General features: G+C 34.0%; 8 protein-coding genes and 1 long non-coding RNA gene across 14 annotated transcripts; 3 read left to right on the top strand and 6 right to left on the bottom strand.

Moving 5' to 3' along the window:
• Window positions 1-8,490: 8,490 nt before the first annotated feature.
• On the bottom strand, window positions 8,491-11,776 carry LOC123557724 (uncharacterized). The gene is made up of 4 exons (XM_045349367.2): window positions 11,581-11,776; window positions 10,721-10,769; window positions 10,224-10,307; window positions 8,491-9,785 (listed from the first exon to the last, which is right to left on the bottom strand). The coding sequence occupies exons 2-4, from the start codon at window positions 10,740-10,742 to the stop codon at window positions 9,016-9,018; spliced, it is 876 nt and encodes a 291-aa protein (XP_045205302.2). The 5' UTR covers window positions 10,743-10,769; window positions 11,581-11,776; the 3' UTR covers window positions 8,491-9,015.
• An 11,296-nt stretch (window positions 11,777-23,072) lies between these two features.
• Window positions 23,073-23,527, bottom strand: LOC128557510 (uncharacterized). The gene is made up of 2 exons (XR_008371198.1): window positions 23,476-23,527; window positions 23,073-23,203 (listed from the first exon to the last, which is right to left on the bottom strand). It is a non-coding gene; the product is annotated as an uncharacterized LOC128557510 (long non-coding RNA).
• Window positions 23,528-32,598: 9,071 nt separating this feature from the next.
• LOC123559159 (uncharacterized) lies at window positions 32,599-39,545 on the bottom strand. The gene is made up of 4 exons (XM_053544096.1): window positions 39,523-39,545; window positions 37,528-37,571; window positions 35,009-35,095; window positions 32,599-33,747 (listed from the first exon to the last, which is right to left on the bottom strand). The coding sequence occupies exons 2-4, from the start codon at window positions 37,547-37,549 to the stop codon at window positions 33,242-33,244; spliced, it is 615 nt and encodes a 204-aa protein (XP_053400071.1). The 5' UTR covers window positions 37,550-37,571; window positions 39,523-39,545; the 3' UTR covers window positions 32,599-33,241.
• A 22,956-nt stretch (window positions 39,546-62,501) lies between these two features.
• On the top strand, window positions 62,502-77,718 carry LOC123559158 (uncharacterized). 2 transcript variants are annotated; one of them, XM_053544094.1, is made up of 3 exons: window positions 62,502-63,121; window positions 65,284-65,352; window positions 69,897-77,718. In XM_053544094.1, the coding sequence occupies exon 3, from the start codon at window positions 73,183-73,185 to the stop codon at window positions 74,230-74,232; it is 1,050 nt and encodes a 349-aa protein (XP_053400069.1). In that variant the 5' UTR covers window positions 62,502-63,121; window positions 65,284-65,352; window positions 69,897-73,182; the 3' UTR covers window positions 74,233-77,718. The 2 variants fall into 2 exon arrangements, with proteins under 2 accessions (XP_053400069.1, XP_053400070.1); XM_053544095.1 differs by having other exon boundaries at window positions 62,524-63,121; window positions 69,897-71,279.
• A 12,015-nt stretch (window positions 77,719-89,733) lies between these two features.
• LOC123559157 (uncharacterized) lies at window positions 89,734-95,137 on the top strand. Of its 3 annotated transcripts, none has more exons than XM_053544092.1 (4): window positions 89,736-89,867; window positions 91,371-91,541; window positions 92,014-92,082; window positions 92,951-95,137. In XM_053544092.1, exons 2-4 carry the CDS (start codon window positions 91,517-91,519, stop codon window positions 93,730-93,732), a joined length of 876 nt encoding a protein of 291 aa, XP_053400067.1. In that variant the 5' UTR covers window positions 89,736-89,867; window positions 91,371-91,516; the 3' UTR covers window positions 93,733-95,137. The 3 variants fall into 3 exon arrangements, 2 of the variants coding, with proteins under 2 accessions (XP_053400067.1, XP_053400068.1); XM_053544093.1 differs by having other exon boundaries at window positions 89,746-89,867; window positions 91,439-91,541; XR_008371083.1 differs by lacking the exon at window positions 91,371-91,541 and having other exon boundaries at window positions 89,734-89,867.
• Window positions 95,138-101,529: 6,392 nt separating this feature from the next.
• On the top strand, window positions 101,530-129,066 carry LOC123557723 (uncharacterized). Its single transcript, XM_053544090.1, has 11 exons — window positions 101,530-103,284; window positions 110,591-110,663; window positions 111,180-111,278; window positions 111,964-112,108; window positions 115,392-115,508; window positions 115,935-116,031; window positions 116,248-116,787; window positions 122,391-122,556; window positions 123,127-123,319; window positions 124,759-124,972; window positions 126,165-129,066. Exons 2-11 carry the CDS (start codon window positions 110,596-110,598, stop codon window positions 126,851-126,853), a joined length of 2,328 nt encoding a protein of 775 aa, XP_053400065.1. The 5' UTR covers window positions 101,530-103,284; window positions 110,591-110,595; the 3' UTR covers window positions 126,854-129,066.
• A 2,003-nt stretch (window positions 129,067-131,069) lies between these two features.
• Window positions 131,070-145,469, bottom strand: LOC123557721 (uncharacterized). Its single transcript, XM_045349365.2, has 10 exons — window positions 145,262-145,469; window positions 143,266-143,364; window positions 142,813-142,957; window positions 139,908-140,024; window positions 139,402-139,498; window positions 138,367-138,906; window positions 137,470-137,635; window positions 136,091-136,283; window positions 133,780-133,993; window positions 131,070-132,896 (listed from the first exon to the last, which is right to left on the bottom strand). Exons 1-10 carry the CDS (start codon window positions 145,333-145,335, stop codon window positions 132,214-132,216), a joined length of 2,328 nt encoding a protein of 775 aa, XP_045205300.2. The 5' UTR covers window positions 145,336-145,469; the 3' UTR covers window positions 131,070-132,213.
• A 4,966-nt stretch (window positions 145,470-150,435) lies between these two features.
• On the bottom strand, window positions 150,436-215,339 carry LOC123557720 (uncharacterized). Of its 2 annotated transcripts, none has more exons than XM_045349364.2 (10): window positions 214,987-215,339; window positions 165,900-165,998; window positions 165,328-165,472; window positions 163,807-163,923; window positions 163,419-163,515; window positions 162,396-162,935; window positions 161,949-162,114; window positions 154,242-154,434; window positions 153,654-153,867; window positions 150,436-152,813 (listed from the first exon to the last, which is right to left on the bottom strand). In XM_045349364.2, the coding sequence occupies exons 1-10, from the start codon at window positions 215,052-215,054 to the stop codon at window positions 152,131-152,133; spliced, it is 2,322 nt and encodes a 773-aa protein (XP_045205299.2). In that variant the 5' UTR covers window positions 215,055-215,339; the 3' UTR covers window positions 150,436-152,130. The 2 variants fall into 2 exon arrangements, with proteins under 2 accessions (XP_045205299.2, XP_045205297.2); XM_045349362.2 differs by lacking the exon at window positions 214,987-215,339 and adding an exon at window positions 201,307-201,496.
• Window positions 215,340-225,128: 9,789 nt separating this feature from the next.
• Window positions 225,129-273,393, bottom strand: LOC123557719 (uncharacterized). Of its 2 annotated transcripts, none has more exons than XM_045349360.2 (21): window positions 273,201-273,393; window positions 266,944-267,202; window positions 263,015-263,145; window positions 261,314-261,422; window positions 260,654-260,770; window positions 258,808-258,869; window positions 258,186-258,332; window positions 253,669-253,782; window positions 252,927-253,110; window positions 252,348-252,424; window positions 250,923-250,987; window positions 248,355-248,506; window positions 245,999-246,030; window positions 242,347-242,446; window positions 241,361-241,488; window positions 240,560-240,737; window positions 238,177-238,310; window positions 235,175-235,269; window positions 233,019-233,097; window positions 230,905-231,013; window positions 225,129-228,602 (listed from the first exon to the last, which is right to left on the bottom strand). In XM_045349360.2, the coding sequence occupies exons 2-21, from the start codon at window positions 267,080-267,082 to the stop codon at window positions 228,523-228,525; spliced, it is 2,232 nt and encodes a 743-aa protein (XP_045205295.2). In that variant the 5' UTR covers window positions 267,083-267,202; window positions 273,201-273,393; the 3' UTR covers window positions 225,129-228,522. The 2 variants fall into 2 exon arrangements, with proteins under 2 accessions (XP_045205295.2, XP_045205296.2); XM_045349361.2 differs by lacking the exon at window positions 273,201-273,393 and adding an exon at window positions 270,180-272,358.
• Window positions 273,394-288,358: the final 14,965 nt, after the last annotated feature.

Here is a 288,358-nt window from a genome sequence, read left to right as displayed (position 1 = left end):
TCAATCTCGAGGTATTGGTTGGAGCTCACGGTCACATTTCCTCATATACATGTACAGTAGAACTGTTTTCTAGAGTAAGCGGACTCGGAAAGTGATTAAAAGCTTTCATTACAATCAAGACAAAATTAATGAGTATAGACTAAACAGGGTGATAATAACTATTCTATGATCTCGGCTTGAACGGACTTTGCCTTATAAGGATCACACGAGACATTTGTCTTTTTTCGAGTCTTCTAACACCCGAAGACACGACGTTCTTTCGTATGTTCGGGTGTTTACCTTCCTGTGCACATGCGCAGAAACATCATCATACGATGCACCGGTAAATTGATTAAAAAGCAACTTTCATACAAACACGTAACAATTATACGCATTTCGTTGCAAAAGCCTATTATAATCGATATATGTATTTCTCAGAAAGGATGTAAATATTTTCTGTATTAAAGAGAATGTTTACAATTTGTCTACTGCATGTTTATGTAATTTGATAAAACATAAAAGTTACAGGTGTATGAAAAAGTATTATGCATTGGGTTTAAAATAATACATACTTACATGCATAGCTATGGGTTGTTTAAATATGTATTACCACAAAACTGGAAGAGTTTTTAAGAAAAGGCTGTTACTGTATGACATTTAATAATGAATGAAGCGCTATAAACGCAATTAGTTTCTATATTTTGTAACGTTAAATACATTGAATTTGAAGTGAATATCTAAAAATAAAACATTTTGATGAAAGATGGGCATTGGATATTTTTGATATTCCAAAATTTCTTCATAGTCTCTCTGTGTATGTGTATGTGCAAAGAGAGGATTCTCTATTGGCGGTGGTTACCGCCAAAATTAGTAAATATACAATCCATTCATAAACAAGTCAGTCAGTACAATACATTTCAATGTCGTCTAGTTCAAAACTCGACCCCGTCCAATATATTTACACTCAATGCATTGTATTTTAAAACGATTTAATACAAAACTTCATTCCATCCATTTAAACATGGAACGATGCACTGAAAAACTTGTTGCGATGCACCGTAATATGAAATCATCCAATAAAACATGAAACCATGCAGCTCAATGTGAAGCCGTTTAAGGCATACAGACACTAAAAAGAAAAATGGCGCGAAAAAAATGGCGGATACAAATAGTCCTCAGATTTTTTGCTCTGTAGAGCTATTTTCCTTATTTTCTTTGCATTTTCTTTTGCTAAAATCACATGATAGATCTATGCTTGACATGTAGGTAGCATTTTCATAATGAAATAACAACATTACAAAATTTTTCATGGAAACTTAGATCATACACCACCAGTATAATTTGGGGTCTCATTTTTTAGCTGATTTTGCAGTTTGTGTGTTTGACTGAAATTATTTTTCTTGCATCAAACATGACCCCCACTTTTCTTTTGATTTTTAGTTAGTACTGACAATATTCTTCAAGAAAATGTAGGTTACAGACATTTAAAATGGGTCCTGATGTGTGCTGCGGTCATTGGAATCAGATCAGTTTTATATAGAATAAAGAACAACAACTAATTAGTGTGTTATAACCTTAATTAACACAACGTGAGTACGTGCAGTGTAAGATGAAATGATTCATTACAACTTGACGCTGTCTTATGCATATTGACACCGCTTTGTGTAATTAAGAGCGGTGTATAAATACTTGATGTCATGCAGTCCAATGTGAAGACGCTTAACGCAACATGAGTTCGTGCAGTGTAAAGTGAAACGATTCATTGAAGTTTGGTGCCGTCTAATGCATACTGAAACCATGCCGTGTGATTTGGAGAGGCGCATCAAAATCTGATGCCATGCAGCCAAATGTGAAACCGTTTAACGAAACACCAGTACGTGCATTGTTAAAGGTTCATAAGATTATCAGTTAATAGGTTTGACCTTTCATAAATATTGATTCTGGATCAGTTTTACATTACGCTCCTTCTGTTGCCTTGACGTATGTTAGGGTTTCACCTGGCAGCTAGGTATAACATGGGGCTAACAGTGAGGTTAGGTGCACTATATACCGCTTTAAACTCCCCAGTGGTGGTTTTGCCACTGACCGTTCCAAGGCGGTGCCCCATTGTGTTCCTGTATTTGTTTGTTTTGTCCTTGTATGTTTCTTTTGTTTGTATGTGTGGTGTGTGAGTGTTGTTCGTGTGTGCCTTTGGGGAGGCTGTGTTTTTGGAACGTGGTTTTCCCTGTTGGATATTCTTTCTTGTTCTTACATAAAAGTATGTTGAAATTTATCCTAAGACCGACCTTATGGTAAAAATATAACATTTAATTTTAAACATTTCCTGCGAGTTATCTGAATATTTAAAGGGACCTTATTTCGTGAAACATTTTTCTTCTCAGTTAAAGCTTTGTAAGAAGTATGCTTCGTGAAACAGATTCAGTAAAAGAAAAAATAATGACAAAATTGACTTACTTTTAATCTTATGATTTTTATGTTTACATGTTTATGCTTTTAGACAGTGTATCAAACTTACATGTATTTCACAATTTTTGTTTGTTTATTGTTTTTTTCGGGGTCGGGATGGTGTGTGTGTGGGGGGGGGGGGGGGGGGGAGTTGTTTGATTGTTTTTGGTTTAACGCCGTTTTACAGCAGTATTTCAGTTATGTAACGACAGGCAGTTAACCTAACCGCTGTTCTAGGATTCTGTACCAGTACACACCTGTTCTCAACAGGTAACTACCAACTTCCCTACATGAATCTAAAGACCTGTTATGTATATTATAGGTCTTTGATGAATCTGAGGACGAATGATGTGAGACACAATGTCTTTTATCAAATCGCCACGGAGAACAAAGCCAAGCCCGGGCATCGTACTCGCGACCCCAAGATCCGTACATCTGCGCTCACCCTAATTGAGCTAAGCGAGCAGGTTAGAGGTGGAGAGTGGGAGGGGAGTGGCGGCGGAAAATCTTAAGCCGTTTTTAAACAGTCCTTCATTTAAGTTGGACAGTCAGTTTCCTTGATTTCATACTTGTATTAACTTTATATCCACAAGTATTTGCTACGTTCGCTCGGATCCCCTAACAGGTCGTATGGAATCCAGGAAACTTACTTTCCAACTTAAATGAAATATTAATTAAAAACGGAAAAAGATCCTGTCCAACCAAAACAACAACAACAACAACAACAAAAAAAACAAAACATTCTTCTGATAAAGCTTAACCTAAGAAGAAAGATGTTTCACGAAAGTAAGGTCCCTTTTAATATTCAGATAAATCGCAGTAACTGTTTAAAATTAAATGTAAGAATAGTACTACAAAGTTTGTTTTAGGACAAATTTCAAGTTGTTCTTTATGTAAAACTGATCCAGAATCTATATTTATAACAGGTCAAACTCGTGTTTCGTTAAACGGTTTCACATTTGGCTGCATGGCATCAAATTTTGATACGCCACTCCAAATCACACATCACATCATACTCAACATGGTTTCAGTATGCATTAGACGGCGCCAAACTTTAATGAATCGTTTTACTTTACACTGCACGAACTCATGTTGTGTTAAACGTCTTCACATTGGACTGCAGGGCATCAAGTTTTAATATACCGCTCTCAATTACACAAAGCGGTGTCAATATGCATTAAACAGCGTCAAGTTGTAATGAATCATTTCATCTTACACTGCACGTACTCACGTTGTGTTAAACGGCTTCACTTTGAGCTGCATGGTTTAATGGTTTCATATTACGTTGCGTTGCAACAGGTTTTCCAATGCATCTTTCCATGTTTAAATAGATGGAATGAAGTTTTGTATTAAATGGTTTCAAAATACAATGCGTTGAATGCAAATGTATTGGACGGGATGGAGTTTTAGACTAGATGGCATTGAAATGCACTGCACTGACTGACTTGTTTATGAATGGATTATATATTTACTAATTTTGGCGGTAACCGCCGCCCCATAATTCTCTGTGTATGTGTATGTGTATGTGAAAAAAGAGGATACTATGATACGATTGGAAACATATTGCTTATGTGTCGTGTCTGCATGTGCTCGAGACGAACGTACTTATACACGGCAAATGTTTTATATCTACCATTTTGCCGTTAGAATTATTCATGTTAAATGTATCGTGTTCTCGTGTCTGCGTTTCGGCATGCAATAATACGAAAAAACAAGTCAGTAGCCTTTAGTCATGTGGTGTCACCGTGTCTTCGAACACGAACACACGAAATGGCAGAAAACAACCGCCATACGTAGAGTGCGAGCTGAATATAGGGGGATGTAAAATATTGTATTTTAGAGCGAAAATTTATAGTTATACATACTGAATGGCTTGCCGGTCAATAGTAAAAAATATCAACCGAAATCCGAAGGGCCCAGGAACACTAGTTTCTATTGACAGGCAAGCAATTTAGTGTTTTAATACATGACATCAGGAAATATTTTTATGCACTTGTTTTGTTAGCCCAGAAAACCTGAGTATCTATCCGTGGTTTAAGTGAAAAAGGTGTTTCCTTTGGTGCAAAAGTGGGGAAAATTGTTGATATGTTACCAACAAACATTAAGTTAGTTCAAAGTGAGTTGAGTAAATATTATTTATAACAAATTAATGTTGCGGCAAGATAAATGATTTATTGCCGACATTCAACACAGGGTCAAAGAATAACAGGGTTAGACAGCTGTTGTAGGGACTGTGCAAAAGACACAACTATTGAAACCTTTCCAAGCTCTTTTTTTTTATTTGCTTTTCTTATAAAAATCGTTCAGTTGTGATCAGAGTTACGTGTTGGGTCGTTGCATTATAATTGTTTGACCAGGCTTCTGTACGCTATGAAACGGCATGATAGAAAACAATAGATAAGTCGGTAGGTAAATAAACACCTTATGTTTTATGATATTTCGTTTGTATCGAGATTTTTATTCCAGAACACCATACCTCGAAAATCGAAATCACGAATTTACGATTATGAAAGTTGGAATCACGATGGCGAAAAAACGAAGCTACGATGGAGAAAGTCGAAATCACGAAACCACGATGATGAAAACGCAATATATTTCGCATTTTCACCATCGTGGTTTCGTGTTTTCACCATCATGGTTTCGAATTTTACCATCGAACTTTCGACTTTCCACTTTCATCATCGTAGTTTCGACTTTCACCATCGTACCATCGTAGTTTCGACTTTCATCATCGTGCTTTCGACTTTAGAAAGTTTTGTCTTGTAAATTCTATATACTAAATTTCACTTTAGATCTAATGTTGGCGGTCTTGTAAAGATTTCAAAAAGAAAATGCATGACTTTGTCTTGATCACAAATCTACGGTGTTCCTTTTGGACCATCGGTATATTTATTTATTCTGATACCCAGAGCTCGAAAGTCGAAATCACGAAACTACAATGATGAGAGTCCAAACCACAACGACAAAAGTCGATTATTGAATATCGAACTCGATGTGGAAAGCGAAAGTCGAAAGGCACGAAGTATGAAAAACGAAACTAAGAAATGATGCTGCTTTAAACATCGTGGTTTTGTGATTTCGATTTTCACCAATGTAGTTCCGAGTTTTCACCATTTTGATTCTCGACTTCCTTCTGGAAAAAATGTAGAATGGAGAAAGTAAATTTGTAAAAGAACTGTAGATAATCATGCCTACATCAAATCCATACAAGCACTGCTGTAAGGGGCGTTTTGAGGAGACTATGTGTTTGGACCTTAGCTATTCCTGTTGGAGTGTGTCTGTTTAACTTACCATGAAATTTTGTTGAGGTTTTGTGCTTGATTACGGTATAATCACATTACGGATACATCATATCTCCTACTGATTTGATATAATTCTACTAGTCAACTGACGACACGTGAAAACGTATATTTCCCAAACACGGCTGCCTGATCAAGTATGGCCATGCATGAAGGGTTTTATCTTCGTTGCTGTAATTAAATGGTGACATAAAACAATAGAAAATAAAATATAACTAAAAATTCCAATTCAAAGGTTAACAAAACCTTAACCACAAATAAAAGAAGAAATATTTTGAGGGAGTATTTTCTTTAGAAAGTACGGGACTTTTCAATGGCGATATAGATGTTCTGACATCAAACGAGGTTCTTCGGCATTTTTTCATGGACCTCAGTCAATCGGAAAATTTGTTTTTTGTTGGGTTTAACATCATACCGACACAATTACATGTGGCTTTTTTGCTTTTCCTGGTAGAGGAAGAGCTCAGTTACCACTTTGTACAATTATTTTATCATGAGCGGGAACCTTGATAGAAACACCAACCTTCCATAAATCAGGTGGATAGCTTCCTCATAAAAGTTACGAAGATTTCAACGCCCCAAGTGAGGCTCGTACCCATCAAAGTCAGCGACCTTAACCACTCTGCATCGGAGGTCGAAGAAGGATATAGATATAATGCTACATTATTAGAATCTATCATGCATACATACAAAAATATCTAATATTACCACTTCACAACAAGCCTATGCCATTGATAAGGATGAAAAGTTAAAAGGTACCAACATAAAATTACCGAGCTGTATTTTCGAGTTCAAAAAACGAAGTAAACCTGAAATTAATATCATCCCGTAATTATCATAAATGATAGACATAAACTCTATACTGCTCTTCGCTTGAATCAGACTTGCCGGGAAAGCACAGTTTAACAATTTGTTGTACTACACCTCCCAAGGTGAATGAAGAACATGAACCCTATAAAACAGATGACGATGCAATTGAAATTAATCCAGACTCTGGTGTAAAGTAATGCAGACTACTGATGAGATCAAAAACATCACAGAGAATACGACAAGGAAAATACCAGGAGTGTAATACCAGAATATGCTCGTTTGTAAAACCTAGTTTGTATGAATTAGGTCAACCCAGAATTAAACAATATGCGTCTATGCTTAAACTGCGGGCATCAAAGGAAAACATACCTGTCACTATTTCTATTGATGGCAGTAGCTACAATATAATATTGAACAGAAAATCTGCATGTATATTGTATGCAATGTTTCTGTGCAAGGTAAAATTACCTTCACTTTCACAAGGGTTCTGTTTCTTTGTGTTTTCAGGGTCTCCATACTACCCAGTGAGCATTTGAACAAACTTCATCTATACATTACAGCTAGTCTATTGAACGAAAGAAGCCCCTTAATTGTTTTTGTTAGAGTCACTTTGGTACTTCAACAGCAGACTTGGGAAGGAAACACTTTATAAATTAATGCCAAATTTGTCAGCTTTTAAAAACTACACAACTAAATCAGAATTACTTGTTATTATTAAAAATAACTAATTGTTTACAAATCTACTGCCCGTGGTCCGAGAGTCAGTAGTTTTGACTATTGACTGGCAAGCCATTCAATACGTGTTTCAGTACATGACATTAGAAATAAATGTTCGTATTAATTTTCTTCAAGTTTTGATTTAAGCCCTACAATAGACTAGTCAATAGTACGAACTATAAACTGATGATTTATATAAGGAGCCATGAAATCTAAATATATAGTAGTCTTAACGTTAGTAAAATCTTTGAAAAGTCATACTCGCAGTTTAGTTCTTATAACGACTTTCTTGTCGCGGTGGACGATAACCTGGAACAATAAATTTTGATTGACAGAAGTATTACGGTCGCTTAAGCATAGTCTGTACGTTTAAAGCCAATCACTGACAACTGCGCCAGGGATTCATATCTTTGGCTAATTAGACTAGCTACCGAGCTACCCGGGTTCGAATCCCGCCACAGGCAGTTCGGATTTTTTGTCATAAAATGCTATGCTCTTTAACTTGTTACGCCAAAAAGTTGTTATTTGGTGGCTCGTCCGGGAAACGGACTTTATCTCGCGCCGAAAGCGAAAATAGCAAACTTTCTATGCCAAAATGGCTTGCACGTCATCATAAATGATGACTTCTTTGAAGCGGGGAAGTGTTAAGGTCGCTAACGCACAGCCAGTACGTTTAAAATCAATCTCTGACAACTGCGACAGGGAGTCCACTCTTTGGCTAAGTGGTTAGAGCATTGGACTATCACTCGAGCGACTCACTCGAGTTTATATTCTACAACAGGCAGTTAGAATTTTTAGTCATAAAATGCTATACTCTTTGATTTGTTACGCATTAACCATCGTACAATGGGAGGTCGTTCGGGAAACGGATGCCTTTCACATTATTTCGTTGCTTCCGAAGTATAGCTTCAAGGAGAGCTGAGTACATAGTGATATGTGCATAGACTGTGTAAACTATGTGACCTAAAACAAAACACTCTTCATTGGAGAATGACTGGACTTTGCATTATATTTGAGCTGAAATACTAAGGTTGGTACATACTGCTATGATGCTTGTATTCGCCATAAAATATGGTGCTTGGGGTATGCAGCGTGCACTTTAAACCTATCGAATTCGATAGTAATGTAGATTTGGTAAGATAAAATCTGGGTCCGTATTCATACAGCTCCTAAGGTGAAAACTTAGGAAAATCCTTAACTTTGTAAAATTTCCCGAACAACATAGCACAAAAGAAAAGTGCAGCCTTTATAAAATTTATTGATAATCTTCATAACTATGCCATTCTGTATGTGACAATATTGTTAGACATTCCAAATATCCCGACTATTGTCCACAAAATGCTTTGGAACTTTTCCCTTAGTAAGTCCCTTAGAGAAAATTTTCCCTTTGGAGCTTTATAATATGGGCCCAGATCTATGAACAATATGTATGAACAATATGTCATTTATTTATATAATAAAATATAGGAAAGTAGCAAAATAAGAGACAACTGTATATTTTGAAATGTTTGTAAGAATCAGACTTTAGATAGTGTGCAATTGTAATTTTAAAGAAACAATTGTGAGTTTCGTGTACAAAACATGATTCTTTTAGTTTCACTTTAAAAATAAGGCACGCATGTATTACTTTAGAAAAAATGCGCTTTTCTGTTCCATATGTTAGACAAAACATGCTTGTGTGTTTCATACACAAAATAAATCACATCTAAGACTTTTGTGATTTATAGTTAAAATGTTCAAGAAGAAACGCATTTATATGTTCAACTTAGATGTCAAAACAGTTTTCTGATGGTTCACCGTTGTGTAACCCTTTGATACAGAAGCGCCATCTAGCGCTGGCTCCGCCTACTTTAAATCCGTAGATGAAATTGACGTAACTCATACTGTAGAAGAAGATGTTGTTTGCATAAGGATAATGTTGTGCAACAATTGTGTCGCGATTGATATCGGCTGCCCAACGTCGTATAGACTGCACACTGTACTGACAATGCTTGTTTGTTTCGCGAACCAATTCTAGCACCGCCATAGCCTGCTTGTTGTTGTAGTCGGTGTGAGGAGAGCTGCCACAGAAGTAGTTAGTATGCATAACGATAAGGTTACAGTTCGAATTTTCAGGTTTGGCGACAAAGACACTGCAGCCTGTCAACAAAGAAGTGACAAAGAAAATGCTTTTGTGGGTCGCATCAGGCAGAAATGTATAAGATACAGTATTATGTTCATCGATTGGCAATAGCACAGTTTTTACGTGGACATGGCCAGATGGCGAGGATGAAAAGGGGATAAGTTTTAAAATATCCCTTTGATGTTCTTCTGTATCAATCATGGTGCATTCAAGTGGATCCCAGCAGTCTAAAATCCATATCACGTCGTCATATACCCGTCCTTGTCTGTGCCTGTTCTGTCCGGCAGGTCTTCTGCAACCACCGATATGGTTTATATTGTCCCCGTAAAGATCAAACTTTTTTTTCTCTCTGATATCATGGACAAAGTTGTTAACAGCATTTTGGCTATCTCCATGTATCAGTGTGTCGGCGTCTGAAACAGAGTAAACGCTGCAATTTATGACCATATTTATAGTCAGATTATATTTCAACCGCCGCTGGAAAAGTTCGTGTTACATAATGACACTGAACGCAACAATTGAATTTTACACATATACCTTATTATTATAAAATTATTGACTTTTGAACAAATGGATACTTACCAAGAATAGATAATAGGCAGTGACTCAAAAGATAAGATGTTGTGTTTTTTTATTGTTATTATTATTATTTTATGAAGATAACATTTTCAGATCAAGACGCAGCTACCAACATTTGAAAGACATATACTTCATTTAAACTTTTAGCGTCTTTAATAGCTTCCATATTTTTACACTACAATCAGGCACAACCATAGCGCTACAATCCACAATGTTGAATAAGAAATTTATTCGGTGTAAAAATTTAAATTATAATGATATTGTTTACTTACTTTGGTTGTTTCCACAAATATTTGAGAGTAAATATGCTTGCGTCGGAAGTGTTATGTCCCACGTACAAAGAAGATAGCATAACGCTGAAAAAGTAAATTTGAAAGCATTCAATATGGGCACAGATGTCACCATAACTCTGTAACATAATAAATTCTAGCCTAGAGCCTTACTTATTTCTATATTGAATTAATATTTATTTGATAATCACTTACGGCATGTCTTTCTCATATGCGCTATCCTTAGGCATAATAACTATTATTATAATGCTGGTATCTCATGTGTTGTTGTAAAATATTATATGACAAAGGAACCTTTGTTACGAACAGCATTGAATGATATCTGTTAACCAATATATACTTTTGAACTCATAAAAGGTATTTGTATAATCCAGATGATCATTTTTAAAACGCGAATTGACATGACTGTGTCTGTTGACACGGAAGCATGCCGGTGTGCTCCGGAGGCCAATTTTCCGGGAAAATTAAGGAAAGCTTACACAGAAAATGATATTTCTCCATTCTGCAAGTATTGTCCAGTGTAGGCTCCTACAAGTATAAAATCATGACAAAAATATAATAGTGTCTGACAATGTGAAGAGAAAATCAAATATATGAGAATTAATGAGAAGTTCTGAAATTTGCAACTCACTTCACGTTCTGTAGCACCGGCGTAAGCAGAATTCTCTTACGAACAATTTTTGAATAAGATCAATGATCCCAAATGACAATATATATTGACAACACCGAGTCCATTCGGTATTTCGAAAATCGAAGACATAAACAAGTGATCACTAGCATTTAGTAGTTAATTTAGTGAAAATAATCAAAGAGATGTCCTGTTGCTACATGTTGTAAATAGTTGGATTATCGTCACGACCTTATGTCATCTGATTGATATTTTAGGGACACAATTGCTTCGAACAACATTCCATTCAAATGTTTCCTTTCAGTTCAAATAAAATATCCATGCAAATTTTATAAACTACTGTATAATCTTCATGTTTCAGTGAAGTTGTTGTCGATTTAATTTCAAACGACCATTATCATGAGCGGCCAATGGACATCTTATGTTTGTGTGTGGCTAAATCAAATCTTTATCGTGTCTAAAAGAAGGCCTAAAAATTCACATTGCATTGCTGAAAAATTCTAATTTCCATATACTTGTGAAGAAACGCCAGTGTGTCCATAATGCTGATAAAGAAAATGTAATAATTGCAACATAAAACCATTGAATGTCCCCATATAAATACATAGTTATACACATTTCAACATCGTTAACTATAAGTGGTGCGACCGAAACATGTTAGTAGCAAATTTATTTCACAGACATTTAGAATTAAAAAGAACAACTCCTTACCTTTATCCTTTGTATTCGCCGGCTCTTGACTGCACACCAACAATTAACCAGAGCCCTTTAAATACTGTCTATCGCGGAAATAGATAAGTACAAACACGCGACAATCAAACAATAGATTTAGTTTATCCTGGAACTGAGCTAAAATGTCATCATTATGCAAATGTAAAACCACTTTCAGCAAAAGCGGATTTAAAAAAGTTTAAACATGTGATATAGAACTACTTATGTCAGCCGGAACAAGAAACAATTTCATTTCAAGGATACAATACATATCATTATATAGTATAATGTTGGCCTTAATAACAATGGAATACAATGGAGAGACACTTTGAGATTCGCTGGACAAACACTTGTTAACCCGATTTTAGCAAATTCTATCCTATATCAAAATAATTATTAGAAATATAATTACTGGATGCAAAGGTATTTTAACATTTTGTCGCATTTGGCTTTTTAAAAATTCAAATGGTATCCCCACTATTTAGGTATTATGTCACGTGACAAGATACAGATGTGATCATATCATTACATCCCAACTTTGAACGGTAGGGCGATCAAAACAACTCCAGTTGCACCTTTGGGCAATAGCAGGTACGTGCGTGTAAAGTAGTAATAACAAGGATCTTTCACAGGCCAGATAAGATGGATAATGGCTACATCTTATGAAAGAAAAACCACTCTGTCTAATTTGTCCCATACGGAAAATCTATCACGTGGGCTAGTGTATAGTGATCCTAATGCATCTTGATAAAACATATACATCTGATTCACTGTTTTATTGTCGTACTGGAACTGAAGTTGTTTCTTGTTTCATACAGTAGACATGTTTTTCCTGCTGACCTAGTTTTTGACCCCAAAGACCTAGTTTCGAATTTAACCTAAAGATCATCAAGACTAACATTCTGACCAAGTTTCATATAGATTGAGTCATAACCGTTGCCTTTAGTGTGTTCAAAAACTTTTCCTTTGATTTGACCGGGTGACCGGTTTTTGACCCCAAATGACCCAGATTAATACTGGACCTAGAAATCATCAAGACAAACATTTTGACCAAGTTTCATAAATATTGGGTCACAACTGTAATCTCTAGAGTGTTCACAAGCTTTTCCTTTGATCGTGCCTGCTGGCCTTGTTTTTGAGCCCACAATACTCAGTTTTAAAATTGATCTTGAGATCATCAAGATAAACATTCTGACCAAGTTTCATAAAGATTGAGTTAAAATTGTGGCCTCTAAAGTGTTCACAAGCTTTACCTTTGATTTGACCGGGTGACCTAGGTTTTGACCCCACATGAAACCAAATTCGATTTTGACCTAGAAATTATTAAGACAATCATTCTGATCAAGTTTCATAAAGATTGGGTCACGAATGTGGCCTCTGGAGTGTTCACAGGGCAAATGTTGACTGACGACGCAATACGGACAATGACCGGTCACAAAAGCTCACCTATGTGCACTTAACAATTGTGCATCTCTGGTCGTATCATTCGCATCAGCTGTCCTTTCGAGTAGGCTTAATTTGTTTTTTCCGTTTTGAAGCGCACACTATTTCTCTTCAACACCATTTCCCCCCTTTTGAAGAGCACTACATTTATCATCATTACCATCAACAACAACTGCAATAACCACTATCAACTCCTACACAGAACTGGATAACAGTATTGAAAATGCATTTAGAACAGCATTTGCACGTCATGCGTAAACATGTACAATTATCATTTAACCTCTTAGCACATATATTTCCTTCCTGTTATAACTTATTGAACTCTCCTTCTGTCAGATGATATTAAATTAAAGAAAATAAAAACATTATAACTTTTTATGATTTTTTTGGCATCTTCTTTTAGCATTATTGGCTCTTAATTCATTGCTTTATTGAGAAAAAATCCCAACGATTTCCAGGAAACGAGCGTTAATCAGCTTTATTTTAGAATTCGGAAAAAACTAGATAAAACAAAATAAGCAATTTATCATTATCATTCAATATCAATTATATATATAACATTACATCAAACGATAATATTGTAAGGGGTAACAAGTAACACTAACTTATAACTGTAATATAAATTTGGAGATATATGGCCATTTCAGGTTTGGACAGGGAGTGCCGTAGAAACTGTCAAGACAAAGTCGGCCGAGAGAAGAACCAGCGAACCTAGTAGAACAGGGAGTGCAAATCGAAGCAACTGTCCATAATAAACGAGCGGACCTGCAATAGTATGACAGGAAATACCTAAGCAACGGTCCGAACCTGCATTAGGCAAATGACAGAACCTGTTGCGAATAAGGCAAGCTATTTTTGTAATCCACGGACAAACACGCAACTTGACTTGAAACCAGTCAAGTCAAAAACTGGGCAAGTTCAACAATAAACTACGCAAACTAGGCAAATATGACAAGCGCAACAGTAAACTAAGCAAGCTAGGATTGTCAGATCACTTGATCACGTGGGCAAAACCTTGTAACGCTAATATAATTGCATGTTTACAGATAAAATTATATCTAACCACAATTAAATTACGCTGTATATAATTACTATAAATACACCAGTCGTAAATGCCCCTAAATCGACGGGAATGAGGCCAGGGCATCAACATCAATATAGGAGAAAAAACGACAGGCAGGTACAATACAAGACCAAATAATGAAATAATTCTGTGTATAAGCCGTTAAGTTTTATGGCTCGCGTTTCCAACCATCGGCCTACAGAAATTTTCCGCCACAATAAACTTATATTAATTTATTCCCCCAAAAAGACATAATTGCAAACTAAAGTTTCCTAGCATTCTTACCAGTATAGATCAACTTTATGCATCGAGGCGTGTCTGTACTTTTAGCTCATAACAATACTGCGGTAAACGCCGAGGATAGCGGATAAGTCACACCTCACTTATTGTCGTTGAATTATAGTAATCACGCAGAGTGTACACATTTGCAACTAGGCAAACCGCAGTAACGGAAAATTTGATCCAAAGCGCTTAAACCTTTAATGCGTATATACCAGTATATGTATATGAATTAAGTTTTTTAAACAGTACATCTCAATAAAGTATAAGTAAAACTTAGCCAACATCAAATGGAAACAAATATGGGAAATAAACATTGGAACGAAACTATATAACTTTGAAGACCAACACCATAATGACCTGTAATACTACTTCAGCCGAATGAGTCAGTTGCTATGAGTCAGCTCTCTCTCTCTCTCTCTTCCCCCCCCCCCCCCCCCCCCCCCCCCAACACACACAATGAAATATGCTCCCCATCCTAAATGAAATCAATGAAATATGCTCACATGACTGTTCATTTTGCATTTCATAGAAACAAACAAACGATTTAATCATACTATTGTTACATTGTTACTCACATGACTGTTCATTTTGCATTTCAGAGAAAAAACAACAAACGATTTAATCATACTATTGTTACATATGAAAATAAACGTCTAGGATTGTCGAATGTCATGATGCATTTATAAGTATAAAAAGTGATTAAAAAGAATCGTCATTATTCGTATTAATCGGTCAAAATTTCAATGTCCCATGTTACATTTGCATGCATCTGTGTTTCCGCCTAAGGCAGTTCTGCATGTTTTCTACAATGTAGAATTTAATTAAACTATGATTTTTCAAAACTTCAAAATATACTTAGAATTTGTTTTCGTTGTATAGGTCCGTGCGCTTATTTTTGAGATATTTGACCAAGACAACCAACCGGACATACCACGCCAACTTTTAATAATTTTGCTAAACGTTGCAATTTATTAATAAAAATTATTTTATTTCCGTACGCCGAATCCAGGCGATATTCTATGTGTTCCGGATAAATGACGTTACGCCATCACTTCCGGTTTATCAAACACTGCTTTTCATAACATATTTGACATCTAAAAAAATCTGGAAAGTAGATCCCTCGGAAGCACCGAGAACAAGGCAAACAGTGAAAATTGCAGACTCGGTTTTATTGAGTCTGTACATGAGCAGTAATGGAAAATGCAACACTGCCCACGCCCCCTAGCACCGACTTAAGCAGTATTCAATTTTCAAATCTAAATGGGTTGAAATCAATGATCCCGAAAGACCAGAAAATATAACAACACTGAGATGAAGTCGGGGCGAATTATCATTTGTTCAAACTTTTTTCTTTTTTTTTTCTTTGAGAATATACACATTTTGTCCTGTTTAGAAATATGGTGTCGTTTTAAGAAACCTGAGTTATTTATTTCTGTTTTACGGCCGCCACACAGCACTTAACACCCGCTGTTGTGAAGTAAATAAAATCTGGAAAGTAGATCCCTCGGAAGCAACGAGAACAATACAAACAGTGAAAATTGCAGACTCGGTTTTATTGAGTCTGTACATGAGCAGTAATGGAAAATGCAACACTGCCCACGCCCCCTATCACCGGCTTAAACAGTATTCAATTTTCAAATCTAAATGGGTTGAAATCATTGATCCCGAAGGACCAGAAAATATAACAACACTGAGATGAAGTCGGGGCGACTTTTTACGGCCGCCACACAGCACTTAACACCCGCTGTTGTGAAGTAATTAAAATCTGGAAAGTAGATCCCTCGGAAGCAACGAGAACAAGGCAAACAGTGAAAATTGCAGACTCGGTTTTATTGAGTCTGTACATGAGCAGTAATGGAAAATGCAACACTGCCCACGTCCCCTAGCACCGGCTTAAGCAGTATTCAATTTTCAAATCTAAATAGGTTGAAATCAATGATCCCGAAGGACCAGAAAATATAACAACACTGAGATGAAGTCGGGGCGACTTTTTACGGCCGCCACACAGCACTTAACGCCCGCTGTTGTGAAGAAAATAAAATCTGGAAAGTAGATCCCTCGGAAGCACCGAGAAGAAGGCAAACAGTGAAAATTGCAGACTCGGTTTTTTTTAGTCTATACATGAGCATTAATGGGCAATGCAACACTGCCCACGCCCCCTAGCACCGGCTTAAGCAGTTTCAATTTTCAAATCTAAATGGGATGGAGATAAGGTCGGGGCGAATTATCATTTGTTCAAACTTTTTTCTTTTTTTTTTCTTTGAGAATATACACATTTTGTTCTGTTCAGAAATATGGTGTCGTTTTAAGAAACCTGATTTATTTATTTCTGTTATCCGTAAAATGGGCTGTCCATTAAAATTTAATGTCCCCTAAGAGAAAACAACTTCATATTCATCTATTCCGAAAACATTGCCGTTGTTTTATTTACAAAATGGTACGTTATATTTAAGAAATATTTAGATAAGAACAATACAATTTTTCTTGCGATTATTTTGAAATATAGATCAAAATAATTATAACACGATCTGATTTTGATGACAATTTGTACCAAACATGAACGACCGAGATAGTCACTATTACAGACCCACTACTGTGCAACATAATGACCACATGGACATCGTGTAAATCATTCTGATAATTTATAAATACTGGTATAATACAGTTACAGATGGACAATTCAGTCCCTCTCTGAATTTTTGGTTAAATTCTTCTGTGATTTTATTCATACTTTTTTTGGCGCGTCTTTAAACCTAATCTTTTCTTTTTTAAGTCAGCGCCCCAATTTTGAATAAGGGAAAAAACAGAGAACCGTAATATCAGATGTTATGCCAGTTGCATGCTTTGGTTCCGGCTACTTAGCATTAGGCACCAGTTGCCGTGGTGGTATATACCAAAAGCTCCTATCTTGGCCCCCGTACTTTCTGTACACAAATGAACGTCCTCATTTGTGACCCACAAGCGATAATGAAAAATGCAATTCCGTTATAACTTTGAAATTTCTGGTATACGAAGAAATTACTTAGCCATACCAAAAGTAGAACTTTTCCAGCGACGAATAAACCGTCTGCCAGTAACAAAAATTCAAGGAGCCGATGAGGGTTTGCATAGGTTTCAACATTGTTTTTTGTTGTTTTTTTTTAATTCGACAGCCATTTCGTTAGAATTCAGTTCTAAGCCTAACATACGAAAGCCTTGGCTGGGCCTACGGTTAAATCTGTGTCTGGAGAACCTTAAACTCAGACATTTTTGAATGGAAATAATGTTAATGCTACGGGGCATTTTTTTTTTAAAATAAATTGGTCTTTTTGCGTTTAGTCTCGATATAGCCAAAAATTCTTAAAGACCTAGCAAATCTTTCGAGCGTGGTGCAGCTTATTGATCTCTATAAGGATGTGTCTTATGAAAGGAAAATTTATCTTTGTTTTGTTTTATTCTTTCTTCTTTGGTTACGCTGCGCTTCGTAGATCTTATGTCCGAAAATTTGAATCCTGGGACAGATGGGATGTTATCCAAACCGTAATTGTTGTATTATATGTAAAAGGGCGCCTTAATTCAAAGCCCGTACATGTCTGGGTATTGGTGGAGGTATAATATTTGTTTCTATAATGTTTTAACGTTAAATTTGTCAAAAGTTCCGAAAGGTTAAATGTAATAAATAATACGAAATGTTTGATGTTGTTTATTTAGAGTTGTTAATTAGCAAACCAACTAGAAAGAGACCTTCGGTTCCCTTCCTGACTTGCACACAAAACATCCAAGGGGACAACTGCCACGGACATGAATTTTTATCATAGTAACATTAAACATTAAATCATTTAAAACATTTTTAAAAACGCAGTAACACATTATTTTGAAAACCACACATTCTGTTTACGTCGGGTATATGTAATGTATGATCTGACTTTGACGCATGAGAGTTCAATATATAGCCGCATCTGCCGATTAGGGAAATCAGCATGATTTACTTTGCCTTATTTATGTAAGAAGCACTTTACTGGATAACATTACCTGTATAACGAACCGTTCCATTATTAAAAGTATAAAAACATCGCTGACCTCAAAATCAAATTATATAGCCCGCCCGCTTGGCGCAGTAGGGAGAGCGTTGGTCTACGGATCGCGAGTTCGATCTCCGGGCGGAGCGTATGTTCTCCGTGACGATTTGATAAAAGACATTGTGTCTGAAATCGTCTGTCTTCCACCTCTGATAATTCATGTGGGGAAGTTGACAGTTACTTGCTGAGAACAGGTTTGTACTGGTACAGAATCCAGAAACACTAGTTAGGTTAACTGCCCGCTGTTACATTACTGAAATGCTGTTGAAAAACGGCGTAAAACCCAAAACAAACAAAATGCAATATCAAACTATACACACCTATCTTATTTATAAATACACGCCTTGTTGAATATGCCATGTCAACAAACATTATGTACTTTATTTGACCATTCCGTTTTATGTATGTTTTCAAATTGCCATCATTTTTTAAATATTAAATATTTTTCTATCATGTTTTCGTTTTTTCTGGCCGAAAATCTACATTTTGTGCTCGCAGCGGTTAACATGTATCTACGGTAAAAACCAAATAGCTTTTTACGATCGCGCTGTACGAAATGTTACAAAATCGAGCTCAAGCTATATTTCTGTTATTCGCCCGCCTAGAATGGGCATTTCGACCGACAGCGCCTTGATGCCTTGGCCCAAGAGCAGCACGAATTCTCCTCCATACACCGTCACCACGTGGCATAATAAACTTAGTTTTTGGCAGCGAGTATAAATTAAGTTTTCAGCAGAGCAGTTTTAACTCCGGTGTTGAATCGAGAAAAAAAAATTGGCACGGATTTATTCTGCTTATATACCATTAGTTGAATTGATACCCGGCTTAATGATAAGATGCAGACCGGAAACCATGCATAACGGACGATAATACCCGAAGGTCATCGATTGCTTAGTGATAGAGATGTAACTACGGTGTTCCGTTAGGGCAAGCGCCTGCTCCCTGAGAACGCGAAGCGAGAAGGTACGACTGTACTATGACGAAGCGCGAGAGTACCATTGTGAAGCGCAACAGTACGATGGCGAAGCGCGACAGTACGATGGTGACACTACGATGATGAATCGCGACAGTGCGATGGCAAAGCGCAATACTACGATGGTTGAGCGCGACAGTATGATGGCGAAGCGCGACAGTACAATGGACTGTGACCATCGTTCTTTCGCGCTTTGCCATTGTACTGCCGCGCTTCGCCATCGCACTGTCGTGTCGTCACCACCGTACTGTCGAGCTTCGCCATCGTACCGTCGCGCTTCGCCGTCGTACCTTCTCGCGCTTCGCGTTCACAGTGAGCAGGCGCTGGCCCTAACGGAACACCGTACGTGACTAACTAGCCACGGTGTTTACAGCTTTTCTTCGCAAAATAAAGTAAATTATTTGCAGGAGAAAATAATTTCTATTATTTACAATTATGTTTCAACTACTTGTTTGAATGTTCATTAGTTCTTTTGCCTTGCATGCTGAAAGAAAACTTAAAGGCATAAAGATAATAGAATTGAAAATGCCTTTGATTTCAAGTTGTTTTACTGGGAAACAAAAATGATATGCAATGAGGAAGACAATTTATCTTTCAGGCAGTTAAACTAGTAATATTTCTTATCAAATCTTATCGTATGTTTTAAACGTCCAGTCTTATTTAAACCTATACAGTTATTAAATCCTTACCATTGAATAAACTTAGGAAAGGCAGGACGTTAATTGTGTCAAAGGAAGGCTATTTATTTGATCTCGAATACACTGATGTAATATTCCTGACGTTACAAGCGTTACTTTAAAAGGACAATAAATTAAAATAACTTTAGCTATAGTGATGATCGCTAAGTATGCCATTCATTTCACTTTAATAAGTTTTATGCATAATTTAACCCATATCATGCTGGACACGATTGATTCTGCCTTTGCGAACAGTGTATATTATGAACATTCATTTTGGTAAGCATCCCTTTTAACAGTTAATGATACTGTCCAAACTGAAAGATGGACATGTTTATTATAGAAATTTAGCAGAGTAAGGGTTGATCTAAAACTCGTGTCAAAATATTTGCCCATTAGCGTGTACCTTTCATATATAATCAATACTAAAGTGCGCATGATATTTGTATTACGATAGTCTGGTAAACAAATTTAACATGTTATTAGAATAATACCCTCCTCCAAAAGCACAAGACAGCGTTCCAGATGATACACTAACTTATCCAGATGTGTGTTACTCGCGTTACCTATGTTACAATACAGATGTGTGTTACTCGCGTCACCTATGTTACAATACAGATGTGTGTTACTCGCATTACCTATGTTACATTACAGATGTGTGTTACTCGCGTCACCTATGTTACAATACAGATGTGTGTTACTCGCATTACCTATGTTACATTACAGATGTGTGTTACTCGCGTTACCTATGATACAATCACTGGTTCAGATGTGTTTTACTCGCGTTACCCATGTTACAATACAGATGTGTGTTACTCGAGATACCTATGTTACAATCCAGACGTGTGTTACTCGCGTTACTCCTGTTACGATCCAGATGTGTGTTACTCGCGTTAACTATGATACTGTCACTGAACTTGATTATGGTTGTTTGTATAATGAGTGGTCGTTTTTGCATTGTCTATCAGCTGGTGCTGTGAGGAAATAAAGGTTGATATAATATGTTTAATGCTACCAGGTATTATTTATAAACAGACGCCAGAATCCAAACACCATGTGCAGCTGGTGCATCAATTTGCATTATTTGCCATAGAATACGGAATAGTTTTTAAAGCATTTATAATTAATTGCTGTTTCCCGTAAGCAAATGACTTTTCCTGAATTTAGCACCAGATGCGTATCAGGAACCTCATCAGATGCCAGATCATTTTCGTTCAATGATATACAAGCTGAATTTGCATGATTGTTAAACGCTTCACTTTCTGAAAATACGACACGGGCCTTAACTTTTTAGTCAAACGATTTGCAGGTCTCTTGGCCGCAGTCTAAGCTAATAATTATGCTTATAGACCTTTTTACACAGAGCTATTTGCTTAGCAACGGGAAACAATTTTCGCGCATGCGCCCTCTACGTAAGGCAAAAAGACATGACTGCACAATATAAATTACGTTAGAGATATATTGTATTTTGATCTATTCGATCAATTATGAGTTTGTTTTATAGTAAATATCCACCGAAAGACAAAGGAAAATATATGTAGATCTTTGCAAACCCACAGCTTTAACTAATTTGCATTATTATTGATGATTTTGGATTAATGGACTATTCATTCGGCAATTTTGATCTCAACAAATTTAGGTTAAGAAAAATGAAAAAAAAAAGAAAGATATTTTCCATGAATTTATAAAGTAATAACAAAGATTTTGTTTTATTTCCTAACGTGATCTCCCATAACTTACCACGTGTCGCAATTAGCTTACATGATACTTGAAATATAATTAAAAGTCGAAGTTGAAAATAAAATGTTCAATTAATAAAGTTCAGCCTTTGGTTTTATATCCAATTACTCAAACGGTGATCAATTCATTCAGTATTCAAAAAATAATAATAATAATAATAATAATTATCTTAAAATTGTTATTTTTTATTTTAATTGTTTCTTCGAATTTTAAAGTTTTTTATTTGACATTATCAAAGGGGTTCGAATGGCGAATGCAGCGGTCAGATTCAATAGAGAGAGGGCGGGTGGCGGGGAGGGGTGTTCTACACTTACATTTTTTATCTGTTCTATTCTTTGCGGAATTCAAGTTTATCATAATTATCCTATTAAATCACGGATAATGACTTCTTGCGCGATACATTTTCGATATGAAAATGATCCAGCATGTAAACATAAGAAATAAAAAAAAAATAGAGATTTATATCAGGTATTTTCCTTCAGTGTGTAGTCCTTGATTTGATTAATATCTTACGAAATTAGATTTTTTGTAACTACACTTTCATCGTTTTAAAAGGAAATGTCCATTAAAGTTCCAAAGTATATTCTTATAGATTTTGAAATACTAGATATCACGTGAAGTGTTTATTTTTTGATTCACAAAACAGCTCCGCCACGTGATATAATTAATCTGGGTGCGTTCTTTTAATGGCATTGATGACCGAAGGCATTAATGTATATCACATCAAAGCCATCTTGCTTCAGTAACTTTTATGGTCCGCTCTAATTAGGGGACACTCTCGAATTAACTTACGGTCTTGATTACCCAGGTGACCTATGTTTTATCATGTCAATTGCATAATAGTTACGCAATTATTTCCGGTATATCACTTAAAACGGCAACTTCAGTGCCGCGACCCCAAAGTATGTAGATGTCATTTAAACCGGAGAAAAATATATATAACAACTATTTGAAGTTGTGGGAAAAATAGATATAATGAAAATATGAATTTTTTAAATGTAAGGAACAAGTTTTATATTTGTATGATGTGTACCCAGTAGGCATTTGACGTCGGTTAGACGTCGAATAGACGTCGGACCCCGACGTCGGATTAACGTTGTATTTTGGTTGGATTTGCAAACCGTTTCGACGTCGGATCCTGACGTTGGCTAGACGTCGCAATCCGACCATTTTCCAACCTAAATCTAACCACTTTTCAACCAAAATCTGACCAAATTTTCAACGTAATTTGCAATCAAACAAATAATCAACACATGTATTTTATCATCTTTATTTCATATTATGGCGACGTAAGTCTAATACAATAAGTCCAAAAAGTAATGCAGTAATTGAAACTTTCAAGTTTCGTCATTTTTGTATGAATCTTCAACTCCGCCAACATTTCCACCTGAAATGTATATAAAAAATTGACAGTTTCAATATTTAACATATACAAATATACTAGTGCTATTACTAAGAGCATAATTAATACGTGCCAAACAAATATGTAATATTTTAAATTCTATGAAAAAAAAAATTCTATAACTTCGTAAAATGTAATTAAATGAAATTGCTTTTTAAAGTAACAAACAAAAATAAGTCAATTTTTTAAAAAAAATACGGAATATAAATCAATATAACTTCTAAAATAACTATAATTTTTAAAAATCTGTTACTCACGTTGCGGATCCTTCCCTTTGTGTAAAGTATTTATAAACTTGCTCTATCTTCTCCCAATAAATATCAAATTACAGGAAAAGTGTGTAAACCGATGCAGGCTTATCTCGCGAATGTGTGACTAATAGACAACGTGTATAGAAGAGAAGATCTATGTGAATTTAGAATAATTTATACATGTGTATAGAATGCATTTTTATCTTGAACAGTTTAAAGTTTGTGACAAAAACCGTCTCCGAAAATAGACAATCTCATGCGATATTGTAACATAATTAATATAATGTTTGTTGTGAGAATGAACTATTATTAATAAGCGCACGTCCAGGCCTTTATGAAAACAAGTAAATATATATCTTTAAACTATACTAGCAAAATTATACCAGTTAGTTTTATAACTAAAAACATTTATCAGACATTCTATCCAACCTAATTCCAACGTCTTCTAGACGTCTAAGTCTGACGTCTATTAGACGTCGTGGATACGACGTTGGTTAGACGTTGGATTCAGGTCGCCGACGTAGCGACCAAAATCCAACGTCTAACCAACGTCGGTACGACGTCAGGTGTTTACTGGGTAGAAGACTGGAAATGCTTGTTCTTTTCTGACGAAAATAAGAATAAAGCAGGCTTTTCAGGTAAGATATGATTAATTAACATACATGTCTTTAATCAAAGTATACTGTATAATAAATTACTTGACTGAAATTATCTTTATAACGGCAAAACAGTTCGTAATATAATGATAATTTTATGTAGGTTTTCTTATCGTTGAGAGTTCTTTTGCCACACGTAAAGAGCGCATGCGCGTTAAAATCAAAACATCCGCGGAATAGCATAGCAACCAATAACTTGTGTAAAAACATCTATCGTTAAAAGGTTTGACACACTCTACGATACGTTTGTACGTCAATGCCGTTCGATTTTAATGCAAGATGGAAAATGTTTTTGATATTTCAAGGGCATTATATTATTGCGAAAACGGCAGAAGGTCTTAAGAGATCTTTCTGCCGAAAGGAGCGGGAACCTAGGTAACCAATAACCCTATACTTATTGCAAAGAATTTTATCAGTTATACTCTATAATGTGCTCTAATTTGTTATCAACAGCTTATTATCTTGCCTTCGCTGCCTTCTTGAGGGTAAAGGAAATTGCTGTAATGAATACAGTATTAGTTTCAAATGACATTTAAATGTCTGACGTAAATGAAAGGTAAGGTATAGTAACAAATGCTATTCGATAGTGTATTTGAAAATCAGAAGGGCATACTTTAGCTTTGTACGGCCAGTAAAAGTTTTTGAGTTTTTAAAACGATGCCTGAAAAAAAGGTGGTGCTTTTTCTGCAACTTGAATGGAAATCCGCTTACAAAATATATTTTAAAAAATGTGTCGGTAATTTGCAGGTTGGCTCCAGGAAATTAACATTTAATACGTTTTTGATAGGGGCGGCAACTGCTGCAGCTATGGCAGGCTATCCTTTCTACACAATTAAACGGGCTGGTCGGTGGCTTATCCTATTTACCTTAAACCAGCTTCCAAGTTTAACATAATTGTGTCTGGCAGTGTATACTTTAAGCAAGACAATACATTGTATTTTGATTAAGAAAGTATGTTGTTTTGGATCTTTCCGTAGTGTGTCTTGAACAAAATTTTTGTAAATACAGTAGAGGTTTGGTTAAATCAAGAAGGTCTTTATTGTTGAAAAACTTCGGCCTGGTTGTTTGAATCTTGACTGGAGTCGCCCGAATTGTGGTGGCAAGGTAACAGTGGTTTACCGATATTATATGTAACCGGTAAACTGAAAACCTTGAAGAATGTTGCCAAAGTGGGGAAATGACCTTAGTTGGGTACTACCTTAATTCATTCGCAATCAAACAGACGAAATAGTAAAGTTTAATTATAACATCTTTCGGGTCACAGATACTTCCTTGTAACTCATGACGCTATTCCTATACCGTGCAATGTAGAATGCTAGGACGTAATCAGACCCAATAACTGTTGTATTTAATATACTGATCTGAGGGAGGTAACCTCAGCTCTATATGCAGAAGATGGTATATATTTATCTTGTCTTGGCAATTGTTTACTTCAGCGAAATTATCGTCAATTATAGCTTTTGGTGTTGCCTTATGGTAATTCCCGTATCCTTCCAGCCATCCGTTAGTTTCGTTTCGAAAGGGTATTTGTTAATCTTTCTTGGAAGTGGCTTACATCGTACTTCCAAAATATATCTGTGATCATCTTTTTTTCTGCGAAATCCGAACTTTAGTTTATTCTTATTATTTAAATCGCTTTGGCTGCGGGAATGAAATAGTATTTTATCTGAAAATCATGTTTATAGTTTAAACATATTCATTTCATAATGTACATTTATTCATGGCAACTGACAAATATACACACAATAGAAAAAGGATTGGAACGGTAGAATTAACTAAAATAGATTCTCCCCTTATTGATAAATTTACATAAAATGATGGCAGGCATTAAATATACGATCTTAAGTACATTACATTGAAATAAGCTGTACTGATTATTAAATTCATGTTTGATCATGGGCATTGGTCAATGATTCCCAGGATCAGTCATCAATGTTTATGGCGATACTGAAAGTTCAGTTGATTCATTCAAAAGTATGAACGTTTTGGGGCAATTTATTGCAGTTAGCCTTTTGGGGCAATCACTGAATTTAGCCTTTTTACGCACATTTTGGTCATGGACATTTGTACGACTTTCTCACTGATTTCGAAGACCAGTCATCAATTTTATGGCGAAATTGGAAGTTCAGTTGCTTAATTAATAGTTTTAACACTTTTGGGGAAATTTATTAAATTTAGCTTTTTTGAAGCATTTATTGACTATGCTAATGAGGCAATTTTTGAACTTAGCCTTTTGGGGCTTGCCTTTTGGGGCATTCAACGGAATGCTGTAAGGTTGCTTTAAACGACAATTTGTTTGGTGACAGGTGGACCTAGTGTGGTCAACGTGGTGAGTGCGGGAACAATGCCTAAAATATCCAAACCAAAAAAATAAGCTAACAGAATCTTGACATGTTAAATAAAATGTATTAAAACATACAAGATGCTTGCTTTAACTTATAGGTTGACTGGATGTGAAACAACGAAATATATTTAAGCATACTTAATAAAAGGAATATTGTTCACAATCTATATTCACATGTAAATTTCATTTTAATTATTCATTTGAAACGAATATACCGACATTGGCTTGTTTTTAATCGTGTGTTATTGTTTAACCTGGAATCTCCCAATAATAGATTTGAATGTATGTATCGGTACGCTAAGATCTAATACCAACTAAATACTAGTATAACATATAAATTGGTTGGACTATTTTCAGTTTAATCTCTACTAAATCTGGATAAAAATGTAATAGAATACAACATCAATTCGTTTATTTCAGTACAATGTCAAATAATCAATGTAAAACTTAACTGCTTAAGATATTGTCTGTAGATTGCATCCGCTTGTAGCGTTGCATATTCGGAAGCCCGCACGAGATGTCAATTGTTTTTATGTGGGTAAGCCATCAAGCGGGCTTGTGGTTTTATCCAGGTACCATTTCATACCTAAAATTATGTGCGAAGAAGGCGCATGTACATTGCAAAGAAGATAAATATGATATACAGAGATGATACACTGACAATATGAACAGCTACATCAATACGAGGGCTGTTCAAAAATAACGTAAGCTTTTGCTGTCAAAAGCCGCCTTTTGTGTTCAGTGCAATGTAAGATATATGTTTGTAATTCGCAATCTTTGTGTAATTCGGTCAAACATAGTTTGTACCACTTTTGTTGACATGCGAATGGTAAAGAACGTTTTAATTACCACAGTTACTCTTAACCGGCGCAGTCGCTTTTTCATCTATCGTGATTTGAATTAGACCGCTTATGTTCGCACAGATAGTCCATTTGTTTATCTGAAAATAAGGTAAATAAAAGTGCAGCACCACGTCAAAGCAACATACACCGAAAGTATGGCGTCAATTGGACATAAGAAACGAAAATATACAACGTTTGAAATGAGTGAGTATTGCTGATGATAACGCATATAAAGCCGTCATCAACTCGCATAGATAATCTGAGAATTGCTTAGTTATGTAGTGATAGTTGCAAAGACCAACTGAAATTTATACATTAATAAAGCAGACGCCATAACAATGTTCGGTCATCTGTGTCTTGATCTTCAGGGTAGTACAAACGAGACAGCGAAGGTCGAGCGAGAAAAAAAAATCCGTGATTCGACGTAAACGTCAATCTATGACGCCTTGGATAAAGATCAACCGCTCACAGTGCGCATCTTGTCTGAGATGATTGGCAAACGGGTTCATTCTGTTTTCAGCATGATGTCATTAACGTCGTTGTAATATTGTCATCGTGCATCGGGTTAGTATAAGTTACTGTTTTCGAGGAGGCCTAACTCCTTGTTGTATGGTCATAATCATGTGAAGATAGAAGAAAGATTGCAAAGCATGATTATGTATTTCTTGTTTTGCTTCTTTAAAGTTTATAAAAGCTAGAGACAAAGTCTACGTGATTTTTTTAACAGCCCTCAAACAATTGCTTCTTTATGATTTTAAAAATATAAATAGATATATCGTTCGAAGGTGTTGCCACTTGCCGAACCTGGGTTGTGCCTATTGTGTGCCTTTGTTTGTTCGTTTTGTCCTTACTTTGTGTTGCGGGTGGATGTTGAGGGGGGGGGGGGCGGGAGTGCAGGAGTATGGGTACGTGTGTGTACGTGCGTGTGTGCTTCCTTGCTTTACTGTCGTGCCGTTGGGAGTTTGTGTTTTTTAAACGTGGCTTTCTGTTTTGAGTATTCATTCTTGGTTTCTTTCCCCTCCCTAACAACACCCACTTTTCTTTACCCAATGCTCATTTTTATACCTTTCACCACATTAAAATGTACTGCTTGATGAATATTTGAATCAACCCTTCTCCTCTAGCTGTGCTTTTTTGCTCTATTCTTCCAGGAAGTTTTTATTTTGTTTGCTATTTTTTCGTGAATGCGGATTTTATGGGGGGTGGGGGGGGGGGGGATAAAACGTTTCCCAAGAGTGAAATATGATTTTTTTTCATAACATAACACGATAATATAAACCTTATTCATGATAAAAAAACTGGAATAGTCTGCTTTTAATTCTTTTTATATACACAAATTATTGAACACATCGTTCGTTTACATTTAGAACGAGCAACAACATAAACAATACATTTTTTCTACAGTCGACATTTACTCTTATTTTAAATGTAAATGGAAAACGTAACCTTTACAGCATGTCACAAATTGACATACGGGCCTTAATTTATCTGTAGTGTAAATGCAGGTATTGCATCATCTTTTTGTAAATTTGTGAGTTATTGAGGTAAATGTCAGATTTCACGCATAAAATACCTCTCATGTTTTTCTGTATTTCATAACTTAAATTTCCATGTAAATTTCATTAAATTCGGTTCAGTAATAAGAAAGTGGATATTTTATAAACTTCAGTAATTTATGTTTTTATCCCGAAAACCACTATAATAGGCCTCAAATTGTCAATTTCAATCCGCGCCAATGTAGTTAGATTTCTCGGCTATATCGTTAATCCCGTAAAAATGACAATAGTCATAGCATACGGATTATCCGTGAATCCCATGAAATTTAGTATTTGGCGGGACATTACCTTTTAAATAGACTGTACTAGATATGCCTTGCGCACACCACCTTCGAACATTATAGACGAATCTGTCTGAATTATTTTCTTGCTAGAAATTTATGCTCGATCGAGGTAAGAAATTTATTTGTTAGATTTTTGTATGATTTTTGCATTACGATTTTTATTTGGTAAATTTTTGTTCATTCTACAGAATTCTGTAACATTTACTTTTCGGCATATGATTTTTTTTTTGCTAGTTTCGGTATATCAGGATAATTTATTAAATTTTTCAGACTTTTGTAAATTATTTAGAAAGAGGAATCTAAAACGTTTCGTTTATATAAGATGTTAGATTTATACTGAAATTTGTATCGTGATAATTGTAAAGCACTGTTTCAAAAACATATGTCAAACATTTTGTTAATTATGGAACGCCATTATTGCATTGTATTGTTATGTATAAATCTATATGGCAAGTCTAGTACCTTGTATGTAATATATTATTGTAATATGAAATTGTGTGCCAGTCTATTGCATATACATACAATGTCCGTTTTGTTGTATGACATTTGACATTATATTGATACAAATTATTATATAACGTTTGATTTACATTGAATTTTGTTAATTTGTAGTTGTAAATAATAGCTGCAGTTTATCATGTCCGTATCTATAATGTTTCATCATATACTTTTCATATCTTTTTCATACTTTAACTTTAGTCTTTTAAGTAAGTAATTTTTGTAATAATGGAAGTAATTAGTGACGTATTTTAATCATGTGACGTCTGAACTTAGTAGCACATATATTTGTATAAGTAGCACGTATTATTTATGGGAGCCTACGGAGGTATGGTGTACCCAAAGGAGCAGTTTTATGCCCTGACTTATTTGTTTTGCTATGGTACTTACCATATGTTATATATTTTAGCTTCTTCCGCCAGACGATTTTACCTGGTGATGTCATAGCCCGGAAGTACAATGCCCGAGGTTCACTTGTCTTCACTCGCCTGGATGTGATTTTTCCCAGCGCAGAGCTTTCGTCCCATGGTTGTGCCGTAAACCGCAAAGACGCTGATTTTTGTTATCCTCTGAAGACAGCTCAGGGATGCAATCACCTACCACCATAGGGAGCCAATACGGAATCAACGTATTCACGGTTTAAAGGGACTTTATTTCAAGATACGTTTTGATATTGTTTGTGCTACTTAAAGTTCGCAATTAAATTAAAGAACTGTACCACGTCACATTAGAATGGAACTATACGAACTTTGTATCTGGTGATACTGAACTTTTATTTTTTTTCTTATAATCAGTTTTTTTTTCATATCATCTATTCATTGTAAATAATCATCTTATGTAAATAAATTTGTAAATATTGTAAAGGGTGTTGATTCGTTCTGATGTTTATTGTCGCCGGTACGGCCTTTCCTGTCACACAGCATCAGTGAAGATATTAAATGTGCGAAATACGTACAACTCGCAGTTCCCGGTAAATTTGACATATTGTTACGGTTTTATGGCTATATACCAAATAAAGAAATTGTTCTTTGTGTTATACAGAATTCAGCAACTTCAGATCAATTTTGATACAGTTTCTAGATTTTCAGTCTATCGTAGACCTATTTTTACAAGATATCGATACATTTGCCTGACGAAACGAAAAGAAAAAGGGGAGTTGAATGGTATGCAGTGAAATGCAAGTCAACTGAAGTCAGGTACCCTCATATTGCCGCATTTCAGATAGCGGTCCGCAGAATAAACACCTTACTTTCGCTTTAAAGTAAACAACTCAACAAACCATATGACTGTTTTTCGGCGACGCCGTCTAAATTCGTTTTCGTTACTTATGCCACATGACTTCAGTTTGCAAATCAAACTACTTGATAACGCATTATAGATAATTTATCAAAATGGAAGATTTATGCAACATTCTGTCTGATTGGACGAGAGTGTCAATTTCTTTCACTCTGTTGATTGTGCTACGCTGAGTGAGATGTAGACAAAGCGTTTATCCTAAACGACGCTGTTCACAGTTTTAAAGCTAATTTTGGCTCAGTATATTTAGCAAGAATATTGATATATCTCAAAATGATAAGTAAGTTTAATAAATAAGATAAAAACCTGTTCAAATACCAACACATATCAAATTAAAGAAAGAACTGAATACGATCTGCGTATCACATGAATAAGGTTGTGATAAGAGTCTTTTATGTAGAGAAGTGCTTTTTAAAAGATTTTCCTTGTTACAATTGTCGTCTGTATATGAAAAGGTTTCTTGCTTTTGTGACTTATTCAGATTGCATATTAAAATGAGTACTTGTTTGCTTTGATATATTTGTTATAAATTATTTCACTGATTTATTATATATGAATATTTTTCTTTAGTTTGGTATGCAAATATTGAACTTAGTTGAAATCTGTTTCAATATATATATGCTATATAATGACTGAATCTCATTACACTGAAATGAAGGTACGCTGCAAACAGTTTATCTATGTGGTATGACTACGGTCAAACTTTGCTTATGAAACAGAAATATTGAAATAATTACAATTGTATGTTTTGCTTGACCTTCACTTTTTCATAGGTGTGATGTCATTGTCCAAAGATTCATGAATAGCGAATATGTATTTGTTAAAGCGGAATCAGTTGGCCTATTTTAGAAATAAATAAAAATAATAATTAAAAAAATCCTTTAATTGATTTTTTCTCATGTATTCTAATCAAACTTGATTTGTAGCATCTTTATTAGGCCCGCAGCCAACTTTGTTCAGCTTGGACATTTGACCCCATTTAGGGGCTGCTAGAGCTAAAACTAGAAATGCCTTTATACAGCGTCTCATGAACAGCTTGGTGGATCTTTGTCATACTTGGTCTGGAGCATCATTATATGGTCCTCTTCCAAATTTATTTATATAGGAACTTGGGCCCTATTAGGGACCACTATAGCTAAAAGTAGATATGCCTTTCTTCGCATTAACCACTAAAATGTAGTGGATTTTTATCAAACTCGATGTGTAACAATATAGTAAGATCTCCTGCTATTTTGTTACAGATGGGGATAGGGACCAATTTAGCTAAAAATATAAACACCTCTTCTCATGAACCGCTTCATGAATCTTCATCACACTACTGCTGTAATCATTCGTCTAAGGATAAACGAAACAAAATTGCAACCTTAGAAACCTTTGCGAAAAATTAAAAGAGAACCATTTAAATTGCTAAAGTGCGGTGTTTAGTTTTGCAGTTTGAAAAATGTTAGATGAAAGATGATTGTTAGATGAAAAATTCATAAACTTCTTTCCTTATTACAATTCGCCGACCATCATTTTTAAAGATATTTCTTGTAAAATATGATAGTAATTGTTTAACCCCTGGAAGCATTTGAAAACAGTAAACGCAAACAGAGCCACATTGCGCAAAGCACACACTATAGTGAAAATACATTAAAGACGGAGCTCTTCAAATTCCCATTAGCAAGATATATTTTTATTATAATGTAGCAATAATAATTACAGCAACGTCAGAAGCCAAAACAAATATTACGACAACAGCAAAATGAACGAATGGGTCGGCTTATAGAATATATTACAAATCTGCTTTTAGCATGGGCCCATGCTTGCTTTGAAAGGATAAATAATAAGTACAGCGACGTATCGTGTATGCGTTCTATTCAAAGCAACAGGCTGTTTAATGAATGTGGGACTAGCTGGTTGAATATAAGGTCTATGAAACGTCTTAAAAAATTGCTTTATTTCCATTATAATATATCAGCGATTGATAAGCTCATGCGTGTGTTTCATGCTCTAAAAAGAGAAAACCCGTTTGTGGGTTTCGTGTTCGAAATCATATATCATGACAATGTTCTACTGGTGTACCAGTATGCAATTCTTTGACACAGAAGCGCCATTTTCCGTTGGCTCCACCTGGGTTATAGCCATAGAGGAAATTGACATAACTCATTTTGTAATAGAAGATGTTGTTGGCATACGGATGATGAGCTGCAGCAATGTTATGGTGGTTGACATCAGCCGCCCAACGTCGAACTGACTGCACATTATATGTGCAGTGCTTATTCGTGTCATGAACTAACTCTAGCACCGCCATGGCCTATTTGTGGTTGAAATCAGTGGTTGAGGAACTGGTACAGAAGTAGTTAGAATGCATAACGATAAGGTTACAGTTCAAGTTATCAGGTTTTGCGACGAAGACACTGCAGCCAGTCAACAAGGCGGTAACAAAGAAAATACCTTTCTGAGTAGAAGCAGGCAGGAATGTGTAAGATACCGTATTGTGTTCATCGATTGGCAGAAGTACGGTTTCGACGTTGACGTGACCAGATGACGAGGACGAGAAAGGGAGAAGTTTTAATGTATCGCGTCCATGTTCTACTGTTTCTATCATGGTACATTCAACTGGATCCCAACAGTCCAAAGTCCATGTCGATCCGTCATATAACCGCCCTTTCCTGTGTTTGTACTGTCCAGCAGATTTCCTGCATCCCACGGCGTGGTTTTCATTGTCTCCATATAAATCAAACATCCGTTTATGACTGATAACATGAGCGAAGTTGTTTATAGCATTTTGGCTGTCTCCATGTATCAACGTATTAGCGTCTGAAACAGAATATATTACGTAATGTTAGATATTACGAATTGCAAGTTGAAGCAGTTAATTTCAAAAGCAGTGTAACAAAAATGTAGGGATAATACACGCTTTTTTGTGTATTAACGTCTGCAGAAGCCCGCGGGATTGTTTGTGACCGAGACCGAAGGTCGAGGTCACAAACATATCCCAAGGGCTTCTGCAGACGTTAATACACAAAACAAACGTGTATTGCCGCTATTCTTGCATAAAAAAATATTTCACGACGATTTATGTATTGTTTTCATATGTGATGACTTGACGATTCCGGTACATTTTTTTTATTTACCATTCCAGTTGTTCTTGGAAACGGTAAACATGTTTTAAATATCCGTATCCAGGGCCCGGAAATAAACAACACTATCAAAAGCACATCCTGAAGGTTTTTAAGCGATTTTTTTTATCTCTCATTATTACAAAACATAAAACTACCAATAATTGTTCATATCATTTCACAATTTGGTGGACTCGATCACAATTTCAAGAATAATAACTTTACATTCGAGTTATATTGGGTACGAACACGCAGTTGGAGTACGGATGAGTACGAACGTGTGTCAAGTTTCCTAGCTGTTTATATAAATTCTTCGAGAAATTTGATAAAAACATACCAACTGATACTTACCAAAATCATAAATAAAATACCTAAAAACGAACAAGATCACAAGTTACACGCGATACTTATTTATTCACAGTTATTTACAATAACTGAACAGACGCTTTGTAAAGGGAGTGAACTCTAAGAGAAGCTAGTGCGTACATTGATGGGGGCAGTACGTTTGGGGTTGGAAACAGATACAGCTAAACATACTATGGATTACATTGTATCTGTAATGCTACAAGAAGTGGTTGTTATGGAAGAAACAAGACACAGATGCCAAATATCAGTGTGCGCAAAATACATACATATATCCCTGGCAAAGCATTTCAAAAATAAAAATCATGTATTAACAGCACGTGAATTGCCTTGTTTGCACACGATTTTTCTCACGTTTATACATGGGCGGATCCAGTGAAAAAAGTACTTTTTATGCAAGAATAAAGAAATAAAAACGGCTTTTAATTGCGTCATACAAAGCATTCCCTCACTTTACTGAACCAAAAAATAAAGGAAACGACCAGATGAAAGCAAATATTTGCATGTCACATGTTAACAACTATGATGGAATCTTTGAACACTGTTAACTGTTATAAACAAACATTTCTCAGAGAGAAGAGTACGTTTTTACTTACTCTGATTAGTTCCGCAAATGTTCGAATTAAGCACAAATGCTTTTGTAGAAAGTGGTATCTCTCCAGTGCAAAACATGAAGCACAGTACTGAAAAGTAAACACCATGCTTACAACTGACAATATTATTCTTTTATTAAGACATTTCTTCTTTAATAACTATTCAGACATTAGCTGTTAATGTTATATTTTTTCCATTTTTTTTCAATATTAAAATTGTTTGTACTTTCCACAAGGGATGTATGTAAGTTAATATTTTCGACACAAAATAATTGTAGTGAAAGAAAGCCATGTAGCAATAAAACATTTCGCTGAGAACTACTTATATTAACACTGCATAACTTAACTTTATATTCTGTTGCAAGTGTTTAACATAGGACTACTTCTTCTAAAGTTCTGTCTATTTTTATTGCGTTGAGTTTAATGGGGACGTAATACATGCGACTGCATCTTCAAAAGCTTCTATTTCTATTGCGTTAAGTTTAATTGGGGCGTAATATACACAACTGCATCATTTAAAGCTTTGTCTATTTTTATTGCGTAAAGTTTAATGGGGGCGTAATACACGCGACTACATCTTCAAAAGCTTCTATTTCTATTGCGTTAAGTTTAATGGGGGCGTAATATACACGACTGCATCATTCAAAGCTTTGTCTATTTTTATTGCGTTAAGTTTAATGGGGACGTAATACACGCGAATACATCTTCAAAAGCTGTCTATTTCTATTGTGTTAAGAAAGAATGTAAACCGACATGTAAACCTGCTACTCATTTAGAAAATGTGTTCGTTGAGGAGATACATATAAACATGTTCACGTGGGTGAACATGGCATTCCTTATGATAATGATCTGTCGGTATTTTTTTCTTGATAACTGCTTAACAAAATTGTAAACGTATTTATGTCAGCCTTCTCAAGTGAACATTTATCGTGAACAATTAGTACAAAAAGATACAGGGCATTTAAGATACTTTAATAATTAATAAAACTTTTCGCTATATGAGGTTATATGTAACTATAAGCCTTGTTCAAACATTTCTTATGAATAAATTATTTTATAACATTTATTGACCTATATAGCCATAAAGTATACGATAAGTTTTGTTTTATTTGTATAGAGATTTAAAAAACATTTCTTTTATGAGTTTAGCAAACAAGAGTGCATTGGGCGTATTTAATTATTTTAAAGGGACACACAGGCAGAATAGTGGATGAGAAAATAAAACCCTTTTAATTATCTGGAATCGTCGTATCTGAAATTAAGTGACGTGTTTGATTCAAATAGATTGGCTATTTCATGTTTTAACGACATAAGTGTTCAATTTTCATTATTTTTCTTATCTAACCAACGTATGTCAGTTAGGAAAAATATGAAAATTGCAATACAAGGTAACATTTCACTTTTTTAATTCAAATTCGTTTTTTACTATAGACACGGTTGGACAGAGTTTTATATTAAGATTATTGATCGGACAATTTGTCACATGTTTTCAAGACTTCATATACAGTCATTTAGTGACTGTCATACCAAAATTTGATTCGTTAAAATAGACTCTTTCTGTTTCTTTTTATTAACTGAGTAATTTGACGTATATAGGTCATGGATCTATGTCTTGAAAAAAAAACACCTGCGTACCTGATTATCCCTTTAAAACGCATCAATTGATGACCAGATAGCTTGTTTCCCTTTAAAACGCATCAACTGATGACCAGATAGTTTGTATCCCTTTAAAACGCATCAACTGATGACCAGATAGCTTGTATCCCTTTAAAACGCATCAACTGATGACCAGATAGCTTGTATCCCTTTGAAACGCATCAACTGATGACCAGATAGCTTGTATCCCTTTAAAACGCATCAACTAATGACCAGATAGCTTGTATCCCTTTAAAACGCATCAACTGATGACCAGATGGTTTGTAGAGATAAAACGCATTAACTGATGACCAGATGGTTTGTAGGGATAAAACGCATTAACTGATGATCAGATGGTTTGTAGGGATAAAACGCATTAACTGATGACCAGATGGTTTGAAGGGATAAAACGCATCAACTGATGAACTGATAATTTGTAAGGATAAAGCGCATTAACTGATGTACAGATGGTTTGTATCCTTTTAAAACGCATCAACTGATGACCAGATGGTTTGTATCCCTTTAAAACGCATCATCTGATGACCAGATAGTTTGTAAGGGTAAAATCCATCAACTGATGACCAGATGGTTTGTATCCCTTAAAAACGCATCAACTGATGACCAGATGGTTTGTATCCCTTTAAAACGCATCAACTGATGATCAGATGGTTTGTAGGGATAAAACGCATCAATTAATGACCAGATGGTTTGTAGGGATAAAACGCATCAACTGATGAACAGATGGTTTTTAAGGATAAAACGCACAAACTGATGAACAGATGGTTTTCGAACGTTGCGTGCCATTAGTTAAGTAAATATGTGATCTAAGACAACTGGTTGTGTATGTCTTTAAATAGTTCACATTTGCAACAAAAATAGCAACTTACTCAGGAAATGATATTTCTTCATTCTCTCAGACCCGTAACTCCTCCTGTAAGTATAGATTTATGAAACATTTGCAAGAATAAATACCATTATCAGGCCCCAATTTCACTAAAAACTTAAGAAATTACTTAGTTAAGTCTGATATTTTTAAATCGTGCTATTGCTTCAACGGTTATTATTATTTAATGTTGATTTTTTCTATAACAATGTTTTTATAGCTAAGTTATACTATAGTTAGGAGTATTTGTCTGCAGTACTAATTTCAGTCACGCAAATATGATATTTCTACTTAAGCACTATATAACGAACTTAAGTATTTGCTTAAGTAAACTTCTTATTTCTATACTTCGTTTTCTGTAAAATTCAGAACTGTTGTATTTTGATCTAAGGAATAGTCATATACGGTTCTGATATAGGTGAAAAAGTCAACACTGAAGACACACAAAGGGCAAAAACGAGCATTTGAAATAACAAACTTAGCTAAACAAGTACTTAACTTTTCGTGAAATTGGGGCCTGGTTAACAAAATATGTAAACTGTGACACTTTTGAAGATCATTTAAACTTTCATAGAAATGGTTGAATTTTTTTAGCTTCATCGACATACATATATCAGTATGGCAGTATTGATGGGATACCAGACCGTGTCAAAAGTGTAAAACCTTGTTATGAGACAAAAGAAAATATGGCAAACAATATAATTTCAAACTGTTTTGTAATCATGTCACAAAACGCAAGTCTTTATAATTGCGATAATCAAATCTATGAGAATACTCATTTGGTGCGTAGAACGTAATCAAGTAAAATAATATCATACTGGATTTGAATAAGTTTGTTCGGGAGAGATCATGAAATGTACAACGCCCCAAAATGCACCCCTCCACCCCCACCACTCCCCAACTAACACCGGCTTATGCGGAACGCTTTTTAAAAAAAGCATTGGTCGGACACCATGATAATAATAAAAAAAAAAAAAACGAAATGAGCTCAAGACCTTAAATAACTTTTTTTTTCCAACTGATGAAAACTGAATTTCATCCTTTTTGTTTCGCTGGGTAATCAAAATATACATGTTTGTTGCAATTTACAGATTCCAGTCAGATTTTTACGAGTATTTGTATACTGGTCAAATTAATAGGGAATTGATCCTACCGACGAAAATCGGGATCGATCCCTCTACGGTAACATGCGATATAACGAACGAGATATATACTATCGAATTAAAAAATGTGTACTTCCGGCACGTGCACAGGGCGTCTGACTTCGGAATTTTTTGGAAGAATACGCTTTTTCCTTGTGCCTAATAAGCGTCCGAACCGCAACGTCTTGCACATCAGTACAAATATGGATATATAGTATATATACACGTAGTGTGCACTTGTAAATAAAAGCACCTAGTGAGCACAATTCATATAAAATCCAAGAGGCGGAAATTACCATACAATATGGACAGTGTTGTTTTTATTCCAAAATCTAAATCGATCGATCCTACGCGTAGCGACGAAAATCGGGATCGACATGCGATATACCAAATGAGATATTTACTATCGAATTAAAAAATGTGTATTTCCATGCTGTCATTTAAAGTTCTTTTCAAATGTTATGGGATGAGTTGAAGTACGTCGGATCGATTCCCGATTGAGGCAGTGCTTTATTTCATATTATTCTAAGAAGGTTCAAGCATACATATGCTCAATGGATTTATTGGTTTCAGATATAAATTTCCATTCACTTCTATAGTTTTAAAGAAAATCATTATCTATATGCTAGATGTGATACTTGGATGTTTTATTCGTTATGTTTAATGAAAGATTGTCATTAAATTATACATTTTTGTATCAGTAGATGTATTGTGCTGGTTCAGCAAACATAGTTCATATTTTTCATCAGTTCTTCATACTTAAGACTGTGAATGCCATTGTTCATTAATCCTGTAAATTGCATAGAATTCGAATAAATATTTATTTAGTAAAACAATGATGAATAAAATACAATTACCGTTGAAAAAAATTGTTGTCACTATTCAAATAGAGCAGTGAAAATATTTCAATCACATTTAATTTTTTATTACGGAAGACGTTTTCGAAGTCTACATTTTTGAAAGTCGAAATTACGTTTAATAGTAGCTATTATTTCACAGACATTTTAGAATAAAAACTTCAGTCCCTTACCTTTAGTTTTATCTTTCAGTATCAATACGTCAGCACTTGATTGCGCACAATTATATAAACTCTACCCACTTAAATACTGTTTTAATTTTGTACAATCAACTAAAATATCTTACTCGTGGAACTGGAATAAAGGATGTCGATGATAATTTTATTACTGTGAACAAGGACACGATAAACCAAACGGAAATTTGCTTCCTGTCACTTGATTATTATGTTGGTTTAGAACCTATAAAGCGTAGAATGCAACCAAGTAATATGAGCCGTGCCATGGGAAAACCAACATAGTGGGTGTGCGACCAACATGGATCCAGACCAGCCTGCGCATCCGCGCAGTCTGGTCAGGCTCCATGCTGTTCGCTTTTAAAGCCTATTGGAATTGGAGAAACTGTTAGCGAACAGTATGGATCCTGACCAGACTGCGCGGATGCGCAGGCTGGTCTGGATCCATGCTGGTCGCAAACCCACTATGTTGGTTTTCTCATGGCACGGCTCATATAACATTAGATTCCGATCATAAGAGGTAATGAGACCTGCAAGACACTACACGCCTCAAAGCACCGGTTTAAGTGACCAACATTAAATTCTTCCTTAATACAAAAAAAAAAACGAGATAAAGTTCCATGAGGAAATGCCACATTCCAAGAGCACTGTCACCCACACAGAAGTTAGTACTAGTCATAAAGTAATTTAAAACTATATTTATTTTCTGTTTTACTTGCGTAGAGATGATTTTGGCAAGTCACATGGGGTTACTTCTATTGACTGATTGATTGATATAAACCATTGCAGAAAAAAATGTTATCGACGAAACAAAGGAGCTTGAAAGATAGGTTTTTGGTAAAAAATATTTCATTGGCATTCCCTTAAATTATATGTTATCAGTATGCAAATACTAACTACGTCAAGGGCAGCTAAATTTTAAAATCCCATCACGGACTTAAAAAGAGTATTATACCTAGATTTTTAAAAATTCGGAACAAACAAATAATTCCTATGTCACATACTGTAAAATCATTAGAGTTTGTTGGCATGGAATTTCGTAGAACGGGACAAAAGTTATATTGGGGATATGAAGATATGAATTCGTGGATTTTGATTTTTGTTTTGTTTTATTTGTTCGTTGGGACTCCAATTTTCGTATTGAGGCAACCACGAAATCAACGAAAATTAACCCCCACCCCGCCACCCCTACAAATATCCATAAACATTCTATTTTATATTTACATGGAAAATTGTATTAAAACCAAAAGAGTAGCTTGACTGCACCCCGATTACTAAAGTGGCAAAGTTAATACCAAGTGAGTTTTTCATGCTTTAGTTTATTCTAATTCTGTTCTGAGATGACTCTGAAATTGAAGATCGATCTTAATTACCTCTTACGAACTTCACACCGAATGTATTCAAAAAGCCAAATAATATGATTAAATGCGATTTTCTCTTATCTATTTTCTTCCAACATTATTAAAAATTCAATGTGGAATCATACAAATCTAAAAAAATTATCACATGTCAGCTTGTTATGCTGAAACATTGAAAACTATTTTTTCTTGACCAATTACAGACAAGGTCAGCTCAATTTGAAGCCATACCTACTTTGACTTGTTAAATTCCAAATGTATTTATTGACACTCTGTACATTTAGTGTCATTTCTGATGTCTTTAACAGTTATTTTGTCTGTTTTTTCAGGACTACATTTCTGTGCGGAAGGATTAAAAAACTACAACAGGCTGGCGGCCATGACAGATGTGAGTGGGAAATTTAAACATGGACTGAATGCTTTGATGTGTAGCAAAAAAGTTCACCGTTGATGATAGTGTTTTTATATGATATATTGACTGGGATAGTATTACGCTTCAGAAAAACAGAGCTGTCAATGTTGTAATTTTATTGTGAAATTCGCAATCAATCCATGTCCAATAGTGTTTGTTTTACTATACAGCAAAGAAGGAGAAATTGTACCAGGCCGATTTTGTGGCGTTGTTATAATTAGGGCATCAAGAAATGTTGACTTCAAAGAGATAAGATCATTCCCACCAACAATAGTGCCCTTTTGGATTTGGTCGAATCACAGTAGTTAATATTATGATGGTTTTGAGACATCTGACCCCCTTTGACCTTTTGACCCTTGGTCCGGACTGACCAATGCGGACAATTAAAAAAAGAAAAAAAGATTTTAACAAATTATTGTTAAAACCTATAGTAAAATATGATTAAAGATAATTTTAAACACTTCCACCAAATATTTACCAAAATCCTGCCAAGTGGCAACAATGTGGCAGTCGCTGCCAACTTGACAAACTTTTGGCAGAACGTTGGCAAACACAAATTCAACCAATCAAAAGCCTGCCATTTTTCTGCCAAGTGGCAGCAATGTGACAATGTCTGCCAACTTGGCAAACTTTTGGCAGAAATTTGGCAAAACTTTGACAGATTATATTTATTAATAAAATGTAAGGTATTTGATCTTATTTTCAATTAATAAGTATATTATTAGGGTACACATAGTAATTAAAATTTTAATTAAACTTTTAATTAAAAATTTTGTTTCACAGGGGAATCATTTTTCTTTCGATACGGGTTTTAACTTTTCACCCGATACGTTCATCAACAATTTTTCGATGTAGGGTTCATCCATATGTATAACTGACGAAACTACCCCAAAAGCGTAAATGTTACTTCTGCGATTCTAATCTTTAAAGAAATAAAACTGTTCCATTAAAAAAAATTTAAATTCTTTTTTATAAATGAATTAACCGATCAGTGTCAAAGTCCCACACTATTTTTTATTAATTACTGCCAAAATCCCAAAGAATTAATCATTATCATCACCCCCGCCTAAATAAAAACGCGATTTGGCTTTTAATGGGTTTATCCGGTTCACCTATGGGCCTGGCCCCCGTAAAAAAATTTAATATCATATATACTTCCATTTTTTTTTAACCGCAAACACACCTTAAAAACCCACTTTTGGACAGCACATTAATTGTTTTTTTTTAGGTATAAAATTTTTAAAAAATCTACAAAAAATTCCAAACTAAACCTTTCCTTTTTAAAAGTTCAGATCACCATACCTTCATAGGTTAATTATCCAAGCCCAGACGGTTAAAATCTTTTTCTTTTTTTACATTGTTAAAACTTTATATTCAATAAGAAACACTTCTGCCCCCACTTCCTTACCTTTTTTTCTATTTTTTTGTCTTTTTTTAAAGTTTAAAATTTTTTTCCAGCTAAATCAAAATCGTTTTTTGGGCAACTTCAGAACAAAAATTTTCAAAGTATTTTTTGTTCGCTAATTGTTTTTTTCTTTTTTTAAGAAAGCATCTTTTACTTCATTTTTTTTTTCCCAATTTTTAGAATTTTTTCATCATTGTAGCAATTTCTTCAACATTGGGGTTATTGCTTTGTATTAGCAGAATTACTTGATATTAGCGGGATTGTTTCCCTTGTTTACGAATTCAACACAGAGCCAAATCATTTATTTTTTTAATTTTATCTTTAAATTACTTTAAAATTTCATTAATATCTTTTTGTAAAAAACCTTTAAGTTTATTTAAACCTTCGATTTTATATTGTGAGGCATCAACTTATTACTCGGTCTACAATTGTTTTTTTCAAATTTTTCTATCTGATTATTAACTGTGTTAATGCTTTAGTATTAGAAATAATTGCTTCAGTATTAGCAGAAATTTAACTCCCCTTTTTTTAAACTGTTTTTAAACTACAAAGCCTTTTTATTTTTATGTTCTTCACTTACATTTAACCTTTATTTCTTGAAATTTTTTTGTAATATTCTTAACTGTTATTTTAAATTAAGGGTTGTCACAATAAACCCAATTTCGAATTTTTTTTTTAAAGTCATCTTTTTTTAAATTAATTTCTTTCTTAAAGTCCCTAATGCTGGTCGATCTCACCCTTTGTGAAGCTCCCTTTTTCCAAATTTCAGATTTATATTCTGCAATTTTTTATTAAATTTAAATTCTAAAAAATTTTTATGCTTTTTTTCAGTTTAGTATTATTTATTTATTTCTGTTCTGTTTTTCTAACGATACATATTTGTAATTTTTTTTTCAGTTTCAAAATCTTGTCTTTTAGTTCTTCAGTTTAACATACTACTTTTAATTTCTGAACTTGAGTGTAAAATTTTTCAAAATTGGTTCAAATACTTTTTTATTGTCACTGTCAAATCAATTTCTTCAAGTTCTTTAAAGAACATCATAGCTTTCATTTTTTCTTAATTTTTACTGTAATTCAACTTTTTAATAAAAATTCTTTTTAAAATCTTTTGTTAATTCTTAAATCTTTTTTTTCTGCTTCTAATGTCTTTTTTTATACTTTTAATATTAAAGATTATAGTCACATTACACTTTAATTTTTTTTATACACAAACCTCTTGAAACTACACGGGGGTTTATCTGGTTTTCCTATTTAAATTATTTTATTACCCCCCATATCAAATCTCGTTCATTGTGTTATCAATCCTTATTTCTGTGAAGAATGTTTCCATGTCCTTTCTAAGCTTTTTATTTTTTTTTTAGTAGCATAATCACTTAATCAATACAAATTTTTAATTTTACTTACATTTTCATTTTCTTATTTGTTTTACATTAAAAACACCCATCTATAATTACCAGTAAAATTTTTTTCTAAAACTTCCTTGGTTTGTCAAAATAAAAAAACAATTTTGATTTTTGCTTTACAAAGAATCCATCATATTTTGTTCATTTACAAATCATATCATTTTCTCGTTTACCTGACTTTCAAATAAAATATAAGTACATAATTCGAATATTTTTTGTTTTTTAAGTAAGACTACTTAAATAAATAACACAACTTTTTGTGACGTCCTTAAATAAAGTATTTTTTATTTCATTTTGAAATTTTTTTTTAATTTTCACAAAAAAATCACAAATATTACTACTTTTTGTTTTTCTGTTTCAAGATTCCAAAAGGGTTAAATTTGGTTGGGACAGCTAAATATTCAATTTTTCTTTTGGGATCTACTTTAATTTTTTTTGAAATTTTTATTTAAGTTGTTAATTAAATCTTAATATTTAGATTGTTCTAAGTTTTTAGCATAAAATATAATTTATAAATAAATAAAGTTTTCGAATATATGCATTAAGTATTTGTTTTTCCAGATCCAAAAGATCCAAAATTTTAACTTTCTAAAACAAAATCGGGCATAAAAGGATAAATTTTTTAAATTTTGTTTTTATCATTTTTTTTATCAAATTTTGGGAATTCCATTTAAAAATTTAAAAAACTAAAGTTTTAAAACTTATATTCATTATTTTACTTTAATTTAAAAATATTTTAAAATTCTTACTTATTTTACATTATTTTAAAAATATCTTACATTACTTACATTTTTATAAAATGCAATAAAAACTTAAGAAATGTAATAAGAAAAAAATTGGGGGCGGGCAAAAGATAGAGATCTTAGAGAAGAAATAATGGGGAAAAAAATAAAAAAGCTACAAATCGGTATGTATACGAAATTTATAAACCAATTACTGAAAGATAAAAATAAAAAAAGAAAAATTATCAAGTCAGTTAAAAGCATCCCGGAATTAAAGGGACAATAGCTTACTTCCAAAAGTTTTTGTTATAAAATAAAAGAAGTAGAAAAACAACAAAAATTGGCAAGATAAGGAAAACAACCACCCCCGGGGACTACAAAAACCCCTTAAAACCCGTACCGCCGAAAACAGGGGGTTTGGGGAAACTACCGAAATCAATGCGTTTAATACCGCCGAAAGATCAAGGGTTTGGATGATGGAGAGACCTTTTTTGAAAACAAAAAAAAGGAAAAAACCCAAAAAAAAAATATAGAAAAAATTTTAGATCTATTTGGATAATGATGTTTTAAAAGAAATAAATATCCAAACCGAATAAAATTTTTGGGGCCTTTAAATGCAAATGTAATTGATCCTAATAAAATAAGTAAAGAGACTTAAAAAACAAATAAATGATTTTAAATGAAGATATTAAAAATTAAATGGTCCGTAACACAAATCAAATAAAAAATAATAAACAAGAAGAAAAAAAAAATTTAAAAACATGATCAAAATCAACTTAAAAAGTACAAATCCCGGGTTAAATAAAATTCAAATGGGGGACGTAATATAAAAAAAGGAAAAGGAATAAAACATCATAACCCAAAAATTTTCACCAAAGAAAAAAATATGGAAATTTAATTATTATTTAAAATAAACTTTATTCAAAACAATTAAATTTCTAAGGATAAAAAACTAAAAAGAAGAATTTAAACACTAAAGTAGATGATGATTTGATTGTTTTTGATTAATAAAAGATATAACAAAAAAAAAAAGCATTCAATTCATTCAATAAAATATTTAAAAAAAACAGAAAACAGGATTCCTATCAAAAAAAGATCTAGAAATTTAAAAAAGAATTGGGGAAAAGGGTTAGACTTTGCCGTAATCCAAAAAAATTGGTTAATGATTAGAGAATTTGGGGCAATTTAAGCTGGAAATAATAAGAAAACTAAAAAAAGGATTAGAATAATTGATGAACTTTTAAAAAAATAATTACCTTCCCAAAAAACATGAAAATTTAAAATAAAAATTATTTTTCTTGAAATATAAATGAACAAAAAATAGTAAAAGTTCTAAAACAGTTAAAGATGAAAAAATAAACCGAGTTTTTTACAATCAGATTTGCGTTTTTTTAATTTTAGAAAAAAATAAAACTTATGTTTTTGGGTTTGGTAGTATTAACACTATGCCCTATTCTTGCATAATATTAGTGATGAATATCAAAAAAAAAAATTCGTTATCATAATGGAAAGGTTTGGAAAGATTTTATTTTTTCAAAGGGTTTTACATTTACACGATTTTAAATAATTAAATTGGGGGAAACATTAATAAGTAATGATGATTTTAAATTTAAAAAATCAAAATTGCCCAAATGGTTGGAATTTGATTTAATATTAAAAATTTTGATTTCAATTACGAAAATTTTTGGATTGGATTGAAGTATCAAATTTTCTACAGTTTGGATTTGAAAAAAAAAAAAAATTGAGAAATACGAATGGGGAACTACAACCCAATATAACTAACTCTGTTGTACAATTTACATTCATTGTGATCTTATTGAAAATTTCACTTGTTAGGGGAATTTCAGGAATTATCTAGCTTTAAACGCAGATTTAACAAGAGCTTATCCATTTACAAAAAAACCAAAGAGGGATTTTCGAAATTAAAATTATTATAAATTAAATTAGAATATATATTACAGATGTATTGGTAAAAAATTTTAATTTTCATGGGGTTAAACAAGTTTTACACAAATTTTTTAAAAAAATTAATTAAACTAATTTTTAAAAACTTTAATTTATGAAATTAAAAATTTTATTTTATTAAAGTACAAAAAATTTTAGAAAAAAAAAAAGGAATATTATTTATTTGATGCTCACACGGAAAAAAAAATCAACAGGGAACAGTATCTTTGACATTTTAACCGAAATTGCTTTAAAGCGATTTTGCATCTTAAATTGGCACGCGAAAAAAATTTTGAAACAGCAGGAAAACACACTTTGAAAGTGGAACAAAAAAGGTTTTGGAACAAAAGGGAAAATTTACTGCTGATAAAATTTTCTTAAAAGAAACCGCCCGCAGTTGGTAATTTAAATTCCCAAAGGAATTACAAGAAAAAATAATAGTAAAAAAATAAAAATAATAAGAGGGGGATATTTGATAAAAGTTTAAATAGATTAGTCAATCGGGAACTTCACTCGAAAAAACGTATTAACGTTTAATTTATAAAAACAAAATTTTAACTTTAAAAAAAAAATAAAAAATAGAAAAAAACTAAAAAAAAAATAGAAAAAAATAAAAAAAAAAAAATAAAAAATATATAAAATACATGTTTAAACAAAACAATATTGTGAAAGAATAATTAACTCCTTTTTTCAATTAATACGCTTTAATACTGCCGGGAAAAAATGTTAAACAAAAAAAAAAAACGATATCACTTTAAAATTAATAATGAAGTTCTATTTGATTTTTTAAGGGGTTTTTTAAGTAATTTTTTTTAAAAAGTAATAACTTGCTGAGGGTAAGATTTGCTAAAACCCAAAATTGCTCTAATTAAAAAGCATTCATTAATTGTCATTTTAGGGGTTAAAAAAAAAGGAAAAATTTTTTATGTTTGTAAAATTTGTACAAAGAAAAATGAAAAGATTTGGTTGAACTTCTGAAATTATGCAAAATCAACTGGAACAAACAAATTTTATTTTTTTAGATACTACGAACGCTGCATGCGATAATTCGGGTTTTGCTGCTGAATTTTAATCCAAGGTGGTAAAGAGAAAAGCAAATTCCATTAAATAATTATTCTTTTTTCAGGTTTAAAACTAATATTATACCCCAATCAAATTCAAAAACATTGCACTGACAGTGATATAATTAATTTTTTTAAGATGGCGGGACCCGTAAGTAATTTCAAAATAATTCTAGGGGTTTCCCTTTTTGGTTTTTAATGAATTTGGTTTGATCAAATTTGCACTGAAAGATTTAAAAAAGCAAGATGGTCAACCTTAGGGGAAATGAGAGCAATCAACTGATACACAACAAACTAATATAACCTTAGAATAAAAAGCTGGGGTTTCAAAAACCCCAACATGTTTTTTATTTAAAACGACCATAAAAGTAATTCACAAGAAAATAAACCCAATTTATAAACATTTTAAAATTAAGGGAGCAAATGAAAATTTCACTTTTTAGCTCCGCCAAGGGGAATGGGTTTTTTCCGAAAAAGAATACACAAGTATATCAAGAATTATGACGATGTAATTTAATTTTTATTATAAAAAAAATAAAAAACACGGAAAACCCCCTTAAATAATTTAAATTTTTAAAAAATTGTTTGGATTTATTCTTTTACCTTGGAATAAAAAAAAAGAAAAAACAGAAGATCCTAACATATTACATTACAGCAAATTAAATATTCCACCACACTAAATTCGTGTTTTCGCAATTGTATTGATGAAAAACAGTTTTAAAAAAATACTATTGGGAAAAGAACTGTTATTGTTTAAAAAACGATTGTTTAAATGAAATTGTTTTTGTTTAAATAACTTTCATGTTTTTAAAAAAAATAAAAAAAATTAATAAAAAAAATATAAAAAAAAATAAATAAAATAATTTTAAAAATGACATCAAATTATATTGAATTAAAGTTTAAACCTTACAATGGGCAAAAGAAAAATTTACCCGAGCCAAAAACAAAAAAATTCCAATACTTTTAGATTAAAAAATGAACAATTACATGGAAACTTCCCTTTACTTTTAACAAAAACACAAATTAATCAATTAAAAAAAAACGTTTGCAAATAATAAGGGGTTTAAAATTTCAATTTCAAAAAGCCAAAGTCCTCAAGGTCAAAATGGGGTTTTTTGGGGCTTTTTGCTGGGTTTTTTAAAAAACAATTTTTCCAATGGGACAAAAAAAGCCCAAAAATATTACCCCTCTACTTGGGGCTTGTCTGGGTACCATACGGGGTTGTAAAATACTTGGGAAAAGGTATGATTTCATACTAATGATAAGAAAATATATACACCCCTACTTACACCCAATCAAAGAAAACAACTAGTAGGATCTGGATGTAAATTAACACAAAAACAAAAACAAACGGTGGTTTTTTGGGATTTGGCTGCAGTCTAGGAAAAACCTTTGATTTACCCTTTGTTAAGGAAAAGATTACAGATTTACTCAACGAAACCTTAAACAATCCTAGTAAAAAAAAAAAAAAATTTAGTAAAAAAAAAAAAAAAAATTTAAAAAAAAAGAAAAAAAAATTTTAAAAAAAAAACCATTTTCTAACTTTGAAATTGAAAAATGGGAAAACCTTAAAAATTAAAAACTGGGGGGTATTTAGTAAAATAATTTACCAAGATGAAACTCTCGGAGACCACAGTCTACCAAAATTAAAATTAAAAAAAAAAGGGCAGTTGGGGGGAATTTTAAATTTGGGGCGACTCATTGGGCCTGAACACAATGGGTTTGTTACTTTAATACTTTTACTTTATCCTTTTTGGACTTCCCCACAAAAAAGTAATTAAGTAATACCAAAAGTAAAATACAAAAGTCAATATCAAGACAAAACAATACTTTGTGGATATTATGTTATTTTTTTATTAAAAGTTTTCAAGATAAAGTACCGTTGTATGATTTATTGTATAAATACTAAAAATTAATAATGTAAAACAAAATGAACAAAATATTAAAATTATTTTAAATAATAAGGACATTTATTTTAAATGGGAAAAATAATTAAGGAATATTTAATAATATAAATGAAAAGAAAAAAAGATAAAAGACAAAATTTAAAAAAAACCTCCATTGTTTTTTAACATGTTATACCCAAGATACCCATGGGGGATTATTTCAATGGAAAAAATGTAAAGCGTCCTGGTTTTTTCAAAATGGTAATAATGTGACAATTAATTTTAATTCATTTAAATTTTTCTTGTTGAGCAATTAAATTAGATAAGGGAGAACTAAAATTTCAACAAAAAAAAAAAAAAAGTAATTCCTTCAAATTACAGTAAAAAATAACAGAAAAAAAGAATCTATTTTCTATTAATATGCAAATGAATTTAAATAAAAGATTTATTTTTTAAATTAAATTTTTTTAAACTTTTGAAATTTGTTAACAATTTTTTGGTTCTATAATTTTAAAAAAACTTTAATAAAAACTTTAATTTAAATTTTAAAAAACTAAATTTTAAACCATTATCAAAATTATCTTTTTTCGTCAAACTGAAAAGAGTTTTTTTTAAAACATAACAAAAGATTTTGGGTTTTTTAGAAGAATAAATTTAAAGTTGATTTCTTTGGGTTGAATTAAAAAAAGTATCTTTAAATTTTTTTTGAACTATTTTTTTCTTAACAAAAATTTTTTAATTCCTTTTTCATTTTTTTAAAATTTCTTTATTTTCCAAAAAAAGAATACATTTTACTTCTTAATCCGCAAATTTAACAATGGGAATCCCGGGAGCTTCATCTTAAATTTTTTTCCCAAATTCTTTTTTTATTATTTTCAAATAAAATTTGAATTCATCGTAATCATATTTTCAATAAATCTTTGTCCTTATAAAAACCTATATCATCTTTGGTTTTTTTTCATAACATAATGAATCAGTGTCAGTAAAAAAAAATTTTTCAATTACCCTCGACTTTTCCTTAATGTAATTTTAATAAAACATACATTAAATATTTTGATAAATCTAGAATCACATTCCAAAATAACAAGGTCTGTTTAATAACAAACTTTTTTTTTATTCTTGAATACCAAACAAATTTTTGTTAAACATCGTTAACTAACAAATGAAGGTTTGGCTATGTTTTTAATAAAATATTTTTTATCAGTTTAATTTAATATTAAACCCTTGCGAAATTCTCCATCGTTTTTAAAAAAACAGAATTGTTCATTTAAATTAAAAAACCTTTCAAAGAATTTTTTGCTTTAATCTTTTTGAGTATTAAATAATATACTTTTTAACCAAGACTTTCACAAAATTTAAAATTTTATGTATTTTTTTTACTTTTAACCCTAATTGTGTAATTTCAAGATTTTTTAAAATGAACTAATAATTTTGTTTTTTCTTAAATTTGGAAATAATTTTTTTTCATTACTTTTCCTATTTCAAATTCTTTTTAAAAATTTTTTTCATAATCGAAACCATTGATCTGGGATAATAATTTTTTAGAGCTAAAGGATACATTGGGGTTTTATGTAATTCTTTTTATATTCAAGATACATTCAACTATAAAGTTTTTTACCTTTTTCAATTAATTTCTTTAAAATTTTTTTCGGGTATAAATTTAAATTTCCAGAGGGGAAAAGGTTGACACATACCCAACCGTAAAGATTTTTGGCGTCAAAGGGACATAAGTATTTGCTTTCTTCTTTTGAATAAAAATCTTTCATATATTTTTTGTTTTCTTTTCTGTATCGTTTAAATATAACTTTTTCCTCCTCTCAGTCCCTTTTTAATAAAAAATACTATAATATCAGTTATTAAATCTAAATTAAAATTCTGTCATTTTTAAAAATTGATCCCAAGCTAAACCAGGGGTACTAAAAAAAGACAAGGATCTAATTTGTAGTCTCTAAAAAATTTTCTAAAATTTTTAAATACCAGCTAAAAGTAAACGTCATTTTTAAATAAGATCAGATATCCCCATTTTTTTATTTTTAAATTTTTTTCCCGATATTTTTAGCATGTTCGTATTCATTACAAAAATTAGTTTTATTTAAAATTTAATAAAACTTTCTTTTGAAGGGAATTTTTTTTTCTTTGAATTTTTTTTAAAAGAATCCAGTAATCATAGGATAAACCCTTTTGTTTTTTAAAAATTCTTGTAATCAAATTCTTGAGAAAGTATTTAAATTCGGAATATTTTTTACTAGGGTTTTCCCAAAGATTTAGACTAAAATTGGGAAAGAATCAAAAAAGGGCCAAGTCAAAATCATAAAGCCATAAAACTTTTCCCTATTGTTTTTTGGGAAAAACATTTAAATTTTTTTTTGTTTTTTTTTATTTGTTCATAAAAAAATGACCGTCAAAACCCCTTAAAAAGGAAAAAAAACAGGAAATTTTTTGGTTAGTTTAAAAATTTAAAATTACATTCTGGGAACATTTTCCCCTGAATTTTCCGTTATATGACAAAGGTCACGTACTTTATTGAATCTTCTATATATTCTTTTCACCAAAAATACAAAAATTTTTTTTTTTAAATTCGGTTTAATCTTTTTTTGACATTCTCAAAAACTTTTTTAAAAGTTCTTTAAAATTTCTTTTTCAATATTCCTCTTTCCCCAAAAATTTTTTTTATAAACTTACAAACTGCATTAGGCCTCTATAAATCTGGGTTTGGTTTATATATTTATCGTCATAAAAACAAAAAACTTTTTGCCGTAACCACAATCTAATGATTTTTATTGTTCATAAAAAACAGGAGGGAAAAAAGTTAAAACTTTTTTAGTTATTTATTCAAAATCAGCAAAATTTTTAAAAAGGGACTCTAAACCTTTATATAATTTTTTAAATTGTACTTTACTTTTCCCCTTTTGCATTTTAACACCTTTGGTACCCTTAATAGCTAAACAATTTGGGATGTGCATTTTTATTTTTTCTTGAGAAAAATGTTGCAACAGCTTTTTCAAATGTTTTTTATTTGCATGTTTTTGTTTGGGTAAAAATTAATCTATTAAATCTTTTTTCCAAACATAATGTTTTGGCTAAGTTCTTGAGGTTTACAGTCATCATCAGTTATTTTTTCATTTATTTTATCATTTATTTTACATTGTAATTTGAAAAATGTTTCATGTTCTTTTGATTGATATTTGAATGTACAAGGGTAAATAAAATTTTCTTCAATCCAAATATATAAAAAGATATTTCATTTAAAACTTCTATTTTAGGTATTTGATTTAAGTAACAAAATTTAATTCCAGTATAAACAAGACGTTTTTATGTTTTTTTATTTTAAAAAAATTTTAGAAATTTTTTTTTACAGAAATTTGTAAGCTAAATGGGACCACTAAAACATTCGTTATCATCATTCTTTAATTTTTAATCCCTTTTATTGGATTGAAGGGTTTTTGGGAATTCAAATAACTTGAAGCACCAATGGACTATACTTTTATCTTTATAAATGACATCAACGATTTTATTTTCCCCAAACCCCTTCCTTCAAAACCAATTACCAATCTATTTATTATTTCATCAAAAGCTTTATGTAAAATTTTTTTTTTTCGTTTGTGTTAAAATTTTTAAACCTTTGTTAAAATAACTGATTTATAATTGTACGTTTTTCCATTTTTGCAAAAAATTTTTTTAAAACAACGTTTTTTTTTATACCTTTTAAAGTTTTAATTCAATTTAAGTATTTCAAGAGTTGTTTAAGTTAAAAATAATTGATTTTTGGATCTTTCATAGAATTTTAAATTTTTAAAATTTTTATAATAATTTTTTTTGTAATCTCTCAATTTCCCTCTTTATTATATTTTGAAAAAAAAACTTAAGCAAAAATAATAAAAAAAAATAAAAAAAATAAAGTTTTTAAATTTTCTTTAAAAAAATTAAAATATTTAAATTTATATCTTTTTCCATTACTTTTGAATTCCCACATTTTACTCGGTTGTCCCTTCACAACCATTTTTATTTAACCCGCTTAAAACCAAATTTTTTAGATGCTTTTTAATGTTCTATATATTTTTCTTTATTAGTATCAAGTCGTTACAATTTCTTTTTAGGATTATTTTGATAATTATTTGGCGGGGAAAACCATAATCTTTTATCATTTTTTTTCTTCATTAATAACAACCCCAGTCCCATTTTAAATAAAATCTTTTTACGAAGATAAGGACTATAACATTTTTAATTTTTCAAAGACGATTTTTTTATTTATCGCTAACTATTTTTCAAGTTTTTTATTAAAACATTTCTTTTTTTAAGAACTTCTTTATGATTTTTGTCTGGGTTCTTTTCTCCTAAAACTAGATAATTTTGGCATAAACTTTTATCACCTTTTTTTAACCACTATATAAATACTTTAAAAAAAAAATCCAAAAAAAGCTGTAAAATTTTAAAACAGCTCTTCTTTTTTTAATTTTAACCGTTAAGTTTAAAATTTCCCTTTATAGCATTTTTAAAGGTGTTTAATAATTTTTTTCTTTCTGCATTTCTAAAGTATGTAAAAATATCCTGAATAACTTTATTTGGATCTTCTTTATTTACTTTTCCAATCCGTGCTTTTGTTATAAGTTGTTTTATTTTGTGATGATGTGATTTTAAAATAAATTTCTTGTCGTCAAGTTTTAGTCTGTTAGTAAATATGGTAATTACTGATGGAACAGCGCCAGCAACTGCTACAAATATAGGAATAGCTGGAACAAGTGCTAATGCAGCTGAACAACCAAAAACACCTGCTGTAATATATAACCCAGTACTTACTCTCCCACACAAAATTTATAACTTTTTCTGTAAGCAGCAGCTAGTTTAGTTAAGTGAATAATTAATTGAATCTATTGTTTCTATTCCATTATTATTAGAAATTAGATTTTATTGCTCATTTATATAATTAAACTTTTTATTTCTAAATTAAATTTGTTCAAGATCGCTAAACGGAAACCAACTATAAATTTTTCATTGTAACCTTTCCATTTTACTAAAGCTTGTTTTTTCTTATAGTCTCGTCTAATAACTTTTTCTATTCTAAAAACTCTTGTGTAGTAGGTAAAAGTTCTTGTTCATAAAATGAACCTTGAACTATTTCATTATTTAAATCTTTAATAGTGTATGTTCTGGGATTTGTATTATTAATTTTATAAATTATAAATATTTCCTCTGTCCAATTTGGTGTATATCCTTTTTCAAAATGTCTTTAAGTTTACTTAAGCGAACTCGATCACCAATTTAAATTTTGCTTTACTCTTTGGTATCTTTAAATCACCATATAAATTAAAGTAAACAGTACCTTTATTTAAGTTTTTACTAGCTTCGGTTGGTGTCATTTTTATACTAGAATGTTTTGTTTTGTTATATTTATCAACCATATCCTGCAAATTATCTAAATAAGTATAAGTATTATTTGCTGTAAAATATTTCCACATTATTCTTTTTAAACTTCTATAAATCTTTCTATTACTACAGCCTTCCTTCATTAAATGTATGATACATATTAATCTTATTTTTATTCAAAAATGATTCAAACTTTTTATTATAAAATTCTTTTCCTTCATCTACCCATAAATTTACTGGTAATCGTCCTTCAGAAATTATTTTTTCAATGCTTCAGTAACAGATTCTCCAGTTTTATTCTTTAATGGAATAACCCAAGCATATTTACTAAATATATCAATAACGGTTAACAAGTACTTTACTCCTTTATTATATTTTGAAAAAGCTTGCATGTCAACTAAATCAGCTGACCAAGTATCATCAATATCATTAACTATCACTCTTCGTTTCCTAAATTTTCTTTTAATTGGTTTGTGTAATTCTTCTGCTAATTCATCGCTCCATGTGATTCCGGGGGTATACTCTACCCCCTTTTCCCGTTTTTTGATTTTTGTTTTTGTCCCAGCCCAAGTGTGTATTTCGTTTTAATTATAGGTTTCACAACTAAATGTTTTGCAATCTTTTCTCCAAATGTTTTTGATTTAGTGTTATTTAAATTGGAAAGCATTTGCTTATCACATGTACTCTTTTTTACATCACTGTCATAGCAAAAATCATGGTCCATACATACTGCATCCAGTTCATTGACAGGGGGTCCATTATCTAGGGATTTCCTGGCCCACAATAATTATATCCTGGAAGTGTTAAACCTTTCTTAGGTAATAAAGGTAACATTGCTTTGTGAATATCTAAATTACCCCCTGTACTTTTAACAAACTTTGATTTCATTTTCCACAAGATGAACAAGTAGCCCTTATCATTTTTCTCCCGTTTTTTGTTGTAACATAATGAGGATTTATATTATCAGTAAATCTTCTTTCTTTCAAACAATATATTTTATTTTGTAAACTCATCTATATCAAATGTATTTAAAATTATTTAAAGACTAATAATGTAGTTAATAATTCAAAATAAGATCAAATAAGTTACATTTTATCAATAAAAATAATCTGCCAAAAGTTTGCCAAAAGTTTGCCAAGTTGGCAGACATTGTCACATTGCTGCCACTTGGCAGAAAAATGGCAGACTTTTGATTGGTTGAATTTGTGTTTGCCAACGTTCTGCCAAAAGTTTGTCAAGTTGGCAGCGACTGCCACATTGTTGCCACTTGGCAGGATTTTGGTAAATATTTGGTGGAAGTGTTTAAAATTATCTTTAATCATATTTTACTATAGGTTTTAACAATAATTTGTTAAAATCTTTTTTTCTTTTTTTAATTGTCCGCATTGGTCAGTCCGGACCAAGGGTCAAAAGGTCAAATGGGGTCAGATGTCTCAAAACCATCATAATATTAACTACTAATCACAAAACTTTTTGATGTAAAATATCGTGAGATAACTCTCAACGTGAATTAGGCGTATTCAGATGCTTTAAGAACATCCGAGGCAAGTCACTTCCGAGGTAAAAGAGGAAAATACATTGATTACACGTCACAGTGTTACGTCACATAAAGTTTCTGTCTATTCACTCACGATACCTAATGCTTGCTTATGAGAATCCCTGGTAAAGTTTCTGTCTATATACTCACGATACCTAATGCTTGTTTTTGAGAATCCCTGAGAAAAGTTTGTCTACTCACTCACGATACCTAATGCTTGTTTATGAGAATTCCTGAAAAAAGGTTCCTTTCTACTCACTGACGAGTCACGATACCTAATGTTTGCTTATGAGAATCCCTGAAAAAAAGTTTCTGTCTATTCACTCACGATACCTAATGTTTGCTTATGACAATCCCTGAAATAATAGGTTCTTTCTATTCACTCACGATACCTAATGATTGCTTATGAGAATCCCTGAAAAAAAGTTTCTTTCTATTCACTCACGATACCTTGTTTGCTTATGACAATCCCTGAAAAAATAGGTTCTTTCTATTCACTCACGATACCTAATGCTTGCTTATGAGAATCCCTGAAAAAATGTTTCTGTCTATTCACTCACGATACCTAATGCTTGCTTATGAGAATCCCTGAAAAAAAAGGTTCTTTCTATTCACTCACGATACCTAATGCTTGCTTATGACAATCCCTGAAAAAATAGGTTCTTTCTATTCACTCACGATACCTAATGCTTGCTTATGAGAATCCCTGAAAAAAAGTTTCTGTCTATTCACTCACGATACCTAATGCTTGCTTACGAGAATCCCTGTAAAAAAGTTTCTTTCTATTCACTCACGATACCTTATGTTTGCTTATGACAATCCCTGAAAAAATAGGTTCTTTCTATTCACTCACGATACCTAACGCTTGCTTACGAGAATCCCTGAAAAAAAGTTTCTGTCTATTCACTCACGATACCTTATGTTTGCTTACGAGAATCCCTGAAAAAAAGTTTCTGTCTATTCTCTCACGATACCTTATGTTTGCTTATGACAATCCCTGAAAAAAAGTTTCTGTCTATTCACTCACGATACTTAATGCTTGCTTATGAGAATCCCTGAAAAAAAGTTTCTGTCTATTCACTCACGATACCTTATGTTTGCTTATGACAATCCCTGAAAAAATAGGTTCTTTCTATTCACTCACGATACCTAATGCTTGCTTATGAGAATCCCTGAAAAAAAGTTTCTTTCTATTCACTCACGATACCTTATGTTTGCTTATGACAATCCCTGAAAAAAAGTTTCTGTCTATTCACTCACGATACCTAATGCTTGCTTATGAGAATCCCTGAAAAAAATAGGTTCTTTCTATTCACTCACGATACCTAATGCTTGCTTATGACAATCCCTGAAAAAATAGGTTCTTTCTATTCACTCACGATACCTTATGTTTGCTTATGAGAATCCCTGAAAAAAAGTTTCTGTCTATTCACTCACGATACCTAATGTTTGCTTATGACAATCCCTGAAAAAATAGGTTCTTTCTATTCACTCACGATACCTACTGCTTGCTTATGAGAATCCCTGAAAAAAAGTTTCTTTCTATTCACTCACGATACCTTATGTTTGCTTATGACAATCCCTGAAAAAATAGGTTCTTTCTATTCACTCACGATACCTAATGCTTGCTTATGAGAATCCCTGAAAAAAAGTTTCTGTCTATTCACTCACGATACCTAATGCTTGCTTATGAGAATCCCTGAAAAAATAGGTTCTTTCTATTCACTCACGATACCTTATGTTTGCTTATGACAATCCCTGAAAAAATAGGTTCTTTCTATTCACTCACGATACCTAATGCTGCTTATGAGAATCCCTGAAAAAAAGTTTCTGTCTATTCACTCACGATACCTAATGCTTGCTTATGAGAATCCCTGAAAAAATAGGTTCTTTCTATTCACTCACGATACCTTATGTTTGCTTATGACAATCCCTGAAAAAATAGGTTCTTTCTATTCACTCACGATACCTAATGCTTGCTTATGAGAATCCCTGAAAAAAAGTTTCTGTCTATTCACTCACGATACCTAATGCTTGCTTATGAGAATCCCTGAAAAAATAGGTTCTTTCTATTCACTCACGATACCTAATGCTTGCTTATGACAATCCCTGAAAAAATAGGTTCTTTCTATTCACTCACGATACCTAATGCTTGCTTATGAGAATCCCTGAAAAAAAGTTTCTGTCTATTCACTCACGATACCTTATGTTTGCTTATGACAATCCCTGAAAAAGTAGGTTCTTTCTATTCACTCACGATACCTAATGCTTGCTTACGAGAATCCCTGTAAAAAAGTTTCTTTCTATTCACTCACGATACCTTATGTTTGCTTATGACAATCCCTGAAAAAATAGGTTCTTTCTATTCACTCACGATACCTAATGCTTGCTTACGAGAAACACTGAAAAAAAGTTTCTGTCTATTCACTTACGATACCTTATGTTTGCTTATGAGAATCCCTGAAAAAAAGTTTCTGTCTATTCTCTCACGATACCTTATGTTTGCTTATGAGAATCCCTGAAAAAATGTTTCTGTCTATTCACTCACGATACCTAATGCTTGCTTATGAGAATCCCTGAAAAAAAGTTTCTGTCTATTCACTCACGATACCTTATGTTTGCTTATGACAATCCCTGAAAAAATAGGTTCTTTCTATTCACTCACGATACCTAATGCTTGCTTATGAGAATCCCTGAAAAAATGTTTCTGTCTATTCACTCACGATATCTTATGTTTGCTTATGAAAATCCCTGAAAAAAAATTCTGTCTATTCACTCACGATACCTAATGCTTGCTTATGAGAATCCCTGAAAAAAAGTTTCTGTCTATTCACTCACGATACCTTATGTTTGCTTATGACAATCCCTGAAAAAAAAGTTTCTTTCTATTCACTCACGATACCTTATGTTTGCTTATGACAATCCCTGAAAAAATAGGTTCTTTCTATTCACTCACGATACCTAATGCTTGCTTATGAGAATCCCTGAAAAAAAAATTCTGTCTATTCACTCACGATACCTTATGTTTGCTTATGAGAATCCCTGAAAAAAAGTTTCTTTCTATTCACTCACGATACCTAATGCTTGCTTATGAGAATCCCTGAAAAAAAAGTTTCTTTCTATTCACTCACGATACCTTATGTTTGCTTATGACAATCCCTGAAAAATAGGTTCTTTCTATTCACTCACGATACCTAATGCTTGCTTATGAGAATCCCTGAAAAAAAGTTTCTTTCTATTCACTCACGATACCTAATGCTTGCTTATGAGAATCCCTGAAAAAAAGTTTCTGTCTATTCACTCACGATACCTTATGTTTGCTTATGACAATCCCTGAAAAAAAAATAGGTTCTTTCTATTCACTCACGATACCTAATGCTTGCTTATGAGAATCCCTGAAAAAATTTTTCTGTCTATTCACTCACGATACCTTATGTTTGCTTATGACAATCCCTGAAAAAATAGGTTCTTTCTATTCACTCACGATACCTAATGCTTGCTTATGAGAATCCCTGAAAAAAAATTCTTTCTATTTACTCGCGCTACCTAATGCTTGTTCATGTGAATCCCTGAAAAAAAGTTTTTGTCTATTCACTCACGATACCTAATTCTTGCTTATAATCTCTGAGAAAAGTTTGTCTGTTCACTCACAATACCTAATGCTTGCTTATGAGAATCCGTGGAAAAATTTTCTGTCTATTCACTCATGCTTATGACAATCCCTGAAAAAAGTTTCCGTCTATTCACTCACGATACCTTATGCTTGCTTATGAGATCCCCTGAAAATGTTTCTTTTATTCACTCACGAATCCCTGAAATAAAAAATAGAAAGGAAAAAGTTGTGTACAAATTCAACCTACTACTTACATCACATATAATGGATAAATTAATGAGTTGGAATTAGGGCGAACGAACACAAAAGGACACGTATCGGCGATCGCCGAGGCATATTTCAGGTTGCCTCGCCAGGTGCAACTGATACCAACAAGTATGACAATTTATATTTACAAAAGTCAAATAAACGTATTTGAAACTGAAATACTGCTAATTAATAAATGTAAGATAATAAATTCAACAGAACATAATACTGCTGAATTTTTAAACAATTTACAAGATTACACCGGCTTTCCATAGTTCACTATTCGGGTACAAAAGTATCAACCAATTTATCATGTTAGATATCAATATTTTGGATTTTTTTTAAGCAAAAGAGTACCCGGAAACTGAAAAGTATTGGTAAATAATTTAAATGATCAGCTACTTATCAACTATATGGTTGACTGTTACTTATCTCAGCTTCGATTTAGTGTATTTCTGCAAATAAATAAAGTTAATTAAGTTAACCTATTAAAGTGAGCATAAGCAGCTTTATGTTGAATCACTGTCGCATCCTGATGTATTCTACGCTAAAGATGCATGAAGAAATAACTGATCTGTCCGCGTGTCAAAAAAGTTGCAAAGTGTAATAGAAAGTGTTTTCAGCTCGAGACCTGATTATCTCTGAAATAGTTACAATGTAAGACACGCGTGTTGTAGGTCTGTAACTACTCTTACTGCTTCGTTTTGCAATTTCTCAAGAGAGTTCATTTCGTATTGTGCGCAACCTCCTCAGACTATGAAGGCATACTCCAGGTTAGGCTGTAGATTTGAAATAAAAAGTACATTTAAATAAGCGTTTTACATTTTAAGTTAAATTTTAACATTTCCATTTATCATAGAACATTGGAAGACAGAAGATAAGAGATTTTCTATTTGTCGGTGTCAGCAAAATGTTAAACCAAGATGTTTCTGGTGTTGTTCTACAAATTTAGTATTTGTGTTGTAAAAAAGTAATTATTACTCTGATGGTTTATTTCTGATCTTTTTCAACAAGTAACAAAAACATTTCTCCAGTTTTGGGACGGATAAAGTTTTATTAACCATTGTTTTGACCATTAAGAAATGAATTATTTATTTAAGAAGGTCATGCGAAATGAACGACAGAATAGGATCGGCAAATTAAATGATCGCGTCGATCCTATTCTGTCGTTCATGTCGCATGACCTCCGTAAACAAATAATTCATTTCTTATATTTACATTATATTTACTCTTCATTTGTAAAAAAGATTACATTATGAATTGCCCATATTTTGTTGCATTTAACATCAAAATCAGCTTCCCGGCCATTCTGTTGAAAAGATGGAACAACTGCGACGTCATCTAAGGAACGTTTTGCCTGACTATTATGCGGACGTCGTCAAAACAGCGTTCCGTTATCACTAAGCAGTATTGTCGTAACTTTCGCGTCTTTCCTTTTGTTGTTCATACGAAATGAACGTCATAATTTTCATTGAGAATAGGGCGAATGTAAATATTAACAGATAACCACGTCTTAAAGATAGCAAACACAACCAATACGTATGATATTATAAAGTTTGACTAAAGTCTTTTCTTTTATTTTACAACACTTTTTCGCAGTTTTCAGTTTTTAGTTTAATGAACTGGCAAGTTATTTACCTTGAACATATATAACAGCGTGACTAATACAGCAGATTACTATACTTATAATAATAACCACTTCCTTTTTACTTCCTTATTAAACGAAAGACGCTAAAAGGGGGATTTTGTATAGGTAAATTTGTGCGTATTCCGTAAAGGAATTATCAGTTTACATTTCAAGACTATTGCCCAACTATCGTTATCGGTACTGTTTGCAGTACGACGGGAACCAGACTAGACTATTTAGATATAGTCTTAAAAATATCGATTTACATGGTGTCATTCAATATCATGTTATCTCATTTAGTACCGTAGTTTCAGTTTCATAAAAAGTGTGATTCATTTATGAAATTAAATATATTGACACTTGACAAAGGGTTTCATTTGTTCGTAGGTTAGTAAAACAATTTCAGCGTTTGATTATGGTGCATGTTATATTTATTATAGGATATTTTATTTATTTTTTTTTATTTTTTTTTTTGTTTTTTTGTTTTTTTATTATTTTAAAGCAAAATTATGTAAGATGCGAACCAGTAAAAAGTAATGTTACAGAATGCTTACATATCATTGTAATATGAGTGTATGACTAATAATTATTAATAAAAGATCCAATGAAGTCTCCTACTTTTATTTCCGATTTGAAACAATGTGAGCTTTATTGTTAGGGATTATTTTTAGAAAAACAGAAACCTCCGAAATTTGTATCACAAACCCATTTCTTATTACATGTCAAATCACCAGTAAAATAACCTGTTCCGTAAGCTAAACTGTTTGTTTTCTTCTCTATAGTTCAAAATACTGATGTTATGGACGTAAAGAGAAGAAACTATAAAATGGCGCGATATTACATAACAGGTACGTGTATCTTTATCTTTCTTATGTTTTTTTTTTTTGTTTTAATGTTTCAGACGTATTGGAAAACATTAAATCATTAAGACAATCTAAAAAAGCAGTGCGCATTTATGACACTTTTCACGAAATGTAGAAACAGTTTTACTGGTAATTAAGTGTAAATAAAGAAAATCAAAATAAAGCGGCTCTGTGAATTCTAAGGTGAACCCTGCGTGGTTTGTAAAATATGTTTAAAATGAGTGATCCCTAAGGAGTTAGTCTTGCGGCAGGTTAACTATATGTATTTAATTATCAGTTTACAGGTAACAAACACGAGACTGTAATTGTATGAAAACACTGTAAATCATTAAAAATTGGGAAAAAAATATTAATTTAATATAATAGTGGAGCGATGTTCAGGTCATTATTCGACTGTCAAACAAAGGTTAAACAATTAACACTATGCACTTTAAAACAATTTTCATATGAAACACTAAATTAACTTCCGCTAGTTCACCAGGGACGTATAGAAGCTTGAAACTAATGCGAAATGAAGCAATACCTAGCCTCCTCGAAAACCCAGTAATGTACAGCCCATTTCACGACAATGAGACCTTTCTGAGATTTAAGAAATGTCTAGGAACAAAGTGTTTGAATGGAAGTGGAAAAGTTTTCAAAACTAACAGATATAGTAGAGGTGTTGTTGACATAGGCAGATACACTACACCTACAATACAGTGGGGAAAACTTTCTCGTAATCAAAAATTGAGACGGAATCTTTTACGGGTATACCATATTCCTTTGAAGCTTTTCTATTTTTTCTCAAATTCTGTTGTTTCTCAAAAACAACAAACACCAAGGCAACTCAGGGTAGCGATGTCACTGGTGTTTGTCTACGTTTGTATGTCTCCGGTTGCCTAGGTAATTGATAAGATAAATAAAAAAAAGCTTACTCTTTACAACTCAAATAATTGGTGTTCATGTCTTTTTTTCAACTTGGCATCAGTGTTGACCATTCGAATTTTAATGTCAATATTATAGAATATAGAAATATATGATTTTTATAGCAATCTATTTTAAGTCAGCTGAGATTGGAAAAACAACAATAACAACAACAACAAAAGATGAAAAATAATGATTGGGGTCTGTACCCCTCCCCCTACCTTTTCACCGTCCTTGTTAACTCTAAGCTAATATATTTTAGTATTTTAAAACAAATTGAGCATAGGTGTAGAGCATAAACAATGTTTTGTTACAATTTCAGCATGTTTTAAAAATCAATGCTTTTTATCTTACGAGAGAGGGAAGTGTGAATTGACACTTCAACTCAATAGTCGAAGAAACTTTTTAATTAGTCCTTATCTATCAATCCTTGACACAACCCGCCCGGGCGGGTCGTATGTTCTCTGTGGCGATTTGATAAAAGACATTGTGTCTGAAATCATTCGTCCTCCACCTCTGATTCATGTGAGGAAGTTGGCAGTGACTTGCGGGGAAAAGGTTTGTACTGGTACAGAATCCAGGAACACTAGTTAAGTTAACTGCTCGCCGTTACATAACTGAAATACTGTTGACAACATAACAACGGTTCGAACAACTGACATTTAGGTTATCAATTTGCCTTCGGTGGATCATTCCTGTATGAATGGGTATCTGCTTTATATATGTGTCGTAGGTCGTAGGCCGGTAGAGCCGTGTACCTTAAGCTTCGTTGAACCGGATAATTACAACACGAGAACTGTTTGCTATCACTTATGTATTAATATTGGTATCCGGGGCATGCACGATACCGAGCGGGTATTCTGCGTTTCCAGTGTCAGTTGTACACTCCTATCTTGTAATATTATAGAGAATTGATGGTAAAAGTGCATTTTAAACATGCTGACATTGTAACAAAACATGATCACCTATGCTCAGTTCGTTTTAAAACGCAAAAAGATACTGGCTAAAGGCAACGATGGAGGACAGGGAGATCCTAAACCCAAATGTCTGTTATTTCAGTAGGTCATGAAATAGCTGCTGTTATCCATGAGTAAAATATATTTTTCGGATTGTGTACGATTTGTAGTTGTAGTTCGTAGGGGAAATACTTCAATTAAATTTGTTCAATAATTGGAGAAGTTGTTGGCTCACGTGACTATTTTGTTGACGGCTTAAAGTGTAGCATTTCTTTTCTGAAATTTCAGGATTATCTATCCTAATATTCGCCGGACTTTTCATTGTTACCAATGGATCCGTGTGTGAAGATAATCGAGGTACGGTATCAAAAATACAGATTCTATAATTATGTCAACGAATCTAAAGACAACATCCATATGTCGATCACAACATGCTTCAATGTCATAGCATATCGTCCCCCAGTTAACTCGTCCCACTGTTCAGTTTGGCTTCTATTTTAGTAATATAATTTTATTTTCAAATAATAGTATTAAGTGACTATTTATTTTTCATGTAGCGTTTGAAAAGCTTATATTATTATCGATTCCATCAGCTGTAAAATTTGCTTTAATTTTTCAAACTTGAAAATGATTTTTATTAAATTCTTATAAGTCTAAGGTTTTAAAGCCTTAACTGTTCCATAAATAACAAAGTAAAGACATGCTAGATATGTTCTGTAAATTATTCTGTCCTGAACATGGTCAAGGAAAGTAAATTAAAAGCGGCCAAACCTACATTTATTAATTTCAAAACACAAAATATTTCCATTTCAGCAACTTCTGTTTCGACAGTCTGTCAGGTTTAATTCTGGATAGTATGATAATGAGATGTACCGTGTTCTGTGTGAAAAGTATGTTCGTATCGTGTTGTGTTAACAGTGTGTTCGTACCGTGTTCTGTGTTAACAGTGTGTTCGTACCGTGTTCTGTGATAACAGTGTGTTCGTACCGTGTTCTGTGTGAACAGTGTGTTCGTACCGTGTTGTGTTAACAGTGTGTTCGTACCGTGTTCTGTGTTAACAGTGTGTTCGTACCGTGTTGTGTTAACAGTGTGTTCGTACCGTGTTCTGTGTTAACAGTGTGTTAGTACCGTGTTGTGTTAACAGTGTGTTCGTACCGTGTCCTGTCTTAACAATGTGTTCCTACCGTATTATGTTAACAGTGTGTTCGTACCGTGTTGTGTTAACAGTGTGTTCGTGCCGTGTTGCGTTAACAGTGTGTTTGTACCGTGTTGTGTTAACAGTGTGTTCGTACCGTGTTCAGTGTTAACAGTGTGTTCGTACCGTGTGTTCGTACCGTGTTCTGTGTTAACAGTGTGTTCGTACCGTGTTCTGTGTTAACAGTGCGTTCGTACCGTATTCTGCGTTAACAGTGTGTTCGTACCGTGTTCTTTGTTAACAGTATGTTCGTACCGTGTTCTGTGTTAACAGTGTGTTCGTACCGTGTTCTGTGTTAACAGTGTGTTCACACCGTGTTCTGTGTTAACAGTGTGTTCGTACTGTGTTCTTTGTTAACAGTATGTTCGTACCGTGTTCTATGTTAACAGTGTGTTCGCACCTTGTTCTGTGTTAACAGTGTGTTCGCACAGTATTCTGTGTTAACAGTGTGTTCGTACCGTGTTCTTTGTTAACAGTGTGTTCGTACCGTGTTCTGTGTTAACAGTGTGTTCGCACCGTGTTCTGTGTTAACAGTGTGTTCGCACCGTGTTCTGTGTTAAGAGTGTGTTCGCACCGTGTTCTGTGTTAACAGTGTGTTCGTACCGTGCTCTGTGTGAACAGTGTGTTCGTACCGTGTTGTGTTAACACAGTGTTCGTACCGTGTTGTGTTAACAGTGTGTTCGTACCGTGTTCTGTGTGAACAGTGTGTTCGTACCGTGTTGTGTTAACAGTGTGTTCGTACCGTGTTCTGTATTAACAATATGTTCGCACCGTGTTCTGTGTTAACAGTGTGTTCGTACTGTGCTCTGTTTGAAGAGTGTGTTTGTACCATGTTCTGTGTTAACAGTGTGTTCGTACCGTGTTCTGTGTTAACAGTGTGTTCGCACCGTGTTCTGTGATAACAGTGTGTTCGCACCGTGTTCTGTGTTAACAGTGTGTTCGTACCGTTTTCTGTGTTAACAGTGCGTTCGTACCGTGTTCTGTGTTAACAGTGTGTTCGTACCGTGTTGTGTTAACAGTGTGTTCGTACCGTGTTGCGTTTACAGTGTGTTTGTACCGTGTTATGATTACAGTGTGTTCGTACCGTGTTGTGTAAACAATGTGTCTTTGTACCGTGTTGTTTTAACAATTGTTGTTCGTACAGTGTTATGAAACACTGGGTTTCGAACCTCGTTGTGTAACACTGTATGTTTGATCGTGTTGAGTTACACTGTGTTTGTACAGATTTTTGTTTGCACTATGTAATAATTCCATGTTTTGTTCAAACAGTATGTTTGTTCCGTGTTGTGTAAATACTGTGTGTTCTTACCATGTGGTGTTAAAATTTTTGTTCATACCGTGTTTTGTTAAAACTGTTTGTTCGCACCCTTGGGTGTTAAAAGTGTGTTTTCATACCGTGTTGTATTCATATCGAGTTGTTTTTACACTGAGTGGGTTCGTACAGTGTTGTCTTAAACTGTGTTCGTACAGTGTTGTGTTAAAATTGTGTGTTCGTATAGTGTTGTGTTAAATCTATGTGTTCGTATAGTGATGTTTTAAAACTGTATGTTCGTACATTGTTGTGTTTAAACTGTGCGTTCATACAATGTTGTGTTAAAAGTGTGTTCGTACCGTGTTGTGCTGACACTGTGTTCGTATCGTGTTGTTAAAACCGTATGTATGTACCGTTTTGTGTAATACTGTGTTTTCATACGGCCATGTGTAACACTGTTTGTTCGTAATGTGTTGTGTTACACTGTGTCTTATTGCGTTGTATTAACACTATGTGTTGGTACTGTGTTTTGTTTAAACTATGTGATCGTACCGTGTTGTGTTAACTCTGTCTGTTCTTACCGTTTTGTGTTAAAATTGTATTCATACCGGCGTGTTGTGATAAATGTGTTTGTTCGTACCGTGTCGTATTAAATGTTAAAACTTAAATGTTAAACTTAATATTAAATCTTAAAACCTTATGTTTGTACCGTGTTCTGTTAAAGGTTTGGATACACAACGTGTTGTCTTAGAACAGTGTGTTCGTACCGTGTTGCCTTAAAAGTGTAGGTTCATACCGTATTCTGTTCAAATTCTGTGTTCGTATCTTGTGTCAACAGTATGTTCGTACCATTTTGTGTTAACACTGTGTGTTCGTACCGTGTTGTTTAGTTTAAACATTAATTCATGAAACATTTACAATAATATATAGTATAGGAATTGGACAGAAAGGTATATTAATTTACGGTTGTCCTCTCCCTTAACACTGTGTTCTTACCGTGTTGTGTTAAAAGATTTTATTGGTACCATGTTGTTTTAACACAGTGTGTTCGTATAGTTTTATGTTAAAATTGTGTGTTCGTATAGTGCTGTGTTAAAACTGTGTATTCGTATAGTGTTGTATTAAAACTGTGTGTTTGTATAGTGTTGTGTTAAATTTATTTATTTATTTTGTTGGGTTTAACGTCGCACCGACACAATTGTAGGTCATATGGCGACTTTCCAGCTTTGATGGTGGAGGAAGACCCCAGGTGCCCCTCCGTGCAATATTTCATCACGAGTGGGCACCTGGGTAGAATCACCGACCTTCCGTAAGTCAGCTGGATGGCTTCCTCACATGTAGGTGTTGTGTTAAAACTGTGTTCGTTTAATGTTATGTTAAAACTGTGTTCATACAGAGTTGTGTTAAAAGTGTGTACTCAAACAAAGCGTTTTGTTAAATCTGTGTATTCATACAGCGGTGTCGTTGGGTAAGTTATTGTTTGTCTTTCGCAATGCGTATGTTCACACAATGTTGTGTGTTCGTACCGTGTGGTGTTAAAAGTGTGTGTTCATACCATGTTGCCTTATATAACTGTGTGCGTGTTACATATGCACGCTCACTCTTGATAGACTTTTGAAGTACTTTGACTGGCTTCTCTGAATATGGGTTTTGGACACGGCTTGGTGTATCTTATTTCATATACTTAAGTTCATGAGGCTGAGATGTATTTATGTATTTAGATATTAGGCGTAGAGGCGTGTTTAGGGTTCATCTGGCGTAGAGGTGTATCTAGGCTTATGTGTATTTAGGTTCATAACGTGGAGATGCGTTAAGGTTTTTGTCGTGGAAGTATATTTAGGTTCATGGCGTGGAGATGTAGGCACATGGTGTGGTGTTGTATTTAGGCTCATTACTTGGATGGAGGTTTAGTTTCATCGCAGTGAGGTGGAGGGGTATTTATGTTTAGGTTTGGTTAGGTTCATGGTATGGAGGTGTAATTAGATACATGGCGTGTATGTGTTTTTAGTCTTAAGAGTGTTTAGGGTCATGGCGTTGAGGTTCGTTTAGGTTCATGGCGCGAAGGTGTATTTAGGTTCAATGCAAGGGAGTGTATTTAGGTTCATGGTGTGGAGATGTATTCAGATTCATGGCGTAAAGGTGTGTTTAGGTTCATGGTGTGGGGGTGTTAAGGTTCATAGCTTAGATTGAGGTTTTGGTTCATCGCATTGAAGTGGATCTTGGTTCATGCCGCGGATCTGTGTTTAGGTTCATAGTGTGTAGATGTTAAGACCCACGTTGTGGCGTTGTGTAAAGGTTCATGGCTTGGAGCTGTATTTAGGCTCATGTGTATTTAAGTTCATAACGTCTAGGTGCGTTTAGGTTCACGGCATGGCAATGCATGTACGTTTATGGTGTGGAGGTTTATTTACTGCCTTGTGTTCTGCCTTTACTTTTTATCTTACACTTTTCTAGGTTCAGGCCGTTTTATCAGGGGCGATAACAGCAAAACTATTAATTACTTCCTACGGATACTGAGAAGAAAGAAAACGTTTGATTTCATGGGGGATAATAAAAACCATGAAGGATGCCGAAGGATGATTGGGAAATATGTACACCGGAAGGGGTTTTATGTGAATGACACGACTATGGTGATTCTTGACTGTTGGGAACCCACAGAATGCACTCTCATAGAAGAAAGGGGAGAACGTAGAGATACTTTAAGACTTGTTCCAAAGTCTGTCATGAATTTTGTATTTTGGACTCGAGTAAATACTGTTCTTTTACCCATTGACGAGCGTAATACAATCTCCTACACGTTACTTCCATATGTTTCTCAACGAAGTATTTTATTTGTCACATCTTTGGTATCTGGATGCAGTGTTTTTGTTGCTACATCGGATAATATAGACTGCAGCATTATCGTCATGCATGCTAATCATTTCTGCAGGAATTTCGAGGATGACGATGATAACCATGAGCAGGCAATGTCTGTGATTGCGCAAGTGCAAATCACGAACCAACAATGTAAATATCGCATACAACGTAGATGGGCAAGTGATCACAAACGTCCTAACATAGAAAAACACAACTATTACTACAGTGACAGTATTGTTTATTACAGAATAATGGCGGGTATTAATTTTGTGTATGGGTACATTTTAGGAGGACACGGAAGGAAGTGGCAATTCTGTGTTAAAGAGTTGCAAGACAGTCCCCGCCAAGAAATTTGTAAAGAGATTTTATAGAAAATATATAACAAGTGATGTAGGAAGAGAATGGTGATGCTTTATAAAAACACATTATCATTTGAGCCGTGCCATGAGAAAATCAACATAGTGGGTTTGCGACCAGCCTGCGCATCCGCGCAGTCTGGTCAGGATCCATGCTGTTCGCTAATGGTTTCTCTAATTGCAGTAGGCTTTAAAAGCGAACAGCATGGATCCTGACCAGACTGCGCGGATGCGCAGGCTGGTCTGGATCCATGCTGGTCGCACACCCACTATGTTGGTTTTCTCATGGCACGGCTCATTTCTTGAATGGACATATGTTAATGAACAGGTAGTTCTAACATAGATCAGTAAATATCTTTAAGTTCTGGTTCTGTTGATATAATTTATTATGAGTTTTACTTATATTTACATGTTTATCTAAAAATTTGATCCTACAAATATTTACGCATACATTTTGTATAGTATGTTTTGTGAATTGACAATACAGTAATACTTACTGAATTAGAAACATAGATAAATTCATGATTTTTGTAGGGATCAGAAATGTGTGCGTATGTTGTTAATAAACAAAATGTATAATTTTGGCATATACCTAAATCATAGTGTAAATATACTTTTCAATGTTGATATACAAGTCATATATTTAGGATGTCTATTAAGGTTACAACTTTCAAAAAAATTGTAAATATTCTTAATGTGTAAATATTCTTAATGTTTCAAAATATGAATGTTGATATACCAGTTATATATTTAAGCTGTCTGCTCAGGTTACACCCGCGTGCGATAAATCCCGTCAAATGTCAGATAAATAAATCCAGCGGGATTCACACAACAACAACTTCTGGTAAGCTCTCAACCAATGGTTACCTGCCAGAAATTATAGATCTAGCAGAAAGCATGCAATGTTCTTTCTTATAAACACGTTTCTGTGTTGCTTAAAAGTAAGAAATTAAGAACCTGTACTGAAAGATACTGTGGCTATTTGCAGTAATCTTTTCAAACTGTGCTACGAGTTAGTTGACAGTGTAGTGAAAGAATAGCTATTTTTTCTATTTAGAACCCTTTATACGTCAGGATGAACTAAAAGTACTTAGTATAATAAAACTGCTTGTCTTTAAAGTCAGACCCACCAACTGGATTATGGAAATATCGAAAAAAAATCATTAAATTGTCATATGTTCACTTAACATCAATATTGTAAATGAAAGATTTAACAAAAGAATGAGGTAATTGGCAATTTTTCGAAGTTTACTTTTGGCCTTTACTAGTAATTGCTGAAATTCTAAGTGAAATTTTGTAGCTCTTGATTACTCTCTTATTACTTATTACTTATTTTCTTTACTAGTGCTATTTTAGTTTTTAGTTTAGTGATAATATCTACCAATACCTAAATCATGACGTCCTTTTCAAATTTTTAGATTCCGTAGATATGCAGGGTTTTTTTTTCACAAAGTAAACATATGATTTATACACACACGCTTTTTTATTCAGTACATTTAATACAACAGAAAAAAAGTCATTTATTGAATTAAATCTCTCTATGATAGTCGTTATACTATAAGACTATATGTGAAGTGCTAAATCGTCCAATCCTAAAAACCTCGCCATCAGACTCTAATTATTTGACTTTGTCCATGGTAAAAATGGGTTACATTAAAAACTTTAAGTGGAATACGATATTAAAAAAGAATTTTTATGGTTCTTCCTATAACCTGGAATACTTATAAGAAAGGTTGGGTTTAACTTAACAAATTCATGTAACTGTTTGCCATATTGGGATGATAAAAACAGTACGAATAAATGCGTGAAAACTCACTTTCCCGTTTTTAAATGTTATTTGCTTTCAACATGTACTATGTTAAAATCATTTCAATATAAAATAATATTGATTTGTATTTGTGTCATTACATGTTTATAGATGTTCATGCGGGTTCTTTGATCAGTTTTAACACCTCGGCATTTCACGTTATAAGATATGTGATCAATACACTAATTAACAGAAATTACTTAATTTGTTTTAATTGTTTCTTTTATTGTTTTAATTTTTCAAGTTTATTTCGGCTTGCTCCAATGCTTACGATTTCCGCATTCATTCGTACTAGTTCATTTTATCATTCCAATATGGCGGACAGTATGCGGCGAGTACACTTTTGGAGACATGGTAAACACAAATAAATGAAAGGGCATTGCTTACTGAAAATTGAAATGTTAAATTCATTAAGATAATACATGCATAATACTTACCAAAAGAAACAAAGTGAATTTCGGCAGCTTTATGCATAGAAGTAAAATTCTGGTTCCCTAGTCTATGCACGGTACTTCGGCTAGAGAACCGGTTCCGGACGAATAAGTTCGCTGCAGAAGATGGAGGATTTTTAACGCGCATGCGTATAGAAATGGATGTAAAAATTTTGAGCTTGTGTATTTTTCTAGAAAAATAGATTTTACAAGTTCATGGAATATAGAATATTGGATTTAAGTGTAACAGACTGTACTTCAGTGAAAAGGATTAATCTTAATTATCTTTAATGGGTAATAACAAGCGTAAAAAGGACAAAAACTCTCCAAACGATAAAGAGACACCGGCAAAGAGGCCAATTATGGCGCAGAATTATGTATCTCCAAGCTATTTGTCACCTACCAATGTGCAAAATGGACAGAATATGCTTAATATAGGACAGGTACATCCTTCATATTACAACATGAATCAAAACATGAATCAAAATATGGGACAAATGATGAATCAATGGTCTCCTAATAACTTTCAAAATATGCAACAACCTAGTTTTCAAGGTACGCCAGGTACGCCATGTACGCCATCGGCAAATGGGCCGCCATTATATCCAAATCAACAGGTCGTGAGTACTGATCAGACAATGTCATTGATACTACAAAGACTTGATTGCATTGATACAAAACTGGGTCAGTTGGACAAAATACAAGTGTCAATGAATAATATAACGGTTAAAATGGATACACTAGAGCAAAGGGTGACAGTTATGGAAACGACGGTAGCAGAGATTGAGAAAAGCAGGACCTTTGATTCTAATAGCTCGGATACACTTAAACAGAAACAGAAAGAAATAGGGACCTTGGTAAAAAAGCTTGAGGGCTACCAGGTGCAACAAAAGAAGAGAGAGGATGTGTTCCAGTCAACTTTGATGAAAATGAAGGTGAAGGACTTACAAAATAACTTGATGTTTTATAAGGTACCAGAAGACCGAGATGAAACTAACGACAAGTGTAGAGACAAAATCTTGGAAATAGTTCAAGATCATATGAAAATAGAAGACGCTAAAGAAACAATAAAGGTGGAATCTGCCCAAAGGATAGGTAGATATGACCTTAGGAAAACAAGGCCCATATTAGGTAAATTCGAATCATATGAGGACAAAGAGTCGGTGAGAAAATCGGCACCAAATTTGAAAGGAACAGATTTCGGAGTAAGCCCGCAGTATCCGAAAGAAATTTTGGAGAAAAGGCGATCTTTAGTCCCAATTATGAAGGAAGCGAAATCAAAGGGGAGAAAAGCCTATATTTCATGGGAAAAACTGTATATAGATGGGCAATTACACTAGGAAGAAACACAGACATTTGGCGACGAAGCGAGGGCGGAGGGCGCAAGGAGGACGACATAGGGAGTAAGCGAGAATTCCCTAGGTATTCTTTGTTGGAATGTAGAGGGACTCACAAATCTAAAAAAGGAGAACGAAGACTTTCTAGAAGTTATTTCTGGCAATCACATTATTTGTCTCAACGAAACGTGGACGTCGAAATCTTCAAAAATTAATATTGATGGATATGATAAGCCTATTCATTCTTTCCGTAGATTTCAGAATCGAAGGGCTAAGCGATCTAGTGGAGGAATGATTGTTTATATCAAAAACTGTATATGGAAAGGGGTAAAATTGGTCAAAAATGACGTTGACTGCATTATTTGGCTGAAATTAGATAAAACGTTTTTCAGAATGGACACCGACTGGTACTTAGCATTTTCTTATATTGCACCAGAATCTTCAGATATACACAATTTATGTAACTATGATATATTCCAAAAATTGCAATCAGAAATTATAGAGTTTTCAGAATTAGGGCGAACGGTCCTTTTTGATGACCTTAATAGCAGGGTAGGGCAAAAGAAAGACTACATTGAGCTCGAACGTGTAATGGAGCAAGATTTAACGGACCATTTAAATGACTGTCCGCCCCCGCGGCGATCTCCTGATCAAAGATCAAATCGTTTTGGCGATAATTTACTGGATCTCTGTAAGACGACAAATATGTGTATTTGTAATGGGAGAATTAATAATGTCCCCGGGAAATTCACGTGTTTAACGGCAAATGGTGAGAGCGAGATCGATCTGGTACTGACGAAATATTCGAATTTTGACTTAATAGAGGATTTTTACGTTAGCGATTACAACGAATTCTCAAATCACGCCACGGTGTCATTCAAAATACGAATCAACACAATAGCAAGCGAGAAATACCGGACTACTTTTTCTTACTAAAAATAGAATGACAATTAGTGCCAGGAATTTAGAGATAGTATCGCTCAAGATATTGATATATTAAATGAAATTTTAATGCAAATGGAGAGCAATGAATTGTCATTGAATGACACAGTGGAACAGTTTAGTGATTATTTAGTAACGCGGGCAGATAGATTTTTCAAAAAGACAGTGACTGTTTATGATAAATTTGCGTTTACTGATGCACGACATAACAGAAGCAAATTGGGGTAAAGACAAAACACTGACCGGACCACTCAAATCAACAGACTACTGACCAGTCAGTTAACAGACCAGGGGGTACAATTTGCAGACCACTGGTTTACTGACTAGATAAGATAAGAAACATTTTAGATTAAATGCAAAGAAAACATAAATGTTAGACATGACTTTGGTTGCAGTTCAAATAACCAGTGAAATTTTAAAGCACTTTACTGTCATATTTTAATATATTTTAAAAAGCTGCGATTATGTTATCATTATACTGGCTCAGAAAACTTTTTTGATGTAGAGTTATTTCAATTAAGACAAGCATTTTTTCACATTTGGAAGTAAGATGAAAATTACTTGTAATATTTTACAGTTTTGACTATTTTTAATACAAAACCTATTGCAAATTTCCAATCTAATTGTCATAAATTGTTTGACTGTAGAAATGTTATTAATATTATTTAACATTAAAAACTCAAGATTTGTTACTTCCAAAATAAGTAGGAGATTTTCTATACATGCTGAAGTACAGTATATGTGAATTAAATGTATTGCAGTTTTTGTTTGAAATACTGTACACTCTTATAGCGCTAAATCAATTCTCTTGCAAAAAAAGAGAGCAAAACTTAAAGGTTTCTTAGCACCTATCAATGAGAATTTTTAAGTGTCTAAGTAAAGTCAGGCTGCTAAAGAAATTTGTTCACAGTTTGGATATCTTCTTTTTTTATTTTAATATTGTATTTTATATTAAATGCAATTTTTAAAGCTGAAAACAAGGGAAAACCATGTAATATATAGTTTTTGTTAAACCAGGATTGTCTTTATTATTTCAGATAGATGTAACATACTCCAGAACTTTTCTAAAAAAATTATTAAACAAAGCCATATGTATGTTTATAATGATATATAGAAAAAGTGGAAACTCCAGAGGTCGCTCAACCTGATGAAAAATAAACTGTTGCAGACTTGGTTTGACTGAGCCTTTTCATGGGCGGTAGTGGAAATGCATTTAGATAAAAGATTTCATTAGCAAGATGCAATAAGAAACAAAATACCTCATTTTTTTACATTGAAAGTAAATACCATAAATAATGTCAGTTTTCTTGAATACTAAAATCTTGAGTTGAATTGAACAAGATAGCAGACAAAGTGTGTTTTCATTTTGCACAGGCTATAGAGTATCTTAATTTATTAAAAGGTTATACACTTGTATTTAAATTGTTAAATGTCTTTTAAAAGTTGAACACAGTGTCAAACATTGAAGACATTTTCCATTTAAAAAAAAAAGTATTATTTCCTTCAGATGGCAAGTCCTTTATCAGTTTATGATACCATTTTTACTACTTTATTTTCTTCTTTAAAAATCATTTCCCTTTCAAGTATTAGTATAAATTACCAAGGACACTAAATATATATTTATAAAAAGGCGAGTTATAGATGCAAAATAGTTATAATTAAATATCTCCAATGATTAGCCAGATTAGAGTCACAGTGTGTAACAATTAGCATGTAGATATATGGTTTATGCATAAAATTGATATTATACTGTTATCAATTAGTTTAATTGAAATTATTGGACCAATAACATGGGTAACTGGTACATTATGTATGACTGTTAACTTTTATGACAGATAGATACTTGCAGTATTTATCACTATTTTCTGTGCATTTAATGTGCTGTATCTTGAAGAATAAATTTTGCAAGTATTTTTTTCAGTTTAAGTATTTATTTATGAAACAAAAATGTCCATTAAATACTATCAAATACATAGCATATATTTTGTTATAGCTCACCTTGAGAACATTTTATATTTCTTTTGATTCCATTTTAATAGGATTCTAATGTAAAAATGGCTTTGTTTGAAATGTTAACATGATGAGACTGATGATTTACATATATTTCTGTTTATTAAGCAATTAATTATGTGGGATATTTTTAAAATTTGATTTTCCTACCCTTGTTCCCTGAACTAGTTATAAGTCGTATGAAATTATTTCACTTAGACTGCACCCTCATGAAATTATCACGCCCGACTTATAATAACCGCCCATCGTATATAAATAGTGTTAAACATGGTTTTGCTATAAATTAATATCTTAAATAACTTAAGCTAAAATAACTCTATCTTGGTTGGGCAACAAGGCTTACAGATGACAAACAGTTCAAAAGCTGTATAGTTCCTATGTCTTTAACACTTGAGCAGGGAAAACACACATACACACAAAGACAATATATGCAGCAAACTGAGGATGTTTTGGAAGGCTGCATCCTTGTGAAATTATCACGCCTGACATATAACCGTCCACAGTGTATAAACAGTGTTAAAGCGGCATGCCTCCAGATCGTTCCACAAAAAAAAAAAAAAAAAAAAAAAAAAAAATCTTTTTTTTAGATATCTTGAAATAAATGCTATATTTCCTAAGAAGGCTTTAAAACTTAATTTTTGACAAACTTTATGTTACGGAAACACATGAGAATTTGCTGTTTTTACTATTTTTTACGATGAAAATCGAAAAGCGTTTGTCACGCTTTTACTCCAGGTAAACTGTCTCGATTATAAATATCTATATTTTGAAGTCATTATTCACTACTTCAGCTATAGCGCGACGGGAAAATGTCTTTATTGCCGCGACGCTCTGGGGTTTGATTCCCGACGCGGCCATCTTTTTTTCTTGATTTGGAATTTTTTAAATATTTTAGAAACAAAAATTCATATTCTAATGTTCATAATATGACCAAAACTTCAATTTGAAAGAAAGATTATTTTTAGCCAAATCTAGAGGCATGCTGTTTTAAAACACGGTTTTACTATAAATTATTTTGATTCTAATGTCTTTTATTGTAAAATTTAGATAAGATATTATAGAACTGTTTATTGGTGCATGTATGGCGCCAAATGGTATGTCGCCATGCTCCTCTGTTTATACAACCAGGGCTAGAAATGGTAATACGTCAGAGGTTCCATTAGGACGCAAATGATGGCAAATTATTCTGCACAGCTAATAACAAACTCTCTCTGTGTGTAAATTAATTAAGACAGTTATGCTACATGACAAATCGTTTTAAACATGCTATTAATTAAAATATTTGATCAAATGCGAAAGAGCTATTTCTCCATGCATACATGGTGCTAAATATCACGTCAACATAATGTCATTTTTATCATTCAAGCATTGTTAGTCATATTAGAATATATAATGACTTAAACCGACGTGACTGAAATAATTTCCAACAGTAATGGCAGTAATACTGACATTACTGCAATTACTGCCAGCAGTAATAGCAGTTACACTGCTGATGGGGCATTTGGCCCCTTTTAGGGGCCGCTTGAGCATAAAATGGAAATAATTCTCATGAACTGCTCGATGGATCTTCATCAGACTTTAATTTTAGCGTCATTTTAAAGTCTTCTCCCAGATTTAATCAAATGGGGACTTTTAGTCCCTTTTAAGGGTCGCTAGAGTGACAAATACAAAAATTACATATTCATGAACACTTAAACTTCTTCAAATGAGGGCTCTTTGCTAGATCTAAAAGTAAAATACTTTTAAAGGAAAGAAGGCATAATGAGCGGGAATTTCAAAAACAAGTTGCATCCTTGATAACATCACTAAATAATAGCAAAAGCTGATCTTCACATGGTGCACAATTATTTAAAAGATCAAATGCACACTTTTTATGCAAATGACGTTTTAGCCCATCCCTATTTGGTTGTGACGTTGACATTTTTACGGCGATTAATTTAGTGTCGGGGCGTCCATTCAATTTAAAAAAAAATTTTTTTCGTTTAATATAACATGCCCATTGAGACCTAACGCTGATGTAATTTTCAAATATGCACACTGACTATTCGCCGAAGGAATGCTTACTTTATGCAAAAATCATGCCAGAATCTTTCTGCCAAATTTTTATTTTCGAGAGGAATGACTAAATAGTGTGTAAAAACTTACCAAAAAAAAATCATTTTACTGTAAAATGTGCGAAAAAAATAGGGGATCTCCAACATCGTTTTTGCTGTATTGTCTTAATTTTTCCCTATAACCCCCATTTTCACGTGCAGATTTTGTGCATCAAAATTTTGTATGTCAGGGAAAAATAAGTTAATCACAAAAAAGTTTTCTACACTATAAATTTCATTTAAAGTGTATCTAATTTTGTAAGCCATTTTCCGATTTCTTTCCGATTTTTATTGTCACACTTGTATACATGAATGCATGTTACACACAAAAAAGCGTAACGAAAAAATGATACTTCTTATTAAACATTTTACTGCTCGTTCTCTCCTCCATATATTTTTTTTTTACTTTTCTGAAAAATGTTCCTGAAATGCTTTTGAACAGAAAAAGATTATAAAATTCCATGACTTTGTATATACCGAGTTCATTTTTATGCTACAATGCTGTGAAAGTTGCCAATGGGAAGTTTAAGCAGTGCCACAGTTAAAACGTTACGTCTTTTTCCCCGCGTTTTTCAATCAAGTTCACATTGTCTGTTTGTAGGATTTAAAATATTATTTGCAGCCTTTATTGAACGGCTTGTTGCATTATCAATTGGTTTCAATCCATTTCAGGTGTTTCATAATATAATTAGATACAATTTCCCCCGGAATCTGGAGATGTTAATAGCCGCTGCAGCCAAAAGTAGAAGTACCTTTAAATGACTTCTTCTCATGAACAGCTTGTGGGATCTTCACCAAACTTGTTGCGAAGCATTAATGTTAGGCTTTCTCCCAAGTGGAGGTACACATTCCTTTTTTAGGGACAATTAGAGCTAAATACATAATATCTTCTTATGAACCTCTGGATACATCATTAAACTTTGTCTGTAGCATCAATATTACGTCCTCTCCAATTTAAGCAAATGGGAGCCCTTGGCCCCTTTTAGGGGCTAATTTAATAAAAAGTAAGAACCACCATAAATAGATCTTACAAAACACCCCAAGTCTGCTCCGTATTGTGTTTTTCCTACCAAGATGTTAAAGATACAAGAACTATACAGCTTTTGAAATGTTTACCATCTGTTCAACACTAATTTATGAATGAGTTCTACTTCTTCTGGAACATTCGATACTTGGTGCATATTATGTATGTTTTACAAAGTGGTATGCTCTCTAGCTCTGAAAGTCAAGTGAGTGATAGCTCTCTTGATATGCCCCTTTTTCCTATATCTGTACCTTGTGTACTCAACTTCTACAGTTTCCATCCTGTCTTAAATGAAACTTTGTATAAATCATCAACATAGAGTAGAAATGTGCATATTGTTGGGACTTTGTTTTGAAGTTACCCTAGTTTATTCAAAAAACCATTTTCATGGAGCATGTACCATACAATGTTGACATTTCTTTGTTAATAAATATTTTTAAAAAATTGAGTCTGCTTTCATTCGACAGTTTTTGTTAGAATGCTTAATCATCAATATTTTGCTGCATCTGTTCCCTTGCCTGGCTGCTTTTGACTCTGCATTATGCTAAACTGATATCTAAAATCTTAATCATGCTTGAAAAGACAAGTAAGTTTTTTTGGACAGATAACTTATACAGTTTTGTATAATTTGTAAGCATACTGAAGTATTAAATAAGTTGATCAGTCTTTGTACATTTGATTCCAACAGGGCCTTTCAGAAATAAAAAATAAATTCATTTTTTGCAAGACCCTGATTGCTCCTATCTTAGTTATTCATAAGATTTCCTTGCAAGTAAAAAATGAATTGAAAGTTTACGCCTGTTTGAATTTTGTCATTTAAGAGACAATTTAAAAAAAAAATATAAAAGGAAGAGGAAGATATAATTATTAGACTTTTCTTAAAAACGAATAAATGGTAAATATGTACTTCAAATCATGTCTAAGACAAGTTTCAATTTCTTTATTTTTCCTTCCATTTTATTTTAACAGGATTTCTTATCAGTATACATGTAAATTAATATATTTTTGTTGTTGTTGTTATTGTTAAAAAAAAGAAATTCTTATTGAGAAATTGAAAAACTCACAAAAAATACTCTTCAGCTTAGACTTTTTCCATTTTCCCTGACAATTTACAATACGAAAATCACTTTAATTCCATAGAATGTTGAGGAGAATCTACATTACATTCATTTCTTTATAGACATCGAATTAAATCTAAAAGATCAAGAACTGAATTCTTTTTAATAATGTAAAAATCAACATATTTTGTATTAATTACCCTTAAATAACTGACCAGCTACTTAACATTACACTACCGCTACTTAACTAATTAGCAAGCAGTAAATAACACATTAACAAATGTATGCTATTAATCAGTTCTCATAATCACTCCTTATCTTGTCTGGTCAGTAAACCAGTGGTCTGCAAATTGTACCCTCTGGTCTGTTAACTGACTGGTCAGTAGTCTGTTGATTTGAGTGGTCCGGTCAGTGTTTTGTCTTCACCCAGCAAATTGTGGTATAACGACCAATGCAAAGAAAAGAAAAAATTGTATCAAAATGCATTACAAGAGTATATTTGTAATAGAACTGCATACAACAGATTGATACTAATACAGCGTAAGAAAGATTATAAATATTGTGTAAGAAAAACGAAACAAGTGTTTAATATTAAAAGATGTTCTGAAATGAATGAATATAGGCACAAAAAAGCCTAAGGAATTCTGGAAAATGTTCAAAGGTAAAAGTAAGTCCGATAACAACGATGTATCACTTCAGCAATTTTACGAATATTTTAAAACATTATCGGCGGAATCAGTTTCGAATGACGACGGAGAGGCTACAGCTGGTATTACATCCTCCCAAGAAAATTCCCAATCAGAAACATATTGCACTACTTTCGACGAGCTGGATCGTCCCGTAACCCAAGAAGAAATACGACTGGCCGCACGAGAAATTAATCGGAACAAAGCACCTGGAATTGATGGATTATTGTCAGAATATTTCGTTGAAACATTAGATATAATTATCTATCATGTTGAAAAGTTGTTTAATAACATATTACAAACAGGTTCGTTCCCGGAACTATGGTGCAAAGGTATTATTATTCCAGTTCATAAGAAAGGGCCAACAGACGATCCCGGAAACTATAGGGGTATAACACTTTGTAGTTGTTTTGCTAAACTATTTATGTCCGTTATAAATAATAGACTTAAACAATGGTCGGGCAAAAATGATATAATCTCCGATGCGCAGTTTAGATTTAAATCAAATTATGGTACAACTGACGTGATTTTTGTGCTAAATGAGGTGATTCAACAACATCTGCGAAATAAAAAAGACTTTATTGTTTATTTCTAGATTTGAAAAAGGCATATGATTCAATTGATCGTTCATCTTTATGGTTGAAACTCATTAAAAATGGAATAGATGGTAAAGTTTTACAAATCATGCGTTCGCTTTACAGTAGAGTTAAATCCTGTATGAGGCAGCTAAACACTCTTTCAGACTTTTTTGAATATGATGTCGGTTTATTTCAAGGCGAAATATGCTCCCCGATCCTGTTTTCATTATACATAAATGATTTAGAGTTTGAACTACAGTCGAATCTGAATGCAGGTTTAAACCTTGACCAGCTGTCTCTGTGCTTGATTCTGTTCGCTGATGACGCCGTTATTTTATCCGACACTATCGAAGGATTACAGTCATCGATGAATAGCTTGAAGCAATATTGCGATAAGTGGAATTTAACTGTTAATGTCCAAAAAACAAAAGTTATGGTTTTTAGAAAAGGTGGACCGACAGCAGCGGATGAAAAATGGTTTTACGGAGATGAACAGATCGAAGTGGTTAATAGTTTTAACTATTTAGGTTTGATATTTACGTCCGGAGGATCGTTTAGAACAGCAACAATGACACTGGCGGGCAAAGGGCTTAAAGCAGTAGGGTCACTATTTTCGTTAGTCAGTAAAATCATAGTCCCAACAAATATTATGTTTAATCTCTTTGACTCATTTGTGACTTCAGTATTATCATACTCAAGCGAAATTTGGGGTTTGACAAGTTCTGAGTGTATTGAACGGATTCATCGGAAATTTATAAAATGGACACTAAATGCCAAAATGAGCACGAGTAATATACGAGTATATGGAGAATCGGGTCGGTACCCGTTAATTATAGACCGTAAAATTAGAATACTTAAATATTTTCTTAAACTCCATAACAGAAGAGACAATTGTATCCTGAATAGTTTGCTGGGTAACATGTTATTATTAACAGAACAAGAAATCGATAACTGGACATTGCAAGTGAGAAATTTATTGAACTCAGCAGGTTTTGGTGAAGTTTGGTAATTCCCTACATCTGTGAAGGTTGAATTGTTTATACCTGTTCTTAAACAGTCCTCCACCTCTGATTCATGTGGGGAAGTTGGCAGTTACTTGCGGAGAACAGGTTTGTACTGGTACAGAATCCAGGAACACTGGTTAGGTTAACTGCCCGCCGTTACATGACTGAAATACTGTTGAAAAACGGCGTTAAACCCAAAACAAACAAACAAATGTTCTTAAACAGAGGCTAAAAGACATGTATATATCGGAATGGCGAGATAGTATGAATGTATACCCATCTCTTTATTTGTACAAAGAAATCAAACAGACATTTGAAATTCCCGAATATTTACTTGCATTAAATAATTTAAATTACAGGCGGGCAATAGCAAAAATTCGCTTAGGATCGCATTTACTGATTGAGAAATCCAGATATGGCAACGAAGCAGTGCCAAGAGAACAGAGGAAATGTGTCCTCTGTGACCTCAATGACATTGTGGACGAATTTCATTTTATCATAAAATGCAAATTATACAGTGATCTAAGGAGGATTTATATTAATACTTACTACTATAGACATCCGAGTGTTATGAAATTCATTGAATTACTAAACTCAAAAAATAAAAGTGTCCTTATTAAATTAGCTGTGTTTATCATTAAAGCGTTTAAATTGAGACAGTTTCAGTTTCGAGAGAATGTACAGTAACTCTGACCTTTACCTGTATTATTATGTGGATTCTCGTTTTTGTGCTTTTTGTGCTTGTTGTGCTTTTGGTGTTTGTTTATTTGTGTATGTATTATGTTTTTTGAATTCCATGAAAATGTATAATTTGTCTATGTGTTACGCATGCCATGAACTATTTAATTGTTTACGTATATGTCGATAAGCTGTTATATGCTTAAGACTAATAAATACATGTTCTGTTCTGTTCTGTTCTGTTTAATTTTTCAAGTTTATTTCGGCTTGCTCCAATGCTTACGATTTCCGCATTCATTCGTACTAGTTCATTTTATCATTCCAATATGGCGGACAGTATGCGGCGAGTACACTTTTGGAGACATGGTAAACACAAATAAATGAAAGGGCATTGCTTACTGAAAATTGAAATGTTAAATTCATTAAGATAATACATGCATAATACTTACCAAAAGAAACAAAGTGAATTTCGGCAGCTTTATGCATAGAAGTAAAATTCCGGTTCCCTAGTCTATGCACGGTACTTCGGCTAGAGAACCGGTTCCGGACGAATAAGTTCGCTGCAGACGATGGAGGATTTTTCGAAACTTTCTTCGGAAAAATCCGTGAGATGGGACGAAGCCTTTGCCCCAGAATTAGAAAAAATATTCAAAGATATACCAGTACAGCGATTGTATTCTCCATTTGTTTTCACTTATATCCAGACTGTACTAATAATGCATAGAGTCTTGCGGTTTTCAGGTTTGTCATCTGTTTTCGCGATTAAAACCCATTTTTAGCTCGACTATTCGAAGAATAGTATAGCTATTCTATTCATCCTGGCGTCGGCGTCGGCGTCACACCTTGGTTAAGTTTCTGCATGCAAGTACATACAGCTATCATTTAAAGGCATATAGCTTTGAAACTTATTTTTTCTTTTTCTAGGTCAATTACCAACCTCACTCGGTCAAGTCCCATAACTATGACATGTATTTTGAGCAAATTATGCCCCTTTTTGGACTTAGAAAATTCTGGTTAAAGTTTTACATGCAAGTTACTATCTCCAAAACTAATGCAGATATTGAATTGAAACTTCACATGTTTCTTCGGGGTTAGAAAACTAGTACTCTTCAAGGCCGTCGCGGACGATCCGGCCATGGCCGGACCACTTTTTTGTCCAAGCATGATATCGGCTGTAATCGTCCGGACCAGATTTTTGCATTAACTTTCATCTTTTGCTTTTTTAAAAGTGTCAAAATATTGCTTTGTTAATGTAACTGTCCTCCAAGAGTGGTATCGGTCATCTATGTCCGAAGGTGTGAAAACAACTTTGACACTTTCCGTATCAAATTTATCAACCCTGCTTGACTGGTTTAATCATAACTAAACAATTTGCTAATGGATCTTTCATCCAGTATGATATAAAGGACGATTTCTTTTATAATCTATAATAATTGTTTAAATAAAAAACAACCCATATGTTTAAAAAATGGAAATCAATTGTGTTTAAAACGAAACTTACCGAAAGTTAATTTCTACGGTGCCCCTAAAGTGACATGTTACACACTTTTTTTCCAGTTAGGTAATGTGAGACATTTTTTTATTTCGTTTGAACGAAATGATTTCGTTTTAACGAAATGCTTTCGTTTAAACGAAATAACCGTTTAAACGAAATAGTTATTTCGTTTAAACGAAATCATTTAGTTTAAACGAAATAACTTATTTCGTTTAAACGAAATCACTTCGTTTTAACAAAATAACTTATAATCATATAATCATATAATCATTTCGTTTAAACGAAATCATTTCGTTAAAACGAAATCATTTCGTTTAAACGAAATAAAAAAAAGTCTCACATTACCTAATTGGAAAATAGTGTGTAACATGTCACTTAAGGGGCACCGTAAATTTCTTCTAATTATTACTTTCAGATATTATTATTTATCTTAAAAAATGACGACATACATATCAGCTATAATAAATACATCAACATTTATAGCAGTCTGCTAAAATTGGCCAAATGTTGGAAAGTTATCCTTGAAAAATAACATGAAACTGACTGAAAATCTTAACAGAAACTGCTTTCGAGATGCACGAAAAACGCACTTACTGGCATCCCAAATGTAAAAATTTTCTCGGGGGGGGGGGGGGGGGGGGGGAAAGAGAACCCCGAACCCCCCTTAAAATAATGATAGGGTTGGGGCGGGGATCCACCTCTCATGCCCTCCCCCTCACTCCCCCCCCCCCCCTCCACCCTCTCCTTCCTTCGGCACTCGCGGGACGCTATTTGGTAATATTTCAAAATATGATTATTTATCTTAAAAAATTGCTTTTAATCAAACGAAATGCCGACATACATGTCAACTTTAAAACAATACATCAACATTTATAGCGATTTGCTAAAATTGGCCAAATGTTGGAAAGTTATCCTTGAAAAAAAAAGACATGAAATTGACATAAAATCTTAACAGAAACTGCCTTCGAGATGCACGAAAAACGCACACACTGGCATCCCAAATGTATACAATTATTTTTTCGGGGTGTGGGGGTGGGGGAAGGGGGAGAACCCCGAACCCCCCTTAAAATTATGATAGGGTTGGGGTGGGTATCCACCTCTCGTGCTCCCCAACCCTCTCCTTCCTTCGGCACTCGCGGGACGCCATTTGGTAATATTTCAAAATATGATTATTTATCTTATAAAATTGCTTTTAATCAAACGAAATGCCGACATACATCTCAACTAGAAAACAATACATCAACATTTATAGCGATTTGCTAAAATTGGCCAATGTTGGAAAGTTATCCTTGAAAAATATCATGAAATTGATTGAAAATTTTAACAGAAAATGCTTTCGAGATGCACGAAAAACGCACTTACTGGCATCCCAAATGTAAAAAATTTCTCGTCGGGGGTGGGGGATGGGAGGGGGGAATGGGGAGGGGGGGGGGAGAGAACCCCGAACCCCCTTAAAATAATGATAGGGTTGGGGTGGGAATCCACCTCTCGTGCTCCCCAACCCTCTCCTTCCTTCGCCACTCTCGGGACGCCATTTCGTAATATTTCAAAATATGATTATTTATCTTAAAAAATTGCTTTTAATCAAACGAAATGCCGATATACATCTCAACTAGAAAACAATACATCTAGATGTATAGCGATTTGCTAAAACTGGCCAATGTTGGAAAGTTATCCTTGAAAAATATCATGAAATTGATTGAAAATTTTAACAGAAAATGCTTTAAATATGCAAGAAAAACGCACTTATTTGCATCCCAAATCTTGAATTTTTCTTGAGGGAGAACCCCGGAACCTCCGTTAAGAGAAGAGAGAGGATAGGGAAGGGGAAATCCCTCTCTCCTGTCTTCAACACTTACGGGACGCCGAAGGCCGGACCACTTTTACGAAGCCGGCGACGGCCCTGCTCTTACATGGAAAAGGTGCTTAAAAGTATTGCCGTAACACTATGGAGGTTACTAGGATACGCTGTGGAACAACCAAAATGTCCAGTCCAGTACCAGTGCAAGCTACCCTGCTGCCATTTACACATCGGACATTTAGAAAACAGTATATAATCCTATTCTACCTGGTATACAACCTTAAATAACTTACATTTGAATTCTAAGACGCCAACAACGGAATAGGTTTTCTACTTTCGTTTTGAAACAAAATGGCCGATCGTCACTGTTATTTTGTAAGAAGTGTCTAGACAATTTGGCTAGTTTGAATTTAAATGTAAGTTATTAAAGGCTGTTTGCTAGGCAGAACAAGATATATTTCTATAAATGCATGATGTGTAAATTGCAGCAATGTAGCCTCAACTGTTACTGAACCGGACATTTTGTTTGTTCCACAACGTGTTGTAGCAAACGTCCATAGAGTTATGGCAACACTTGTAAGCACCTTTTCCATCTATATAGGGGAAAAATCTTCTCCTTTTTTTTCGTTTTAGGATTAAAACAGTGTTTTAACTCTTTTTTGAGGGGTTTGGGGAGGGGGTGGCACCCATATGAACACCAAGACTGGACGGGCACTTGTGACTGAAGGTGACTAAAAGGGGATTAAAAATAGATATTAGAATATTATTATTACTACTGGTACTGATGATAAATCTTGACTGATGATAAAGTCAGTCACCTTCAATTTATTCTAATACAGTTGAATATAAACAATCATTGAAATTAGGATTTCTAATCACGAGCCAACCTGACTCAGAATGTATGTCTGAAGTCTCAGCCAAGTTCAAAACTGTTTGGTCAATGTCTACACATGTTGTTGCGAGTGTGCGAGTAGTGTGTCCTTAATTTTCAGTGTTTACACATATATGGTTCAATCTTAATTAAAATTGGTCAGAATAGAATGTTTTTCTAAATGGTCTTACCATCCTGTAGAAACTTGGTCATGTGGGGGCAGAAACTAGGTTACTATGTGTACATTGTATTTTGTAGCTCGATTTTTTTCCAGGAAAGTTATAGCTTATAAAATCAAAGATATTAGAAACTAGGTATGTGTTTTCAGTTTGACTAACACTACCATAAATTATATGCATTATTTTCAGAACTATGCCCTTATGTACTTGAAAATACCCATTTCATAAGGTTTAAGTTTTTTCTAAGTTTAATCATTTGAATATTATCGTTTTTATTATACTGAAATTCTAAATATATAACCATTGGGACTATACCTACCTTACTTAAAATGCCCATTACTCTGGAATCACTATTTTCCAAATAATTATTGCGTACCTTTTTACTGATTTTTTCTTTGTTTTCTCATAACACCTTAATGAATTGAATATGCTCTTAGACATTTAAATCTACTTTTTTTACGTGGTTGGTGGTCATTAAGTTTAAGGCCTCTACCCCTGGGGCATTTGATGTACCATCCAGGCTCTAGGGTGGGGATTTAGAAAAAAAAGTTGTCTCTAGGGTGGGGATTTAGACAACAAAATTTCTGAAATGTCAAATTCCCCTGGGTCAGCCCGCCGCCCCCCTGGGCGGGAAAATATTGACAAGTGCATTATTGTAATCATGGGTTGCATACACACAATAGAATTTGAATAACCGCGGAGCAGAGCTTTAAATAAACTATAAGCGGTAACTGTTCAAATATGAAATTTGGGTCAAGTATACTTTTAAAGCAGATAAACAGATACTATTTTTAGAGTGTAGTAATTATACGGTTAGACAGTCCTTTAATCGCTTGGCTAATGCAGTCTACATGTTTACACAAAAAACTTTGTTTTAGCTTTTTATTTGCAGTTTATAACTAAAAAATAATGAAAGTCCAAATTTCCTAAACATTGACAAAATCAAGTGGCGTGCTCTTTCAACTCTAATTCACATTAATGTATGTCACATGTATACGTATAGATTTTTCATGGTTTTCTTTTTGCTGGCCGGAAGTTTTAAGTTATTCAGCGATCAATTATCTACTTCCTTAAGAGTCGAGACACTTATTGTCACGCAAATACTATAATACATGTATTGTCACACATATTCAAGTAGTCTCTATGTGTTGTATCCTTTTTGTAGCTCAATACTTTTGTTAAAAGAACTTTCAGAAAATTGCGAGGCATTACATACCAGGTAACTCTTTCTTTATTTTCTTGATTTACATTAGCTATAATTGCGTTAAAACACAAATACGACTGAAAATCTAAAGAAGACTTAAACTGGTTTTATGTCATCTTTACGAATAAGAAGTTCTGTCGTTATATTTATTAAACAACGGGATTTCTAATTCTAAAAGATGACATACACACATATATATCTACTTACGAAAGAATTTCTACTTTTAAATTAATAGACATTATATAATGCTCTATTTTACCCGCGTAGCAGAAATCTGATATAAATGTGATGTAAAGCAGAACGAATTTGCTGTTCTCCATATAACAAATATTAATAATTTGATTTTCCCTAATACATAACTGTTTTAAAAAATTTGAAACTTTGAATTAAATTTGGACTTTTGTCCCTTTAAGGAATGTTTCTCAAAGAAATACGAGGTAAGAGGCCCTGATACATCCGAGTAACTACCTTTAGATAAATAATATCAGTGAAGTAAACATGCTGTTTTGATATTGACCACTAAATGTAGGAAAGCGTCTTTCCCAGACAAACGCCTACTGCTGATATTTCCTTTTTTGGAAGCGGACAAAGTCCGCCAGCTTAGTTTTTACGGTAGAACAAATCCCTTCTGGTAAAAGTTACCAAATGGACAACATCCCCCGTGGACAAAGCAAGATGGACAAGTTCCCTTCCATTAGTAATACAAATATTACGCTATTTTAAATCTATTCTGACAAAATCAAACAATACAACTTGCGTTAAGATGATATTTCTGCATCCAAGAAACAAACAAAACAAAAAAGGATACATTTTTACTGGAGTTGTTTCATAACTAACTTTGCCTATTTAAAAAAGTATGTGAAATTGTGAAATTCACAAAAAGACCCATTTTTGCTTCATTATTTTATTTAAAAGAAGTTTTCATAATATTAACATATCTAGATAAACACGTGGAGTCAACAAGTACCAAAACACATCTGATTAAATGTATAAGCCCTGATAGGCTAGACAAAATCTTTAAAAAAATTCAATCAGATCACATTATATTCTCAATTGTTATAATGAAAGTATTATTTATTCATCAATTTCACTACGGTCTTGTGCGTTAAAGGACAACAAAAGTAGAGAAATTAATGAAAATAATGTGGTCAATTGTGAATATATTAACAACTTAGCTTACACATTTGTTAGTTTGAAAAACTTGAAAATTTGGTAAAAAACGTTGGACAGTTCCAGTTTTTGTCGATAAATTTCATATAACTCCTCCCTCTATTGTTATTCTATTCATACAAATGTCAATTCCTCACAAGCGGTATCACAAACAAAACGCATGTAGTCTATTGTGTAAACTAGGTCAATCGTATTTGACAGTCCCGATTGGACAGTCTGTTTTATGTAAACATTAATGATTGACAGTTTTGGATCCGTCCATTACAACTAGAACTGAAAATAATAAAAATAGATTACTTTTTACAAAGTTAACGTTTCTACCACACAGATGGAACATTTTATTTTCAGAACGGCGGAAAGACTTTTATCCGCCTTTGAAATTCAGCGTGATGGGTGTTGTCCACCTTTAATTTCAGCCGAAGGAGCTATTACCTACCTGTTAAAACTGGCTTTTGTCATCTTCATAAAAAGAATGAGCAAGGCTCCTACTGACCATGAGATCCAAACAGACGATACGCGGTAATGCAAACTGACAGAAGAGTCATTTGATTTCCGGTATTTTCAGAATGATAAAGAAGACAAACAGGAAGTGGAAAATTTTAAACTATGTTAATATGCGCACACACATGAAAACTTTTCCATAACAGGTTTTTTTCACGGGGTATGCCTTTTTGAATAAGAATGTTTAGTTTAAACCAAACGTGGACAATTTGGTGTTCCATGATGTTGTCTACGTCACGAACGTTTTATCTTCTTCAAAAACGTGCGTCCGCTGTCTCGGTTACCTCGATTTAAAAAACATTTTTAGGTCAAAATCTGAACCTAATTCTAGCATAATTCTCAACTTCGTACATTTTACACGATCTGCTGTTTATGTCGGAGATAACAATTTCATCATTGAAGGATTTGTTTGTTGAAATTACTGCTGCATATTTAAACACTATCCGCTGTAAATGTACCATTTCTTTTCTAAAATGTGTATTCTTTTCAGGATTGTCCCTCATCGTATTCTACGCACTTCTTACTGTGACCAGTGCATCAGTTTGTGCAGATAATCGAGGTACGGCATCACATATTCTAAAATGAAAACTAACAAATTTCTTAGCCTTAGCAACCTTAGTAAGAGATCTCTTCTTAACACATCAGGATTTAATGTTATGAAACCAGTGTCTGAGTCATCGTATCCATAAAAAAATTGGCTACTATCTGTAACGTTCGTCCATTTCTATATTTTTTTCAAATCTAAACATTCAGTTTCTGAATATATATATTTTCATGTAGCGTTTTAAAACGTCTTTCGATTTTATGGGCTGTAAAACATTTTACTAAGTGACATGAACTGAATTGGTAAAACCTTAAAAGGAGAAATGTTGTGTCAAGGCATCTATTTTCACTATAGCATGTTGTGTCAAGGCCTGTATCCACACTGTATCATATTGTGGCAATGCCTCGACCCGCACTATGTCGTATTGGCAAGGTATCTATCTAAACTATATCATGTTTAGTCAGGGTTTCTGCGTACATTAGATCACGTTGTGTTAAGGTCTCTACCTACACAGATAGAATTTCAAAACGCAGCCATGTGTTACTGACTCGTATATCAGTTTGAATGTAGGGTAATTTTGGGGTTGGCATGCACAAAACAGGTGTAAAACTCCCTTGCTACCTTCATATTACCTGCTACGTATTCGTCCCGTGTCATTTAGTGTGTCTTTTGTTATATGTCCTGTATATTGTATTCTGATAATATTCTTTCGTTTTTATTTACTTAGGAGGTGTGTTTTAAGAAATATATTTGTTTCACTTTCGGAAAGTAAAAACGGCCAGTTTTGGGTAATCCTGAATATATTTTTGTTTGAGATTGATTTAGGCGTTCGTTTTTAATTTGCTTGTTGTATACTTTTTACTTTGATATTTCACTTTTCTAGGCTCAAGCCGCCTCATCAGTGGTGATAACAGCAACGCAGTGAACAATTTCCTGCAAATATTGAGACGAATAAATACATTTGATTTCCTTGGGGATAATGTAAACCATCAAGGTTGTCGAAGGCACATCGGACAATACGTTCACCGGAAGGGGATCTATATGGATGATATGACTTGGGTTCTTGATTGTTGGGAGCCCACAGAATGCACACTGGTAGAAGAAAGGGGCCAGCACAGGAACACCTTAAGACTCATCCAAAGATCTTCGTTTCCGTTACAGTCTTTATTGAGGACTCAAGTAAATACTGTTCTTTTACCCATTGACGAGCGGAACACAATCTCTTACACCTTTCTCCCATATGTTTCTCAAAGAGGTATCCTATTTGTAACCGCGTTACTAACGGGATGCAGCGTTTTTATTGCTACACCGGATAACATAAATTGTAATATTATCGTAATGCATGCCAATCGTTTCTGCAGGAGTAACGAACCTGAGGATGACGACGATAACCACAAGCAGGCAACGTTTGTGATACAGCAAGTACAAAGTACGAATCAACAGTGTAGATACCAGATACAACGTAGATGGTCAAGTGATCACAAGCGCGCTAACATAGAAAGACACAACTATCATTACAATGACAATATTGTTTATTACAGAATTATGGCGGGCTTAAATTTTGTGTATGGGTACAATCTAGGTGGACAAGGAAGGAGGTGGCAGTTCTGTGTTAAAGAGTTGCAAGATAGTCCCCGACAAGAAATTTGTCACGAGATTATTTAGAAAATAGAAAGTTAACCATGTATGGAGAGAGTGGTGATTCTGTAACAAGAATAGTATTACACATTAATCAATAAGCCTAACATACACAGTTTAAAACTTTAACTTTAGAGACTATTGACTTAATCTGTTATGTTTAAGCTACCGGTGTTCTCTCTTCATTTTGACAAAAGCAAAATAACATAGTACTGCTCTACCTATACAAGAAATAATAAAGCTTTAAGCTTTTAAACATTAAAAAGCTTTTATTGATATACTAAATATCACACAAATTTTCAGATATATATGAAGGTTTGAAATGTTGAAGAATCTAAAAGAATTGGCTCAATAATGACTCCCCAAACTGGAAAAAGAATCCTTGTATCTTAGTTTATTTTATTATTATGCTCCCTGAAGGCCGAGCATATAGTTGTCGCTTTGTCCGTCCTTCCGTCCGTCCGTCACACTTTTGTCCAGAGTATAACGTGAAAAGTATTAAAGGCATTTTATTTAAAGTTCACATAATCACAGAGGCCATTGAGATAAAGTGCAGTGTTAAAGAATCATAACTCTACTTTACCTAGTTTTAATTTTCTCCCTTTATTGTACAAAATCAGGCTTGTCCGGAGCATTACATGACAAGTATTAAAGGCATTTCATTGAAACTTCACAAAGTGATAGACGTCATTGATGGAAAGTGCAGTGTCAAAGAACTATATCTCTACTTTTCCTAGTTTTTGAATTATCTCCGTTTATTATACAAAATAAGGCTTATCCGGAGCATTACTTGAAAAGTATTAATGGCATTTCATTGAAACTTCACAAAATGATAGAGGCCATTGTCGAAAAGTGCAGTGTCAACGAACCGTTACTCTACCTTACCTAGGTTTTCTAATTATCTCCCTTTATTATACAAAATAAGGCGTGTTCGGCACATTACTTGAAAGTATTAATGGCATTCCATTGAAACAACTTCACAAAATGATAGAGGCCATTGACTGAAAAATACGTTATTCCCCATACTGGGACAAGCACATGGATCGGAGAGCATCATTCGGTTTTACCGATTCCTTATTTTGAATTTGCTAACATGAAACTGTAGGCCAGCCTCCTTTTATACTAAATCATTAAATGTGGAAAATCATGTTGATTTTATGTTAAAATAAACTCTATGTAGTAACTGTCTCAAATATATATTTTGGGTCCAGTATACCTTTAAAGAAGATAACAGGTATGATTTTAGAGTGTAGTAATTATACGGATAGACAATTTTTATTTTTTATCATTTAACCGCTTGGCTACTGCAGTACACAACTGTTCTATATGTTGTAGATACTACATAAACGCTTTTCATATTGTATTGTTTTGGCTTCTTGCTTGCAGTTAGAACACAAATACGAATGAAAAAGTAAAGAAGACTTAAACTGGATTTATGTCATCTTTAGAAATAAGAAGTTCTGTCGTTATATTTATCTAACTAACAACACGACTCCTAATTCACACATACATATCTGCTTACTAAAGAACTTCTACTTTTAACTATATTGACATTATTTAATGCTCTATTTTACCCGTGTAACAGAAATCTGATATAAATGTGATGTAAAGCAGAATGAATTTTGCTATTCTCCATATAACAAATATTAATAATTTGATTTTCCCTAATACATAACTATTTTAAAATTTTTGAAACTTTGAATTAAATTTGGACATATGTCCTTTTAAGGAATGTTTCTCAAAGAAATACGAGATAAGAGGCCCTGAAAAATCCGAGTAACTACATTTCCTTATCATACTAGGCACGTTGATTCTGCCTTTGCGACAAGAGCAGATCAGAAACGCTTAGAATCTACAAGTACAAAAACACATCTGATTAACAGTATTATCCCTGATAGGCTAGTAAAAATCCTGAAACAAATTTTCAGTCAAATCCCATTATGTTCTGAGTTTCTCAATTATTTCAATGGTAATATTTTATTGGTCATTCTAACACTTTTAAGATTTTCTTTTCCATAAACAAAGAATGATTTTACCGTGTATTGTCTCGCCTAAAAAGGGATTCCAGATTTGCATTATATCCCTTCCTGGTATGATTCGAACGTGTTTGAATGGAAATAGAGTTTAGTTTTGCGTGCTTTGTTGACAAATATTTCCCAAATTTTACTTCGGTCTTGTGCGTTAGAGGACAACAAAAGTAGAGAAATTAATAAAAATGTAAATATATCAACAACTTAACTTACACATTTGTCACTTTGAAAAACTTGCAAATTAGGTAAAAACAACGTAGCACTTACTTTACTAATTGCAACTTGAACTGAAAGTATTAATGATATATTTTCCTTTTTACAGGCTTTTCTACCGCACAGCTGGAACCTTGAATGACTGAAAGGGATGTATCCACCTTTGATATTCAGCGGTAGGGGCTTTGTCCTACCTGTTAATACTGCAGGATGACTTTTGTTCTCTTCATCAAAATATAGCGAGAGAGGTTTTGTCCGACTCCTAGTGACCATAAGAACCATACAGACGCTACGCGGTAATGCAAACTGACAGAAGAGTCATTTGATCTACGGTATTTACAGAATGATAAAGAAGACAAAACTTAAGAGCATAACAGGAAGTGGAAAACTTTAAATGATATTAATATGCGCGCACACATGAAAACTTTTCCATAACGGATTTTTTACGGGGTATGCCTTTTCGGATAGCCTACTAAGGAATGTTTAGTTTAAACCAAACAGAGACAATTTGGTGTTCCTGTGTTCCCTACATCGCGAACATTTTATCTTCTTCAAAAACGCGCGTCCGCGGTCGCGGTTACCCCGATTTCAAAACCATCTTCCAGTCAAAATCTGAACCTAATTCTAGCATAATTCTCAACTTCGGTACATTTTCTTCTGGATTTTACACGATCTGATGTTTATGTAAAGGAGAACAGCCGAAACTTGTCCATTTTGTAAAAGAATGGACAAATTGAGGCGCAATGCGCTCTTTCACATAACGGATAATTTTAGGATTTTCTCTGACTTAAAGACACACCACGACCTAGGCACCTACTTTTTCGCCCACAAATACTTCATAAAAATCATTCTTATAATACAGGTAATACACAGCTATACTACAAGTTTTCAGGTGCACAATTTAGGTCCTTCCTGAATTAATGTTTTATTCATTAGTCAATCTCTTTTCAGCGTAGTTTTAAGAATATAAATGAATAACTATCTTACACTGTAGAAACAAAATGTGATCGAAATTTAACTAAATACACTGATTCATGTACATATTACTACATTAATTCAATAATATGTTAAGACATTAAACACATTATCTTCGCCCAAAAATGTCACTATCAATTTAAAACTTAATTCTTGTATGTCTCATATTTTTCCATGCAAATCATGTATAATTACCATCATGGAAATACAAAAGAATACAGTTATTTTGTGGTGCCTCTTTAAAACATGGTCCTCACGAAAAAGACAAGACTATCATGATTTTACAGAATATCCAAGTCAGTGTCCTCTTTAAGGCAAGGACAATTCATTGATTTGTCTCTCTGCATTAAACTAAAAATTTGTCAGACTGAGCTAAAATCAGATTGCATATGAAGATTTATTGCAGTTAACTTTTTTAAAAAACAAATGGCGATATACAGTGCCGATTTTTAGAAAAGTTAATAAAAGATCTCGTTCAGTTTTATTTAAATGTTTAAGACTGAAAGTTAACTTGGCCTTATGATATGTATATCAATAGTTGCCCATGCTTTGCCCGTGCAATGTTTGCAGTTTTATGAAGATTCAATGATGGGTCCGAGTGAAGACATTCTAAAACGTATGTACAAAAATGTATATACTTTTCAAATATTACTCAGCGTTTCTAGCTCCACTATTCGGAGAATCTGCGTCGGTGTCGGCGTGAGCTTTCTTGGTTAAAGTTTTTCGACAACCTTTGTTTTTCTTTGTTACTATTGCTTATATTTTACTGTAACTTCACATTGACATTGTTCAGCATGCAAACAATGTATGTGTAGGGGCTTGGACCATTATACCCAAGCTCAAGGTCAGCAAGGTGTTATACTTTGGTTATCTTTAAGTTTTTCGGCAACCATTGTTTTTCTGTCATATCTTTGCTACTATAAACATTGTCCAGCGTACAAACGAAGTATGTGCAGGGGCTGAGCCCATTATACATAAGGTCAAGGTCACCAAGGTGTTATACTTAGGTTATTTTTAAGGTTAAAGTTTTTCGGCAACCTTTGTTTTTCTGTCATATCTTTGTTACTATTGCTTAATTATATCTTACTGTAAGTTCACATAAACATTTCCAGCATGCAAACAAAGTATGTGCAGGGGCTGGGACCATAATACCAAAGGTCAAGATCACTAAGTTGTTATACTTGGAATCATTTTCATATTAATTGTTTTTCGAAAGCTTCGTTTATAGACATATCTTTGGTACTTAAAGAGATAATGGCTTGAAATTAAAAGTATTTCTTCGTAATCATTATCTGCATGTGTGGTTATAATTCCTATAACTCAAATTGTATTTTTGACAGAATTATGCCCCTTTCATACATCAAGTTTTTTTGGCAATCTGTTTTCTGGACATAACTTTAGTACAATATAAGATAATGACTTGAAACTTAGAATGTATTTTTATCATCATCATCTGCATGTGTGGTAACAATCCCCTTAACTCTGCTTTGTATTTTTGACCAAATTATGCCCCTTTCTTACTTAAATGTTTTGACAAACTTCGTTTTCTGGACATAATTTTGGTAATACATGTGTATATGAGATATAGACTTGAAACTCAAAATATATCTTTACCATCGTCATCAGCATGTATTGTAACATAAATTCATTTTACTTAGTGGAGCGCGCTGTCTTACGGACATGTCTTGTTAGTTAAGGAGGCAGCATACCTTGTTACCAGGGTAAATTCAAACCGTAGCAATTTATTGTATTTCGTATATTGCTATAATCTCAAGTTCGTTTATCTCTGACCCTTCAAGTACAATTTTTACAAAGTATGCGACCCTCCAAAGGTATTTTATATTGAAATAAAAGGAAAATATGGACGGATATTTAACACTTTTCAGTGTATTTCGGTTTCACTAGAAGTTTGCATAGTTGATAATTTTACTAGTATACACGTAAGCTTTGTAATATAAGCTTTAATGCATATGTCGCGGGTCTCGTGTTTCCATGGTAACACATTTTCTCACATTTTTAAACAACTATGTTTGATAACTGTTTTCTTTTTGACGGCTTCAGTGCCATTCTGCTAATGACCAACATCAAATGTTATGGTAAAATTATTAGGAGAATATCAAATAGTTTAAATGGTACTCTATTCATTTATTTTTTTTAACGTTTAAAGACAACAGAGATTTTTTTAATATCTTATATCTTGCTGTTAATCGTAATTTCTTAGAAAAATATTAAATAAAATCATCTGATAAAAATAGATGTTGTTTGTTCTTACGTTGTTAAAAATACTATCTTTATAGTGTACATGAACTGTTACAGTTAGAGCCATAAAAGGAGGTAATAAAAACAATAAATTCAATAAAACATTTAAGTATATTCAGCAATATTCAAACCTTTGAAGAATGTTAAAGAAAGTAATATTCAGAAATAGGATTTTACAAGAAATTGATGTATTTCATATTCATAACGGAGAATGTGGCAGCCGCATTTTAAGCAATCAGACTTCTCCAATTAACGGTACGCTTTGGATCTGAAGATTTGCTATTAATAGCCTCGTTCCGCTAGCCAATCCGAGCCTTGCTTGCAACATTTTGAAAGTGAAAGTAGAAGTTTAAAAAAATCTATATTTAGCCTGGGTTTTTCATGTTTACAATTCTTATGACGACCACATCATGACTGTGCCCTCGTGTTTTGAGAGGAATCATATGTCACGGTACGGAGTGTCAGATAGCCGGTTAGCTCGGTCGGTAGAGCACTCGCCCTGTAAGCGAGAGGTCCCGGGTTCTAGCCCCGGACTGACTGCACAGTTTTTCCCACCCTTTGACATTCGACGCTATTTTGGTGGTTCAATTGTTTAGCCTTTTGATTGCCTCTATAAAGTTTCTATATTTTTAGCTCACCTGTCACGTAGTGATAAGGTTAGCTTTTGTGATCACCCGTCCGTCGTCCGTCCGTCCACAATTTCTTATGAATACGATATAGACCACATTTTGCAACCAATTTTAATCAGACTTACACACAACTTGTAATGGCATAATATCTCGGTTCTTTTCGAAGACTGGCCAGATCCAATCATGGGTTCTAGAGTAATGAGACTTCATTAGTGGTTTGATTTTATACAAACTTGCAAAATATCTTTAACAACAATAGGTTTTGGATTCCATGATGAATCCTTCAGATTCAATCATAGGTTCTGGAGTTACGGTCACTGATTGACCCCTGAAAGAGCCAAAATTTGTTAATTTTTACCTTGTGAACACGATAGATGTGACATTTTACATTCAATTTTAAGCACACTTACACATAAGACATCGGTTCTTTTCGTAAACTGGCTAGTAGATTCCGTCAGGGGTTCTAGATTTACTTCTCCTGAAAAGGGCAAAATTTTCCATTTTGGCCCTTTATGCTTTGATTTGATAAAACTTGCACAGAAAGTTTATCTTGATGATCTCTAGGCCAAGAGCGAAACAATGTCATGTGGGGTAAAAAAAAAGCTAGGTCACCAGGTCAATTCAAAGGAAAAGCTTGTTAACGCCCTAGAGGCCGCAATTACATCCCTATCTTCATGAAACTTTGTCAGAGTGTTTATCTTAATGATTTCTATGCCAAGCTTAAAACTAGGTTAAAGGCTAAATTATCCGGTCAAATCGAAGAAAAGCTTGCTAACAATCTTGGAACCACATAAATGACCCTATCTTCATGAATCTTGATCAGAATGTGAATCTAGATCAACAGGTCAATTCAAAAGAAAAGCTTGTCAACACCCTAGAGGCCACATTTATAAACCTATCTTCATGAAACTTAGTAAAAACGTTTATCTTATTAATTCCTATGCCAAATAAAAACTAGGTCTTATGGAGTTAAAACTAGGTCACCCGGTCAAATCAAAGGAAAAGCTTGTTAACACTGTTGATGCCACATTTATGACCCTTCCGTCATGAAACTTAGTTAGAATGTTTATCTTTATGATTCCTAGGCCAAGTTCGAAACTGGGGTCAAAAGCTATGACACTATTTAAATCAAAGAAAAAGTTTGTTAACACTGTAGGGGCAAAATTTATTACGCTATCTTCATGAGACTTGGTCAGAATGTTTATCTTGATGATTCAAAGGCCAACCTCAAAAGGTGAGCGATATAGGGTCAACATGTCCCTCTTGTTTCCTCAAATCTACTCATTCAGGTTTTGAATATTCATATTTTCATATAGTTTTAAAACGTCCTTTGATTATATTGGCTGTAAAACTTTCCACCAAGTGAGATGAACAAAATTGGTAAAGCCTTAAAAAGAGTAATGTGTCAATGCCTTTATCTTCACTATACCATATTGTGTCAAGGCCTCTACCTACGCTATCATGTTGTGTCAAGGCCTCTACCTACACTATCATGTTGTGTCAAAGCCTGTATCCACACTGTATCATATTGTGTCAATGCCTCTACCCACACTGTATCATGTTGTGTCAAGGCCTGTATCCACACTGAATCATATTGTGTCAATGCCTCTACCCACTCTGTACCATATTGTGTCAAGGCCTCTACCTACACTATCATGTTGTGTCAAGGCCTGTATCCACACTGTATCATATTGTGTCACGGCCTGTATCCACACTGTATCATGTTGTGTCAATGCCTCTATCTTCACTATGCCATATTGTGTCAAGGCCTCTACCTACACTATCGTGTTGTGTCAAGGCCTGTATCCACACTGTATCATATTGTGTCAATGCCCCTACCAAACTATGTCGTTAAGGTTTTGTGTTAAGGTTTGTTGCTACACATGTGGAATTTAAAACGCAGCCGTGTATTAATATATCAGTTTAAATGTAGGGAAGTTTTCGTGTTGACATGCACGAAACAGGTGTAAAACCCCCTTGTTACCTTTATACATTTGTATAATTGTGTCGGTGCGACATGAAACCCAACAAAAAATACTTGTATATTACATTCTGATAATATTTTTTTTTCTTTTTTCTTTACTTTGGAGGTGTGTTTTAAGAAATATTTCTGTTTCACTTTCGGAAAGTGAAAACAGTCCCTTTTGGGTAATACTTAATATATTTCTGTTTGATATTTAGACGTTTGTTTTCAAATTGTTTGTTGTATAAGTTTTACTTTAATATTTCACTTTTCTAGGCTCAAGCCCCCTCATCCGTGGTGACAACAGCAACGCACTGAACAATTTCCTGCAAATATTGAGACAAACAAATACATTTGATTACCTCGGGGATAATGTAAACCATCAAGGTTGTCGAAGACACATCGGACAATATGTTCACCGGAAGGGAATCTATACGGATGACAAGATATGGGTTCTTGATTGTTGGGAGCCCACAGAATGCACTCTTGTAGAAGAAAAGGAACAGAACAGGAACACTTTAAGACTCATCCAAAGATCTTCGTTCCCGTTACAATCCTTAGTAAGCACTCAAGTAAATACTGTTCTTTTACCCATCGACGAGCGGAACACAATCTCTTTCTCGTTTCTGCTGTATGTTTCGCAAAGAAGTGTGATATTTGTAACCTCATTACTAACGGGATGCAGTGTTTTTGTTGCTACATCGAATAATAGAAATTGTAACATTATCGTAATGCATGCTAACTATTTCTGCAGGAGTAATGAACCTGAAGATGATGACAATAATCACAAGCAGGCAACGTTTGTGATAGAGCAAGTACAAAGTATGAACAAACAATGTAGATACCAGATACAACGTAGATGGTCAAGTGATCACAAGCGCCCTGATATAGAAAGGCACAACTATCACTACAATGACAACATCGTTTATTACAGAATAACGGCAGTTAACTGTCTTTATGGGTATAATCTAGGGGGTCATGGAAGGAGATGGCAATTCTGTGTTAAATAATTGCAAGATAGTCCCCGCCAAGAAATTTGTAACGAGATTATTTAGGAAATAGATAACTTACCATGTAGAGAGGTAATAGTGATTCTGTAACAAGAACTTCTTTAAACGGTCTAATGCATGAATAAATAAGCCCAACGTACACAGCTTAAAACTGTAACTACTGAGACACTTTGTTATATTTAGCTACCAGTGTTCTTTCTACATTTTGACAAAATCAAAATATTCTCGCGCCTTAAACATAGAAATAGAAGAAAAAGAACCTACACTGATAATTTTATAAAGCTTAAAGTACATTTGTGCATATATCATGTGTGAGTATACATTTACACATGAGCGCACAAAATATATAGATTAGGGAATATATTGATGCAACTTAGTATATTTTTCATTTGCACTTAATGTGCACAAATAGTAGACTTTCGACAGGAATGGTGCAACCTGGGAATTTACTTATCATTTTAAAGCTATAAAGTTATAAATTCTACGATCACAAGATAAAGGTATGTTTTTTTTTTCAAGTATTCATAATAATATTTTGTCAGTCTTATCATTATTTAAAATACATGTATTTCACCTGTAACTTCATTCAATTATGGTAATTCTGATGTTAATATGTCTTCTTATATCTTCCTTTGGTTTCGAAGCTGCAAAAACGGGTTTGATAAGCGAGAGGTACACATTGTTCGTTTAACTGCAATTTAATTCATTCGTTATCTGAATCCATAACTTCCTGAGTATTAAATGTTCTGTTTGTATTTGAACAGTTGTGTTTAAAGTAGTATGCTAACGCAGTCAGCCTGTTGAGATTTCACTTTCAGTGGTGGAGGAGAGAATCCGTGCGTCTATCATGGTCTGCACTGTTCTATTCAGTCAGTAAATTTTAATGAACACACCTTTGATAAGCAAGTAATGCCCACAATTTAGAAATGTAGCATGGTAGAGTGGAATCAAAGTTATGATGTTGGGTTCAATTTGTTTTGCCAACGATTGCATCTTAGTATACGCATAAAAACAAACAGTTGTTATACTTTTAAAATATCAAAATCTCGGTTAATCAGTAGCTTTAAAGTTGATATAGGTTCTGTTACTGTGATTAAGCGACAAACTAACATATAACTATTTCTCTTTTTTATTTTCTAAGAGTTGATTTTTATTTTGGTTGGTTTTAAGTCGCACACGACTCAATAATAGGTATCAATGCGGCTTTCCATTTTGATGGTAGAGAAGGAAGACCAGATTCACACAGTGCAGTTTTTATCACAGGCCAAGACAATTGACTTCGAGAACCCCATCCACCCCGTCATCTCCGCGCCCTGGTTAAGTTTAGCCAATGAATTTTTACGCCATTTAACCATGTAGATAGGCATAGGGGCACGATAATAAATACGCAATTTGTAACAATTTTAGGAATTTTAAAACAAAAGGGTATTATTTTAACATCAGACTCTAATACCACCAAGATTGAAACATAGCACGGACACTAGGAAAAACTATAAGTCACTAAACTTTTTAATTTAACCTACCAATGACATTATTGTTATCAATCAAGTGTCTGGTTAACATGTAGAGAAATGACCACACGTCTTAACAGCTGAAAATTTGTATTCCATGGGAAATTCAATAAAATTATAATCAATTAAATTGTTATGAACACATTTTCATTGCAATTGATCCTGCATATGAAATTTGCGCAATTGTTGCCTGGGTTACCAATTAATACCGCTATACGATTACATTATACCGTTTATACGTTTTCAGCAAGTTTACACGAGATTTTGTTTTACCTATCGTAACTGTTTTTTGCACCTGAAAATATATTTTATCGAGTAATTATTTTTTTGTCCCCAATTTATTGAATGCGCAAAAAGCGAGGTTCAGCGCAAGCAAGTGTTTCCAGTTACGTGCGATATTTCAATTTTGTATTGAAGCATTGATGTAGAAATACACTATTTTAAATCGTGTAATGTTAAACAGTGCGTTTTAAAGTAGTCGCCAGCTCAACAGATGGTAATGCTAAGATTTTTGCCAACTTAACAGGGGCGAGAAGAATGGGGTGGATGGGGATCCGAACCCCAAGTGTCTGTGCACGAGCGGGCACCTGGGTAGAACCACCGACATTCCGCAAGCCAGCTTGATGGTTTCCTCACATGAAGAATTCAACGCGCCGAGTGAGGCTCCAACCTACATTGGTGAGGGGCAAGTGATTGAAAGTCAGCGATCATACACCCGGCCACGGAGGTCCCAAGTTTTCTGATATCTGTTGTTTCTGAGTCGTATTTTATAAAACAACAACTTTTAAATATCCTGACCAACCATTATACTAGAGATAGTCACTAAAATGAAATGAGCCGTGCCATGAGAAAACCAACATAGTGGGTATGCGACCAGCATGGATCCAGACCAGCCTGCGCATCCGCGCAGTCTGGTCAGGCTCCATGCTGTTCGCTTTTAAAGCCTATTGGAATTGGAGAAACAATTAGTGAACAGCATGGATCCTGACCAGACTGCGCGGATGCGCAGGCTGGTCTGGATCCATGCTGGTCGCAAACCCATTATGTTGATTTTCTCATGGCACGGCTCAAATGACAGCTGTATAATAATGTTCCCTCCAGTAACTATATAAAGTGAGTGTGACATTTTACTGGAGCATTTTGAAACATGTTAAATTTTTCAAATTAACTCTTTTATCTGGAAATACGCTTGCAGTTTCAAAACCTGTCTGAAATATTTAATGTCTTTCTCTTAACATTAAATATTTGCTAGAGGAACTGTGGTAATTAGTTATTAAAGATGTACGTGCGTTTTTTTTCAGGATACCGCCATTTAAAGTTCGTTTACTTGAATATTTCTTTTAAACAAAAACAAACTTTATGCTGAAAATAAATGTTACAATCATCAACCTATGGCTAAAAATGTACCATTTGACCATTCAGAAAAACAACAACATTGACTCTCATTTTTGGCCGAAACATTTCTCAATCTGATGTAAGATGCACAATGGGGTAGGGGTCAGTATTTTCAAATCTAATTAATAAGCAGAAATGTTTTTATTCTGATATTTTTCTAAAAGGTATGTATTTGATGATAAGCTACAATTAAAACAGAAGTTTTTCAACAGAGCACTTCATATTATTTAGAAAGTATCATTCAGTTCTGAAAGAACTAAAAATATTAAAAGTTAACAGTTTTACAGTTATTTTCTAATTGCATCTCTTAGGTGCATGGTGAGCCCATTTTTTTCTTTCCACTTTGAAACATGTATGTCATTAAAGCAGTAACATGTTTTAAAACTAGAATCTATATAGGTAGATTTAAATGCATTTTCCACTGAAAACGGAATGGGTGGGGTAATTATGTCAACATAAAATAAAATTTATGCCTATTTACTACTTATATTACCATGTCTTCATAGTAACCTGTAAGACTTGAAATCGCTATAATATTAAGTGGAATGTTTTGTGCTTATAAAGTATCCTCATTTTTTAAATTTTAGTTTATTTTAGAAATGTCTAAACAGTGGGAGAAGAAAATGCCTTATGAAATAAAAAAAACGAGTGTTTGCAAGATCACAAAGTATGAAAAAATTCTTAAGAATCATACACCCTTACATAATTAATTAGTTTTTGTTTTTTTTTAATTAAAGGGAAAGGCAACATTTCTATCTTCTAGGTCTTAAAAAGAAATGGTTTTCAAAATATGTTTTAAAATGAGGAAATTATTAATATATCAGAATTTGATCAAATTGACAGCCATTTTATTTCCAATGGCAGCATAAAACAAAGGCATTTTATTTATTTTTAGATACTCATTTGAACTGTGTTTCCTTAATGCTGTAAAATAATGTCTTTACTTAATCCAAGTAGAACGAAAGAAATTACTATGCTTTATATATATCTGAAACTAAAGAAACTTACTTTATAGATAACCTATTTAAAATTGTATTTGCTATAAAGATATTCCAGAAAAGTGTAGAGACATCATAAAACCTTCTAAAATAGTTACAATCTCTTATATTTCAAACTACTATATCCTTTCAGTAGTGTCCAGTTAAAATAAAATCACCATTACAAAAGATTTTCATAGAAAAATCGACTTATTATTAAGCCTTCCCTACCCTTTAAGATAATTATAACTGTTGAAATTGCCAATGGAAAAGTATTTATTTTAGCACATTAACCGTCTACAAACCACTGAAAAAGGCCACATGCTGTTTATAAACTAACTAGAGTATTTTGTACGCTGGATATGAAACAGCCTGATTTGAGAATTCCTATTTTCATTCAAGTTGCTCGTATACAACCGCAGCAGCATACAAATGCCTGGTTTCATTCATTAACCCGAACTAAATGTATTACAACAGATAAATAATATGAGCTAGGCAAGTACAAACTGAGACACATCCAAATCATTTTAATCTATATTCATGAACATTTCAAATGAATTTGATAAACATGTAGATTGAGTGATAGAAAATAAAGTATATAGCTGATGATTTGCTAGATACGGTATGCATTTAAATCTTTTACCACATACACTTTACAAATTTTCTAACGTAACACTTAAACTGTTGTCAATATGTTAAATGTAATCTAAAGTACATGTCTGAAAGTTGGCATACGTTTACATATATTTTGTACGTGTCATAAAGTAGTTCCCATAGAATAAATTTAAAAGAGGAAGTAGAAATCCCACAGGTCGCCCAACACGACAAAAATAAAATTCGCTCGGTTTGATTGAGCATATTCATGGTCGGTAGTAGAAATGAATGTTACCGTCCACGCCCTCTAGCCCCGGTTTTTCGGCGACGCCGTCTAAATTCGTTTTCGTTACCTACGCCACGTGACTTCAGTTTGCAAATCAAAGTACTTGATAACGCATTATAGATAATTTATCAAAATGGAAGATTTATGCAACACTCTGCCTGACTGGACGAGAGTGTCAATTTCTTTCACTCTATTGATTGTGCTACGCTGGGTGAAATGTAGACAAAGCGTTTATCCTAAACGACGCTGTTCATAGTTTTAAAGCTAACTTTGGCTCAGTATATTTAGCAAGAATATTGATATATCTCAAAATGATAAGTAAGTTTAATAAATATGATAAAAACCTGTTCAAATACCAACATATATCAAATTAAAGAAAGAGCTGAATACGGTCTGCGTATCACATGAATAAGGGTGTGATAAGAGTCTTTTATGTAGAGAAGTGTTTTGTTACAATTGTCGTCCGTATATGAAAAGGTTTCTTGCTTTTGTGACTTATTCAGATTGCATATTAAAATGAATACTTGTTTCCTTTGATATATTTGTTATAAACTATTTAACTGATTCATTATATATGAATATTTTTCTTTAGTATGGTATGCAAATACTGAACTCAGATGAAATCTGTTTAATTATATATATGCTATATAATGACTGAATCTCATTACACTGAAATGAAAGTACGCTGCATACAGTTTATCCATGTGATATGACTACGGTCAAACTTTCTTATGAAACAGAAATATTGAAATAATTACAATTGTATGTTTTGCTTGACCTTCACTTTTTTATAGGTGTGACGTCATTGTCCAAAGATTCATGAATAGCGATTATGCTGTTTGTTAAAGCGGGATCAGTTGGCCTATTTTAGAAATAAATATAAATAATAAATAAATAAATCCTTTAATTGATTTTTTTCTCATGTATTCTAATCAAACTTGATTTGTAGCATCTTTATTAGGCCCGCAGCCAACTTTGTTCAGCTGGGACATTTGGCCCCTTTTAGGGGCTGCTAGAGCTAAAACTAGAAATGCCTTTATACAGCGTCTCATGAACAGCTTGGTGGATCTTTGTCATACTTGGTCTGGAGCATCATTATAAGGTCCTCTTCCAAATTTATTTATATAGGAACTTGGGCCCTATTAGGGACCACTATAGCTAAAAGTAGGTATGCATTTCTTCGCATTAACCACTAAAATGTAATGGATTTTTATCAAACTCGATGTGTAACAATATCGGAAGGTCTCCTGCTATTTTGTTACAAATGGGGATAGGGACCAATTTAGCTAAAAATATAAACACGTTTAATGACATCTTCTCATGAACCGCTTCATGAATCTTCATCAAACTACTGCTGTAATTATTCGTCTAAGGATAAACGAAACAAAATTGCAACCCTACGAAACCTTTGCGAAAAAGTAAAAGAGAACCATTTAAATTGTTAAAGTGCGGTGTTTAGTTTTGCATTTTGAACAGAACAGAACAGAACAGAAAATTTATTTGACTTAAGAGCAAGACTCATCGTCATAACAAACATATTATAATATAAAAATACATGCAATGAGATATTAAGAAATGGATAAAGTAGTTTGAGTCAAGGGTATGTAGAATTTTTAACATTCAACACAGCATAATAATTCAAATACCTAGAGAGTGTTGCTACAAAGATAACCGGTGTAAAAAGTACAGTTTTTCTTTATTATTATATTTAAAAAAATGTAAACATAATGATGTTAACCTGTGCGTTATCGCGTCTCTGAAAAGCTTTTAAACAAAAAGTTGCTAACCTACGGAGTACTGTTTTTCGTTCGGAATTTAACAATTGCATGAATTTATAAACACTTGGATTAACCGTAAAGTACCTGGATATATATGTATTACGCAGATCACTGAATAAAGGACATACCAATATGAAATGAAATTCGTCTTCTAGATCACCAGAATTACAAAGTGTGCATTTTCTTTGATTTTGTTCGATACCTTGATGTCTTCCAGTTTCAATCATTAATTTATGTGAACTAAGTCTTATTTTGGCTAAAACACTTCTCTGATTTTTATTTTCTAACACACGTATATATTTTGATATTTCGTAAGTTGGTTTAAGTTCCTTGTAAATATATAAAGATGAACATAAATCCATATCTGACCGCCATTGTGTAATATATATATCACGAAGTCTAGCTCTAAACAATGGTATAAAAATATTTATATTTACTGACTCTGGAAATAACCATACGTCGTGAAAACCTGCATTCTGTAATATATCTCTTACTTTCGATGACCAGTTTACTGTAGATGAATTTCTTTTGACATCATTCACTTGATTTTGTACAATTTGAAAAATGTTAGATGAAAGATGAATGTTAGATGAAAAATTCATAAACTTCTTTCCTTATTACAATTCGCCGACCATCATTTTTAAAGATATTTCTTGTTACGACTACATTCCATTTTTAAAGTAAAAAAAAATTGAACTTTTTAACATTCGAGTAAATTTTATATTAAAATAAAAACAAGTAACAAAACATACCATATCACTTCTATTTTATCAAAGTTACAAAGAACATTGACTTTGAGAGCTTAGTTTTAAAAATAGTATGTATCTACAACTTTGTGTCCATTTAATAAAGACTCGCTTAGTTAAAATCTACTCACATAAACTTTCGGCTTCTATCGTGAACATTTTCATTATAAGCATAGTCTAAAAAGTAGGGAAAAGGTAAAACTAGTCAAATATACACATGCCATAAGAGCCCCTTTCGAAATAATTTGTAATAACGTGTGTAAAATTTTGTTTTATTCTTAAGATGTCTAAAAAGATGAAAACGATACGTATAGATAAAATAACTGTATGTCTGATTCAGTAAAGCTAGATAAAGTTATTTAATAACACCCAGGAAATTGCACCAAGAAACACGAGTATTGCTGGGTACCGCAAACCTTTGGACATAATTTGTTACTAAACACTGCCAAGTAACTATCTTGATATTTGTGAACCAAATTGTGAAAAATTCTCAATCAAAATATTACTTATTCTTACCAGGAAACATGGTTGGTAAAGATAACAATCTGTTCCAATGTCCGTTTGATTTACCCTCTGCAGTGGAATCTGCGAGGTAAGTATAATAAATTATTTTGTAATGATTACCTCTCTTTGAGCTAGCATTGGAGTCCAATGTCTGTCGAAAGGGCACAATTAGTCAATCCGGGACAAAAAAGGTAAAATTCAAAATTCCTTGGATGTAAAATTACGTATATGTAACAAAAAATCGGAATCCTACCTGCACAGGAGAGACAGTATCCAGATAGATAGCGTTTCAATCAAGCTTTCTAGCATATAAATATTGATTTAGTTCTTTTTCATGTCGAGCTTTAATTAAAACGGTTTATACTTCCGAATTTAATAAATAAATATGCTTGAAATAAAAGAATGATGTAGGAATAGAACAATCTTCACAATTAAAGACGAATTTGTGGAAGCTGACTTGCCCAATTTTGTAAGACCGCAAAACTTTCAAAAACTATCGTTAAACATAGTTTTTTTCATACATTTTACATCTTTTTGACCTAAGATATGTTTTCTTATATTAGAATACAATATGGTTGTAGATATTTACTTTACTCTTATTTAGATTAAACCCTGTTATAGAGAAATATGAGCTGGCATTGTTGATGTTACTGGGGTTTGCAGGGTTCTCCGTCCTAATTGGGATTGCGTACAACAAAATAAGGTATTTCAACAGCTTTATTATATGAATGTAATGAAATACTCCTTTTAGTAGGAAATAAAGAAAACAGAATATATGTTTATGTGGAAAGAGTACCCATTCTAGATATAGATGCACAAAAGCAAGGCGGCTGATAGTAAAACAAGAAAGCAACTATTCTGACATGGCTTGATTTATTTGAAGATGAAATTCATGCGTTGTATATACCGCAATAAACAACGTTGATTCACGGACCAGTGAGAGTACTTTATGACGTCAATAATAACGTTAAATTGCCGCATAACGTCCGATTCGATACAACTCTGATAGATTCAGTTCAGCATAATTTTGTCAATATATTTAAATATCCAAGAATGAAAATAAGCAAGGCTTTCTAGTGTTGTATAATCTTATTAACCACGGTTCAACGTTTTAGTTTAGTTGATACTAATTTGTTTAAGCTCGATTGTGATGAAAGCTTCAAGTTTATTGGAGAGTCCGCTTCCTGAAAAAAACAGTGCTGGTGTTATATAAGAAGGCGCACGACCCCTGGATTGATGTCCGGGCTTACACCATCGTGAAACAATTCCTACGTATCTGAACACTGAACCTTGGTAATCAAACGACAAACCATTGATAATTTTAATATTATTGTCTGTTTCCTAATATATTTTGGCTAATGTATTTGTTGTTATAATTTTGCTTTCAGACATTACGTGTTTAGAGATTTCCATAGTCTCGATGTGGTATTTGACGCTGGTGGTCGCGTAAGTGTGAGTCTCACGGCAGTGACTTTGACGTCACAACTTCTTTGGCCATCAGACATTCTTCAAAGTCCAACAATAGCTAACAAGGTTTTGATTCGTTTACAGTACATTTAATAACAGTATTTTCAATTACATTTATCCCATTTGAAAACGATTTTAACAGCTTTATTTGTAACCAGTCTATTCGAAAATAGTTTACCCTCAAGATAAGCACATGGATTGGGCTATACTAAAACTTCGAAAGTTGTCATTTCATAAGCGTTTTGTCATTTTACAGTGTCGTAACTGAAATACATTATGTAGTCGACCAAAACATAAGACTAATAGCAATTTGTTTCGTTGTTGAAAATTGCCTGAATGTCCGATTTGATAAAAACAGTCTAATATTTCGCTTAGAAGTATCCACCAATATTTTAGATGTGAATCATCAGATTTCATTCAGTTACGAGACGGCCTTCGTAAGATTCCGTATAATCGTTCAATTTTATCTGAAAAGTAAATACACAGATAAAATTCGATTGAACGGATACTATGAGAATAACTTGCTTTACACTGCGTTGTATACTTTAAGTTTAAATACGGTTTTAATTTACATCCATCCTAATGTGTGTGTACTGTTGCTATCGTCTTAAAATCTTCAAAATTTAAGAGATGATGAGTGTAAAACAGAATAAATAAATTCAAATATTATGCAGATCCCCTAGATTTAAGCAACATTTGCCAAAGATCTTTCCTATTTATGCAAAACCAAATATTATTTATTTACCCATTATTTTTTACCCATTTAAAAGCCTCCAGAAGATGTTGCAAGGTTTATTTTTAGTTCAAGAGAATTTCTGAATTTATTTCATTGAACGAATTCAAACGTGCGCAATCAAAGACTTCGTGTAAGAAAATTTTCTCCCTGAAAAATTCTGAAGGTATTTCTTATACTTTTACAGGCTTTACCCTAGCAAATGAACGCCTCCAGATTTATGCCATTTATTTTGGAAACAAAGAAAATGCTTTTCTTAGTTAGTAAACTCCTATGGGAAGAAACTTTTGAAGTGAGGATGTTTTTATCTACTAAAACACTCATTCGGTGAATCAAATTATGAATAGAACTCACAAAATCGTTAATCAGACTTTTAAAATATAATATTTTGCAGAAGAATTTAGCTGACTTTTCATCATAAATTTATAAAGTCTGGTTTACATGTATCTTTTTTGATATCTTAAGTCAATTGCTATCTAGGTATTAAATATTTTGATGGTGTTTGTCTTAAGGCATGTCCCTTTAAACATCAGTATATTCTTTTATGCTGATGGTTTATAAAGTAGAGAAGAATCATTAACGATTGAATTATAACTTCAAACAGAATTTAAAATAAAACAATTAAAATGTTGCAATTACAAGACTTTTAGCTCTTGTAAAGGATTCACATGCGGAATTGTGAATGAGAAATAAATTACTTTAAACTTTTGTGTAATCGAGGTTCGTATATTCAATTTACATGCTTAATTAAATAAGATCGATTACTTTTTACATAAGCAAGTGTGCATTTTTTTTCTTACCTGTCCTACATATGCTAGGTTAGGAAAACAGGAAAATTGTTATAAAAGTTCATATTTCTCTCTTCTTTTTAATGTCATTCGTTTTAACTATGGACAAGTTAGTATCATTTTAGTTTCATATTCAGATCTGATATATTGTCACTTATATATTTAATATTAAAGCATCAAGCAGCCTCTTTTTGTTTCCTTTAAAAGGAAAAGTAGTGTTGTGTCGTTAAGTCCATCTGCTAAGATTTCTTGAATTATCTAAAGATATGAATGAATTTTCAAAATCTGCTTTAAAATGACAAAAATATGAACATTTCAATGTTTGATATTGATGGTGCTCGTTTTGTATAATTGTGACTGTCATGTAATGTAATATGATGACGATCAGCTGTAAAATTCTTTAATTTTTACTATAATGAAAAAAATACATCAATTGTTTAGCTATTTTGTTATATTTCAAACTGCAATGTCTTATTGTTCCTTCTCTTGAGAAGGAATACTTAGGGCCGGTAAGACACACTTGACTGAGCAAGTGACCTCGAAATCTGTTGTCATTACGAGCTGGCCAATCATACTCCGTGACCTTGGAAATAATCTCTTACGTTAAACATATTATTTCCTAATTGAGGCGACTCTGACTGAACGCGTTCCACGGATAACATAGGAAGATTGATTGATTCTTTTATTTCCTCCATTTCTGAAGAGCATAAGATGTGTACAAACAGATAGACATATATCAGCAAATTTACATGTAAACAATAAAATAAATATCATTGTTTCCTTCGAATGCATGGTCCGATATGCGAAAACAAATCCCATTGCGACCCTCCAATTATATGCAGCAAATTCACGCAACATGTGAAATTGGATTGACCGGGTCAAATGTGTATAGCCAGTGTGTTCTTATTGCCGTATTTACTCCACTGAAAGTGGTAACGTATTTACTTGGGTGTTGGATTTAACAATTTATGTTAGCATAAATACCTACTTGACATTTTAGGCAGTATAAAACAACATAGTTCTTTTTTTTAAATTTTAGTGGTTCTTTTTTTTTTTGTTGTTTTGTTTTTTTTTGTATTTTGAAACAGAAATAAACGCACTCTTGGTGCAAAATGTAACGCCCCCAGGTGCGCTTAAAAGTAAGTAAAGTTTCTTCTGGACGAAAGTCCTCACCTGGAACAACTTATTTCCAGCCGAGCTCACGGCAGGCGTCATTTACCTCCCCAGCATTCAGTCTAGACCGATACTGTTTGAAACAGTACCAAATTAAAGTAAATCACCCAGTACTGAACACTAGTCGGGATGTCAGCCGCAACCGGGAATCGATCCGGGTCCGGTAATCGAACGCGGATCGCTGGCATAGTCCAAACTGCTAACCACTGCGCCACTGACTCCCTGATTAAAAACAGGGGGATACGGAATGTCAATATGGTAGAATGGTCTTGTCCTTGTGTCCGATTCTGGGGTTCCGCACACTAATGACCAATACTTTAAACAGACATTGCAACCCAAATTTTACAAGATGATCATTATATAATTATATAGATGTGCCCTAGAAGGGACTTTTGCTATGCTTTAACTTGTTCTAGTATGGTCCGATTTTAAAATTCCTTCAGCGTTGCGACAGGCTTGAGAATGGCTTTCATACAACTAACTGGTTGTCAGGCATTCATTGCCCTTCAATTGCTGAAAACTTAAGTATAGGTAAATCATGCATCTATGTTTTGAGAACATACGCGGGTATCCCTTTAGAAACATGTAATGTAATGTATTGCATTGAAAAACTTGTTATGCTAAATGTAATTAAAACAATACTTTATTTGTCCAGGTAGGGGTAGCAGGGTCATTATTTTACACACTGGGTATCGTGCTTGCTGTGATTGTGTTCTCTGTCTTGTGTATACATCTGAAAACACGAGCTCCTGGAGCAAAAACATTTCCACAGGTTTGTCGTATAATTTCTATCTTATCTTGAATAAACTTTTGAAACGATGACTCCCATGCTCGATATCTTAAATGACTCTAAAGTTAATTACCCTTCATATCTCTACGACGGAATGAAAATGAGTATATATGGTTCATATATACAGGCTATCACATAGATTATTTTTAGCTCGGCTATTTGACTCTTTGCAAACGTCAAACAACTTACTGACCTTGTTAAAACGGTCTCTCTTCCAGCATTGTTTAGTAAAATTCAAAATATTTGGATTATCAAGAACAGGTACACATGCAGAGTAAACTTGACGTTTAGTTAAGCCACCATTTCAAAAAAAGGAATAATAACTGTATTATTCTGCTTTGTTAAACATAGTTGCATTCTATATGTAATAATAATGCTGAATTTTAACTATTTGTTTTTTCAATTCAGATTGCATATGCTCGATTCGGAGGGGGAGTTCAGATCATGTTCTGTGTAGTTGCACTTTTTACAAACTTTGGCATTATTGCAAACATAATTTTTGCAGGTAATTATTTCTGTCTCACTTTCAAAACTCAGTTTTAACGCGTTGATGCTTTAATATTATGCTGTTAACTTTTTTCAGTGTCGTAAAATATAAAACATATTATTATATATATATACACCTAGCATCCTTATAAATGCAAGGAATTAGTCAGATGACTGTAAAGCGTATTCTGTACGACGATAACCTATGTCATATTTGTGTTTATTTTTAAACCAGGTAAAGCAACGATAGATGTTCTAGCCAAAGATACGTCAACGGAGTTCATCCTATTCTCTTTGGCTGTTTTATTTGGCTCCTACTGCCTAATAGGTGGGCTTGGGACTACTTTCTACATATCTTACTTCAACACAGCTCTTATCTTCATCATTACCTCCCTTTTCATTCTCAAAGTTTCCTATCTTGTTGAACCGGAAGTTGAAGCGTTCACATCAGTTAAAAGTCTACACAACACAATGGCTTGTTTAAAAGGACCTGAAGGAAATTACGGAAACTCATTCCTGACATTTAGAAGTGTTCCTGGCATGATCTTTGGGATAATAACATTTCTACTGGCAATATCTTTGTCCTTCTGCGATCAAGCAAACTGGCAGAGCCGAATTGCTGCCAAGCCACTTGAAGGGATGTCCGGATTTCTTATTGCAGCGTTCTTATGGGTAGCTATACCAACGTCCATTTCATTTGTGACGTCAATGGCGTACAAGACTATGAGTTTCCGTAATGGAACCAATCTTCTAACTGATTTGGAAATAGACGAAGGTAATTACATTTTTTATTGTATCTATCGCATGGTATTGCTTTTAATTGCATATTATAGTTTTAAGTATTTTCACGAAGTAATACCTCACAAATGCTTTTTTTTATATTTACCCTTTATATATGTTTGATTAGAGATGTTCTTAAAAAATATATATAGTTTAAATTCCTGCGAAACGTGTGCGAGTACTTCGAAATTTGTACATTTTACTTGTTTTATTAATTATCTTATGTTTTCATTAGATGCTCCTTGTTTAACAAAATTCAAAATTTTCTCTAAAAAATATTAAGGCTTTAGCCTGCAGACGGCAATTAGCGAATAAGATATTGAACAAAAAATGGCAAAGATGTTTCCGTTTGTGAAGAAAGCACCAAATTTTGCACGAAACTACTTTAAGGGATCCCAAATCCTACAAAGGAGGAGAACCTCTATTTAAATCAGTTTAAGAAAGGGAGGTAAAATGTCTTGGAAAAAACGTTTTTCCTTTCAATATACAAAGTGTACCCCCAAAATACACTTATTACACCTATTTCTCAAGATACATAATAAGAAAAACGTAATGAGATATTTACTGTATGTTGAATTTTAAAACCGAGTGTGAAAAGAGGTTTCTTAAGAAAGCATAAAATTTTGTATTTAACTATAATAAATTATACTGAATCAGGAAAGGATTACATATACGATTTGTTGGCAAAAAGAGGCCCCTAAGGGGAACTATGTTTTATTTATTTCAATCAGATATATCTATAACTATTTCTAAAATGTTAATTCATAACCCTTGACACAAAATTTATTCAATTACATTTTATAAACATTCAAAATACATGGCTAAGGAAAAATGATATGAGGTCCTGAAGGGGGAAATTGTTAAAAAGTCTCATTTAAAGGGCAAATTATTTTTTAGTCGTTAGAATATCATATTACTGAACTTAATATAAACAAATAAACTGAATTTATGTATATCGTGTATAAGATATCAAAAGGTTAAATCTATTCACATTTTGAAGTTCATGAGGTATCTTATATAACATACTTTGATGTACCTATATGTACATGAATAGTCCGCTTCACAATTTTTGAATATTCTATTTTCAATCCTTTTCTGTACTAGTTTCAATCTAAAATCAATCTAAAAATAGAAACGCTGTATTTGGTTTAATTTGAAGTAAGTATTAACTGTTATACATGTAATTTTAAGGACAATAGATTCATATTAAAAAGAGAAGCCCCTCAACGGATCATTTTTGTATGTAGGGAACATCAAAATTAACTCCCTTAATCTTTTGTCTGTTACATAACAGTATATGACATAATCTTGTTTTCAAATCAAATGACTCATCCAAAGACCCATAAAATAAAAAAAACTGATATTTGCACCGCTTCAATAGATATCTAAGAACTGTACTAGGTTTTCCAGTATTTCTCTAATAATACATTTGGAATTGGTCCATCCAGAGTCAGCAAGATTAAGCAATGCATGGGTCACAATTAACATATAGGACACTAAATAGGAAACAAAATCGTACTCATTTTATGCTTTGTAGAGCTATTTTCCTTTCTTTCTTTGCAATTATTTGCTGAAATCACAAACAGATCTATCAATATTCTTCGAGAAAATGTCAGTTACAGATATTTAAAATGGGTCCTGATGCAACCATGTGAAATTTGTCAATTTTATATGGAAAAAAGAAGGCCAGCTATTTCTTATTTTCATGCCTTAATGTCTCTCCCCAAACAAGCCATTGAATCTCGATATACTCTATTTGGGCATGTCGAAAAGTGATATGGACATAACAACTGGGGTCGATAATGCATTAATTATTTCAAATATCGTGTATTTTTAAATGAACTTTTAAAGGCTTTTACAACCATATGATCTTGATTACACACGTGTATATTGGGCATCTCTTGGTTAAAGTTTTCTATAGAAGAAATTTTACATAGATATATCTTACAAAACCAAAATGCCAAATTGACAAACTAAAGTAGAAACATTCTAACAATGACATTAAAGTAAGTGTAGAAATACCATGGAAAATATGCAGATAAACCATGTTTAGTGTTGGGAGGAAGACCCGGTGCCTCCTTCGGACATACCTTTGGCCATGAACTGGTACCTGGATAAAGCCATGAATTGTTCACAAAGCCAGCTTAATGGCTTACTAGTATTAAAAATAGACACCTCGTGCGGGGTTTCGAACATACAAAGATACAAGCGGATAAAAGCTACATACCATATCTCAAAGGTATACTAGATCCGAATATTACATTTGAAATTAAGAACAATTTCCCAACAAATCTATTGTGCAGGCAAGTTTCTACGGCAACGACCGAACGATCGTTTCCTACAAACATACCAACATAACACTATGTATGTCCATTGAATCTCGATATACTCTATTTGGGCATGTCGGAAAATTTGTTTGTACAAAAACAGGGCACCCGTCTCATTTTGGTGTTCAAGTTTCAAAATGACATGGAGAACAAACATGATCAGCCGATGTCTTGAGTAAGAAAAAAGTCACTCTTGGCGTGATATTGAATATTTTAAATAGTTGCAATTCAAGTAAATCTTTCAGTCTATATCTTAATCTCCAAATCTGGATACCGAAATACCATTTAGCAATTTACGCAGTTTTAATTGCGTTTGTCAATATTAGAAGCTGTTTTAACTAGAAAAAAAAAGTTACTTTTCCCGTGAGAAAACTTGAAATATTCGCAATGTGTGGGTAGATGCATTTATCAAAAACCTGTCAAAATGAGCATGCATTAAATTAAATATTGACGAAGATTTCAAAAACGATAACAACAAAAGACTAGTATAAGGGATTTAAATAAGATGTTGCAATACAAGAAAAACACAAAAGAACCCCTTATTTAGCCTCTCTTTTGAATGTAAATGCATTTGCCTGATAATTATATTCATAGGGAAATCTAGCTATCCGTACCCCATCTACAGTATTAGTACCGTCAAATCGATGTGAGAATGAAAATTGTACGGAACAGGAGTGCAGATTTTTATATGTGAAGTTGTTTTATGAAATTCCCTTAATAAACTTCAAAATGTAACAAATGTTAACATCTGTGCAGGCTGACCATGGTCTGCACTGTTCGCTATTCAGTCAGTAAATTTTCAGTGAACACCCCTTTGAATAATAAGTGGTACTGCCCAAACTGAATGATGGACCAGCCCAATTTAGAAATTTAGCAGGGCAAAGGTTAATAGATACTAGTAAGAGAGCGTACTGATTAAGGGTTTTGAAGGTTACAGTTTTATATCATATAGAAATGTTACGACGTGGTTATTGAGCTAGGACTTTATATTTCTGTCGGCTCAGTACCAAACCTTGACTATAAAATAGGTTGATGGAAACGAAAAAGACATGTGCAGCGGCAATAGGTTAATAAGTTCGTCGCTTATTTGGTTAATCGGCATGAAGAAAGTTATCAGCATAATCAGGATATTCACTTGGAACTTTTTACAGTGTTATTTCTTTCCTTTTTTGAGCAAAGTTACGTGAAAATATAAAGCTCATCAGCTCACCGCTGCATAAATCAACAAAGTCCATATTCCTTGACACTATAAGAAACTGTGAAACAGACATTTGAAAATGTTATTTTTCAAGAGTCTATGTTCAACTTCTGTCTAATCTTTGGGCGTAGTGTGGTTGAGCTACATATAAATGTGACAATGATCTCGAAAAACTAACTGAAGACTGCTCAACATAATTCCTCATTTTATTTAATGTGTAATTTTTTTGTGTAATTTATTTCTGGGACTGAATAATGATAGTCGAATTATCTATAAAGTAACTAAAGTGATCCCTAAAAAAATTTAAAACTTTTGAACAAAAAGGTACCAAGATTGTTTCGTCAGCAAAATAGCGCATGTGACCATTTATCTTAACATACAATAGTAAAATCGATTTTATAACAGCTGAGAAATGGATGTCAGTCTCACCAAATGAACTACGGTATACCGGGTGTTCTGGGAAGACAACTTCAGAAGCGCATTAGAAGGTCTAAAAGGACATAGAATCGAGTGAACGAGTGGGAAAAAATGAACAAATTAACCGTGAAATTAAATAGCCACGAAAAACTCTGATCAAACAAAAACGCGAAAGATTCTAGCTTCAGCTTAAATAGATCGCTACAAAATGTTCCTGCACTTACACATGTCTGGACACTGATGTAAATCCTTTCAATTCCTTTGAATAATATAGATTAATGCAGTTCACGTTTTCTTATCAGTGTTAATGTATTAAATATTACCGGAGTCATAAAAATATCCACTTTAATATCTCAAATTCTAGTACCAAAGTGATATAAAATGTGCACAAATCGACATTAACTCAGTTGATTGACAGGTGACTTCTGTATGATGTAATAGCCTTTTCAATATCGGTCAGTCAGGTGAACAGGGGATAAAAACAGAAACAGGATGCATCTATCGAACAACATATAATTTTTAGTCAGCAGCAGATACGATCAAATGAAAATCATTTCTATTCTTTCATTTTAGATACTATATAGAACATTTTAAATAACAGTTCAAACAAGTTAACGTTTTCAACATTATTGTTCGTATATCAGTACATAATAATGCTGTGATACTTACCTTAGTATACTAAATATATGTACTTGCGACTTCATTTTCGCGGGATTCGCGATGGATATGATTCCGCGAATATTTGTATCCGCGAAATTGTCTACGTTTTGCAAAACGCGAAATATAGTATCCGCGAACATTTCTAGGTTTACAGTATAATACGACATTGTAGTGTTTTACAAGTGTTACATAATACGAATTTCAAACTGAAAAATTGTTGCAAATAATTTCGTTCTATTGAAATTAGGATCATTTAACGTGCATTTCTTCAAGTAGAAGTTAGACATCTCTCTCTCTCTCTCTCTCCCTCTCTCCCCCCCCCCCCCCCCTCTCTCTCTCTCTCTCTCTCTCTCTCTCTCTCTCTCTCTCTCTCTCTCTCTCTCTCTCTCTCTCTCAGTTGGAACTTATTTTATGTTTGATATCGGCATCGAAGCGCTTATTTCCTTGCTTTGACATAAACATAATAAAGGTTCCCTCGCCCGACTTGAGAACAAAGTCAGTCATTAACATAGTCAGATGTTATAATCTTCTTGATTAAAAATAAGTTTCATGAACAGACTTAGTCAAACTAGGTTTGTTATTAATTTGGTCGGACTTGATTTTGCTTGACACCTTTTTTCGTTGGGTTTTATGCTCTTTTAGATTTTTGTTAACTACATTTTTTTGTAACACAGCAGTTTATAAGTACTTTGTGGCGGCTGTAAAATGTATCCCTGTACTTGGACTCAGTGTTGTGGTATTTTCTCATCATTTGTTATCAACGAGTAGATCCAGTCCGCTATTGTTTATCAGGTTGCGTTCTATGTTTCCAAAGGATCTTCTTATGGTTTTCATTATATTTATATATATATATATATAATTATAAATATCAACTATTACTACTTGTTGTTATATCAGTGCTAGATCACACACAGTAGTGTAGCATCTGCCTGCACAAATTTTAAAGATACTATCAATTTCAGATACATACTATTTCAACCAAAATCTTAATTTCAGGGTACATAACCCCGTACGTAATACAGACACTGTTAGGAAAAGAAGGCTGTTACGTTTTGTTGACACTTGTAACGATGACATTGATGTCTACCGGTTCTGGAGAGGTCATGGCTATATCTTCAATCCTTGTTTACGACATCTTCAAGGTTCACATTAAGCCGTTCCGGTAAAGGAATATTTATTAATTTATCTTTCAAGTTATTCAGGTGATATCATTAATCATCTTGAAGATGCGCATCAACTATTTCGATATATACTGATTTATTATTCAAACTAATCTGCCTGTATCATCAGTTCTAGTTAGCGACAACTTCAAATATGATATCAAACCTTTTCTGTATATTAAATTTAAAAAAAAAAACAGATTTTTCATTCAAGTTAATCAAGTGATTTTACGATACATTAAACAGTTTCGGTATATGAAGTGATGTGAAGTTTATGAAGTGCACATAGGTATAACTTTACATGTGAAATCCTATTACAATGTACTACAAGTTGACCAGTAGAATTAAAAGGTTCATAGCGCATCTATAGAGACCTTTGGAATAATGTGCAGCTCTTTCAAAACAAATCTGAAAATCCTGAAATCCCTCATATACGATAAAATGAAGTGCAATTTTGAATGTAATTTCGGACACTTATTTACCTCTGCTACTGGTTAACTTGGAATACTCGGTAAATTAAGCAATGATTATCAGTGTTACCAAAAATACAATTTAAAAATAAAATTTAACAGATCAAACACAAAACCAACAGATTGCGATCTTTGTGGAAAATCTAAGATTCCAGTTTCATCAGGGAATATTCAAACGCAGCTATGCAAGTGTGTAACGAGTCTCGAATGTGATTTGTGCGGACAAGATGTCAAAGACCGCCTTGCTGGACATTTGGAGCCAGGTTTCAAGTACAAATGCCCAATCCATGGCAAGGTAGTCAGTCTAATGTGTCATAATTACATAATAGTCAATTACATGATAAATGTGGGTCCCCGTAGCCTGGTGGTTAAGGTCGCTGATTATAAATCACTTGCCCAACTGACCTTGTGGGTTGGAGCCTCACGTGGGGCATAGAATTCTTCAGGTGGGGAAGTGCCCACCCCTGATGAAATAAAGCCCAGAGTGGCGCCCTGGCGTCTTTCTCCGCCATGGAAAGCTGGACAATCGCCATATATGACCTTAAACCCAACAAAACCAAAATAAAACAAAATTACAGGATAACGAGTCTCCAGTCTGGACAGGTGACTGTTAAAGATTACTCTTACCCCCTGGGCTGGAAGAGTTGTGAATGTATACCAAGAAAGTTAACACATTACATTATGTTAAATAATCTCGAAAGACAGCATTTCTGCCAGACCGATACTCATATCTTGACAAACATGTTCAACAGCCCGTAAATTTCTGATTCTATTTTCTATTCTAATAACGGTTAACAAAAGGTTGGGATATTACTACAAACCAAGCAGAAACGTAAATAACAAGATTTATTAAACGCCATTGCATAGTTACAAGGATCATAAGTGTTCAAAAGATTATGCATGCAATCATCTACCCACCATGGCCCATCTGTCTTAGTTGTGATTCCAAATGGCAGAACTGTAACTGGATCCATACGTAACAACTTTGTGTTCAGAAAATTAAAAAAAAAAAAAATTGCCGTTTTGTTGATAGGTAACGTTGCTTTTTCATCCGATCTGTTCAACAGAGTTAGCACTATTATTCATGCAATTCCTATGATTGAAAATAATACATCGAGTCCTGCCGTTTTCAGTCTGAAAATATATACATTTTGTAAATGGATTTAATGTTTGAGAATATGCCTATGTGGTACGGTTAAGTAATTAGAGGGAATGGGAATTCCATTTCACAAGTGTCATACAACTAGTTAACTAAATGGTATCCCGGTCCAGGCACTGGAGATTTCTGAGATACTCTCGAATGTCTCCCATCTAACTAAGGGGCCAGTACTGGTTCTTCCCAGGGAAAACGGATTTGCGTGTATCGTTGCTATACATCAGGCACGTTAAAGAGCCTGTCTATTCACAAACAGCTAGGCTAAGTTAGCCGGACAGATCTGTATCTAAATGGATTTCTCTCTCTCTCTCTCTCTCTCTCTCCCCCCCCCCCCCCCATCTCTCTCTCTCTCTCTCTCTCTCTCTGTTCTGGGGGCTTTGTCTCGCTCTGTCCCTCTGGTCAGATCGCACTACTATACTAGTAGGGGATGAATTTGGAGCCCTAAGTGGCTGCCTTTGCGCTATGTAAAACGCCTTTGAACATGTTTATCACATAAAGGGCGCTATATAAATATGGTATAATAATATATCTGAAGCCAGGAGAAATATTTTGTTTTGAGACTTTTTTCATTTTTTCAGTTCCGACATTACGAGGACCAGCTGCTGCAATACAAATCCTGGTGCATGGTCGGCGTAATTGCAGCTATTATTCCATATGGCCTCATTATTATTGAGTCTGGCATGAATCTGAACTGGGTCTTTTTCGCCACTCCAGTCTTTACTTGCCCGTTTTTGATGCCTCTCTACTTTACAATAAGTTGGACAGGAGCAACGGCCAAAGGCCTCGTGATTGGTAAATTTATTATTTACAATAGCGTAGTATTTGACATTTGCCTAGTGGATATGTTTTCCGACTTCGAATAATTTTCCTCCTGCTGTTCAACTTCGATTTTGTGACGAACATGTAGATGTTACTCTCACAATCCTCACCAACACCTTTGAAGGCATAAAAACAACAAGCAAATTCGATGAATTGGTATCCCCCGCCGAATGGTTTCTGATGAGAAATGGCAAAGAAATATATCCGGCAAAATGTTAAGGATGTTACTAAGAAGCAAATAATTTCATTACATTTGAACTTAAAAGAACAGATATCCTTACATCTGTTACAACTTCACATTTATATAAAAAAGAAAGGAACGAATTTTTGTTTTCGGGGTGGTGGATGGGGATAGGGCGACCGGTTGAGGGTACAAAACTTCACATGTTGATAATAAATATTGATGGAAAATAAAAAAAAAAAAAACGTCGGTGGGTGTGCATGATTGGGTTGGTGGGAGAGACTGGGTGGAGGAGCGAGGTCGGGGAATGGTATAACTTTGCATGTTGATAAATATTCATGGAAGGTTTCAAGTTTTAAAAAAAAATAATACAAACGTGGGGTGAGGGTGGGGGTGAACCAGGGCGGTGGGGGTGAACGGGTATGGGTACACAATTTCACATGCTGATAATAAATGTTCATGGAAAAAAATGAAAAATCTTTTATGAATTTCTACCAATTGATTAGTCTGTTATGTACAGATATGTGTTTTTTTAATAATTAAAGGGCAATAACTCCTCTGAAGATACTAAAGAGATCCTGACGACATTATGTGTGCACTACCACATTATGGTGATCTAAATTCAGTTTAAGTTCCATAGTTCTAGGTCAAATGTGTCACAAGTTAGGGAGCAGAATTAATTGCCACATTTATAGTACCCTATATAGTTAACACTAGAAACTACTAAGGGCCATAACTCTGGTGTTACTTGGGCAATCTGACTGAACCTTTATGTGCAGCATTTATCTATAGTGGTTAATATGTATATGAAGTTTTATTTAGATATTCCAAACCACTTCCTGCATATGGCTTAGGACGGACGGATGAACAGACGGACGGACGGACGAACAGACGGACGGACAACATCGAAACTATATCCCTCCACCTTCGGCGGGGGATAACTATCTAACAGTATGAGGTAATCAGTTTTGTTAATACTTTCAGGTAGTATAACCGGACTGGTCAGCGCTGTTGTTGGAATGATGGCTTGTGGGTCAACATATGAGGGAGGGTTATCCAACTTTTACACAAATACGACCCAAGATTATAGTCTTCTCTTTGGTTTTATTCCCGGCTTCATTGTAAGCACATTGATATCTGTAATTGTGTCTCTCTGTGACAATAAATCTAAAGACAAAGTGGTTTTCAATGAAGATTTTATTACTGAACATTCAGAAGACCAGATCTGGGACAAGCTCAAGACAAAATCGAAAGGACCTGAAGTCGAATGGTTAAAAACGATGTCCATAGATAATCCTTTAAATACATACAGACGTATTTACAGAAAGGAATTTGCTGCCATTAATGCCGGTAGAATACTCACACCGCTGCACATGGAGCATGTGTTTGGCCGAACCAAAAGAGTCTCTACAATTGGAGTAATCATCAGCTTAGCCATTTTTCTGTTTATAATTCCTTCTGTTGCCGCTAGCCAAGAAATTCTTACAGAAAACCAACTCCGAAGTTGGCTTTCAGTATGTCACCATTGGTGTCTTATAGCAACGGTCTTTGTCGTAATTATCCCACCGATACAAGAAGGATTGCAGATCTGGAGACAATACAAAAGGAATAAGCGTTTTATTGTAAAGCATTCCTCTGAAATAAGCTTAACAATAACGCAACAACAGAATTAACAAAGTGGTTTAATTTTAAAGCAGATAATATTTCTATGAAAAGATTGGTGACGTGTTTGCCATTCTTTGTGTAGAAACATACTATAAGCTCTCTTTACGCAAGGGAAACAATCAGTGAAATTATTGAGTAAACACCGTTTGTCAAACCTAACCCTGTCTATGTTATATCAGTGCAATAGAAAGGTAAAATATCTGTGTTAAATGCTATTCTGGATAATGCAGTCATGCATCTAATAATCCTGAAATTGATTTGTTTGATTTTCTCATATTGCTAGATATTTTCCTATACTTTGTCACATATATGTGTAGCAGAGATCGTTCTCTCGCCAACAGTAGCTTTTCAACATATTTTACCCTGTTAAATTCTGTGGGTGTTTACTTTTTCAAAAACAATCGTCTGTTTGTTGACAAATTCATCACAAAAAATATCAAACTTTCTCCAGTGCATTGACTGATTTGGTCCTTGTATAGTTTTCTTTTCAGACTGCTGACTAGTGTAGTGATTATGCATGTTTTTTTTATGCCTACAGGTAAAATGTGCATGGTTTGCATTTGGTACTAGGTCAATAGTCACCTAAGCCTACAATAGGGACTTAGCGGAGTTATCTCCAAATTTTTCTAAATATTCTACCCGGGATCTTTTTTCAGCTCAAATAACTCTTTTTCAATTCAATTGTTGTTGTTTTTTTTTTCAAACTATGTACTTAGACGCCAGTTAGCTACACATTTATCTAAAACATGTTTTTGTTCAACTGCCTACTTTGCGGATATTATGAGAGGTACTTCACCTCGCACTATATTCATTACTCTAAATATATAGCTTTAATGTGTAATTTTGTATTTGCGCGTATACATTCTGTCTATCTGCTATATGTTTGAAACAATCAAGCTGGCTTACGGACGTTTGTTTATTCTAACTAGTTTCCAGGCCGTGCCTGAAATAATGCCCGAATGGGGAACATTGGGCATCCGCTGCCATTAAAAGCTGGAAAGTCGCCATACGATCGTTGTAATTTACATTTTGAAAAACACCTGTTGAAGTGCGTATGCAATATTATCAATTATCGCACCGTCGCGTGTTGGTGAGGCGAGAATTAAAGTGGCGCAAACAGGATTCTGTATTATTGTTAACAAGTTATTGTGCATTTGTTTCGTTATATAGGAATCTCAGAACAGTTCATGGCCGACAGATTACAGTCATTGACTTCGACTCAATGGTTTTGAAACTTGAGAAAAGACAGCTCTACTCAAGTGCCTGCCAGAGCCTTCAATAATGCCCAGTGTGGTACCTTAGGTTATTGCCTTGATTGGCAAGATGCCATATTCACAGATGATGCCATTGTGACAGAATCCTCGCCGATTAGTTAAATACCACTGTATAGTAACTACTCTGTTAGCCGTATGTTTAAATCCGTCCAACATGGTCTCTCCCAAACAAAAAATGCAAAGCATCACGTAAATTTTGCTGATTTCTATCATAAACACACACTTTTTGCATAGAAATAATTTATTACGTTTTCAGTTGTCATTCTAAGGCCAAAACAGTTGATACCAAAAGATCAAGTGATTATAATGTGAATTACTAAGTGAAAAAAATGCAGTTTATGACATTCTACATGTAAAAGCGAAAACGAATTTTTGTAATGGTATTGTCTAGAAAATACGGAAAAGGAAGAAAGAAGAAAAAAACATGGCCTCTAAACTGAAATTTTGATCTTAATTTAACGGCGTTTCTCGGTTTGGATACTACTAATCGAAGAACAGATGACGGTATAGATTTATAATATTAAACGGTCTGAATGGCGACTATATTTGCATTCAATGTTGATAGAACTAGATACAATCACAGTTAACTTCTTCACTAACTTCTGCGACGTCAGAGTTAAACTTTTGGTAGTCTTGTTGTTTGTGAATGACATAACATTTTGGGAAAGAAGTAAACTGAAGGTTAAAAAACCAAATATCTAAGCTGAAAGGAAGAGCGGGGTATAAACGATTCGAGCATTAACACTATGACTAGTTTACTAATGCATAAGAAATGCTAAATAAAGGATTTATTTAAAGGAACAGTTTTAAAATAAATCATTATCTATCCTCATAGACATATAGAAATCTGCGTTTTAATCATGCGGTATAAGTACATTTAAGTGCCGGGTCGGTACAGGCTATCCAAATCATTCGGGTTTTTTTTTTTGGAAACCCTCACTTCCCCTATTGTCGCCCCCCCCCACCCACCACCACCCCCTCTTTTCCCTCTTGCATTTGCGCTCCTTTTTTGCATTTGCGCTCCTTTTTTGCATCCCGCCCCCCCCCCCCCCCCCCCCCCCATCCCCTTTACTTTGAATTAGTTTTCGTGGCTCCCCTTTACTTTGGCTGCCGGAATTCTAAGGCGATATACGATTGTTTTTTTCTGCTTATATAGGTACGTTTGTGTGCTTGTGAGTCTAAAGCGGTGCCCTACTGTGTTCTTGTATCTTGCTTGTTTGTTTTTTCTATGTTATTTTGTTGGATGTGGTTGAGTGTTTATCTTTGGTACATGAGTGTCTGTGCTATTGTGGTTTACGTTGTAGTGTGACTGTGATTAAGGAACGTAGCATTCCCTTTGTATATTCATCCTTGTTCTACTTTTTCCCCTTCAACTTCCTTCCCACCCCACCCCCTCCCCCACCCCAACCCAACCCCTTGTTTTACCCCTTACCACTTCCTCCCCATCTATCTATATTTGGCATAAATTAATATGTACTTAATATGTACTTTTTGAAGCAACCCGTCTGTAATATTTTTCCATTACAGCTTCTTTTTTGTTGTGGGCCTACTTTGCAAATGCGTGGCTCTGAGGTTGTGTTTTTGGTGCTCTGTGCTTCCGAGAAATCTACCCTTACCTATTATCTTTTAGGTTATATGGCTTTTTTTCATGTATTGATGGTGGAAAAAGACTCAAGTACTGTTTCAGGCATGGGCGGGTACCTGGGAAGAAACCTAGAATGAATTGCTTTTTACATAAAAAGCTTTCAACCCCATACAAGGTTTTGAACGCATATCGGCAAAGGACAAGTCAAATTCATTTAATGTTCATTTGTCTTCCATATTTATCAGTTGGATTTTAGGAACAGCTAAATGCTTAGAAACCAACCAGTTAAAAAGAACGCTTATTTGCCCCTACCATACAATTTTAAATTACCTTACCCCACCCTGTACAAATTAGCTTTTCACCAGTTCAAAAGGTGTTTTATATATTCTATTTGAAGAATATGTAGGAATATTGCACGCAATTGCTCACCGGCTTCCACGACTTGTGTTTCAATTATTTGTTTGTAAACTCTTATATCAGAAATCTCCAGAGGGTTCTTCTTCATCTAAACACACTTGTGCACTGTGATGCATGCAGTGTACTTGTTTATGATTCTCTTTTATTTGTTTTTGTTGCCATAAAGCTCCACGAAAATGTCAGATTATGCATTTATAATGACACTTAAACAAAAATAGCCTTAAAGCTACACCATGTGAAACCTTTAAACTAAAACCTTAAGCAGTTAATGCATGGATGTGTATATCATTAAAGGTGGTCAATAACATTTGAGCAACATTTTATGACACCTTACAGTTTTTATATATTCTGTAAATATATATATATATATATATATATATATATATATATATTAAAAGTTTTAAAAAGTTTTTTTTATATTCAAGATTGAGGTTTGGTGTGTACCATGAACCGTTTTAAACCGCCGTTTGAAGGCGGTGACCAACTTTATTCTTTATTAATATTTTTTTGTTCTTCTTGTTCTTTTATTTTACTTTGTTTACATACTTTTAATGCAAATGCAAACATCATTTACTCATCCATGCATACGCTGTCCTAGGGGTTCGTTTCGGGAAAGTTCTTGAAACAATGCTATTCCTCCTGGTTTGACACTTCACATCCAGAGACAATCAAATTCAAACTTCGATGACAGAATACTCTGAATATATTGAATCCCCTCTTGAAGTTTTTGTTCTTAATATTTTCCCTCGTGCCTTAAGGATATTATAGACAGCTAAATATCGTTTAATAATATGAAATATGTTTGAGCTGAAGCTTAGTTACATTTTAACGATAAATAAATATAAATCTAGAGACAGATTCCTGTAAAAGTTGTCGTTTGCCTTTTATTTATAATATTGAAAACAGTTTTATGACGCTATGACATACCAAACAAACAACAAAAGTTCATATTTTTCTCATTTTAATGTTATAATTCTCTTTCTGTTAAACCTGACTATATTAGACAAAGTACAAAATCTACCAAGTAATGTACAACCGGTTCAAAAGTCACCATAAGCATAAACCTTGTGCCGGTGTTATGTTTCAAATAAAAAATAACGTCTTAACTAGACGTGATTGTTCTGGACAGCTTATTTGCGGGTAAATATTGCCTTAAAGTGAGGAATAAAATTTCATCAAATCTGTTTCGCTTTAATATTCAGAGGTTAGTACCTTTGTATTACATCTAGAACGTATTTAAACCAATACATTGTTGGAAGTTCATAGTTAAAACATAAGAACAATATAGGCTATAACTTCAAAAATATGTCACTAAAGGGAATAAATTGGCTTATTCAACAATATTTGAACAAGGCTTGAAGTTAGAGGTAAACCCCTATAGCCAAAAGAATTTACTGCATTGTATTCACTGTTTTTTTTCATACTTTTTTAGGGTGGGAGTATTGTCCTTTTTGTGTGTCATTGGTCGATTCATGCATAAGTCAAGTTGAAGACAGCATCACAGTTATGTGTCAAGGTTCCCACGGGCAGTGAATATTGTAGAAAACTCATTAACAATATCTGGACTCGAAGGTTGCCTATAATTCTAAGCCTTGCTCAAATATTGATGACGGGTAAGACATCTTGTTCTTTTAACCTACACCCTGCTAAATTTCTAAAATGGACTGTTCCATCTTTCAATTTGATCAGTACAACTTATTATTCGAAGGAGTGGTGATTGAAAATTTACTGACTGAATAGCGAACAGTGCAGACCATGCATATCTGTGCAGGCTGATCTTGGTCTGCACTGGTCGCAAAGGCAGAATCACTTACCGCCAGCAGGCTAAAGGTTAATTGATCTATATGTTTTTGTTGTCATAGGCACTACAATCTGTTTTGTTTTATCATTTAGAAATTTGATAGACCTTCAAAAAATGTAAAGGTTAACACACTTTCTAAATATAATTAACAAGATACAAACCTTTTAAAATTTTACTGAATACAATTTCATCAAGCGCTATAAGCCATCTTAATATGCCTTTGTACGGAGGCTCTTGATTTTTGAAGGTATCATTACATTGTAGCATTACTTGCATTATATACCTTCGGTGCTATTTAGAAACAATTTGCATTGAAACATCGTTTATATTCTCTTGTACGAATTTCTTGTTTTCCTTGTATTGTCTCCAGATCTGCATACCCTCTTGTAGAGGCGGTATTGTCACCACAAACACTGTAGCAATTAGGCACCAGTGCTGACATACCGATATCCAGGTTCCCAGCTGTGTTTCAGTTAGAATCGCCTGGCCAAGAGCGATGCCAGGAACCACGACAAGAAAAACCACGAAGCTAACCACTACTCCTGTTATTGACAGCAATCTGGTTTTCCTGAAAATTGCTTCCATATGATGTAGTGTGAGTATCCTGCCAGCATTTATCTCCTTTAGTTCTTTCCTGTAAATATTTCTGTATGGGTTTAATGGATTATCAATACTCATCGTTTTAAGCCACTCAATTTCTAGAAAACCTAACTTTTCTTCCATTATTTTGTCAGTGCCATGCTCCGGATTTCCCAAAGGAAAGCGTTTGTTGAATGCCACCTTTTTCTTTGATTTTCTGTCACAAAGTGAAACTACCACAGTAATTACAGCGCTGACAACAAATCCAGAAATTAGTCCCGTCAATAGACTATAGTCTTGAGCGGTATTGGTAAAGAAATCTGACAATCCTCCTTCGTATGTGGAACCGTAACCCAACATACCCGATATAGAGCATACAAGACCCAATATTCCACCTTTGATGAAATAGTAAAAACATACTTTTTTAGACACCTGATATACTGTAAGTCAGTTAAAGCATAAACTTCTCTTCTGTAATGTACAGTTTGAACTCCGCATGAAAAAGTATTCAATGTTGCTTTGATATGCAGGTGATTTTATTGTAAAAGTGTGGGTTTTTTTCACCAATTAGACCACCTTCAACATAATTTTCAAAAAAAAATGTCAATAAAAGTAATATTTCGAAATAAAGAAAGAAGTACTTCGAGCACAAAATTAAAGTTGGACATATGGAAACCAAAATTGAAATTGATATGGAAAAAATCATTGAAAACCAATACTTAGATCTATAAAAGTAAATTCTTTCTTTGCATAACCTTGTTACGCAATACTTGTGAAAAGCTTGCGCCATAGGGTAGATCTCACAAAATATCTTGTAGTCAACTTTCACAATATGGGTGATACTAATTTCATTTAAGAAATAATTCATAGCAAAAGAGTGCTTTAACACAATTTTTGCACGATGGATGGTTATACGTCGGGCGTAATAATTTCACGAGGGCGCAGCCCGAGTGAAATTATTTGAACGACGTATTACTACCCGAGTGCATAAATAGTGTTAAAACACGCTTGTGCTATAAATTATTTCGTTTCTAATATGCCCTTAATCTAAAACAGTAGATAAAATATAGAAGCGCTCTTTCTTGGTCGCAACAAAAAACTTTGACGTCACCGCACGTTATCGTGACGTCATTCTAGCGAGTGTTTTAACAGAGACAAGCATATAAGAATTAGTATTATACATTTCTACATTGATTTGGCCACCAAATGTCATTGTAGTATTATACCAGTATACAAAGACTGATGACATATTTTGTTTTACTAAACATGAAAACCAACCTGATAGTAGACCTTTAGATGTCACTCCTGCCCATCCGATAGTAAAATACAGAGGCAAAATAAACGGAGCAATGAAAACCTGGGAGGCCAAGAAAGCCCAGTTGAGATTCATCCCCGACCCTATGATCAGAAGTCCAAATGGAATGATGGCAATGACCACCCATATCATGCACCAGGATTTATACTGCATCAACTGATCCTCATAATGCCGGTACTGAAAGTAATGTAAACAGATCATACACAAGGATTTATACTGCATCAGCTGATCCTCATAATGCCGGTACCTGAAATTAATGTAAATGAGCAATGTATACATAGAGGATATTACATGAGTGTCTTTTCATACTGAATTTAGTAAACAAGCTGAATAAAATAATAAGATGCGAGGATCGCTCTGCCGAGCATTTTACCAATGCTATTCAACGAGTTTAATACACTCGATGTGAAAAAACACAAATGTAATATTATTTTTATCACATGTAAGCTTTTCCTGCTGAAACATCACAACTATATCACAGCTATATCTTTCTTTACCTATTACACACCAAGACAACTGGACCAACATGTTCTATATTCAAAACGACGCCAACGTCAAAGCTTTATTGTACTAGGCTTTATTTTACTCCCACGACGTCAAACATGTGATAAAACTATTATTTGTTAGTATGAAGAAATGTTTTGGTCAATGTGAATAAATATTCAATTTGAAAGAATATTACCGTTTATCTTGTTCATTGGCATTCCAATTTGAAAGAATATTACCGTTTATCTTGTTCATTGGCATTCGCTATATATGTTTATTATACCTCACTTTTGTCTACAATGATAAAATCCCATTACCCGAGAAAGAGATATTTTGACTATCAAAAACATTTTCAACCTTTCTGACACATGACCCGGCGACTGTCAGGTCATGTGACCGCACTGATATTTTGAATGTCATATAAAAGCAAATAACTGCTTCATTTTTAAGCCAAATCATGAAATGATTGCCTCCCTTGTACACATAAAGTAGTGACATCACTATTTAATGTCTACACAGGCGATTCTGATGACAGGCGAAACTGTTAGAAAGAAAAACAAGAAAAATGTCAAGGTTTAACTTTTTATGTACTTCATTTTGTTCCGTATAATAAAATAAATATCCTATGGCAGCGTGTATACATTGATATTGTCAACCCTCGAAACAGAATGTCACCAATGGGGCTTTCGCCTCGGGTGACATTCTACCCTCGGGTTGACAATATTAATGTCACACACGCTGTCATATGATATTTATATATTACAATTGTTATTTGGAAATGTAAGAAACAATTGGCAGACAGCTGACAAAAACCAGAGATAATAACTTAATAACTCGAAACAGAATGTCACCACTGGGGCTTTCACCTCAGGTGACATTCTACCTTCGGGTTGACAATATTAATGTCACACACGCTGTCATATGATATTTATATATTACAATTGTTATTTGGAAATGTAAGAAACAATTGGCATACAGCTGACATAAACCAGAGATAATAACTTACTTATTATTTCATCTTTGAGTCAAATGCTTTTCTTCTGTGATTTTTCACATTATCATATTCAATAAAATCTCTATTACATATTAACTGTAAGTGAATTTTCACTCGGCCCGAATTACTCCCGTTAGACAAAATACTATATATGATACTGAAACTTTCGGTAAATAAAATTAAAATATTAAACAGCTCAGTGAAATGTCCAGGTCTCAGCTGAAAATTACGAAGATAACCGAGATTTTCCGAATGCTGCGTTGTTTATAAAATAGTTGACAGCAAGCAATTCGCATTTTTGTTGGATATGTATTTCAGCAAAACCATAGACAAAAGTGCAAAAGACTACAATATACTGTTCAGTCAGTTAGCAATTTTCGACAATATTCACACTAGGGAAAACAAGTTAATTATCTCTATTAAAAGGCATAGTGATTAGATGAGACACTGGCGAAATTTTAAAATGTGTCTAGTAATCAGAACGAGGAGGTATACACAAAGACCTCACTGTATAAATAGTCAATATTCATAGCCTACATAAATCTATAATGTAAGGTAGATCGTTTTTGCCAATTATTATGCAAACAAGTTTACTTAAAATTGATATAATAAAACAGTTATGGACTTTTCAGCTGTGTACTATAATGTGATCTTAACAGAAAGAAAACAGAAAAATACCCCGCTGCAACTGCTTCGGTCAGTATTACTATTTTTAAGGTACAGGCCATATTCTACTTTACAGCTGAGAAGTCCACAACTGTTTAACACTTTCTTTCTTAGAATGAAAAATATACTTGTCCATGAACAGGGCATTTGTACTGAAATCCCATTTTGACTTTTCCACTAACACGGTCTTCGATATCCTCATCACACAGCTTACAGTCAACTACTGACGGGCAGTCACAAAGCTCTCTGGGAACGTTGTCTTTTGATATAGGGATCTTAGAATTGCCGCATAAAACGCAATCTGTTGGTTTCGCACCGGGTCTTCAAATAGATGAGAATATGTGTTAACTTATCATAACACCCCTTAATATTTATACAACCTAAGGCATGAAATCTACACAACAGTTTTACAATATATTTATATAAATGTGAGCCGTGCCATGAGAAAACCAACATAGTTGCTTTGCGACCAGCATGGATCCAGACCAGCCTGCACATCCGCAGTCTGGTCAGGATCCATGATGTTCGCTTTCAAAGCATATTGCTATTAGAGAAACGGTTAGCGAACAGCATGGATGCGCAGGCTGGTCTGGATCCATGCTGGTCGCAAAGCCACTATGTTGGTTTTACCATGGCACGGCTCATGTATACATAATTGTAATATGCTTTTTATGGTAGATTCCTGGTTACCTTAAACAAAACGGATACTTACGTTGTAAATACATGTTTATATTTAACAGTGTTATTGAATAACCAATTGTGTTTAAATTAACATTCTCGGCGGATTGGTATTTCCGTATGAATTTTGTTTGAAAACAACAAAAGACCAAAATTGTCATGTACCAGTGAAGTGTTTGCTACCATGAACCATTGGCAAGCCGGGAAAACTTACATATTGAAATAAGCCCAAAGAAACGTTATCTAAATGAAAGTTGTCTTTAATTTTGGCTAGATCTTTGAACAAAAAGGAAAATAGGTAAGGCGCTTGTTGAAGAAAATTATCTTGCAAATCAAATCAAAGATTTTTGTCACAAATGGATATTATTGGTATTTTTTATTAATTTGACCCTGTGAGTTTATGCTTTATGACTGTGTATGTATGCTACTTTCCTTTATTTGAAGTGAATGCTGATACTGCATGGCCAAAGATCTTTCAGTCATGGTTATGTGAATAGTGGCATGATAAATTGGCCGCTAGCTAACTTTTACAATAAGTTTTTTGGGGTTCTTTTTACCGACCATAAGTTAAATGAAATGTTAGAACATGGTGAGGATTATGACTGGTGCACCGCTAATCGATTTTTAGCTTCCCAACTGAGCTTTTGATATGACCGTTCTTTCCCAAATATATATATCTGTTGCGTTGTCTATGTATATGTATGTGTTTATGTCGTACACATAAATACATACATTCCTATAGATTCAAGCTTAGAGGCACCACCATGCAAAACAATATGGCTACAAAATCGAAAAAAGTAGTTGAAATAAGCAAATAAGGTATATGTACCTAAATGGAATAATGTGCGTCTTGATGATATCGTAAACCAAAATCGAAGACACGGACATAACTTCTCCAGAGCCAGTGGACATCAATGTCATCGATATCATAGTAAGAAGCACAAAACAACCCTCCTTGCCTAACAACGTCTGTACCACGTACGGAGTAATATACCCTAACATTAAATCAAGAAAGCGTAACTTGGTTATAATAAATGCCATAACTATAGTAGATTAACATGAATAACAAAGAATACTGAAAAACGGAATATATCTAAAATAAGATTATCATGTTCCGAACACGTCTATCTGACAGATTAATGTTCAGCTGTGCATGAAACTACAAAATGTTTATATTCCAAAGTTATGCAGCAAATTAAACGCCATCTACATATAACGTGCAATATATGATCGAAACGATTATGATCCATTTTTGATAGTAAAGCAAAACATATTATATCTGAATATACACGCTAGCGATGGTTTTATGCTGTATAATATGCGTAACGTAACCTTCTCTGTTTATCAGAAAAAAATCCACCTTCTAATGTTCTACTGCGATTTCTTGTATGAGAGATAGGGCAAAAATTTCCCAGGTATAGAATTTATTCAAACTTTGTATATGAACACAGTGTCATGTAAGAAACAGAAAATTGCAAAAACAATCATAGATCACCGTGCTTGTTTAGGAGTTATATGCCCTTAAAACTGGAATTTTCTTCAAATTTGCATATTCAAGGGCAGATAACTCCTGAACAAGCATGGTGAACTTCGATTTTTTTCATTATTCTGTTTCTAACATGACACTGTGTTCATAAACAAAGTTTACCTGTAGAAATGATATGTCACCGTTGAACACATTAAGTAAATGAATATGAGTATTTGAAATATATAATGTCGTATATACCTTCGTCTATTTCTGCATCAGTAAGAAGATTGGTTCCGTTCTGGAAGCTCATTGTTTTATATGTCATTGACGTCACAAAAGAAATTGACGTCGGGATGGCGTACCAGAGGAACGCTGCTATGAGGAATCCCAACATGCCCTCGCGTGGTTTTGCGGCAATCCGACTCTGCCAGTTTGCTTGGTCGCAAAAGACAATTGCAACAGTCATAAATAAAGTCACGACACCATAAATAATACCGGATTTGCTACGGAAAGTGAGAAAAGAATTGTCCGTATTTCCATCCGGTCCTTTCAAACAAGACATAGCATTGTGGAGTGATTTGTGTGACGTCACAGCCTCTACTTCTGGTTCCGCAAGGTATGTTAGTTTCAAGATGAACAACGATGTCGTTATAAAGATCAGGGCGGTGTTGAAGTAAGAAATGTAAAAAGTAGTTCCAAGGCCACCGATGAGACAATAAGAACCAAATAACACAGCTAGGATCATCAGGGTAAATTCATTTGAGGCATCTTTGCTTAAAACTTCAACTGCTGCTTTACCTACGTATTAATCGTAAACGACAAACATGATAATTCGTTAAATAGCTCCAGTTCAGATATAATTAAAATTAATGTATTGTTTACATGATCAGTCAACATATTAAAAAATATATTTACCAAACGAAATTAAATAGTAGATGTATTAGATAAATATGGTATGTGAAAGGCACGATATAGAAGTTTACAATGCAAGTTCACAATAAACACATTAGCAGCTACATAGTCACAGCTCTCACCAAATCATTTCATCTCGACATGATGATAAAGGTCAAAATATTGTTGTGTGTGCCTGTTGTCAATGTCCATACACATTATATGTACGACAGTGTTTTATTTATTGGATGAAGTCCGAAATTCATTAAAGAGCTTCAAAAGATCGTTGCGCCATCGAAAGTATTAACATAATTACTTCTACATTTCTATCCCTAAAAGCTTGATTCCGTCTTGTTTTGATATAAAATATGGTGTTTTGTATATAAGACGTAAACCACAAACCTGCAAGGATCATATTTGCTGTGATCACCATATTAGTGAAAAGAGCAACAACACAGAACAAAATGTGCGTGTTTTTACCAAAGCGTGCGTATGCAATCTAAAAATAGAATAAATCACTTACAAAATGTGAAAGGGAATCATACAGTATCATACAACAACCTAATGCATCAACAATTAATGAAGTTATAACTGACTAGTATGAAGGAATTTAGAATTAACGAAATAAAACTGAGCAAATGTGAAAATAAAGCCTGAATGTTGTCAAAGAAACGCAATACAATATAAAAACGATGAAAATCGACAATGTTGGTAAACATAAATTTTTGCCTTCACAATAAATTATTCATATCACACAACTAAATTTAATACGGTAAGCGATAAATTAAAACATATCATGAATCAAGATTCTACATTAATGATGATAAAGAAAGTTAAAAGGAACATAGTTTTTGTATGTATAACTGTTATCGCCCGTCCATAAAGTAATACACATTAAAAAAGCATACCTGTGGAAATGTTTTTGCTCCTGGTGCACGTGTTTTGAGCTGTATACACAGCACGGCAAATATGAGCATTGACAGTACTATTGCTAGCGTGTAAAATAACGATCCAGATATGCCAACCTATATAAAAACATACAAAAGGTGTGTTTAAGTGTGTTCGCAGTGCCATGTCCTCGTTTAAATTGCTTTAACCCTTAGCCTGCTGGCGGCAAATGATTTTGCCTTTGCAACCAGTGCAAACCCAGATCAGCAGACTGATCATGGTCTGCACTCTTCACTATTCAGTCGAACACCCCTTTAAATAATAAGTGATGCTGCCCAAATAGGATGATGGACCAATTTTTTTGGCGGCAAGTGATTTTGCCTTTGCGACCAGTGCAGACCAAGATCAGCAGGCTGATCATGGTCTGCACTGTGCGGCGCTATTCAGTCAGTAAAGTTTCAGTGAACACCCCTTTAAATAATAAGTGATGCTGCCCAAATTGAATGACGGACCAGTCCATTTTAGAAAATATAGCAGGGTAAGGGTTAACTTAATTGTGTCAATAACCTGATACGTCGCGTCCTTGCCATATTAAACTGACGTACATCTCCGACACGAAAATGCGCTACATACAGTTGTATTGAGAATGTTCATGAATGCATTTTGAAATAATTTTATGCAAATGAATCAAAATGATAAAAAAGACTTGGCATTGCTTCAATTTACTAGCATGCTGCATTCTATGAAATAATCATGAACATATACAACAATGTGTGAGTAGACTTTACCCCCTATTAATCAGTATTCTATTATTCCATTCCTGTTCTGTTTTGCAGTAGAATTGTATTTTATATCTTCAAAAACAATGTCTTCTAAAATAGCCCGATTATCATCACGCCCTTTGTCATCTCCTAAATGACTGTTTACTGATGTTATTAGTCCCCTCCCTACTGGTTGAAAACCAGTTTCGGGGACTATAGGAATGCGATTTCCGCCGTCCGTCATTTCATCATTCCGTCCGCAATTTCGTGTCCGGTCCAGGGGTTTTAATATTACTTGACACAAATGTTCCCCATGATGAGACAACCTGTGATACGCATAACTCGGACCCCTAGCTCAAAGGTCAAAGGTCAATAAGGTTTTTTTTCCTGTCCGGTCCAGAACTCTGTCATTCATCAAGGGATTTTAATATTACTAGGCATAAATGTTTCCCATGATGAGACGACGTGTCATGCGCAACAACCAGAACCCTAGCTTAAAGATCAAAGGTCAATGGGACTTTTTTCTTGTCCGGTCTATAACTTTGTCATGCAAAACAGGATTTAAATATCAGTTTGCACAAATAATCCCCTGGATGAGAAAATGTGTCATGCGCAAAACCCGGGCCCTTAGCTGCAAGGTCAAGGTCACACTTGGAAGTCAAAGGCCAAAAAGGCTTTTTTCCTGTCCAGTCTATAACTCGACAATCCTTAAGGGATATTGATATTACTTGGCACAAATGTTCACCACCATGAGACGGAGTGTCATGCGCAAGAACCTGGTCCCTAAGTCTAAGGTCATTGTCACACACAGAGGCCAAAGGTCAGATACAAGAATGACTTTGTCCGGAACATTTCTTCTTCATGCATGGAGGGATTTTAATGTAACTTGGCATAAATGTTTACTACCATGAGACGAATTGTTATACGCAAGAACCAGGTCCCTAGGTCTAAGGTCAAGGTCACACTTGAAGGTCAAAGGTCAAATTGAAGAATGACTTTGTCCGGAGCATTTCTTCTTCATGCATGAAGGAATTTTGATGTAACTTGGCACAAATGTGCACCACCATGAGGCACCCTTGTTTTCAAAATTACGTCTTTGTCTTTACTATAAATAGATTATATTGTAACTTATTTAATACTGGCCGTAGGGAAAAGTCGAGACCAGTTTTCTGTGGTACAACATGTATGTTACATCCAATTTTTAGGTGTATTTTGACCTACCTGGTAAAGAGTTTCTTGTGGACTTATATTATATAGATTTTTTTAGGATTAATTTCCCTTTGTTGTTACTTTAAATAACTTATATGATACCTTTTTTGATAATCGGCCTAGAAATGCCATATGAAAACAACTGTAGGTTTTTATATATACAAATTTTAATCCAAGTGTTTTGTTATAACATATTGTATATTTAGTACAATATTGTTTATACATCAATGAAAGATATCAGTTCATTATGTTATACTGCAGTAGGAAAAATTAGGTGCCTTCCAGTAGGGGACTTTGTATTGCATGGCAATACTTCATTCATTTGTTTTATTGAGTTTTGCATTCAGACTTATCGACCGCGCTGAACCTGGCAATATGGACTTGCTTTTGTTTAAATTATAAAAAAGATTGCATACATAGTTATATTTTTATTGATTTTTTATGCTTTATAATATGTATCTATTGTGATTTATGTATTTTATGTCCTGTACAAAGTAATATAATGGAGTAGTCGAAAAAGGTCCCTAATAATAAGATCCCATCTTTTTTTCAATTATTCCATTATTAGACATTTGCGCGTGAACAGGGGACCTAATGGGCATAATTTCACTCTTGGAATGTATTTTTCATCGAATAAGACACTTTTCATGCTTATATTTACATGTTTTCTATTTGTTTGCGCGTAAACGAAGGTAGGCTGTTTATTCTGCGGGCCGCTTTCTGACATGTGATAATATGAGGGTACCCGACTTCAGCTGACTTGCATTTCAACACCCATTTTTCTTTTCTTTTCCTTGAAGCAAATGTATGGATGTCTTGTGGAAAATAGGTTCCTGGTGGATTTTAAAATCTAGAAACTCTATCAAAATGGATATGAAACGGCTCAATTTTAAATGAAACAGAGAACTATTCCTTTTATTGGAATATAAACTAAAAAATCGATAAAAAGACAAACCTTGCTTGCCATAGTAGGACTTTGAAGGAAGTCTACAGGCCATAAGAGCTGTGACGTCACAGTTACTGCCGTCAGACTTACACTTACACGTCCCCCGGCGTCAAATGTAACATCGAGGCTGTGGAAATCTTTGAAAACATAACGTCTATAAAATAAATTAGAAAAGAGGTCAGTCTGACGTAAAAGTGGAGATCCTCTTTAAGCATCGAGGTGTAGTGTGCTCTTCACTGTCTTGTTATATGTATTAATTATTATAAATTTAACGTATTTCTTGTCTCATATTTCAAAAACACCTGTATTATAATATTTTGAATTCGAATCCAATCTACATCCTATTATAATGATAAAGATAGAAAGTTTCAATTTAAGATATAAGATATAATACTTTAAAAACTTAACTTCAAAAACTTAACTTTAAAAACAAAGATACAGGTAGTTTTAATATTGCCAAACCTGATATTATTGTACGCAATGCCAATAAGCATGGAAAATCCAGCAAATCCTAATAACATCAAAAGTGCCAACTCATATTTCTCAATAACTGGATTTAATCTAAAAGATAAGAACTAGGTATTTAGACATGTGATACTTCTTAAACATTACTTCTATGGTTCAGATCCTTGTTGACATCACGATTTTACATTATCATTAAATTATAAATCATCCAAAATGGTATTCAATGCACCTGGTTTCCTTAAAAAAGTCTAATTTTTACAAAACTGTAAATAACGTAAACACATAACACATTTTTTCAATCAGTCGTGTCAATATTAGACAGTACTACAATTATTTACCGGCCAAGGGCAGGAAAGATAGTTTTGTCTAGATGTAAACTTTACAGTGTTTTTTTTATCACAGCTTATCAGATTGCAGCAAAGCCACGGTGTGACAAATTAAACAGTAATGTAATTTCAAACCATACTAACTTTCAGTGCACTTACTTCATTAAAAAACTAGAACCAGATTAAAAATCATGTTATCTATTAAATTAAAGTTAATGATCTCTTTTTTATGAGAAACTTACCCGCTTATTATACATCAAGGACATAAATTTACTTCGGTTATTGTCACACAATGACAGTGCACTGGTCAGCTTTCAATTAGTAATGTCTATAAACATCAAAATAATTTAATGCACAAAACAACATGTTTTGTTTTATGTAGAAATCTCATATATGCCGTATGGTGGCTGTAAAAAGTCTCACCGTACTTGGATCGGTGTTGTTATATTTGTGGTCCTTTGGGATCATGGATTCCGTTCAACAAATGTGTAAAAGAGTTCCGCTTAAGTCGGTTCTAGGGGGGCGTGAGAGGTGTTGCGTATTTCATTACCTCTCATGAACAGACTCCGTCAAACCGAGTCTGCTATTATTCTGCTTGGTTTCATTCTCTGCTTCCAAAGGATCTTTTTACAGACACTCATTTCGTTAACCTGTTCGAACCACTATTGAAGTTTATAACTCTAGTAAATTTTATAACGTTGAAGTATTTTATTCTTAATTTTAGGTTTAAATGATTTTGTTTACTGTTATAGCTGCTCAAATATTGCAAAGCTCTAAACAGAAACCCGTTTCATTGACCTTGATTAATTATTATTGTTTTCGATGGAATTTCATTTATTGCTCAGAAAGGTTGATAACTCTGTTTACCTGGGCAGCAAATTGTATTTGTTTACAACTTTAGGACAGTAAATCAAAACAGAATGTTAAATCAATTAAATTAGACATAAATAATTGGATATATCAGTACTAGTCACTTATAAATTTACGAAATTAACAGGTAGATATTGCTTCTACCTCTGTTGTTTATTTATGTAGTCAACAGATGTTTAGATTTACACGTTTTTGAAACTGATGTAAATACTTTGAAATGCTTATAAACATGATATTACGATGCAACTCTGGAAAGACCAGGAAACCATGCTGTGAAACGAAAGCAGAGTTTTACATATAGGGTGAGTGAGGCGTTGAAAAAGTAAAGCCGGTAAGAATAGAAGACTAAGAAGCTTTTTACAGAAAGAATGAAGGATAGCTGAACATCTCCCGGGATAAAGTCAGCGAGAGAGCTGGGGTGTTAAAAGTATTGAAAACTTGGAACAGGTCGAAGCGGTCACATCAATGTAAACATAGAACTTTCGATTATTTAGAAGACTGGCTTGGGACATAATCTACGAAGATGCAGATGTATTAATATTAACTATATTGATTCTTAATATAGCTCATATTATAAAAATATGTGTCTGTGGTTGTTTTTCTCCTTCCTACGAGTCCAAATATATCCCATATTGTACAAGACAATGTTAACTAAGCAAGGGAAACAATACACATGAACACGATTCCATCTACAAAACGTTTACAGAAATATTGCGGCAAAGGTATTTTTATGTAGTTATATAAAGATATATAATGATGATAATAATAATAATAATAATAAACAGAAAACAACAAACCGGGTAGACTGTGTTGCCAAAGGTAATTCCATTGGACACCGCCCGTCCGTAGATTGTGGCAATTCCGTTGTCATATTTCAATTCGAGTTGTAATTTGATGCTATTACAGTGTCTATTAACTGACTGCTAGTGATGGTAAACAACTGTTTCTGGAAACACACACAAGGTAGCAAGCCGCGAGTCTAGCTAAGTTCAATCAGAGTGATATCTTATATTATATGTCATACTTCAATACATAAGATGAATTGCCTGATAAGTGACGTATAAAAGAGGGTTAATTATGAAACAACTTTGACTGTATGCAAAGATACTGGCCTCTTTTAAAATTGGATTCTGTAAGATTAAAAGTTGATTGTTAGTATTTAGATCCCATAACCATTTATTTCTGATTCAGGACAAAATTGTACCACAAGGTCTGATACACCATTTTTATTCATAATACGAGCCGCACCATGAGAAAACCAACATAGTGCATTTGCGACCAGCAGAGATCCAGACCAGCCTGCGCATCCGCGCAGTCTGGTCAGGATCCATTCTGTTCGCTTTCAAAGCCTATTGCAATTAGAGAAACCATTAGCAAACAGCATGGATCCTGAACAGACTGCGTGGATGCTCAGGCTGGTCTGGATCCATGCTTGTCGCAAACGCACTATGTTGGTTTTCTCATGGCGCGGCTCAATTATTTATTACTTTCATGCATACCTACTGAGACGATCAATCATGTGTGTCCATTTTCCCAGAGATAGTTTTTTTGAAACTTGGCAGATTATTTGATACGAGACTATCAGATATACATATTCTTCTTTGTTTGTAACTCGTAATGAAAACTTTATCAGAATTTTACAGATGACCATTAATGATACGCAGATGTGCGCTTGAAGAATCATGTTTCATAAAACGTCATTTCTCAAGGAAGAATAATGTCCCTTTTATTTTTTTATTTTCAATATTCCACCTAACAGTCTTTGTAAGATGCCTTCTGATATGCCTCACAATTTAGTGTCTTTTTAACGAAATAACCATGGTATATACATTTACTGAATTACATATGTTTTATTTCAACATATGACGCCAAGTTATGCTTTTTATTTTGGCTTTTTTATTGTTTAAAATTCAGTTAAACAACGACGTTTTACGATTTTTGTTTTATAATAAAATACCGGGATAGGGGATAATGTTGGTCATGTATGTGAAAGTATGCAAACATGTAACGCTGGCATTCCCATCCATTTGAGGAAGATTCCATGAAAGTATAACGTTAGAAAAACTTTTAAACGTATATGGTAATCTCTAGCGCCCATCCAACAGGTGGCTACTTTGAATTCCACTTTCATACGATTTGCCAGTGCCTTTTATCGCTAAAATAGTTTCGAAATTAAGATATTTAATTGAAAGTTCATTTCAAGAACCCTTTAGTATCCGCCTTTTAAATACATGATTTGTTACTTATTGAATGGCCCTCATATGTATTCATAGTCACGCTTGTTGATATATCATAAACCAGAGAGTGTGCGCCTTTTTGTGTTGGTTAAAAGTAGACGGGCCTTCCAGCGGACAAAGTTTCCACATTCGGACAAGCTTTGCCTTTTGCAAATTATCAAAGAAACGTGTCAACAAAACATTGTGAACCTTGAAATGACTGAAAAATATATGTAAGCCACGAAAAATTAAATTAATTCTTGCATTTGGCCACAGGCCTTGAATGTCATTTTGAAATAATATGATTAATAACATGTGCAGTAGAATCAGTGGAAATCTACTCAACAAATGAAGTGCTATATAGGGCCGGTCAGGCCAAACAGGCAAAGTTGTGCTTAGCAACAAAGCATATGACGCCAGCGAGTTGAAAATATCGAGTTGGTGCGTGTGTTTGAAACTATTATCTAGCATTCATTAACATTCAACACGAGTGCAATGCGGGCACGTTATAAAATATGATAATCAGTTTACTAAGTTAGTTAACTTGGAACGAGCGGCAAGGCCTCGTATCAGCATCACTGTTCGTCCTCCACATTGTACAGTCACACTTGTCAATAAACACTATAAGGAGGTACAAAAAGTGATATTTATTGGTAGGTTGTCCGTGTTAATAGGCCGAAAATATTGTAAATGTTAAAATAGGAAACAAAACCAGTACATGTGGTTTTCTGTTCAGCGATAGATTTTTAGCACTGGTTTGACTGAAACAATTTAGGTCCCACTGACTGAACATAATATTAAATGACATAGCTTTGACTGACATAAATCTGCAAATCTCCCTTTGACACTTATGTAGACTTAAATTGACACTTTCAATTAAAAAAAAATATTGTATTCAAATTCTTATTCTTTTAAAGTCTAACGCAAATTTGAGGGAAATATCAGTCTGTGTATATTAGTTACCTACAAGGCAATTTGCTTATAAAGACGATGAAAAACAACAGAAAGTCTTATTACCGCTACATATTATCGCAGGTATAACAGACTCACAAAACTGTTGCATTTACAGTCAAACATTTCTGTTATATAACCGCCCCGGTAGTCCAGTAGTAGAGCGCCAACTATGAGTGCGGAAGGTCGTTGTACAGAGTCATGAACAAGACAAGTGGTAGCTTCCCTGTTTGGCGTCATGAACAAGACGTGCAAAGGGGAAGTGGTAGCTTTCCTGCTTTGGCGCTCAGCATTATGAGAATAGATCTAGGACCGGTTAGCCCAGTGTGAATATAATGTGACTGGGTGTGGTATCGTGTCACGTGTCAAGGGCATAATATTACAGTGAGGCAGAAAGTATAAAAATTGGTATTGTACTCAAACAGACAATTTGGAGGTCATATCGCTCGCAAAGTACAAGAATCAAGCCGCGGGTTGGGTAAAGGTGGTCAATGATTTACGACATATTTCATTTTTTACATACTCTGAAAGAGGTTATTCAAGAAAAATGACTTATAAAATAACCTTAGATGCCTTTCAAGATCCTTTCAAGTTAAGTATTGCTATCGCACTCAGTCGTACTATACCATTACAGTAATATATACAAGTATTGAATAAATGCACATATAAAAAGCAGCACGTGATATCGCATACATTATTTCATTGACGTATAGAGAGCGAATTGCTTAAAGACCCACCACGACCTAGTGCCCTACTTCATGTGCAAACGTTTTCAGTCAATCTCTTTTCATCATAGTTTTAAGAATATAGATGAATAACTATCTTACACTGTAGAAACAAATTGTGACTGAAATTTAACTAAATACACTGATTTCTGTACATATTCCTACATTAATTCAATGAAATGTTAATACATTGAACACATTGCATTAGCCTAACATATATCACTGTCAATTTGTAACTAAATACTTTTATATCTCTTTTTTTTTTCATGCAAATCAAATTACCATCAAGGAAAATCAAAAGAATACAGATATTTTGTGGTGCCTGTTCAATTCCTTGGGCATGTATCCAAGATATATCAATTTATGTACTGAGTCCTGTAGTTCATTAAACGAAACATTAAACAAATAAAATGTAAAATGACATGAAATTACCTCTTAACTTATATCATTGTAATACAGGTCGCTTCGTGACGCGATATTTTAATATTTTTCTGATGATTAAAAAAATAGCTCAAATGTTCATGTTATATAAAAAAGCAGACTTAGAAAAAGTTTCTATTGGAAAGAGCTCTATATTAGCCAATGAACTGGAATCAATATCAAATTAATTATCGACAGTGGAAGAAATTTTGAACAGTGTTTTTCAACTGATCACGAAGGCAAAATAATAATGAACTTCATTTGTTCAAACTCTTCGTCTTGGATATACCTCATGTCAACTAGCTATAACAGTTATTCTAGAAGTTGGAGTCTTGGTGCATAATAATTAAATTACATCAATGTTTTTCTAAGGAAACGTTTCAAAAATACTACAATGATGTGTTCTATCATAAAACTGTTGTTCTTGTCACTTTTCAGAGGCATATATAAAAAGGTGTTTTAGCATCACGCGAGCGCGAGAATCTCTCTGTTAAAACACGTTTTCTCTCCTGTCAACATTTAGCCTGCTAGCGGTAAGTGATTTTGCCATTGTGACCAGTGCAGACCATGGTCTGCACAGCTCGCTATTCAGTCAGTAAATTTTCAGTGAACACCCCTTCGAATAATAAATGGTATTGCCAAAATGGAATGATGGACAAGTCCATTCTTGAAATTTAGCAGGGTAAAGGTTAAAACACCCCAGAAAAGTGACAAGGGCAGCAGTTTTATGCTAGAATGTTCATTGTAAAATCTTTAATAACTTATAAACTTAACTTTCGGTATGGTTTTGGTAAGGTCATCATTAACAGTTTATTATTCTCTTTCAGTCAGCATTTTCTACGAATGTTTGTAGACCACTGAGCTTTGAATTTACTGAAGTACTAAAGAAAATTCAATATAGCCTACTTCAAAGTGTTAAAAGCCTGCTATGCTTCCAATATATTTGTATAGAAATCATTTACCTTTGGGGATTTTTGATGTAGGCATTGATTGGTGAAATCCAAAATTATGAAAATAAGTTGTCCATTTTACTTCAAAAATGTTTATAGGTCCACCCCCTCCACTCCTCAAAAAAATAGGCTGAGACTGCTTGCCTTGATAGCCTTATGGCGAAATTGTACAGACGAATTTCACTTTTTGATGAATGAAACTGGCCTGAAAATGATTAAGCTCTGTTTCGACGGATATATCTTGAAAATCTTTGCGAAGGAAAGGAAAAGAAAATTTATGACATATTCTTTTTTTTTTATAATTTATTTTTGTAATAAGCATAGCATGATATACAGATTCGTGCAAAACATCATAGGTATACACAAGACGAATTCAAATATTAGAATATTGTATCGAAAATTCATGTTAGAAGATCGTAGTAATATCAAAGATTCATCTAGAAGTCGAGAGAAATACTACCTATAAAGGTATAATTTGTGATGTTAAATAATATCTAAATAATACAAAATTAATACATAGATAACCCCGTCCCAGAATTAAAGCATATTGCATTCATCTATCACATTTAAAAGAGAGATGCAAGCATAGAGAAACCTTTCCGGCTTCTTTAGTGTATCCTTATAAAAGGTTTTATGACAGATTCAGCTACTACAGTTGTACAGTTCTTTCAAATATTTTCAAGTATTTGTTTTAAAATAATGTTATAAAAATAGATAAAAGGTAGAAAATACATTTATTGCATTAAAAATTAGTTCGGAAGCAGATGAAACTTGACTGGTATATCTAGGTGATATTGATAAAATTATTAACGCTCATATTGAAAATTATATCTGGAGGCAAGTTCCTAAACTAACAGTCTTCGCACTCCAAACTACGCCTTTGTGTGAGAGACCATTTTAAAAATGTAGAAAAAAAAACGTCAAAGGCATAAACACTACTGGAAGCTCCTTCAAAAATAATACTGTCATATTAGAAAAGTTTCTGAATTGCTTACTGATGACAGAAGTTCGGAGCATTTTTTTCAGTCCGATAAATTAGGCCAGTTAACTATGAAACGGGCCTAACCGGGTACTAAACCTTGATGAAAAAAAACCTCAACGTAGTTTAAGATTACAAGAAAACCAAATCCAAAACAAAGTTTTGCATGTTACGATATGTCATCCAACAAAGCTAAAAATAGAAAAGACTTTGATATCGTGACCCCGATATTGTGTAATATTTTTAAGAATTCTGATAAGGTTTTTTTTATTTAAGGGTGAGTTGTGGTCCACACCACATAAGTTGGTTTAATCTCGCAAGTGGTGTTTTGCCGCTGACAATTCCAAAAAGGCGGTGCCCAAATGTGTAGTTATTTGTTTAGTTTGTCCTTATTGTCCAATTGTTTTACTTTGACGTTTTGTATACACATGTATTTGTATTTTTGTGCAAAGGCAAATCATTTACTCATTCAAACATACACTGTGTAGGGTTTCGCTGGGGACGGCTGCGTTCTTGGAACAATCTTGGAAAAATCATAAACACCGCAAAGAAATAAAACAAATGGACCCTGTACATTGTATCTTGCAACTAGAAATATAGATCATTAAAAGGAAAGAAAGAAATGTTCCGAGAAATCAACCTTTACCTATTATCTTTAATACCAAAACGGGGATATCGATAGGCGTAATCCCCTATACCATAAAGTTTTACTGCATTGCACTTGTTGTTCTTCTATACATTAGGAAAATAATTCTTTTCATTTTATTACCCCTTACTACGGAATCCTGTTTTCGCCATCAAATTGTCGACTGAATTGGACCGCAAAATCTTGAAATTAAGCCCTTAATTTCTACTTTTTGCGCTTGCAAATCACCGCGAAAAGAAGAAAAGTTGAAGTCTTTGACTCGAAATTTTCGTGTTAAATTTTAACTTGTCGACCTGTGATCTAGCCCAAAAAGTGGAAGTTCAACATATCGCGATATATTTGTCATTTAATACGCAAGGGCATACAATTCATTCAAAGAAATATGTAAACATTCTGGGATACATTACGGTTCCCTTAACCAGGAAAAAATTGTATAGCATTCAGTAATACTTTTGGGTACAGGGGGTCACCATTAATCATAAGCCTTTGTACACAAATATTAATGACTGCTAAGACATGTATTTAATTTTTTTGAATGACCTGACCTTCTTGACGGCATACACTCTACGTTTAGTTAAGAGATTAAACAAACTTTCAAAAATGTATAGGTTAATATTTTTTCTAAACATTAAAAAGAAAACACACCCTTGTAAATATACCGAATAAAAAGCACTGAAGGGTATATGCTTCCTTAATATACATTTTGCAAGGAGGTCCTTGCGCCTTTAACATGTCGTCACACTGTAACAGATTACTTTCTGACTTAAATATCGTCAGTGCTACTTGGAAACAACTTGCATTGAAACATCGTCAGTATGCTCTTGTACGAATTTCTTGTTTTTCTTGTACTGTCTCCAGATTTGTATACCCTCCTGTAGAGGCGGTATTATCACAACAAACACTGTAGCAATTAGGCACCAGTGCTGACAAACCGATATCCAGGTTCCCAACTGTATTTCAGTTAGAACCTCCTGGCCAAGAGCGACGCCTGGAACCACGACAAGAAAAACCACGAAGCTAACCACTACTCCTGTTATTGACAACAATCTGGTTTTCCTGAATATTGCTTCCATATGATGTATTGTGAGTATCCTGTCAGCATTTATTTCTTTAAGTTCTTTCCTGTAAATAGTTCTGTATGGGTTCAATGGATTATCAATACTCATTGTTTTAAGCCACTCAATTTCTAGAAATCCTAGTTTTTCCTCCATTATTTTATCCGTGCCATGCTCTGGATTTCCTATAGGAAACTGTTTGTTGAATGCCACCTTTTTCTTTGATTTTCTGTCACAAAGTGATACAACCACAGTAATAACTGCACTGACAACAACTCCTGAAATTAGTCCCATCAATAGACTATAGTCTTGAGCGGTGTTAGTATAAAAGTCTGATAATCCTCCATCATATGTAGAACCGTATCCCAGCATACCCGATACCGAACATAAAAGGCCAATAATTCCACCTGCAATGAAGTCCTTGTGAAGTTATAAATTTCCTCTGGTATTTTAATTCAAAAAATACGGTTTGTGACACGTTTATTTTTCATTTCAATGTTGCGTTTGAAAAAAAAATGCTAAGAAAATATGTTTGTCAATCCACTTAATATATAATTTATAATACAAACGCATAATCTGGTTATGCAACCATTTGAAAGGTACAAGCTTAGTAATTATTTTCGTATTTTGTAGGGACAATGCGTGTTCTTTTCCCATTATAGCATTTGCAGAATCCAAAGGAATGGGTTGGTGCCCGAGCCTATTGGGGCGCAGAAACCATCGTATCCTGAAGAATTCTGCAGATGCTATTTCACCAAACGAACATGCGTTAACGCTGTGATGGCGTTTTTTGAAGCGCTGAAAATAAATATATTGTCCATCAACGTCATTAAATGTTCATGAAATACACGGAAATGTCAGCGTAATTCGTTCAAGCTGACGTCATTTCCTTTTTTCATTATTCGTTCTGGGGCCGATTGGCCATGGAACGCGCATATATAAAAAAGTGTTTTAAGAGTACGTGAGCACGAGAACGTCTCAGTGAACAAACGTCTACTGTTCTGTTAAAATACTCCCGAATCGTGACAATAACAGTTGTTTTATCCTAGAATAGAACTACAAGCACGATGTTTATACATTGACTGTACCAGTTTAATGTGTTAACATTAGGTCTAAGGAATGTCGTCAAAATGATTTCCAAAATGGGAGTAAATCTTAATACACGTTCTGAATTATGAATCTCTCAAATAAGTTTATCGCGAGAAAACGATATTTCAGAACATAAGATACAAAAGATCAACACCAACCTGAAATCAGACCCTTTGATGTCACTCCTGCCCATCCAATAGTAAAATACAGAGGCAAAATAAACGGAGCAATGAAAACTTGGGAGGCCAAGAAAGCCCAGTTGAGATTCATCCCCGACCCTATGATCAGAAGTCCAAATGGAATGATGGCAATGACCACCCAGATCATACACCAGGATTTATACTGCATCAGCTGATCTTCGTAGTGCCGGTACTGAAATCAATATTAATTGGTATTGTACATGTTAATGGGTAATGTACACGTTAAGGTTAATGTAAAATAATCTTTTAGGTTATATGAATAGATTTTCATTCCCATTGCATATTGAATTTCATGGGTGGCATAAAGTCGAACGTTTATCTTATTTATTTTCACTGGCTTTTTTGTCCGCTCAGAACAAAATTCAATGGTCGTAGAGTATATGCTTAAAAACAATATTTTGTACCGAGAAAAAAGCTAACAACACGCATATAACTTACAAAATGCAAGATAATTACTTCATTATTGTAACTATTAAGTGAACAGATATTTTAAAAGTTTCCTGTTTAATAAAATATCATTGTTTTAAAGAATTAGAAGAAATATACTTGTCCGTGAACAGGGCATTTGTACTGAAATCCTGGTTTGGCTTTTCCACTAAGACGGTCTTTAATATCATCATCACACAGCTTACAATCAACTACTGACGGACAGTCACAAAGCTCTCTGGGAACGTTGTCTTTTGATATAGGGATCTTAGAATTGCCACATAAAACGCAATCTGTTGGTTCAGTACCGGGTCTATAAACAAAATTTATATAAATTCACACAAGCAGTTTTTGTTTCTGCATACATTGACCTCTGTTACAATTACTTGTAATAGAAATCACTTTTATTTAAACTTTCGACAATGTTATTTTATTAAATGTGGTATTTGGTGCATACCACTAATCGGTAACTTACCATTCATAGGCAATGACCCAATGAGTTCCTTAATTTTTCCTCAGTGGTTATTCATTTTTAATTTATGTATGTAAGTTTGTGAATATTTTCATGACGTGCATATCAATACATATTCTACCAGAGGATTTCAGAGGAAGAATGCTGTGTAGTTGTTCATATTGAATCTTTTTTATGAACTCTCGACAGTCCATGTTTAAAAACTGTGTCAGAAAAGGCACATACATTTGTACTTTTGGTCCGAGAGCTCACGGACTTTTATTGCAACAATTGAGGCCAAAAGAAGTTTATACATTTTTGGAAACAATATTTCATATCCTCCATGAAAACCCATTTCTTATGTGTCAAAGCCGTGCCTATCTATATTTTGTTCACTTATGTTTGTGATAGGGGAGGTAAAACTCACTTGTAAAAAATTAGGGGGTAGGGTAAAGTTTACGTCTACCAGTTTTTTCACTGTTTAATTACAGTAGCTATATAATTGTCAGTAAATGTATATATGTCAACCAATGTCAGCAAAAAGAAATTCATCAAAAAGGAATGAAGGGCAAACTTGATATTTAAGGTTAAAGGTCAAATATATGTAAAAATCACAAAAATTGGCATATTTGAAATTTATTTTTATTCTTAAAAATTAGTTTGTTATCATACGTCACTCAGCTTTGTATATGTAATGTGTATATATCAGTCAAAGTCAGAAATGCAAATCTTATTGCAAAATGTCAAGGTCAACCCTGATAATTGAAGGTCAAAGTTCATTTTCATGCAAAAATATGAAAAATGTTACATTTACTTTTTCTAACGTTTTTAATATGTATTCACATTGTTAGTCACTGAAGTTAATTTGTTTTAATGTCTGTATGTCAGGCAAAGTCAGCAGTGCAAAGTTTACCCCAAAACTGCCAAGGATAAAGCTTATATCAAAGGTCAAAGGTCAAAATTTTGTGAAAAACTGCATGAATAGTTTCCTTTTTGAAATATAACAGCTATTTCTGATCATTATTTGTAATTGCTCGTAATTTGTTTTAATGTATATATGTCCGGCAATGTCAGTAATAAAGATATCGTCTAAAATCAGACAAGTTCAAATGTGATATTAAGGGTCAAAGGTCATTTTCAAGTAAAAGAATGAAAAAATAGCTCTTTAACTTTTCTTCTTGTTAATGATATTTTGTCGATATTAGTCAAAAATATCAGTTCATTTTAATGTATAAAAAGTAGGCGATGTCTGGTATGCACATATTATTTCAAAACATTCAAGGTCAACCATAATTTCAAAGGACAAAGGTCAAAAAAGTGAATAAAATGTTGCAATAATATCACCTGTTTGTAATGATTTCTATTGTTTAAAAGTATTTGTTTTGTCATTTTAGTAACTGATCGTTTTTCATTTTACTGTATATATGTCAGACGATGTCATGGAAGAGAAAATAAGTCAAGGTCGAACCTGGTATTAAAGGTCAGGGGTCATTTTTGTGTAAAAGATCAAATTGTAGCATACTTACTCATTACTTTGTTAAAAATAATAGCTCTTGTTAGAATTTTCTTTTAGCAATTTATTTTAATGTATACATGTCAAGCAAGGTCAGGAATGTAGGTCTTATCCAAATAAGGCAAAGCCAAACCTATTATCAAAGGTCAAAGGTCAAACTTGCGTGAAAATTAGCCAAAAAACCCAGTATTTTTGCAATGATTTTTCATTATGTTTTGAGGGTATTTAAAAACTATTAACTAATTATTATTCATTTTAAAGTATATATAACAGATGATATCATTCTTGAAATAATAATGAAGAATTAGTCAAGGTCAAATCTAACATTAAAGGTCAAAGGAGAGGGCCTTTAAAAAACTCGCCATTATGAAAAAAAAATGGCTGGAACAAGTTGGAGAGTAAATGCAAAGATCCTCTGCAAGTCTACACGTGCAACGTACGGTATATAGCAGAGTACGCATCAACCTCATTGGTACCTGCTTCCAAAACCTGTAAAGATAAACTGGACTAGGTTAAATTTCAGGTCTAAGGATAATCCCGGGGCAATGAAAACAACTCAAATAAAATAAATCGGAAAGACAGCCAACCCTGAACCATTAGAGACAAGACGAGAGTACAAAGCTTTTGTCCATGCAGAGAAGGCAAAGAGACTACCATCCCACCCACACCACTCAAAATTCGAGAGCAGATCCAAGAACAGACTGAAAAGAGTCTTAACCACATCGTCAAAAAACTGCAAAAAGGGAAAGCAGCAGCACTGGATACAGAGGCAGAGCCGCTCGAGTCCAATGAATGGGTTCCCAGTCAATGTGCTCCAAAGATCAGATTGGAGGTGCCAGGAGCAGAAGAAAAGGGAAAGCAACACCAGGTTTACCAACAATCTCTTACGCTAGAAATGATCTATAACCGCTATCCAGCACACTCTTGGATCCAAGAATATACCAATGGATCTGTGGAAAAGGCAATTCAGAAAGCTTAGGGTGGTGCCTACATCAAACTTTCAGACAGCTCCTCCTTCATACTCTCTCATACAGTCGGCAAGAGATGCTACAGATCCAGATGCAAGCCCTCACATCGGCGACACTCGAACAGTATGAGCGAGGAGAAAAGGGATAATATGTTCCTAACAGACCCCAAGTCAGCTCTTCAGGCTCTCTCAGCAGGTCCATCAGTCAACTTAATCAGACAGCTGTTGAAAAACATCAATCTGCTGCCTGAGAACAACAATGTAGCATTTCGATAGATTCCTGCACATGTGAGCATAGCTGGAAATGAAGCTGCGCACAAACTTGCAAAGACAGCAATCAGGCAAATACAGCCCCAACCTCCAACTTCATACAGAGAAGCCCAGACTCTGTGGAAGAACAGCTTTGCGTCAGACTGGAAGAACATAAATGGAGGTTACCTGCCAAATCAGGACTGTCTACACAAGCTAAACAGGCAATTAAGTGTCTTCTGTCTGCGCACTGAAGACTGTGGCCTGAGAAAACATATGAAGAAGCTGGGAGTTGTAGAGAAAGCTAAATGTCAGTGCGGATCAGAGGAACAAACACCGTTTCACATTCTGCAGAGCTGTTCCTATCTGGAAGAAGCAAGCCAGAAAGTTTGGCCAACAGACATCCCTTTTGAGACCAAGCCGTGGAAAGATATCAGCGACCTGCAGAATACGGTGCAGTTCATTGCCGCATCTAATCATAAAATATAAAACGGCCATAAGAAGATGGAAGGCAGTAAGGAAGTAAGTAAGTAAGTAAAGACTAACATTAAAATGAATTAACATCAAGTTATAACAAGATATGTTTGAACAAAGAAATAAAATAACAGTGCTATGTTTTGAATTTATTACCCGAAAATGAATTTTAAACTTTAACATCAGGGCTGATCTAGACTCATGTCTTATGATATCTCCATTGTTGACATTGACCCATATATATGTATATACATGTATGAAACTTCAAGGAATAGCCATAAGATATTATTAATGACAAAATACCTTTAAACAATGAAAAGTATTGCAAAAATGCTATTTTTTGCGATCTTTCAAGCAAATTTCACCTTTTACCTTTGATATAAGCTTTACCAATCACTGTTTTTGAAATTAGATCTGCATTGCTGACATTGATTTACAAATAAACATAAGACAGAATTATTTTCAATGAACAAAATGACAAGATAATTTGTAACGAAGAAGAAATTAAAAATGCTGTATTTTGAATTTTTACATGAAAATGACCTTTTGAACTTTAATGTCAGGTTTGATCTTGACTTTTTTTTCATTATTATTTCAACAGTGATATTGTCAGTTGTATATACTTTAAAATGATCAGTTTTTCTAGTAGTGACACAAATAACCTACACAATAAAGAATCAAAGCCTTGAAATGTCTGATGGTTGCAGGTTTTTGGTAGATTTATTTTCTGTTTAAATGCCAATCTATGAATATACATGAATGAGAAACAAATACAAATTTAATGTGCCTCATATCTAAGATGAACTCTGCCTGACCCAGCTTGTGATGTCACCATAGGCTGGAATACCTTATCATTGATAGATCATATATAATCTAAATGGTCAGTGTGAGTGGATACAGGTTGAATAAGAACTGATTGTTCATTGATAATTCATCTGCACTGTTTATGAATGGGACTATTTTGTGTAGCACATGAACATCTTTTGGATGTGATTCGGAATAAAATAAAGATGCTATGATTGTCAGAAATACACTTTAACTTTGGTAGCGGAATAAACCCGCAACCAAGAATCGTTGCATAATTCGTGTTATTTTGCGAATTCTTACACAAATTTGACCTTTGACCTTTGATTTAGGTTTGCCTTTGACCTCTAATGATAAGACCTACATTGCTGACCTTGCTTGATATGTATACATTAAAGTAAATTGCTAACAGTGAATTATAACAACAAGCTATTTTTGATCAAAGTAATGAGTAAGTATGGTAAAGGTTGTGATTTTTTATACAAAAGTGACCCCTGACCTCCAATACCAGGTTTGACCTTGACTTATTTTCTCTTCCATGACATCGTCTGATTTATATACAGTAAAATGAACAAGGATTAGTTACTAAAATGACAAAACAAATACTTTTAAACAATAAAAATTATTACAAATAGGTGATATTTTTGAAACATTTTACTCACTTTTTTGACCTTTGACCTTTGATACTATGGTTGACCTTGGATGTTTTGAAATAATATGTGCATACTAGACATTGCCTAACATTTATACATTAAAATGAACTGATATGGTTGACTAATATCGACAAAATATTATCAACAAGAAGAAAAGTGAAAGAGCAATTCTTTTTTCTTTTACATGAAAATGACCTTTGACCCTTAATAACACATTTGAACTTTTCTAATTACAGACGATATCTTTATTACTGACATTGTGGGACATATATACATTAAAATAAATCACGAGCAATTACTAATAACGATTAGAAATAGCATTTATATTTCAAACAGGAAGCTATTCATGCAATTTTTCACACAAATTTGACCTTTGACCTTTGATATAAGCTTTACCCTTGGCAGTTTTGGGGTTACATCTTCACTGCTGACTTTGCCTGACATACAGACATTAAAACGAATTAACTTCAGTGACTAACAATGTGAATACATATTAAAAACGTTAGAAAAAGTAAATGTAACATTTTTCATATTTTTGCATGAAAATGAACTTTGACCTTCAATTATCAGGGTTGACCTTGACATTTTGCAATAAGATTTGCATTTCTGACTTTGACTGATATATACACATTACATATACAAAGCTGAGTGACTTATGATAACAAACTAATTTTTAAGAATAAAAATAAATTTCAAATATGCCAATTTTTGTGATTTGTACATAAATTTGACCTTTAACCTTAAATATCAAGTTTGCCCTTCATTCCTTTTTGATGAATTTCTTTTTGCTGACATTGGTTGACATATATACATTTACTGACAATAATATAGCTACTGTAATTAAACAGTGAAAAAACTGGCAGACGTAAACTTTACCCTACCCCCTAAATTTTCACAAGTGAGTTTTACCTTCCCTATCACAAACATAAGTGAACAAAATATAGATAGGCACGGCTTTGACACTTAAGAAATGGGTTTTCATGGAGAATATGAAATATTGTTTCCAAAAATGTATAAACTTCTTTTGGCCTCAATTGTTGCAATAAAAGTCCGTGAGCTCTCGGACCATTTATTATAGACTGATTACTGCTTCAAACGAATAATGCCGCCAGTTCTTGTAGAATAATGAAAAAGGTGGTTTGTGAAATCTACGATCTCATTTTATATGATAATTACAAACTTACACAAACACTTGTATTTGTTCTATTATGTATAGCCTCATGGAATATACACAAACAATTTTTGTTTTGTGCTTTAAGCTTACAGCTGAGCTAACCACACCAAATGCCCATTGCACTTTTGATTTAGGCAAATTAATGTACACTTGGAATTTAATTTAAAAAAAAAAAACATGATAAAATCGTTTTAATCATATCAATTTTGCATAAATAATTTATCATTTCTTGGTGTCCTCAGTATTTATAATCTGTCTTCAAAAGTGGCCACTGTGTTTAATTTATTTTAAATGCTATTAAATATATATGGCAAATGATACCAGTGATATTATAAGTAACTCTGTGAGAAGGACAGTAGTAACACAAACTTGATTAAAATAACATAATAGTCATTGTAGAGCTATTATAATAGTAGCTCGAGCCGGGATGCTGTATTTGGCTCGAGTGAATTCTCACGAGGCGCGCAAGTGCCGTGTGTGATCCATCCTTGCAAAATCCAAGAGAGCCGAATACAAAATCCCAGATCTGACTACTGTTGTTTATATACCGCTAACTTTTTGTTCCTTGCTTTGTTATCGAAAGAAATCTTAAATGTTTGTCGATGTTAAAACAGAAATGAGTGTAATTTTTGTGTGCGCTATTTATAGAACTGTGTCAGGTCATGCATGTTAAATTATAGGTAGTCCGGCAACATACAATACAAAAGGTATAATGCAGATTTTGTCTGCCTGTTTATATTTACTTGTAAACTACAAGCCTTATTTTTGACAGAATTTATATATGTATATAATAAATTTCTATTCTTGTATGCCAAACAGGATTTTCCCCTGTTTTCGCTGGTGCTGGAAAAAACTCGTCTGAGATGACTCTTGAGCTATAACTCATAAGCGAACGCCGGAATATAAATGCTACTGTAATAAAATAGTGCTTAAAAAGCAATAGTTTTTTCTCTTATTGGAAGAATACTATATGCAAAAAAACCGGATCTTGTCAGTGGTTGTAGGTGTGGATGGAAATAGCCGACTATTGGTTAACTGATGTTTTGTGGTAACTCGGCAGAGCCTTACTGCTTAAACAGTTACATTCCCATTTGTACCTACAACCAGTGAAAGATTCTCATAAACTGTAATAGCTGCAAATTCAGACTTATATTTTTACTTTTTAGAACTGATACAGTAAAAATTATTTCAAACCAGGTAACTTGATAAACAAAACGGTTACAAACTATGTTTCCGATAATTTCCAAAATTTCTGACAATTCCTTTTCGAAACCATGTTTTTTTAAAAACATAATCAGGAGGAGCACTTTATAATGACATTATTTTTATAAAGCGCTCAATACTAAAATACCTCTAGCAAAAGAATAAAGATGCACAAAGCATGAACATTGCCTAAAACCAATCAAACAATGGATTCACTGAAAGCGGTAAATTTACAAAGACACAAAAAAGATATCTGGAAAGCAGACTCACTGCGAAATAAACTAAATCAATTTTGAAAAGCTACAAAATTAAATAAATGTGAAAATAAGACAGACATACCTAAATGGAGTAATGTGCGTCTTGATGATATCGTAAACCAAAACTGAAGACACTGACATAACTTCTCCAGAACCCGTAGACATCAATGTCATTGTCATTAAGGTAAGTAGCACAAAACATCCCTCCTTGCCTAACAACGTCTGTACCACATATGGAGTAATATAGCCTAACAATTAAAAAACAACACAAAGAAGAACTTAGTAGTTTAAATAGTGCATTAATATATATCATTGTTACATAGACATTCATAAATAACAAAGAGTCAATCAATAAGAAATTCTATTCAAAACACCTTACCGCATTACTCGGCGCAATCGACGAACCAAGCCCATCTGAAGCGCGTGCAAGTTATGATGAAGTTTGTATGAACAAACCATTAAAATACGTTAAGAAGTAAGCATTTGAAGGATTTGACTTTGAGTAACTGAAAGCTGATGTAGTATATACCTTCGTCTATTTCTTCAGCAGTAAGAAGATTGGTTCCGTTCTGGAAGCTCATTGTTTTATATGTCATTGACGTCACAAAGGAAACTGACGTCGGGATGGCGTACCAGAGGAACGCTGCGATAAGAAATCCCAACATGCCCTCGCGTGGTTTTGCGGCAATTCGACTCTGCCAGTTGGCTTGATCACAGAAGACAACTGCAATTGTCATAAATAAAGTCACGACTCTATAAATAATACCAGATTCGCTACGGAAAGTAAGAAAAGAGTTATCCTTATTTCCATCCGGTCCTTTCAAACATGACATGGCGTCATAAAGTGATTTGTGTGACGTCACAGCCTCTACCTCCGGTTCCGCAAGGTATGTGATCTTCAGGATAAACAACGATGTCGTTATGAAAATAAGGGCGGTGTTGAAGTAAGAAATGTAGAATGTAGTTCCAAGGCCGCCAATAAGACAATATGATCCAAATAACACCGCTAGTATCATCAGAGTAAATTCATTTGAGGCATCTTTGCTTAAAACTTCAACTGCTGCTTTACCTGCAAATAAATTGTATAAGACATATATGGTATAAATGTAAGCAAGGTAGATGTTTTAATGTGGAACATCAGTACAGTTTATTTTATGATGACATTGCACGATACAGCTGTGTTCAAAAGTTAAATATAAGTTAATATCTGCAAATTACTTCGGTTGGCCAAAATCCTTAAAATGACAAAGTTAACAATGAACTCATAAATATTTACATAAGCTATAGGTCTGACAAACCCATTACACTTCAACATGTTGATATTGGACATAATCATATGACATATAGTTGTACGTGACGGCTGTCGATTTCAATACAGTTGATGTGTAACATTATTTCACAATGGTTCTATTGGATTAAGTCAAAAAACTATTTTTCCCTTTAAGAGAACTGCTCCGACAGATCGCTGTGCCAAAGAAAACCAGAGCTTGAAAACGGACAAATACTTCTAACCCTAAAATAGTTTTCATGTAATGCAAGCTTTTTAAAATACCTGCCAGGATTAAATTTGCTGTGATCACCATATTGGTAAAAAGCGCAACAACACAGAACAAAATGTGCGTATTTTTACCAAAGCGTACGTACGCAATCTGAATATAATAAGAATTAATACATAATTTTAAGCATTTACAAAATTTAAATGAAGTACTCAGAATCACACAATAGCCTTATGCAGAACTGATTTAAGAAGTTATAGTTGACTAGTTACCAAAACTTTACAGTAATCTACAAAAGAACATGTAATTGAACAACTGCAAAAACTAAACAAAACGCAAATATTTAGTGAAGAAATCCGTCCATATGTTTTTTTCTGCTTTTTTTTTTTTTGTTTGTTTTCTTTTGCTTTTGTAACACAAGTATATACTATTGTAAAAGCATACCTGTGGAAATGTTTTTGCTCCTGGTGCACGTGTTTTGAGCTGTATACACAGCACGGCAAATATGAGCACTGATAGTACTATTGCTAGCGTGTAAAATAACGACCCTGATATGCCAACCTATGTGGAAAAAATTAACGAAAAAAAGAAAGTTGTAATTATTAATTACAAATTTCGTTTACTATCATGATAACAATATTAAATGTGGGGGCCTCCGTGGCCGAGTGGTTAAGGTCGCTGATTTCAAATCGCTTGCCCCTCACCGATGTGGGTTCGAGCCTCACCCGGGGCGTTGAATTTTTCATGTGAGGAAGCCATCTAGCTGGCTTGCGAAAGGTCGGTGGTTCTACCCAGGTGCCCGCTCGTGATGAAATAATGCACGGAGGGGCTCCTGGGGGCTTCCTCCACCAACAAAGCTGGAAACTCGCCATATGACCTATAATTGTGTCGGTGCGACGTTAAACCCCCCCCCCCCCCCCCCCCCCCACACACACACACAAAATAATAAATGTAGCTAAAATATTGAGCGCTGAGTTTTAACCGTCAGTTATGGGTGCGACCGTCAGAAAATATCAGAAAATACCAAATGGCTTCTGTTAAGCTGCATGCAAGCCACCACCTGAAAATCATTGAACGTGTGTTGCCGACGAGCTATCAGTAAACTTATCAAATACAACTTTCATTTAATTTACTGAGAAATAAAAACCCAATGTCTATGACAAACTGTGGAGTAGAGATTAGCAACTTTCGCAGCTTCATAATCTAATCTTTTGGGTGTTAGAATTATATAAATTCTGAATCAGCAAGATTCACAATTTTACTGCTATAAATGCATAAAAATATATTGGAATGAATAGACGTGTATAACTATATGCATGTTGTCTCTTTTTATTTAAAGTAAAATCAGACATAATGTGTGTTTTTTATTCAAGATGATGAGATGATATTAACGCTAGCCTAATAATTTATTGTGTTATTAATCAGTTCATGACTTTTAGGAAAATATGCACAACATATTAATATTACTCATGCATCAATCTGACGAAAGTACATCTCCTATTACGCTACGCATAGGATCTGAGAACGACCTATGCATTGCCTCGTTCTGACGACCCTTCGCTAGCCAATCAGAGCCTAACTTACAACATCTTGCAAATCTACATGTAGCCTTGACTTTTGATATTTACAATTCTTATATCGTAACGTATCAGATAGCCGGTTAGCTCAGTCGGTAGGCCACTTGCTTTGTAAGCGAGGGGTCCCGGGTTCGAGCCCTGGAATGACTGCACATTTTTCTTACTCTTTGACATTCGAACAAGTCGTCTGATTGGATAAAATAAAAATAGCAATACTGGAAATCCAAAATATACAGAAGACGAATGTGAATGGGTCGTTCTCAGATCTTCGTTTAGAAGATCAAGTACTTAAGTCAGATTGACTCATGCATACTACCATTATTTATGAATACGTTTTAAAGGATTACATTGCAGTACTTTATCTAAGAAATTCTACAAAAGTACAAACCTTGCTTGCTATTGTTGGACTTTGAAGGAAATCTGCAGGCCATATAAGCTGTGACGTCACAGTTACTGCCGTGAGACTTACACTAACACGCCCACCAGCGTCAAATATGACGTCAAGGCTATGGAAATCTTTGAAAACATATCGTCTACAAAAACAAAATAGAATTAAAATTAATTTTTCAAAATCTGATAAACATGCGTATGAGATTTCTTTTCTAAAAGGCAAATTATTCGAAATGTCGAATCAAAGTAACGTGTTCTTAAAATCAGTGCTGCTTTCATTGAGAAGAAAGTCAAAACATTTAAACCAGGGTCAGTTATTTTAGGAGTAATCACGTCAACAAATATGCTACTAGAAGTATCTTGCGAATAGTATTTTATCATACACATCAACGTTCATACTACTGTTATAGGTCTCAAGTTTCAGAATCTACCTCTTTTACTATGTATACAATCAGTCAGAATTCATTTTACATCGTTTTGTAGCAAGCCAACTGGAGGGTGCCGGAATAAATTAAAATACTTTGAAAATCACCTTAAAGGAATGATAGTGGTACTTTGATATTCACATACCTTATATTATTGTATGCAATGCCAATGAGCATTGAAAATCCAGCAAATCCTAGCAACATCAAAAGTGCCAACTCATATTTTTCAATAACTGGATTTAATCTGAAATAGCAATTTGAATGTTTTACTAACCAGTGTACATATTATACAACCTATAAGAATGATACACACAGCTGTTGTGCAAATCTAAAACAATGTACACCTTTTAAACATTTATTTTTTATTTTATTTTCAAATGCTAATGTACTTTCTCATGTAAAAATACCAGTAATATTTTATATTTCAAACCATCGATACCTATGCCAATAACATTTAATTATTAAGAAAAAGTTAACATTTATTTTGACCAATGCATGGTAATATCTTTGTACAAAAAGAAACTAGTTAATGATTGAGCCGCGCCATGAGAAAACCAACACAGTGGCTTTGTGACCAGCATGGATCCAGACCAGCCTGCGCATCCGCGCAGTCTGGTCTGGATCCATGCTGTTCGCTAACAGTTTCTCTAATTACTATAGGCTTTGAAAGCGAACAGCATGGATCCTGACCAGACTGCGCGGATGCGCAGGCTGGTCTGGATCCATGCTGGTCGCAAAGCCACTATGTTGGTTTTCTCATGGCAAGGCTCATATGTGACTGATTTAAATTCTTTGATTTCAGTTTCATTAGTAAAACGAATGATACATGATGCATGAGCACACTATCAATAAATGCAAAATAGACACAATGCAATCCTTTTTTTTTCAATCTAATGGAATTTTATCAAAACCCCAAGCTTCAAAACATGCATCATAAATGAAAATTCATGGATTGAGAATGCCACTATTAAATGTTATTTGAGGCGATACTTCTCTCCTTATTATCTACATTAATATTACATTCATGTGCAATATCTACTGGTCACTAAGATCCATTTTAAATTTGTGCAAAACAATATCGGAAAGACATTTAGAAATAAATTCTGTGTAACTACTTCTGTAGAAATAGCTTTTACCTTGGACTGAGAAAGACCTACCTTGCCTATGTTATTCCCGAAATCGTCATGATTGTTATCACAATCAGCATGTTAAACTTAATCCTTTTGGAAACCATATTTCCTAATGCTTCATAAAATACTTGCTTATTTATCTGACACGTCAGGCGTCCACTCCACCAAGATGTAACAACTTCCCCCCTTATTAGATTTTCAACTTTCAAAGTAACTGTTTTGTAACACGGATACATTTCTCGTTTAATAATACAACATTTGCGTAAGTCTTGTCAGTCATGATTAGATTTACATTCGAAACCCTGTCCTATCTAAAAATACAGCTATGGACATCACTTACAACTTCTCTAATTTCATACTATCTAATCCACTCGTCTTGGAATAAATGTAGCTACATACATCTCCAGTTGATATAAGACGTTGTTTTTTATCCTGCAATCTTTTGAATTTCCTTACATTTGTAGTATTAAGGTTTCTGTCTGTTTATGATAATCGAACGCGGTTATCAATAGAATTTTTTCTCATTTTGTTTTAAAAATGCAATGACACTGCAACTTATGTCAATATAACCAAGTAATGAGATCCAAGCAACTAAAAAGGCAAAAAGACTTCCCTTGCGGCTTTTATTTCGCTATTTACATTTTAAAGCAGTTTCATCGGACTATTTTTCCATAGTATTTTAGTTACATTTTGCATTAAAAAGTGTTTAGATTATGATGCAAATGTATCTGATTATACATAATGTCATTTTGATACATCGAGCATTGCATGATTCAGTACTATATTTGATCAATCTTCCGAAGATTACTAAAATTTCTTTACTGACGTGTCTGAATCATGAAAGGATCGTAAAAGGATATCAAATTATGTCATCCTGTCATCCACTTTTTGTAATAGTGGTAAAACTTTTGTTGATATAAACCAGTATGATATCACCTACATTTGAGCACGGTGAAAATTTACAGTGAAATAAAAGTGCGAATCTACAATAGAAATTATTACATGAATGACAATTTTGAAATAAGTACTAAGCTGTAAAATCTGCATTAGCCAAGTTTAAAATCTATATTCAAGTGCATTTATTTTGACCGTATATCAGAGTTTCAGATATGCATATGCAACAGAAATGTTTTATCAATCACTGAACTAGCTAATAAATTACATTAAAAAGTGTTATGATAAATCATTAGTATTACTGTGCAAGAAGCATGCCTCTTCTAATGTACACAATATCTAAGTTTTAAAAGTAAGAACATTATTCTCTCAAAGTCTTTGTTAAAACTAAAAAAAAATGATGTTCCAAAAACCATGTTTGAATAATGTCTTAGTTAAACCACCATTCTCAACGGTTGAAGCCTACTTTTATTGAAATTTGTCACACCCTTGACCAGGACCTCTACCTTGACTTTCACCTAGGCTAGCATCATGCCCTCGGTGACCTCTACAGTCGCTAGCAGAATAATAAACATTTGCAACATTAGCATCAAATTCTCTTCTTACAGTCTGCGAATTTACGCCACTTTGCGTGTGTACACTTTTATTCACATTATCAAACACACTTGACTGACCATGAAACACATTTAGCACACAACTACATAGGTCTATCCTTCTTAACAAAATTTACTATAGCTCGAACACTTTTGCCCCCGATGAGTTACTTCTTAAACTGGTCTTGACACGAAAGTTAACTTAGCTTTCATGACTTATCATCGGCATTACTGAAAGTTGCAATAACTATACGTGAAACCATGAAAGCTCTATTGCTCGTCTCTGTGACATTACCTACCTTAGTTCTTGAAATGTGTAATACTTTCACCATTTTTTTCTTAATTTTCCAGTAGAAGATCCGGTCTCTATTAACATCCAAATTCGTTCCTTTAAGTAAATTACAACTCGGCCAAAATGATATTGGAGGCACAGGGTTCGGGTCCTGGTCTGGCTATATACTCTCTTATCGTATGACATTTGGCGCCTAACATATGGCGGTCAAATTAACATTAATAGTTTTCTAAGTTGCCAAAACTTAAGTCCATCTCTACTGCTAAAAGTTTGCAGACCTATTTGTTACAATATGCACTTTCTTCAGCAGAAATATCGTTAAACGTTGTAATCATTCGACAAGAGTAAAGGAAATTGAAAATTTAGGATTCCAAAGACTAAGTCGTGATTTCAAATTTAAATTTTGATGAATAAGGGACAGGAATTATGTTATATGCATTAAAACTATCACCCTAGGCAAGTACTTACAAACATAGATATCTATATGACTGAAAAATTGTTGAAAAAGACGTTAAACCCGAACACACACACACACACACACACACACACACAAACACACACACACATGATTTTAGACACAGCATTATAACCTTCTCACAACAAAGACACTTAGGATATATTCAAGTCTGTTCGATTTACCTTTGAAAAACTGCGTCTTAACATCACTCCGCACAAAAAAAAAACATCAGTTTGCAGTGGGCAAGACTTGCGACATGTTTATTAAGAAGGCAGGTTTCATTTACATGTATGCATTCCAGATAAAATCTTGTTACACAACAACATACTTTTCATTTAAACAATATAAAACTCTCCCTATTCATACAAATTTAAGTGTATTCATCCATTTTACCCTAATAACATTTATGTGCTCTACATGCCACGATCAAATTAATCAAATATTTTAGCAGCAACTGTAAACAGTAATGATACTTCAATGTTATAAACAGAATACTATACCACTTGAAAAATTTGATCTTAATTTCATCTCTGAAATACTGGCCGCACACGAAAAACTCCTTATTTTAAAGAAGCTAGCTATATTCAGATTAGATAAAAGACGCATCATGTATAGTCTGTGTACAATTCACGAGCAGGAAGTATAACATTAAGAAGCGATTTTAGTGGCCCGTAGATTGACGGCACATTGCATTGTTGCCACAAAGAAAAACTATATTATGATACCTGAAACAATTCAGAGTAGTTTACAAACTATATGGCCATGGACTTAAGTATGTGTCTTGAAAATGAAAATCTTCGTGAAAAATAGTTTGAAATGATAGTGAAGCACTTGGGTTGCCATGGACATGTGCAACCTAAATTTAAAAAAAAAGGATACTGTCTTCCGATTTAACCGCCTCGTTTTCCACCGTGGCACAGTGGTCGTTTTTCCGTGATCTGTTCTTCAATGTGCAAATTTGAAGGGCAGCAATTTAAAAACCAAAATAGTAGCGACATCCTTTCTTATAATTATTATAATCAATTAGAACTTAAAATTTTGAAACTTTTACATTATTTTTTTTAATTTCACTGGTTGAGTACAGAAGGTCTGAAACCACAAACATCTCGTGTATTTTATAGAAATTCTGGCCCTGTTTGTACTGGAACTATTGGTAAAATGGTCTGCGATTTGAAAACCCTAGTTTTCCTGCAATTTCTACGTCTTTTGTTTTAATTTATCTACATATTTGTTAAAACTGACGTAAACTCATTTGCTGTATATTTTATGAGTATCGTTCTGTACTTTTGAAGAAAACTTTATTAATTTGCCATGGTGTTTTGAACATGACATCATTGATAATCTCAGGTTATTTTTATTTGAAAATGTAATCAAAATAATATCAAGCCAATGATTTATATTTCGAGATATTTTATGAGAAAAACAGATCTTTTAGTTTATGTAAATGAAAAAATCACACACTTAAAATAGGTAAAGATATAAATGTTAAAAACGCATAAGTCTCTCAGTTCCAAATCATACTTCTTTCAGATTTTGCTAAATACATCATGTATTATAGAATGTATTTCTTATCTATTATTGTTAATTATTTAGCTGTTTATGTTTGCAGTCGTGTGTACTATTTACTCACATTTTTACTTACTAAAAGTCTGATTATTTTGATTCCACGTCTTATTTTGAAATGAACAATTATACTTTATCGTTGCCAGTTCTTAAAATAGAAATCAGAACCCATATTTTTATTAATTTATTTATTTATTTATTATTTTTTTTTTTTTTTTTGGTTTATTCCATGTATCCTAATTTATAGTATTTTCGGTGAGAGATATTTTATTTGAACTCGTTTACAAATTCTTCGTCGCCTGGTGATACTAAGTACTAATAAACTTTGATAATGTGGCAGTTGACCTCAATACAATCGACACTGTTTATTTTCCAATACAGGTAAATCCAATATTTGCTTTACAATAGATCTATGACGGATTATCTTTGAATACCCCTGGACTTATTGGACCCAACTGTCACATTATCAAAGTTTATTAGTATCTCTGATTTCTTGTTTATTTATGTTGTAATATAAAGAAAATATCATATTTATTAAAAAAAAAATATATATATATATATATAATTATGATATAAAATCAACAAACCGTGTAGACTGTGCCGGTGAAGGTAATTTCATCGGACACTGCACCGATGGTAGCAATTCCGTTGTCATTTTTAACTCGAGCTTTATTTTATAAAGTAATTGCTACAATTTTTTAAATAAAAGTATAAACCAATCTTCTTGAATTTGCGCCCAGGGTAGCCAGTCGCCTATGAAAAACTAAGTTCATCCAGTCTTTGGTTTATATTCTAATTCATGACTTATATGCACCGTATAAACGAGGGTCAGTCAATAATCTTTCCCCTTAAGAGTTTTGATATCGTTATAATACAAAGTTTTCTTGCATACAAGACCACAAATACTTGGGGTCTGGACAAGCTATGACCCTGCCCTGGTCTACAATTTGGACAAATGCAACAAAGACCATTAAACAACATCATAAGAGCTCCCAAAATAACAATGTCATCAAAATCAATAAACTTTTTTCTATGATTTTAAAAAAGTGGATTGATTTAGATTGCATTGTTATTTTTGGAGTTCTTATGATGTTGTTCAATGGTCTTTGTTGCATTTGGCCAAATTGTAGACCAGGGCAGGGTCGTAGCCGGTCCAGTTCCCAAGTATCTGTGTACCAGACGAGGGTTTGCATTCTTTCACCGGTGCTGTGAATGGCGTTTAACAAACTATATTTAGTTAACTCGTGCATTTTTTGGTAACATCGGATAAAAATTGTATATCTTTGTATCTCCTGTTTGTTTCTTGTAGAATATTTCTATATTTTCAGAAAAAAAAATATGGAAAAAAAATATAACACTAAACGGGAACTCCACTTTGTTTTGCGTTTTTCTAACGTTATGACGTTTTCCCTGTTTCCGGACATAAATTGTCTCCGATTTGTTTAAGTGGGACAGGACTGCAACTTTGACTAGAAAATCTGTCATTAAAATTAAAGTTTTGTCATATTATGAACATTAGAACACGTTTATACATTTGTTGAATAGGGCATGAAAGTAAAGATTCTACCACTGATTATAATTATGTCCGGCTCTCGGATGGTAACTCGACAGAGCCTTATAAGTGTCTAAACAGTTACTCTCGTCTGCACCTGCAGTCTCATTCTCATTCGCACCTACAGTCTAATTCTCGTCTGCACCTACAGTCTCATTCTCGTCTGCACCTACAGTCTCATTCTCATCTGCACCTACAGTCTCATTCTCGTCTGCACCTACAGTCTCATTCTCGTCTGCACCAACATTTTCATTCTCATCTGCACCTACAGTCTCATTTTCATCTGCACCTACAGTCAGTGATAAAGTTTTGTATATTCGCTTTGTAATGTGGGTGTTGATCGAGACAGAAAAAAGTCGTTAGTCCTTTTTTAAGTGAATATGTAAGCCGACCTTTTTTTTTGTCAGATGAAAGCTATTGCTCGTATTACAAGTATTATGTAGGAAATATTAGGACAGAATATTTCATAATTTTTGTTTCAACTTCAGTACATATACTTTGTTATTTTGGGTTTCTTATTTTTCTTTTTGGCCATTTGTATTATTTAATCAATAATATTTATATTCAAAAGTGGCATATTTTTATCAGATATTAAGTAGAAAGTGTCAATCACCATATTATGGTCCCAACAATCTCCATCTGAAAAGTTCTAAATTATCAATATATAAAGTGGTCTTTAAAAACAGAACAGAACAGAATATTCTACAAGATAAGCTTTACTTCAACTGTGTGTACGAATTTTGTGATTTACTGAAAACTATCTATTTTATTTCAACTTTGTGGATACTCAGGAGGACAGTATAATGTTCCCTCTTAAAAGAAATTTTGTGATTATTCTATACTTAGGAACTTAGCGAAAAGGAAAACAACTCGCATTTAGAACGAATCTCTTTGGGTTTATATATTGCAACAGCGAGTTCTCAGCTTGCCAATACATTCGCAGTTGCACACACAGAACGAAAAGTAAAAAAACAACAACATGGGATTCGGAAGCCTCGGGGGGGGGGGGGGTTGTTGTTGTTGTTGTTGTTGTTGTTGTTGTTGTCTTAAAACCGACCCATCGAGACGGGCTGGAATCACTCAGTCATGCCTTTTTAATTAAATATACTAAGAGCACTGAATGTTTAATAGTGCGGGTCAAGTTAATCATTTACTATTTGAAGCTTGCCGAGGTGATTTGTCATGATATATTGATGTAAGAAAAAGAAACAAATCTTTTTGAATTTTCAACAGAGTTAAGGCCCTTTGATGTCAAAAAAAGATCTTTTGAATTTTCAATAGAGTTAAGGCCCTTTGATGTCAAAATTTATCCCATTGTGCCATTTTAACGTGAACAATGCGGATGAATATGATCACGTATCTGCATGAAAATTAATGAAAATAAATTTGATGGGGATATAGACGGCCATGCTCACTAAATAATGTTAACATTTTATGGCATAGATGTTTTGGCGCAAGATATCAATGGTGTTCTTCTGTTTATCAGAATGAAATAAACTAAATTATGAATTGGATAATGAATGAGAATTCTTATGACATTTCAAAATTGCTTTGACCGCAAAAGAAGTAAAATTTTATTATAACATATTCCAATTTTGCCCAAGTTTCGAGATATTTTTCATTATTGTATGCAACACTGAAAGTAAAATGTGATAATATTAATTTTGTCCCATCAGCAAACTATCGGATCCGGCGTTCTGTTACAAATCATTTACGTGCATAAACTGTTGGCCGTCCAAGCATGAGGCGGCTACCTTTAAGTCCACCTTCGTTTGATTAACTAATACCAAGTTTATCTTGAAACAATGCCTTCAAAATTAAGAAAATTTAAGTTTCAAACTTTCGTTACAAGACAACTTTCATGTATGTATAATTGTTTTGTTACTTACTGAACAACCCAAATATTTATTCGTTGTCACATTAGTTGATATATTCTACACCACTTCCAATAATACTTAAGCTCTCATTGAGTTACATATCACTGTAAGTCCGCCAATAATACGTATCAGTCAAGGTGGTCAATAATGTCCGAAGTGTAACGTACTGTTGGGACGACCAGTAACGGCTAGAACCAGAGAGTGTACGCCTTTTTATTTGCTCTTTCCTAAATGATGAGACAGGTTTAATTAAAAGTAGACGGATCTTCCAGCAGACAAGTTTTACCTATTTGGATAAGTTTTATATTCATATGTAACATAAATTTTACAATATTAGAAATCCGCTTAAGCCGGTGCCAGCGGGCGTGAGGTTAGTTGAACATTTCATTAACTCTCATGAACAGACTCAAACAAACCGAGTCTGCTGTTGTTTCACCAATGTTGCTCATTGCAGACCTGGAGCGGTCTTCTACGCAAGACCGGGACTCTGCTGTAGTTTCACTTGGCTACGTTCCTTGCTTCGAAAGGATCTTCGTGTAGTTTTTTTAAAACGCCAATCGCAATTTTCAGTTAAGATAAAGCATTTCCGTACTAGTTAAATCTATACTAACATTGGTAGATCTATTGACATATTTTCACACAAAAAAAGATCTCTAACAGTTTAAGATATTCGAAACAAGAAATATCTTTAAAAATGATGGTCGGCGAATTATAATAAGGAAAGAAGTTTATGAATTTTTCATCTAACATTCATCTTTCATCTAACATTTTTCAAATTGCAAAACTAAACACCGCATTTTAACAATTTAAATGGTTCTCTTTTAATTTTTCGCGAAGGTTTCGTAGGGTTGCAATTTTGTTTCGTTTATCCTTAGACGAATAATTACAGCAGTAAATTGATGATGATTCATGAGGCGGTTCATGAGAAGTGTTTATATTTTTAGCTAAATTGGTCCCTATCCCCATTTGTAACAAAATAGCAGGAGACCTTACGATATTGTTACACATCGAGTTTGATAAAAATCCATTACATTTTAGTGGTTAATGCGAAGAAAGACATATCTACTTTTAGCTATAGTGGTCCCTAATAGGGCCCAAGTTTCTAGTTTCTATATAAATAAATTTGGAAGAGAACCTTATAATGATGCTCCAAACCAAGTATGACAAAGATCCACCAAGCTGTTCATGAGACGCTGTATAAAGGCATTTCAAGTTTTAGCTCTAGCAGCCCCTAAAAGGGGTTAAATGTCCCAGCTGAACAAAGTTGGCTGCGGGCCTAATAAAGATGCTACAAATCAAGTTTGATTAGAATACATGAGAAAAAATCAATTAAAGGATTTTTTTATTTATTATTTTTATTTATTTCTAAAATAGGCCAACTGATCCCGCTTTCACAAATGCATATTCGCTATTCATGAATCTTTGGACATGAGATTCAGTCATTATATAGCATATATATAATAAAACAGATTTCAACTGAGTTCAATATTTGCATACCATACTAAAGAAATATATTCATATATAATAAATCAGTTAAATAATTTATAACAAATATATCAAAGCAAACAAGTACTCATTTTAATATGCAATCTGAATAAGCCAAAAAAGCAAGAAACCTTTTCATATACAGACGATAACTGTAACAAAGAAAATCTTTTAAAAAGCACTTCTCTACATAAAAGACTCTTATCACACCCTTATTCATGTGATACGCAGACCGTATTCAGCTCTTTCTTTAATTTGATATATGTTGGTATTTGAACAAGTTTTTATCATATTTATTAAACTTACTTATCATTTTGAGATATATCAATATTCTTGCTAAATATACAAAGTTAGCTTTAAAACTGTGAACAGCGTCGTTTAGGATAAACGCTTTGTCTACATTTCACTCAGCGTAGCACAATCAACAGAGTGAAAGAAATTGACACTCTCGTCCAATCAGGCAGAGTGTTGCATAAATCTTCCATTTTGATAAATTATCTATAATGCGTTATCAAGTAGTTTGATTTGCAAACTGCAGTCACGTGGCATAGGTAACGAAAACGAATTTAGACGGCGTCGCCGAAAAATCTAATTAATAATCTAAACATGCTTGAATGTCTTGTTTGTTTTCTAATTCGACGAACAAGTTATACCCAGTCACGGATGTGAATGACTTTATTGCCAATATACATGTCAAGAGAGTGTGAACCTTTAATGTTTGTGATCTTAAGAAGTCAATAGTATAGAGTGACACGCCAAAAACTGAATATACTAATTCCACTAACCAAACTGAACGGTCACTGAAAAGTAATTCCACTAACCAAACTGAACGGTCACTGAAAAGTGTTTAATTGGTCTGAGTCAGCATCAGGAACCCTATATAGGAATAGTTTTTCCCCTATCAGGGAAATGCTTAATAGTTTTAACCTCGCAGACTTAAATCATTTTCATGGAATATGGATGAATAAGCAGTGGTAGCAAATATTGAAAAGAAAATGTTTGATGTAAAATTTGAGTACATTGGTGTAATTATACATTAGATTGACCCTATTTATATGTTTTACTTTATATGATCTGGTATTTTGTCACTAATGTCAGAGCCTTTCTCAGCGGGGATTGATTTTATTTACATTGTTTTGTCTAACTTGTTGAATGCGAGGCTGGCATACCCTAAACGCGTTTAAATCCCCAATTTCCCAATTACAGGTTACTTACCGTTCTAAGGCGGTGTCCCTATTTTCAACTTGTTTTTTTTTTTGTCTGTCTCGTAATTTGTGTTAACTATGTTGCCCTGTTTGGTGTTGGTGTTTCTTTCCTCTCTCTCCCATCCCACACCTATCGCCCCCAACCCCCTTGCATTTGCACCCTTCTCCTTTTACTATAAGTGCATTATCGTGACCACCATATTTCTGACCGCCGGCCGTCCGTGGGCAGTGCCCCACTGTGTTGTTTATTCCTGCTTGTTTGTGTGTTTGGGTGTGTATTGGGCGGTGCCCCACTGTGTTGTTTTGGGTTTTTTTGCTTGTCTGTGTGTTTGTCTGTTTCTGTTGTACGTGCGTGCGTGCGTGCGTATGGTTTATAGTGTAGGGAAACTGCGTTTTAGGAACTGAATATTCATCATTCCTTTTTTCCCCTTTCCCCTAACGTCCTCATCCTTTTGTCTATCCCTTATCCCCTTTTTTGTATTTTGCATATAAATTAATGGCTGTATGGTTGCGTTTGGTATGGTCTGTGCTTCCGGGAAATCTACCCTTTGATAAATGGAAACAATCATTAGAAAGAGTACAAAAGTTAGAAATAAGTTAAGAACTTATAGAATGTTTAACTCTGTCTTTGAGACTGAAAATTATGTTGTTTTTTTTTTTAATTTCAGCAACAAATGTTGCCCATTTATTATCCTCGTCATTGTGGAGAGTGGGGTAAATAGCATTTACCTTTTCATTATCGTAGGGCAATGGCTTTATTTAGGTGTGGTGTAGCACCAATTAGACTAAAACTGGGAGGTATGAAACGTTATCTATACAAAAAATAACGCGTTTTAACTGTGCAAATTTTGTTGAAGATGAAAGACATTTCTTGTTATACTGCCCACTGTATGCCATTTAGGGAAGAATTGTATGCATTTATCAGAACTATTGATAGTAATTTGGACAATCTATTTGATGATGAGAATCATTATACTCTCTTTACAAACCATGGCTCGGCCGAGTTTACATGCCTGCTTGGTCATGTATGAGATACGTAGTAGAACTATCATTTTCATATGCACGAAAAGGATATTGTGAATTTGGCAGCTTATATCAATGTTGATTTGACGCGATGGAAACGTTTTTAAAATATTTTAGATGTGTTATTTCATTCAATTCTCGTCTAATCTTAAAAGAGAGAGAGAGCAAAACACTACATGATGTTGTCGTCCACTTTTCTCGAAACTATTAGAAATAAGGTTTTTAAGTTATAATTATTAGTTTAGTAAGTAGACCAGGGACCTTTTTTAATTTTGAATGCCTTGGTTAAAACTGTTGTAAAGGTTCACTTTTCTTGCATATTATAAGAACAACAGCTTTAAAACTTTTTAGACTTGTTTATCATTATTAGACGAGTAAACTGGTCAAGAACCATAACTTGCATTTTGTTTTTGCACTTTGAAAAAAGAACAGATTTTTTTTGTTGTTGTTGTTGTTTTTTGTTTGCGTGCAGTTTATTCTAGTACTGTGAAAGCAAACTTTTTGAAACTTTGCAAATTTGTCTTCATCATTAGATTTGTCTAAACAAGAACCATTGCTCTGACTTATATTGTGGTATAATGGTAAAAAGAAAGAATCCATTATGCCAAATAGTTTTAAGTTTTATTCATTCATCCAGTTTTTCGGTCAGTGATAAGTCATATTAAAGAACTTCGCAATTCCTTTTTCAATTAGCTACAGAATTGAGTCACATGAAAAACTGGCAGGTTACATCTTCTTGCCCAGGTTACTCATCCTTTGGCTACGTAATGATCGTTTTGTTGTCCAGTTACAAATTGTTTTGACAAGCTGACTAACTAGAAATCATGGCATGTTTATTACTAATGTGATAAGGCCACGCCGCGTGTTTCAAGTGGCAGATTTCCTTAAATACTGCCAATTTTGAGAGAGAACTTCAGTATCACTTTTGCACCCAGACCGCTCGTTTAGAAACGTACGCTTTATACTCGCATACATTATTAAAGTTAGATTAGGACATGGGCAATTAACGTTTAGGTATTTATGTTAAAGAATAAAAGATATGTTTATAACTGAGATCATGTTAGAGAATTATGTTATAGAATCATAAAGAAATACATTGATGTTTATATATTACCGTAGAACTTGGTACAATACAATATTAAATAGTAGTTATTGAAGAGAACAGTTGATGTTGTTGCTGTAGTTTAATAAGTGTGAATCTTTTGGCCCTGTTACACCACACGGGATGAATTGGAGCCGCGACCAAAAAAAGCAATTCGAGGAACAATGCGAAGTACTATACCGACGCCATCATGACAAAGAAGAAGGAATAACTTTCAACACTGACGATACTGAAATAGAACTGACGACCGATAAACCTTCAGGCTCGGCAAGGAAAAAGAACATACACGGTGTATGGTTATGGAAACAAGAAAACGATGGACAACTATAGATATTTCATCAGGTTAGTGACTGTTCATTATAATTCGTATAACAACGATGCTATTCGGGGATTTTTTCGTTACATTCTTGATTTTATGATATTGTTAGACCTGTTAAACATATTTATATACGAACGAAAAAAAAAACTTTTATCTTAAATGCAGCGAATTTTCGTACATTAAAGTCATCATCTAAGAATTTTATTAACGATAATAATTATGGAGAAATTACCATTCATAACGAAAAAAAAAACATTATTGTTGTATAAATCAGTATCATGCAATTTGCTTATTAGAACATTAGAAATAAGTTACTTAGTAAAAGTACAAGGTAACATTTTATAAAGAATTTAAATGTTGTCTTACTTTCTTTCCCTTAGAGTATTACATTGCAGAGAATCTCTGCTGCTTTGCGTGTATTTCAACATGTAGCTCAATAAATCTCTAGGGTCTAGGCTACCTAGGTGACAGAGCTAATGCTATAATTTATGAGATAGCATTCCATATTTGGGAGATAGCTTGTAGCTGTTATAAAAGGGTTTGTTTTTATTTCTGGCCTTTTTAGATGTTTTTTCTGGGCTCATTAGAGGGTTTTTGAGGTGAGAAGTCGCAAATATGTGAGCGGAAGAGAACTTATCGTTTTGAAACAACTGTTATATATATTCGTTATAAAATAACTGTACTGTAGTGTAGATTGAAAATGTAATCGAAATTGGAACTGTTTGTGTTGTATATATCTACACAAATATTTATTTCAGTATAGAACCAACATAGGACAAGTGTAATGCTTATACATAGCATGTCGAAAGAAATGCGATCGTTGATGAGACAAAAAGTTTATTTTGTGAGACTTAGGGAAATTATGTCGCTAGGAAAGCGGCCATGTATTAATATGGGACATGAAGTTTATTACTGAGTCTAAGAGAAAAATGTCTCTAGACATGCGATTTTGGCAATCAAACTTGGAGATTGCTTCTTATTTCTGAGTCGGAGTAGTTGCGGTTATGTTTCAACATGAGTAAGTAGTACCTGTTAATTAGCTGGAAATTCATTAGCAAAATATTTCATTGCATTATAAGCATTTAAGGTGAAATTCGGTAAAGAGAGAAAAAAAACATGTTTAAAAAATTAGTTTAAGTTTAAGATTTAAGGACAATTTATGCATGGTAAATAGATTTTTCATCGTAGATATAACTGTTATTAGCACTATTTTAGGTTTTTATCAAGAAAATTGCATTTTGAACTTTACAATAAAGATATCCCGAATAGTTATTAGAGGTTAACAGAGTTTTTAACAGTCCTGACTTCAAAGAGGACGACGCTTTGGTTACTAAAACAAAAACTACCCAAAAACAACTGAAAAGCAGAAAACTGGAAAATAGATTTGTATACAAAAAGAAGAATCAGATTTCGCAGTTGTGAGACCCTAAGAAATTAATGCTTATGTTGGATCATTATATACACTCTTACCAACTACAGCCATGGAACGGGAACGAATGATGTCAATTTATCGACTACAGGTTAATACAAGTATCGTTTTGGTTGTTATATTAGATAAAAAAACAATGTGTTTTTTTAAGTATATACTAGTCTAGAGAAATAGATTTTTTTTATCATTTAATTAGAATACATCTGTATATTACAGGATACGGGATTTTGTCTTATAAATATTATTTTCGCGTATTTAACAGTATTTTCTACAGATTTGTGGACTTATATATTTCATTATAACAGTATTGAACATTTTACGCACGTTTTGCTATTACTTGGAAGTATTTTCTAATGATAATATTCTTTTTGACGGGTGTATTTTTGACAGTTATATTGTGTATAAACAATTATTCTTTTTCATTTCAGTTACATTTTTGAAGGCAAAACCCCTGTGGGAAAGGGAGGAAAAAGTGCATTCTAGCTCTGGATTTTTGTTTAAGTATTGTGAAAAATATTGTGAAAAATGTGTTTCGCTAGTAATTCTGGGTTTTATATAAAATGTTTAGAGAAATTGATTGGAGTTTTGACTTCAACACAATCTAGAACTAAAACAAACAAAAACGAAAACAAAACGGACATAATCTAGGACTGAAACAAAAATAAGTGAAATACCGCTAATTTTGAGATAGAACTTCAGTATCACTTTTATACGTATACCTGATACTCGCATACATTATCAAAGTTAGTTTAGGACATGATCATTTAACGTTGAAGTATTTATGTTAAAGAATAGAGAAATAGGCATTGATATTTATATTTTATCGTAGAACGTAATACAATATTAAATAATAGTTATTGAAGAGAACAGTTGATGCTGTTGCTGTAGTTTAATGTTGTGCAGCTGAAAATCAGTATAATTCTTTTCTTATTGCTGTCAAGACTTTAAATACTTGGAATTTTTAGCTCACCTGAGCTTTTGTGGTCAGTGATTGTCCGGCGTCCGTCGTCGTCCATCCGCCGTCCGTCAACATCTCCCAGCCTAAACCACCAGTCCAATTTTGATGACACTTCGCAGGAATGTTTTTTGTATAATCCTTATTAAAAATTAATCAAAGAAATGAATTCCATACAGAACTCTGGTTGCCATGGCAACCGAAAGGAAAAAAAATTAAAATCTTCTTGTCCAAAACCACAGTAGCTAGGGCTTTGATATTTGGTATGTGGCATCATCTAATGGTCCTCTACCAAGTTTGTTCAAATTATTCCCCTATGGGTCAAATATGGCCCCGCCCTGGGGAGTCACATGGTTTACATAGATTTATTTAGGGAAAAACTTTGAAAATTTTCTTGTCCAAAACCACAGGGCCTAGGGCTTTGATATTTGGTATGCAGCATCATCTAGTGGTCCTCTACCAAGATTGTTCAAATTATCCCCCTAGGGTCAAATATGGCCCCGCCCCGGGGGCCCCAAATTTACATAGACTTGTATAGGAAAAACTTTAAAAATCTTCTTGTCTGAAACCACAAGACCTAGGCTTTTGATATTTGGTATGTAGCATTGCCTAGTGGTCCTCTACCAATTTTTTTTTTCAAATTATTTCCCTGGGGTGAAAAAGTGACCCCACCCCGGGTGTCCCAACTTTTACATAGACTTATATAGGATTTTTTTAAAATCTTCTTGTCTGAAAGTTCAAGGCCTATGCCTTTGATACTTGGTATGTAGCATTGCCTACTGGTTCTCTAACAAAAATGTTCAAATTATGCCCCTGGGTGAAAAGAGGCCCTGCCCCGGGGGTCACTTGTTATATGTTCCACATAGGAAAGAATACTTTAAAAATTTTCTGATCATATTTCCTAGACTGCTTTATTATAATTACCTGATGACCCCAAGTAATTAGGGGTCACTTGACTTTGACATTGACCTACTTATCTACTTTTTTGTTTTTTAAAGATAGAGCCATGAAATTTGGATGACAAATACAGTTTTGCACACCGATCCTAAAACTGACTTTCAGTGACCATGAATGTGACCTACTGACCTACTTTCTTAATATTTTAGCATCAGTTTGACTTTTGAAACATGTAGTTCATATTACTCAGGAAAGTGATCCAGGGTCATCATGACCCTCTTGTGTTATGGTTTTGATTGGTTTATACTGTTTATTACAGTCGCAATAAGAGTCATTTTAATTGGTCAGTTATTATATGTTGAGAGCGAATATATTTTCAAGACAGAAGGTTTTTAGGAGAATAGATTTGGATTTCAAGTGCTAACATTGTGTCTCTAGAAAATAATTGTATACTTTTTAGATATATGTTCTTTCATTGTTAAGTTCAGGATAACCTTTTACGGACTTGTTATGTAAATTACATTGTGTGGTTTTCCACTGAGAAAATAACATTAAAATTATAAAACGGAACATTGTGTCAGTGACTGATTTCAAAAACAAGTAGTGTCAGCAATTACGGCAGTACATCTACATTAGTAAGTGTGAACCTTGATCTTGTTACACCACAATGTGGTCATTGATGTACCTAGGAATTGGAAGGTCTTGGTTAAAATTTTATCAGCTTATTAAGCCGTTCAAGACGTTATATGAGCCGCGCCATGAGAAAACCAACATAGTGGGTTTGCGACCAGCATGGATCCAGACCAGCCTGCGCATCCGCGCAGTCTGGTCAGGATCCATGCTGTTCGCTAACAGTTTCTCCAATGCCAATAGGCATTAAAAGCGAACAGCATGGATCCTGACCAGACTGCGCGGATGCGCAGGCTGGTCTGGATCCATGCTGGTCGCAAACCCACTATGTTGGTTTTCTTATGGCACGGCTCATATTGTGTTGTACATAATAATTATGATGAGACGAAATCGGAATATTTGAATGTAATTAAATTTGAATTGAATTCGTATTCGTATTCCCGCCTTGATAAGATACCTTATAAACTGGGCACATTAATTCTCGGGTGTGTTTTCCGTACATACATGTACATTAAAGCTATAAGAGAAAATAACTTTTGTCTAGTCAGATATTAAAGAACAAAAATAACTATCATTTAACCTGGCTAAAAAATTAATATCACAACCTGACTGAGTTCCTAGTCCTACATTATTGGTATGTATCCGGATTTCAAGGAGAATAAATTTTCTGTTATTACACTTATCATAAAACTATCCTATTTCCATAAATAGCACTATATTGATTACACGTGCGTTTGCACAAGGTTCAGAAATCAGTATAACGAACATATCGAATACATGAATTTTGTTTGGTCTTTTTTTCTTCATTTAATTTTCACACTGGTTATTCGGGTACCTACTCGTGTGAGCGATACCGCCCTCGTGTGATTTATGTACATGTTGGTGAACAGGAAATTCACACCTTTAACAGGTTATTATACCGTATTTAACTGAAGATTTGAAAAGTTTTAGTACTGAATGTGTAAGATCATACCTTAACTATATCAATGTCAAATATCTATCTAATATAATCTGAATAACTGTGAAAAAATTACGGTTTTTTGCTGCGAAAATGAAGATATTTTAAGGCGATGGTATATATTTTCACGATTGATGGTATTATTTTGGATTATATGAGGATATTTTTGTTAGGAAAATGAAAAGCAGTCATTCTATGTGTTAGCCGTTACATTCATTTCACAAAAACTAGAATCACAGTAAAATTAGACCGATTTTTTCGAAGACAGTGTGTAGAAAAAAAGATACCTCTGACGATGTACCAAGGTACCATCCTCGTTGTTTCTGTCAATCGAGCGGATACCGTCCTCGTTATTGAAATGAGCATTACATTGAGGCAGACCCATTTTCTAATTTAGCGATAACATGCAATGACCAGCCAAGATAAAGATAAAACTTTGGTCTTTTATTCCCTCCAGCTACTGGAAGCAGCCTATCCGGAGAAAAACTTCTCACATCGCTTCAAATTCGCTATCAACTTAGTATCGAGATCCATCTACATAGACACATTCTTATGTATATTTTCAATTGAATATTGCTTCCGTACATTTTGTCTTGTTATTTAAATTGTTACGGGGTATAAAATGTTCATAGCAAAACCAAAATTAAATTTGTTCAGAAATTCTATGATTTTTGTCAAATGTTTTATTGCGATCGACCCATGTTTCTAAGCTTCGTTTTGAGGAATAAAGCCAGTAATTCGGTCGAAAAGTAGTCGATAGAAGCCGGTAATAAACATATCCTTATTTCTCCATGTTTTGTTTTTCGAAAATTCGTATGGCACAAGTGCTTTAATCACACATTTTACTGCAAGAATACATCATGCTTGCAAGAAATGAGATGGTTTATGTTTATAGGCCTACACTCCACACTGCAAGTTTTGCGGATCGAAACCGAAAGTAGGGGTTTATTGTGTGTTAGGGTAGCAGACCACAACTGACTGGCATTTACTACGAAGTATTACACTCCCTCTTTATTTTCATCGGTACTTTAAGTTATGATAGAACTTTCATCAAAAATAGGTGTTGGAAAAAGGGATGTTCTATTAACAGGCGCGTAGCCAGGGCATTCTTCATAATACGCAGAGGTAATGCGTAGGGGTTTTGGTATCCTCACCATGATTTTTTTTTTCATCTGAGAACCACAGATGGTGCATTTTGGTGTGTATTTGAAGCTAAACATTGCATGAAAACCTTATTCGTTCTAAATCTTTTATATAAAATGTATTATTTTACTATGGATGCGTGTAATATTGCAAGTGCAATTTGTGGTTCATTGATCCATGTTATATGTGTGCAGTATTCAAAACAGATGGTTGGTGGTAACACACTTTCAAAACATGATTATGATTGGATAACAAGAGATGTTTGTAGAAGTATATATTCGAGAGTTGTTAAAAGGAATTTTGCCATAACTCCAAACTGAATACTAGTCAACAAAAACATGCTAAGTTTCATAATATTGTTACAAATATACCAAATAAGAAACTGATGCCTTGCATATGGAAAATATTTCGGCGAATGTCATCGACGTCTGCATTATGCCAACTTCGTTAAAATGTATTATTATCTTTTCTTCAACTAAAACAGTATTCTGTAAAATGTTTCTTACTCCTTTTAAATTATTTTGCAGTTTGCCCTCGTGATCTTGCGCTTAGCGCTTCATGCATCTCTTTCTCTGGCGAGCTGTAAAGCGCGAGATAGCGGTGGTGAAGCCATCGTGATTTCGCGCTTTGAACACTTTGCGTATTGTGAAGCGTGAAGTGCGAAATCACGATGGTGAAGCTAAACATCACGGTGGTGAAGCGAAAAAAAAACAAAAAAACAAAAAAACTCCATTTCGTGCTTTGTCATTTTGATCTCGCGCTTCGGGTATCGCCTTCCCATGACAGAAAGGTGTGAAAGACGAAGCGCGAGATCACAACGGCGAAGTGCGAAACTATGAAAATTTCAGGCTTTAACATTAGCATTGGGCAGATTTCGTACCAAGAATATTGAATCATAAAACAAGTATTATCTAAACGACATCTAAAACCAAGTATTACACTTAAATCTTGTTTTGATGATTTTTAAAAATGTTGTTTAAGGTGTTTCGAAATATTATACATATAATTTAGTTACGTAATACGCATTGAAAATATTAAATCACCACTTATATAGAAAGAGCATATTTATCTCACTGTGAATTGGTTGTCAAATACTGTATTATCGTATGACTTGTATCGGTGTCAATAGCGTAAGATTTAACTAGGTGTAATGAATGGATTTCTATTGAATTTTATTTTCTGTGGGATATTAGTTGATACTTTCATACACTTAAGTACAATTATAACATATATCTATGATATCAAAGGCTGAGCGTGAAGCTATTATATCTTATTTTTTTTATTCATATACCGTTACAATAGTTTCGCACTCAGCTCAAGATAAAGTAAATATTATGCGAGACAAATTACGTCTGCAGTGTTACACAAAAAGTCATTCAAAAGCTTTTAGCCTTAAAAATGTATTTTTTCCGATTTCTCAACCAACATTTTATTAATTGTTAACACAGTATTATAATTTTGTTATAGAAATTTCCTCCTAGACAGCGTATGATTGTAATATTTCACATGGTCAGGATTATTACAAAATAAGAAATCAGATAGCAGGATTATGAGATAAATAGCAAAACTGTACCTAAATTGTTATAAAACTACAAAGACAATTGGTGAATTTCAATGCACGTTAATTAAATCAACTCATCATATAAATCAGTTTCCTATACAATATGTCTATAAGAAACAGGTTCGCTTTATTTTATTACAAACTCAGGTTATAACGAAAACGCACTTGCTTGTCCCGATGAGTTCGCTAAACCGGAGTTTACTGTACTTCAAACATAATATGAAGTAAGCAATGATAGTGTATGAAGCCTTTCTCCGTTGCATGACCTAGCCAATTAATTGTGTATGGTTGCCAGATTTTCACTACGCAGCTGCGTATTTGCGTAAGGTAGCTACGCGCTTTGTTAAGATAGGTAAAGAGGACATGACGTTTAGTAGGTTTGCAGGTTTGTCGAACAATTCAGCATCGAGAATTTGCTTATCATCAAAATGTTGAAAATCAGAGCGAAAAGGATGGGAATGAAAAAAAAAGAAAACGACGAGAAATTTTGGTGAACTGGGTCCACCCTATGCTTGCTCTGGGCAACTTTTTGTACATCATTTCAAAGTTATTACAGCTCGTCTGATACTTAACTTTAACACAAATATCATCTTAACTGTCTTATCGTCTGTTGCTAATTCTGTATTGCAAATGGTGATTATGAATCTAAGGGAGTAAGTTAAAGTATAAACAAACCAATCTGCTCTTATATTGTGCCTTTGTATTGTGCCTTTGTAGATTACAAGAAAGCGTTTTGATTCTGTCGACCGTAGTGTTTATGGAATGAATTGCTGCAGCATATCATTGATGACAAAGTCTTTGAGGCTAAATATGCATGTAAGATAAAGCCCAATCTTGTGTAAAGAGTAGCCAAGGTCTAACAAATTTCTTCATTATAGCTCAACTGGTGTACGAGAAGGTGAAAATTTATCACTAATCTTATTTTCTGTTTTCTTGAATGATTTAGTCTCACGTATGCCTATTTTTTTCAGGACTAGTGGAATTATCAAACAATGTAAAGGACCTGTAAATGATGATATTTCAGAAATGTGTTCAAGTTATTTTTGTTACTTTATACAGACGATACAGTATTATTTGCAGAATCTGAAAATGATTTACAAACGCATTAAATGTTATGTCAGAATATTGTATATTTGGAAACTTACAGTTTATTCCAATAAAACTAAGGTTGTTATTTTTCACGTGTAAAAATAGGAAATAAGTCTACCTTTTATTATAATAATGCGGCACTTGAAGTAGTAGATGACTTCAGTTATCTAGGAATTTAATTTAAAAACAATGGTTACTTCGATAAAACTAAAATGTATTTGGTTGACCAAGCTTGAAAAAATATGTATGCTCTGTTGAAAAAATGTAGGAGTTGCAGCTTAGTATTGATTTACAATTACGTTTATTTGAGTCTGTGGTTCAACCAATATGGACCAGAGGTATTGGGTTGCGGTGATGTTAGCATTGTTAAAAGTGTTCAGCTTAATTTTTTTTCAATGGTACTGAAGGTTAAAAAAGTCGACACCTAATGTCATGTTTTTTTGGCGAGCTTGTGTATACCAATAGATGTTATAATTAGAAATAGATATTGAACTACTGGTGTACAATTATTAATGGTAAACAAAAAAATGATAAACTTTATACTTTACAGGTTCATGTAGAGACTCCATCAGAAAATGTAAATTATTGTTCCTGGATTTCATATGTAAAAGAACTTTTAGAGCAACTTGGATTTGCTGAATACTGGTTGAATCAATCAGTATTTCCACCAGTGTATTTCCGCAATATTGTACAACAGAGGTTGAAGGCCAGTTTATTCAATCTTGGAATGAAAAAAACTTTGCAAATTTCCAGAAAAAGTTTGTGTTACAGAATATTTATTACAACCTTTGAGTTTGAAAATTATTTTTAAAGTTTTACCAACAAATCTCGCAATATCCATGTGTCATTTCCGATGTAGGAACAATTTGTTACAAGTCGAAAGAGGGATATTTTTGAATATTGAGCTCAATAACAGGACTTGTTACCTGTGTGATAATACATCTTTAGAAGATGAATTTCAGTACACTATAGAATGTCCGTACTTATTTGGGAGGAACAGGTTTTTGTCACTAGCAGTTATCTGCTGGCCAGTTTAAATACTGTTTTCAAACCTGGTTAATTCTAAATGTACACCGTCTTTTATCTTTAGCTTACAAATATTTGTATCAGATCTATTAGACCGTTAAACTACTGTTTTATTTTATGTAGGCCCTTTAAGTGTTTGTTTTGTTAAATTTGTTGTTATTATAATACTGATGCCCGTATGGGTCCAGTTATAAATAAAATCTTGAAATCTTGAATCTCACAGATTTTCTCCCTTGACGTACATTTAACGTTTACAACCGCTGTGAGGAGTGTGTGAACAAACATTAAAAAGAGATTGGATCTGATACACCGAACTTCCCTATCTGCTTCTTTTTCTTCAGTTAGTCACCTGTAAGACACTTATACGTGTGTAATTGTATGCACTTGTAAATAAGTCGCATAATTAGCACGAACTTAATGGATGGTGCACCTATAATTACAAGATACCCATAAAAGGCAGATTTTTGAAGCCGCAAGCCTCTCCCTATACGAATACATGCCCAGAGAGAGGGTCCGATTTCCCTTTCAGGAAGAAAAAGAAGGTCAGTCTTAACATAGGCACTTTTGCACGGTGCAACGACAAGTTTGGTCGCTTTCATAATGAGACTGAAGGAGAAAAAGAAAAACTCCAAGTAGGCAAGATGATAGAATGTGTAGAATAGAGGGTGGGTGTGAGGGAAGATTTGATATTGGTGAAATACTGCTAACTCACTTCTTTACATTTTTAAAGTTAACATTCTAATCAGATAGATCTACTAAAGGTCGAGTTTCACATTTCCAGTTCTTATTTCCAGATCCTCAAAGCGATTACCTTTAATTGCGTTCATTTTCGTGTACCGTATTGCGGAAGTAATCGCTGCGGGGAGTTTTATAAATGTTCATTGACATAACGAGGACGGTACCCATGTGCAAACGGGTAGGTATAATTGTTTATTTTCATCCATCGTCAGCGGTACCATCAAAAACAGCGACAGGATGCATATAATTGAAATTTTAACAACAAAAATAACTTGCAGGTACACGATCCATTCGTTTTGTAGTTGAGTATGCATAGTTTTACCAAGGAGAGTGCCAAATTCAGTTATCTCAACTTTGAACAAAGAAAAATACGTCTCAAAACGTCAAATTACATGAATTTCGTTACATTTCTTCAAATTTTGAAGTCACATCAATATTATTGAGGACTGATATTTTCACCAGTGCGAATTAATGCATTTCCTCGGACTATATGTCTTTAAAATGTTCAAAATGCTTAAATATGTGTCATACGTTGGTATTGTTTTTATATACCCTATACAACCTACATGTATATAAATCACACGAGGGCGGTATCGCTCACTCGAGTAGGTATCCGAATAACCAGTGTGATTTTGCCAAGAAAACGGTATAATTATATTAATTAATTTTCCATTAGGCCTACTGCAATATCAGCCTATTATATAATGCAAAATCATTCTGTGAAACTTTTTTTCGTCATTTGTTACAAGACAAATTGATAAAACAGACAAAATCTAAATTTCCATTATATGATATAACTGTTGTAGATTATAAAAACAAAAACTTTAAATAAATGTTGATAGCGAGTCAATATTTTCTTTGGCCGTACCGTTTGAATGCAATCACGGCGATCACATTATGTGAATTATGAAAAGAATATAAGAATTACAAGACTTATATGTATTTTTAAAGGCACTGACCTCAATATTTTTGATAAAAGAGGATCATTCTTAAAATTGAAGTTTGACCATATTATGAACATTAAAACATGAATTTTCCTTGTTTCTAAACTCTCTTAAGAAATATAGCAATAACTTTCTGATATATGAAAAAAAGTCTTCTTTTTTTTCTTCTTTTTTTTTGTGTTGTTGTCGTCGTCCTACGATCTGCAGATCTGGAGATCAATGCCTTTAAAAGAAAATGATACAAGGACGGACTTTTAAGCAAAAATATAAGTAGTAAATTGCGATCAGTCAAAATATGATGTTTACACAATGACATTGAAAACCGCAAAGTTAACGTAACCTGTTAATAACAGATATTTCTTTGAATCTACATGTAGCTGGAATTCAAATTTATACAAGTAACTCAAGTATGAAAATACTTCGAATATGCATTAAGCATACACTTCTTCATACGTATATTCTAATTGTCTTATAGTGAGACCTGACTGCATTGAACTGAAGTATTTATAACGTTCTGATTGAAATAGCGATTTCATTGTGAATTGCTATTGTGTGTAATGGCAGGACGATATATTCTATATATTATTTTCTACCGATTAATGGGGAAAAGTCATTAACATCCATAGCATTGTATTAATTGTGGTAACAGAAAATTCAAATAAAGAAACAGAATGTATCTAAATTTTCCGGCTTCCGCTTTTATCATTAATGTGAAACTTTATGAAGAAATTAGAAATATTTCATTGCTATAATAACAGTCTCCGGATTTAGTTTGCAAATCCGGAATTTTCGCAAACTCAGCTACCTTTTATCTTTGACTTTTATGTGATCTTTTGACACCTAACAATAGTTCGGGTCTCATAGAGAAATAATTGGCCATTTCCTTTCAAATATCTCAAACAACGAACTCATGGGACGGCTTCAAAGTTGGTCCTCCCATGGGAGTATTTTTTCTCCCGCGGGGTTTTCGCTATCCCATTGGAGGTCCAATCGGAGGTTTTCTCCCACTTTAAGAATTGCGGGAGAAATACCCCATTGGGTTTTAACAAAATTTCTGAAATTCATTGTTTATCGCTGGTAAGTATTTCTTAGTCTTTACTGTCATGTTGTTTCTATATTAGACCTGAAAATAAGCGTTTTGAAAATCTCCCACCGGAGGTTTCCTCCCACATGTGATACTGGCGAACTCCAGCGGGAGACTTCACCTGCGGGAGAATTTCTCCTGTTTTGAAAATGGGGTTATTCTCCTGTTTTGAAAATGGGGTTATTCCCCCATTTATTCTTACTTTCATAATTATATAGAATCTGTTCTTGGTAGTTTACGCAACAATTTGTGATTACAACTGATTTTCTTAAAATAATAATAATAACAACATCAACAACAATAATAATATTAATAATAAATAATAATAATAATAAAAATAACAACAATGATAATAATAATAACAAGAACTCTGAATGCTTATTTTCGTGTAAAGTTATTTATGCTTACAAGAGATCTCACCTCAATTAAATGTATGCTAGCTATCTTCTATTAGAGGTAATAAATATCTTAACTCGCACCGAAATAGCCTGCGGGCGGGTTAACAGCTTCTGCAGGAAATCACCCGTGACGTTTTCTCTTGTTACCTGTATGGTCAAAATTAAGATTTTCATTAGTGTTTGCTAAGCCTCAGTTCTTTATGTCAGATTGTTTCTACGCTTTTACTGAAAACTTTGTGCAGCCGCATCGTTTTATCTTACTGAATTAAGCGGGATTTTTTGGCAGTAAACTCTTAATTTTCAGTCTGCTTTTCAAGTTTGAATTTCGTTTCATTCAGGCCTGCTGTTGTTTTTTTCTTTGCTTTTCCTTTTTCAAAATAGCTTAACCTTGGTTTCTATTTTTATATTTTAATATTTCATTTTTACCTCAGTATATTGTACTGTTAATGACAAATACGTTTGTAGTTTGTTTAGTTAACTTAGCTTTACATGTTCATTTCCAAAGAAACTTTAATTAAACAGAACTAACATTAACAATTGTGTAAAACTAATACTGTACGATAAACATTAATCATTAAATGACTTTCAATGAGCAAATAAGTTACGTTTACGGTATTATTATTCTTTGCTGACTTAATTTTGATTTCGTACAAATGTGCAGCTGATAAATAAGCGTATTGTACAATTTTTCACCATGTTATAAATATTCGCAATTACATGATATTACACTTTTAAACGATAACAAAATTAAAAACAGGCAATGTCCTTGAAACATCCTTGAATGTTAATCAATATGAATATCAGCAAGTGACCACAATACAGTAATTGAATATTATGAAAGATCAATGTTTTCCAAAAATAGTTTTTCTTTGATATTCTTTTACTTCTGTGACCTTACAAACAATAAAATAAAAACAGTGAAATAAATATAAATGTCTATTTTTCAAAATTTATTTGTCCGTTTCCGTTTCTCAGTCTTTTAGAGGTATATGTCGCAATTAAACTGACTGCTAGTTTTCTTTGTATATTTTCGGTTTAATCCCGTTTTTCAACATTATTTCATATAAGTAACGACAGGCATAATATTATCAATAGGTCAGTGCTCATCCTTTTAATCACAACAGGAAGCAAACGGCTAACCCATTGATCGAATTCATGACTCAAAATCCACACTTGCCTTATCGGAGCGGCTAAATATGAGAGGGGTGAGCAGCTACATCTACGAAGATTCAAATCACACATTAATCTGTAGATTGCATTTATACGGAATTCTCTTAGGGACATCACCTTTGAATGTGTTTATCTGAAACGCGATACTTGATAGTACGATGATGAAAACGCGAAATAACGATACTACGATAACGAAAACGCCATATTACGATAGCACGATGATGATAATGTGATATACTGTCGCGTTTTCACCATTGCACTGTCGCGTTTTCGTTATCGTTGTATCGTTATTCCGCGTCATCATCATCGTACTATCGCGTTATCATCATCGTACTGTCGCGTTATTACCTTCGTACTGTTGCGTTGACACCATCGTACTGTCGTATAATCATTATGGCATCATCACCTTCCGGTGCGCATGTGCATGCTCAAAATTTAAAGATTAGAAGTTATGCTTTTAGAACTACAGCTCCCGCTCTCAAGATAGTGCAGATTCGAACCCGGGTCCTCATGTATGAAAATCATGATTTTTATTGATGATCTCCACTAGCTACAGGTGCCAGTTAGCCAAAAGCAACATAATTAACTATTCATTTTGTATTGTTTTGTATTGATTTTTTTTTTCATCTGAGAACCACAGATGGTGCATTTTGGTGTGTATTTGAAGCTAAACATTGCATGAAAACCTTATTCGTTCTAAATCTTTTATATAAAATGTATTATTTTACTATGGATGTGTGTAATATTGCAAGTGCAATTTGTGGTTCATTGATCCATGTTATATGTGTGCAGTATTCAAAACAGATGGTTGGTGGTAACACACTTTCAAAACATGATTATGATTGGATAACAAGAGATGTTTGTAGAAGTATATATTCGAGAGTTGTTAAAAGGAATTTTGCCATAACTCCAAACTGAATACTAGTCAACAAAAACATGCTAAGTTTCATAATATTGTTACAAATATACCAAATAAGAAACTGATGCCTTGCATATGGAAAATATTTCGGCGAATGTCATCGACGTCTGCATTATGCCAACTTCGTTAAAATGTATTATTATCTTTTCTTCAACTAAAACAGTATTCTGTAAAATGTTTCTTACTCCTTTTAAATTATTTTGCAGTTTGCCCTCGTGATCTTGCGCTTAGCGCTTCATGCATCTCTTTCTCTGGCGAGCTGTAAAGCGCGAGATAGCGGTGGTGAAGCCATCGTGATTTCGCGCTTTGAACACTTTGCGTATTGTGAAGCGTGAAGTGCGAAATCACGATGGTGAAGCTAAACATCACGGTGGTGAAGCGAAAAAAAAAACAAAAAAAACAAAAAAACTCCATTTCATGCTTTGTCATTTTGATCTCGCGCTTCGGGTATCGCCTTCCCATGACAGAAAGGTGTGAAAGACGAAGCGCGAGATCACAACGGCGAGTGCGAAACTATGAAAATTTCAGGCTTTAACATTAGCATGGCAGATTTCGTACCAAGAATATTGAATCATAAAACAAGTATTATCTAAACGACATCTAAAACCAAGTATTACACTAATCTTGTTTTGATGATTTTAAAAAGTTGTTTAGGTGTTTCGAATATTATACATATAATTTAGTTACGTAATACGCATTGAAAATATTAAATCACCACTTATATAGAAAGAGCATATTATCTCACTGTGAATTGGTTGTCAAATACTGTATTATCGTATGACTTGTATCGTGTCAATAGCGTAAGATTAACTAGGTGTATGAATGATTTCTATTGATTTATTTCTGTGGGATATTAGTTGATACTTTCATACACTTAAGTACAATTAACATATATCTATGTATCAAAGGCTGAGCGTGAAGCTATTATATCTTATTTTTTATTCATATACCGTTACAATAGTTTCGCACTCAGTCAAGATAAAGTAAATATTATGCGAGACAAATACGTCTGCAGTGTTACACAAAAATCATTCAAAAGCTTTTAGCCTTAAAAATGTATTTTTTCCGATTTCTCAACCAACATTTTATTAATTGTTAACACAGTATTATAATTTTGTTATAGAAATTTCCTCCTAGACAGCGTATGATTGTAATATTTCACATGGTCAGGATTATTACAAAATAAGAAATCAGATAGCAGGATTATGAGATAAATTGAAAAACTGTACCTAAATTGTTATAAAACTACAAAGACAATTGGTGAATTTCAATGCACGTTAATTAAATCAACTCATCATATAAATCAGTTTCCTATACAAATAATGTCTATAAGAAACAGGTTCGCTTTATTTTTATTACAAACTCAGGTTATAACGAAAACGCACTTGCTTGTCCCGATGAGTTCGCTAAAACCGGAGTTTACTGTACTTCAAACATAATATGAAGTAAGCAATGATAGTGTATGAAGCCATCTCCGTTGCATGACACTAGCCAATTAATTGTGTATGGTTGCCAGATTTTCACTACGCAGCTGCGTATTTGCGTAAAGGTAGCTACGCGCTTTGTTAAGATAGGTAAAGAGGACATGACGTTTAGTAGGTTTGCAGGTTTGTCGAACAATTCAAGCATCGAGAAATTTGCTTATCATCAAAATGTTGAAAATCAGAGCGAAAAGGATGGGAAATGAAAAAAAAAGAAAACGACGAGAAATTTTGGTGAACTGGGTCCACCCTATGCTTGCTCTGGGCAACTTTTTGTACATCATTTCAAAGTTATTACAGCTCGTCTGATACTTAACTTTAACAAAATATCATCTTAACTGTCTTATCGTCTGTTGCTAATTCTGTATTGCAAATGGTGATTATGAATCTAAGGGGAGTAAGTTAAAGTATAAACAAACCAATCTGCTCTTATATTGTGCCTTTGTATTGTGCCTTTGTAGATTACAAGAAAGCGTTTGATTCTGTCGACCGTATGTGTTTATGGAATGAATTGCTGCAGCATATCATTGATGACAAAGTCTTTGAGGCTAAATATGCATGTAAGATAAAGCCAAATCTTGTGTAAAGAGTAGCCAAGGTCTAACAAATTTCTTCATTATAGCTCAACTGGTGTACGAGAAGGTGAAAATTTATCACTAATCTTATTTTCTGTTTTCTTGAATGATTTAGTCTCACGTATGCCTATTTTTTTCAGGACTAGTGGAATTATCAAACAATGTAAAGGACCTGCTAAATGATGATATTTCAGAAATGTGTTCAAGTTATTTTTGTTACTTTATACAGACGATACAGTATTATTTGCAGAATCTGAAAATGATTTACAAACTGCATTAAATGTTATGTCAGAATATTGTTATATTTGGAAACTTACAGTTTATTCCAATAAAACTAAGGTTGTTATTTTTCACGTGTAAAAATAGGAAATAAGTCTACCTTTTATTATAATAATGCGGCACTTGAAGTAGTAGATGACTTCAGTTATCTAGGAATTTAATTTAACAACAATGGTTACTTCGATAAAACTAAAATGTATTTGGTTGACCAAGCTTGAAAAAATATGTATGCTCTGTTGAAAAAAATGTAGGAAGTTGCAGCTTAGTATTGATTTACAATTACGTTTATTTGAGTCTGTGGTTCAACCAATATGGACCAGAGGTATTGGGTTGCGGTGATGTTAGCATTGTTAAAAGTGTTCAGCTTAATTTTTTTTCAATGGTACTGAAGGTTAAAAAAGTCGACACCTAATGTCATGTTTTTTTGGCGAGCTTGGTGTATTACCAATAGATGTTATAATTAGAAATAGAATATTGAACTACTGGTGTACAATTATTAATGGTAAACAAAAAAATGATAAACTTTATACTTTACAGGTTCATGTAGAGACTCCATCAGAAAATGTAAATTATTGTTCCTGGATTTCATATGTAAAAGAACTTTTAGAGCAACTTGGATTTGCTGAATACTGGTTGAATCAATCAGTATTTCCACCAGTGTATTTCCGCAATATTGTACAACAGAGGTTGAAGGCCAGTTTATTCAATCTTGGAATGAAAAAAACTTTGCAAATTTCCAGAAAAAGTTTGTGTTACAGAATATTTATTACAACCTTTGAGTTTGAAAATTATTTTTAAAGTTTTACCAACAAATCTCGCAATATCCATGTGTCATTTCCGATGTAGGAACAATTTGTTACAAGTCGAAAGAGGGATATTTTTGAATATTGAGCTCAATAACAGGACTTGTTACCTGTGTGATAATACATCTTTAGAAGATGAATTTCAGTACACTATAGAATGTCCGTACTTATTTGGGAGGAACAGGTTTTTGTCACTAGCAGTTATCTGCTGGCCAGTTTAAATACTGTTTTCAAACCTGGTTAATTCTAAATGTACACCGTCTTTTATCTTTTAGCTTACAAAATATTTGTATCAGATCTATTATGACCGTTAAACTACTGTTTTATTTTATGTAGGCCCTTTAAGTGTTTGTTTTGTTAAATTTGTTGTTATTATAATACTGATGCCCGTATGGGTCCAGTTATAAATAAAATCTTGAAATCTTGAATCTCACAGATTTTCTCCCTTGACGTACATTTAACGTTTACAACCGCTGTGAGGAGTGTGTGAACAAACATTAAAAAGAGATTGGATCTGATAACCAGACTTCCCTATCTGCTTCTTTTTCTTCAGTTAGTCACCTGTAAGACACTTATACAGTAGTGTATATTGTATGCACTTGTAAATAAGTCGCATAATTAGCACGAACTTAATGGATGGTGCACCTATAATTACAAGATACGATAAAAGGCAGATTTTTGAAGCCGCAGCCTCTCCCTATACGAATACATGCCCAGAGAGAGGGTCCGATTTCCCTTTCAGGAAGAAAAAGAAGGTCAGTCTTAACATAGGCACTTTTGCACGGTGCAACGACAAGTTTGGTCGCTTTCATAATGAGACTGAAGGAGAAAAAGAAAAACTCCAAGTAGGCAAGATGATAGAATGTGTAGAATAGAGGGTGGGTGTGAGGGAAGATTTGATATTGGTGAAATACTGCTAACTCACTTCTTTACATTTTTAAAGTTAACATTCTAATCAGATAGATCTACTAAAGGTCGAGTTTCACATTTCCAGTTCTTATTTCCAGATCCTCAAAGCGATTACCTTTAATTGCGTTCATTTTCGTGTACCGTTTTGCGGAAGTAATCGCTGCGGGGAGTTTTATAAATGTTCATTGACATAACGAGGACGGTACCCATGTGCAAACAGGTAAGTATAATTGTTTATTTTCATCCATCGTCAGCGGTACCATCAAAAACAGCGACAGGATGCATATAACTGAAATTTTAACAACAAAAATAACTTGCAGGTACACGATCCATTCGTTTTGTAGTTGAGTATGCATAGTTTTACCAAGGAGAGTGCCAAATTCAGTTATCTCAAATTCGAACAAAGAAAAATACGTCTCAAAACGTCAAATTACATGAATTTCGTTACATTTCTTCAAATTTTGAAGTCATATCAATATTATTGAGGACTGATATTTTCACCAGTGCGAATTAATGCATTTCCTCGGACTATATGTCTTTAAAATGTTCAAAATGCTTAAATATGTGTCATACATTGGTATTGTTTTTATATACCCTATACAACCTACATGTATATAAATCACACGAGGGCGGCATCGCTCACTCGAGTAGGTATCCGAATAACCAGTGTGATTTTGCCAAGAAAACGGTATAATTATATTAATTAATTTTCCATTAGGCCTACTGCAATATCAGCCTATTATATAATGCAAAATCATTCTGTGAAACTTTTTTTCGTCATTTGTTACAAGACAAATTGATAAAACAGACAAAATCTAAATTTCCATTATATGACATAACTGCTGTAGATTATAAAAAAAACTTTAAATAAATGTTGATAGCGAGTCAATATTTTCTTTGGCCGTACCGTTTGAATGCCATCACGGCGATCACATGATGTGAATTATGAAAAGAATATAAGAATTACAAGACTTATATGTATTTTTAAAGGCACTGACCTCAATATTTTTGATAAAAGAGGATCATTCTTAAAATTGAAGTTTGACCATATTATGAACATTAAAACATGAATTTTCCTTGTTTCTAAACTCTCTTAAGAAATATAGCAATAACTTTCTGATATATGAAAAAAAGTCTTCTTTTGTGTTGTTGTCGTCGTCCTACGATCTGCAGATCTGGAGATCAATGCCTTTAAAAGAAAATGATACAAGGACGGACTTTTAAGCAAAAATATAAGTAGTAAATTGCGATCAGTCAAAATATGATGTTAACACAATGACATTGAAAACCGCAAAGTTAACGTAACCTGTTAATAACGGATATTTCTTTGAATCTACATGTAGCTGGAATTCAAATTTATACAAGTAACTCAAGTATGAAAATACTTCGAATATGCATTAAGCATACACTTCTTCATACGTATATTCTAATTGTCTTATAGTGAGACCTGACTGCATTGAACTGAAGTATTTATAACGTTCTGATTGAAATAGCGATTTCATTGTGAATTGCTATTGTGTGTAATGGCAGGACGATATATTCTATATATTATTTTCTACCGATTAATGGGGAAAAGTCATTAACATCCATAGCATTGTATTAATTGTGGTAACAGAAAATTCAAATAAAGAAACAGAATGTATCTAAATTTTCCGGCTTCCGCTTTTATCATTAATGTGAAACTTTATGAAGAAATTAGAAATATTTCATTGCTATAATTCAGAATGCAAAAATAACGACCCTGTTATGCAACGGATATGAAATAAAACTGTGATACACTAAAATTTCTATTTCGATGTCGAAGAGCCATTAAAAAGTATTTATGGAAATTAAGATCATCTATTGAAACAGTAAAAGTAAATTTAAATTAGTCAAATGGGTTCAAATATGTTAATTATAACTGAATAAACATTTGATATATTATAAAGGAAAATGATTCAGTGCAAATAAATATTATATAATTCAGAGATAAGTGTATTTTTAAAATCACATTTAAATGTCGTATCGGGAATAGTCTTTTTTTTTCTAAAAACATCTTCATTTTTAGTGGCATTGTAAATAGTAAATTGTGTTTACTACGGAACCCTGTTCATGCCACTAATTCTCGCCTCACCAAAACGTAGTTTACTGGTAGATTTATTACATCTCTCGAGTATAATTTGAGACCCAACACAAAGTACTGTTGGCACACACTCGTGTATATATATATATATATATATATATATATATATATATATATATATGTATTAGTGACATGATATAATTATTGCATAATAAGTAGTTTAAATACTGGAAAATCATTGATTTTCTTATGTTGTCGCAGAAACTAGAAATTAATATTATTGTAATTCAGTTATCTAAGGCAAATCAAATTCTACCAAATTTTTCATATAAATATTATTTGTGTTGTCATGGCAACGGAAAATCCAAAGCACCCATGCATCATGGAAATATAGAGGTGTATTGATAGAAGGTCATTACCGAAATAAAATATATGCGGTTAAGTTATTTTTCAACAAAATCACTTTAAACTGTTCCTAAATATTCAAATGCATGATGTTAAGTAAATGATACGCATAATTTGTCCTATTAATGACTTGAAAAATACACGTCATGCACGACGACGTCATACTGCTTTCATGACGTTCTTAACGTCAAGTCTCAAAATGCCTCCGATGACTTACTTAAAAGTATTGTAAGTCTTGAAATAATGAAGCTAACCACTTCAAATTTTCAGATTTGAAAGGTAAAAGAATCTTCGTTATAAATATTGTGTTATCTCAATTTTGAAATTTTTTGTCACTAATACAGGTTTTCTCATGGAACGCCCCAAATTTATATACATGTTGGCAAAGATACTGGGTAGTGAGTGCTCATATTTTCAAATAAGAATTTTGGGCATAATATGAATTTTTAAAAATTAATGATGCATCCACTGTCAATAAACTAAGTTGTTTTCGTAATAATTATTGTGGCTTCCAAATGTACTTTACAACTCGCCTTTAATACAACATTATAATGATTATTATGATGATGATTATCATTATCATATTATAGAAACCGACAGCATACCCCGTAGATTGTGTTGCCGGTGGCAATTCTACTGGACAATCGGCCGTCACTGGTACTTCTGGTGTCATTTTCACTTCTGTTTTATTATACGTCCGACTATTGCTAGGCTAACAAACTTAATCCAAAATTGTCTGATTGAGCACTCGACACTTCTAAGTCTAGCAAGTTAAATCCAAATCTCCCTTGTCAAGTTTGTTTATTCCGTACTGTTACATACAAGTTTTAACCCCTTTCTTTGTTTTATTACCGTGACTATTTCAGGAATACAAGTTAAATTCAAATCTCACTTGTCAAGTTTGCTTTATTACGCGTCCGATTGTTATCAGGATAGAAAGTTAAATTCAAACTATCTTGTCGAGTTTGATTTTTAAGCGTTCGAATTGTATTATGCTAGCAAGTTAAATCCAAAACTACCTTGTTAACCCGAAATTGACCTTTTAAATGTTTTACATTTTTAATTTTGTTGTCAATTTGTTTCTGTTCAACACCTGATGGCTAACAAGTTTGCATCCAACTCTAAAATTATAATATCAAGACTATCGAGATATAGTTCAATGCTTTTCTTGACCCAACACCACCAATCACGCAATAGTCAAGTGTGACAGCGTCGATGTACGATGTATATGTAGATGTAGACGAATGTTTTATCCCAACAAATGACAATCAAAAGAAATACAAAAGTCAGTTTGCGTGAAAACAAATCATGAGATTATGTAACAAGTCAATTACAAATACCCGGTATGTTTGTTTTATGCAGTTTCATATGCAGCCTTTTTAGTTATGCGAAGTAAACTGAAACCAGGATATGTATCTCCTTATGATCTCCTTATGTTTTATTCGAAAGAGTATATGTACCTGTTTGTACCTATTCAATCTTGACCTTAATACGTCAGGTGACTTGATATTTTCACTGCATACTAAATTGCCTAAAGTAATATATTTAATGAGTTTTAGGCGGTTGCGATTAAAACAATAAAATATGAACAGAAATGGAAGTTGACAGGTAGGTGAAAAAATACTTTACCTATAGCGAGATTTGTTTTAATGTGACTTTTTTAAGTTTTCAAAACTTAATATGACCTGGACAAAAAGTCTATCAACGGTACTTGATCTGTCAGAACAAAGACACGATAAAAACCGCCACGATAGCCTAGTGGTAAATCGTCCGCTTCGAGTGCGGGAGGTCGTGGGTTCGATCCCCGGCCGCGTCAAACCAAAGACGTGAAAAATAGTACCAGTAGCTCCCTTACTTGACGCTCAGCATTAAATGGGAAACTGGCTTCTCTTCTCTCATACCCTCGTGGCGATAGATTCCATCAGGAATTAGGTGTCGAAAGTGATTTATAAAAGTTGTAGAACTTGCTTCACAATCGGCCTAAAATAAATTATGTATAAACTAAGAGCACGGAGGTGGATGAGGGGGGCACCACCTTTTGAGTGTTTAAAAAAATTCCTTCTTAAAGGTAAGAATATATAGATAGTTTTATCCTAAAAGCATACAAGAGTTCTGCATTTGACTTTTCAAACAATCATCAATGGTACCACTCTTACAAAGGTCTAACATCCTCTCATTTTTTTCTAGGATAGTGTGATGTAATATGATTTAAACCTAGAGTAACTGACTACCATATTTTCATTATTGAAAGCCTCTTAGAATTCAGGATTTGACATGCACAGATTTCTAAATTTTCAGCGGAAGGAACCCCGTTCCCCCCTAAAACAGAAAGGTTGCAACACTTCTTTTTTTAAAAAAAAAGAGATGCGCCATTTTATTCAAACGCAATTCTCAAACAGACAAAAGGTGATATAACAATATTTATAATTTCTTACTCTTTACAATAAGAAATAAATTAGTTAAAATACAAACTTTTCTTTCTCTTAAAACTCAGCAGAATGCATGATTTATCGTTTAAAATGCCAAACTTTTGTAGGATGTGGACCCTCCTCCGCAATCTCCTCCATTCTTGCCCCCAACTTTGAAATAACTCCTACACCCCAGCATACTGTGTATACACAATCTGATTCAGGAGTATACTATAATTTGAAACAAACTGTTTCTTGTTTAAAAGATGTAATTGAAGAGGCCTACATTTAGCTATTCTGTATGGACTTATTAACCTTTAGCCTGCTAAATTTCTAAAATGGACTGGTCCATCATTCAATTTGGGCAATACTGTTTATTATTAGAAGGGGTGTTTACTGGAACTTTACTGACTGAATAGCGAACAGTGCAGACCATGACCAGACTGTACGGATGTGCAGGCTGATCTTGGTCTGCACTGGTCGCAAAGGCAGAATCACTTGCCGGCAGCAGGCTAAAGGTTAAAGCAAATTACTCGATACAGAACGTATTTCTTTAACGTGTTTTTTAGTTTTTGGATAACAAAATTATTTTGAATTTAAAAAAAAAAAATATCTTTTGTATACTCTGAAAAATATATTCTGATCTTCAAGGTCTGAAAATAAAAATTTCTAAAAAAAGCGGGAAAAACATTCTGTCTCCGAGTAAAATGCAAGCCACACCGCCCCCGTCCCAAAGAAGTTTAAATAGTCGGCCCCGAAATGCTGTGTGTGTAGCATTGTCAGTCAATTATGTAAAAGCATAATCTTGACATAGACATGTCCATTGTACGATTTAACAAAATACAATTACCGTGTCAAAAATACGTAAAACTAATGCTGTATTTTTTTTATAGAATATCCTTATTGCATGGTCAATTTTAAAATTCAATACAGCTAGTATTTGTAACTATTCTAGTCTGAATATTTAGGGAAATAACATACGTTTCAGAGATGATATCGTCGCTGCTCTTGACTTCCAACGGTGACAAACAAGATTACAAAACTCGCCCACCTACGAAGAAGCTGATATACTAATTACTTTAAATTCGTGAAAATTTTTGCCACAAGTGGTATCATCGGCCAAAAAATATGAGTAACAACTGAACTGATAATAATTCTGGATGTGCATTCGGCTAAATGAACAGTTAAGCACAGGGTGACATGAAAATTGACATATGACATGAAAATTGACATCGTGTTTATGGATCAATCTTTTAGGAATACGGATCGTCTTAAACGTCCAAGAATAAGCACTTGAACACTGACATGTCCATTGATGAATATAAACTCTTTGTCAAGTTTAGTTCGAGTAGGGACAAAATCGAGGTCATTGAGAGTAAAACTGACAATTGCATACATCTTCGAAACAACGAGGACACCCCCTCACTCGTCGCATTTACGGCGGGTGTGTATTGTACATTCCATTACTGGCAATCCTATTTGATAAGTAAGATACTGAATGGCCAATTCTCACGAAATCCGCATACTGGTCCTTGTCTAGCTTTAGCAAACTATTACGATGTTCAGTTGATCTTAAATAACTGTGTAGAAACATTGCATTCTACAGCTACATATAGTCTACAACATTTCTGAAGCATAAATTTGCTTTAAGCAGAGTTATGACGAATTGAATATTTGCCGTTCTTAACTCTTACTCTAAGTTTTGGACTTAAAAAGAGGTGAGCAACGATTCTATTCTTCGTCATCGAAAAACAAGTCGGCAAGGGAGCAGTCGATTTCATCCAATCATCGCGCTCTCAACAGGGTCGTGCCCCGGGGAAGATAACTCTACAAAGTCATAAAAGTGATGTCTAATGGTCATTTATTATACAAATGTAATAAGCTGCAGTTGATACTTTTCCATCAAATTGCATTAGATAAGTCTAAGATAATCTTTTCACTTTTCAGTTCAGTATGTCAAAATTTTCCTGTGAAAATATATAACAATCAGGATAAAGAAAACTCTGTATATGGTGACCGTAAATGTGCAATATATATCTTTTTTCTCCGAAATAGCTGTTGATTTTGTTCAAAACATGCCCTTTTCTTTCCCATACATAGGGTGGTTTCCCTCCCACGATCGATGACATAAAAGGCTGGTAGGTGTGTATGGAAAAAATGCATTAAATCTTAAAACAACTATGGAGATAATTATCAATTTAGTAACTATAAAACCTCTGGTATCATAGTGTCATAGTTAAAGGACTTTTTTGTGGCTTACCATATAAAAAGTTAGTCAACAATTTCTTGATTTGATCAGCCCCTGTTTATAATTTTATACATTTTGTTATTTCAAGCAATTAATAAATGAACGATTGGGTTTGTTTTGCCAATAAAATGTTTAGTTTAATCGGTAATGCCTGCAACCCTTGATTTTAACCATTGTTTACGACTGTTTCTAAGGCCTAAAAGAATATTGTTTGTTTCCGGTAGCATGCTACACCCGCACCCCCCTCCCCCTCCCCAAAAAAAAGAAAAACGTAGGGTAGGTAAGTAGATTTTTTGGAATTTTATCTTTACAATGAAGGAAGAGCAACACAAAGCAAAGTGTAAAACATAGCGAAAATATCGAACGCCATAAAATCATTTAGGATCGTAGGGGTAGGTCGGGATACCGGAAACAAACATTTTTTTAGGCCTAAGGATCCGTTCTTCCGTTCTTTCAAAGGGAGTAAATTGTATTAACATGATACTTATTCTGACCTTGTTGTATCAGAAATATTATCTTAAGAGATAATACCAAGATACATTTTTAAGAAAATGCTTTCAACACGTGGAATGAAATCAAGCAAATTTATGCCAGAGTGTTTAACCCTTACCAAGCTAAATTTCTATAATGAACTTGTCCGTCTTTCAATGTGACAGTACCATTAACTTTTAAAGGGGTGCATACCAAAAAGATATTGCCTGAGTAGCGAACAGTGAAGATCATGATCAGACAGCACGGATGTGCAGGCTGATCATAATCTACACTGGTCGCAAAGGCAGAATCAATCGTGTCCAGTATGATATTGTTAATTGAGTCTGTTCTTAAGATGTAGTGAAATGTGCAACATCCCTCACGCGACCTTGCACTGGTTTAAGCGAAGTTATTCTATATTTGCTTATCCGTGATATTATTTCATGTAACATGTTACACCCTATTTTGAACCTTTCTTTTTTTGAACTTTTCAGTTACTAATTTCAGCGAAAAGAAATGTTCCAACATCACAAAATGCTTGTCCCTAAAATCTGTTTTCAGACCCTATGTACTGTAGCGCTCGGATTATTCAAATATCTGAATACAGCTATGTCAGTCAGAAAACTTTCCGAATACCATTTTGTTCTATATTCACACTGTTTTAAGCATCCGCTTGCCTTAAGCAGCCATATATCAATTTGTTTCTATTCAACACCTGATGGCTAACAAGTTTGCATCCAATTCTAAAATTACAATATCAAGACTACCGAGATATAGTTAAATGCTTTTCTTGACCCAACACCACCAAGTGTGACTGCGTCGATGTACATGTAGACGAATGTTTTATCCCAACAAATGACAATCAAAAGAAATGCAAAAGTCAGTTTGCGTGAAAATAAATCATGAGATTATGTAACAAGTCAACTACAAGTATGTTTGTTTTATACAGTGTCATATGCAGCCTTTCAGTTTTACAAAGTAAACTGAAACCAGGATATGTATCTCCTTATGATCTCCTTATGTTTTATACGTAAGAGTATATTTACCTATTTGTACCTATTCAATCTTGACCTTAATATGTCAGGTGACTTAATATTTTCACTGCATACGAGATATTTTAATGAGTTTTAGGCGGTTGCGATTAAAACAATAAAATATGAATAGAAATGGAAATTGACAGGTAGGTGAAAAAAAAGCTTTACCTGTAGCGAGGGAGTCTATTTGTTTTTAATGTGACTTTTTTAAGTTTTCAAAACTTAATATGACTTGGACAAAAAAGTCTATCAACGTTACTTGCTCTGTCAGAACAAGGACACGATAAAAACCGCCACGACAGCCTAGTGGTTAAGCGTCCGCTTCGGGTGCGGGAGGTCGTGGGTTCGATCCCCGGCCGCGTCATACCAAAGATGTGAAAAATGGTACCAGTAGCTCCCAAACTTGACGCTCAGCATAAAAGCGAAACTGGCTTCTCTTCTCTCATACCCTCGTGGCGATGGATTGAGGTGTCGAAAGTGATTAATAGAAGTTTTTGAACTTGCTTCACAATCGACCTAAAATAAATTATGTATAAACTAAGAGCACGGAGGTGGATGAGGGGAGCACCACCTTTTGAGTGTTTAAAAAATTTCCTTCTTAAAGGTAAGAATATATAGATAGTTTTATCCTAAAAGCATACTAGAGTTCTGCATTTGACTTTTCAAACAATCATCAATGGTACCACTCTTACAAAGAATTAACACCCTCTCATTTTTTTCTAGGATAGTGTGATGTAATATGATTTAAACCTAGAGTAACTGACTGCCATATTTTCATTATTGAAAGCCTCTTAGAATTCAGGATTTGACATGCACAGATTTCTTAATTTTCAGGTGGAGGACCCCCGTACCCCCCTAAAACAGAAAGGTTGCAACACTTTAAAAAAAAATAGATGCGGCCATTTTATTCAAACGCAGTTCTCAAACAGACAAAAAAAATGAAATAACAATATTTATAATTTCTTACTCTTTACAATAAAAAATAAATTAGTTAAAATACAAACTTTTCTTTCTCTTAAAACTCAGCAGAATGCAGGATTTAGCGTTTAAAATACCAAACTTTTGTAGGATGTGGACCCTCCTCCGCAATCTCCTCCATTCTGGCCCCCAACTGTGAAATAACTCCTACACCCCAGCATACTGTGTATACACAATCTGATTCAAGAGTACAAGTATAATTTGAAACAACCTGTTTCTTATTCAAAAAATGTTAGTTAAGAGACTTACATATATTATTAAAGCAAATTACTCGATACACAACGTATTTCTTTAACGTGCCTGTTAGTTTTTGGATAACACAATTATTTTGAATTAAACAAAAAAAAAGAAATTATCTTTTGTGAAAAATATATTCTGATCTTCAAGGTCTGAAAATAAAAATTTCTGACTTTCACAAAAAGCGGAAAAAAACATTCTGTCTCCGAGTAAAATGCAAGCCACGCCGCCCCCGTCCCCAAGAAGTTTAAATAGTGGGCCCCTAAATGCTGTGTGTGTAGCATTGTCAGTCAATTATGTAAAGGCATAATCTTGATACTGTACGATTTAACAAAATACAATTACCGTGTCAAAAATACGAAAAACTAATGCTGTATTTTTTTATAGAATATCCTTATTGCATGGTCAATTTTAAAATTCAATACAGCTAGTATTTGTAACTATTCTAGTCTGAATATTTTGGGAAATAACATACGTTTCAGAGATGATATCGTCGCTGTTCTTGACTTCCAATGGTGACAAACAAGATTACAAAACTCGCCTACCTATGAAGAAACCTATATACTAATTACTTTAAATTCGTGAAATTTTTTGCCAAAAGTGGTATCATCGACCAAAATATATGAGTTACAACTGAACTGATAATAATTCTGGATGTGCATTCGGCTAAATGAACCGTGAGTTAAGCACAGGGTGACATGAAAATTGACATCGTGTTTAGGGATCAATCTTTTAGGAATACGGATCGTCTTAAACGTCCAAGAATAAGCACTTGAACACTGACATGTCCATTGATGAATATAAACTCTTTGTCAAGTTTAGTTCGAGTAGGGACAAAATCGAGGTCATTGAGAGTAAAACTGACAATTGCATACATCTTCGAAACAACGAGGACACCCCCTCACTCGTCGCATTTACGGCGGGTGTGTATTGTACATTCCATTACTGGCAATCCTATTTGATAAGTAAGATACTGAATGGCCTAAGGATCCGTTCTTCCGTTCTTTCAAAGGGAGTAAATTGTGACATGATACTTATTCTAACCTTGTTGTATCAGAAATATTATCTTGAGAGATAATACCAAGATATCGTTTTAAGAAAATACTTTCAACACGTGGAATGAAATCAAGCAAATTTATGCCAGAGTGTTTAACCCTTACCAAGCTAAATTTCTATAATGAACTTGTCCGTCTTTCAATGTGACAGTACCATTAACTTTTAAAGGGGTGCATACCAAAAAGATATTGACTGAGTAGCGAACAGTGCAGATCATGATCAGACAGCACGGATGTGCAGGCTGATCATAATCTACACTGGTCGCAAAGGCAGAATCAATCGTGTCCAGTATGATATTGTTAATTGAGTCTGTTCTTAAGATGTAGTGAAATGTGCAACATCCCTCACGCGACCTTGCACTGGTTTAAGCGAAGTTATTCTATATTTGCTTAACCGTGATATTATTTCTTATAACATGTTACACAATATTTTGAACCTTTCTTTTTCTTTTCTTTTTTTTTAACTTTTCAATTACTAATTTCAGCGTATAAAGAAATGTTCCAATATCACAAAATGCTTGTTCATAAAATCTGTTTTCAGACCCTATGTACTGTAGCGCTCGGATTATTCAAATATCTATATACAGCTATGTCAGTCAGAAAACTTTCCGAATACCATTTTGTTCTATATTCACACTGTTTTAAGCAGCCACTTGCTTTAAGGGGCCATATAGTGCCGCTCCCTTGGTTCTTTGCTTAACTGGTATATGTTTCACTTAATTCTGCACTATTTATAATCAGAGATTATATTTAAAGTTTACCGCGGTTGCAAAATAAAAAAAAACATACAAAGATATCAAATTAAAAAAGGTTATCTAGTCGGTAGGCAGACAACCCCAACAACAACAAAAAATGTCAGGATAACGACCAATTTTTCGGGGTTTTTGTTGTTGTTGTTGTTGTTGTTGTTGTTGTTTTCTAAATCAAATGGGTTATCTGAATTACATTACTTTTATGGCAGGAGACAATAAAAGCACTTTGCGTGACCAGGTTTTCAATTTTACAATATGAATTTTTGTATTTCGATACAACAGTTTAAGTTTACATATTTTATCAAATTGATATCAAAAGAACGCATTGTTATCCAGCTGATTAAGGGAAAGTCGTCACATACAATGAATTTTGTCATAGTATGGTGGCTGGTTTCTGCCATTTCGTGTTGGCGGGGCGAAAACACGAAATGGCAGAAATCAGCCACCTTGTCAGAGTGAAACATGTTACGACAAATTTTGATATAAATTGACACTGACATGTTTTTCACGAATAAAATTAAAACTTAGACTTGCACAGAGATCAAATACTGATCACATGGTAATGCAGCAAACTGAATGTGTGACTGATTTAATTCTAGATAAATAAATAATAGTGCTGGAAATATTTATAGAATTACTCACTATAATAATTAGAAAACTTTTTGTGGTACTTTCCTTTTATAATTAATTTTACGGAAAGTATGTCGAAGCCGAGCTACTAGTACGTAAAGGTCGTACTGGAGTATGAGTAAAGGTTGAATGTTGACCTCAAATATTTGATAAGGCCTAAAAAAATTTTTTGTTTCCAGTAACATGCTAAAAAAAATAGGGTAGGTAGGTCGATTTTTTTTTTTTTTTTTTTTTTGAATTTTTTTTATTAAGGTAAACTTTTCGGAAATTATTTTTGTGTCAAGAAAATGAATACAAATAAGGGGGTTATGCCTTTAGTGCATCAGTAAGTTGATTTCTAACATAACTGGCCTTGTTTAAAGCATAAAAAATGCAGTTTTGCAACTTTTTGTTAAAAAGTTGAAAAAAATATTCTCCAAGGTCATAAAAACATTTAGGGTCGGGCCAAAAATTTAGGGTAGGTCGGGATACCGGAAACAAACAACTTTTTTACGCCTAATTGACATTTAATCACGTTTACTGAACCTGATTTATCAGCTTCAAACCTGATTACCAGTCGGTTGTAAATATGAATATAGCGCGAGATATAAAACCACTAAGTACTTTTTCTCCATTTGAGAATGTTTCGAAATTAAGAACATATATAACAATTTAGACTTTCTCCTAGACTATGATGTAATATAGCCAGTCTATATCCTAGGTCCAAAATCATAATATTAGAATCAGTTCTGTGAGAAAATCTGTAAATTAGACTGGAATTTGTCACTTTCACATAGAATAAAAGATATTTTTATGGCAAAATCTTTATTATCAGTCTAGTGGCTAGCCTAATATCAATTAAGACTGAATTAAAATTTCATTCGACTTTAAGCTATATTTATGTTACTGGTTGGGAACAGTTTCCGGACAGGACCAGTTTCCGGACACATGTAATATCCGCTTTATTTCGTTGTTATTCATGTAAATGTTTCATCTATGTCATTTACATGTTTCTTTTTCATGTCTTCAACACATCGTTTTATAATAAGGATGTACAATGTTGGGCTTTATGGTGATACCTCACCTGTGTTTACAAAACAATTTCCTGTCTTTACGGGTCGTGACGATAGCATTGCACATGCGCAGTAGTTTACACTTGCTGAGGCATCAAGTAGGGAAAAATAATTAAACTACATATTGATTGTCTGCTGATAACGTGTGCTACTTTTAATTTCATGTTAATAGTTAAATAAAATGCAGGGCTGTCGATTTTTGCACTAATTTTATTCTATATCTATTGGGATTATCAAGAATTTGTGTTAGACGAAATTCGGGTTTTTATAGTCAAACTCGGTTTGCTTTCGTAGCTGCTTTTGAAAGTCGGGTTATGTTTCATGTGCATTTTTGAAGAGATTAATAATAAAAAATTGTGAAAAAATAGTTTCATTACTTATTTCGATATCAAACTAACAGCAAAACATCGTCAAAATATTTGTCCGGATACTGGTTTACCTCACTGGAAAAATAACTTCTTTCAGTGACCCCATTTGAGAACCCATATTTTACCTCAAAACGCGATGCTGATTACAACATCAGCTGCGGAAGGAGCTGAAGTTTGTGCAGTGTGGGCTTCATTTATGTCAAATATATTTTTAGGGAATAATGGAGCCGAAATATGAAAATGTGTCCGGAAAATGGTTCCCAACTAGTATATATACAGCGAGTTTATATCAACACGCATGAACAATACAGTCCATAAAATAAACAAACGTGTTTGTAAACATGGACGGATCCAAAAGGAAGGGGAAGAAGCATTTTATAGAAATATTCCGATACAATACATATCCATAGCCCTGACCACCAGTCTATTTTATTAGTGCAACATTTACAACAAACTCCAACGCAGTGATCTCCCTTGCCGCTTCGATCAATGAGCGAAGCGGCAAGAGAGATCACTGCGTTGGAGTTTGCATTTACAGTTGTAAACGAGTTGTACTGTATTGAGTTTGTAAAATGCAACCTAAAGTACATTTTATTAAAACCTTTAATTTGAGAATAACTAAAATATATTGCAATACTTTTCACGACAATTACAGAGCATTTTCAGGAATTGCTTAAATATTATGTTTATAATGCACTTGATAGTTTGGCAAATGTTATGTAAACCAACAACATTCCCATTCTGTTTAACTGCTGTTATTACACTAGTCCATCCACAGACACTTGGGGCTCGGACCTCCACACACCCCATTCTCCTCCGCCCCTGTTAAGTTTAGCCAATATATTTTAGCATTTCACCATGTATAAAGCATATGTGACGATCATAAAACGCATTTTGTAACATTTCAGCGTGTTTTTAAAAAATGTATTTTTACCATTAATGCTCTCAATACTACAAGATATGCAACATTGCACGAACAATGGGAACACTTGCTTGCGCTGGACCCTCGCTTTGTGTAGCGCATGTCATAAACCGGGAACCAAAATCGTTACTATTACGGCTATGTTAAACCAGATCATCACTTCTTTTAGACTAGCCACTAGACTGATAATAACTATATTTCTATATTTTTCCCTTTTTTGACAAATTCAATTTCATAGAGACAAAAGCCAGTCTATTTTAGAGATTTTCACACAGGACTGATGTTGAAATTATCTATGATATTGGACATAGAATATAGACTGGCTCAGTTCACTACATTCAATCATAAAAATGTAAAAAGATATATCATAGTCTAGGAGCTAGTCTACACTTCTTTATATAAACAAACCTCGTGTAACACGTGGTGAAGCGATAATCTGGTATAATGCAGTCGAAACGGTATCAATTTTGGTACCCGGCAACGATATGCGCAGTTCAAAGCAGGGATCTATTCGCAAGGAAGTGTTCCATAGAATTTAGATAGATTGATTTATATTATTTATTGATTTCTCGTCGGAATACAAACGACAGTTGTCGGGACCGGTGTCATTTGACAGAATGGTAACAGATCTGACGATTGATACCAGTGATTCATTGGTAGGGGTTCATTTAAACGTTTAACTGGCTATTGGTTCCCTAGTGTTCGTGAGATGTTTCATATCTTGTAATATTGAGAGCATTGATGGTAAAAATGCATTTTTTAAAAACACGCTGAAATGTTACAAAATGCGTTTTATGATCGTCACCTATGCTTAATACATGGTAAAATGCTAAAATATATTGGCTAAACTTAACCAGGGGCGTAGGAGAATGGGGTGTGTGGAGGTCCGAACCCCAAGTGTCTGTGAGTCCATCAGATTTTTATGAATCACGAAATCACTCAAAAAGTATTTAAGCACGTCTTTCTCGGTTATTTCATTCTTTTAGTGTGTGTATCCATGAACTTCAGTTGTACATCTGTGTAAGATGACTTACAGGCCCGTTGGGACGGGTGTTTAAAATTTTATTTGTAATTTTTCATATGTATAAATCAGTGCCATAAAGATGTCACTATAATAGAATACTATCTCAATCTCTATGCTATTTAATAAATGTAACACATATCAAATATAGAAATGCTGGTTTGCGCAAATGTACTGCGCATAAAAGTAATAAAAGAGTTGTGTTATTTTCCCCAACTGACAATCGACTGCAAAAACTTGTTTCTAGAACGTAATTCTCTACAAGTATCTTCTAAATTTCCGATCCTATAACAAAATTTTCATAATCATCAGATTAACAACATACATCGTAGATAGTGTTATCGTAATTAACAATATACCTGACACACGGTGTTGTCTTCTTTTTTTTTTTTTCTTTTTGGTATAACGCCGTTTTTCAACACTGTTTCAGTTATGTACAGCGGGAAGTTATGATAACCAGTGTTCCTGGATTATGTACCAATACAAACTTGTTCTCCGAAAGTAACTGCGAACTTCCCCACATGAATGAGACGAAATCAGACACAATGTATTTTATCAAATCGTCACGGAACACATACACCTTGCCCGGGGATCGAACTCATGACACTGCGATCCTACATTTACACTTTCCCTATTTAGCTAAGCGGTCTGATTGGCTGACTTTGTTGTCGGATATACTTGAAGATTAACAATATACCTGGTAGACTGTGTTGTCGGATATGTTAGCTTAACAAAATGCCTGGTAAATTTGCGTGTTGTCGAGTTTTAGATTAATTATCAACATATCTGGTAGACTGTTGCATATTATCTTAACAACATATCTAGCAAACTGTGTTGTCGGATATTAGCTTAACAACATATCTAGCAAACTGTGTTGTCGGATATCAGCTTAGCAACATCTCTAGAAAACTGTGTTGTCGGATATTAGCTTAACAACATGTCTGGCAAACTGTGTTGTCGGATATTAGCTTAACAACATATCTGGCAAACTGTGTTGTGGGATATTAGCTTAACAACATGTCTAGCTAACTGTGTTGTCGGATATTAGATTAATTTACAGCATATCTATAAGACTGTGCTGTCGCAGATTAGGTTAAGGAACAACATACCTGGTAGACTGTGTTGCCGGAGCTAAATCAACTGGACATTCTTGCAACTGTGGCACTTGCGTTGTCATTGTCACGAGTTATTAAACTGAACCAAAGACCTGTACACCTCGTGTTCTAAAACCGGTCTAACGAAGCGTCCGAAATTTAATAAACTGAACCAGAGACTGTATACATGAACCATCAATTAGTTCCAATTAAACGTCGATGGTTAGCCACCTAAACCAAATCCCCGTGTTAAAACTGCACATTTATGTCACCAGTTCTTTTAAACTGAGTATCCCATGTAAAAAGAATTCATAACTAAACATCAAAGAAAAATAGGACGGCGCGACGAGTTTAAGCTAGCTGTACTACAGTTGTCTTAATGTCAGTAAAAAATAAATTTGAATTCAAGCTAAGAGCAGTGTAAATATACGAGGGATGTTCGAAAAGAAATGCAACCAATCTTCGTATATTTTTTTTTTCGTCTTTTAAGTCACATAAAGGATTGTACTGTTTTACACTACTGTAGATATCGGCTTGATTTCAGAGATGCCGCTTTTGTTCGGATGTCTATAAAAATCAGCTTTGCTAGACAATTTATATAACAAATTTGTAATTAAGTAATTCTGTTTCTGTAAACTTTATCAAGTTCTTTTTTATTATTATTATTAGTAGTAGTAGTAGTAGTAGTAGTAGTAGAAGTACTATCTGTATCTTCTTGAAGGAATAACCCATTGAGTCTAAACATACGTACCTCGTAGTTTACAAAGGTATGAAAATCTGAACAAGGATTTAAATTTGGTTTGTTTTTTTTGATTTGGTTTTCGTAGGAAAACGTTTTGCAGTGATAAATAAAAAAAGTCATAATTACATGATTGTGAAAAAACTGCTGACATTTCTATTTTTAGAAATTTAATGAAAACTGAAATTTGTAAGTAGTGAAAAATTACCCCCACCGCCACCACTGAAAAAAAACGGGCAGGTTCAAAACGAGCAATATGTTTTAATAGGAATTCGAAAAAAGAAATGACAAAATCTTACAACACCCTAGAACGAAACATTTTTGTCCTTTTCTGAATACTTAGTCACCTTTCTATAATTATATTCCAGGAAAAAAGTGATAAAAATGTCACCTCTTTTAAGAACTTGAGTAGCTGCTAACGAGGAGACGAGAGCTTTTTTTACTCGAAATGAACGGGCTTTTTGAAAAAAAAAGTGAACATAGCTTGCAAAATACATACACAGTCGCATTACTTTTTGAACAGCCCTTGAATGTATGTTTTAAATAAAATAGTGTGCGCTCAGGTGTAAATTTATGTGTGGTTTGTTTTGAAATCGTAATTATTTGTAGTTTTGTCTTGTCAGTATTATGTAAACCATTTTTGAACATGTGCGTGTAAAAGGTGATATATCAATGTGTTATGATAATAACTCAGCAATAATAACTTTAAGTTAAAATTTGTTTTAATTATACAGTCAAACCAGTGTTAAAGATCACCTCTGAACAGAGACCACCTGGCTCTAAAGACCACATGTTTTGTTTCCCATTTTAACATTTACAGTGTATTTTAACCTGTGAATAAAGACCATCTCCCAACAAAGACCACATTTTGGCTCTCCCAAGGGTGGTCTTTATAGACAGGTTTAGGAAAGAGCCTGAAAAACTTAGGACTAGTTCATTGTTTATTAACATGCGCGGAGTAATTGAAATTGTTTGTTTTTTTTGTTTTTTTTATAAAATATAATTTCATTTGCTTATTTGCTCTGTAATTATAGCCGTGAACAATCTGGCAACAAGGAAGTGTGCATATTAATGTCATTTATTTATTTAAAGGTTCGCAGCTGTTGTCAGTTTCAAGACCACTTAATGTAATAAACTATTCGCCAATCGAAAACTGTGAGCAGTCTGGTCAGGATCCATGCTGTTCGCTAACGGTTTCTCTAATTTCAATAGGCTTTGAAAGCGAACAGCATGGATTCTGACCAACCTGCGCGGATGTGCAGGCTGGTCTGGATCCATGCTGGTCGCAAACGCACTATGTTGGTTTTTCTCATGGCGTGGCTCATATAATGCCCAGATTTTATATCTAAAATAAAAACAAAAAGGTTATTGACAGGCAGTAAATGTCCCCTGTCGGAAGGGACATTTGTCATACTTGCTTCAGAGGAATCTCATCTTTGTACTGAAATTTAAGCGAAGAACCTGCATTATCGTCAAATAATCCACCCTTATGAAAAAAAATGCATTTGAAGATTACAAAGGAACTATCTTTTATGACTGATTAATGGACAGACAAATGGACGGACATACAGATAAAGGGAGAAAATAAAATGATCAGTATATTATAAATATTGTTTTCTATCTATTCCTTAGTGTCATGAAAAAGAAATATATCTTGTACTTTTTAAAGATGTGACGGAATCCATCACTTGTGAGGATAAATGGATGAATATAATGAGAAGATAAAATAGTATGCATATTCTCCATAATATTCTCTTTAAATTATCGCAGGATACACATTTGTCTCATTTCTTTAAAAAAAATTGTTGTCATAGCAACCACATTTGTAACCATAGCAACAAAAATACCGTACATATTCTCCATATTGGCATCTATCAATGTATCAACTTTCATGAAGAAATACCTTGTACTTTTTAAGTTATCGCAGACAGGATCCCACTTTGTGTGACAGACTACTGACAGACGTTACAATGTCCGTAAGAACTGAAGCAAATTAATTAAATTTCATAAAAATGATTAAGTTTTGTAAACGTTCACTTTTGTACATAGGATATTACAAAACTGATACAAATCGTTCAAGAAATTTCTAGATTTCTCACCCGAAAAACACTTTTTTTTAAAAAATTTAAGAAAAAATTCTAAAATCAATTAAATGCATGATTAAAATTTAACAATAATCATAATAATTTTAATTGAGCAATTTTGTAAGTAGCTTAACATGAAAGACATCAGAACAAACCGTAAATATCATAAATACCCGTGCTTTTTTTCGAGATATTCAGGTACTAGTATTTCTCGAATTCATTTTTGCCAGGGGTAAAACTTTCAGAAAAATCATTATTAACACACGTTTCAAATGTAACGCTAATACTTGCAGTGACCTTGATCTTTTAACTACAGAGCTGATTCATGTAAAGAATATAGGTACGCTGCAAAAGTAGTTTTTTTTTCAACTACAAGTTGAATGTGTAATTATCAAGGTTAGTTCGTTTTAGAATTCTAAAAATAATATAGGCTGACAGTTGACAGTAGTATTGACCTGATGCATCTGTACTTCATAACTGAAAACCGAAAAGATTGCACTCGCGTATGAATAAACATTGAATTTACATTAACGTTCGTTTACTTCTAAATGAATCACGTTTTCTGAATCTGATTTATCATCTCCGAGAACGTCTGTCTTTAATTTCAAATGCCCTTTCATTTAAGCATTTAAATAAATCTATTGATGTAAATGAAATCGGTGAATTTTATGTTTTTCATTTTGGGACCAACAAGAATGGAGCATGTAAAAAGTATGTTACCACCGTAAGGAACTATTTTTTCTTGGTGGAAGAAAACCCTACGGTTACCCTTTTCGAGCATTATTTCAGGCACTGGCTGATACCTAGGTAGAACCACAGACCTCCCACAAGCCAGCTTAGTGGCTTCCTCGTATGAAAGAATTCTACACCCTTACTAAGGTTTCGAAGCCACAGTGATTCGAAGTCAACGACCTTAGCTACTCTGTCACGAAGTTTCCTTACGGACCAGCTTGAAAGAAAGACGTTTTATCAATTTACATACAAAGGCACTTTTCCGTGACATTAATTTTCGTAAATTTAAATAATTTCCATTTTATAGCAATCTGTCACCACTGATATGTGAATACTTACGGTCTTACCATGTGTTTTATAACGTCTGTCAATAAGTATATTTTAAATAATTTTAAACTCAATTAAAAGCATGATGATATTTAAGAATTAAATGTGATTTGTTATGCGTTTAAACGCGTATAAACCATATTTAGATTTCTTTCAAATCAGTGAAACGCGCTAGCGGTTCTTGGATGATCTGCAAGAAGTCCAAATGTGGTTGATACCCGTATAGACGCACACAAAATAACATTCAATTCTTAAATTTTCATTTTCACGGGAGCTTGCTACTAAAATAAGTGTTTTTCTTTCCATGAATATCATAAAATAAAAATAAATTTCAGGATATCGATCTTTTCAAGATCTAAATAGAACAGCCCAAAAGACCCGCCCTCGTTCAATTGTAATTCGCCTTCCGATAAAAATATAATTCCTGCATTTTGTTCAAAATATCTCTAAATCCAGTGAAAAATCATACTGTCGTGTCAATTCAGTTTCGATCTTTACAATCAGAAAAGTTAGTTTAAGCTATAATTAGTTGGGGTTTGTTTTTGTTTTTAATTTTTGCGTCCAATTTGAACGACGCTAATATTTTGACATGCTTTTATTACTGACGTCAGACTGCTATTTTTCGAAAAGGGCCGTCCTTGATATTATTACGCCAATGTTGTTTATATGAAAATAAACGCTTTTTACTTCCATACGAAATGTAAAGTGAATGCAAATATTTCAACTTAAATACAAACTCTCTGAACAAATAAGTTATTTGCTTCTTCATATTTATTCAAATATAAAATGAGATATTTTTCCAAATATGATATGGTGAACACAACATAGTTTAAATACATATCCAATAGGTTAATAATAAAACTAGTTGGATCTGGGGTATTGTATTCTGCTGTCGATCGGATCTCACGAAGCGCGCAAGCGCCCGAGTGTGATCCGTCCTTGCAAATTCCACGAGAGCCGAATACAAAATCCCAGATCTAGCTACTGTTGTAATGACCCTTTTAGTATATACCTCCACCTTTTTTGGTTACGGGTTTACCCCGCTACCAAAGTTAAGTGTAATTCTGACAATCATATAGCATCTTTATTTGATTCCAAATCACATCCAAAGGATGTTCATGTGCTAGACAAAATAGACCCATTCATGAACAATGCGGATTAATTATCAATGATCAAGCAGTTTTGATTCAATTTGTATCCATTCATAGATCATTGTTTAAGATTATATAAGATCTATCAATGATATGGTTTTCCAGCCCATAGTTACATCACAAGCTAGGTCAGACAGAGTTCATCTTAGATATGAGCCACATTTGTATTTGTTTTTCATTAATGTATATTTATAGAGGCTATTTAAACAGAAAATAAATATAACACAACCCGCAACCACCAGACATCCTAAGGCTTTGATTGTTGCTTAGTTATCGAACGAAATCATGTATGTTTGTCGATGTTTAAATATAAATAAGTGGAGTTTTTGTGTACTGTATCAAGTCATGTATACATATTAAATGAAAGTAGTCCGACAACATACACTTCAAAAGGTACAATACGGAACTTTTTCTACCTGTTCATATTTACTTGTGAGATACAAGCAGTATTCTTGACAGAATTTATAGATCTATATGTATATTATAGGATTATTATAACAGTAGCTCGATATGGGATGCGCGCCGAGTGTGATCCGATCTTGCAAAATCCACGAGCGCCGAATATAAAGTCCCAGATCTAGCTACTGTTATAATGACCCTTTTATTATATACCTCTACCTTTTTGTTTGTGGTTTTGTTATTGAACGAAATATCTTCAATATTTAATCAACTAAGTGAAGTTTTTATGTGCGCTATTTATCGAACTGTGTCAAGTCATGCATATTAATGAAAGTAGTCCGACAGCATACAATACGGAAGGTACAATACGGAATTTAAAAGGTACAATTCGGAATTTTTTTCTGCCTGTTCATATTTAATTGTGAAATACAAGCCGATTTTTTTACAGAATTTATATATACAGGATATTACATGAGTGTCTTTTCATATTGAATTTATTAGAGTTGAATAAAATGATAAAATGCGAGGCTCCGCCGAGCATTTTATTAAGTTTATTCAACGAGTTTAATAAATTGAATGTGGAAAGTCACAAATGTAATATTCTTTTTATCACATGTTAGCTTTTCCTGTCGAAACATCAAAAATTCAACTTTCTTTTACTATATAAACAAGTCAGTTTGACAAACGTCGCCTACCACTATAAACGACGTCGACGTCAAAGCTTTATTACACTAGTGTATTATCATTTTTATGTAATGGCTTTATTACACTCCCGCGACGTCAAACATGTGATAAAGGTATATAATAAAATAAAGTATGTTATTTGATCCATTGTGTAGTCGCATTATGTTAATGAATTATTCTAAGTTCTGAAGTGTTAGAATAAGCAACATCGTATCTGGTAGACTGTGTTGCCGGATGTAAGATTACTTAACAACATACCTGGTAGACTGTGTGGCAGGAGCTAAATCTACTGGACATTCTTGCAACTGTGGCACTTCCATTGTCATTGTCACGAGTTAGTCAGTAGAACCAAAGATCTGTTCACCTTGTATTCTCAAACCGTTCTAATTAGCGTCCGAAATTTAACAAACTAAATCTGAGACTGCACACATGTACGATCAATTCGTTCCAATTACGTTCTGATCGTTTTCCCCCGTGTTAATACTGCACTTATATATCATCAATTCGTCTAAATTCAGTTTCCCATGTAAGAAGAGAAATGAAAATATTTCATAATATCCATAATCATGCAAATTCATTAACTTGGATCGACGCGTGCTTTAATGTCAATATATTTAATTTCAAGCTAAGTGCCATGTCAATATATGAGTGATGTGAAAAGAAATGCAACCAATCTTCGCATTTTGTTCATCTTTAAAAGTTAGATAAAAAAGTAAAGATTGACGTTAGTACAAATTAAAGTGACATTATGCACACCTTACTGTACAAAGTGTGTTTTTGGTGAATGTTTTATAAAAGCAATTTGCGGTTGCTGTGCATTTAAATGTGTTAAATTAACGACAATGTCGCATAAGTACTTGAAGTTGGTGTTTTAGAGAATAAAGAAATCGGACTAATAAAATAATAGTTATTCTTCAATCTTCTACGCAATGATCTCCCTTACCTATTGCTATTGGTAGAGATTTCTGAAGTTGAAGGGAAGCAGCTCCTGCGTGCAGTTTGACTTTTCTTAAAAGGACTGCCCCAGTCAAAATAAGAAAAGTCATATTTGGAAAGTTATTATTTCGTACTGGTAACAGGAAGAGTTTGGTATATCGTGTTAAAAGCTATAATTTCCTCCATCCTTTTTACACACATATCTATTTCAGCTGGATTTTTACTTGAAAAATGCGTATAATTCCACTTTAAGGAATCAAATTATTACTGCTACGTCTGTCTGATAGGGGTACTGTCTTACCCACTAGCACTCAGAGGTAATACTATTTGGCAACTGATTTGGCACAGGCGCATTTCTTGGATGGCTGAGCTCTAGCTATAATCCCAAACCGAAAGTGGTATTATGTAATTATGTTTCTATAAACCTTAAGGATTTTTATATATATTTCTTAATACTGTATGTTCTTGAAAAAAAACAACAGCCCAGTGACGCCGACTCCAAACATATGAATCTCACAGTATTAAATGATTCGAAAATCCATACAGGAGTTTTCATAGGAAAACGTATTGCAGTGAAAAATAACAAGAGGGCCATGATGGCCCTATATCGCTCACCTGAGTAGAGTTGCTTGCTTGAACAAATTTCTTAGCTTATGCTTTAAAAACAACAAAAAATGGAGAGTGGGTCAAGGTAAAGATTATGCAAGATTACTTTTGAAATCTGTAAAAAAAATATTACAGGTGGTCCAAATCTTTTTGCTGTAGCTTAAAAACAAGAAAGTAGGTCAGTAGGTCACACTGATGGTCAGTTTCAAGACAGGCAATCAAAACTGTACATGTCATCCAATTTTCAAGGCTGTATCTTAAAAAACAAGAAAGTAGGTTCATGGTCACTGAAAGTCAGTTTTAAGATCGGTGTGCAAAACTGTACATGTCATCCAAATTTCAAGGCTGTATCTTAAAAAACAAGAAAGTAGGTCAGTAGGTCACATTCATGGTCACTGAAAGTCAGTTTTAAGATCGGCATGCAAAACTGTACATGTCATCCAAATTTCAAAGCTGTTTCTTGTTTAAGAGGGCCATGATGGCCCTATATCACTCACCTGAGTAATATGAGCCCATGTTTCAAATGGAAAACTGATGCTAAAATATTAGAAAGTAGGTCAGTAGGTTACATTCATGGTCATTGAAAGTAAGTTTTAAGATCGTTATGCAAAACTGTACATGCCATCCAAATTTCAAGGCTGTATCTTAAAAAACAAGAAAGTAGGTCAGTACATGTAGGTCAAGGTCACAGTAAGGTGACACGTAATCACTTGGGTACATCAGGTAAATATAATTAAACAGTCTAGGAAATATGATCTGATAATTTTTGGCCTCTTTTCACCCCAGGTGCATAATTTGAACAATCCTGTTAGAGGTCCACTAGGCAATGATACATACCAAATATCAAAGGCCTAGGCCTTGAACTTTCAGACAAGAAGCTTTTTATTTTTCCCCTATATATTAAAGTCTATGTTAAACTTGGGACCCCCGGGGCAGAGCCTCTTTTCACCCTAGGGTAATAATTTGAATAATTTTCGTAGAGAACCACCAGGTAATGCAACACACCAAATTTCAAAAGCCTAGGCCTTGCAGTTTCAGACAAGAAGGTTTTTAAAGTTTTCTCCTATATAAGTCTATGTAAAACTTGGGACCCCCGATGCAGGGCCTCTTTTCACCCTAGGGGCACAATTTGAACAAACTTTATAGAGGACCACAAGGCAATGCTACCTACAAAATATCAAAGGCCTAGGTCTTGTAGTTTCAGACAAGAAGATTTTTGAAGTTTTTTCCTATATATGTCTATGTAAAACTTGAGGCCCCCGGGCCGGGGCCTCTTTCGACCCCAGGGTAATAATTTGAACAATTTTGGTAGAGGACCACAAGGCAATGCTACATACCAAATATCAAAGGTCTAGGTCTTGTGGTTTTAGACAAGAAGATTTTTTTAGTTTTTTCCTATATAAGTCTATGTAAAACTTGTGACCCCTGGGACGGGGCCTCTTTTCTTCCAAGGGACACAATTTGAATAAACTTGATAGAGGACCATAAGATGATGTCACATGCCAAATATCATGGTTCTATGTCTTGCGGTTTTGGACAAGAAGATTTTTAAAGTTTTTCCTTTCGGTTGCCATGGCAGCCAGAGTTCTGCATGGAATTAAATTCTTTGAACAGTTTTGAAAGGGGACCATCCAAGGATTTGGTGTAATTCTGCCCAGTGGTTTTTAAGAAGAAGATTTTTTTAGGAAATGTTGACGGACACACGACGGACGACGGAGACGGACACCGAGTGGTCACAAAAGCTCACCATGAGCCTTTGGCTCAGGTGATCTAAAAACAAGAAAGTAGGGCCAAAAATAGCAAATTTTGGCCCTTTAAGGGGCCATAACTCTAGAACCCATAACGAGATCTGGCCAATTTTCAACAGGAACCGAGGTATTATGCCAATACAAGTTGTGTGCAAGTTTGATAAAAGTTGATTGCAAAATGTGGTCTTTATTGTGTTCACAAGGCAAAAATAGCAAATTTTGGCCCTTTAAGGGGCCATAATTCTGGAACCCATGATGAGATCTGGCCAGTTTTAGAAAATGTTGACGGACACATGACACACGACAGACATTGAGCGGTCACAAAAGCTCACCATGAGCCTTCGGCTCAGGTGAGCTAAAAACAAGAAAGTAGGGCCAAAAATAGCATATTTTGGCCCTTTAAGGAGCCATAACTCTGGAACCCATGACGGGATCTGGCGAGTTTTCGAAAGGAACCGAGATATTATGCCAATACAAATTGTGTGCAAGTCTGATTAAAGTTGATTGCAAAATGTGGTCTCTATCGTGTTCACAAGCCAAAACTAGCAAATTTTGGCCCTTTAAGGGGCCATAACTCTGGAACCCATGATGGGATCTGGCCAGTTTTTGAAAGGAACCGAGATATTATGCCAATACAAGTTGTGTGCAAGTTTTATTAAAATTGATTGCAAAATGTGGTCTCTATTGTGTTCACAAGAAATTGTGGACAGACGACGGACAAATGCTCTCAAGAAAAAAGTCTACAATACACTTGACTTCAAATGGATTTTATTGATTATCATGCAAATAATAATAAATAAATTATCCTAGAAAGACCCTAGTATTGTGCAATTTCAACATATGATGTACAACAATTCAAGTAAATTTGTTTATTATACTACTGTAAATTTTAATAAATAGTAACACAACTGAACAGCTCAGAATCACCTTACCCATGCATATAACCAGGTATTGGCATGTTAAATGCTATGCCAATAAACAGATGTATGTGCATAATAAAATTTAGATATATAACAAACGATTTATTAAATGGTAAAGACATGCCTGAAGTATTTAGACTTTAGAGGGTGTGTTTCTCAGCTTATTTTTATGTTTCCTCCAAAAGACTGTAAATGTTTTTTTTAGTTGGAGAACAAGATGGTCCAATTCAGGATGCTTCCATGGTTCTTTAGCATCCACCCATACACAAGATCTTATCCCACTTGGTAGTAATTTAAGTTGGGCGGACTTGGATCTCGAACACACGACCACTACGTGTTGTTCCATAGTCTGTTACCACTGGACCACTTGATTTGCTAGAGTTGTAAATGGCACTCCTAAATGTATACTGGCACTTGCGCATATTTTGGGCAAGGCCCATATGCCAATATAGGTTTAATAAGATTAAAAATCACTTCAGGCATGCAATTACCATCTAATCAATCTAAAAAATAATAATAACTAATTGTAGGTGTATACAGAATTCATATAAGGAAATGACTCCTTTTTTTTTTGTTTTTCCCTCACACAAATTGGAGAAAATTGGGTGTACACGTGTTAATTTAGAAACACTTCATAAAACTTTTACAAAGACTTTCACGCTTTATTGCGACATTTTGATTAAATTAGACATTAATGTAATAAAAGCATCTTATCACTGACTTCGAAAATTCTGAAAAAAGTGCCATTTTGTTATGTAAATCCTATATACCCTTTTCATTTTTTCATTCAATCACATGACTTTGTGTAATTCATGTTTAAATTATACTATGTCCAAATTTCATATTAAAACTAGAAAATATGCCCAAATTGCATGAATGCTCCTACAAGTTATTAGAATATGCACAAGTACATGAAAAGTTTTAGAACAGGCAAGAAATATCTCCTCTAAGTGTGACTTTGACATCTGAACAGTTCAGATGTCTGGATTTTGCACATGACACATCTTGATTATGGTGGTTAACTGCGCCAAGTATTTTCAAAATTTAGCAATGCACAACTAAGTTATCCGCAGGACAGGAAAAATGAAGTAAAATGTTTAACCTCTAAGTGTACAGTATCATCTAGTAATGGTATATGTTTGTTCCAAGTTACATGAATATCCATCCATTCATACAAAAGTTATAGTCTTAAAATCTTAAACCTCTATGGGCCACCTTGACCTTTTAGCTAGGAGTCTATGTCTTGCCCTCCATACATTATCTAGTTATGGTGAATGTTTCGCCTTGTTAATTGAATATCCATCCATTTATACAAAAGATATACACTGGACAAGACATATGACGCAAAACCTTTGACCTCTATGTGTGACCTTGACTGTGACACTATATGCCCCACTTCATTTTTAATGGCAGGGACATAAAAAATAGATAATTATGCAAATATGAAATAAACATGTTTGTGTTTATAAACACTATTTATGCCAACTTAAAAACAGTACACATTTAATAAATGTATAACTAAACACAATATGAATTTTTACTACAGTACTATTGAAAAACCTGGCATTTTTTAAAACAAATCAATGGCTGTCACAACAAGGTAAACAATACAAGTTAACAGGTAGTTTACATATTTAGCCAAAATAAATACATTTGATGAGAATTTTCTAGATTTAAAATTGATATATAATGATAAAATATTTAAGTGAAACTTTTTAAAGGTGGTTAATCAGATTTTTGTCAAGTTAACAGATTTGTTCAAAACATTTGATCACTTACACTTACATGTACTTATGTTTGCTTAGCCCTTAATGAAAGTTAGATTATCACTGGATGTTGTTGTTTTTTTTAACTGATTTTCCTCTCTTGGTCGCCCAACTAGGATATATATTACATTATACTAGATTTATATAACGCCCGTTTCATGATAAACACATTTAAATACATAGCACAAAGGCAGCCATACAGGATGGTAAATTCATCCTCTACTAGAATAGACATATTGTGATCTGACCAGAGGGATATAATGAGAGAAAGCCCCTAGAACATAGAGACAGAGAGAAATCCATTAGATACAGCCTTTCCCAGCTAACTAAGCATAGCTCTTTGAGAACAGACGGTCTTGTTTTTTTAAAAAAGCAATACTCAATTTTTTAACAATATCATATTAATGGGGAGTAAATGCAAAATTTTATAAAATTCATTAAAAGAAACGTTTGTTACATGACTCTAAGACTATGTAATGGGTCTTGTTTTTGTTCCTTAAATAAATCCCTAACAGAATATACCAAAAGTGAAAAATACCATAACTTTTTTCTTAAAAAATGATTGACCACCTTTAAAATTGTTACCCTGTTTATACTTTAATTGTCATAAAGAAGTGTTAGAAAATAAATACAACATATCACATATTTCAATATCAGAATTTTTTGTTGATTTGCCAGGTAAAATACACACCTTACCAGGCTATATATAACAACTTCTCTTGAGGTAAATAAATTAGGTATATTCAGCACTTAATACAACCTTTAGTGCAATACTATAAAGACACTGCATGATATTTTCCCATATATGAAAACAGTAAAATCCTTACTGTGAAATCATTAATATTCATGGGAGACAGAATTTTATGGTTGAGTGAATCCACAAAATTAAATTCAATGTAATTGAGTGAAAACGCAACATTAAATTCCAACAAAAAAGCAAAATTCCTATTAATTTTTTCATGTAAAATCTATGAATTCATATCCCGATGAAATAGCCGTTTTGGTCTAAATCAAGAAATTTTATGTCCGCAAAATTAAATCATTATGCTACTAACTGGACTTGCAAGTGCATGTGGTCTTAATAAACTGAAAATGAAAACATGCTATAATTGGCAAGTTTATTTCTTAGAAAGTCTGATGTAGCACTCTGAAACCCCTGAATATGGATTTTATTTGACATTCAAGGTGAAGTCTGATGTAATGTGCTGAGAAACCTTTAGGAAATGTCCTTTTTATGCAGAATATACTGACAGTTCAAATGTTTCCTTCAAGAAATTTTGTACATTGGTTGTGTTTCAATTCCTGTGAAATACGCAACCCCCAAAAAGGTGACATTTTCTCTATAATATACTATATGATGCATATCTGATACTATCTGTGACATATTCTGCTCCTGTTACATGTACAAATGTACATTTCAGAGACACTTCTTTCATAAGATGTCAATTTTCATCCATTCTCAACATTTGGCACTTTCTGGAGTTGGTACAAAAAAGTACATACATAAAAGGATCACATATATGGCAACAAGAGCTGAACCTGAAAACAGAGAAGTTTAAAAAATGTGAAAAATTTATACCTTGAGATAAAAGCAAAGTGATTTTGTAATGCAATAAAACAATATAACTTTAACACTTACCCAGCTAAATTTCTATAATGAACTTATCCATCTTTCAATTTGGACAGTACCATTAACTGTTGAAAGGGGTGCTTACCAAAGAAACTGACTGAATGGCAAACAGTGCAGATCTTGATCAGACTGCACAGATCTGCAGGCTGATCATGATCTACACTGGTCGCAATGGCAGAATCAATCGTGTCCTGCATGATAAGGATTAAAACAATAAAAGGGTGAAGGAAAACTTTATCAAAATACATTTGTCTTCTCCTAACATTTTATATCAGTGACCTTCACAAATCTTTTACATAATCAAAGAACATTTGTCAGTATAACTGATTTCCATTACACAATTGAAACATTGTTGAAACAAGAGGGCCAAGATGGCCCTAGGTCGCTCACCTAAGAAACACTCCATAACAGTGTAAAACATGTTTGACCTAGTGATTTCATGGAAACAAATATTCTGACCAATTTTCATTACGATTGGACCAAAAAATTGGTCTCTTGCGATAAAACAAGAATTTTCTTAGATATGACCTAGTTTTTGACCCTAGATGACCCATGTTCAAACTCGACCTAGATTTTATCAAGGCAATCATTCTGACCAAAATTCATGAAGATCAACTGAAAAATACAGCCTCTATCACATACAGAAGTTTTTTCTTTGATTTGACCAAGTGACCTAGTTTTTGACCTCAGATGACCCATATTCAAATTCGACCTAGTTTTCATCAAGGCAATCACTCTGACCAAATTTCATGAAGATCAATTGAAAAATACATCCTCTATTGCATACGCAATGTTTTTCTTCGATTTGACCTAGTGACCTAGTTTTTGTACCCAGATGACCCATTTTCGAAATCAGCCTAGATTTTATCAAGGTAATCATTTTGGCTAAATTTCATGAAGATCAGTTGAAAAATACAGCCTCTATTGCATACACAAGGTTTTTCTTTGATTTGACCTAGTGACCTAGTTTTTGAAACCAGATGACCCATTTTCGAACTTGGTCTAAATTTCATCAAGGCAATCATTCTGACCAAAATTCATGAAGATCAATTGAAAAATACAGCCTCTATCGCATACACTAGGTTTTTTCGTGATATGACCTAGTGACCTAGTTTTTGACCCCAGATGACCCATTTTCGAATTCGGCCTAGATTTCATCAAGGTAATCATTCTGACCAAAATTCATGAAGATCAATTGAAAAATACCGCCTCTATCGCATACACAAGGTTTTTGTTTGATTTGACCTAGTGACCTAGTTTTTGACCCAAGATGACCCATTTTCGAACTCGGCCTAGATTTCATCAAGGCAATCATTCTGACCAAAATTCATGAAGATCAATTGAAAAATACAGCCTCTATCGCATACACAAGGTTTTTCTTTGATTTGACCTAGTGACCTAGTTTTTGACCTGAGATGACCCATTTTCGAACTCGGCCTAGATTTCATCAAGGCAATCATTCTGACCAAAATTCATGAAGATCAATTGAAAAATACAGCCTCTATCGTATACACAAGGTTTTTCTTTGATTTGACCTAGTGACCTAGTTTTTGAACCCAGATGACCCATTTTCGAACTTGGCCTAGATTTCATCAAGGTTATCATTCTGACCAATATTCATGAAGAGCTCAGGTGAGCTAAAAATACAGCCTCTATCGCATACACAAGGTTTTTCTTTGATTTGACCTAGTGACCTAGTTTTTGACCCAAGATGACCCATTTTCGAACTTGGCCTAGATTTCATCAAGGTTATCATTCTGACCAATATTCATGAAGATTAATTGAAAAATACAGCCTCTATCGCATACACAAGCTAAATGTTGACAGACGCCGGACGACGGACAACGGACGCCGGACATCGAGCGATCAGAAAAACTCACCTGAGCATTGCTCAGGTGAGCTAAAAAGTGCAACAAACAAAATAAATCCTATTGTAAGATTAACCAATTTCAGAGATTTAAAAAAGTTTGCAAACTACCAATTCCAGATGTTACATGAGCGTAAATATTCGCGATTCGCCGAGAACTGAAGTGGCAAAGCTAAGTTTGTTTATCTTTACTTCAATATAATGATGTGTCTAGGTAAATGTGGAAATTTATGCTGGCTGATATTTTTGTGAATTTCTTAAATTCTCGGCCATTTTCAGGTCGCAAACATTTCTACAGTAGATATATTGATAAACTAAAATTAGATTGTAAACAGTACACATACCTTGGAAGTAGTCACTTTTGCCGTCTTGGAAGATATAGTTGATTACAATCACAGAGAATATCACAGCCCACAGATGTACATCATTGAATACAAGAATGAAATTCAGTGGCTGAAAAGTAGGAACACCATTCATCAGTTGTTAGAAGAATTTTCATTGGCTGAAATTGGCTGCTATTTTGTAAGAAGACTGTTAGATAATAATGATCAACATTGCTGATTCATTGAGTCACTACTGCATAGATGAACAATGATAAACAAATTTTATACATGTATTAATATATTTATGATAAAATGACCAGTTTTGACCATAGAACCCATCCCCACACCTAATCCCCCACCCAAAAAAAAAAATATCCAACACCTACACTTCCTTCAGTTAGATCAAACTGAATTTTGTTTAGTTATATCGGATAATTCATATGTGTAATAGTATTAAGATATAACTGTTGTGACAATCAAATGTACATTTCTGTTTAACCTTTACCCTGCTATATTTCTAAAATGGACTGATCCATCATTCAAATTGGGCAGTACCACTTATTACTCAAAGGGGTGTTCACTGAAAATTTACTGACTGAATAGCGAACAGTGCAGACCATGATCAGTCTGCACAGATGTGTATGTTGATCTTGGTCTGCACTGGTCGCAAAGGCAAAATCACTTGCCGCCAGCAGGCTAAAGGTTAAGGTCCTTAGTTATAAGTGTGACATGTGGTAAGTTAGAATATCAAAACTGATGCCTTCCTATTTTTCTGCTGGAGTAGGGGTCTCAAAACTGGAGGTTTTTTATTTACAAAAATTAAGCATGTATCTATACCCAATTTCTTTTTCATGCATATCAAAACAAGAGCTCGTAGAACACGAAATGCCCCCCCCCCCCCCCCCCCCCCCCGCGCCCTTGATGCATTCAGTAATTGCACAAGGAACAGAAATTATTTGGTCAGTGTACACAAAAGTTATACTGTTCTGGGTCAATGTGACCTTGACCTTTGACCTATTGACCTAAAAATAAACAGGGGTCATCTGCTGGTCATGATGAACCTCCCTAACAACTTTCATGATCCTAGGCCCAAGCGTTCTTCAGTTATCATCCTGAAAATGTTCAACTATTCGGGGTCACAGTGACCTTGACCTTAGACCTACTGACCTCAAAATCAATAGGGGTCATCTGCTGATCATAACCAACCTCCCTATCAACTTTCATGATCCTAGGCCCAAGCGTTCTCAAGTTATCGTCCAGAAATGGTTTAACTGTTCCGGGTCACTGTGACCTTGACCTTTAACCTACAGACCTCAAAATAAATAGGGTCATCTGTTGGTCATGACCAACCTCCATATCAACTTTCATGATCCTAGGCCCAAGCATTCTCGAGTTATCATCCAGAAACCATTTAACTGTTCCGGGTCACTGTGACCTTGACCTTTGACCAACTGACCTCAAAATCAATAGGGGTCATCTGCTGGTCATGACCAACTGCCTATCAACTGTCATGATCCTAGGCCAAAGCGTTCTTGAGTTATCATCTGGAAACTGTTTAACTGTTCTGGATCACTGTGACCTTGACCTTTGACCTACTGACCTCAAAATCAATAGGGGTCATCTGCTGGTCATGACCAACCTCCTTATCAACTTTCATGATCCTAAGCCCAAGCGTTCTTGAGTTATCATCCGGAAACCATTTAACTGTTCCGGGTCACTGTGACCTTGACATTTAGGGGTCATCTGCTGGTCATGACCAACCTCCCTATCAACTTTCATGATCCTGGGCCTAAGCGTTCTTGAGTTATCATCCAGAAACTGTTTAACTGTTCTGGGTCACTGTGACCTTGACCTTTGACCTACTAACCTCAAAATCAATAGGGGTCATCTGCTGGTCATGACCAACCTCCCTATCAACTTTCATGATCCTAGGCCCAAGCATTCTTGAGTTATCATCCGGAAACGGATTGGTCTACGGACGGACCGACCGACATCTGCAAAACAATATACCCTTCCTTCTTTGAAGGGGGGCATAAAAATGTTTTGACAACTTTATCCAATATCTTTTGTCTGTGTCCTCTAAAATGCATTTCATTTTAAAGAATTAAAAAAAAGTTCATGTACAATGTACTTACATATATAAGATTGATGAGTATTAAAGCTGGAACTTGAATCAAGCACACCTGTATGGCTGTATTAGTGCCTATTTCAATTCTGAAATACAGTTACAAATCTAGTTGGTTCATACATGTGATAAGTTCAGAATCCCAAAACTGGAGGTTTGCTAATTTTCAGCTGGGGTTGGTGTCTCAAAACTGGATTAAATTAAGCACGTGGACGCACAATTTAGGGACAAAATTTTATGTTATTTTTTATTCTATTTTTAAATATATACACTTCAAAATACAAGAAGGATAAAATATAGTATTTTAAAAACTTTTAACAAGTAGCACATTATTTATATCTCTCATAATATGACATATCAGTATTCACACATCAATATCACTTTTCTGTTTATGTAAGTTAATAACTGATGCCATGTACTTAGATGTCTTGGGTTAAGGACCTGATGGAGAGCATAGTCGTGACCCCAGTGTTGGGTTTAGGACCTGATGGAGAGCATGGTCGTGACCCCAGTGTTTGTTTAGGACCTGATGGAGAGCATGGACACTAAGGCATTTTAAAAGCAATGATATCAAGACAGTTTTTGCTCTATCTTTATCCAAAAAAAACTGAAAATAATTGCTACAACTCAATGTTTCATCTTTTTCACAAGTCAACTGTTGGTTATTTTTAGCAATAATTTCTTGGCTCCTTAATGACAAAAAAAAAAATAGTTTGATGACCAATCAGGTACTAGAAATTTGTGACTGGTCTCCAAACACAGTTATAACTTAGGACATTGGCTTCAGTTCATGGAAATATGTGAAAATTTGAAACAACAGTTTCAGATATCCATTTACTAAACATTGAATCATTTGCTAAACACTGAATCATTTACTAAACATTGAATCATTTACTAGAAATTAAACATAGAATCATTTACTAAACACTGAACTTTGAATCATTCACTAAACATTGAACTATTAACTAAACACTGAACCATTCGCATTAAACCACTTTCTGAACATTGAATCATTTACTAAACACTGAATCATTTACTAAACTTTGAATGCAAAAATTAAAGGACTATTGTGTAGAGCATAGATAAAAACTTTATTCAGAGTGTAGTAAATTTACTTAACTTCATAAATTTGAATGTAAACAGTGCACAAAAATATAGAAGAATATATTACTATGCAGCCTGGTGTTTGATATGGCACAAAGAACACAGAAGGAAAGATAAGAAGTAAGGCTGCATATTCTACACTGTTTTTTGTTTTAAAAATCCATACAAATCACAGTTATCAGGATAGTTAGTAATATATTTTCAGTTAAGCCAGTTCAATGTATGAATAACAGAACAAAGTTGGCAAAAAGTGGAAATGCATTCAAAATGATTTTATATTGTACTGTTACTGTTACAGTAGTAACATAATTACTGAGGTTCCATTTCAATTTCCGTAAAATTTCAAAAATGTACAGAAACCCAATTCAGGACTGAATTATAATATATATGAGCACTTACAATATGGATGTCAATAAAAAGGTATTTTTGAAATACACTAACCATCCTAGAGTTAATGTACAGTACATCAATCAGGTTTCAATGATTTAAAATTGAGTTTTGCGACCAGTCTGAGAATGCTGCCCTGCCATTGGTCAACCAGTCTGAGAATGCTGCCCTGTCATTGGTCAACTAGTCTGAGAATGCTGCCCTGCCATTGGTCAACCAGTCTGAGAATGCTGACCTGCCATTGGTCAACATTAAGTTTGAGCTCAGAATCAACCAATCAGATGCTGGAGATCAGACACTGGCCCCTAAACTCAGTTTCATTACTGTAGACCCAGTTTTTATATTTTTAAATCAGAATACTGTAAAATCATTTAATTTCGAGGGCATGAAATTCCGTGGTTTTGGTCAACACGGCAATTTTGTGGTGGTATAAATTCGTGGATTTCAACTTTTGAACATAAAGTGAATGGAAATTGTACTGGTTCGTTGGGATTAAATTTAGTCAATTGACTCAGCCACGAAATCCACGAAAATTAGTCCCCCACGAATATTAATGATTTCACAGTATACAAACTTGCTGTTAAAAATTTTAAAATTTCTTGTGAGTTATTCAATTCTATACACTTACTTTTTACAATATTTCAAATGCCTCAAAATAGAAAGTCCTCAACTTACCCCAAGTTAACGTTATTTTGCAGGGAAAACTGTATTCCATTGATAATCTCAGGTAACTCCGGAATCATGGCAATCATTGTAACACCAATAAAATACTGAAATAGTGAATATAAATTTCCTTTTAAACAAAGAAGGTTGATATTGTGAAAAATTACTGTTTTTAAGTCAAAATTATTAAGTCATAGTGTCAAATGTCATAGCAGCATCTTAGAAAAGAACATCATGCAAAACAGGTAAATACTTCCTGGCTGTTTGCCAAAGATGTAGATAATAATCCTTGAAATCGGGTTAGAATAATATGTCTCAGTGATTTTCTCCTAAATAAAACCATTCTTTGTTGTTCAGATGCGTATAATCATATCACACTGGCTGCTCTCTCATGATAAAATACCTTCACATCTGAACTACAGAGTGGATACATGTATTTGTTTGTTTCAGTGTAAGATCACAATATATTTCACCAAAGAGCTATAAAAAATAAATAGATTGGCAACTTGAAAGGCTTATAGAGCAAATCTCGCCAACCTCCCGTGACAAAAAAACGAGATCTCGTTTACCGGAAGTGGCGCTTTCTCCACGCGCCATTTTGTATGCGAAAGCAATTATTCATCGGTAAAATAATTATCACCGTATGACCACGCTTTTTTCGATGGCAAAAAAAACGTGTACTTCCGTGTCTTAAGACCATTTCAAATTAAACTAATTTTGTTTTAGAAGCTAACATGTATTTTAAATGTAGTTTTAAACGTACAAATTGTAACTCCATGCTCTCTGATGTTTGTTTTTAGTAAGATAACGCCGAATCACGCTCTGACACGAGCTCACGCGAGATTACAGCCAGTTGCCATTCTGTGTATTTTATACTTCTTTGATTTCACCAAATGAACACCATATGCAATATTTTCAGGAGTGAAAATTTAAATTATGGTGTTCATAAGTGAAATATACTTTGATCTTACATGCAAAACAAACAAATTTTCTTTTTATTTTATTAATTCTAATGGTTTACCAGTAATCAAATTATACCCATTCCATCTGCACAACGTCATGTGCACTGTGTCATGTCACAATATTATATCTACTGTCAAATACTTATATGAAGTTTTAATATTTCTTTCATATATTTTTATAGTGGAGCGTATATATCTTTACGTCCGTGGAGGTATTTATATACATCCATATCTTTATTGAAATATATTAAGCAAAGAACTTCCGACTATTTATAATTCAAATTATTCTGCATTCAAGAGTAGTTCCGTACCAATGAACAACAAAAAATGTTATTTTCACTGTTTGAAACAGGGAAAATATCAATGTTATTTCACTGATATATTCCAGTATTTCAAGGAAAAGCATAAACGAAAATGATTTTATTTAGTGACAAATCACTGTTTGGGATATATAATTTCTAAATTTACAGAATGATTGGTAACAGCAAACATATTCTTATGCAATGAAATTTCCTATATGATTTTAAAAGATACAGTGTATTTCCCTTGACATTCTCAAAATGTTCTCCTGCACATACCTCACCATCTGATACATGTGGGATATGTCTGTTTTTACCATTGTGGCATTTGCTTTCAGGTAAGAAACTGTATCTTGAACCAAATGGTATCCAATTACTTGAACAACCATTATATTAACAGTTTGGCCCCTAACTCGAACACAGTCCCTATCTTATTGCCAAAGGCCATCCTGTTTAATAAATACCCTTCAGCAGTTTCTCCTAATTATGAAGACAAAGTACTTCTAAACAAATTTACCGTAAAATCATAAATGTTCACTCTAAAATCCGACTTCAGGGTCGTCGCCGGCTTCGAAAAACTGGTCCGGCCACGGGACGTCATAGTGCCGAAGGCAAGAGAGGGGGTAGAGCAAGGAGGAATATCCCCCCTCTCTTAAGGGGGCTTTGGGGGTATCGCCTAAGTAAATTTTAATATTTGGGAAGCCAGTAAGTGCGTTTTTCTTGCATCATGAAAGCATTGTCGGTTAAAATTTTCAGTCGATTTCATAATATTTTTCAAGGATAACTATTCAAAATTTGCCCAATTTTAGCAGATTGCTATAATTATTGATGTATTTCAGAGTGTCAGCCAAGACATAGAAAACAACTATTTCGCTCATCAGGCGGTGGCATCAAAGCAATAAGTTAAGCTTACAGTTTCAGAATTTAGAGTAGATAGAAACAAAGTTTCCAATTTTTTTATAGTTGAGATGTATGTCGGCATTTTGTTTGATTTAAAGCAATTATCTAAGATTAGTCCTAATAATCAGAAGAAATTAGCTTTCGGTTATTTTTGTTTTATTATGCCGCAAAAAACACAATTGTTTCCAATTTTTTTACACATATGGCATGTTTTTTTATTTAAAAATTATTATAGATTATAAAAGGAATCGTCCTTTAAATCATACCGGATTAAAGATCCATCAGATAATCGTTTAGTCCAGTCAAGCAGGGTCAATACGTTTGACACAAAGTTGTTTTCACACCCGCGGGCAATCATGACAGATACTGCTCGTTGTGGATAATTACAGTAAGAAGGCAATATTTCAGCACTTTTAATCAAAGTAAAAGATGAAATTAAATGCAAAAAAACTGGTACGGCCGATTACAGTAAGAAGGCAATATTTTGGCACTTTTAATCAAAGCAAAAAATGAAATTAAATGCGAAAAAACTGGTACGGCCACTTACGGCCGATATTATGCTTGGCCAAAAAAGTTGTCTGCGACGTCCTTGCACTTGTTTGATGTTTCAAAAATGAAATCCAAATGTTAACCCTTATCATGCTGGACACGACTGATTCTGCCTTTGCAACCAGTGTACATCATGATCAGCCTGAACATCCATGCAGTCTGATCATGATCTGCTCTGTTCGCCATTCAGTCAGTATCTTCTTTTTTTAACAAGCACCCCTTTTAACAGTTAATGATACTGTCCAAATTGAAAGATGGACAAGTTCATTATAGAAATTTAGCCGGGTAAGGGTTAAATGCTAACCTCTGAAACTCCGGAAGATTCCAGTAGTTCTTGTATGTTTTCTGCTATCAGATCTGCACACAACGCTATCAGTGTAGCACAGCATAACAATATGAAACAACTTTTGATTCTTGACCACTGTGGGGCACCATGATCTGTGACAATGCAAACAATGGCCACCTTTAGTTCTACAACACTATTTACAGGTATGTTCATAAAACATGGTCTTGTCTGTATATTAACTAGGCATTTTTTTGTCACAAATGTGTTTTATTCAACAAGAGGACCATGATGGTCCTGAATCGCTCACCTCTTCCCACATGACCCAGTTTTGAGTATGACGTCGTTTTTTCTATTATTTGACATAGTGACCTAGTTTTTGAGCTCATGTGACCCAGTTTTGAACTTGACCTAGATATTATCAAGATAAAAATTCTGACCAATTTTCATGAAGATCCATTGAAAAATATGGTCTCTAGAGAGGTCACAAGGTTTTTCTATTATTTGACCTATTGACCTAGTTTTCGAAGGTACGTGACCCTGTTTTGAACTTTACCTAGATATCATCAAGGTGAACATTCTCACTAATTTTCATGAAGATCTCATGAAAAATATGGCCTCTAGAGAGGTCACAAGGTTTTTCTATTTTTATACCTACTGGCCTAGTTTTTGACCGCACGTGACCCAGTTTCGAAACTGACCTAGATATCATCAAGGTGAACATTCAGATCAATTTTCATGAAGATCCATTGAAAAATATGGCCTCTAGAGAAGTCAAAAGATTTTAATAATTTTAGACCTACTGACCTAGTTTTTGACCGCAGTTGACCCAGTTTCAGTCTTGACCTAGATATCATCAAGATGAACATTCAGACCAACTTTCATACAGATCCCATGAAAAGTATGGCCTCTAGAGAGGTCACAAGGTTTTTTTATTATTTGACTTTCTGACCTAGTTTTTTAAGGCACGTGACCCAGTTTCAAATTTGACCTAGATATCATCAAGGTGAACATTCTGACCAATTTTTATGGAGATCCATTCACAAGTATGGCCTCTAGAGAGGTCACAAGGTTTTTCTATATCGCACATGACCCTGTTTTTAACTTGACCTAGATATCATCAAGATGAACATTCAGACCAATTTTCATACAGATCCCATGAAAAATATGGCCTTTAGAGAGGTCATAAGGTTTTTCTATAATTTGACCTACTGACCTAGTTTTTTAAAGGCACGTGACCCACTTTCGAAATTGACCTAGATATCATCAAGATGAACATTCAGACCAACTTTCATACAGATCCCATAAAAAATATGGCCTCTAGAGAGGTCAAAAGGTTTTTCTATTATTTGACCTACTGACCTAGTTTTTGATGGCACGTGTCCCACTTTCAAACTTGACTTAAATATCATCAAGGTGAACATTCTGACCAATTTTCATGAAGATCTCATGAAATATATGGCCTCTAGAGAGGTCACAAGATTTTTTCTATTTTTAGACCTACTGACCTAGTTTTGGACCGCACGTAACCCAGTTTCGAACTTGACCTAGATATCATCAAGACAAACAGTCAGACCAACTTTCATACAGATCCCATGAGAAATATGGCCTTTAGAGATGTCACAAGGTTTTTCTATTATTTGACCTACTGACCTAGTTTTTGATGGCACGTGACCCAGTTTCGAACTTGACCTAGATATCATCAAGGTGAACGTTCTGACCAATTTTCATGAAGATCTTGTGAAACATATGGCCTCTAGAGAGGTCACAAGGTTTTTCTATTTTTAGAACTACTGACCTAGTTTTTGAAGGCACGTGACCCAGTTTCGAACTTGACCTACATATCATCAAGGTGAACATTCTGACCAATTTTCATGAAGATTTTGTGAAATATATGGCCTCTAGAGAGGTCACAAGGTTTTTCTATTTTTAGACCTACTGACCTAGTTTTGGACAGCATATGACCCAGTTTCAAATTTGACCTAGATATCATCAAGATGAACATTCTGACCAACTTTCATAAAGATCCCATGAAAAATGTGACCTCTAGAGTGGTCACAAGCAAAAGTTTACGGACGCACGCACGCACGCATGGACGGACGATGGACGCCGCGCGATCACAAAAACTCACCTTGTCACTTTGTGACAGGTGAGCTAAAAACAAACTCACTAGCTGTATAAGGGCAACAAACCTATTCAAGTACCAATTATCTATTCAAAATTGTTAATTTGTCCATCGAAAGTTTATTCTTGACCTTTGACCAACTGACCCAAAAATCATTTCTAGCGGTCATTTATTTGCCTACATGCAATCCCTAAACACAGTTGATGTTATCAGGCCCTAATACTTTCTTCAAATATTGATTAGGGGAGAAGTGTTTTTTAAATTAAACTAAGTACTTACGTCCAGTACCACCATCCTCTGCTACTTGTTCATAAAACTCATCATAAACATATGATGTATGTGTTCTTAGTGTAAACAAGACTCCAGTAATATACGAAATAGGTAGAAGTAACGCTATGCAGTACACCAGCGGCTCTATGTGCTTCTTATACAGAGATTTGTCTCCATCCAAACCAAGCTGATAAAAAGAAAACAGTTGTTTGTAAAACAAATATGCCCCTAAAAATAGCCTGTGGGAGAAACAGTGAACTTGACCTTTGACCTTCAAAATAATATCTCCCAAATATACAGGAATCATCTTCTGACATAGGCAATCATGCTTTGCAGTTTGTTGTATGTACAGTAGACCTAAGCATTCTCCACTGTTTTTAGTATCAAGGTCACTGTGACCTTAATGTTTGACCCCAATATAATTTTGGACATCTATTCAACCATTATTGTGCCACAGTTCTAAACATTTTCACATTGTCACTTTGATCTTGACTTTTGATATATTGATATATTGATCTTAAAAACAGAGGAAATCATCAACTGACCACAGGCAGCCTTCCCGTGAGGTTTGAACATTGTAGGCCTAAGTGTTCTCTAGTCATTGACTGGAAACTAATAGACAGACAGATTGAACTACAGACATGAGCAAAACAATGAACCCCTACACTTCTTCACTCGTACCAAGTGATTCTCCATTAGTAAATGACAACTCCTACTCATAAAACAAGAGTGAAGGCAGCTCATTATATATAATATCTTTGGGTAAATGTCAGGAGGGACAATTATACCCTGAGGAAAAAAAGTATTTACCACTGACTGCGTACACCCTGTACACTGCAATCCTGACGTGTGATTCTCACTCGACGTACTGTTGATTTCACATCTCTGACACTGCAGATCTCCAAATATCTTGGAAAACAATGTAGGAGCAAAAACACCTGTAAGTTCACAATATGTACTGCAAAGTCAAAAATATCTAAAAGGGGAATAATTTTTTATCAATTTGTGAAATTAAGTGATCATAAAACATCACATTTCAACGGAAATTTATAGGAAAGTTATAGCTTACGCCAAAAAAATCCTCGTAATATTAGGTGATTTTTCATTTCGCAAAACTTCAGTCATGCAAATGTTTCTAATGTTACAGTAACAAGAATACTGTAGAATTAATATAATTGTATGAACAAATATGGTGGCCAAAGATCTTCATGTATACTTTAAACTCGAACAATGTATCAATACTTAAATAGCATTTTAAAACCCAAATTCATTATTTTCACTGATCTACATACATTGTTTTTAACTTATCAATACATGTAGCTGCATGTGTTTGAAACTATAATGCTCCGGGGAAAAAGAGCTGTCACAGGAGACTGTGCATCCTAATAACTTATTATAAGCATACAAAATTCCCATTTATTATATCTTCAAAAGTTGAAATCCACAAAATTATATCCACAAGAAACAGCCATTTTGGCCAAAAGCCACAAAGTCACATCTCACAAAGTATGTTCATGGAAGGAAACACACTTCATTTGTAAGTTGCAGTTAAGTAATCACACTTCAGTTCAGACAGCATACTGTAGAACACTTTCAGTAACAGATGATATTTTCCTTTATTACTTGTGAGTTAATTTCCCATCTCGTAGTATATATCTTGGACATCTTAATGCATGATTTCGTCTCAACTTTTCAAAATACAGAAATTTCAATTCTTCGTGAATAAATAAAATAGGACAAATCAAAGTCTCGAAATAAAGTTCACACAAATTTAAAGTGTCATACAGTATATTTACCTCCAATAGCTACAAACAGTAACAAAGCTGTAACAGAGGCTGACTTAGGGTTGAATCTCTGTGATCTGTACTTGATTCCACCAAGTACCATACATATTCCCTGTAATAAACAATATGTGTACTTGATTCTACCATCATACATATACCTTGCAACTGTTTATACATACACCCTTCAATGAACAATTTGTGTACTTGATTCTACCTTGAGTTCGTACATATACCTTGCAACTGTTTATACATACACCCTTCAATGAACAATTTGTGTACTTGATTCTACCTTGAGTTCGTACATATACCTTGCAACTGTTTATACATACACCCTTCAATGAACAATTTGTGTACTTGATTCTACCTTGAGTTCGTACATATACCTTGCAACTGTTTATACATACACCCTTCAATGAACAATATGTGTACTTGATTCTACCTTGAGTTTGTACATATACCTTGCAACTGTTTATACATACACCCTTCAATGAACAATTTGTGTACTTGATTCTACCTTGAGTTCGTACATATACCTTGCAACTGTTTATACATACACCCTTCAATGAACAATTTGTGTACTTGATTCTACCTTGAGTTCATACATATACCTTGCAACTGTTTATACATACACCCTTCAATGAACAATTTGTGTACTTGATTCTACCTTGAGTTCATACATATACCTTGCAACTGTTTATACATACACCCTTCAATGAAAATTTGTGTACTTGATTCTACCTTGAGTTCATACATATACCTTGCAACTGTTTATACATACACCCTTCAATGAACAATTTGTGTACTTGATTCTACCTTGAGTTCATACATATACCTTGCAACTGTTTATACATACACCCTTCAATGAACAATTTGTGTACTTGATTCTACCTTGAGTTCATACATATACCTTGCAACTGTTTATACATACACCCTTCAATGAACAATATGTGTACTTGATTCTACCATCATACATATACCTTGCAACTGTTTTTACATACACCCTTCAATGAACAATATGTGTACTTGATTCTACCATCATACATATACCTTGCAACTGTTTATACATACACCCTTCAATGAACAATTTGTGTACTTGATTCTTCTATGAGTTCATACATATACCTTGCAACTGTTTATACATACACCCTTCAATGAACAATTTGTGTACTTGATTCTACCATCATACATATACCTTGCAACTGTTTATACATACACCCTTCAATGAACAATATGTGTACTTGATTCTACCATCATACATATACCGTGCAACTGTTTATACATACACCCTTCAATGAACAATATGTGTACTTGATTCTACCATCATACATATACCTTGCAACTGTTTATACATACACCCTTCAATGAACAATATGTGTACTTGATTCTACCATCATACATAAACCGTGCAACTGTTTATACATACACCCTTCAATGAACAATATGTGTACTTGATTCTACCTTGAGTTCATACATATACCTTGCAACTGTTTGTACATACACCCTTCAATGAACAATATGTGTACTTGATTCTAAGTTTTTAACTTCACCTAGATATCATCAAGATGAACATTCAGACCAACTTTCATACAGATCCCACAAAAAATATGGCCTCTAGAGAGGTCACAAGGTTTTTTTATTATTTAACCTACTGACCTACTTTTTGAAGGCACGTGACCCAGTTTTGAACTTGACCTACATATCATCAAGTTGAACATTCTGACCAATTTTCATGAAGATCCATGCAAAAGTATGGCCTCTAGAGAGGTCACAAGGTTTTTCCATTTTTAGACCTACTGACCTAGTTTTTGACCGCAGTTGACCCAGTTTCAAACTTGGCCTAGATATCATCAAGATGAACATTCAGACCAACTTTCATACAGATCCCATGAAAAATATGGCCTCTAGAGAGGTCACAAGGTTTTTTTATTATTTAACCTACTGACCTACATTTTGAAGGCACGTGACCCAGTTTTGAACTTGACCTACATATCATCAAGTTGAACATTCTGACCAATTTTCATGAAGATCCATGCAAAAGTATGGCCTCTAGAGAGGTCACAAGGTTTTTCCATTTTTAGACCTACTGACCTAGTTTTAGACCGCAGTTGACCCAGTTTCAAACTTGGCCTAGATATCATCAAGATGGACATTCAGACCAACTTTCATACAGATCCGATGAAAAATATGGCCTCTAGAGAGGTCACAAGGTTTTTTATTATTTGACCTACTGACCTAGTTTTTTATGGCACGTGACCCAGTTTCGAACTTGACCTAGATATCATCAAGTTGAACATTCTGACTAATTTTCATGAAGATCCATTGAAAAGTATGGCCTCTACAGAGGTCACAAGGTTTTTCCATTTTTAGACCTACTGACCTAGTTTTGGACCGCATATGACCCAGTTTCAAATTTGACCTAGATATCATCAAGATGAACATTCAGACCAACTTTCAAAAAGATTCCATGAAAAATATGGCCTCTAGAGAAGTCACAAGGTTTTTTTATTATTTGACCTACTGACCTAGTTTTTGAAGGCACGTGACACAGTTTCAAACTTGACCTAGATATCATCAAGTTGAACATTCTAACTTTCATGAAGATCCATTGAAAAGTATGGCCTCTAGAGAGGTCAAAAGGTTTTTCTATTTTTAGACCTACTGACCTAGTTTTGGACCGCACGTGACCCAGTTTCGAACTTGACCTAGATATCATCAAGATGAACATTCTGACCTACTTTCATAAAGATCCCATGAAAAATGTGACCTCTAGAGTGGTCACAAGCAAAAGTTTACGCACGGACCCACGGACGGACGCTGCGCGATCACAAAAGCTCACCTTGTCACGAAGTGACATGTGAGCTAAAAATAACAAGACGATTTATACCCCCAGAAACAAGTCTGATACTTTGTGACCTTTCGCTTTCTTTTGAAACCTTAACCTCTAACCTGGTGAGCTGGATTGTACACTCTGCATGCTGTCTTGATGAGGTTAACAACTGTTGCTACCTTTAAGTAAATCTTAACAAGTTGTTTAGACGATATGAAAAGGGCACAAACATAAGCTACATGACATTAGCCGCGCCACTGGAAAACCAACATAGTGGGTTTGCGACCAGCATGGATCCAGACCAGCCTGCGCATCCGCGCAGTCTGGTCAGGATCCATGCTGTTCGCTTTCAAAGCCTAATGCAATTAGAGAAACCTTTAGCGAACAGCATGGATCCTGACCAGACTGCACGGGTGCGCAGGCTGGTCTGGATCCATGCTGGTTGCAAACCCACTATGTTGGTTTTCTCATGGCACGGCTCAGTCATTAGCTTCAGGGTCTTAGACACAGGGAGAATAAAAACAATCCTTAACCCAACAATAAGCGAAAACGATTATGGGTCATATGGCAAGATCCCAGGCGCCCCTCCATGGATTATTTAAGGCACTGGCAGGTATCTTGGTAGAACAGATGACCTTCTTTATTTGGATCACTTTCTCACATGAAAGAATTCCACATTCCTTGTTGGATTTCAAACACAAAGTGGTAAGGAGAAAGTTACTCAAAGTCAGCAACCTTAATTATTCAGCCATGGAAGTCCCCTGAAAAACTGATCAAACTATTTGTAACATTTAATGACTACCGTAATAAAATAATGGCGCATTGTGTCAAACTTACCGGAATGAACAAAACACAACCGACCAATGTCCCTGAAAAAAAAAAGGGAGAAAGAGTTGACCAATCATACAGTTAAAAATCTTTCTGAATGTGGCAAACAACAAAGCAACTTTAAACTTCATCTGATCATCAAGGCAAAGTAGTGTACTAACATACCGTATACTCCCCAATTTACATCCTCGCCATTATAAACAACTCCCCTGTCTCCCTCAATATTTTATTTATAAAAATCAGTTAATTTAGGTCAAAAGTGACACAAGCACGACAGAGAAATAACTGCTACAATGCATTCACTGTAAGTTGGACATATGGTTTATATTCACTATAAAAGTTTAAAAAATCTTTTGAGGCTTTAATAAATGTCCCTGGGGTGTTTATTAGGAAAAATACAGTATAATGTTTACAGGGGTGTAAAATTCTTTTTCACACCACTCGCCCTGCAGGACTAGTAGCTAGTAAAATCTACTCGCCCTTAGTGGACAGTCACTCGCCCTAATAATTGACATTTTTAATACTGTAACGTTTTATGGAAGGAGTATTATAAACAACAAGAAAATTTCAAACATAACACATAGCTCGTACACTACGTTTCCTTTTTATTATTCATTTTTGTTAGATCTACTCTTAAATTTCCTTTTCAAACCAGACATTTTTCTTTCACTAATTTTGTCATCTCCACCATCAAATTGCTCTCCATAATAACTGCATCGATAGTAAAAAAAAAAAAATCACATTCTAACCCCTACCGTAGTTTCCCAAAGTGTCAGGAAAGTATTAAACATCAGTTATTTTCATTTTCTCAAGACTTATTTCCCGAAAAATAATTATTTTGAAAAGTGTCCTAAAAATATGGACACAATAATCATCATACACCTACCCGTCTTGAAAGCGAAAAAAAGTTGATGATCATCGGTAATTATTCTGTTGATAAACTAAGTAATTGGCATTGTTTTCATCATCAATTAACATCCTCTCAAAGAGCTAAAAGAAGTGTGTCGGTATGATGACATCTGAAGTGGAGATCAAAGCGGTATTGTTGCACGAGATTGTCATGGCATTACGTCATATTACAGTTTTCGCGCCATGTGACCTATTTGCCCTCAAGGAATTTACACTATCGTTTGAGAAGAATATTTTATAAAAAAAAATACATGTACAAAGATTCATTTAAAACGTATTTAAAAACGCAACAACATCATTTTGTTTTATTTTAAAACCACATTTCTATTTACGTCCACGAGGTCACGTATCCTAATCCGCCGCACTAACAGAAACCTTTTTACCAAAAAAATCGTTTTACTCAATGTATTTAAATTACTGCAGCTTTTTCATTATTTAAGAATTTTTAATTCTGTCTTTTGTTCTTTCTGGTCAAAAGTCCGAATTTTATGCCCAAAGTATGTATCACTTATTTTCTCTTAGAAAGAAATCAGTAATTAAGATCGCGCTGTTCGAAATTTAACAAATGATTGTATGAAAATTCGACCGTTTTCATACAAATTTGCTTACATTTCCGTCGATATTTTATTGAAATCTTAGTAGCATTCAAATTGTATTACTTCTTAAGCGATGTTGAAAAACTGAAGCAATAACGTTAAAAAATGAATGCACTACGCGCGTTTTTTGTGTACGTGTTGATAAACAAAAGTAACGGAGATGTAAATTTGACAGGTCGCACGTGCTCTCGGAATGGAAAATTACCGGCATGACGTTTTGATATCTTTACGATTCGCGGGTATTCAGTCAATCAAAGTAGCAACTGAACTATATCAAAGTTTGTTGACGTTTTTCGAGATGTAATTTCTGAATTTCATTAGAGCTACGACGTAAAAACCACTCGCCCGATCGGTCGAGTATACAGCGAGATCCACTCGTCCTATCCAGACTTTAACTCGCCAATGCGAGCGGGCGAGTGGAATTTTACACCCCTGGACTTTATTTATATAAAATCTATCTAATATCTGGTTAAATTTATATAATGAATAGGTAACATCTTGAAAACTCCGGATTCTTTAAGAATAACAATCGTATCACAATAATAAAAGGATAGGTATATTTCAGCAAGACAGACATATAAGACAAAGTTCAGAACGGAAATCAAAGACTGGGGACATATTAACCCTTACCCTACTAAATTTCTATAATGAACTTGTCTATCTTTCAATTTGGACAATACCATTAACTTTTAAAAGGGGTGCTTACCAAAAAGATACTGACTGAATGGCGAACAGTGCAGACCATGATCAGACTGCATGGATATGCAGGCTGATCATGATCTGCACTGGTCTCAAAGGAAGAAACACTTGTCAGGCTAAGGGTAAAGAGTAAGTAACAGTTCATTTCTACAAAAACTTACCAGCTAAGGCTGATCTCACAAGCTCAGCAAAGCATGTTGCGTTACTGTCCTTTCCTTTTAACAACGTTACAATATACAAAATCAGTTCAACCACGGAACCAAACGTTGCGTTCAATACCGCTCCAATCGCAAAACTACTCTGGGCAGAAATGCTGAAATAAAATCCAGCAGTCAAGACAAACTCTCATGTAATAGCAATGTTTCCTCTTTTAACCTTCACCCTGCTATATTTCTAAAACAGACTGGTTCATCTTTGGGTTTGGGCAGTACCAGTTATTATTCAAAGGGGTGTTCACTGAAATATTACTAATTGAATAGCAAACAGTGCAGACCATGATCAGCCTGCACACATGTGCAGGCTGATCTTGGTCTGCACTGGTCGCAGAGGTAGAATCACTTGCCGCCAGCAGGCTAAAGGTTAACAAACTGAACAAAAGTGTATGTCAAGAATAAGGAGCTACAATAGTATAAAATGGGATGGGGATTATATTTAGTCAAAACAAATCATTTAGCCTGAGCCATAAATCAAATTTACATCAACATGATGATCTCATCTTTTATTATAAACAATCATATAAATTTTCAATCTAAACTACAAGATGCTTTTGTAGAAAAGCACATGTCTCCCCAGATGCATAGTCGTATAGGCAGGAAGTCAATAGGGGATAGGAGCACTTGCTGCCTGCAGGCTCAAGGTTAACAAACTGAACAAAAGTGTATGTCAAAAATAAGGAGCTACAATAGTATAGAATGGGATGGGGGTTATCTTTAGCCAAAACAAATTATTTAGCCTGAGCCATAAATCAAATATGATGACCTGATCTTTTATTATATACATATAAATTTAACGCCTAAATTACAGCTTGTATTTAAACCTTTAGCCTGCTATATTTCTAAAATGGACTAGTCCATCATTCAGTTTGGGTAATACTATTTATTATTCGAACGGGTTTTCACTGAAAATTTACTGACTGATTAGCAAACAGTGCAGACCATGATTAGCCTGCACGAATGTGCACGCTGATCTTGGTCTGCACTGGTTGCAAAGGCAGAATCACTTGCCGACAGCAGGCTAAAGGTTAACAAATGAATACAAACCCCTACATTTAACTCCCATCAGATAAGAAAAAGTAATCAATGTTGGTACCGCTTGTTTTAGCCGTGACATCAAAAAGTTTATTGCTTCAAAAGCGTTTTTTGTCTTATTTTCCTATTATTATAGTCAATGTTGGCTAATGTAACAGCAGAAATAGGTATACGCGTAAAATAAAAGAATCATTCTCATATGAAAAATCCATGCACATTTCCATCAAAACATGGAAATATGACTTCCGTTGACATATTATTTGGCACTATGCAGGGCAAGGAAGAGTGCTACCACATTTGATCTACTACTTTATAGAAAAGACGTTTCAGGATTGAAATAATATATCGAAAAAGTGTTACACACTGAATTCACACACACACTATTATTAGGGGCATAGAATAACTCACTAGATGTTTATGCATTCCAAAACTATTCAAGGGGACGTGTTATTTCCCATATTTTAACACTAATGAAACACTGTTATGCGCTGACTTCACGTCAACCTACTATATTTGGTGCCATACATGCGCTGAGCTTCCTTATTTCATCTACTGGTTTACATAAGATTCATATCAGAAACAAAATGATTTATAGCAGAACCATGTTTTAACATATATCTCAACTATAGGGATTGGCTACAAGCAGCGTGTATAATCAACTCTGGCTACCCCCTCATGAAATAATTCTGCAAGTGTATAACCTCATTGTATTGTTTTGATATGTTAAAACATGGTTTTATATATGCAATGTATTATTTCTTAATCAAAACAGTACTGTGAAATCATTTAAATTCGCTGGCATGAAATTTCGCGCTAATGTGAAAAAGGACTGTTTCGCGTGGGCTTTAATTCGCGCATTTTCAGTCTTAGAAATGAAAAATAAAATTAAAAAATTATAATAACGCGGTCTTAAATTCGCGCATCGGTCCTAGCGCGAAATACGCTAAAATTCGTCCTACGCGAATAGAAATGATTTCACTGTATCTTGATCTGAAATAATCAATTCAGCTCATATGAATTTTGCCAGGCCAAATCATACACAGCGCAGCTGCGCAAGTGTCTCATATGACCTAGGTCTGGCAAAATCCACTCAAACCGAATACATCATTGCAAATCAGGGTACTGTTATAATAACCCAATCGTAACCCCAAGTTAGTACCGCAACATGCACCTCCACAAATAGGAAATTGGTCCTTGAATTCATAGTATTTTAAGCATCATAAAACTGACAAGAAAGCAAGTCATGGACTGATGTTGGGGGTTGAGAAAAATGTGTGGTCAGTCCAGGGCTCAAACAAAGGGCCACCCCCTTACATGGCAAGTACTCTACTGACTGAGCTGAATGGCTGCCTGAAACATATTATTCCCTAATGTGACAAAGTCTGTACTGTGACACATGTTTTCACATCATGAAACCCTATCTCTCTATTATGTTTCAGCTGTTAGCGTTTCTTTCCCTAGTTTTAATCAAATGTGCCTTACCTAATAATGGCCATCCCTATGTAGTAAGTCAATGGAACAATTGCTAAAACTGCTAAAATACATTTCTGTAAATGACAAAAAAGACAATGTTACTGTTATACACTGATAAAAACACATTTTTTCTTAACAATAGGCATGCTGTAACTTTTATCAATCCACATCAAGAACCAAAACTGTTGGTGTTACCTAAATTTTATGTGGACTTAACAGACTACTGTAGGTAAAAAATGGCTACAGCAGTCAGAGATAATTAATCTCTCAGTACACTTAACCTCTTTTACTGATCAGTTGTGCTCAGTCAAATGCTTTTTTGCAAAAACTATTTCAGTTCTAGGAACGCAGTTAAACAGCTCTATTACAAATTTTAAGACAATCTATTGAATTAATGAAATTCTTAAAAATGTCCATGCCAGACATGGCCAGTATTGATAAATATTTTAGGTCATTTGCCCCCCAGGACATTTGCCCCCCAATGAAAAAATGTACTACTGGACATTTGCCCCCCAGTTGAAATGGCAGATAGGACATTTGCCCCCCACTTCTTATTTTTAGAATGGACATTTGCCCCCCAACATTTTTGTCCAATGTGCCAGTAGATATACTGTGTTATATGTTGTTTTATTATCAAAATTACTCTAAAAGGCAATTTTCAGTCAAAAAAACTATTTTATTGATAAAAATTTGATGAATATGTTAATTACATTGAGGTGTTAAGGTAAATAATAGCCTATTATTGAGTTATAAAAGTGCTCATAACAATGTTATAATTTTTTAATTTGTGCAATGTTTTTAACACTCAAACTTGTTAATTTGGCAATTATCTACTAGAAAGATGTAAGAAACAAACACATTGTTATCTACAATATGATAATTATCTTCCACTAAGTTCCTAAAAAATCACTAGGGGACAAAAATATTGGGGGGCAAATGTCCGTTTCAGAAATAAGCACTGGGGGGCAAATGTCCTATCTACCATTTCAACTGGGGGGCAAATGTCCAGCAGTCCACTTTTATATTGGGGGGCAAATGTCCTGGGGGGCAAATGTCCGGATCCCGTCTACTATTTATGCATTGACTTTAAAATTATAGTGTTATTTTGGTTTTTAGGTATGGACTGGGGTGTTATGTAGACTGGTGTGTTTAGGAGTGGTTTGGGTGTTGTGGTGCTGTCTTGGTGTGACTCGAGGTGTCTTGGTGTACTTTGAGGTGTTTTGGTGTGGTTTGTTTGTCTTTGTATGGTTTTTGTGTTTTGGTGTGGTCTGTCTTGGTATGTTTTGTGTCTGATGGTATATTATGATTCTGGGCATTTTGATCTAATTTGGGGTGCTTTGATGTGTTTCAACTGACTCTCCCAACACGGAATACAAAAACCCTGGTTCAAGTGATAGCAATCTTCAGTGGTAATTAAAAATAATGTGTACTTACAGTAACACCATCTGTGATCTTATTTTCTGGATCTGAGTATCCTAAAGCTATTGACAGTGCTACAAATAATAATAAATCTAATATTCTGTTAAAGATTTATTTCCACTCCTGACATAATCTCTAAACTAAGTCTACATGAAAATAATTTCATGTCAAAATCACCATCTGCAACACTGAAAGTGGTTTTTCCTCTAGGAAATTTCATTTTGTAAATTTTGCAGACAGATATTAGATCACAGAATAAGAACCTGCCAAAAAATGGCTATGGGAACCTGGCATCATAAATGATGCTGTGAAGTGTTATTTTTGGAATACAGAAAACCTCAAACATGTATTTCTGAAGAAAATAAAATTGATGTAAAGAAAGCACTTTGAAACATAGTTATACTGAAAGGGTGCCTTACAGTAAATCCATTAAAAACTTGAAACAAACCTTTAAATGAGACTAAACTCAAGTTCATTACATTTGTGCTTTGGTTTCGAGATGAAAATACAAGCCTTGCCATTGGTCAATATCAAAATTCAGCCTGGGAACAGCCAATCAGATTCCAGATTTTGATTTAAAATTATAAAGGATACTGACTAATATGATGTTCATGCCATCCACTGTATATTTATAGTAATAGACGTTGACAGACTGATGTGTGTACATGATAATTTCACTTCGTATTTTCTTAGGATCCATCGACATGATTCCTGAATCCCCGACACTCACTCTATCTGGTGGCAGCCATAAAACATAAGTTATAGCCTTAGTGTTAACCTAAAATGTAGTAAAAAATTGAAATGGAACTTCTGTTCTTTTTTATTACTGCTGCCAGTAGTACATAAATAAGTAACTACAATAAATACAGTATTATTTCTAGAGAACAGTATTTGTACCAATCCAAATGCAATAATTTCTTTCAGTATAAGATTTATTATAACAGTACAGACTTTTTATTGAAACCTTTGCTATAAGCTATAAGATATGGAAATTATGGTATGAATAAAAGCATGCTTCTTTGAGGGAATGTATAGAATAATTAGAAAAAAACTGTTTGTTTTGTTTTGTTATGTTTCAAAGCCGCACAAACAAAATTTAGGTCATATGTCAACACTCCAGCTTTAATAGGGGAGGACCTCAGATGGCCCTCCTGACATTATATTAGTCGAAGGTGGGCACCTGAGTAGGACCACCAAACATTCATCCTAATGGGCGGGACAACTAAAACCAAGTCAACAATCTTATCGGCTCAGCAATGGAGGCCACATAAGTAAAGTACTTTACTATACATAAAACTTGGCATTCTAACTTATAACAGAAGTTGTAATATGTTACCTTGGCGATAGGAATGGTGACAACAAAGAACCATGACAGAAAGCAGATCACAGCATGAACAATCAACAGAAATGGTGCTCCGAGGATCAACCATGGGTACGAGCTGACTGTTGTCTTATAAATAAATAAAATGAGCCGTGCCATGAGAAAATCAACATAGTGGCTCTGCGACCAGCATGGATCCAGACCAGCCTGCACATCCGCGCAGTCTGGTCAGAATACATGCTGTTCACTAACAGTTTCTCCAATTCCAATAGGCTTTAAAAGCGAACAGCATGGATCCCGACCAGACTGCGCGGATGCGCAGGCTGGTCTGGATCCATGCTGGTCGCAAACCCACTATGTAGGTTTTGTCATGGTGCGGCTCAAATAATTAGTTATAATATTGAGATCATCCTTATCAACAGTTATAAATTATTAGGATGATTTGTGCATGGAAGACACTCCTATTAATCTATTTGACGTCCAAGAAATAAAAGGTTGTAACTGTTACTTAAGACCTTTTATGACCTATACATTTTCAGAAACTGTGTTGAAAGTGCAATAACCTGAACACAAAATTATATGTATGCAACCCTGTTTATTGAACCAAAGATGACATTGCATTAACAAGGCTGCATTTGTTTCTTATGACCCATTCCTCTGGTCAGTTTTAGAAATATCATCTGAAGAAAAAAAAGGTCGTATCTTCCACTTACATCCTTTAATGTTGCATATTATGTGATTTTGAATAAATAAGTCATAAGTAGAAGATATGACCTTTTGTTTTAGATGACTGTAAAGTGTATACACAATTTCATAAATAACGTCAGCTCAATAAAAAATATTAGACAACAAGAACTGTCGGTATTTAAAAGCTTTAGCTAAGAGGTTCCAGCATAGACTGGAACAGTTGAGGTAACAGGCTTTCAAGCACTATTTGGCAAAAAAATAGGGCTAAAATAAGGGCAATTTTTGCCAAAAATAAGGGCTCCCAGACGACCTCAGGCCTAAATATATACTGTTGTTTGTTGTTTATTTAAAGGTGTATGCTTGGAGGTATAAATAATTTATGCTCGTTTGAGTGAAACGAATTAGAGCATAAATATGTTTCATGAAGCTGTAGCCTAGGAACTCATGGAAACCGATATAGGCATCCTCTGTAAACGAATCTTAAAGAATATTAACTTCAATAAGTTAATTGGTTCATTATATGCATGACTTTGTGCAAAAAAAAATTTTAAGTTCAGACAGAAATTACAAAAACTTTGGGTTAATTTAAAACAAGAGGGTCATTGACCCTAAAGCGCTCACCTGTGTACAAGGCTTCAAGTGTGTTTGTATAAGTACAGAGCTAGGTTTCTTCTATGTTAGCCTATATTATATACATGTCACACACACTTTTGAACCTAGGGCAATAATTTGAACAATTATGGTAGACATTACAAATCTGATATCACACGCAAAATATCAAGGCTCTAGCTATTATTGATTCAGAGAAGAAAAGTGACCACGCCCCCTGGCAGCCATGTTTTTTGACGAATCTGAATAATTTGAACAATCTTGGTAGAAGGTCACACAAGAACCATTTGTGTAAAATTATTTTAAAAATCAGGATCGCAGTTTCAAACAAGAAGATTCTTAAAGTTTCCACTATATACATTTAGGGAAAAGTGACCACGCCCTCTGGCGGCCATGTTTTTTGACGAATCAAAATAATTTGAACAATCTTGGTAGAGGGTCACACAAGGACCATTTGTGTAAAATTATTCTAAAATCGGGCAAGCAGTTTCACACAAGAAGATTTTTAAAGTTTCCACTATATACATATGGGGAAAAGTGACCACGCCCTCTGGCGGCCATGTTTTTTGATGAATCAAAATAATTTGAACCATCTTGGTACAGGGTCACACAAGGACCATTTGTGTAAAATTATTCTAAAATCAGGCCAGCAGTTTCACACAAGAAGATTTTTAAAGTTTCCACTATATACATATAGGGAAAAGTGACCACGCCCTCTGGAGGATAATGTTTTTTGACAAATCAAAATAATTTGAACATTCTTGGTAGAGGGTCACACAAGGACCATTTGTGTAAAATTATTCTAAAATTGGGAAAGCAGTTTCATACAAGAAAATTTTTAAACTTTCCACTATATACATATAGAAACAAGAAACGCGGCAATGCCACGAAACCAGGTTTTCAACACTTTTCATAAGAATAAACAAGAGTGCCAGAATGTCACAATATATGCCCGTCACAGTAAATTTCTTTACTCTAGCACCTGTATTTGCAGATGTTATTTTAATTTTGTGGTTGTTTAGTAATCATTGTAATTCTTTTGTTTTTCTAAGTCCACAAAAAAACTCCTTACCAGGTAGAGATACCTTAAAATACACCTAAAATTAGAAAGTAACAACTATGTTGTACCACAGAAAAATGGTCTTGGTTTTTCCCTATGGTCAATTATAAAAAAGTTACAATATAAGTTATTTATAGTAGGGAAGTTAATCTTTAAAAAAAAAAAAAAAAAAAAAAAAAATTTGTAAGTCCACACAGAAATCCTTACCAGTAAGAGACTGGTCAAAATACACCTAAAAAATTGGATGTAAATCATGATGTTGTACTACAGAAAAGTGGTCTCGATTTTTCCCTACGTCTAGTAATGAAAAAGTTTACAATATAAGCTATTTATAGTAACAAACATAGGGAAGTAATTCTAAAGAAGGAACTGCGCAAGACACTTCGTCTCATGATGGTATATAATTGTGCCAAGTTACATCAAAATCCCTCTATGCATGAAGAAGATATGCTTCGGACAAAGTTTTCATTCTTGTATCCTTTGACCTCTAAGTGTGACCTTGACCTTAGACCTAGGGACCTGGTTCTTGCGCATGACACTCCGTCTCATGATGGTGAACAATTGTGCCAACTTTCATCAAAATCCCTCCATGCATGTAGAAGATATGCTAACCCTAACCCTAACCTAACCCTAACCCTATTTTTAGTAACAATGACCTTGACCTTGATCCCAGAAACCCCAAAATCAATCCCAAGCTACAACTTTATATAAGTTTTCTATACACCAAGTTTCATCATGATAGCTCATTCCTAAGTTAAGTTATTGACCGGAAACCCTTTTCTATTTTAAGTAACAGTGACCTTGACCTTGACCCCAGAAACCCCAAAATCAATCCCAGCCTTTGTCTTGATATAAGCTACATACATACCAAGTTTTATTCAATATCTTTACCGAAACAAAAGTTACTGACCGGAAACACCAGTTTGATGCCGCCATCCGCCCGCCCGCCAAACGTCATACCCCAATCTAATAACTCAGGTTTTCGTTGGAAACCTGGTTAAAAAGGGACCACACCCTCCAGCAGCCATGTTTTTTGACGAATCGGTATAATCTGAACAATCTTGGTAGAGGGTGACATAAGGACCATTTGTGTGAAATTATTTCAAAATCGGACCATCGGTTTAGGAGTAGATGTCGTTTGAAGTTTTTTCTATTTTTAGCTCTGGCAGCCCCTGTGTGCAACCAAGCGGAACCATTTGAACAACTTTGGTAGAGGACCACACAAGGAACATCATGGCCAAGTTTCATCAAAATCCATTCATTGGTTTTGGAGGAGATGTCGTTTAAACACAAATGTTGACGACGGACGACTTGACGGACGGAGGCCCGCACGACAGACGCCGGACACAGCATGATCACAATACCTCACCATGAGCACTTTGTGCTCAGGTGAGCTAAAAATAAGGGCTGTTTTAGGAATTTGGTTCTTCCTGAGTGTTTTTTTTAGGAATTTTAGGGAGGCCTGATAAGTTAGGATTTTTAAAGTTTCTGAGGTAAAAAAAATCATACAAAGTTTCAGTTTTCTCAGAAGTAACTTTTTTCACTTATGACCTTTCATTTCTGGGAAATCAAATTGTATCAATTAAATATTCAAAATGTAATTAAACTTTAATCAACTTTTTTATACTCAAGGAAATATGAGAAGGAAATTCTATAATCTGAAAGAATTTCCAATAAGTAAATAGACCTGCTTCCAGTTCAGTTTTCTTTGCTTAGTAAGGTGTAATGAAGTTACTCTCCAAGCAATGTGGTAAAACTGGTTCAATTATTAATTCTGCAATTTAAATTACCAATGACTATTAAACAATAAATAAATCAATGTGCTACTGACATTACCCAAAAACATCTTAACTTAGCACTACTTTCAGTTTTGAGTAAATCAGTTGACTGATAAATTTAACTCAGTTAATTCATTCTTCTACAGCCTGGTTTCAGCAGCATTTTCAGTTCTTTCAGTCTGGTTACCGGTAAGTTATTTCAGTGATATTTTTAGAACTATGTAGACTGGTTATTTAGCTTATTCAAAATTTAAAGTACCATATTACCAAGAAATTCTTCTTGAAGACTGGTTTATGATATTTCAGTCACAGATTTAGGTGAACCATAAGACACCTCAAAGATATTTTCAGATCTTTTTCAACTGGTTATATAACACATTACTTAAAGAAATAATTACCCAGAAACCTCTCTTGCAGACTGGTGTATGGTAGGACACCTGAGCAATACTTTCAGATCTAATTAGACTGGTCTCTTCATCTTCTTCCCCAGTCTGTTTCTGGTAATAATGAGATTCTAAGTTGGTTGTGCATGGAGACGCATGCATCTGTATTATACAAAATGACAACACTGAGTACATACTTCTCTGATAATTATAGTATTTTAGGTTTACTCTAAAACAGCCTACAACTCTCACTCTCTGTGCCTCAATCCTGATGGCATCTGTCACCACATGGGTATGACAGAAAGACAAATTAGTTTCCGTTTTTAATGCTAAGAGGTCAGTTTCTCTTTTCAAAGCTGAGTGCGAACAAGTACAGCTACTGGAAGTTTGGTTTAACGCAGCTAGGAAGTTAGCTCATTAAGATCTCTTACACTTAAAGCAGGGCTTCTACCCATATGCTACCAAAGCAGTAAACTTCCTTAAAGTAATATCATTTAAAGTAATATTATTTAAAGTAATACCATTTAAAGTAATATCACACCTATATAGAGATAGAATAAGCGTTCAATATTCATAATTTGCATCTTTACATTTAGACATCTATATCTTAGCAAAGACATGAAATATTAATACACACCAAAAACACAAACTTTCCAAATGGCCACAGGAAGTACTTTGCCATCCTCAAACAAAATGGTGCTGAAATTTTTCAAAAGAACAGATCCTTTATTTTTTCTCTTATATTTCTCTTAAATCTACTACATCCTCACCACATGTCTCCTCAAAGACACTGGTGAGATTACAACTATGACATTATACCAGAATGGTTGAAGCAGACCCAAGACACACTTAGACAGACTCGCTACATGGTTTCTTTTATTAAATCCTGATAACTTAACTGCATGAAAGATTTTCTAATCTAAATCTAATGGAACAGTAACAAAAATTCGGGGCTTGATCCTATTCCATTGAAATTTGTCCTTTGGGCAAATCAATATTTTCACTTGCCCAAACCATTTTCTTGTAACCTAATTAATATCACAGTAATGTTAAAATGCACAGCAGCTAATCTAACAAGAGATCACAGAGTGATCTTGGTGCCCACCAATGTGCCATTTTTGAGTGTTCCAAATTTCATGACTTATTGACTAGCTCAAGGTCAAATTTCCATTTCCGTACACAACACTGTGCATGTGGTCCAAATTCAAAAGCTGTAGCTTCAGAAATGTGAAAGTAGGTCACTAGATCAATTTCAAGGACAAAGTTCTTTGTACACAGAACTATGCATGTGGTCCAAATTTGAAGCCTGTACCTTCAAAAATGTGAAAGTAGGTCACTAGGTCAATGTTAAGGTCAAAGTTTGTTTCGGTACACAAAACTATATATGCATGTGGTCCAAATTTGAAGGCTGTAGCTTGAGATATGTGAAAGTAGGTCACTAGGTCAAAATCAAGGTCAAATTTCATTTCGGAACACGAAACTATGCATGTGGTCCAAATTTGAAGCCTGTACCTTCAAAAATGTGAAAGTAGGTCACTAGGTCAATGTCAAGGTCAAAGTTTCTATCAGTACACAAAACTATGCATGTGGTCCAAATTTGAAAGCTGTAGCTACAGAAATGTGAAAGTAGGTCACTAGGTCAAAATCAAGGTCAACTCATGTCAAGGTTCATCTTGCCACTCAAAACCATACATGTGGTCCAAATTTGAATGTTGTAGGTTGACAAGAAGATTTTAAAAGCTTTTCCCTATATGTCTATATGAACCATGTGACCCCCAGGGCGGAGCCATATTTGATCCTAGGGGAATAATTTCAATAATCTTAGTAGAGAACCACTAGATGATGTCACATATAAAATTTCAAAGCCCTAGGCCCTGTGGTTTTGGACAAGAGGTTTTTCAAAGTTTTTCCCTATATAAGTCTATATAAACAATGTGACCCCCGGGGCTGGGCTATATTTGACCCAAGGGAAATAATTTGAATCATCTTGGTAGAGGACCACTAGATGATGCTACATACCAAATATTAAAGCCCTAGGCTCTGTGGTTTTGGACAAGAAGATTTTCAAAGTTTTTCCCTATATAAATCTATGTAAATTATAAAAATAAACAAAGGGCCATAACTCACTCAAAAATTGTTGAACCAGTCTGATTTTCAGGGGTACACAACTAGGGTACCGTACATCATTCTGACAAGTTTGGTCAAAATCCCCCCAGTAGTTTCTGAGGAGATGCGATAACGAGAAATTGTTAACGGACGGACGGACGGAAGGACGACGGACCATGGATGCAGAGTGATTTGAATAGCCAACCATTTGATGATGGTGGGCTAATAAATGTATTGTGTAAATCAATTGATACTTAGAACAAATGTATGAGGTAGCTGGCTATATTTGGTATGAAGATTTTCCATACCCAGGAAATGGAACAGTTGTTTAAGTCCAGCATTTTCCTTTTATAGCAATATATTGATGAATAACCTACCATAAGACCTGCCAATGATGGTCAGTGCCATAAGTAATGCAACAACAACATAGACCAAAGCTAGCCACCAACCAACCAATAGTAAATACATTATGTTTGTTGGCCGTATAGTTGATACTGAAATCAAATATAACATAATTCACATTTAAACAATACAGTTGATATATCCCTCAAATTAACTGTACAATAAGCAGTATTAATAAAATTTTGGAATTAACTCTCCCAGTCAAACTGGGATAGAACATTTAAGAAATAAAACAGTGATTTGGCGTTGAATATAATCACTGTTTCGAGTTCAGATGTGAAGGAACTGTATCACCAGGACACGGCCCAAGTGATATAATAATACTTATACATTGTATGAACTACATTGATTTTATTCAAGAGCAAATCTGTGTGAGATATATTATTTCCATTATAACATGTTATCAAGGATTGTTTTGTACATCATTGACAACATCCACCAAATATTAGCGTGTTTTGTGTCGATTTCCTTACCAGCACGCTGCTATGACATTTGACATAATAATATTGTGAAGTACAAACAGTGAATTGCTGCATAATAACACACAATTTTCAGTCTTCTTTGCTTATTACGAAAACAAATCATAAATCAAGTTTAAGTCCAAGAATACATTTTTACGGTTCAAATGTCATTACCTCTGACAGGTTTAGCTGCTGATATATCAGCATAGAGGTCCTGCACAATGTCTGACCTCTCAGACAAAGGTCGCGAGGTCACATGACTCTTCCATTTCTTGAAACCAAACTGAAATAATGAAATCTTTTGAATGACAAGTCTGGCTAAATATAATTCATGCTTTTAATTACCATTTTCCATACAATATTTTGCTTAGCTCTAATGCTGTTTCGACTTGGAACACGATGTAACTGCAAAGAAATCTGAAGTCTCCTATACAAAATATTTATACATATGTAATGGAAAACAACTGTCAGATATGTTATGGATTTTATTCCTCGGCAATACACTTCAAGCAAGATTAGCTGTTTGTAAAACACATATTCCCCAATGATGGCCTTTTGGAGGTAAGTTGGTGTTTACTTTTCTGTCTAAAGTGTGCCCTGACATTTCCTGTTATTACCAAAAAACCAACAGGATCATCTACTGTCCATAAACGATCATGGTATTTTTAATGGCCAAAGGCGTCATCTAGCTATGTATCCGAAACCAGTTTTAGTTTCAAGGTCATGCTGACCTTAATCACTGATACAATAGGAGGCATCTGCTTACCAGAAACAATCATACTGTGGAAGACCCAAGCACTCTGTAGCTTTCAATACTGAAGTATTTTTAGTCTCTGACCTTAGACCTTAACCTCTGACACATCTATCCTTTAATAGATACGGGTCATCTACTGACTACCAGTAATCAACCTATGAAAACTGACAACTTTATGTTGAAGCATTCTCTAGTTATTGATCGAAAACAGTCATCAGTCTCAATGCCTATGCGACCCATGTGACATTGACAATTGACAAACTTACCAAACAATTTATTTTACTTATTTTGTTGGGTTTAACGTCACATCGGTCATATGACGACTTTCCAGCTTTGATGGTGGAGGAAGACCCCAGGTGCCCCTTCGTGTATCATTTCATCACGAGCAGGCACCTGGGTAGAACCACCGACCTTCTGTAAGCCAGCTGGGTGGCTTCCTCACGTGAAGAATTCAATGCCCTGGGTGAGGCTCGAACCCATATCGATGAGGGGCAAGTGATTTGAAGTCAGCGACCTTAACCACTCGGCCATGGAGGCCAAACAAAGACAATAGGGATTATCTACTGACCACAGGCAGTAATCCTTTGAAGTTTTAACACCATATGCCCAATCATTCTTCAGTAATTGATCATACAGTCTCAAGGTCACTGTGATCATGATCTTTAACCAACTGACCATCAAAACATTAGGCTTTATCTATTGACTAGAAACAATCATTCTATGAAATAGGACAAGGTATTATTGATTTAGTTATTGATAGGAAACCAAATTGTCAGATACATGAACCAAAGTTAAGACAAACCAACGAAAATGAGCAAAACAATATTACATCCTTTTCATAAGAGGACAGCATGAAAATGGAACATCTGTGTAAAACACTGCACAACCATCATTTTTAAATTTAAAGAAATAATATGTACCAAACTTAACTAGGGATGATGTGCTGTCATTTTGCTGAAGTAACAAGCATAGTAACTTTAAATTTCTTTGCTTAGCACTTTATACAGGAAAATTTAAGTAATTTACTATCCCTCAGGTCTTTTATTCTAATTATGATCTTGAAAAGAGTCAGGCATTATCTGGAACTTGCTTAGATTTTCTTTATTGATCTTCTTAGTTACCTTGAAGTTATTTTCCATTCTGTGTGCTTCAATGACATTTTCAGGTGGAATTACAACACAATTACGTTCAAACCCGGCACCTTCTTCTATGGAATTTTCCCTCCTAACACTGTGTGCCCCTGATCTCTCCACTAGGATAGAAAAATAATTTAAATATACATGTAATATTCAATTTTATGTATATACATATAGATGGTCTATATTCAAGATAATGACACAAAAATAACCTCAGATGAAGCAAATTTAAGTTTTCTTGAAAAGATGCAAAAAGCCAATGATACTAAAAGATTTATTATTCCAGCTTATATTGGAAAAGGAAAAAGTTGCATTGTGGTTTAAGTCAAAGTTTTTGAATTATTTTTATCCACAATTATGGTTGTACATCTTTTCAAACAATCAAATTAAGCTTTTCTGATGAGATTAGTGATTTGCTACACCTAAGATATGAGACATTAATTCGGCATTTAAAGAAAATGAAATTTTCCAAAATGACTTTGCCACCTTGAATTGTGACCATTTGTATCATGAAAATAAAGGTATCAGAATTAGCATATCTTGGGGTTGGCTTTATTTGTTTACTAAACTGGACCAAAAGTGCAGTTTTGCAGTCCTATTTATTTCATTCTGATACTTTATTAATAAGCAGAAAGAAACAAGAGGGATATAATGGCCCTAGTTCACTCACCTGAGTGTCAAAGAGGGACTCATCAATAAACATTTTTAAAACTGGTCTAAAGTTTCAGAAGCCAAGCTCCAGCTGGTCATTTTTTTCTTATCAAGATTTGCAGTTTTCAGAAATTTGTGAAATTTAATTTCAAAATGATCATGTGGCAAAGAAGATGGCGTTCAAAGATTTTTCTATTTTTAGCTTTGATGGTCATGTTTTTGACAGAACAATTTGAGTGATTACCCAATGAGTTTCTTTGAAATAATTTCAAAATCAGACCACAGGTTTAGATACTGTTTGAAGATTTTATTTTTAGCTTGGCTGCCAGTTTTTTTAATAATTCCTTTTAATAGGCCACTCAACCAACATCATGACTGCAGTTTCTAACAAGAAGTTTTCACTATGTACATGTAGTGAAAAGTGATCATGCCCTCAGATGACAATGTTTTTAACAATTCCAAATAGTCTGTAGAGGGAATTAAAGGGTTATTCCAATGAAGTTTGGTTGAAATCTGCCATGTGGTTTAGGTGTAGTTAATTGAATACCGTGACAATATACAAGTGATAAACATCCATTGGGTGATTGGAAAAGCTCACCTTCAGCATTTTAAGCTTAGTTGTACTAAAAAAGCAAACAAGAAACTAACTTAGGAGATGTACATTAATACTAGACAGTAGTCTGATACAAAAATTAGTAAATGAATAATGCCATAGCATAGATTACTAAAACTTTTTTCTGGAAAGTGACAAAGATCTTCCACATAAAAAAATATCTTGATAGATAATTCTTTTACCTTAAAACCACTCTTTAATTAAAATCTCATCTTGTTTAGCACTTTTATAACTGACCTTATTAAACTGCAAAAATATTTGCATACATTCATACCATACTATTTGGTGAACCTGCCTAGTAAATAACTTATATTATCATAGATGCTAATTATAATTTTCAATTGTTGGTCATGTTTATACGTACACTAAAAACATGTTTGTGCATATAATTGCAGAAAATCTGGGCTTGATGCTAGCTGTATCCCACTTTACCATTCTTTACCATTCTCACTGTTTTTTTTTCCACTGATTTTTGTGAATGGGGTCAGGACCTTTACAATTGGGAAAAATGTATTGTAAAACGTCTAAATTGGGAATTGTTAAAAGTCATATATTTTTTTTTAATGTCACATTTAAGAAATTAAGAGCTGTCCGTAAGACAGTGGGCTCGACTTTTCTCAATGCCTGACTCTGAATTTGAGCTTTGCCAGTAAAAAAAAAAAAAATCCAAGTTAAAAAGGGGCATAACTCTGTTAAAATTCAAATTATCGTTAGGAGAATGGTGTCTCCTGGTGTAGACTTTGATAGAAAATAACTATTTTGAGCTTCAAGTCAAAGGCTTTGATAGTAACAGAGATATTTGACTTTATCAAAAACTTTAACTAAAAATTCTAACTTAAAAAGGGGCATCATTCTGTCAAAATTCAAACCAGGAGTTATAAGAATTGTGTCTCCTGGTGTAGATTTTGATAGTAAATAACTATTTTGAGTTTCAAGTCAAAAGCTTTAATAGTAACAGAGATATTTGACTTTTAACAAAATGACAAAAACTTTAACTAAAAATTCTAAGTTAAGGGGCATAATTCTGTCAAAATTCAATTCAGTGTTATGGGGATTGTTTCTCCTAGTGTAGACTTTGATAGTAAATAAGTATTTTAAGTTTCAAGTCAATAGCTTTGATAGTAACAGAGATAAATTGACTTTATCAAAAACTTTAACCAAAAATTCTAAGTTAAAAAGGGGCATAATTCTGTCAAAATTCAAATCAGAGTTATGGGGATTGTTTCTCCTGGTGTAGACTTTGATAGTAAATAACTTTTTTAAGTTTCAAGTCAATGGTTTTGATATTAACAGAGATATTTGACTTTATCAAATACTTTAACCAATGGCGACACCGAAAATGGTCATAGATGCATTAAGTTAGTAAATTGTTTTGTGTTTCAAATGTTCAAGGTTTCACTGGTACAGTCTCGTTTGAAAACGCTGAAAAAAAAAGTAAAAACAAGGAGCTGCATTCAATAAACGCTTGATGCCCCCAGTGGCATCCTTGTCGATAAATTTGCACCTAAGTCCAAAATGAGGTCAAGGTCGAGTTCAGGTGATGTTTGAAGATGAGGAATGGTCACAGTTTACATCTGTATTAGTATCAATTCATTCTTGTAAGGGGTATTGATGCTAGATGAAACAGTCCCATTTGATTAACCAAGAGATGGCCCATATAAAGCAACCTAAGTCCAAAATGAGGTCAAGGTCAAGGTCAAACTGAGGTCAGGTGATGTCTGAAGATGAGGAATGGTCACAGGTTACATCTGCATTAGTATCAAGTCATTCTAGTAAGGGGTAGTGATGCTAGACGAAACGGTCCCATTTGGTTAACCTTGTACGGACGGATGGACAGGACAATCACTACCCAATATGCCTCCCACCAGTAGATGCTGGGGGCATAAAAATAACTTTGGGAATTTTAGCTTTGAAATTAGGAAATTTAACATACCCTTTCCATTGGGATTGGGGCCCAATTTTGGCCCCACATTGGCCAGAAAAAAAACACTGATTATCTAGTACCCTCAAATGGTAGAACACAAGACTTGAAATCAACAGGTTGTGGAGTTAAATGCAGAGCACCAAATACCAAGCAGACGGAGTGAAAAAGTGCTCTCAAAATATGAGAATTAGCAATCAAGCAAAACTCTCTTTGGTCTGTTAGTAATGAAAGAAACCAAGTAGGTCAGTACCTATGAGCTTAAAAAACATGCAGTTAACTGAAGAAAGAACTGCAGACAAAAAATACTAGCCAGAGTACAGTTTAGCTATAAATACATTGTTATAGTAAAAATCAACATTAAAAAACAATAACTTAGGCAAAAGTACTATTTTAAAATAACAAACTTAACTAAGTAATTACTTAAGGTCTTTCATGAAATTTGGGCCTGGTCGGCATTTCTGTATTGAAACTTTGGCACTTTGTCATCACCTAGAGGAAGCCAAACTAGCAAGACCTGTCTTAATGACAATGCATTGTTATGTAATTTGTCCTCTGCAATTAACTTGCAATGTCAAAGATGAGTGAGGTTTGAAAGCATTAGCCCCAGTAATTTAAGAAGTCTACTTGTGATGTTGACACAGATGCCGGCAGAAAGGCGAGGACAAATAAAGCTCTTCTACATAAAAGGTTCAAGTAGTCATGCTAAAAAATGCTAAAATTTCTTACGTTTATGCTCACTGACAAGCCTCTTCCTCATATGACCTTGAGAGAGTAGATCCGGGCCTGGCAAGGTCATTGTTCCTTCATCTTGAACAGGAAATGTTGCAGTCCTACTGGTTATATCAGTTTGTATTTCTTCATCCATGTTTAACTGTCTTCTTGTGTAGCAGACGCAATGTGGTGTTTAAATTATAAATTGTTTATTGCACAGACTATGAGATTAGATGGATTCATTCTGACAAAAGTACTTTAAATCTACATCATTCTGAAAAAAAGAAAGTATATACTCAAAACACCTACAAACTACATACTTGAGACACCGTAGCTGCATATTTTATAAATTCATCTTCATTATGTTTCTCCATACTTCGCTAAGAAAAGACAATATCAATACAAGAGTTGTGTAATGACAGCCCACTCAACTATTTGGTTTAAACAGTATTTTTTTGACATAATTACATCTGTTACACTAAATTGTTAAATGTACAAACATATAGGATTGAGTAGGAAGCTATAAGCTTTTTTAAAACTCTCTCCTCAACTATTTGAAGCTCTTCCACCTAATACTACCTTACATACAAAAACTTCAGCATAATTTTGACAAAATGTAAGGAAGAGTTATGAAACTAGTGAAGTCATCCCATGATGTCACAGAAGTGTGAAGCATTTGAAAATATTTGGTTAAGTAATTCCTGAGAAACATGCCTACATGCAAAACTGTCACAAAAGTTCAATGTTGAAAGGGAGCATGATTTTGAAAAATAGAAACTAGAGTTATATAACGTGTCATGGGAGTCTTTGGGAGATCATCTCACGATATCAAAGACATGTGTGAACTTTGAAAGCATCTGACCTATTAGTTTCTGAGAAACCTGTTTGTGACATGGACGTCTACACTGTCCGACAGGTGATTACTGTTTAAAACATGGTCAATCTAAAAGTGCCTTTTGAAAGCATATAATACAACCAAGAAAAACAAGAGCTCGTCGAACACAAAATGCCCCCCTTGATGCATTCAGTAATTGCACAAGGCACAGAAATTATATGCTCTCTGTAAACAAAAGTTCTACCATTCTGGTTTAATGTGACCTTGACCTTTAACCTTTTAACCTAACAAGAGATTACAGAGTGATCTTGGCGCCATCCACTGTTCCTAATTTCAAGACTCGCTCAAGGTCAAATTTCATTTCGGTACAAAACAATGTCTATGTAGTCCAAATTTGAAAGCTGTGGCTTGAAAAAAGTGAAAGCAGGTCACTAGATCAATTTCAAGGTCAAAGTTCATTTCGGTAGACAGAACTATGCATGTGCTTCAAATTTGGAGGCTGTAGCTTGAGAAATGTTAAAGTAGGTAATAGGTAAAAATCAATGTCAAATTTCAATTCAGAACACAAAAATATGCATGTGGTCCAAATTTGAAGGCTGTAGCTTGAGAAATGTGAAAGTAGGTCACTAGGTCAAAATCAAGGTCAAATTTTACTTAGGAACACAAAACTATGCAAGTGGTCCAAATATGAAGCCTGTACCTTCAGAAATGTGAAAGTAGGTCATTAGGTCAATCTCAAGATCAAAATTCATTTCAGTACAAAAAACATGCTTGTGGTCAAATTTGAAGGATGTAGCTTGAGAAATGTGAAAGTAGGTCACTAGGTCAAATTTTATTTAGGAACAAAAAACTATGCATGTGGTCTAAATTTGAAGCCTGTACCTTCAAAAATGTGAAAGTAGGTCACTAGGTCAAGATCAAGGTCAACTCATGTCAAGGTTCATCTTGCCACTTAAAACTATACATGTGGTCCAAATTTGATTGATGTAAGTTATGGACATGAAGATTCAAGTTTTTCCCTATATAAGTCTATATGAACCATATGACCCCTGGGGCGGGGTCATATTTGACCCTAGAGGGATAATTTGAACAAACTTGGTAGAGAACCACTAAATGATGCTACATTACAAAATATCAAAGCCATAGTCTTTGTGGTTTGGACAAGAAGATTTTCAAAGTTTTTCCCTATATAAGTCTATGTAAACCATGTGACCCCCAGGACGGAGCCATATTTGACCCTAGGATAATTATTTGAACAATCTTAGTAGAGGACCACTAGATAATGTCATATACAAAATATCAAAGCCCTAGACCCTGTGGTTTTAGACAGGAGGTTTTTCAATTTTTTTTTCCCTATATAAGTCTATATAAACCATGTGACCCCCAGGGTGGGGCCATATTTGACCCCAGGGAAATAATCTGAACAACGTTGGTAGAGGATCACTAGATTTTGCTACACACCAAATATCAAAGCCCTAGGCCCTATGATTTTGGACAAGAAGATCAGAAACCGTTTAACTGTTCCTGGCGAATGCGACCTTGACCATTGACCTAATGTCCTCAAAATCAATAGGGGTCATCTGCTGGTCATGGCCAACCTAACTATCAATTTTCCTGACACTAGGCCAAAGCGTTCTTGAGTTATTGCATGGAAATCATTTTATTGTTCCTGGTCACTGTGACCTTGACCTTTGACATACTGACCTCAAAATCAATAGGGGTCATCTGCAGCTCATGAGCAACCTCCCTATCAACTTTCGTGACCCTAGGCCTAATCGTTCTTGAGTTATCATCCGGAAACCGTTTTACTGTTCAGGGTCACTGTGACCTTGACCTTTAATATACTGACCTCAAAATCAATAGGGGTCATCTGCCGGTCATTACCAACCTCCCTATCAACTTTCATGATCCTAGGCCCAAGTGTTCTTGAGTTATCATCCGGAAACCGTTTTATTATTCAGGGTCACTGTGACCTTGACCTTTGACCTACAGACCTCAAAATCAATAGGGGTCATCTGCTGGTGATGACCAACCTCCCTATCAACTTTCATGATCCTAGGCACAAGCGTTCTTGAGTTATCATCCGGAAACGGATTGGTCTACATTCCAACCGACCGACCTACCGACCGACCGACAGACCGACCGACATCTGCAAAACAATATACCCCTCCTTCTTCGAAGGGGGGCATAATAAAAGCAGACTGTGCTTGATTCTTTTCATGACAGGTAATGAAGTGTGCAACACCCTCATGTCCCTTAGCACCAGCTTAAGTTGAACTCTACGCTATTATGGTAAATACAGGAATAAAATCCATGATCCTAGAAAATATATAACAATGTTAAAGCTTTCAATATCATTTGTTGGGTAAAAAACTGGACAAAAATATCTATTGTAAAATAAATACAGGTATCTCACCTTACAGTGATTATTGTCAGTCAAAATAGTAATGCATCAAAACATCCAAGATTAAACTAAAAGCAATTTACATCTGTTAAGTTCTTTCATATATTGCTCAAAAGTTCTCACATAATCAACGTTATATAAAGCACATAAAAAAAACATGCATAGTTCATCAAATAGAGATCAAATCGGTCTCAAGTCGCTCACTTGCATTATGCATAACAAAGTAGATAGAAATCATTCTAATAATTAGACCAATCTAATTTTTAAAAAAAAATTTCCTAGTGGTTGATTTAAGAAATAATGAATAGAAAAAATTGTGTTTTAATGTTATTAATACACAGAAATAGGTTATACGTACGCGGAATAATTTCACGAGGACGTGGCCCGAGTGAATATTCTGGCGATGTATAACCGATTCTGAGTGTATTAATTTAGGAAAAACACAATTTTGCTATACATAATATGCCCTTAATCTAAAACAGAAGATAAAATGTAGTAGGGCTCTTTCTTGGTCGCAAAAAAAACATTGACGACATTGCATGTTTTAACAGAAAAAAGCATATTGGAATGTAAAATAAAAAAAAATTACTAATAATTTCACTTTAGTTATTTTTTTACAATTCTCTGTATTTGACAATATAATTTGACTATAGGCAAACATGGTCAATGACGTGTAGCTATCTAAACTCACATTTCAAATTTACATACCAGTATAATATGAAATGTGTAATCTATTTAGAATTCTAGGGCTTGTCAGTGAAATGAATTTTCTGTACCTAAGTTTATTCAATCTAGTAAGTGTATATTTCTGAATTCATGTAAGAGTTATTGGACTTGGATTGGATTGCTGTTATTCAGTTGTACCTAACATCATGCAGATATCTGTTTGAAGTTTCAACACAGTACATGGTGACAGTTTTCAATGTCACACATTAACCAGCATTTTCCAAGTCAAAAAAGGGACATAACCTTGTCAAAATTAAGAGTCAATCCAAGAAGGGGAATAATTTTGTTAAAATTATAATAATACTGAGTTCTGAATCTTGCGCACTGTCACCCTGAAAAAGCAAAGCAATTGAGTTTAATGGAAAAATGAAGAAGACAATGGACTTTCTTTATAAGGGAGCATAATTTATTTATGGTTGTATTTAGAAGAATGTGTAATGTCTTGATACCTGGTTATGATTTATGAGTTATGTCACACTTTAAAATTTGAACATTGTCACTCATAATGAGCAAGTTCGACTTAACATCTTAAGAATTACTTGACTTCATAAAAAGCCAACACCAACACCAGGGCAAGTGCAATAGTCATCAGGGTTCCCGCTGTCGGTCGCCAATGGCGCCAAATGCGACAAAATGTAAATTCTGGCGCTATAAATCTTCAATTGGCGAATTTCATTGGCGCCTACAAGATAATCGTCGATCTGATCTTCTGATCTTTCTCAATGACGCAATAACGGATCATCCGATATTTAACACTACACGAAGACAATACACAACGTGTCAATATCGATTTACACCTCGGGGCATAATTTAAAACTTCGCCGAGTCACTAGAGCGTTCCTCTACGCAAGAACGATTATTAGTCAATCTTACACGAAAGCAAATGAAACGAAGCTGCGTGCTTCGTCTAATGCACCACCTTTTTTTATGATGCAAAAAACGCGAGATAAATTTACAGGTTATTTTAATGACAATCCGATTCGCCGAAGTAATTGAGACCGAGAAAATGCCGGAAATAATGACACGTCAAAGCGCGATCAAAAGATACATTTTTGCACAAGCATTGTTAAATAAATCTACGCGTTCGTAAATTTCAGTCGCGGTCGTATTTCAGCGGTCGTATAATTTCGATCGGAGACTTTTTGAGATACAAATGAACTAAAGCAGTTCTTTTGGTTCTTTTACGTGCCCAACGTAAAGCATTGATACACGGGGATAATTTTAAAAGCTCAACCCCAGAGCTTCAAAACAAAGTGCTAATAATACCTGTAGGTGGTATTTTCGCTATACATTAATATGTATGAAAGGAAATAGAAATTTAGTTATATATATAATGAAACTTAAGCATTTTAAAAAGCTTTTCAAAAGTTATAAAATAATATAAAACAACACTGTTTTTGATAAATGACCTAAATTAATTTTGAAATAAAAAGTTAAAAGAATAAAGAGATAAATATTCATGATTTAAAAACATCTATTTAGTGAAAATGACCATTAAAGGGAGATAATTAAAAATGGCAAACTATCTAAAGGGATAATTTTATAGATTGAGCAATTACTTTTGTTTAGAAAATGTTCTTGAAAATGGTTGAGATGATTAAAAACTATTTTTGATTTAATGTGAAAATGGTATGTCGCCCATCACAGACTATTGGCTCCAACTTGAGAGCCACTGGCGCAAACTTTTCCTGATTGGCGAATTTGTTGGCGCAAAGTGAAATTGACCCAGAGGAAACCCTGCAGTCAGCCTAATTTTTTGCTACAAATAAATTTTGTCTAATTTGCAAAAATGGATAGGATCCAGCTAGTGTTTGCAATTAAGATTTACAATTTAAAAAAATGTAACTCCTAGAAGCCTGTATTTGCCCTCCACAGATGCCCCTTGCTATGGCTTTTCCTGACTTATTGCGGGTCTTAGTGTCCACTCATATTACAAGCATGTTGATAATACATAACTTCCTATGCATTATGAACCAGAAAGCTATTTTTATTATTAGTTGAGCTCAAAAATACTCTACCAAAAAACTGAAGAAAAAATTTAAGTTTTCAAATGCAACATAAAGATTTTAAAGATTTTGATAAATCAGGTGAGCTCATAATCCAATACCGCAGTGTGAATACTAATCATATACAAAGGTTAAAAAGTAGACCATGTACAAGAACTAGAACAAAAAACCTTTGTGGAAACTTTCTGTCAATTGCCTTTATTTGGGAACATAAATGAGTTACTTAATTCGGCAATTAAAATAGTGACATAGGTTATAAGAAACGACAGAGACCGATCTCATCAGAACTTCCCTAATATACCTTCCTTTTTTGTTTCACTTGCAATAAGTGTCGATTTTGAAACTCATTAATTATAATATAAAACAATTTTTTTAAGCTCCTGCAATTAAATCCGACCATACAACAGAATTGGGCGTCCAGAATTAAACATTATAAAATACTTAAACGAGAAAATGCATATGACTGCGAGTCATTCTCGCATAGTTAAAAGTGCAATAATTTTAAAACTGGGTCTTGTGACTTACCTCGCGAAAATGTATGTTAATAAACAAACACGTCGGGAATACTGTCGACAATCACGGCGGCCAGTTTTTATACTATTCTGAAGCAATGTTCCGATTTAATCGAATGAATTTGACCTGCTCTGATGCTGCTTCAATGTGTTATTTTTTCTTCTTCAAAAACAATACTGCTGATAGAAACCCTTTTATGCACCAGCATCATTTAGTGCTTGCTACTTCAGAACAGGCCAGCACTCAAATGATACCGGTAAATCATGGGTCATAGTTCTTCGTCCTTGTGTTATTAATCCAATGCCAAACTGAAGTTAGGCTGCAAGTACTTCCCAGCATGCACTAGTGCTTGTGTTAATGTGAAAACATGCACATAGTAGATACTGGGTAGCAACAGCAACCCTTCAATAAATCGATGTTACATCGATGATTCCAGGTTAGATCCTTGTTATCTTGTACCAAATATCCACAAAAAATTCAGTTCAGTTTTTCCTCATATAAACATACTACATAAATCCATGAAGTTTACTTTTCAACAAGAAAATAAAGCACTGTAAATTAGTTAACTCTCTCTGACAGAATATTAAATGTAATAAAAGAATTTGTTCTATGATTATCCTCTAGTTAAAACATTCTAGCTGCATTAAAAAAAAAAATTGTATAAAGAAAGTTTTATTCAAATAACATATTATGAAGCATTAAAAAGCTGCTTTCAAATATTGATAATTTGTATGTAGTAAAAAAATTTAATGTAATTTTAAAGGAAAACATCTTAAGAACAAATATCGCTATGAATATTTTAAAGTTTTTTTGATGATTTCTTTACTGATTCAAAAAAAAAGGTATTCTATTCTTCCTAATTAAAGTATTGAACAGTTTTTCCTTAAATCAAAAAGGTAACAACTTACAAACACCAGATGTCCTGTCTTGACCACTATGTTCAAGACATTAATAAAAATTAGACATACTGCTGTTATATTTATACCATCTTTGACATTTTGACACCCTAGACTTACCAAAGTGCCCCAAGCTGTTACAGGAAATGACAAGTCTTAAATGAAACATTTATAACAATTAAAACATACCTTCTTTACAATCATAGTCAAATGTGGTAATTGGCTCAATTTTTTATCTTTTATTCAATGATAAGAATCAAGTGTTACAATTGAGATGTCAATCAAGCCATTAATTAAGAGATAAAACCTGTCAGACAGGAAGTCTCCTGCATTCTGGAGAGTGAAAAATGTCTTTCATTCCTTTATCTGATCAACTTTTTACAAAAAAATATCAACTTTTAAAATCTCAGTGATTGTTCTAAAACTGTACTAAATGAAAAATGTAATATTAAAAAAATTTTTTTTTTTTGATAATTACTGATTTTGCATGCCTGGGCACATTCTACTGAATATCAAATTCAGAGATTTTTTTTTTTCCAAAATCATTTGATTTCAATCGTAACACAATTGTGTTAACCAAACTACTATGTGATATCTGCCTCTACTATGCATTCTTTTTTCCACTTAATTCCATACTCATTAGTTTAATAAATTGTTTCAGTTAATATGAAAAAAAGGATATTATTAAAATATCTTCTTTTTTTTTACCAATGCTAAAATGGTTATTTTATTTTAATTTTAAAACAAAAAGGAAATACCTTTTCCACAATATATAATTTTTTCATGTCTGCTATGGAGAGGTGTAAATTCTTTTGTTATAGAAAAGAACAGTTTAAGATTATTATTATATGTTACGTTATGATCATTATATAGGTCTAAATAAGAATTGCAAATCAATGAATCATGTTAGAGACTAGGATTTGCAAAAAGTCCCAGTTAGGTTTATACACCCTTTACCTGCTATTTTTCTATATTATGGACTGGTCCATCTTTCAATTTGGACAGTACCACTTAATAAATTATAACTCAAAGGGGTTTTCACTGAAAATTTACTGACTGAATAGCGAACAGTGCAGACCATGATCAGACTGCACGGATGTGCAGGCTGATCTTGGTCTGCACTGGTCGCAAAGGCAGAATCATCCGCCGCCAGCAGGCTAAGGGTTAAACATGTCTAAATGCACAGAAAACAGCATTCAAATTCCTTATATTTACGTTTTCACAATAGCTTGGTATAATAAAAGTAAGTGGTATGCTTTCCAGGAGTATCAGAAAATAAAAATAAATATAATATTCCATGAGAAAACCTGTATTAGTGACATGATATAATTATTGCATAATAAGTAGTTTAAAATACTGGAAAATCACTGTTTTTCTTATGTTCATGAAAAATCTAGAAACAACTTTATTGTAATAACGTTATCCAAGGCAAATACAATTTTACCATTTTTTACAAATAAATGTTATTTGTGTTGCCATGGCAACGATAATTTCAAAGCATGTATACACCATGAAGACATGGAGGTGTATAGATAAATGGTCAGTCATGAAACCAAAAACATACGGATAAGTTAATTTTCAGAAAAATCATCTTAAACTGTCCTTAATATTCAAATGTATGATGTTTAATAAGTGAGACATATAATATGTTGCATTAATGACTTTAAAAAAACACACCATGCATTGCGGCGTCATACTGCTTCCGTGACGTTCATAACGTCACATCTTAAAATGCCTTTGGTGTCTCACTTAAAAGCATTGTAACTCTTGAAATATTAAAGATACTTACTTCAAATTTTCAGATTTGAAAGGACAAGGGATGTTCCTCATGAATATTTTGTTATCCCAATTTTGATTTTTGTGTCACTAATACAGATTTTCTCATGGAACGGCCCAAATATATAAACATAAGAAAATTTTTAAGTTCTAAATAAAACGGCCAAAAATGACCCACGCATATTAAATTGCAATTCACCTTCCAACTTTGTTCATGTCTATATTTTTTTAATGATGTTAGATCGCCCATGCAGTCCCACTGAAAGGAATTTTTTACCAAAAATTTTGTTTATATGGGAAAAAAACATTTTTTTTCTTTCTATACAAATAATTATTCATAATAGTTAATTTATTGTGAAAATTTAAAGTTTATCAGATCTCTTCTGTCCAGTTAGTTTCATGAAAGTATTTCCAATTGCCAGGCATCAAATATTTGTATTAGATGTAATAATGACCTTTTTCAACCTTCTTTAAGCTTAGTCTGAAACCATTAAATAATAGTTACTGAGGTACTTTTGAACACACATCACTCAAAAGGGTTACAAATTTAAAGTATATATTTGTGACCTGTTTCATGTCATTGAGAAAAATTTTGGCTTTTCTTTGTTTGTACCTATCTTTATTTATAGCTGCTATCAGTTGTCCATACAGGTAACTCCTCCAGAAGAGTGTTTGATATTGAGGATAATGCAAGATACAGATGATGCTCAAATTCCACAACTTTCCCCTGGGTCTTTCACATGTATGGTGTATAGAACTGTATGCAAGAACCAAATAAACAAGGAGCTGCAGTTATTAAATGCAAAATCATGCTCCAATATTTTTTTAGGTTTTAAGTTTAAGGTGAAGATCATATGAAGGTCAAGGTCATCTATATAGAGTAAGATTGGCTAAATCGGACACCTTCCAAATATCGACACCATTGCGATTTTCCATTATTATTTAATTTCTGAGCCAGTTCACTTTAAACAGGGATTGCTTTTTCATTCGATTCTTTTGTACTGTAACTGTATGGCAAATAACTGCATTTTTCTGAAATCTACTAAGCTATTTCAGTTTTCTAAAAAAAAAGTCATTTTAAAGACCTGCTCCCATCCTACCTTTTAACCTTGAATTGTTACTGAAAAAGCATGAAAATCCTGACTATGAACAGTGACGCCTGTCAAAATAGAGTCTATTTTACATAAAATTCTACATGAAATACCTGTGGTTTTGCGTGCTAAAGTGTGGCACGTGCCAGTTAACTGTTACCTATTGTAATCATGGGTTGCATACACACAAAAGAATTTGAATAGACGCGGAGCAGGGCTTTAATTATTCTTCCCAATATCGACACTTTAATGACCAGATAAAATATTTTAAAATCCTACCCTAAAACAAAGTACAATTAAAAAAACTTAGTTTTTAATAACAAAACAAATACGATATGTACCTTAAATGGCGTTTAGCTCAGCAATACTGTTAAAGGAGAATATGATTCTTTCAAGCTTAGATAATGGTAATGAAATATACTGCGGTGGTTACAAATGTCGGTGGTTACAAAGTGCAGGCTTTTATAGTGCTTTGGGTGTTTTAATTATAGCGAAAACAATGTAATATGAAAGTTCTTTCAATATAGTGTACAAATTGTGCCTTATTTATGTATCTAGAAACGAAAATACAAGTGTCATATCTATAGGAAGAACTGCTCATGGTCTGGTTAATATTTATTACTTTACTGTTTGTAACCAGAACAGATACATTATAGTAATAGTTGCAAGACACATTTGATATTATATTTAAACAAGAGGACCATGATGGTCCTGAATCACTCACCTGTCTCCACATGACCCAATTTTCATGAAGATCCATTGAAAAATATGGCTTCTAGAGAGGTCACAAGGTTTTTCTATTATTTGACCTAATGACCTAGTTTTTGAAGGCACATGACCCAGTTTTGAACTTGACCTAGATATTATCAAGGTGAACATTCTCACCAATTTTCATGAAGATCTCATGAAGAGTATGGCCTCTAGAGAGGTCACAAGGTTTTTCTATTTTTATACCTACTGACCTAGTTTTGACCACACGTGACCCAGTTTCAAATTTTATCTAGATATCATCAAGGTGAACATTCAGACAAGTTTTCGTGAAGATCCATTGAAAAATATGGCCTCTAGAGTGGTCAAAAGGTTTTTCTATTTTTAGACCTACTGACCTAGTTTTTGACTGCAGTTGACCCAGTTTCGAACTTGACCTAGATATCATCAAGATGAATATTCAGACCAACTTTCATACAGATCCCATGAAAAATATGGCCTCTAGAGAGGTCACAAGGTTTTTTTATCATTTGACCTACTGACCTAGTTTTTGAAGGCACGTGACCCAGTTTTGAAAATGACCTAGATATCATCAAGATTAACATTCTGACCAATTTTCATGAAGATCCATTGAAAAGTATGGTCTCTAGAGTGGTCAAAAGGTTTTTCTATTTTTAGACCTACTGACCTAGTTTTTGACCGCACGTGACCCAGTTTCGAACTTGACCTAGATATCATCAAGATGAACATTCAGACCAACCTTCATACAGATTCCATGAAAAATATGGCCTCTAGAGAGGTCACAAGGTTTTTCTATTATTTGACCTATTGACCTAGTTTTTGATGGCACGTGATCCAGTTTCGAACTTTATCTTGATATTATCAAGATGAACATTCTGCCCAAATTTCATAAAGATTTTTTGAAAAGTTCGGCCTCTAGAGAGGGTACAAGGTTTTTCTTTTTTAGCCCTATTGACCTATTTTTTTGACAGCAGCGACCCAGTTTCAAATTGCCCTAGATTCATTAAGGTAACATAAAGAATTTCATACAGACCCCATGAAAAATATGGCCTCTAGAGGGTACAAGGTTTTTTATTTTTTGACCTACTGCCCTAGTTTTTGAGGGCACTTGCCCCGTTTCAAAATTGCCTAGTTTCTAATAAAATTCTGCCCAATTTTCATGAGATCCATTAAAAAAGTATGGCCTTAGAGGGGGTACAAGATTTTTTATTTTTAGCCCTTGCCCTAGTTTTAAACCCGCTGGCCCCAGTTTCAAAATTGACCTGTTCACAAGAAAAAATTTGACAACTTTAAAAAGACCCCAAGAAAATTATGACCATGCCCCCTGAGTGTCACAAGCAAAAGTTTCGGACGGACCACGGACCCCGATAAAAAAGCTCCCTTGTACTTTGTGACGGGTGAGCTAAAAAAATGCAAATTTTCAAATAAACTTACTAGAAAAAAATTATCCATTATTTTAAAAAGTGGGAAAATAGGAGGGGGAGTGTCGATATTAGGAAAATTTGAAAATTTCAAAAAAACTTGATAGATTTTTAAAAATAATGTCTTTTGGTCAATGTGAAAAGAAATATTGTACATCAGTTTTTTAAAATGAAATCTTTTTGTAAACGATAAATTTAATTGAAAAATAGATTGTTTATATTGCTGGTTGTTTTGGTTAAAGGAGTCGGAAATAGAAAAATTACTTATAGTTCAGTTTGTGGGTTTTTCCACAAGGTGCTCATTTTGGGTGTGGGCCCAAAAAAATTTTTGTTTTTTAAAATTTTTAAGTTTAAAGGTATTGAGGTTCAAGGCATTTTTATACAGGTCATTGGGAAGGTCTTCCCCAAAAGGGTTTTTTTAGGTGGAGTATGAACTAAATTGGTCATTTATGAGCATAAAAATATTGTATCTTTAAAAAAAGAGGAGTTTCTTGAGGAAAACCCAAATCCCTTGCACATAAAAATCTAGCCAAACCCACTGAGCTCAAAGGACTCAACGCTGTGTCAAAAGCTTAATATCTAATGGCAACCCTTAAACAAGCCGCATTTAAAAATTCCCTTATTATTTTTTTTAAAATAAGGAAAAAGTCTTGTTCTTTGATCAAAATCACCTCACACTACAAGGCCCCTAAATTTTGATCCCCCATCTCACACTCAATACATTAAACCCCTTTTTTAAGAAAATTGTTCCGGGAAGGGTTTCCCCCCTTCTTACAGTCACCCCCTTTGATTCTATTCATGGAGGGGCGGCGCGTCCCTTTCAAATCTCTATCTAGTTTTTATCTTTAGTAATTGTATTTGTTTTAACTTTGCACCTGCTTGTAATCTTTTTAACAGTTCGCCCCAGAAAAAGTGCCCCCCAGTTAATAGAATTGATTTTTGGGCGTAAAATGTAGATAAAATAAAATATATAATATATTTTTTTTTTTTTTTTTTTTTAAATTTGGGTTATTTTGGGTTTGGGATGTTCAGTGGATTGTTGTAAGTTATTTGTGGACAAATTTATTTTTAAGCAAAATAAAGAAGGGTTTTAAATTTTAATTCTGGCCCCAAAGAATTTAAAATAGAAATTAAAACAAGTCAAACTTTTAAAAAATTTTTTTTTTTTTTTTTATTAATATATATTTTAATAAAATAAAACTGGAACAGACCAAAGAAATTAAGGTTTACCTAGAATAGAAAAATAACATCCAAGTTACCCTGTGTGTAAATTGAAAAATTAAGAGGAAAAGAAAAATTTGAAAATATGACTTTACCACTAAAGTCTCAAAGTGAGGGTTTGTTTGTTTCGTGTTAAATTCAAAACATTTTTCATAGAAGAAAACCTATGAAAAATTTATAAGGGGCACACCCTGGTGTCCAGAAATTTTGGTTTTAGTGTAAAATAACAAACAGTGATCTTGTTTTTTCAAAAAAAATTTTTCCAATGAATATAAAATGACCTCAATATCTTTGTGTTGGTAAAAGCAAAAGAGTTCAATGAAATTGAAAGGGACCTTTGCCAAAATTTCATATTTGAAAAAATCAATTACCACACAGTATCAATTTATTCAAGGAAAAACCATATTTGTTTGTAAAAACAGCATTGTGCTTAGGTTGAAATAGTGCACAATAATAATTGTAAAAATACCAAATATTAATTTTACTATGTAAAAAAGGGCATTTTACTATATGGATTTAATGAGAAAGTAACTCAATTTGGTTTTTTATATCTGGTCGAGCCAAATGTTGGAACAAAATCCCTCCTGAGAAAATCCTCCACTACTTAATTTGACAAAGGGAAAAAATTCCCAACCACAGGCCCCTCCCCTCCCTTTTGATTTTGTGAAAAAAAATTTTAAATTAAAGAAAATAGAAATAAATTTTAGTTTTTAAGTTATTTATTTATTTGGGTTTCATGGTGCACCAAGACAGTACAGGTTAATAAATATCAAATGTAAACAGAATGAAGTGAAAATCTGGATATAATTAAAAAAAAATAAAAGATGGATTTGTTGCTTGAGGGGGTTTGACATTGGGGTTTTTGTAAATTTTTTTAAAGTCAGGATTTCCCTGCATTCTAATTTAAATTTAAAATATTTTTATCAAAATTAAAATTGTCTTGCATTCTTCTTGTTTATTTGGATAAAAAGTGTCAATTTAAAATTTGCACCGATAAAATGATAAAAAATTTGTGTAATCATACTGGTATGATTGGTTTTTTTGTATAAAAAATATTTGCAATCTGAGCTGTAAATTAGAATGATTTTGGGTAAAAAATTTAAATGTTAACAATCTTCTTTTTTTAAATAATTGTTCGATTTATTTTTTTAAACCCTATAGGCCAGGGGCCTATTAAGGAAAAATTTTTAAAATAAATTATTAAACTTATTATAAGATAAATTCCGGGGAACTTTAACTTGTATATTTTTAAATGTTTTTCTTTACATTTTATATTATTCTCAAAAAAAAATAAAAAAAAGTTGTTAGTGTAGTTTTTTTGTGAAACACTAAATTTAAAGTTTTCTCGTGGCTTATTTCAGACTGTCACTTTTTCCCTTAAAAATATTTACTATAGGTTATCATTAAAAAATTTTAAAAATATCACCCCAGGCCCCTGCAATTTTGTTTATGCTAATTATGAGGCCTGGGGGAAATAAACAAAACCACCTGCTCAAAAACCTTAAGGGGTAAAAAACCCCATGTTTTTTTATATATGAAAAAAACACTTCTTCTGTATTTTAAAAAAAAAACCCATGAAAAAAAAAAAAACACAAGTTTTTTCAAAAAATGAGAAAAAGTTTATATGCATGTTTGTGTAATTTTTGTCACTTTTTTTTCAAAACTTGAACCCAAATCTACAAACCCTATTTCTAATTCACTTTTCTAGTGGTTTAAAACTGGACTTAATGAAGCTTAACTTAGGTTTGAAATTTAAATCAGGGGTTGCTCGTTTTTATATATGTGACATATGAGGGGTGATTTTGGTTGCATTAGTCGAAAGGCGAATTAAATTCCCACAGGGGAAAAGTTAAGAAAATTTTTAATTTTCCATGTAAAAAACAATAATCAATGCATAAGGGTTTTTTTTTTAAACGATTCTTTCTGAGTTAAATCCCCTTGGTAAATACTAAAAAAATTGAATGCCCCTTATTAATTAAACAAAATAAAAAATGTCAAAATTTTGTGATATAAAAAAGCAAATACAATTTAAACGAAACAACAAAACAAAATAAAAAAACAGTGGCTGCGAGGGTTTAAATTTATATATAGAAGATTTTGTAATAATAAGTGTATTTTCATACCAAATTTATTACTAGTAAACCAAATGAATAAAATAATAAAACTGTGAGGCCCTGCCAAGATTTTTATCATTTTCGTTTAATTAATCTAATAAATTCAACGTAAAGAGGCACAAATGTGTGATTCAACATGTAGCTTTTTTGCTAAAAACAACTTTCTTTTTTTTTACCATTGCAGAGGTAAATTTTTGACGAAAATTTCTAAATCATAAATGGGATCAACAGCAAAAACCTTATTTAAAGATGAAAGAAAATATTATGTTAATATAAGAAATGAATTAATTTTTTTCAGATTAAACAAATAGGTCAGAAAATTAAAAGTTTTTGCATACCTATTCTGTGTTATTTGCAAAAACCAAAAAGAAAAATTATTTTTAAATATTGTCTGTTCTTTCTTTACATTAAAAAAATTTACTGTAGGTTATGCTAAACAGCCAAAAAATCGCCTAAGACACGTGACATAAAAAAGTCAGAACATGTATTCCCCTGGAAACAGTTGAAAATGTCCCACTGACAAAATTACCGAATGATCAATTGACACACTTACCTAAACGAGTATTTAAACCGCAGATTACAATAGAATACAAAGAAATGATCATAAAAAGATTTTCAAATGGCTTTTAGTTTATACTAATTTTTTTTAGGTCGACTGTGAAGAAATTTTCTACAATTTATTTTAATACGGGCTATAGAATTTTTCACGCTTTCGTATACCGGCTGGGATGAACCCCCGACCCCGCACTCGAAATGGCTTTTCTCGTACCCAAAATTCCCAAATAAATGCAGGGGCCCTGTTTGTTTTTTGTATATCTGTTATAATTATTTTATTTAAGCAAATACCAGGTTTTTCCTCCATGTAAACAAGCAAAAGTCCTTACAATGACTCCAAACAAATTTCATAATAACAAAATTAATGACAGCTAGATTTAAATTTATAAAAAAGAGTGAAAAGCAACCTTTTTTGACTAAAATTAAACAATTTTTTAAAGTGCAATAATGGAAAAAATAAGAAGACATAGATTAACCTTGACATAATTTCACTGTCTTTTTGAATGGGTGAGGGAGTTGTGGTTTAACTTTTGGGTGAAATGGAAAAGTAATCATGGATACTTTGCTTCAAGAGATGATTTTAATAGTGAAAAAAATTTTAAAAGCCTATATTAAATTGTCAATGGTCAACCCCAAAGTTCACTTTTTTAAAAATTTTTCAAATGCAATTGAGCCCCACCTGAGAAAACTAAATATGCATTTGCGACCGGGATCCCGACCACTGCCAAACCCTGAGTCTGGAGGATTATGCTGTTCGCTAACAGTTTCTCTAATGCAAATAGGCTTTGAAAACAAAAAATAGGTCCCGACCGATGCGCGGGTGTGGATGGTTGGATCTTGTTGGGGCAAAAGCACCAAAAGTTGGGTTTTTTCATCAGGCTCAAATTGGGTTCATATTTTATTTAAAAATCTACAAGGTTTTAAATGATGTTGTCACAGAAGGTACGAAAAAAGTTAATTATAAGTTATAATTTAAAACATCTAAATAAAAACATTTTGTTTTTCCCCAAATTTCAAATATAAAAAAATTTCTGTTATTGGATTTAAAAAAAAGTAAACTGGGAATAAAACTAGCAAACAAAAAAAAAACTTAACAAAACACTTTCCTAAAGGGAGAGTCGTGTCACTTATTTTTGTTAACAGTAACATACTTTTTACAACTTAAATTTAAAGTATGCAAAAAAGGGACCATTAACATAATTAATCGTAAGAAATAATTAAGCATTTTTGTAAGAAAACTAATATATGGGCAAAAGGCTCCAAGTTTAAGATTTTTTTTTAACGTTTCCGATCTTTCAAACACGAAACATACCCTTTAAAAGGGAAACAATTTGTCGCGCATGACTTGGCTGGCTTTTTACCTTCCCTAACAGGGGACCTTTTTTGTAAATGCATTTTTTCCAAATAATACAGGAAAAAATTAAATTACCATAATTTTTTGTAAAATTTTCCCAATTCGGTGTTTTGATGTTTCCGCATACGTTTGGGATGTTTGAAGTGATTCCATGCAAAATGAAACATTTATTTAATCAATCAAAATTTTTGCACTGATAAGCCCCCTTACACGGCATGGTTCCGTCTGAAAAACCCAATTTATCCTTATAAAAAATTGGCAAAATGGCAGTTATGTTTACCCAAAAAAAAAGGGCATATATCGTTAATAGCAGAAAAACCGTTTTTTTCGTTTTAGAACAGGAAAGGGTTTTCTGGTTGGAAGAGTGATTTTTCTTTAACCCGGGAGAAATTTTGAAACGTTTACCCAAACAAAAGGCTTGAGTGTAAAAAGTGGGAGCCTTTTTGGGACAAAGGAAAACCCAATTTAAAGTAAATGTTTGAACAAAAACATTCTGTGTCGGGTTTAAAAAACTTCTCAGGATGGGAGCAAAAAGATTGTGGTTTACATATTTTGCTGATTTCACCTTTTATTGTGTTTTTTTTTTGCGTATACTCAGTAATTCCCGTTCTCTTTCCCGGGAATAGTGTTCCCCTTTTTTTTTTTTTTTAAAGAAATTTTTTATGCCCTTTTATTAAAGTGCCAAGCACTTATCAGAAGTTAGGGGTTTCAAATTTTTCACATTCCCTTTTAAAGCAAATGGAAAACACTTAAAATTTTCGGATCATTCACCGGAAATTTTTTAAGATGTTATAAAAAAATATTTTATATAAGCTTTTTTCAAAAGATATACTTCAAAATTTTTCAACAACTTTCACCAAAACGTTTTTTTTCCTTTAAAAATTTTAGATTTTAAGCAAAAGTGGGATCATTTTTGCTACCCCGTCAGTTTTTTGGTTTTACAAATTTTTGATATTTCCTTTTTTTCACTTTTTCGTAAAATCCCTGAAGTTTTCTGAATGTAGATGCTTTATTTTTTTCAAACTGTCTGTTCCCTTTGAAATTTTCCCTTCTGAAGGATTATCAGCAGTTTTACTCCCCTTTTTTCAAATTTTAATGAGAAATTTTTATGTTGTTTTTCTTTATTTTAGGGGATTAATTTTTTCCCTATGGGTATTGTTGTTGTTGCAGAAGGTTTGACGCCCTCATCCATTTATTCACCCGAAACATTTGGATTCACAATTTAGGGATTTTTTTGCATCTAAAAAAGGGGGTGCTGAAAAAAGGGGGAGGGGGGGCATTTTTTTGGCTTGCTACCTTTTTTCTACGAAATCAAAGGGAGATTTCTTGGTTTTTTTTGTAATGTTCCCTTGTAGATACCCAAAAAAAGGGTTTACAATGAATTGAATGCAGGAAAAACATTAATATTTTTGTCTATTAAATTTTATCATTTATCAAACATACAGTTTGTTTTTTTTGCTTTTGTGAACCGCGGTTCCGTTCCATCCCCTGGTCCCTAAATTTTGCTTGTGACCATCTAGAGGTCAATTTTATGGGATTTTTTGAAAGTTGGGCAGAATGTTCATCTTGAGGGAACTAGGGCAATTCGAAACTGGGTCAGTCCTTCAAAAACTAGGTCAGTAGGTCTAACAGAGGCCCTGAGGCCCCGAAACGTCATATCCCCAAAAGACCCCTGTTGAATGGTAGACCCAGTTATTTCTATTATTTTTAGTACCTAGTTTTTGAGCACATGGACCAGAAATTTTAAAAATAAAAAATTCGCCAAATTTTTGAAGATCCCTTGAAAAAATACCCCTAAGAGGTCACAAGGTTTTTTATTATTTTTCCCAAGGGCCCAGTTTTTGAAGGATGTGACCCCCTTTAAACTTGACCCCGATTCATCAAGGTGAACATTTCACCCCAAATTTCTGAAGATCCGTGAAAAATTGGCCCCTAGAGAGGTCACAAGGTTTTTTTTTTTCGATATGATAGTTTTTGACACACGACCCAGTTACGAACTTTATAGTTTCATCAAGTGACATTTCACCCAAATTTTTTTGAGACCCTTTAGAATGGGCCCCTTTGAATACAAATTTTTTTTTTTTTAGACCCACGACCCAGTTTTTTGGTATGGCCCCCTTTTGAAAATTTACCCAGTATTTTCAAATAAAATTTGACCAATTTTCATAAAGATCAATTGAAAATATGGGGGCCAAAAAGGGCCAATGTTTTTTTATTATTTGACCTTAACGTTTTTGAAAGGGACGTGATGTTTTTGAATTTTACCTGATACATCAAGATGAAAAATTCTGACCCAATTTTCTAAAGATCCCCTGAAAAAAAGGCCTAGAGAGGCCCAAAGTTTTTTTATTTTCAGACCTAGACCAGTTTTTTTACCGTACGTGAAGTTTAAACTTTACCAGATTCATCAAGGTGAACATTTGCCAATTTTTAGAGATATTGAGAATATGGCCCTAGAGAGGTCACAAGGTTTTCTATTTTTAGGGCTATGACCAGTTTTTGACCCCACTGACCCGTTTTTAAATTGACCTTTGGGGTTATCAAGGTAACTTCTGACCAATTTCTGAAGATTTAAAAATATGGTCTTAGAGAGGTCCAAGGTTTTTTTTATTTTTGACCTAGGGCTAGTTTTTTGACCCCCTGTGGGCCCCGTTTTTAACTTGTCCTAGGGTTTTAAACAAGGGGAAAATTTGACCCAAAATTTGAAGAATTTATGAAATATGGCTTAGAGAGGTCCCAGGTTTTCTATTTTAGACTATGACCCATTTTGCGGCAGTGACCCCTTTTGAATTGACCAGTTCTCAAGGGAACATTCTACCCAATTTTTAGAAGATCTCATGAAAAAATGGGCCCCTTTGAGGGTCACAGGTTTTCTATTTTGATCTCTGACCAGTTTTTGAACCCCCCTGACCCCTTTGAAATTGACCTAGATAATCAAGAGAACATTTGACCAACTTTCATAAAGATCCCCTGAAAAAATTTACCTCTGGAGTGTCACAAGAAAAGTTTACGGCGGACGGACGCAGGACGAGGACCCCCCGATCACAAAAGTCACCTTGTCCTTCGTGACAGGGGAGCAAAAAAAAGAAAAAAATTTTGATCCTTTGAGGCCATATTTCCCAAAATCTTTTGAAAATTGGGGGAAAGTCACCTGATGAACAAGGTCAAGTTCAAAAATGGGCACGTGCCTCAAAAAAGGGAGAGGTTAACAAGAGGACCCTGTGGTCCTGAAGCCATTTCCCCCAGACCCGTTTTGAGATGACCTTTTTTTTGACATGTACCCGTTTTGAGCTCATGGACCCGTTTTGAACTTTACCCAAATTACAAATAAAAAATTTTGACCAATTTTTAAAGCAAATTTAAAAAAATGTCACTAAAAGGTCACAATGTTTTTCTATTATTTGACCTATTGACCTAGTTTTCGAAGGTACGTGACCCTGTTTTGAATTTTACCTAGATATCATCAAGGTGAACATTCTCACTAATTTTCATGAAGATCTCATGAAAAATATGGCCTCTAGAGAGGTCACAAGGGTTTTCTATTTTTATACCTACTGGCCTAGTTTTTGACCGCATGTGACCCAGTTTCGAAACTGACCTAGATATCATCAAGGTGAACATTCAGATCAATTTTCATGAAGATCCATTGAAAAATATGGCCTCTAGAGAGGTCAGAAGATTTTAATAATTTTAGACCTACTGACCTAGTTCTTGACCGCAGTTGACCCATTTTCAAACTTGACCTAGATATCATCAAGATGAACATTCAGACCAACTTTCATACAGATC

This window comes from Mercenaria mercenaria, chromosome 5 (genome assembly GCF_021730395.1).
Source record: "Mercenaria mercenaria strain notata chromosome 5, MADL_Memer_1, whole genome shotgun sequence".
Classification (NCBI taxonomy): Eukaryota; Metazoa; Mollusca; class Bivalvia; order Venerida; family Veneridae; genus Mercenaria; species Mercenaria mercenaria.
Note: the sequence above shows the minus strand (reverse complement) of the source record. Positions and strands in the feature narration are given on the sequence as shown.

Coding starts and splice junctions, on each gene's coding strand:
- LOC123559159 (XM_053544096.1), bottom strand. CDS start 37,549: ATGAAGAAATATCATTTCCTGA. Junction 35,096..37,527: donor GAAGAAATATCATTTCCTGA/GTAAGTTGCTAT, acceptor TTTACTTTTCAG/TACTGTGCTTCATGTTTTGC. Junction 33,748..35,008: donor CATTTGCGGAACTAATCAGA/GTAAGTAAAAAC, acceptor ATTCTGTTTCAG/ACGCTAATACGTTGATACAT.
- LOC123559157 (XM_053544092.1), top strand. CDS start 91,517: ATGAGATCCAAACAGACGATACGCG. Junction 91,542..92,013: donor ATCCAAACAGACGATACGCG/GTAATGCAAACT, acceptor TATTCTTTTCAG/GATTGTCCCTCATCGTATTC. Junction 92,083..92,950: donor AGTTTGTGCAGATAATCGAG/GTACGGCATCAC, acceptor TCACTTTTCTAG/GCTCAAGCCGCCTCATCAGT.
- LOC123559158 (XM_053544094.1), top strand. CDS start 73,183: ATGGGTAATAACAAGCGTAAAAAGGACAAAAACTCTCCAAACGATAAA.
- LOC123557723 (XM_053544090.1), top strand. CDS start 110,596: ATGGTTGGTAAAGATAACAATCTGTTCCAATGTCCGTTTGATTTACCC. Junction 116,788..122,390: donor TGATTTGGAAATAGACGAAG/GTAATTACATTT, acceptor TCTTAATTTCAG/GGTACATAACCCCGTACGTA. Junction 123,320..124,758: donor AATGCCCAATCCATGGCAAG/GTAGTCAGTCTA, acceptor TCATTTTTTCAG/TTCCGACATTACGAGGACCA.
- LOC123557724 (XM_045349367.2), bottom strand. CDS start 10,742: ATGGAGAAATATCATTTTCTGT. Junction 10,308..10,720: donor GGAGAAATATCATTTTCTGT/GTAAGCTTTCCT, acceptor TTACTTTTTCAG/CGTTATGCTATCTTCTTTGT. Junction 9,786..10,223: donor TATTTGTGGAAACAACCAAA/GTAAGTAAACAA, acceptor ACTCTGTTTCAG/ACGCCGACACACTGATACAT.
- LOC123557720 (XM_045349364.2), bottom strand. CDS start 215,054: ATGACAACGCAAGTGCCACAGTTGCAAGAATGTCCAGTTGATTTAGCT. Junction 162,936..163,418: donor AGCAAATTTAATCCTGGCAG/GTATTTTAAAAA, acceptor ATTTATTTGCAG/GTAAAGCAGCAGTTGAAGTT. Junction 153,868..154,241: donor AATGCCCTGTTCACGGACAA/GTATATTTCTTC, acceptor TATTGATTTCAG/TACCGGCACTACGAAGATCA.
- LOC123557719 (XM_045349360.2), bottom strand. CDS start 267,082: ATGGATGAAGAAATACAAACTGATATAACCAGTAGGACTGCAACATTT. Junction 260,771..261,313: donor AGCAGCTAAACCTGTCAGAG/GTAATGACATTT, acceptor ATTTGATTTCAG/TATCAACTATACGGCCAACA. Junction 235,270..238,176: donor AATCTTCCGGAGTTTCAGAG/GTTAGCATTTAA, acceptor TCACTATTTCAG/TATTTTATTGGTGTTACAAT.
- LOC123557721 (XM_045349365.2), bottom strand. CDS start 145,335: ATGACAACGGAATTGCCACAATCTACGGACGGGCGGTGTCCAATGGAA. Junction 140,025..142,812: donor GTCCTACTATGGCAAGCAAG/GTTTGTCTTTTT, acceptor GTTTTTATATAG/GTTGGCATATCTGGATCGTT. Junction 132,897..133,779: donor ATCTAAAGGTCTACTATCAG/GTTGGTTTTCAT, acceptor ATTTCATCAAAG/GTGGAATATTGGGTCTTGTA.